Below are 225,901 nucleotides of genomic sequence, written 5' to 3' on the forward strand. Positions count from 1 at the left end.
GGGGGTAAAGAATCCACAGAAGAGGTTCTGGCTAGATTCAAATAAAAATATAGCTATGGCTCAGATCCTATGGCTCAAGGAGAGAAGCACAAAAAAACATCACAAAAACCCTCTTAAGTAGCCACGGTTGCAGAATGACCAGGTGTAACAAGCGGGGGGGGGGGGGAGGCAAGCAAAAGGATGAGCACCCTGTCCCAACATTTCACTCACCCACACTCTACACTAGAGTAAAACTCTGTGGACAAAAATTCACCCTTTCCCCAGCTGTAGCCATGGAAATGCTTTCTTTAAGGCAGGAAGTATTTAAGTTAAGGTAAAGTTACCTTTATTTAATTCTTTGTACCTGTGACGGCATAGTCATTTGTGTACAGGTTTTCTTTCTTTTTTTTTTCCTCTTCAGTAACAATCGCAGAAACATAAATAGCAAATCTTCTCAACATTTCCTAAAATTAAAGTTGCAAAAGTTCTCTGGAAGACATTCATCGAAGGCCATCGTAATACTTGTGTGTTTCTGGTTTTTTTTCTTCCTTTCTTTCCCCCTCAATACAATCAACGGATGGCTTGCCCCAACAGAGAAGTTATATACGGTCGTCCGTTACAGAGATGAACAATGGAACAATTAATGGGGTAAAACTATCTCTTCTGAGCATTACCAATCGGCTGCAACACCAAGGGAAATGTGCAGGTTCTTATTTTTATTTTTATATATATATAAAAAAATGATAGCCGTCTGCTAAAGCTTGTGCCCCTTTTGCGATAGGTTTAAGCCCTCCTTGGCACATGCCGGGGTCTTGAGCAAAACTATATAATCAGCATATAAACAGAGATTAAGTTCCTGATAGCCAGAATTCTGGTTTCAGAGTGACGAGAATATAGGACAAGACACTTGGAATTCCACACAGCCACCAGAACTCCAGACCAGTGGGGCAAAACTTGAGCTGGGGGGAGGTGGGGGCGGGGGGGAAACATCACAAAGACCTCAGATTAAAACACGGGATGTCCGCACATCAGCCAAGGTTTTAGCACAGCCAACGGCCCGATGGGGGATCCTTTTTGAAACGAAACAAGACAAGGGGAAAAAAAGTATTTAAACAAGATAAAAGAGGGTAAAACTCTTACCCTACCAATCTTGGCAACGTAATTAACAGTGATTTATTATTATTATTTTTACAAAACCATTATTTCAAATATAATAAGAAATGTTCAGTCTTGCTAACTTGTTCTCTCTTTGCTGAAGGAAATCAATAATTCCGTTGTGTTCCAACTGTGGGAGACTTTTTCATAATGAGTCCCTTCTAAAAAGGGAAGAAAAAAAAAACTAGTTGAAAAATATAGAGATTTATATATCTATATATCTATATATAATTTTCTTTTTTTAAAAAAAAGATTCGTTCGGATTGTTTTTGCACGTGGAATCCTAATGGTTGGAGTTAAGCCTCGGACCTCTGGTAATTTCTTAAAATTGCAGGAAGCCCCCTGCGGGAACTTGGTTGGGATTCAATACTCAGGTAGAAAAGGGCCAGGCTGACATTCTGCACATTTGCCCGGGGGCATGGACTTCCGGGGGCACAACCATGCAGGAGAGCCAGAGTCTACTCTCCATCCCGTTAGCTTCAAGCAATTGATTTGGGGGAGAGAAAAAAATATTTTGGATAAAAGAGTGGAAAAGATGCCACGCTGCGTATCGGTTAGCGACTGTGCCTAAGTTGCGTAATACCTTCTCCTTTTTTTTTTTTTTTGCTCATGTCCTGTCTTTATGCACCATTGATTCAAAGGAGGGAATGAGAAGGTGGGGGGAAAAAAGAGAATGGAGGAGGGAAGGAGGGAGGGAGGCAAGGGGAATCCATTTTCTTTTTGTTTCATTCTTCTTTTCCGTTATTCTGTGCAATGACTAACTTGATACCATCACTGAGAAGAGGGCGAAAAGAAAAAGCCACAAGAGGTCTCGTCTTTTGGCAGGAAGAGGGCGGTGAGGCACGGCGGCCTCGCAGAGAGTTGTCCTCATCTTCTGCTGTCGCTCAAGCCAGGGGGGGGGGTCGGGGGAAAGGACGGCGGCTGATGATGTCATAGGTTCATGCGCAAGTGCTCTGGTCGTTTGGAAATGATGGGGAAGGCTTGCTTTTTGTATGGACCGGTGTTGGGCTGCCGGATCGGAAGAGGAGCTGAGGCTTCCCCGCAGACTGTTACGTCCATCTGTTCAATCCCACCCGTCTCCATCGGATAGTCCATGGGCGGCTGAGGATTGGCCACGCCAGAGGAACCGCCTCGGCCCCAGAAGTCGCCTGGAGAGAACTTGACAGGGCTTTGGAAGAGAAGCAGCAGCCATTAAAAAGGTTTTATCAAAAAAAAGTTTTTATATCTATACCTATATCCATCCATCCATCCATCTATCTCCATCCATCCATTCATCCATCCATCTATCTCTATCCATCCATCCATCTCTATCCATCCATCATCTATCTATCCATCCATCATCTACCTATCTACTCACCTATCACCCATTTATCTATCTACCTACATCCATCAATCCATCCATCCATTATCTATCTATGTCTACCTACCTATCCACCTATCTACCTAGCATCTATCCATCTATCTATATCCATCCATCTCCCCACCATCTCCCCCTCCTCATCTTGTGCAACTCCCAGAATTCCTCAGCCAGCCATGCTGGATGGAGAATTCTGGGAGTTGAGGTCCACAAGTCCTCAAGTTGCCACGGTCGGAGACTCCTGCGCTAAGCCAAGCATTTTAGAGGCAAAAGGTCAAACCATTTTGTACATAAGATCAATAGCTGCATCTACATTGCAACTTAAAGCCAAAATATGCCGAGTATCTGTGTAACTTAATGGCGAGGCCAATGATGCAGAGGTTCTGCGTTTACATGCACCCATTTTCCAACCTGGAGATCCCCGCAGGGGCGTCAACTACCAAGAAGGCCTTTTCACCCTCTACTGACTTACTGTCATTTTATGGCACCGACAGGATTGTATGGAATCGTGTTTGCAAATCTTTGGATGAAAAATCAACATTCCCGTGCAACCAAGATTCTCAAGCTTTTATGAAGAGCAGGCACATACTATCACTCACAAAACATCCAGCAATGGGAAGAGACAAATACCTGATGGGGGTCCGAGGGCTGCCAATGAATCTGCGTGGCGACCGGATTTTTGGTTCAAAGGAAAACTTCTCTTTTACGCTTTCAAGTACGGATGGAGCCACATACGTGAAACCCTGCAAGGGGGGGCGGGGGGGGGGAGAGAAACGAGGGTGGCCGGTGACCATCCCCACCAAAAGAAGAACTCAAATGAGGGCAGCACATTGTGACAAAACCAAACAGGCCATGGGAGAAGTAACCTCCCATCAATTTTGCTACAAGAACCAACGTATAGGTAGGAGCAACCAATATTGCCTAACTCAGGCTGATGATCTCTTTGCCTTAGGACTTCCCTTATAGTCAAGAAACACCACAGAAAAATATATTTAAAAGACATATATAGTGTCCACCACTTATTCATTTGTGAACTAGAACCCAGGTCACTGTCTCTTTTCCAATACGTGCCATTTGGTCTACCCAGCTGCCAAGAGTGTGCCATCCCATTGAACTGTGACTCATTCACATCGCCTGGGAAACAAGAACTTGGATCCTTACTGGTCCTACAGTTAGTCCTTGGTTTGTGACTATTCGTTCAGTGACCACTTGAAATTACATTAGTGCTGAAAAAAAAAATGGACTTGTGATGCCTGATGTTACACCTGTTGCAGAACCTCATGGTCAGGCAATTAAAATTCAGGTGATTGACAGCTGTACTGCAACTCTCCGTTTGCAAATCCCTTGGCGCAACAATCATGACTCTCAGTTGACCGTGGCAACTGGGAGTGCCAAAGTGTAGTCACTAAGCAACGTAGTCATGTGACATTTCATTTTACAACTGGTGTGCCCAATCTGCACCCTAAGGACTGCATGCGGCCCTGAACAGCCAATAATGTGACCCTGCAAGATCTCAAAGGTGCTTTTTTCAAATATTGGGAGGATATCCCGATATTTGCAAGACCAATTAAATAACCAAGGGGCTGAATTCCCACAGGTGCTTTTTTTTCAAGAGGCAACTGGACTTTCTTTGAAGACATTTCACTTCTCATTCAAGAAGCTTCTTCAGCTCTGACTAGAGGGTGGGGAATGGAAAGATTTATGCTCCTTGCAGACAGCTGGTCATTTGCATCCTTTAAGAGAGGCCATTGAGGCCACCTGGAAGTTTGTCTGTGTCCTCGGGGTCACCTGAGTGGTGCAAACGGGTGCAGAGCCTTCTTGGAACGGCTGAAAAGACTGTATTGTGGACTGGAGATAGAGGATGTTGTATCCCACCCCCCCCTCTGTTGAGGGAGGGCTGCTCCATTTTGACCTAGATGGTCTCTTTGAGATCCCTCTTTCAAACCAGCGGTCCTCTCTGTCCAGAATGTGGACTTTGCTGTCCTCAAAAGTGTGGCCTTTGTCTTTTAAATGCAGATGGGACTGCTGAATCTAGTACTGATGGCTTTGTTCTCCTCTATCACAGATAAACCTCCAAGTGGCCTCAACAACTCTCTAAAAGGATGCAAACGACAGGCTGTCTTCAAGAAATATAAATCCCTCCAGTCCCCACCATCCCCGGTCAGAGCTGAAGAAGCTTCTCGGATGAGAAGCGAAACATCTTTCAAGGAAAAACGGAAAGTCCAATTGCCTCTTGAAAAAGCACCTTTAGGATGACGATGACCTAAATGACTGGGAATCTGCATAGACACCCTACAAGATCGTGTGTGCGTGCGTGCGTGTGCGTGTGTGTGTATAAAAAAAACAAAGGAAGTTTGTCATTTATATACATGCATTTTATTATGTATTTTATAGGTAGCCCTAAACAATTTCTCTTCACTCAGGGCAGCCAAGGCAAGCCAAAAGATTGGACCTGCCGGCTGCACAACCTCACTGCTTTGCGGTGGAAATTTCAGTCCAAATTGTGGTCGTTTAAGTCAAGGGCTACCTAAGCAAGAACTGAACTGGGGAAGTGGCTTAACAGATTCTGCAGACATTCTTCCATAAATCCAATCCCAGCAGCAAGCCACAGCAAGGAGGAGGGAAATAAAAGAGTGAGGAACTTTAGGTAGGTGAAAAGGTAGGTGGATAATCTCGCTTCCTTCACACACAGAGAACATTTGAGAATTTGAGCCAGAGAGCAAGCAGACCTGGTTGCTTTGGATGTGTCAGGATTCATCCTCAAATATTTCAAAGGTGCTTTTTCCAAAAAAGGTGCTTTTTGCAATTGGACTTTCCTGGGTTTTTTTTCCCCCTTGAAAATGTTTTGCTTCTCATTCAGTTTGAACAAGTAGCTTCTTGGATGAAAAGCAAAACGTTTTCAAGGCGGAAAAACCCCCCAGGAAGGTCCAATTGCCTTTTGGAAAAAGCACCTTTGGGACGACCAGGACGACATTCATCGCCAAACTTACTTACCAAGAAAACTTGGTTGGCACTTTCGCTGAGGGTCGAGTCATCGGGGCTATCAACAGGAGTCTGACGTGTAAATTTTGCATCAAATTGGCTCACGTCTTCTTCGGATTGCTTTGCAAAAAACAAAAGTTGAAGGAAGGGTTGTTGTTTTTTTTAAAACAGTTTAACAGATAAGCACAACAGCCTTTAGTGGAAGAGGACAAAGCTTCTGGACGGAGGAAACGTTCCGTAGATGTACCACCTTGGAAGTCTGCTGGAGTCCTGCCGCCGCCACCGGAGGGTCCCCTTTTTGGACAACTGGGCTGAGAAATGAAGGCAAGGGGAAGGGGAAAGGGAGTCAACGGATCAAAGAAAAGGAGGAGTGAGAAGAGATGCCTTCAAGGCCAAGACATCAAGGAGACCTCCCCTCCCAAGCACCACAGTTAGTTGGGACTCCAGAGCTCTAGGAAGTCTGAGTGTTACTGCAACTATTCGACAAAATACAGGTAGTCCTTGACTTACGACAATTGAGCCCAAAATTTCTGTTGCTGAGTGACAGTTGTTAAGCGTTTGGCCCATTTAATGATCTTTCTTGTCAACTGTGAAGTGAATCACTGCACCTGTTAACTTAGCGGCACGGTCGTTAAAGGAATCTGGTTTCCCCCATTGATTTTGATTGTCAGAAGGTGGCGAAAGGGGATCACATGACCTGCAACTGCAAATGAACCAGTTGCCAAGCGTCTGAATTTTGATCACGTGATCATGGGGATGCTGCAATGGCTATAAGTGTGAAAAACGGTCGTAAGTCTTTTTTTTCCCCAGGGCCGTTTAACTTTAGAACAGTCACTAAACGAATGGTTGTAAGGTGAGGACTACCTTTAATAGCCAGGTGCATCTCTGAGCTCCAATTTATGGAAATGGATCAATGAATTCTCCACTTTGCAACCCAATGGTTTATGGGAAGCCCAGACTTCGGCTAGCTGTGCCAATCTTCTGCCTTCCCCTGAAGTGAAGGAGAGACTTTAAAATTGGGGGGGTTGCATTTCAGCCCGAAATTTAAAACTGAGGAAGAATCAGAAGTGAACTCCCTTGCGGAGGAAGTGGGACGCAGCTGAGTATTGATTCAGACAACTTTGGAAAGACAGGGCCAAAAAACCCATCTGGGTTGGGAATGCCACACGCCCTGATTCCCAAAATTTGGCTTATTTGGCTGGGTTGTGCCTGAAAATCACAAGCACGTATCCAAATTACATACCAATAAGGGTTTAAAAGGTGGCTCCACCTTCCGAGCTAGCAGTTCTTCCCAACTGATGTGTCTGAAGAAGGGATGACCCTGGGGGAAAAAAAACACAGGGGTTATCAGTCAACAACCAATCAAAGATAGCCAAACATGCCAAATGAGAGGTCCTTGATTTTGATCCGAATGCAAACTGAAGCACACTGGTCTACAGCGCTTAGGAACTGGGAGAGACAGAGGGAATAGGAATAGGAACTGGGAGAGACAGAGCATCAAATAAAAACTGGGCAAAGCAACAATCGTTCCCTAAAATGAACTAAGGCTCTGTTTCAACCTCAGCAACCCCTTAGAAGCGAGGACTTCAATTCCCAGAATTCCCCAGCCAGCCATGCTTAAATCTTGAATTACTATACCCCAATGGAAACCGTTTTTTAAAGACATTGTTAAATAAAGCACTTAACAATTCCAATAGACATTTCCATAGATGGTTGCAGTTTCTCATACAAGAGAATTACACTCTCTGTGAAATTGACACAATAGCTGTTATCTACAAGGAATCCAGGTCGGGAAAATTGATTCTTTATACAAATAAATACAAGACCACCCAAATGGCATGGTGTGTGCGCTTAACTGTCCCAAATCACAATTCCTAAAGTTTTTCACAGTTCAAAAGACCAAAAGGGGCACATGAAAACTAACGTCTAACCTCTGGGTGTCCAACTCTGACAACTTTTAAGACTTGTGGACTTCAATTCCCAGAATTCCCCAGCCAGTCCTGGGAACTGAAGTCCGCACATCTGAAAGGGGTTGCCAAGGTTGAGAATGGGCCATGCCCACTTCATCTCCGTGAAGGAAAAACATTGTGATATGTCACGTGACATCAATGTTATGCGGCAAGTTTGACACCCGTGATCTAAGGTGTTGCTTCAAAATTGTTTATTTAGAATTGGTAGGACAGTGATGGTGACACCTATGTGACATGCCATGACATTTTAGTTGACATGCCGGCGCTCACCAACGTATTTGACATTTGTGACCGGATCAGCTGGCATCCTTTCTACCCATTCCCCAGCCATCCTCCTTGTGCAAGGAAAGGCAAGAGAGAAGAACAGACAGCTCAGCAATTTCCCAATTTTTTAAATTTTTGTTATTAGTTTTGAATTGCCAAGCAGGCTGGCTTGACATCTCTCTGAAACTATAACCAAGCCCTTGCTTACATCCAAGACACAACCCCGTTTGAAAATTATTTTACTGGCCGGAAGGGAAGGGAGGACAAATCACAAAATTGCGTACCTGAACTTCTCCAGCGTCTCCAGGACCAGCTCCTAGACGAGAGGCAGCGTTTCTCTTTAGCAGCTGAAGAGAGGGGATAGATGTTTAAAACCAAATGGACTTTCTTTTAGAAAAAGTTACTTGATAGCTGTCAGACCTGCCCCAACCTGGTCCTTTAAGCAAGGAAGACCCTCAATTCAATTGGTTGTGACAGTTATACTTTTCTGAAGGCCAAGTGGATTAGAGCAGTGGCCCCCAACCTTTTTTGTGCCATGGCCCGGTACCGGCATCACAAAATGATCCGCGACCTGGTACCGGCATCAGCACGCATGACAAGGCAAGGCGAGCCGAGCGACCGGCCAGCCAGCCGTCCCCCGCGTCTCCCCGCCACCTTCAACTCCTCCTTTGTCCCTTTGTCGATGGGCTTCGCTTCGGGACGGTCGCTCGGCTCGCCTGGCCTTGGGTGCTGAAAGAATCCTCGTGCCTTAGTTTCGTTCGAAGCGCCCCCCCACCCCCCGATGAAACTAAGGCGCAAGGATTCCTTCAGGACCCAAACGCTGCTTTCCAACCGGAAAAGCTCACCCGGAAACACTTTCTCGTCAAACAAGATGGCGGCGCTCAGCACACCGGCGGCCCAGTAGGAAATGTTTCACGGACCGGGACCGGTCCGCGGCCCGGTGGTTGGGGACCCCTGGATTAGAGTATAGTAAAGCCAGAACTGAGGTTTGCGCGGCAAAATTTTCCAGTTTACATGTCTCTTGAAATGCATTGGGTGATATGGGAATTACAGTTAAGAGTTCATCCTCTAGTTTCAACTTTCGAGTTTCAAATGTTTTATGAGTTTTTAAATCACCGTTGTTAAGTAAATCATACGGTCATTAAGCCTGGCTTCCCCAATTGACTTTGCTTGCCAGAAGCTGCCTGCGAATGCCGCAAAAGGTGAGCCTACGAAGCCAAGATCCGGCAACTATGGTAAATACATGCCAGTTGCCAAGCACCTGAATTTTGATCATTTGACCGCAGGGATGCTGCAAAAGTGCAATGGTCCTAAGTGTGAGGACCAGGCATAAGTCGCTTTTTTTCAGTGCCGTTATAACTTTGGTTGCTGAATGGATGGATGGAGGTTGAGGATGACCTGTACTGAAACATTGTGAGTAAATGTCCACGTGACTGATTCGCCAACTAATTTCCAGGCTTGTATTTACCAAGATCACCAACTGTATACAAACAGATGCTGGAGACATTTGGTATTTTTAAAAGGCTTAATGAATATTTAGTAGTTATTAATTGGGGAAACACAAGCTTGCAATTCAGATCAAAGAACAATTAGGATGAAATCACTTTTGGTTCACTCTAAACTCAGTCAGTTCTTGACCTGCAACCATTCATTTAGTGACCATTCAAAGTTACAATGGCACTGAAAAAAGTGGGTTATGACCGGTTTCCACACTTATGACTTTTGCAGCATGTCTGTAGTCATGTGATCATCATTTGTAACCTTCCCAGCCAGCTTCCAACAAGCAAAGTCAATGGGAGAAGCCACATTCGCTTAATGACTGCATGATTCACTTAACCACCACGACAAAAAGGCTGTAAAATCGGGCACTACTAATTTGACAGCCATATTGCTTAACAACAGAAAATTTGGGCTCGATTGTGGTCATAAGTCGAGGACTACCTGTAACTGAGCATAGAAGCTACAGGAGAGTAGCAAATTCAAAACACTGCTATTTAATTTATACTTGATCCAACCTCTGGGATTACCCTGTAAGAGCCTCACCTTTTTAAGCAGATCTCTGGCTTCTTGTGTGAGGTAGGGAGGCAAATTGAGTTTACACTTGAGAATCTTGTCAATCGTTTTCTTTCGGTTCTCCCCAGTAAAAGGGGGCTGAAAAAAGAGAGGAGGAAAGAGAAGCTGTGAGAAAAATGCACCACATTATATAATGTCCGCTACCGAAACAAAATTCTGCTTGTGCTTCCTGACTTTTAAGCAGGCCTGTAAAAGCTGACTTCCAAACCTGGCTATTACAAAGTGGGTTTGATCTGCAGCCGGGGCTGTCTTAAGAAACTAAAAGAGTATGGACGAGGATCTCAAAGGGACTTTTATTAATTTTTCGTTGAAGACATTTTGCTTTTCATGCAAGCAGCTTTATTGGTTCTGGGAGGACGGTGGTGGTGAGGAGATGGAAGGCTTAGTTATGCGCATCCTTCCATCTCCCCCACCATCCTCCCAGAACCGATGAAGTTTCTTGGACGAGAAGCAAAATGTCTTCAAGGAAAAAAAAAATCCGGTTCCCTTTTGAAAAAAATGCCTTTGGCACAACCATGACTTGGATGACTGAGAATCTCCCGAGATATGGATGCGCGCGATCACGAGAAATGGCAGTGATGCGATCATACAGTCATAACCGTTATCTTGACTTTTTTGATATGCACATGCTTCGATGCCCTGACTACAATGTCAGCAGTAAGCGCATAAGGAATCAGTACTGCAAACCCAACAGGGATTCAATTTCCAAGCTTGCTGCAGCCTCAAAAGTTTATGTGATCGGGGTGAAACATTCAGCCAGGCCAGTGGAAGGAAATTTCCCTCCCAACAAACATGCTGTGGACATCGGTAAGTATTGTGAATTAGCATAAATGGAACTGCTGTCACTCCAAGAAGCAGAATGAAATACAGGTAGTCCTTGACTTAAAGATTGGTTATTCAACAACCATTCAAAGTTATGATGGTCTTCAAAAACAGTTATTTCTGATCTGTCCTCAAAGTTACAACTGACATACACACACACACATACACACACCTTGTGACATGGTTGCATTTCAGGGTCTCGGAGAACCAGCTCGCATTTATGACTGCTTGGAGCATCCCAAGGTCTGTTTTACAGTTTCTGGCAAAAAAAAACCCTCTGACCATTTGGATGAAAGGGTTCACTAAAGGCCATATGATTTGCTTCACTGATCGCAGTGACTCACTTTATTACCATTGTAAAAATAGTCTTAAAATAGAATTCGATGACATAGCGCCTCGACTTATGACACAACGACTTACAATCGGTATTCCAAGCTCTACTGTGGTTGTAAAGACAAGGACTACCTGTTCACCCATGTTTTCTGAATAAACCAGACTGTAAATGAGATTTCTTTCAAAATCGGGAAATCGAAGCGCCCATGCTTAGCAATAGGCAGATTTAAAAAGAAAAAAACCACGTTGGTAAATTCTTTAAAGGAAGGGAATGTGTTCCAAAACAACAAACAAAACATGCAGCTTGTAAGTGTGCACCTACTGCTCCAGTCAGCATGTCATACATTAGCGCCCCCAAACTCCACCAGTCCACAGCACGGTTGTGCCCACTCCTCATCAGAATTTCAGGGGCCCTAAAAAGACATCAAATGCAAAGAGCAAGGATCAGCACAGCAGAGCATAGCGAACAGGTAGCGATTATAATTAAAGACCCTGCGGACAGCACCAGTTGTGATAGCCATAAATCAGTCACGTATTTCTGGTTACAGCCGCTCACCTGTGGTGAATAACCGTTACTTCTAAGGGGCTAGCTTTGCTAACTTGCTATACGTAACACTCATGTGTCAGCGTCAGCATCTTGTAAAACAGGTGGGGAATGATTGTTAGGAATGTAAGTCACCTAACAGCTATTTGGGTTGGAAATATATAAAGCAGGATAGACATTTTAATACTGTCTCTTTAAGAGAATCCTAAAAGTGTAATTGGGTATGGTTCATCAAACGGCCATAAGATGGAGCCAGAAACCTGGGTTGTTTAGTCTAGTCTTAGTCTCAGAAGAAGTCTCAGTAAGTCTCTGTTTCCTTCTGTTGGATTGGATGTAAGTCTGATACTGAACTGTTTTTGATACTGGACTTTATTATTGGATTATCCCTGGACTAAAAACTGTCTGATCTTACCTGTGAATGACTTTGGACTGTGTTTGAACTTTGCTTTAACGTTTCTGGAAGTAAAAACCTACATTTACTGTACAGTGTATCTGCGTGCTGTGTGTGTATTATTCAAACACTACTCTCAAATACGTCTCCCTGTATGCGCTCATTCTCCTAACGGGGAATTACCTCAACAATGATGACCCCTTTATGACTTGCGGACTTCAACTCCCAGAATTCCTGAGCCAGCTGGCTCAGGAATTCTGGGAGTTGAAGTCCACAAGTCATAAAGGGGCCATGGTTCCAACTCACCTCTGATGTAAAGTGTCATGCTGAGCTGGTGACAGTGTGAAAAGTTTAAAAACCAGATGCAAAGGTACAGGATAAGGCGGTACCTGGCTTAACAGTAGTGCCCATGTCTGTGAGGGGGGTTTAGGTGTCCTGATGGAACATCACTTGTTACGAGCCAGCAAGTGTGCTGCAGCTGTCCAAAAATCCAATGCAATCCTAGGCTGCATCGAGTAATATCAAGATCATGAGAAGAGATAGACTGCACTAGTGAGGCCACATTTGAAATACTGTGCCCAGTTCTGGTCAACACAATATAAAAAAGATGTCAAGGCCCCAGAAAGAGTACAAGTCAACTTCAAAATGGGCCACTGCAGCCATTTTTTTATTTCTCGGCTGCCACACAATATTGGAGAGGGTGAGAGGTTTGGAATGCCAGACCAGACAATAACACACAACCATCCCATGGGAACCAAGGTCATCTCCACAGGTGCCCGACATAAGAGGAATGACCAGGTAAGCTGCTAAATAAGCTAACTGGACAATATGACCTGGGACACCCAGGGGGAGGGAATCATGTACTCTTTTAATTATACTGAAACTATGGGAAACAGTTAACAGTTGGTTTTGCTTTTATTCGTGCCAATATGATGTACCCGATAAGGAAGTTCCGAGAAGGATTCCAGTCTCAAGAGTTCTGAATTGGTTGGGTTAGTTAGTTGGAACCATGACATTAAACCAACTCTAACTCTTTTAGCAACAGATGAAAAGGGGTCCGGAGGCTAAATCCTATGATGAATACCTAAGGGAACTAGGTACATCTAGTCCAGAGGTCTCCAAACTTGGCAACTTTAAGACTTGTGGACTTCAACTCCCAGAATTCTCCAGCCTGGAGAATTCTGGGAGTTGAAGTCCACAAGTCTTAAAGTTGCCAAGTTTGGAGACCTCTGGACTAGCCTATCAAAGAAAAGGATTGGGGGCGGGGGGAATGATTGGGCCAGTACTTAAGGGGTTGTCACAGAGAAGAGGAGATTGACTTATTGCCCAAAGCACCTGAGGCAAGAAGCAGTGGGTGGAAGCTTGCTAGAGGAAGATCCAACTTGGAACTAAGGAGGAATTTCCTGACAGTGAGAACAATTGATCAATGGAACAGCTCAGCTTCCGCAACTGTCAGTGCTCCATCACTGGAGGTTTTCAAGAAAAGTTTCCATCTGTCCAGGATGGAATAAGGTCTCTGCTTTGGACAAGGGACTGGACTAGAACAGGGGTGTCAAATTCAAGGCCCTGCAGGCTGGATCTGGCCCACTGGGTGCTTAGATCTGTCCCACGGGGCCACCCTGGAAACAGCGAATGACCAGCCTGCGACCCTCCAGAGCTCCTTTTTTGCTGGCAGAGGGTTGCAGGAGGCCATCACAGCCGAAAATGGAGCTCGCGAGCCCACACAGGCTACCACAGACGCCCCGACATGAGTGACGTAAAGCTGGCCATGCCCCCCCTGGCCCCCCAAGGTCAAACACAACCCTGATGTGGCCCTCAATGAAATCGGACCCCTGGACAAGAAGACCTCCAAGGCCCCTTCCAGCCCTATGATTCTGTGACCTTTATTCAACATGTTCTGCAGCAGAGGTCATCTCAGTGACATCAACTCCTCAGTAAGATTTTTCAAATGAGTAATTTAGAGTCACCAGATAGGCATATGTGGCTATCATGTGACCCGATGTACGTGTTTTCATGCGAAGGATCAGTTTCATAGCATTGCATAATCACCTACCAAATTAAACAGCATCTTGCTTCACAGATGCTGGAAGCCTTGGCCTATGACCCTAACAGTTGTGATGGTCATAAATCAGGTCAATAATTTGAGTTCACTTTATTTTACATTTTTTTACAGCAATACACAAGCAAAGTAGTCATAAAACAAGCCCAGTTTCTAATACGGCAGAGTTTTGCTGAATACTGGAAACCATTTCAGGTTTTTGGCAAAATCATCGTAAAGTGCAGCCACATGATTGTAAGACACTGCAAACCACCATAAATGCAGCTGTATTGCTGAGCATCCAAAAATGGTCCTGTGTGTGTATGGTTGTGTGTGTGTGTGTAAACCAATGGAATTTCTGATCTGAACCCCCTTTTACCAGATAAGCTGTAACTCTGAACATTCATTAAGCTGCCAGTTGTAAGTTGAGGCTCACTTGTACTAAAACGTACTATATCTCTTTCAAATGATAGTGCATGAAAAATACTGACGCTCGTTATGACATTGATGAGATCTCAGTGGTACACGGACAGGGACACTCGTTCTCCAAAATTCAGGATGCCAATCAAGAGACAAGCTTCCAAATCTTAAAAGGTCAGTCGTCCTATCAAAACTAACATCTTCTCAAAAGCATTAAGCAGTGTGACCATAGTAACTAAGAGTGCTAAATCCTATTTCAAGCCCACTCTTCGGTATGAAAAAGCATTAAGTGACTCTAACCTCTATCTCATAGGGTCAATCGCACAGGAGAAAAATGGAAGTAGTGCACAGATACCCCACCACCTATCTCCCCCACATCTTGCCAGGATAGGGAGCGAAGCCCCAGGTGCCTTGAGAGGCCCGGAATAGGTCAGCCTAGGTCTGTGATAGGCCTCCCCCTCCCAGTGCTCCACTTAAGAAAATCTGCATATTTAGTAAACAATTCACTGGGGAAAGCAGGGATGGGGTTAGGTTTGATACTTCAGTTAATGACAGGTGACCTGCAACCTAAATGGGCAGCCTTCATTACTGTCCTAAGTTGAGACAATATGCTGTCTTGACCTCCTAAATATAAATCCAAATAGCTAAATTTAAAAAAAGGCTCTTGTAGGAACTTAAAAACAAGTCTTTTGAAGAGAAAAAACTACAGATTAAATTGACAAGATTCCTCCTGTTTGCTAAAAAAAAAAATCAGTTCCATCAGCCTTGTTCCTGGATCATTCTGAGTGGAGATTACAGTAATTTAGTCCAACACACCTGAAGGACATTCAATTGAGAGATCTTTTTCTTCTTCTCAAGAAATCCTGAGAGTGAATGAGTGAATGTGTGGATGTGCGTGTGCATGCGCATGCTCTCTCTCCTAATTTAAACTGAAAACATTCATGATTTGCTTTGGCCACTAGGCAGGTTAATCTGAAGGGGAAAAATAAACACTTCTTGAACACCATTTTTCTATCGTTATCAGCTGGACTTACATGTATTCTATTGTTCCACAGAATGTATGTGTGACTGTTCCATCGTGAATGGATTCTTTACACAGTCCAAAATCTGTCAGCTTAACGTGACCTGAAAAGAAAAAAAAATAAAGAAGTGAGAGAAGCACAGAAAGCTAATGTACAGTTAAAATACACTTTTTGACACACAAGCAGTAACACATACAAAAGGCCAACGAGTGGGAAATCAGTTGGCTTTCTAAACCCTGACAGGAGTGTAGCCTAGCAGGTACTTCGAGGACAAATATCCTGCAAAATAGGGGCCCACCCCTGAAAAGATCTGCTACTAACAGGCCGAGCTCTTTCTCTTCTTTCACTTCCTGCTTCTTTTAGGCAGGTAAAATACAGTAGTCCTCGACTTACAACCATAATGAAGTCTGCATATTACGGTGGCAAGTCATGATGCTTGTTAAGCGAGGTACTTTTTACTATTTTTATTGTTTTAATTTTTTTTTAATTTACATTTTTATATAGGTTTTGAATTGTGAGCTGCCCAGAATTATTTGCGGAGATGAGCGACTATAGAAATCAAATTCGAAACAAATCAAATCAAAAACACCCTAATCCTTGTTATGGCTCATTAAATGCCCTAATCCTGGTTCTCCTTATTACAGTTGTTAAATGGTCAATAAGCAAAGCAAGGGTAGCTCAGAGATGGGGAGGACCTGGGAAACCTAGGGGGGAGGAGGGGGTGGAATCAAGCTATGTGGGAAACAGACACAAGGCCTTTCGGGACCCAATGGAGAAAGTAGGCCCAAGGCCTGGGGGACCCAGCACTACAGGAGAGTATTGGGGGGGGGCAATGCTACAGTCAGGTGTCAGGGTGGACAGTTTGCCAAATGCCCAAATTTTGTTCATGCGATGGCCATAATTTCAGGCAGGGATTCTAAGTCCATTCAGGGCCACTGTAATTTTGAATGCTCAATGGACAAAGAGCATTAAGTTCACGGTTACTATAATGGGAGATGTCAGCATCTCATCTCATGGGTGCCAACCTGAGAAAAGACCATGAAAGCTTTCAGACATCCTGTAGTAAAATCATGCTCCAAATTCACCAGACATCTCCCCAAGGATTCAAAATCGAAGTGTGCATTCAGGCAGTAACCCAGTGTCCATGCAAATGGTGGGACCATTGTCCTTACACCTGAAGTCTCCAACCTTGGCAACTTTAAAAACTTGTGGATTTCAACTCCCAGAATTCCCCATGCTGGCTGGGGAATACAGGGAGCTGAAGTCCACGAACCTTAAAGTTGCCAAGGTTGGAGACTCCTGCCTTATACCATCTGGAAATGCAGAAAACTGCAATACCAACCAACATGTTGACTCTCAGGCGGGGAAATCTCTTCCACTGAATCACGCCCAGATTCCAATAATTCTGAACAAGGGTTGAAAAAAAACTAAAACGGGGCTTGGTCACTGTCTTTCTAACCTTGGTGATTCAGCATGATGTTTTCTGGCTTTAAGTCACGGTAGATGATTCCTTTCTGATGCAAGTGTCCCAAAGCCATTGAAATTTCAGCCAAGTAGAAACTGCAATGCAAAAAATCCGATTAGGAAAGGAACCCGGGTGGCTATGTGGCGTGTATGGCTTTGATATGTCAATCAATCTCAATTAGCAACTATATAGATTAAGAAATAAATTTAAAAACAAGAAGAAGCAGTGCAAAATCTCAGATGTGGCACGAGAGAAGACTCAGCTTCCAAGTTTTATAGTTGTTTGTTTGGCTTAGTTTTACTCTCACTCCTTATTCCAGCTCTTAAAGAAGCTGGGTTTTCCCATTCCTGCTTTGAGGGCAATAGACCCAAAGCAAAAACCATAACCATAATTTCAACTGTAATCATAATTTCAGAAGCTACATGGATACATCACAGTCCATACTTCCATTTCAAGCCACAGGTAGTCCTCAACTTACAACCACAATTGGGCCCAGAATTGTGCTAAATGAGGTGAGGTGTTTTTTTTAAGCAAGTCATTCCCAATTCTATTTTTGGTTGTTACGCGAATCCTGTAGTCATTAAACAAATCCAACTTCCGCCCTTGACTCTGTTTGTGGAAAGTTCGTAAATAAATGCTGGTTGCCAAGCACCCGAATTTGAATCACGTGACCACGGGGAATGCTGTGGTGTGAGGAATGGTCATAGCTCACTTTTTTCAGTGCTGTTGTTAAGTTTGAATGGTCACTAAACAAATGGTTGTAAGTCAAGGACCGCCCTCTGTTGCTTTTAATGCTGCCCTGCTGGCCAATTACAGACGTTTGCAGCCCTTTAGTGCAGAGGTCCCCAAACCCCCAGTACTGGGTTCAAGGCTTGGTAGGAACTGGGGCGCACAAGCGGCGGGTGAGCAAACAAAGCTTCATCTGTGTATGCACAGGATCTAGGTTGTGCAGGAAACTATCCCACCCACCCACCGTCTCCGGAAGACCATTTTTCTTCTGAAATGGGTCCCTGGTGTCAGAAAGGTTGGGGACCGCTGCTTTACTGTAATGTCTGAACAGGGCCTGATTCTCTGCCGCTACTTTTCGGTCTGCCTCAAGGAATACAAACAGAATGGACAAAAAAAAATCCAAAAGCTGCGCAACCCTCCTGCTGCACCCAGGTTTCCCCCTTCCCAAACAAGGGCGATGACACCATTTTTCAACCTCCCATTTGGTGTGGGCAGAAAAAACCCTTTTTGGGGGGGCTCCGCATTTCTAAACGAGGTGGTCATCCACCTTCCCTGAAGATGGTCATTCTTGCCCAGCTTATTAAGCTGCACAGAAGCACAAGTGATGTTCTTCCACCTCTCCCTTAGGATAGGGGTAGAAAGCAGCATCGATATATAAGTAGCCATTTGACTTACGACTGTAATAAGAGACCACGATTATGATCATAAATTGTGATGGTCATTAAGCAGGTCATCATGTGTCCAAGTCCGGTCTTACAACCTTTTTTTGCAGCAGCTTAAGTGAACAGTGCAATCGCTGAGGGATCTCTTTATAGATTACGGGCATTTTCCACCAGAAACTGGAATTAAACACCAGTTTGTGGCAAAAAAAATGGCAGTAATTAGGGCCATGTGTCTCCAAGATGCTTCAGAAAAGCCTTAAATTTGGTCCGTTGCTGAACATCCAAAATATGGTCCTGTGATTACACGGGGTGGGTGGGGTAGCTGTCAGGACTCCAGATAGTAAGTACCATTTTTCTGGCCCATCATAACATTGAATTATTTTTCTGGCCACCAAGCAGCCAGTCGTAAGTCAAGGACTACTTGTCATCCAGACCTTCTTTCCTCCTTCAGTTCAGCTCTTAATGTGATAAGAGGATGGGAGTCATTTTAACTGGCCAATAAAGAGTGCCAGTCAACAGTAGATGCTGTAGATTGTAGCAATGAGGTCGGAGTCATGTGCTCTTTAACAGCCTTTCCTTCTGCTAAGGAGCCAGAGAAATTCATGTGTGGCTTCTGGCCCATGGCCTCAAAACCATATTCCTTCTTTAGAAATGTTTTAACGATTCCAACCTGTTAATTATTGTTAGCAAATGCTGGGACAGCCCAAAGGACAGGCTTCAGCCATATCCGGTTTTTTTTCTCCACAATAAAACCACAAGATCAACATACAGATGGATGTTAAGCCCCTCCTCCCCCCACCAAATTTATTTTTTAGCCCAAAACTGAATGAAGCTGCTGGAATGCAACCTCATGTTTAATTCTAGGTAATATGTGCAGCCTTTACGTATTTGTCAAAATCTGTCCGCATCTGCCTTTAGCAAACTTCTGCACAGAGGTTCGTTTCAACAGGAGCTATTTCAGGCCTACTGTGGCTTCATGATATATTTAGTGGTATTTATATAACCATTTAAATGAAACACAGAATCTTGTACTGTGACATATCATAAGATCAGCCTTCAGGCACACCCAGGCATATTCCATATCCAGTTCCCCAAATTGCCTTCTCTCTTGTAGGCATGGAAAGTGAAAACGCAGCTTAGCAGGAAGCTGTGATTTGCCTCCCCAACCGGCTACATACATTCTTCACTCAGCTCTTGCCTTAAGTCTACCCTGCTGGAGCGGAAGAAAACTTTCCGTCACTTACCAAGCGGTGTCTTCCATAAATATCCCCTCTCGTTCCAACTGCATGAAGAGTTCTCCTCCTGAAACAGAGGTGGGAGAAAAGCCCGGTAAAATTTCGGCTCCGTCACTAGGAACATACTATCCGACAGATGTCACCGGAGAGGAGGGGTGCAGATGGCTGCATCGCAGAAAGCTGGCTGCCCTATTTCCAAGTCCATGGAGCATTCTAGATAACGTGTCCTTGTGTTTAGAGAACTGACCGCACTCGGGTTAGATTCACAAATTGCCTTGTAACTTATTTATTTATTTCTAAAATTTATTGGCCCTCCATCATATCTCAGGGTAACTCTGGCTTACAATCACAAAAGATAAAAACCAGTATCTATTATAAATATTGCAGCATAATTAAATGCCAGAGCCAGGTCTCTAGGTCTTATAGAAGGTCCGGACGGTTGGAGCTGACCTCGCTCTGGAGGGCACGATGTTCCAAAGGGCAGGGACAACAGCAGGGAAGGTCCTTATCCTGCACCTCACCATCCAGAAGACTCGGGCCAACAGGACCTACGATGTGCCTCCTCGGCCAGCGTGGACAGAGAGGACAATCCCAGTGGGATGAGACAGTCCCTCGAGTAGCCTGGGCCCATGCCATGAACAGACACTGGGTCCGCTGGACAGCTACGTACAGTACAGGTAGTCCTCGACTTACGACCACAATCTACTTACGACCACAACATTCCTGTTGTTAAGGGAGACATTTGTTAAGTGAGCTTTGCCTCATGTTATAGCTTTCCTTGCCGCTGTTGTTAAGTTAGCAACCTGGTTGTTCGGCGAATCTGGCTTCCCCCATTGACTTTGCTCATCAGAAGGTCTCAAAACCGGTGACCTTAGGACACAGTGTGAAACCATTGCCAAGTATCTGAATTGTGATCACATGATCGCGGGGATGTTGCAAAGGACTTAACTGTGAAAAATGTCCATAAGTCGCTTTTTTCATTGCCGTTGTAACTTTGAACCACCTGTTGTTAAGTGGAGGACTACCTGTAAGTGTGGCTTCCCCAGAAATGCAACCTTCCTGACAGAGACCACTTCTGAAAGGGGGCGGTTGTCAGGCGTGAAAGTCCAGGTCTATACCTGAAGGTCCAATTAGACTGCTTTACTGCTAATTATGCCTGTGCACAGGAACCCTCTCAACTAAGGGTTAGCACCTTCTTGGAGTTTTTTAAGGGTCAACAGCGTTGAGGGGAGGGGGTGGTTGGACTTAAGCCTGTGCGTGGCTACGTAGGGATTCTGGGCAGATCCCTCATTTGATTACTCCCCCAGGTTCTGCACCGCTCTTCCTCCTACAGCAGTTTGAGAAAAAACTAATACAAAAGATATGCTTCTTTAGAGAAACTTCTTTGAAAAAAAAAAATAGTACATTTTAAAAATGTATTTAGTTTACTTTATTGTCATTGCACCTCGTATAATGAAATTAAATGCCACCTTCAGTGTACATTGTAACTATAAAAATAAAACACAAGGACACATCCTTCGCATTCTATACAACTGAACTGAAAACTCCTGATATTGCATTAATATTGCACTTATACAGTAGACTTCAATAGAGTTACTGTCCTGGGATAGAAGCTGTTTTTCAGCCTATTTATCCTTGTTTTTATTGTCCTATACCGCCTGCCAGATGGTAATAGTTCAAAAACAAAGGGTGCCCAGGATGAAATGGATTTTTGAGGATGTTTTGAACTTTCTTAAGGCAGCGGGAGCTATAAAGCTCTTCCAAAGAGGGAAGAGGGCAACCAATGACCCTCTGGGCAATAACGTTGACCCTCTAGAGCGCTGTCCTATCTGCCCCTGTGCAGTTGGCAAATTTTGAACCCAAGTGAACCATCGCCCCCCTTTTCCTTCTCCTGCATATGTTTTAGATTTACAAAAGAAGATACAGGCAGTCCTCGACTTATAACCGGTCACTTAGCGACCACTCAAAGTTATGACGGAGTTTCCCCAGGGTTACTTATGACCCAGATTTGAACTTCCAACAGCCAGGCTCCTCCCAATGTCCCACGACTGCATTTTGGGTGCTTGGCAACCAAACCATATTCACAGCTGTTTGCAGCATGCCGATTTATGTTTTTAAACACCCCCCCCCCCCGAAATCTATAGTTTTCATGCAAAAACATCAATGCAGGCAACTGATTTGCTTAATGACCACCACAAAAGAGGTCAGGAAATTGAGCCCGGTGACATGGTGACCTGCTTAACAACCTGCATGACTTAATAACTGTGATTCCGGGCTCAATTCTGGCTGTTAACTCAAAGACTACGAATATTTCTAAAAATACAGAGGAGTTTTATGAGGGAAATGTAAGCATGCAATGGATCTCACACTGTTGGTGAACTCAAAATCCACATGTTGATTCTCCGCTCACACTTACCGCTGAGATACTCAAGGATGAGGTAGAGTTTTCCACCAGTCTGAAAGGCATAAATCAAGTCGACGATAAATGGATGCTTGACCTCCTCCAAGATATTCCGCTCGGCTTTGGTGTGAGCGGTGTCTTTTGCGTTCCTCACAATCATCGCCTAAAGAAGACAAAACAATCAGCGTTTGTATTCTAAAAATTAGGTAGAGGGAATGGTGGAATCTGGGGGCAAGGTTAAAAGAGAGATCAGCCTAGAATCCCTACGTAGCCACAAGCAAACTAAGTGAAACTTCCTTGAATTTAACCATTAGTTGAGAAGATTCTTGTGCATAGGCTTTTAGCAATCAACCAACTTAACTGGACTTTCACATGTGAACCTGATATTTCCTGACAAAAATATAATGTATCAAAAGCTCTGCAACCAAACAACACAGACACAGAGGGGTAATTAGAGCTGCAGATAAAACAATTGCTATCAACGTGCCTTCTGTCCCTCACTGTGTGTGGGGGGGGGGGGGCACGAAGGGAGCTCAGCCAATCTCATTGTATACATGTTGTACTCTGACAATAAAGATAATAATAACAAGGAAGGGACTGGAGTGTGTGAAGTTGCTGCATATTGTACCAATTGAAGTTTCTGAACGGCCCCAAGTAAAATATGGTTCAGTAGTCTGATAGCAAGGTGATCAAGACATGAGCAGCTGAGTAGAAAAAGGATAAAGCATGCTGCCTGGGGAATTCTGGGAGATGAAGTCCACACATCTTATAGTTGCTAATCTGGACTCCTGTACTTTTAATTTGGATTCTTGATTTGGAGGACTTTAGACATTATAAACCCAAAGAGCCTCTTTGTTATTTGGCTTGGTTTTCACAGCCCACTAACCAGTTATCAAACATTACAATGGCTTCTAATGATGGTCTGGTTCACACATGACAGAAGAGTCAGTTTCTTGCAATTCAATGAACGTTAAACAATCAAACCCATTTGAACCAAGCCCAGTTTGTCCAGACTTTTCTATCTCATTCTTTTTCCTCCCTTTTTTCAAAAGAGATTATAGATCCCAGGAGGACCCATTGTTAAATGTATGTTCAGCTATAATACGTATTCAGAGTCATTTAGGTTTCAACGGACTGGATGATATTTGAGAAGCATAGGCCCAGCTCTAGCTATTCCACTATCATACAAGGAGCAATAATACAACAATAATTGCTTTTTAGCAGCAATGCCTGTTAAAAATATCTGTATAATAAGTGCACCAACTAAGCAAAAGTTCAAGAATTTTAAATACGTAATAACAGATAAAAAACTTTGAAAAGAAGCAAACATTAATTCTCCAGTTACTGCTAATATCTGAAGTAACCAGACAGAAATACAGGGTTAGTTGTAGAAAACCTCTTTATTTCAGTTAGGAAGACATAGTCCTCAATCTATGACCACAATTGAGCCCAAAATTTCTGCTGCTAAGCAAGACAATTATTAAGTGAATTTTGCCCCATTTTATTATCTTTTTTGCCTCAATTGCTAAGAGAATCAGTTTGCTATGTTAGAAACACAGTGGTTAAATGAATCTGGTTTCCCCACTGACTTTGCTTGTCAGAAGATCACAAGAAGGAATCACATGAAACCAGGACACTGAAAACATCATAAATACATGCCAGTTGCCAAATGGGGCAATTCTGATCACATGACCACAGGCACACTGCAATGGATAAGTATGAGAAACTGTTGTAAGTCAGTTTTTCAGTGCCGTTGTAACTTTGAACGGTCACCAAACAAATAGCTGTAAGTTGAGAACTACCTGTGTTTCTTGACAAATTTACATTCTCCTAGCAATGATTTTCTGGAGCCTCAGCAAGATCTTCTTAAGGGAGCTTGGATTCAAGATCTGCAGCAAGCAAAACCTTGTTCTATATTCACCCCACACAAAGTTGTCTATCCTTCTAGAATTGGGTCATCAAAGCCACCTCACCTTTTTCAGCACCTTCATGGCAAAAATTTTGCTCGTGTTTGCCCCCGTGACTTTGCGAACTTGGAAAACCTGCCAACACATTTTAAAAAGAAACAATATTACTTTCCCCACCCACAAAAAACGGTTCAATAGTGACTGCAATATCTGGCATTTTTAACGCTTCCTTTAATCAGTGAGTAACAAGTGATCGGGGTTCACTACCTGAATGAAACCAAGCAAGCCACAGATAGCACAAGCCAGTTTTCCCATAAGCCCTGGTTTGCACCATTCAGCAAGCTGCAAATACAATTGGTCAGAAATAATAAAATATTCAACAGAAACAATTTATAAGTGGCCTTTTAATAATAAGGCTCATGGCAACTAATGGCAAATACTGTTTAAAATAAAGAAACTACTAACTTTTGAAAGCCTAATGAAAACAAAAGGGAGGTTAGGATAAGCATACACAGAAGTCATCAATCAAGCACATATTATGAAATCAACAGGCCAAAAGTCACCCTCCTAACCCTGCTCTGAGTTCATCTGTGCTTTTGTTTTTATCTTCTAAGTTACCCAAGGAACCTTTGCCATAAAGCAGTGTATAAACAAGCCAGAAAAAATAGAGGAGATTGCTACAAGGTGCTGGGCCATAAGCTACAGCTGATTTTTAGAAACTGTGTTGGCGCAGCTCAGGCTGGCTGGCTAGGGAATTCTGGGTATTGAAGTCCACGGGTCTTAAAGAGTTGACAAGGTTCAGAAACACTGATCTACACAGTTAAACAGAGAACCTTTCAGGCCCTATTTTGAGATTCTCAGGGTTGAATCTTTGCTTTTCCTGCATGTACAGGCCATGTTTGACTCCTGAGTTATAGTCCCCACCCGGCAAATAAAAATTCCAGTCTTTATGCTCTGATTAAACAACTGAGACAGAAATATGGGACCATTTTGCTCACGGCACCAGGTGGGAACATTCCCTGGTTCCTACTCCCTTATTCCAGAAGATGCCCAAGTTTGACGTTTTATTTATGAAACAAATTTATACAGCCGCCCAACTTACATGTGGTGATTTATATTTGAAACATGAATTTAGTAATATATTAATAAATCAATATTCAGAAGGAAAAGACGTGCTGGGCCCACGGACATAAAGCCGTCAGGAAAAGAGGAGAGATTTTCCACCTTGCTAGAAGGCTCCTTACCTTTCCGTAGCCCCCTTTGCCAAGAACACGGAGCAGCTCAAAGCACTCTGGCCGGATCTTCTCAGGACCTCGGTTTACGCTCGTTTCCGAAATCTCGAATTTCTCACAATGCTCCATGCTCCTAAAAGAGAACCAACAATTTTCATTTTTAAAAATAAGGCTAGCAAGGCAACCCTACTCTGACTGGTAAGATCCAGAAGGGGTCTCTTTGCTGAACTGCCAGCCCTTTGGAACACCCTGTCTCTCTGGGATGAGGTTTACCCCCACTCTCTTGCCCTTCTGCAAGGACCTGAAAACCTGGCTCTGCTGGTTAACTTGGACCCAATAGGGGGGCACCACACTGCAGGTGGCCACTGGAGTAACTAGCTGTCCCCCACGCTTCCTGTTTCCCCTCTGCCTAACTTTTAAATTATATATTATTGTTCTTGTCTCTGGAGATTCTCAGTCATCCAGGTCATGCTTGTCTCATTGGTGCTTTTTCAAAAGGCAGATGGACTTTTATAGCTTTTCCTTGAAGATGTTCCACTTCTCTTCCAAGAAGAATGTAGACCACATTCTGAACACAGTTTGAAAGAGGGGGTCACAGAGGCCATCTACATTAAGACTGGACAGCCTTCTCTCAACAGAGAGGGAAGGACAGGACACCACCTACTGTATTCCCTCCAAAATAAGACCCAACCAGAAAAGAAGCCCTAGCATGATTTTTCCAGATGCTCGCCATATAAGTATCTCTTATTTACAACACAGTCCCTTCAGCAATTCCAAGAAGGTTCCACACAGGGGTGGGATACAACAGGGTTAACTACTGGTTTACGAGGGTTGGTGATTTATGATGTGCTTCCCTGCAGCGTGCAGAAAAGCAGCCTTTGAAACAGCCCTCTGTTCTTGTTGTTTTAACTGCAGCTGCGCCTCGCATGGCAGCTGAAGTTGCAAAATCAGGAAATAAAGGTCAGGTAAGAGCCCGGGTGGGCAGGTGGGCAAAAACATCAGCAGACGTAGAACCGGTTCAATGTCTGCTGCTCTTCAGAGCTACCGGTTCTACAGAGGTGGACAGAACCGGTAGAAACTCACCCCTGGTTCCACACCCATTTGCACTGTTTAGATGGCCCTGAGGACACAGACCACCTCTGTGGCCTCAATGGCTCTCAGAGAGTGTGCTAACCACCAGATGACTGCAAGGAACAGAAATCCTTCCATACTCATCATTCAGTCAGAACTGAAGAAGTTCTTTGGGTGAGAAGTGAAATGTCTTCAAGGAAAAAAATAAAGCCCAGTTGCCTTTTGAAAAAGCACCCTTGTTGTATTTGCACTGTTTATTTTTATTGTTTTATTCCTTTGCTATAATTATGTTTACACTTTTTATCATTTTTTCCCCATTTTATGATTTTAAGTCGCTAAGGTAGTTCCATGGCAAGATGGGCAGCAAATAAAGTTAGCAAATAGTAAATTTCTTTTAGACCCTTTGACATGTCCTTAGTTTAGCAAGAGAAATATTTTCATCTTCTTTATTGGAACAACTTTTAAAAAGAAATTCCTTTTCCTTGAAGATAAATTAAATGTGATCAAAACTGTTTCAGGATTGGATTTCGTCAATCCCATTGCCATATCTGTGCCCCAGAATGAAAATGCAGCATCTCCAAGAGAGAAGGCTTGTTTTGTTACCACTTCCCCTTTGCACTGAGGATATTTCTGACCACTGCCAACTGCATCCCCCCCATCCCAGACAATTTCAGGACTTACAGGTCATATGGGCCGACTCCTCCATGATCCATACTTTCGCTTAAGTGACCCTAAAATGAAATGGTGAGAGAGAAGTCATTATAACATTGTAAACAAGGATTATTTAGAAAGCGCGGTAAGGTTTGTTTATACATTAACTCGCGTTTTAAAGGCTGATAGCATCACAAGCCTGCAGACTGAATTTACATAATAAGCTTTGTCAGCAGAAAGATATGGCAACCACACTGGAGAGAAGCAGCAAAACCTGGGAACTGACTGCACAGATTCAGCAGTTTTCAAGCAACTGTCCTGTTACTCAGCTATGTGCAAATCCTACAAATAGTTGGAAAAAGTCTGAGAAAAAATACTATCAACACACTGGAGTGAATATAAATGACAGACCGCATGAAGAATATCAGCTACATAAAATATTTAAATTTAGGTTTGTGCAATTCACCGTTATAGTGAAGTTCTCATACCCATTCCTCCCCAAAATAACTTTTTCTGTATCATAGAAACTGTGATAATCGTGCGTAAATAAAAGTAGTTCTTGACTTAAAATCATTTGTTTAGTGACCAAAGTTACAGTAGCACAGAAAAAAGTGACTTATAACCAGTCCTTGTACTTATGATAGATGCAGCATCCTCATAATCAGGTGATCAAAAATTGGGTGCTTGGCAACTAACATGTACTTATGACAGATGGAATGTCCCAAAGTCATGTGATCACCATTTGTGACCTTCCCAGGCAGCTTCCCACAAGCAAGGTCAATAGGGAGAGCTGGATTTGCTTAACGACACGTGATTCTCTTAACAACTGCAGTGATTCACTTAACTGTGGCAAAATAGTAAAATCAGGGGCAACTCATTTAACGACTGCCTTGCTTAAAAATGGAAATTTTGCTCCCAACTGCAGTTATAAATCAAGGACTACCTGTATAACAAGGAAACTTGGAAAATTAAACAAGGAAGCTTGTTTAATTAATCAATTCCTCAATGCAAGTATATGGGCTAGTCTTTCGGCCATAAATAATACACTGCTTTTTGTTAAAACAGATTAGCACAGTTACTGTTCTGGAAACAGTCCAAAAAAATTGATCCTTTCTGCAATCTGTGAAAACCACATCCCATCATACAGAAAGTGTGAGTAAAATCAATAACATTTATAAACTCATTAGTTTACTCTATAGACAGACTATAGAACTGGGTTCATAATCCACCATAGTCTATATTTAGCAAATAATACAAGCACCATGAAAAGTCAAATTAGGCAACTTTTTCATTAGAGACAAAGAAACCAGGAAAGGGATGCATGCAATACTTTCCCCAACTACATTCTTAAGATTTCATTCAATATAAGAAATATTTCACTTTGGTTCATTCTGTGTGACTACTAGAACCACAACATTCCTGTACATTCCAGCAATTAAACTATTAGCAAGAATGCCAAAATCCAATAATTCCTAAAAATAAATAAGAACCACAAATCTGGGAATCTACGCGTGTTAAAAAAAGAGGCAGGATACAGATCTCTCACCTTATCCTAGAGAGAATGTGAGAGTGTTTCCTAGAGGGAAACACTGAAGTTCAGCACAAATATCTGTGCTCCTGGTTTGTATTTATATCTAGATGACTCATATTCACTCAAGGTAGATACTACAATGCCTACATCAATCCTGGATAACTAAGCAACAAATTGTTTAGATCTATAAGATCAAGAGTGAAAAAATCATTCAATCCTGACATGAGCAAGATTATGATGGCCAAGCGTGAAAAATTTTCACTCTGCTAGAAAGAAGTTCCCTGAGGATGGGCTCAAGCATGAATCTGAAAGTTCGGAAGACTAAACCAAGGGTCCCTGTGACCGAGCCTGATTGTATCCTGCAACATTATCTTGGGATACGTATATTTGCCTTCATTCGTGAACATTTTTCGAATGTGAGAAATTCTGCTACAGTGCAGAGAAAAGCCAATTTTATCATTGCTTTTGAGTGCCACTGGTAATAAGCATAAAGCAACCTTTGCAATTAAGCCTTTATCAAGAGCCAACTCTTAAAAGTGTAAGTGCTTAGAGTAGGGGTCCCCAACCCCACTGGCTGCGGCCCACTACCAGGTCATGGCCTGTTTAGAAACAGGCTGCGCAAGTGGCAGGCTGGCACGCACAGCTTGACTTGTGTAAGCGATGAGCTGGCGCACACGTATGTGCACAGCTCAACTTGCATGAGCAGTGTGCTGGTGGGTATGTCCGTGTGCGAGTGGCAAGTCGGCACTTGTGCAGACTGGTTCCCTTCTCGTCCTCCCTGCTGAGCTGCCAAGGTGTAAAGGTTGGGGACCGCTGGTTTAGAAGTCTTTAATGACATGTTGAACCTATAGTGCCGAAGTCAGCAACTTCCAACCTGCAGACAGCCCCCTCAAATTTCTACAGAGCGTATCAATGAAATTTGTAACAAACTGCAAAACGTCTGAGACAAAGTTCCCCGCTGTGTTTCCGAAGAAAAGGACACATAAGCAGTCTGGATATCATTAAAGTAAAGCACAATTCAAATAATTCTCCCTGCAAACCATAAATAACAACCCATTTACATGACATTAACATGCAATGGCTCTACAACTGCAGTCTTAGCTACCAGAAAATGTTATTTATTTAAAAAAGTGCAGCTCTCCAAAAGTTGCCTGTCATGCTGTGGTAGTACAATTAAGGAATTGCTAATCTTTGTCCCTTTACAGATAATGTTCTAGCCTCAAACCCTTAAACAAACAACCCAATCAGAAATCTAAGTATATGTAATTAAATATTTGCCTCTAGAGATATTTAGCACAAAAAATGTAAATATCTAGTTTCCTTTCCACAATCTCCTAAAACTAATGATCCTTTTTCAAGCAAAATGTTGAGATTACAGGTAGCCCTCGATTTACAACCATTCAGTGACTGAAGCTACAATGGCACTGTGACTTATGACCGTTCTTCACACTTATGACCACTGAAGCATTTCCGTGATCATGTGATCAAAATCTGGATGCTTGACAACTGGCATGTATTTATGACAGTGGAAGTGTCCTGGAGTCATGTGATCACCTTTTGTAACCTTCTGGCAAGCAAGGTCAATGAGGGAAGCCACTTAACAACCATGTTATTAACTGAACAACTGCAGTGATTCACTTAACAAGAAGTGAATCACTGGGGCAAGAAAGGTTGAAAAACGAAGCAAAACTCACAACTGTCTTGCTTACTTGGCAAAAGAAAATTTGGGCTCAATTGTGGTCATAGGTGGAGGACTACATGTATAAGGGGATACTATACCACTTGCCTGCATTATTCTAAAAAGATAAGTATACATTTTTCCTTGTCCAAAAATACCCTTCAATCTTCCTTTCCATTCCTATCCTTTTCAAATTTCCCCCCATATATTATTGTACCTATCTGTGTCAAAAAAAAAAAAGGCTCTCCAACATCTCCGTTAATAGGCCGGTTTCTGTACAAAGACATATCACAGAAAGACAGTATACAAGTTTAGACCAAAGAAAGCCAATTCGAGTTATGAAGGGCAACATCTTTTTCCATCGTAAGCCACAAAGCTGTGTTGTGTTTTCTGTCAGAAATAAGATCTGTGATGTTCAATGAAGCTGCCTCCTCCAAGGTGAATGCCTAAAGGCAAACAGTCTGTTTGCATAAGTTGCCTCCCCATATGAGTAATACACTACATAAGGAGTAGCTGACCATACCCACTGTGAAGCAACATTACTAAAGCAGCTTCAATAGTCACCAATGTTCACTTATTCCAGCAGTGTTATTACTGAGAATTTCATTCCAAGGGGAGGTCCTACATTAGGACTTGTAGAGGAAAACAACAAGACTCTCTACCTACTCAAGAGTAAACCTGACTGAAGAGGAAGAGAAGATACTCAAGCTTGGGCTGCCCAAAATTTATTGCAGTCTCAGTTTTCCATGGACAAGAGCCCATTTCATCCCAGTGCAGCAGAGAGAGGTCAACACTCCTGGCAATGATCAACTGACATGCAGGGCTCTGGCCCCACAAGACCATTGGCAATAAATCTGCCAATGTGACACTATTTTTTTAAAAAAGTCACCATGTTTGCTTGGGTTAAAACGGCTGGGCCCTTTTATATGCCACGGTTCTGGGGCATCTCTAAAGAGGGACTGGATAAATTCAAGGAGGAAAAAAGTCCATCAGAAACTATATGGAGGACTTCAGATGTGAAGGAGATAAGCAAGAGGCAGGAGATGCCTTCAGGGACCTTGCTGGGCTCTTCCCTCCAGCATCTCCTGATAAGGCCCTCCTGTAATTAATGTAATTAAGTGAATTAATTAATCTTTTCTTCGAATTAACAGGGCTCTTCTGTTCATTATAAAATCTCCTCTGAGTCACAGTTTAGGACCTTTGGTCTTTGCACTTTGAGAAAAAGTGCAAGAGCAGCAACTAAGATGGTTAAAGGTCCGGAGATGAAAACATATGAAGAACGGCTGCAGGATTTGGGTATGGCCAGTCTAGAGAAAAGAAGGACTGGGGGGACATGATTAACAGTATTCCAGTATTTGGGGGGCTGCCACAAAGAAAAGGGGGGGTGTCAATTTATTCTCCAAAGCACCAGAAGAGCAGGAAAAGAAACAAGGGGTGGAAACTATTCAAGGAGAGAAGCAATCTGGAGCTAAGGAGAAACTTCCTAACAGGGAGAACAATTAACCAGTGGAACAGGTTGCCAGAAGTTGTGGGTGCTTCATCACTGGAGGTTTTAAAGAAGAGATTGGACAACCATTTGTCTGAAGTGGTAGTTTTTTTTTCCTGCCTGAGCTGGGGGTTGGACTAGAAGACCTCCAAGGTCCCTTCCAGCTCTATTCTGATTCCTTCAGTACTCCTTGCAGTTGCAGAGGAGCAAGACTGCATTGCAATCCAAGGCGAGGGGATGGGACGTTTCTTTGGCTCCCCTAACCACCTCCCTGCGAGGTAAGCCGGCTGAAGAGGAAACCAGCCTATATATCTCTCGGGGGGTGGGGGGGGAGGAAGAGGAAGGACTTGAACCCGGGTCTCCCCGGAGCCAGACCGACGCCCGAGACCCCGACGGCCACGAATCATCATCTTCAAGTCTCCCGGGACAAGATTTCCTGGTGGTCTCCTGTCCCCGCTTGGTTCTCCGAGGACGGTCAGGGGCTGTCCATCTTCCCCGAGCCGGGCCTCCCTTAAGGTCCCCCTCAGCGGTCCTCGTCCCGTCCTCCAAAGGCAAGGAGCGCCGCGAGGAGTCTCCTCCGTCACAGCGGCGGGAAAAGGGAGACGCGGGACCCGAGGAGTCTCAGCCTCGGCGGGGTGAAGGCGGGCCCAGGCCCTCGTCTCGCTCCCTGAGGCCCGGCCTCCCCACGCCGCCCTCAGCCTGGCCACGCCGCGCTCACCCCTTCCTCCAGCTCCTCGTCCGAGGCCGCCTCTTCGGGCTGGTCGAGGTCGATATCGAAGACGCCCGCCATGGCCCCGGGGACGACGCGTGCGGGACAGCCGCCTTCGCTGCCAAGAGCCGGGAGCGTCCGGGTGAAGACTGAGGGCACCTCATGGGCCCGCGGCACCCACCCATAGCGCCGCCATGACGGCCGTCATAGCCCGGGCTTAAGGCAGGCCCTGCCTCCTCAAGCTCGCCGGCGCCAACGCGCATGTGCCGGAACGGGCGGACTGGCAGGAGCGCGCGGGCGCGCGCCGAGCTCAGCTTTGCCCGCTCAAAAGGCTGCCCGACGTCGCCGTGGCCGTCCTGGAGGACGAGCCGCCTCGGTCTGCGCAAGCGCAATGGGGGGGATAACGTCTAACTCCCCCGCGCGCGCGTGCACGCGCAACACGTGCCGCCTGGACGGCTGTTACTCGTTCCCTGGGACTTGGAAGGCGTCCTCCTTAAAACCAGCGCTGGAATGCGCCGGCGTCCATAGGGCGCATGCGTCAACGTCGCGACTGAGGCAGCCCACCTGCCCTTTCTAGGATAACTTTTTTTCGAGACTGATTTTCCCGCCTCGGCCGACGGGTTGGTTGGGCGCATGCGCGGAATGAGCCGAAAGTGCCGTGGCTGTTTAGGAATACGCAAAGAAGGGAGGCGTGAGAACCGTAGGCGCATGCGCCCTGGGAGGAAGAAGGAAACCGGTAAGCGGAGTTGTATAATTTATATTTTTATATACGATTATACATGTAGAACGTGGGCACATATGATATATATTTATATGTGTGTATGTATATATATGTAATGTATGTATGTATATGTGCCTAACTATATTAGCTGTTCATAATATAGCTAAGAATTTATGCGCTGTGGTTTTCTAATTAAATTAAATTCTGACGACTGTTTTTGAATTCATGAACATATTTTGCTAATAGCTTGTAATTTATAGACTGCTTCTCTGTAACAATCGGTTCGGTTTTTTCCATCGGTTAAGTAATACATTAAAATTTGTTCTAATTTGACTTAAAAAAATAGTAAAACAAAACATTTGGCTGTTGTCTGTTGTTTGGTAGATATAAAGTTTGGTATATGTCTGACTATAAATTGATTATAAATGTTTATTAAATGTATATGCTAAATTTATAAGCATCTTTGGGCAATTATAATAATATTGTATGTCTGAGTCAAATGCACGCACACACACACATAATACATCATACATATATGTATGTATGTATATATATTTATTACTAGCTCGATACCCGTGCTTCGCTATAAAACTATGTGGTTGGGCTTAGTTTTTGGGGAGGAAAATAAAGGGAAAAAAATCATGCCTCTGCTTACCAGCATCCATCGGTTTTCACCTGGCTAGCGTCCTGTCAGTGTGTGAGAGAAATCAGGGCTGTTTGGAAACTGAAACAGAATTTGCTGTGTGAGCAAGAAGGAGACAGCAAGGAGCCTGGGCGTGGCTTAGCTCAACTGTTCTGTACTAAAGCTGCTTGATGCTCTGAAACTGAAACTCCTCTCCTCTGCTTGTGTTTTGCATTTGGAACAGATTTCATGTGGGGAGGGGAAGTAGAACTCCTTAGCATCAGAGGGTATTAATAATATATGAAGTACTAATTCTCTGATGGTCATTTCGAAAAATCCTTTCTTAGTGAGCACCTAGAAGCCAAGAGGAACATACGTGCCAAATTTCAAGTTTGTAGGCTTTACGATTCTGGAGATTTTGTGATGATGTGTGAGTGGTATTTCACTTTTATATATATAGAAGATATAGATATAGATACATGCACGTGTGTGTATATATATGTATACTATATAATTTTAATGAATGGATTCCTATGCAGGTAATCCTTGATTAAAGCTAGATGTGTTTGCCTCATTTTACAACCTTCCTTGCCACTGTTGTTAAGTGAATCACTGCAGTTGTTAAGTGAACAACATAGTTGTTAAGTTAATCTGGCTTCCCCATTGACTTTGCTTGTCAAGAGATTGCAAAAGAGGATCAGATGACCCCTGGATAGTACGACCGCCATAAATTCATGCCAGTTGCCAAGCTTCTGAATTTTCATCCTGTGACCATGGGGATGTTGCAAGTATGAAAAACTATTGTAAGTTACTGTTTTTCAGTGCCAGCTGTAACTTCGAATGGTCACTAAACAAATAGCTGGAAGTTGGGGACTACCTGTAATATAAATGATTTGTCTGTGTTGGTGTGGAATCAAAACATAAGGACCCCAAACAAATAATCAACACTTTACTGTGGCATTTACAGATAGTCCTCAACTTACAAAAGTTTATTTCAAAGTTACAGCATCGTGATAAAAAGTGACTTACGACTTTTTTACAGTTGCGACCAGTAGTGGGATTCAAAAAAATTTTTTTACTACCGGTTCTGTGGTCTGGGTTCTGTGGGCATGGCTTGGTGGGCATGGCGTGGCTTGATGGGCGTGGCAGGGGAAGGATACTGCAAAATCCCCCTTCCCTCCCCACCCCACTAGCCTGCTTTCCAGCTCCATTCTCCTGTGCAGGGCAACAAAAGAAGACCCAACCAATCAGCTGGGACTCAATGGGAGGCGGAGAATAGATGCGGGCGGGGCCAGTCAGAGGTGGGATTGGCCGTTTCTCCAAACTACTCAAAATTTCCACTACCGGTTCTCCAGAACTGGTCAGAACCTGCTGAATACCCACCTCTGGTTACGATCTTTGCAGCATCCCCATGATCTTGTGATCCAAATCCAGGTGCTCGGCAGCTGGTTCATACTTATGACCGTTGCTGTGTTCCGAGGTCATGTGATCCCCTTTTGTGACCATCTCACATGCCAAGTCAATGTTGAAGCCATATTCGCTTAACAACCTGGTCATTAACTTATCAACTGCAGTTATTCACTTAACAACAGTGGCAAGAAAAGTCGTAAAATGGGGCAAAGCTCGCTTAACAAATGCCTCACTTCACAACAGAAATGTTGGGCTCAATTGTGGTCGTAAGTCGAGGACTACCTGTACTCCAAGGTTGCCTTAATTTAGCACGAATTCCTTCTACACTTCTAGTTTGCTAACATGCTCCTCTTAGGAATTTGTTGTCCCCCCCATTGGTCTGTGAATAAATAAGGTTGGTGCTGGCAGACTCCAGGTTTAAGACGTCGATTAAAACTTGGTTTCCTCTTCTTTAGGGAAAGGCGACTAAGAATGTCCATCATAGCCGTTCAACTGGGTCAATGCGGCAACCAGATTGGGCGCGAGGTGTTTGATACCATCTGCACAGACCTCCACAGTTCCCAGGGATTCTGCTCCAAAAAGGAGAATGACTCTTACCAGGCAGCTAGTAAAGAACGTTTCTTTGAGGAAAAAGATGGAGGTAAGAAGGCATCGATGTCACGGCCTCTTGAAAGGTTGTTGGGGCACAGCTCCCCAAGGGAGAATTGAGACTGTGACAAACCAGGCTGCAGAAAAATACAGAACAACTGAGTCCCCTCCACAAGCAGGAGACCCTAAACCCGTGATGGCAAACCGTGCCGGAAATGGCACACAGAGTCTATCTCTTGGGGCACGCAACCCGTCACCTGTTGCTCTTCCAGGTTCTGGCGTGTTGACCAGCGGGTCTTCACACGCACGGGAGTGCCGGAAACCAGAAGAGCAGCCACCCAATGTGCATGCATGTGCCGGGAAGATGATCTTCTTGTTTCCAGTGCATGCATGCACACTGGCCACCTGGTCTTTTGGTTTCCGGCACACCTGTGCATGTGAAGACCAGCTAGCTGGTGTGTAATGTGCATGCCGGAAACCAGAAGATCGGTGCACACATACATACCTGCCAGCTGGTCTTCGCGTGTGTATGCACACCAGAAACCAAAAGACCAGGTGACTGGTGAGCATGCATGCGCGCACATTCCCGTTTCAGCACTCGCTGCTGAAAAGGTTCACCAACACTGTCCTAAACCATTTCTGACAAGTGGCTGTCCAATCTCTTCTTAAAAACCTTCAGTGTTGGGACCCTTCTGGAGGGAAGTCGTTCCACTGATTAATCGTTCTCATTGTCAGGAAATCCTTGACTAGTCTCTTTTGAAAGCCTCCAGTGATGACGCTCCCACAACTTCCGAAGGCAACGTCTGTTCCATTGGTTGATTGTTCTCACTGTCAGAAAGTTTCTGCTTATTTCTAGGTTGAATCTCTCCTTGATCAGTTTCCATCCATTATTTCTTGCCTGGCCTTCAGGTGCCTTGAGGAAAATGGAATGGAATGGAATGGAATGGAATAGAATAGAATAGGGAAAGGAAAGGAAAGGAAAGGAAAGGAAAGGAAAGGAAAGGATAAAGGAAAGAATAGAGAAAGGAAAGAATAGAGAAAGGAAAGAATAGAACAGAATAGAGAAAAGAATATAATAGAATAGAGTAGAATAGAAAAGGAAAGAATAGAATAGAATAGAATAGAATAGAATAGAATAGAATAGAATAGAATAGAATAGAATAGAAAAGGAATAGACTAGAATAGAATAGAATAGAGAAAGGAATAGACTAGAATAGAATAGAGAAAGGAATAGAATAGAGAAAGGAAAGAATAGAATAAGTGCAGCAAGAAAGGTCTAAAATGAGGCAAAGCTCACTTAACAACAGAAATTGTGGGCTCAATTGTGGTCATACATTGAGGACTACCCATATTTCCTATTTATCTTGTTTTTTCACTATCGTTTTGTAAAAAAGGAGGTTGTTTTTTCCCCCATTTTTCTCTTTTTCCTGCTTAGGTATGGTTGCTCGGGCTGTTCTGGTCGACATGGAACCGAAAGTGATCAACCAGACTTTATCCTTCGCCTCAAGAACTGGGAATTGGAGATACGGCCCCCGGTCTGCGTTCTGCCAGAAACAAGGATCAGGAAACAATTGGGCACACGGGTATGTGGGATTGCTGTCCGAACTAACAACCCAATCCTGCTGTTTTGCAATTAAGCAAAGATCAATTTAACAACAACAGAATAACATATAATAAACTATCTGGATACCCGTTCGCGACTAAACTTTGTGATCGGGCTATGCAGGAGAAATCCGGCTCACAATCCGTTGGCTCAGCGGTAGTTTGTGACTGAAACACGTAAGGGAATATCGCTCTCGCCGCCTTGAGTCTCGAAGCAGTTCCATAGGTGGAAAGCATAGACATTTCGGTGAGGCACCGGCGTTTAGTACTGTAAGGAGCCCCTCCTGAGTGAAGGAGTGGAACGTCTGCCAATTTGAACTGAGGTAACGGAATGTGAGGCAACTGGCAAATTGAACAGAATTCTTTTCAGGTGGGGGAGGGGGAGTAGAACTCCTTAGCATCAGAGCGTGTTAATTACTGTATAAGAAATACTAATGATCTGATGATCATTTCGAAAAATCCTTTCTTAGCGAGCACCTAGAAGCAAAGAAGAACGTATGTGCCAAATTTCAAGTTTGTAGGCTTTATGGTTCTGGAGATTTTGTGATGAGTGAGTGGCACTTGGCATAGATAGATAGATAGATAGATAGATAGATAGATAGATAGATAGATAGATAGATAGATAGATAGATAGATGATAGATAGATAGATAGATAGATAGATAGATAGACAGATTAGAAGATTAGATAGATTAGACAGATTAGATAGATTAGATAGATTAGATAGACAGACTGACTGACTGACAAAAAATGACTTATAACTGGTCAGGTAACAGAATAATAGAGTTGGAAAGGATCTTGTAGAGCTTCTAGTCCAACCCCCCTGTTCAGGTAGGAAAGCCTATATCAGCCTATACCAGGGGTAGGGAAACTTGGCTCTCTTATCACTTATGGACTTCAACTCCCAGAATTCCTGAGTGAGCCATAAAAGGTTCCCCATCCCTACATTTGTATATTTAACAGTCCCATTCAAGTCAAAAATTGATTTCCCCAAAAACCAGTGGGCCAGGGATGGGGAATCTGTTATGGCTCACTCAGGAATTCTGGGAGTTGAAGTCCATAAGTGATAAAAGAGCCAAGTTTCCCTACCCCTGCCTTATACCATTCAACAATGTTCACTTAATGATTATGGCATTCCCTGAACAACTGCTGGAAAAAATAGCTGTAAAATTGGGTCCAGTGAAATGGGTGCCTTGACTTACGACCGTCATGACCTACAACACAAATTCCAGGCTTCCTTACGATTGTCAAGTTTGAGAGCTACCTGTAGCCGTTCAGACTGCCAGCTAAGTTGCCTCTATGAATTCCGATTCTGCTTTCTTTATGGCTTCTGAGACCTCCCCTGAGTTATATACAGGTAGTCCTCAACTTACAACCGTTCATTTAGTGACAATTCAAAGTTACAACGGCACTGAAAAAAGTGACTTACGGCCGTTATTCACACTTGCGACCTTTGTAGCGTTCCCATGGTCCCACGATCAAAATTTGTTCACTTGGCATCTGGCATGTACTTAAAATGGTTGTAGTGTCCTGGGATCAATTGATCCCCTTTTGCTACCTTCTGACAAAGAAAGTGAATGGGGAATCCAGATCCACTTAACAACCATGCTACTAACTTAACCACTGCAGCGATTCACTTAACGACCATGGCAAGAAAGGTGGTAAATGGGGCAAAAGGATCAGCATTAAGGCAAACTGAGCTCTGAGAGGGAAGAGGGAATGAAGCTGGCAGAGAGAGAGAGAGGAGAGGAGAGAGAGAGAGAGAAAGACTGGGCCGTCCATCAGCCCTCAGATGGACAGTCAACAGTCCCCAGGTCTGGAGGTGGCTGATGAGGCTGATGAATCTATGGGCCGGTCCTTGGGACGGAACAGCCACTGCTGCTAGCGAAGCCCCTACCCAAGCTCTGGGGATAAAAGGCAGGTGGCGGAGATGAATAGATGTGGCAGACAACTATTCACCTCCCTGCCGGACAGACTTGTTAGCCTGCAGTGAGAGAAACTTTTTACTGGTGCTGCTAATAAAGGAACCACTGATTTAACTATAGAGGGTTTGTCGTGTTCGGGGAGTTGGGTCAGAACATCTTCCTTTCCTGAATTCTGGCCAGGTACTGCGTCCACGGCCCGAAACATGAAGAGGCAATCATGAACCTGATTCGGAAGGAAGCGGAGAAGTGCGACCGGCTAGGTGGCTTCTTGATGATCATGAGCATGGCTGGTGGGACGGGGTCGGGCCTGGGGGCATTTGTGACGGCAGCCCTAAGAGAGGCCTATCCAAACTCCTTCCTGCTCAACCACGTTATTTGGCCGTACAGAACCGGAGAGGTGAGTTGAGTGTCCCAGGTCGACTTCGCTTGAGGGTGCCAGAATTTCTTGCTAATGGGTGCAGAGGAACCTAACACAGGAAGTGGGGCAGGGTGGGTGGGCCAGAAAAATTTGTGGGAGGAGACTTCCCTGGGATTTGGGGAAAAGTAATGTATACAGGTGATCCTCAACTTATGATTAGATTACCTACAGGGTCCCTTCCAGTCCTGTTAATCTGATATCTGTTCATCTTTGCAGCCGGCTTCCGACAAGCAAAGTCAATGGGGGAAGCCAGATTTGCTTTGCAACCGTGTGTTTCACTTAGCAAATGCAATTATTCGATTAACAACTGTCATGCCCCTGTTAGAATCTGACTCCAAGGGAGAGGAGGAACAGCCAATAGGGAGTGGGAGTGTGACTCTGGAGGTTGTGGAGGAAACGGGAAGGGGATAGGCCGGCTGGGCATTCAGAGGAAGACCCAGGCCCATCCCTTCTTCATATTAGGGCATGCAGGGAGGAGCAAATAAGGGAGAAACGTGAATGGCGTGGTCTACGGAGGAGGAAAGGGCCCTGATCCCCTTCATGGGCTGCAGCTGGGAAGACTGTTTAAAAGGACAAACTGCGCGTGGCCAAGTTGCTGGAAGCAAAGCATGAAATAATTCTAGTCTGTCAGTTCTTATCTGAGTTCTGGCGTCCTTCTCAGTGTGTGTATTTCGATATCTGTGGACATCTTCAAGCCCTTATTCTGCCTTGTCTCATTAATTGCTTCAGTGTAGTTCGTGTTGCTTTTTTCTATTTATAATTTATATGTATTTTGAATTTGAACGGAAGTTCTTCCTTTTTGCAACTGTTTGTGGGGCAGTTTTTTATCCAGTCAATGACAGTTGGACCTTTAAAGCCAAGTTGAAGGAATTAAAAAGACTTCACCTGCTTTTGTGACTTCGTTGCTTTTGTATCCCATCCTGGGTCATCACAACAACTGAAAAAAAAAATATGTCGTAATACAAGGCAAAACTCATTTTACTCGCTTAGCAGTGGAAATTTTTGGCTCAATTGTGGTCGTACATCAGGGATTACCTGTATCTAAAGCAGCTCCGTACTCTTCCTCTCTTTTCAAGGTGATTGTCCAAAATTACAACTCTGTCTTGACGCTCTCCCACTTATACCAATCCTCGGACGCCCTGCTGGTGCACGAGAATGACGCCGTCCATAAGATCTGCCTGCAGCTGATGAAGATCAAGCAGGTTTCTTTCCAGGATGTCAATCGAGCGATCGCACATCAGTTGGGAAGCGTCTTCCAGCCAGCCTACTCCTCCAACGGGGCGGCTCACTTCAGCAGATCACCTCTAGGTATTTAGTTGCTCTTTCTGAGTGTTTCTCAGCCCTTGGCAACTTGAAGAGGTGTGGACTTCAATTCCCAGAATTCCCCACAGCTGGCTGGGGAATTCTGGGGATTGAAGTCCACACCTCTTCCACACCTCTTCAAGTGATCAAAAATTGAGAAAGGCTGATTTGGCCTACTTTACCTCAAAAATCGTCTCAATGCAGCACGAAACCAAAATAAAACAGAAGACAAAAATCAGCTTCTGTCCTTTTCTTAGTGTCTTCTGTCCTTTCTTAATGTTCTTCTGTCCTTTTCTTAGTGTAAATTGTACAGGTTGTCCTTGACTTATGACCAGAATTGAGCCCAACATTTCTCTTGTTAAGTGAGACATTTATTAAGTGAGTTTTCACCCATTTTACAACTTTTCTTTCCCACGGTTGTTAAGTGGATCACTGCAGTTGATAAATTAGTCATTCGGTTGTTAAGTGAATCTAGCTTACCCATTGATTCTGCTTATCACAAAACCCCAGGACACTGCAACTGGCATAAGTATGAGTCAGTTGCCAAGCATCTAAATTTTGAGCACATGATTATGGGGGATGCTGCACTGTGAAGCGGTATATAAATCTTAAGTGCTATTGCTTTGCAAGCAAACTCTGCCCACTGCCGGAAGTTCGATCCTCACCAGCTCAAGGTTGACTCAGCCTTCCACCCTTCCAAGGTCGGCAAAATGAGGACCCAGATTTTTTGAGGCAATAAACTGTTTAGAGAGGGCTATAAAGCACTGAAGCAGTATATAAAGGACTACGGCACTGAAAAAAGCAACTTAAAATCATTTTTCATACTTACGACCATTGCCACGTTTCCCCATGGTCAGGTGATCAAAATTCAGACACGTAGCCACTGACTCATTTATGACGGTTGTAGTGTCCCTGAGACAAGCAATGGGGAAGCCAGATTCGCATAACAATCATGTTACTAACGTAACACCTGCAGTGATTAACTTAACAATTGTCTCACTTTGCAACTGAAATTCTGGTCTCGATTGTGATTGTAAGTTGAGGATTACCTGTACCTTTCTATTTATTTATTATTTATTTATTTGATTTGTCAATCAATCACAAGATAATAGATATAAGTATAAACATAAGTAAAAATACAGGAAATAGGTATGAATAAATGGGGACAATAGGACAGGGACCGGTAGGCACGACTTATGCATGCCTCTTACAGACCTCTTAGGAATGGGGTGAGATCAATAGTGGTTAGTTTGAGGTTAAAGGAATGGGGGCGTTGGAGGATGTAACATCAGAGTCAGGTAATGCATTCCAGGCATTGACCACTCTGTTGCTGAAGTCGTACTTTCTGCAATTTAAGGCCCATTGGGGCTCAATTCTCCATAGAAGTGAAGCGTTAAAACCGCACTGTTAATCTTCGTTTACTCTTTTTTTCCAGGGGATCTGATGGAAGCTTTAGTCCCCCATCCGGAGTTTAAGATGCTGGGTCTCCGGAATATCCCTCAAATGTCCGAGAATTCCCTGTCCTACACCACCTTTGCTTGGCCTGGGCTTCTGAAACACCTCCGGCAGATGCTCATCGCTAACGCTAAAATGGAAGAAGGTGAGGTCAAAGCTGCTTTGTTTTCCAGGTGTTGAAGAGGCCGTACAGACACTCTGTCAGCTTTGGAAGCCATAGTAGCACCAGACGCTTCCACACGGCCACATTCTTGAGCCTGGGAAAATGGGAGGGGGGAATTTCTTCAACAGCACTCTTCTTCTAAGTCAAGGTCATGTTATTTCTGCACCTGGGTGAAAGGACATGTCAAGTGGGGACGGATGGTGATTGGGGCCTGGGATGCCATGAGCAGTGCAGGAGGCAGATTTGTAATATTTTACTCATTGCAAGAAAACCCGGAAGTTTCAGATTCGGGATTTCCCAGATGTGCCAGTTTACCACTCTAATAAAAGGAACCTTGGAGAGGATGTCTGTCTCGGAGTTATTTGTTGGAGGTTTTCTGGAACCCTGAGACGCTGCTTGAGTGACTTGACGTGACGTCATCTACCTGGTCACGTTACCTTCACAGGTATTGACTGGCAGGTGCGGCCTCCAACCAGCAGAGCTCCTGCAGCTGAGAAACCCTCTTCAAACCGGGCAGTTAATTTTAATACGTCGATTGCCAATTTGGTCACTCTGCGAGGGAAGGACGTACAGTGTGCAGATCTGGGTAAGTGTTGTGGCCTGTCGGCTGCTGGCCCCTCCAGGAGCCGAATAGGAGGAGGAAGAGGAGGTGTGGGAGTCAGGGTCAGCATCAGGGCAACCTGGGTCACGTATTTACGACGGTTGCAGTGTCCCAGGATCACGTGATCCCCTTTTACGACCTGGCAAACAAAGTCATTGAGGAAGCCAGATCCACTTAACAACCATGTTGCTAACTTAACCACTGCAGTGATTCACTTAACGACCATGGCAAGAAAGGTGGTAAAATGGTGCAAAAGGATCAGCATTAAGGCAAACTGAGAGCTCTGAGGGGGAAGAGAGAATGAAGCTAGCAGAGTGAGGGAGAGGAGAGGAGAGAGAGAGAGAATGAGAGAGAGAGAGAGAGAGAGAGAGAGAGAGCCTGGGCCTCATCCCTCAAATGGCGTCAACAGCCCCCAGGTCTGGAGGTGGCTGATGAGGAAGAGAAGGAACAGCTGTGTCCAGCGCCTGATGTATGGATGTGCAGAAGGCAGAGAGGAGAGGAGAGCAGTGGAAATCTATGGGCCGGTCCTTGGGACAGAAGAGTCACTTTTGCTAGTGAAGCCCCCACTCTAGCTCTGGGGATAAAAGGCAGGGGGCGGAGATGAATAGATGTGGCAGGCAGCTATCCATCTTCTGGATGGACAGACTTGTTAGCCTGCGAGAGAAACTTTTCGTTGGGGCTGCCAGCATTCCTAATAAAGGAATCTTTTGAGTTCATATCAGAGGGTTTGTCATGTTTGGGGTGCTGGATCAGAATAGGAAAGGCCTGCCATTGCAAGAAGCAGCGACAACAGGTGTGGCTTTTCCTCTGTGGCTGCCAACAACCATTCCTCCTGGCTCATCTCTCCTACTTGGCTCCTTCTAGAAAAAATGAACGGGGACCAAACTGTGGGTACACAACACGTAGTCCCCAGACTTACGACCACAATTGGGAGCAGGATTTTGATGGCTAAGCAAAGCGTTGATGAAGTGAGTTGTGCCAATTTTGCAACCTTTTTTTTGCCATGGTTGTTCAGAGTTGCAGTCGTGAAGTGAATCACATGTCGTTAAGGTCCTTCCAACTGATCAACAACTTGTAAGTTACTTTTCTTCAATGTTGTTGCAACTTCAAACCGTCACTAAGCGAATGGTTGTAAGTCACTTTTTCAGTCTCGTTATCAAACAAAGTGCCATTGTCAAGTTGTATTTGCGATGTCCCGGGGTCATGTGATCACCAATGACCTCAGCTGGCATCTGAAAATCAATGGGTGAAGCCGAATTCTTTTAATGACAGCTGCAATCTCAATTATGGTCGCTAAGTGGTGCGGTGGTCTAGAGGTAGAGCTCTCGCCTCAAAATCAGGAGGCTGTGAGTTCGATCCTAGGTAGAGGCAGATATTTCTTTCTCTGGGCACACTGAGAATGTGTCTGTTGAACAAAAAACTCCGCATTGGCGACAGGAAGGGCATCCTGCCATTAAAACACTCTACTAACTCCATTCAGTTGCCCAGACTCCATCTTGCAAGGGATAAGGTAAACGTAAAGGTTCCCCTCGCACATACATGCTAGTCATTTCTGACTCTAGGAGGCGGTGTGTTCATCTCCGTGACAAACCCGAAGAACCAGCGCTGTCCGAAGACGTCTCCGTGGTCATGTGGCCGGCATGACTAAATGCCCGAAGGCGCATGGAACGCTGATCCCTTCCCACCAAAGTGGCTCCTATTTTTCTACTTGCATTTTAGACATGCTTTTGAACTGCTAGGTTGTCAGTAGATGGGACCAGTAATGGGAGCTCACTCCATAACGTGGCGCTGGGGATTCGAACCGTCGAACTGCCGACCTTTCTGATCAACAAGCTCAGCATCTTAGCCCCTGAGCCACTGCGTCTCTGCAGGGGATTATGGCAGCGGTCCCCAACCTTTTTTGTACCAGGGACCAGTTTCATGCAGAAACACTTTTTCAAGGACCGGGTAGGGGCGTGAAGGTTCCAATAACCAAAACCTTAATCAATGCTGGGTTGTTTTGTCTCCATGTGGCGGTGCAGTTTTGATGGTTTCATGGCTTCATCGTTGTCTCGTTTACCCTTTCCAAACAACCTCTCCAGTGAACTCTGTTTCTGAAGTGGTTGTCTTTCAAAATAAGACACCCGGAAGCAAAAACATATTTTTATATATATATTTTAATCACGGTTATTCATTCTTTGCGGCCCGGTACAAAATGATCCATGGACCGGTACCAGTCCAGGGCCCGGTGGTTGGGGACCCCTGGATTATGGGGTCAGAAGAAGAAGAAGAAGGGAGGAGGAGGAGGAGGAGGAGACGAAAACTGCCTGTAATCCTCCGTTCTGATGCGTCCCTTTCTTGTCCCTTGCAGGGGGTTTCCAGGATCCAGCCTTGTACACCTCCTGGCTCAATCCTCCAGAGACCCTGAGCATCTGGAACACCCCCAGAGCCTTCAATAAGTACGAGAAGTCCGCCTCTCTGGTCAGCAACAGCCAGTTTCTGCTCAGTCCGCTCAACAGCCTCGTGGGGAAGGCTTGGAAAATGTTCGCTTCCAAGTAAGTCGAGAAGAATTAAATTCCCTTTTTTTTTTTAATTGTCGGCCAATATGTCCTGACAGTTTTGGTGGGAGTGGAATCAGGGAAAGCACATTAAAATGCAGGTAGTCCTCAACTTACAACAGTTTGCTTAGTGACCGTTCGAAGTTATAACGGCACTGAAAAAAGCGCCTAAGGACCATTTCTCGCATTTACGACCATTGCAGCATCCCTAGAGTCATGTGATCACAATTCAGATGCTTGGCAATGGGCTCACATTTATGACGGTTGCAGTGTCCTGGAGTCATGCGATCATCCCCTTTTGCGACTGTCTGACAAAGAAAAGTCAACGGGGAAGCCAGATTCACTTAACAACCGACTTAGCAACTGCAGTGACTCACTTAACAACTTGGCAAGAAACATTGTACAGGTGGTCCTCGACTTACGACCATCATCGATTCCCAAATTATGTTGCTAAGTGAGAAACTTGACAAGTGAGCTTTGCACCATGTTACGACTTCTCTTGCCACAGTCATTAAGTGAATCACTGCAATTGTTTATCAGGATTCCGGCAGTTACCCCCGATTAAATCATGAGTCTCGAGCCAAACTTCCAAAACTTCAAAAGGATTTATGGGGAGTTAAACTGTCTGGCACCGCCTGGTGTAGCCAACTCTGAGAAACATAATTCATTGTCACCCTTGACCCTGATTTTACCCCACCCCTCTGGGTGTATCATAATTCATATTCTCCAATGGGACACATCCATAGCCAAGAATCATCAATCATGTTCTCCAGTTAGAATTTTGTGTAGCAGAAACTTCAGTCACCTAGTTACTATCTTTGAAAACATTTATGGAATGCACTTTCGATTTCCAAGCTGCCGCACTGCTCTTTCCAAACCCCTTTCCCCACCTCCCTTTCTGCTGGCAACTCTAAAAAGACCATAGAAATATTTTTATGAATTGACATTGTTAAGTTAATAACCTGGTTACTAAGTGAATCTGGCTTCCCCACTGACTTCACTTGTCAGAAGGTCACAAAAAGGAGTCACTACAACCCCGGGACATTGCGACAGTGATAAATATGAGTCAGTTGCCAAGCATTTAAATTTTGATCACATGACCATGAGGATGCTGCAACGGTCACTAGTGTGAAAAAGTTTCATAAGTTACTTTTTTCAGTGCTGCTGTAACTTCGAACGATCACTATGTGAACAGTTTTAAGTTGAGGATAACCTGTATTATACTTAGACTTAAATGAACTTTATTGTCACTTTAAATGCACACTAGGCACACGTTATAATAAAATTTCATTGCATACAGCTCTCAAAGGGTCACTACTTCCACATAAACGTGACAGGATAAATCAATAAAAATTATGCATATACCCACATAGCCATATATATTATATGACAACGATGGCAAACTTTTTCAGCACCGAGCGCTGAAAAGGTCGGATGAAAACGTGGCACATGCATGCTCCTTGGGGCCACACTCCAGAAAAGCCAAAGTTCTGGGTTCTAGTGCTCCTGCGCGCCCACCGATCAACCGGCCAGCGTACATGCACAGGCCAATTTTTGGCACTGACGCACACACGAAGGAGAGCTGATGGTCTTGTGCCCATGCGTGCCAGAAACCTGGAAGACAAATAGGCAAGGTCGCACGTGCCAGGCAACATGGCTTCATGTGCCACTTTGGGCATGCGTGCCATAGGTTATAGGATGTACTTTGCCCACAATTAATTGATGTCCCATTACTTCCCTTCCAAGGAGCTGTGGGTAATTTGAACTGGGACAGGCTCTCTTGGTCAAGTGGTGCAGTGGCCTAGAGGTGGAGCCCTCGCCTCACAATCAGGAGGCTGTGAGTTTGATCCTAGGTAGAGACCGATATTTCTCTCTGGGCACACCGCTGAACAAAAACTCTGCATTGGTGACAGGAAGAGCACCTAGCCAGTAAAACACTCTGCTTGCTCTATTCAGTTGCTCAGACTCCACACTCGCAAGGGATTATGGAGGTCATTAAAATATGATGATGATGACAGGTGCTTTTGCTCACCAAAACCTCTTGTTCATTCCACGCAGGGCTTACATTCACCAGTATTCAAAATTTGGGATTGAGGAAGATGACTTCCTGGGCTGTTTCACCACCTTGGAACAAGTGATTGCCAGCTACAGCAGCCTCTGATTTCCCAAAGCACATAAGGACTCGGTGCCTTTCCCAAGAGGACCAAGAAGACTCCGATGAGGTCAATCTTCCATGCACCCGTCTCAACGAAGGACACGGATTCTGCAGTGCCTTACAAATGCCAGAGCTTCCATACCTGTGGAGCCTCTCTTATAAACTGCACATTTTCAATGGAGGAAGTCTGTTTAATGACAGTGAAGTACGTTTAATGGGCTTCAGCTTTGGATCACATCAGACACCATCAATGATTAGAGAAAGGTCTTTTTTCGTTCATCAGCATCCATATTTTCTACATTCCTGGTTTTATATGTTTTGTACTAAATATAGTTATTAATTTATGAGACCTGCCTGTGTGCATACTAATTTTTCTTCCTACAGTGACAACATACGTGGGGGGCTCATCAAATCTGCAGACAACTCGCCAGAAGATAAGTTTAAGATACAGAAGCATCTTGACAGACTTGAACATGGGGACGCTATGTAACAAAATGAAATTCAAGGGTGAAAAAAGTAAGGTTGTACATTTAGGCAAGAAAAACAAAATGCACAGGTGTAGTATAGGTGGTACCTGGCTCAATAGTAGTAACTGAGAGGGATCTTGGAGTTCTAATGGAATATGAGTCAGCATTGTGTTGCAGCTGCCAAAAAAGACAACACAGTTCTAGGCTGCATAAACAGAGGGATAGAATCAAGATCACGGGAAGTGTTAATACCACTTTATAAGGCCTTGGTAAGGCCACACTTGGAACAATAGATCCAGTTTTGGTCACCATGAGGTAAAACAGATGTTGAGACTCTAGAAAGAGTGCAAAGAAGAGCAACAAAGAGGATTAGGGGACTGGAGGATAAAACATAAAGAACAGTTGCTGGAACTGGGTATGTCTAGTTTGATGAAGAGAAGGATTAGGGGTGACATGATAACAGTTGTCCAATATCTCAGGGGCTGCCCCACAGAAGAAGGAGTCAAGTTATTCTCCAGGACCTGAAGGCAGGACAAGAAGCAATGAGTGAAAACTGATCAAGGAGAGAATCAACTTAGAACAAAGGAGACATTTCCTGACAGAACAATTAATCAGTGGAACAACTTGCCACTGGAAGTTTTTAAGAAGAGATTGGATAACCATTTGTCTGAAACATGCGGCAGGGGGAGTCCTTGATTTACAATCGTTCATTTAGTGACCATTGGAAGTTACAATACTGGATAAAATAACATGATCGATTCACACACTTTTGACCATCACAACACCACCATGGTCAAAGGATCAGAAATTCAGGCATTTGCCAACTGGACTATTTGGCAACACAACCGTTAACCAAGTCTTAGTGTTGTTTCTACACAATAAACCAAAAAATCTGAAGCTATCTAATTGCGCTTTTTCAGACTTGCAAAAAAGACATAAAGCCTTATAAACTACAACTCATTGGTTTCTGGCTGCCATATTCAGGTAATTCTCAACTTACAACAACAGTTCCGTTTACTGACCGGCATTGAAAAAAGTGACTTACGGCCATTTTTCATAGTTTACAACTTTTGTTATAAAATTAAAATTCAAATGCTTGGCAACTGGTTCATATTTATGTCCGTAGCTGCATCCCAAGGTCACGTGGTCCCCTTCTACGACCTACTGACAAGCAAAGTCAATGGGGAAGCCAGATTTCACTTTAACGGCCATGTTACTAACTTATCAACTGCTGTGATTAACTTAATGGTGGACAGAAAGGTTGTTAAGAAAGGTCATAAAATGGGATGAAACTCACTTAACAAATGTCTCACTTATTAACTGAAATTTGGAGCTGAATTGTAGTCATAAATCAAGGATTCCCTGTATTAGCACAGCTCCCCTACGATGACATACCGGTTAAGGAATTCGGGAAGTTGAAGTCCACACATCTTAAAAGTTGTCAGAGTTGAAAAACTTCATATTTGCTCCCTTTTCATGACATGTTACTTTTATGCAAGCTATGGACTGACTGAAGAAGCCCCAACCCCACATAATTTATTCTGTGAAATCTTATTTTGGTCCTTGAACCCTGTATACAGATCGGACACAAGAGGGCGCCCGCCTTCCATTTGTTGGAGATCAAGTGGATTTTACTTGGATCCACTTCAGTGCAATTGACTGAAAGGTACATGAAAGGTACTTGAGATCCAGACCAACAACGCTTATTTAACCTTGCGTGGCAGAGATTTCCCAAGCAGGTGCCTTAAATTGGACACAGTCACCTCACATTTTGAATCCACTGGGAAAGCAGGAGGTGAATAAAAGAGCAATATAAAGAGCAATATAAGTATAAAGAGCAATATAAACTGCATCGGTATGTTAGAGCAGGGGTCTCCAACCTTGGCCACTTTAAGACCAGTGGACTTCAACCCCCAGAATTCCCCTTTGTTCATTGCAGGGCATGAACATTATGAGGTTAAGAAAATTTTGGATTCTAGGATTTTCAGGGGGAGTTATAATATTTAATCAATTGGAAAGGCTATCCAATTTCACAAGCGAATTGGGTTAATAGCTGAAAAGTAAATGCTGATAGATTTAGTGGGGAAATTCCATGAAAAATAATCCACACAAGCCAAAACTGAATTCTGTGGGTGGCAGAGGAGGTTAAAATGTGCATTGTATGTTTGTTTTTAACCTAATTTCAATGTGCATTTTATGTTGTTGCAGGGGTTTCTTTTCAAATGAGGGAGGGCAGCCTGTCAAGCCAAAAATTGACATGTGTAGCCATTTTAATTAGGCTTAGTATATATTCTTTTTCTTACTTTCTCTGTGGCAGTCATGGAGGAAGGTTTTGGGCTTGTGTTAGAGGGATTATTTATAATCATCTCCATTTATTGCTCAAGTCAAGAAACATGGAATGAAGAAAATACAGGCAGTCCTTGGCTTACGACCACAACTGACCCCAAATTTTATGTTAAGTGAGACATTTTTAATTTTGCCCCATTTTACGACCATTCTGACCATTTAGTTGTTAAGTGAATCATTGCAGCTGTTAAGTGAGCAACATGGTTGTTAAGTGAATCTGGCTTCCCCATCAATTTTGTTGTCAGAAGGTCGCAAAAGGGGATCATCATGATCCCAGGACATTGCAACGGTCATAAGTATGAACCAGTTGCCAAACATCCAAATTTTGATGTTGTGTCCATGGGGATGCAGCAATGGTCGTAAGTGTGAAAAACAGTTGTAAGTCACTCTTTTCAGTGCTGTTGTAATTTCAAACGGTCACTAAATGAACTGTCATAAGTTGAGGACTACCTGTATCAAGGTTGGGCAATTTCCCTTACCTGTATACCTATGAAGCTCTAAGAAAATGTTTTTTAAGCACTGATAGAACCTGGCAATGAAATGTCTACAAGACACCAACTAAGCTCCTCCCACATTTCAACCCTGAGCTACAAATATTCCCTTCCGTTAAACTCCGGGTCAATCAGGCCTTCAGGAAAGCCTTACCAGCCTCAGAAGAAATTCCTGAAGGCATGTGCAAACAAGAGGCCGGGAGTGACACACACAAATGAGGTTAGTCAGTGGATGACATCCCCTGAAAATAAGACCTGGTGCCATTTTTGGTGGCAAATATATATAATATAAAAATAAAATGGTCTTATTTCTGGGGAAACACAGTAACACGTCTATCAACTCATTAGCACACCTGGCTTGAATAGGTTACACTCAGGAGTCAGATTTTCTTTGGTTGAAGTCCTTTCCAAATAATAACCAGTTAACTAAAAAGTAATCATTAAATTGGGCGTGGTCAGAGGGGGTAACACCAAAGGTTTGGAAGACCCAGGTAGGGTTTTCAAGGCCTTAACTACAAGACCTCCAAGTTGCCTTCCAAATCTTATTTCAATCGACAACTTGTAAGTCATTTTTTTTTTCAATGTTGTTGCAACTGCAAACCATCCCTAAATGAATGGTTGTAAGTTGAGGACCATTTAGTGACCGTTCAAAGCTACAGCGGCACTGGAAGAGGTGACTTACAGCCATTTTTCACTTACGGCCGTTGCAGCACACACACCCCGCAGGATCATGTGATCAAAATTAAGGGCGCTTGGCAACTGGTTCCTATTTATGATGGTTGCAGTGTCCCAGGGTTAGGCGAACCACCTTTTGCAACCTTCTGACAAGCAATGGGTGAAGCTGGGTTCACTTAATAACCGTGTTATCAACGGCAACGATTCACTTAACAACGGTGGCAAGAAAGGTCGTAAAACGGGGCAAAACTCACGTAAGCAACTGTCTGGGTTAGCAAAGGAAATTTGGGGCTCTGTTATGGTTGTGCATTAAAGGACATTTAAAGGAGAGATTGGCTGGTCTGCTCTTTGTTCTACCTGGAGCAGATATCGCAGCTGCAAAACTGCACCCAAGAGTTGCTGTTTACTCTTCTGGTAAGGAAAGAAAGGAAGATGGGAGGGGAGAACCTGAATTCCTGCTGAGTCACAATTCTCGGTGATGAACTCGTTTTGCTGCAAGAATAAATCACTTCAGAGATGGACGCCTGTCAGAAATGCAGCAGTGCCTGTTTTTGAAACCTCAGAAACCTAAGATTAGTACACAGAATCGTCTGCTACAATGTCCTACCTGTTCAATGACTACTTCAGCTTCAATCGCAATAACACACAGGACAGTAGACTCAAGGTAAACTGCTCCAAACTCAATTGCAGAAAATACGACTTCAGCAACAGAGTGGTCAACGCCTGGAACTCACTACCTGACTCTGTTATCACATCCTCAAACCCAGAAGTGGATATTCAGCAGGTTCTGGCCAGTTCTGGAGAACCGGTAGTGGAAATTTTGAGTAGTTCAGAGAACCGGCAAACACCACCTCTGACTGGCCCTCCCTCTTTGCTGCCTCCCATTGAGTCCCAGCTGATCGGCTGGGTCTTCTTGTGTTGCCCTGCACAGGAGAACAGAGCTGGAAAGAAGGTTAGCGGGGTGGAGAGAGAATAGGGATTTTGCAGTATCCTTCCCCTGCCACGCCCACCAAGCCACATCCACCAAGCCACAGAACCGGTAGTAAAAATTTTTTTGAATCCTACCACTACTCAAACCCCCAAAACTTTAACCTTAGACTACCGTGGACCTCACTCCATTCCTAAAAGGTCTGTAAGGGGGCGTGCATAAGTGCACCAGCATGGCCACGGTCCCTGTCCTACTCTTCCCATTTATTCCTACTCATTTATTATGTACGTATATACTCATACCTGTTTATTAAAAAAAAAAAAAGATATAGCATTGGTAAAAACAGATGTGGTGTGGAGGTGTAAAGGAGATAGCAAATGAATGGATGCATGGAAAAAAAAAAAAAGAACCGTACTGGACAGGTTGATTTCATGTCCATCTTTGTTGTAGATACCCCAGCCATCTCTGCAAAACCTGGCAAAGTAGGGAATAGATTTTGTTCTCCTGTAGCCAAAGAGCGGGAAAGCATTTGGTTTGGCCCTAAGATTTCCTCACAGGGAAAGATGGATGGAAGAGACCTGACTCAGGAGAGGTATCTGTGAATTAGCCTTGTAAATTACAAGGTAATTACAAAAGGAGAAAAAAAAAAATAGGAAAAGGATGTTGAGACTCTAGACAGTGCAGAGAAGAGCAATTAAGATGATTAGGGGCCTGGAGGCTAAAACAAATTGTTGGAAGAATTATCCTTCGGGGTTCAGTTCCAAGTGGGGAAAAAGACACTGGAAAACACGGAGGCTGTTAGGAAAGATGGTTTAATGGTGGGCAGAGGACCCCATGGCTTGGAGCTCTTGGGCGAAGAAAAAGGGGAAGAGATGCTGAGAGTGCCTGGGTTTTATATCCTCTCTGGCTTTGAACTTCCTGGGGCACAGGAAGAGCCTCCTGATTGGTTGCTGTCAGAGGTCATAGCTAGCTTTGTAGGTCGTTTGTGTGCTACATTTGGCTGAAACTTGGTGGGTGGTTGCAATGAAGAGCAACTAGAAGGAGGTAGATCTTTGTTATGTAGAATAGGCTGCCCCAGGCCTGAATGGCCCATCTGCCTCGCTGAGTTTCTACTTCTCTTTTAGGGGAAATATTCTGCCTTTTTAATATACCGTAAAGTATGTCATTTTTCTAGGAGAGGGGTGGGTTTTAACTTCCAACAATATGATGAATGGTTCTGGGAACTCTAAATGTCTAACAAAGAAATGGACTAGAGGTGACATGTCAGCAGTCTTACAATATTTGGGGAGCTCCCACAAAGAAGAGGGAGTCAAGCTATTCTCCAAAGCCCCAGAAGGCAGGACAAGAAGCCACGGATGGAAACTAATCAAGGAGAGAAGCAACTTAGAACTAAGGAGGAATTTCCTGACAGTGAGAACAATTAACCGGTGGAACCACTTGCCTCCAGAAGTTGTGTGTGCTTCATCACTGGAGGTTTTTAAGAAGAGATTGGACAGCCATTTGACTGAAATGGGAAAGGTGGTCCTTGACTTACAACCATTCAATTTAACGGCCGTTCAAAGTTACAACGGCACTGGAAAAAGTGACTTATTACTATTTTTCACATGATGGTGGCAGCATCCCCATGGTTATTACATGATCAAAATTCAATTGCTTGTCAACTGTCCTGTATTTATGGCATTTGCCATGTCTTGGGGGGGTCACGTGATCCCCATTTGTGACCTTCTGACAAGGAAAGATCCATGGGGAGGCCAGATTCACTTAACAACCGTGTTATTATCTTAACAGCTGTGACAATTCACTGAATAACAGTGACAAGGAAGGTTGTAAAATGGAACCAAACTCACTTAACAACTGTCTGCCTTAGCAACCAATGTTGGCCTCAGTTGTGGTCATAAGTTGAGGACTATCCATCTCCTGCTTGGGGAAGGTTTTGGACTAGAAGACGCTGAAGGAAAGATCAAAGCTCTAGGCTGTTTTTTTCCATCCAGAAGTTTCGTCATCCATTCCAGCCACCATCTTCATGTATTTTTGACCACTTCCTGTTCTGAGTTCCATATTACTATCAACCTAACTTCCTCCTAGCTTTTGTATTTGGGACATATGTACTCTAGTAATCTTCTGATTCTCAAGTTTAATTAACCTCTCGTCTTCTCAAGGAACTGTGTATCTTCATGGCCCCAACTTAGGTGCCCTTCAATCATGCCGGGCTATAATTTCTGATCACTCTGCTCAGTATAGTAGGCAAAGTCTATAAAAATATGTCAAAAATTCAGTGTTCTTGGATTCTCAACTCTCTGTGTTGGTTGCAGATGATTGTCTCTTAAAAGTCAGATTTAGCTGAACCAAACCAAACCCATTTGAAGATGTTGAGACTCTAGAAAGAGGGCAGAGAAGACCAACAAAGAGGATTCGGGGACTGGAGGCTAAAACATATAAAGAACGGTTGCTGGAACTGGGTACGTCTAGTTTGATGAAAAGAAGGATTAGTGGGACATGATAGCAACGTTCCAATATCTCAGGGGCTGCCATAAAGAAGTGGGGGTCAAGCTATTCTCCAAAGCACCTGAAGGCAGGACCAGAAGCAATAGTTGGAAAGTAATCAAGGAGAGAAACAAGCTAGAATTCAGGAGGAATTTCCTGAGAGTTAGAACAATTAATCAGTGGAACAAGTTGCCTCCAGAAGTTGTGCAGGTTTTTAAGAAGAGATTGCAGAAACATTTCTCTGAAATGGTATCCAGTTTCCTGTTTGAGCAGTGGGTTGGACTAGAAGACCTCCAAGGCCCCTTCCAACTCTGTTATTCTATTCTAAATCTTTATACCTGCCCAGGTGAATTTGAGCATCATAGGTTTGAAAGTGGGAAGCCAAGTGCCAGCCCCAGGTATAAATTTTGATGGACAAGGAGGTGTCTGGCCTCCAAATGGGAAATGGACCCCAAAGTTTTATTTTGTGTGTATGTGTGTGTTTGTGTTTGTGGCTTCAAGTCAGGGCTGACTCTGGCCCACTGCCCAGACAAATCCTTTCCGTTTTCTTGGAAAGATTTATTTTTTTCAGAAATGGTTTGCCATTGCCTCCTTCCTAGGGCTGAGTGAGAAGGACCGGCCCAAAGTCAAGCAACTGGCTTCATGCCTCATCAGGATTAGAACTCATGGTGTCCCACAGGGGTGGGATTCAAAATTTTTTACTACTGGTTCTGTGGGCGTGGCTTGGTGGGCGTGGCTTGGTGGGCATGGCAAGGGGAGGACACTTCAAAATCGCCATTCCCTCCCCACCCCGCTACCCTGCTTTCCAGCTCCATTCTCCCGTGCAGGGCAACACAAGAAGACCCAGCCAATCAGCTGGGACTCGGGAGGCAGAGAAGAGATGGGGTTGGCAGGGCCAGTCAGAGGTGGTATTTGCCGGTTGTCTGAACTGCTCAAAATTTCCGCTACCGGTTCTCCAGAACTGGTCAGAACCTGCCGAATCCCACCTCTGGTCTCCCGGTTTCTAGCCCGATGCCTTTAACCACTGCATCAAACTAACTCTCTTTAGGGTTTTCTGAGAAAGCAAAACGTTGTGTTTTCTTGTGATGTGGGACACCCTCCCCTCAAAAAAAAAAAAAAAAACAGGAAGAAGGAAAGGTAAGAGGGATGGAGGTAAAGTCCCTTGGGAGAAAGGAAGGGGGTGTTGGAATATTTGAATGAAGTTAGACCACAGTTGATCTTCAGCCATGCTTCTAGTCCTCATTAAAGGCCTCATTTTTTCCCCCCATTGCCACCTTCAACTGCCTGCATGTTGTCCTTCCTCTTTTCGGTGACTCATAACCAGCTACAGATAATAGTCTTTTCTGCTCTGTGTTCTTAATTCTTATTTATCGCTCCACATCCTTTGCATAAAAACCGGCCTCCCTCGGTTGGTTTCTCGCCTCCTTCTACTCTCTCTTCCTGTTACTCATTCCCTCTTACAACCTCTCCCTTTCTCTTACACAACTTCCTCCCACCAGCCCTTTTTTTTTCTCTCCTTCTAGGAGAGTCGGGTGGGGAGAAATTGCCCAAGAAAGCGAAATTCCGTCTGGGGTGAAGGAGCGGGAAGGAAAGTTTTTAAAAAGGCAGGTTTTTACGCAAACAGTGAGGGCTATGCAAAGATAATCAATCCCTTAAGCAGATTAAAATAAATTTTTGGTCTGTCCTTGTAATTTTACGCAAAATTCTCAGCTAGGCAGCGACCCAGCTTCATCGTTTGTACCAAATCAGGGTTAGTGTTATTAGGGTTTGTCCAATAAACCCAGATTAGCTGGGTTCACCTTTATTAAACTGTATAAAGTTAGCACCCACCCCTCTCCTAGAAAAATTTTGAGAAACATTAGAAAGGCAGAATATTATATTTCCCTGGATGAGAAATGGAGAAGCAAGCTCTTAAGAGACAGAAAGCAGTCTCTGCCTGCCTTAATAGCCCACAGCAGATGTCAGCACTTAAGAGATAAAGAGATAGATAGCTCTATTCATAAGCAAATACCCTCACTCAAGACCAAACCAGGACAAAGCCATTAAACCATTATAGGAATTGCCCAGCACCCTTTCAAAACACAAGCCTCATTCATTGTATCATCTCAGCAGTTCAAACTTCAACCAAACGTAGCTCAGACAAATACCTAGGATTTGTACTTTGCCTACAGAGCCAGCTATGACCCCTAGATGACCCCTACATCATTAAACCGTCTTTCCAATCAGCCTCCAGCCTCCGTTTTGTCTCCAGTGCTTTTCTCCCAGCTTGGAACTGAACCAGATGGATGTTTCTTCTCACTAAACCACCAATAGACCTTACAAATTATAATAGCTGAATGGATGCCCTATATCCTGGCTTTACAAGCAGTCCTTGACTTACAACCGTTCGTTTAGTAACCATTCAAAGTTACAACAGTACTAAAAACTGACTTATGACCATTTTTCAGAGTTATGACAGTTGAAGCATGCGGATGTTTAAGATTATCAAAATTCAGATACTTGGCATTGGCATGTATTTATAATGGTTGCTGTGTCCTGGGGTCATGTGATCATATTTTGCGATTTTCTGACAAGCAAATGAACAACTGCAGTGATTCACTTAACAACTGTGGCAAGGTCATAAAATGGAGCAGAACTCATGGTAAACAACTGCTTCGTTTAGCAACATAAACTTTGGCCCAAATTGTGTTAGTAAATCGTGGAGCTACCTGTATTGTTAACTGGCCAAGTATTTGGGTTATGTTTTGCTTCTAATGATTTAAAATGTTTTTATTGTTTTAAAATGATTTTTTTTAAATTGCAGTACTTTTTTTTTAATAAGCCACCCAGAGACATTGACTGAGATGGATGGCTACAAAAAATGAATAAATATGCAAACCCCCAAATTAAAACAATCCAACAATTGCTGTTCGTGCTGAAACTAGATCGCCTGTCACAAAGACTCTCCAGTGGCGAGATCAGCAGACTCTTAACGAATGAACTAATGATATGAGTTAATGGTTAATTGGTAATGAGAAACCGTCTCATTGCTTAATGACACAGCCCCTGCTTTGCATTTCAAAGGTTCCAGGTTTTGCATATAAGGTCTACAGATGGTTTCCAGAGAGCAGAAGAAGGAGAGATAGTTGGTTTCAATGAGATTGCCACCTCTTTTGCAATGCAAATTGTTCAGGCTTGACTTTGAGGCCAGAAGACTTGACGAGGAGAGCCTCAAGGAGATCTCATGGCCTCAAGTGAAGCGACTCTTCCTTCCTGAGGTTGGGTTTCAGGAGGGCATCTTCTTGGGAAAGAGACAGTGATGGGATTCAAATAATTAAACAACTGAGTCTCTGCTCTAAGGACCGGCTGGGTGGACGTAGCCAGGGTGGGCAGCACTCGGTCTCCTGCACCCCCCTGGGAGACGGGCCGCGGGGGGGGGGCAGGTACTCTCCCCATACACCGTTTTGGGCCTAGTAGGCCTCCCTGTAGCCCTCTGGGAGCAAAAACGGGCCACGGGAGGGGCATGCTGCACCCACTCGTGCCCCGTTTTGGGCCTAGTAGGCCTCCCTGCAGCCCCCTAGGAGCAAAAACGGGCCACAGAAGGGGCTGCACCTTCTCATGCCCCGTATTGGACCTAGTAGGCCTCCTGGGAACCCCTGGGAGCAAAAACGGGCCGTAGGGGGCGCATGCTGCACCCCTTCGTGTCCCGTTTTGGGCCTAGTAGGCGTCTCTGCAGCCTTCTGGGAGCAAAAATGGGCCTTGGGGGGCATGTGCTGCACCCACTCGTGCCCTGTTTTGGGCCTAGTAGGCCTCCCTGCAGCCCCCTAGGAGCAAAAACGGGCCACAGAAGGGGCTGCACCTTCTCATGCCCCGTATTGGACCTAGTAGGCCTCCTGGGAGCCCCCTGGGAGCAAAAACGGGCTGTAGGGGGCACATGCTGCACCCCCCCATGTCCCGTTTTGGGCCTAGTAGGCCTCCCTGCAGCCCCCTGGGAGCAAAAACGGGGCACGTGGGGACTCTTGGAAGGGGCAGGGCAGGTTAGGGCCAGCCGGAGGTAGTATTTGCCGGTTCTCCGAACCAGTCAAAATTTCTGATCCTGGTATGGCAGAACCGGCTCGAACCAGCTGAATGCCACCTCTGGAGAGTCAACCTTTCTTCAGACCTGACAATCCTGCATTTTGCCCCATTCTGGAGAGAGGGGAGCACTGGTTTGAAAGAGGGTTCAAAGGGGCCATCTATATTAAAATTGAACAGCCCTCCCTCAACAGAGGGGAAGAGATGGGACACCACCTATCTCCTGTTTACAACACAGTCCTGTCGGCAGTTCCAAGAAAGCCGCCACGCACTTTTTGCGCTCTGATTCAGGATACAGATAAACTCTCAAGTGGCCTGCACGACTCTCAAAAGAGCTAACGAACAGGTGATTGCCAAGAATAAAAATCCTTCCCCTTCCCCTCCAGGCAGTTAGAACTGAAGAAGCTCCTTGGATGAGAAGTGAAACCATTTCAAACAAAAAAGAAAGGAAGTCCATTGCTTTTTTTTTGGAAAAAGCAACTTTGGGACAACCATGATCTGGATGGATGATTGAGAATCTCCATAAAAATTCGATAATCCTACAGTTCCAAAATAACCAAGGTTGTGAGAATGTCATTGATGAATTGAGGGTTCAGCAAAAGCAGATGTGGGCAACACCCCATTGGTCATCTTGAACTCAAGACTGTAGGTGTGGCTGTCCATTTACAGGTTGCAGTCCTTGACTTATGACCAGAATGGAACCCCAAATTTCCATTGCTAAGAGAGACAGTTAAGTGAGTTTGGCCCCATTTTACGCTCCCTTTCCACAGTTGTGAAGTAAATTGCTGGTTTTTCTTTGAAGACGTTTTGCTTCCTATCCAAGAAGCTTCTTCAGCTCTGACTGGATGGTGGGAAATGGAAGGATTTATATATTCCTTGAAGACAGCTCCAAGGTCATTTGCATCCTTTTAGAGAATCATTGAGGCTACTTGGAGTCACAAAGGTGCTTTTTTTCAAGAGGCAACTGGACTTTCCGGTTTTTCTTTGAAGATCTTTCGCTTCTCATCCAAGAAGCTTCTTCAGCGATTCTTCAGAGGCACTTGGAGGTTTGTCTGTGTCCTCAGGATCACCTGAGTAGTGCAAATAGATGTGGAGCCTTCTTGGCCACAGGATGTTTTCCCCAACAGCTTGCGCCCGTCTTCAACAGTGAAGGGACACAGAGCACAAATCATCCTGCACCCAAGAAGCCTCCACACCCATTAGAATCACTCAGGTGACCCTGAGGACACAGAGTAACCCCCGAGTGGCCTCAATGACTCTCTAAAAGGAGGCAAATGACCAGCTGTCTGTAGAGTATAAATCCTTCCATTCCCCACCATCCAGTCAGAGCTGGAAACGCTTCCTGGACGAGGAGCAAAACATCTTCAAAGAAAAAACAAGAAAAGTCCAGGTGCCTCCTGGAAAAGCACCTTTGGGACAACCACGACCTGGATGATTGAGAATCTCCATAGACCTGACAAGCTGACAAGCTTCTCTTTAGAGCTCCTGGTTAATTTTCAGAACCTCTGGGCTATGAGATGCAGTGATGGTGATACATACCAGGAAAGGAATGATGTGGAGAATCTGAGAAGGAAAGTTTCAGGAGAACATCCAAGCAGCGACGTGCTCAGGAAGTTGTTGACCTTTCAGAGCTCACACAACCTCAGGCATTTTGAAACCAGTAATCTAACAGGGCAAAGGTTGAGTGTAAGACAAGTTAGCACACAAAAGCCGGCCTGTGTCAACTCAAGATTTTACAAATTTGTTTAGATTTGTGCTGAGCCTTTCTCTTTTGTAAACTCCCTTTCCCCCTCTCCTTGTTCTTTTAGGGTTGAAGTACTCTGGAACCCACGGGTTGGAGTCCACAACCGGTTCAGCTGGGAAGAAAGTCCAGTAGCTCAATCAGGAATGATAACGAGTAATCCTTAGCTAGAATTGTATTTGCACAAAACTGGAAGAGAGATTCCTACCAGTGGTGGGATTCAAATTTTTTTACTACCGGTTTTGTGGACGTGGCTAAGTGGGAGTGGCTTTTTTTTTTTTTTGCAGCATCTGTGGCCTGTTTTTTGGGCCTTCTGGGCCTCAGGCAAGCCTCCTGCCCCCCCCCCTCTATTATTTGCCTTCCTGGGGCTCAGGGAAGCCTTCTAGGTCAGCGGTCGCCAACCACTGGTGGGCCATGAGAAAATTTTGGTGGGCCACAGAGAAATCTCACCCCCAGAGCACCCCCCAAAGCAATTAATCCAGGCTGCGCAGAAATACAAGGCTTGGGGGAACCCTCCCCACTCACTCACTCCTTACCCGGTAAACTTGCCTGCTAAATTGCTATTTTTTCCTTTTTCCGACCATCATCTGTTCTGCTGTGCCGGGAGATTTAGATTAGCTAGGAAGCAGGAAATGGTTGGATTTCTTGCTCTCTAGCTAAGCACAGCCGAACCTCCCTTAGGACTGAAGGTTTGCTTGCAAGCAAATTGAGTGCAGACTCAGGCAAGCAAATTTGAGAGACTGAGCTAGCCGATGGCAGGTAGATAGATCACTGTATGATTCTGTGAGCAACTCAATCTGCCTGCTTTGCCTGATTTTGGGTAAAAGTTGCTCTTTTTTATAAAAAAAAATGAATATTTATATAAATATTTATAATATTTACATACAAGCCATGCCCAACCAGTCACATGACCACCAAGTCACACCCACAAATTAGGCCACTCCCACAGAACCGGTTAGTGGCTCCTGGGATCTAAAATTATGAGTTTGGTGGTCCCTGAGGTCCAAAAGGTTGGCGACCCCTGATCTAGGTGAAGCAGTAAGACAGCGAGGGGAATCCCAGAACAGCTGATTGTAGGAACAGCTGATTGTTGGGAGGGAAAAAAAATACCTTAAGGAATGACTGGCCAGGGAAGAACGCAGTCAGTGATGTTGGGAATGCATGCAATGTTGCCCATGTGCAATAAGGACTGACTGGGTGGGGAGGGGAAGGGTGACCGGGTCAGGGGCATGGCCAGGCCAGAAGTTACTACCGGTTTGGTGACCCATGCCAAATCCTTGCTACCGTTTCATGTGAACCGGTGCAAACCGGCTGAATATCACCACTAATTCCTATAGACAATAATGTGATTAGGAAAATATTAGAATGTGCAGAAATGAATAGATTAACGCTAGCAATTAAGGAGAAAGAGCAAACTGAATATTATATGATATGGGAATTATTCTATTGATGGTTAGAGAAGAAAAATGGAAGTTAGAAATAAAAGGAGACTAGTGAATTATAGAAAGTATGTTAAGATGTAAACAATATGATTGTTATTGATATGACTATTAAGCTTACTATGTTTAATATTACTACTATATTTTTACTAGAAGATATGTTAAGAGGGAAAAATGGAAAGTTTTATTATATACATTACGGTTGTAAGATTAGAAAGTCAGTATCAAAGTAATGTAAACTGTCGTGAATTTTGATGGCTTATTGCACAGAGATATTTGTAACTAGATGACATACTGTTTAATGGAAGATGGAATGTTTATATTAATTTTTTTTTAAATGTGATAAAAAAAGCAATGATAACAAATAATCCGTGACTTACAACCGTTCGTTTAATGATTGAAATTACAGCGGCCCTGAAAAAAGTGAGTTATGACCAGTTTTCACACATACGACCGTTGCAGCATCCCCACGATCATGTGATCAAAATTCAGGGGCTTGGAAACTGGCATATACTTATGACGGTTGTACCGTCCCAGGTCATGTGATCACCATTTGCAACCATCCCAGCCAGATTCTGACAAAGTCAAGGAGGAAGCCAGATTTGCTTGGTGACCGTATGATTCATTGAACAACTGCAGTTGATTTACTTAACAATGATGGCAAAAAAAAAAAAATACTGTAAAATGAGCCAAGCTCACTTGCTTAGCAACGGAAATTGTGGGCTCGATTCAGTTATAAGTCGAAGATTATCTGTAATGAAAAATAACGCAATTTCAGTTTTTCCCCAAGTTGTTCACCATCTATTTCCATCTTGGCACTTTCTCTCCATTTGCATATTCAGGTAGAGAAGAAGGAAGAACATTAGACTTGTTTACCCACCGATGTAACTTGGCATGATAGCACATTTGGGAGAACTGCAGATTCTGCCCCAAACACGAGATCCTTGGGAGATGCAAATTATCTCATAGGTTTCTAGCCTTAATTACAGATCAGCTTAACGATGCTTTAACTATAAATAATCCTCAACATATAACCACAAGTGAACCCAGTTTCTATGGCTTGAGACACTTTTTAAAATCAGTTTTGACCCGTTATATTTCTTGTCACAGTTGTTAAACGAATCACTGCAGTTAGTAGCATGGTTGTCAGGTGCCCGAGCTGTCTGTGCCTAGGCACTGGAGGTGGAGATTTATGACATCAAGCAATGTTGAATTACTTCTATTGGAGAATGTGACTTTTGGGAGGTTGTTTCTAACTTCTAATATGTGGGGTAATCAGATCCGGAATAATGTCAGGTTTCCAAGTGATGAAAACCATCTTAAAAAGAAAAGCACAAAGTCCATCTTCCAAGACAATTTCTTTTATTTAGGAAAGCATCAAATTGTCAAAGTCCGTTGCAATTCCGGATCTGACACAACCCGGAATTACCCCACAATATTACAAGTTAGAAACAACCCCCAAAAGTCACATTCTCCAATAGAAGTAATTTAACGTTGACATCATAAATCTTCACCTCAAGGGGCCCAAGTACGGACAGCTCGTTTTCCCATGGGAAGAAGAATCACTTAGCCTAAACAACTCTTATCTCCACTTCTCCCTGCTTAGGAATGTGGCTAGCCCAAAACCCTTCCCCCCATGACTGCCACAGAGAAAGTAAGAAAAAGAATATATATTAAGCCTAACTAAAATAGCTACACATAGGTTAATACCAGGCTTGACAACGGTTACTTAGGTTGTTAAGTGAATCCCTCTTCCCCATTGACTTTGCTGGTGCAAAATGGGTTCATATGAACCTGGGACACTGCAGCCATCATAAATGTGAATCAGCTGACACGAGTCTGAATTTTGATCACATGACCACGGGGAGGCTGCAACAGTTGTTAAGTGTGAAAAACGGTCATAAGCCCCCCCCCCTTTTTTTGGTGCCGTTGTAACTTCGGCCCCTAAACAAATTGTTGCCAAGTCAAGGACTACCTGTACTCCAAACTTTCTTCAAAGTTTTCTTGGAAAGCAAAAGTGTTGTGCTTTCTTTTCAAGTGGGAAATTTCCTACACCACACACACACACACACACACAAATGCAGGAAAAAGGAGAGGTAAGTGGGAAGGTGCTTTGTTGTTGTTGCGAAGTCGCGTCCGACCCATCGCAACCCTATGGACAACGTTCCTCCAGGGCTTCCTATCTTCTACCATCTTCTGGAGTCCATTTAAGCTCAGGCCTACTGCTTCAGCGACTCCACCCAGCCCCCTCCTTCTCTGCCGTCCCCTTCTTCTTCTTTTGCCCTCCGTTGTTCCCAGCATTAGGATCTTCTCCAGGGAGTCCTTCTGTCAGCCTTCAAGATCTTCCTCCTTTCCTTTGCTTCTTTCTGGCTGCCATGAGTAACGGGGGTGGAAAGTGTTTGAAAGTGTTAATAACTGATATGGTATAAACCGGGGAGGGTTTCTCATTCCTGCTTAGCTTTCTCTTCTTTGCGCAATTGCAACCCTTTATCTGAGTAAGCCAAGGTCAACTAATCATCACCACCTGGAGACGTCCACATGATGAAGTTCACAACTTTTAATTGGAAGAACCGTTTGAACTATTAGGGGTGGGAACATTTCACTCCCTTGATATATGTGACGTATGTGCCTATTTCCCCAGATTCAGAAGTTTCTCGTTGCTACCACTAACTTCCAGTAAGAGAGATCTTTTCTCTAATTACAAGAGTCTAAGTATTTCTTTCTTGGAATTTGAACGGAGCACCAGCTGACACCTTCTTTCTCTTGAGGTGGCCAAAGTATTTGAGTTTCATCTTCAAGATCTGGCCTTGTAAAGAGCAGCCAGGGTTGATCTCCTCTAGGACTGACCGGTTGGATGGCCTTGCAGTCCAAGGGACTCGCCAAGGGAGTCTTCTCCAGCCTCAGAGTTCAAAGCACTGTAAAAAAACCCAAAAGCACCATAGTGCAAAGGAAGATGATGGGGAAGAGGAAAAAGCAGGCAGGGGATATTTTAGTGAATGTATACACTGTACTTTGTGTTGTCGTGTTGTTGTCATCTGTTTGGCGAAGGGTCAAGCCAACCAAGAAACTATTTTGTGAAGAGCACCCAGAATTCGGTCACAACGCTGTGCAATTTGACAATCTGACAAATTTTGATTGGACAATGTGTGTCCAATCATATTTGGTGAATAAAGAATATTCCTATATTCCCATTTCTACATCCCTGGGGTTCTCACTAGGACGAAAGGATGGAAGATTCCTGCATACGTGCAAGGAAGTAATAAACCTCAGCCAGATTGGACTTTACCTTCTTCGATGGATTTCCCAGCACTGCCTTTATTGTTCTTGAAGATTATTTGCAGCAATTTCCTCCATTCCTTTCTCCTGCTCTCACCAAACCGACAATCGGGTGTTATCGCAAACAAGGTACAAACTACTGTTCTGCGGAAACCATGGGGTGCAATGCCAACCAGGAAGCTCTTAATGTTTGCCGAGGAGGCATCAATATTCAGGTTCTTTTTTTAACCTTTTATTACTTTTATTAAAAACTCAAAGGTGGGGAACATGCTACCTAATACACCTATTTTGTCCACAACAACCCTGTGAGGTGGGTTGGGTTGTGAGACAATGACTGGCCCAAAGACAACCAACCAGCTTTCATGCCTAAGGCGGGACTAGAACTCAGAATCTCCTGGTGATTGATTGATCCAAGGTCACCCAGCTTTCATGGCTAAGGCGGGAGTGGAACTCAGAATCTCCTGGTGATTGGTCCAAGGTCACCCCAGCCTGCTTTCAATCCTAATGTATGACTAGAATTCAGAGCCTCCTGGTTTCTAGCATGGTGCCTCCATCACTGGACTGAGCCGGCTCTCCGTTCCCACCAGGCAGTTTCATTCTCAAGTCAGCAGAGAAGTAAACTCTGGTTTTCCCCAAGTCTCCAACCATTAAGCCCAGGGGTCAGCTACTTCTGGACTGAGTAAGAAAGTTGGTTGCTTGCGTAAGGGGAAATCTGAAATTGCAGAAGTGGCTTCTGCTGTGCTTTAGGGGGGTTTCAAAACATATTAAAAATGAAACCCCTTTCAGATCTCTTCATAAGCAACTGCCTTTCTCCAGTTTCTGATTGCTATTTCTTTTGAGATTGCAAAAGCCTTTTGTACACCAAGAACTGGCTCGCTCCTACCTCGAGTAACCGAGTTGTCAAGTTGGAAGAGGCCATGAGGTCCTCAAGACTAACCCTACTCAGTGCACAAATGCCAGGTACAGAGCCCACTTAAGCCTCTGCTTGGAGACTTCCAAAGAAGGATAACCTGGCCCTTCTCGGGGTCCCTGATTCTACTCTTCTGGTATTTGAGGGGCTGTCAGGGGGACTTACTCTCCAAAGCACCAGAAGGCAGGACAAGAACTCACGGGTGGAAGCTTATCAAAGTGAGAACCAACCCAGAACTAAGAAGAAATTTCCTGACAGTGAGAACAATTTTTCAACTGTGGGAAACAATCAATTAGTGGAACTGTTTCCCTCCAGAAGTGGTAGGTGCTCAGTCACTGGAGGTTTTCAAAAATAGACTGGGCAACCTTTAGACCAGGATGGTCTCTTGCCTTGAGTAGGGGGGTTGGACTAGAAGACCTCCAGAGTTCCAGGCCTGGGATTCTATGTTCTGTCAAATCATTCTTAGTCTCAGAACATTCCCTGCCCCCAACAAATTCTATCAGAATCTGTTTCCTTGTAGGTTAAGACCACAATTAGTCATTGTGTATTCTAGAACAAGGGAAAAAAAGGTTCTCATTGTTTTATATCACCCTTCCAAGTTTGCTGAGGGAAATAAATTGGAGGAAGGACTTCTGGTGGTCTGAAACCGTATTTTCATCGTTGGCAGCCTAAAATTCATTGCCTTTGCCGTTTTTTGCAGCTATAATACAGGGCTGGCTTAGAGAGTGGTGACAATTAACTCTTGTTTTAATGATTTTTCCCACCAGTAGCGCTAGCAGTAGGCACTCCCTGTTCTTTATCTGTGTGCAAATCACTATAATTTACAGAAGTGAGCCCTTAAAAAGGAGAGAGCTGCAAAACCTATGATACATCTATCTCTAGAGTAGCTTGATTGACCGAACAGAAGACAGAGAGAGAGAGAGAAATTCTTAAGACAGAATCAGAATACTTCAGAAATAAGTACTTTGTTACAATAAACATGCAATTTATTTTATTTTTATTTGATCCACCAGCAAAGGCATTGTTATTTGCATGATTAATAAAGTTCTACAGATTCCTCTACATTTTTGCTAAGTAACCCAGAAGCGTTCTTCTTCTTCTTCCCATGTATTCTGGCATTTAATTGGAAAGAGGCACATCAACCAGCCTAGAAAAGCAGTAAAACCCAACACTCACAGGGAAAACTTATCTCTATAAATACAGATTTAGCTACCCACAAACATCTAATTAATCGTTCTAAGGTTGGTTCAGCGAATCATTTTCTAAAGACTGCTGTACTCTAAATCACCCCTTTTTTACTTTTTAAAATATGAGGGGTGTGTTGATAAAATTCGGAAAACTAAGATGGATAGCTAATAATAAAAATTATTAGCTATTCCTCTTCGTTTCTTCCCATCAGCCACAGTTTCAGGTGGTTTTGTTCCAAGATGGTATTGGCTTGTGCTATACAATTCTTACCCAACTCCCTGCTCTCCACAGCCAGCGTGGCATTTACAGGTCCATAGGCCAGGGTGGTAAACACTTAATTTTCAGCAATTAATAGGACTCTGGCAGAAAATACAAACCATTCCAGAAGTTCTAGTGTCTAGTCCGTTAAGTATTCTGCTACTTGGCGTTTCATGAAAAATCTTTTATGGGCTACAGGTACTTTGGCATTTAACAAAAGTGAAAATATCCTACATGTCAGAAACTGACAGTTCAAGACAACCCAGGCAGAATAAAAAAAGGGTGAGCAAACTTGAGAGTGGAAGAAGTTTTAAATTTGGGGACTTGTATGTACTTATACCGTGGATTCAAGTGTTGTTTTCTATTTTTACATCCTATTTTTCACCACTGTGTATGCACAGTTCTTCAAAAGACTGTTAGGTTTTGGCCAAGAGGAGGAAACTACAGAAGATCCATGGCTACTTTTAACCCATACAGGTAGTCCTCAACTTACAACCGTTCATTTAGTGACCGCTGGACGTTAAAATGGCACTGAACAAAATGATTTATGACACTTAGAACCACCGCGGTATTCCCCATCCCTGTGATCAAAATTCAGACACTTGGCCAAACCGTCTGATATTTATGACCGTTGCGGTGTGGTGATCCCCTTTTGCGACCTTCTAAAAAGCAAAGCCAATGGGGAAGCCAGATTCACTTAACAACTGTGTTACTCACTTCACAGCAGCAGTGTTTCACTTAACAACGGTGGAGAGAAAGGTTGTAAAATGGGGCCAAACACTGTCTCACTTAGCAAGGGAAGTTTTGGGCTCCATTGTGGTTGTAAGATGAGGACTACCTTGCGCCGATATTGTGGGTTTGCAGGCTGAAGAGCTGCTTACGGTCATGTTTCTCAACCTGAAGAGGGTGGACTTCAATTCCCAGAATTCTTCCCTGCCTGGCTGGGGAATTCTGGGAGTTGAAGTCCACCCACCTTCAAGCTGCCGAGCAGGTTGAGAAACGTCGTCCAACGGGAAGGCCCGATCAAAAGCCGGAGGACTGAAATCCTGCCAGGGGAGCGGAAAACTGGCCTGCACGAAAACCCTTCCAGAAGTTTCCTTCTCAAGCCAAGATGGATGACCATGAAATGCCGCAAAACCCTCCTTCTTTTCCCTTCTACTGTTTCCTCTGGAAGATCCTGCTCAGAAGATCTTGCAAAGGGTATAGGACATGAGGAGGTCCCCAAGCACCGTTTTGCATAGCTGAGAGAAGTTTGAAGAAATCTGGATTTAATTTATTGGCACGAGTGTCTCCTCCATCCCTAAATAATGGACGTCCTTTTTATTTTCTCCCCCTGCTCTGAGGACATCTTATTCCACCCGCCGTCTCAAGGCGGAGCTTCTCGCCCCTCTGGAAACCTACCTGCCGGAAGACCTTGAGGGACTTGGGCTCCCAATGTATCTCAAGATGGCCAACACGAAGGACACGGAGATTTTTAGATATCCAAGGAGATCCGCTTCTTTTCTTTTCTTATTTTTTTTTTAAATGTGAATGTCAAGGCTGCCCCCGCAGGCCGGACAAACAGGTTGGAGATGATGGATGGATGGATGGATGGACACAGTCAAGATGAAAGATACCAAAATGTCAGACAGCCTACCGACTGTTGTTGCCATGACATCCAACAGTCAACATCAGTCTGATAAGCTATCCGACAGAAAGGTACACGCCAAGGAGGTGTCACAATGCTAGACAGGAAGGAAGGTGGGGGGGGGAGGCAGGGGAGGGGCACACAAGTGGGAGAAGGTGGGAGACATACCACTCGCTTGACCAAAACAGAGGATAATCTGCCAGAAGCCCACCTGCTCTGATGACCACGCATAAGGCGACCTTAAAAATAGATTTGGGCAAGACCAAGCATCCGCTAAAATCAACCGACTTTAGGTTAGCCAAAGCTGAGAACACCTTTAAAAAGAAAAATGGAATTTCTACCAGGGACTCCCGTCAGGTCCAATTCTGTCCCACCAAAACTTCTGAAGATGTTCTCCAGCAAACAAGATGTTCTTCAGGTGTTCTACACATTGGGACAGAGCAGGTGACCTGTCTTAAAGACAGGAGGGGGAAGTTATGACGCTGAGAAAAAGGAGGCCTCGCCCCACAGCACCGTGCCAGAAAGGAGAAACTGTCTCCGTGCATAAGGAACCCAGGTGCCCAATCAGGCCCAAACATCTATGAACCAAGCTATGTCCTCCTTCCCACCCACGCTTTGGAAATGAGGAGGCTCTCCTTATCCGGGAACACAGGAAGTGTCCTCCTCTGAATCTGCCTATTGGTGGTCCTTTAGATCAGGGGGTCTCCAACCTTGGCCACTTGAAGACTTGTGGACTTCAACTCCCAGCAAAGCTGGCTGAGGAACTCTGGGAGTTGAAGTCCACAAGTCTTCAAGTGGCCAAGGTTGGGGAGACCCCTGCTTTAGATATAGGGCGGTCCTCTCCAATTTTTCTGAGATGCAGGCACTCAAAACGAAGCGACTGTTTTATAACCACCCCACTTTTAGACAAAAAGAGGCACCGGGAAACTATCTTTGAATGTTGTTTATTCCAGTTACCTTTCCTGCATCTTACAAACCAACTTCCTCTTGCATTTCCTAAACACGGCGAGAGTTAAACCATTTTTTATAAAATCCAACACAAGGATGGCTCCAGGTATCGGGGCTACCGGGTCAGTTAAATAAATAAAAATAACTGAACAATGTCCAAAAAAAACCAAAAAACCCCACCCCGTTTAGTTCTTTGATCTGAGCAAAGAGTGGGAAAAACCCAAAAACCGAGGAGAACTTGCAAAGGAGCGGAGCAAGCATTCATTTGAAACAGGGTGGGTTTTTTTTTTTTTTGAAAGATTGTGCAAAGGAACTACAAATAAAATAAAATAAAAAAAAAATTGGGAGGGGAAGATTTAACCGGAATACGGACACACTCACAAAAAGGAGGAAGGACTCGGGACAGGTTTTAAAAGACCCAAACGGGGGAGTCTGGAATGATCTGAGAGGGTGTTGATTTAATGCCCTTCTAAACAGGCCCAAGGGAAAGAAGAACGAAGCTCCCCGCCCTTTCCGTGAACATGACATGGGGGAATTTCCAGATGTTCGTCAAAACGGCCACCGCCCCATTGCTAGTGAATCTTAAGATCGCCCAGGTTAAGATGAAGATGGTTTTTACACCCTTCGGGGAGAGGCTGAACGTTAAACATCATGGACAGTAGCCCTAAAAGTTCTGGAAAGCCAGAAACTTTTCTTTAAAAATGAGAAGAAAAAAAAAAAAGCAAGGGAAGGCAGGAAAAAAAAAACCCACCCCGCCCCAATCCTAAACCCAGCCATGTAGTCAATTCAGAAGTGGGGGGAAAGCACGTATGTAAAACCAAATTAATTAATTTACATCGAAACAAGGGGTGCATCTGCTACCTTTTAACGTGGAGACGGTGGCCTGCGGGAACCGTAACTAACGGCAGAGTTGCTGAAACCAGAGTCCAGCCTTACCCGCCCCCGCCCCCCCCCATAACCCTGCCCCTCTTTTGCAAATGAGGATGAGGATGAGGATGATGACTATTATTAAACGCAAGGCTGGTTATTCCAGTGGAAGTTGGGGTGGGTTGGATTCCCTCCCTCCCTTCCTTTCCTGATCCTGCTCATTTCGCTTTCCTCTCGGAGTTCATGCGTTGCTGGACACGCTTGTCGTAACTTTGGGCCATGGAGTTAATAATGGACAAGACAAAATAGCACACCATAATTATAACCAATTTCTCAAATGTCCAGGACAACCAGTTTTCACCCTGCAGAAAAAGAGGAGGGAGGAAGAGAGAGAGAGAGAGGGAGAGAGAAAAAAAAAGAAAGAACATTAGGGTCATGCGTGCTACAAAAATAGGAGTCGTCCTCAACTTACGATCACAATGGAGCCCCAAATTCCTGTCGCTCCGCTGGACGTTGGTGGAGCAAACTTTATCCCGTTTTTCAAACGTTATTGCCAAGGTTGTTAAGTGAATCGCTGCCAGGGTAAAATAAGTGGCACGGTCGTTAAGTGAATTTGGCCTCCCCACCAACTGTCTTGCCACCGTTGTTAAGTGAATCACCATGGTGGTAAAAATAAGTGGCACGGTTGTTTAGCAAATCCAGCTCTCCCCATTCCGACTTCGCTTGTCGGAAAGTCGCAAAAGCAGATCGTGGGACGCTGCAACCGTCATAAATAGGAGTCAGTTGCCCAGTGCCTAAATTTTGATCCCATGACTGTGGGAATGATTCAGCGGTCGTAAGTGTAAAAAGTGGTCCTAAGTCACTTTTTTCAGTGCCGTTGTTGCTTTGAACGGTCACTAAATGAGCCCCGGTGGCGCAGTGGTTAGAGTGCAGTACCGCAGGCTACTTCTGCTGACTGCCGGCTGCCTGCAATTTGGCAGTTCAAATCCTACCAGGCTCAAGGTTGACTCAGCCTTCCGTCCTCCTGAGGTGGGTAAAATGAGGACCCAGATTGTTGGGCCCAATAGAGGCTGATTCTGTAAACCGCTTAGAGAGGGCTGTAAAGCACTATAAAGTGGTATATAAATCTAAGTGCTATTGCTATTCTTAAGTTGAGGACTATCTGAGTTGTAGGTTGACGGGAGGCAGGTTTGTTGGAAGCAGGGCAGGCTTGCTCAGCTCTTTGGGGTGGCCGAGTCCGTGTTTCCTCCCAGAGCCATGCAGAAGGTCCTGGGTTCAATGGAAACTCCCATAATAAGGCTTGGTTGGGTGGTAGAACTTTGAGCAAGAGTAACAGGCAATACGGGAGGCAGCTGACCAGTGACCAATTCTATTACTGGAAAGAATTAAGTGGCCGGTCGTGGGGAGATGAGTAATACGTGGGTCAGCATCCTTCCAGGAAGTCGCTTTGGCCTCCTCGGTTTCTCAAGAATAAACGTGGGAGTTATCAAGACTGGGTAATTTATCCAGACAGTTTTCGGCTGGCTGCGGTGCCCCAGGCAGCTTTTAATTGGAGCAGCCTAAGGAGAACAGATTCTGTAAAATGGCTTCTATAATGGATCAATGAGTACAAGTCTGCATAAGAATAACAGCACGGAATAACAGAGTTGGAAGGGACCTTAGAGGTCTTCTAGTCCAACCCCCTGCTCAGGCAGGAATCCCTACGCCATTCCAGACGAAGGGCTGTTCAATCTCTTCTTAAAAACCTCCAGAGATGGAGCATTCATAACTTCTGGAGACAAGTTAACTTATTCTAACTGTCAGGAAAATTCTTCTTAGTTCTCGGTGGCTTCTCTCCTTCATTAGTTTCCGTCCCTTGCATCTTACCCTGCCTTCAAATAGGACGAGAAGGGGTGTCATGAAAGCAGCCTTCCAATATTTGAGGGGCTGCCCCAAAGAAGAGGGGGGTCAAGTTATTCTCCAAAGCACCAGAAGGCAGGAAGAGAAGCGACGGATGGAAACTAATCAAGGAGAGAAGCAATGCAGAACTAAGGAGAAATTTCCTGAAAGTGAGAACAATTAACCAGTGGAACAACTTTGCCTCCAGAAGTTGTGGGTGCTTCATCACTGGAGGTTTTTAAGAAGAAATTGAACAGCCATTTGTCCAAAATGGGACAGGGTTTCCAGGGGGGTTGGACTAGAAGACCTCCAAGCCCCCTTCCAACACTATTATTCGATTCTAGAATGACAGGAGTTGCTGGCAAAAAAACTGACATGGTTCTCATTCCTTCCTGGGTTGAAAGCCCCAGTTTAAGGACAGCCGGCCATTCTGCTCCGTCCCCTCGGGCATCCATTAAAAAACATAAAATCGGTTGCAGAAAGTTAGTGTCGGCCATCCAAAGGGGGACTAAGATTTGGGAGGAAGTCTTCTCAACTCCCAAGGTTTCCCTTCGAGACGCGGGAGGGCAGCGGTGAGCAAGTGAAGTCAAAAGTTAAGAATGAAAACCACACTTTTCTATAATTCTCTAAGACCGGTTCGCTTTTCTCCTCTCAAAGGCCCAGCTTCCGGGGATGAATTAAGGTGAGACGCGCCAGGAAGGAAGGAAGGAAGAAATACGAGAAAGACTCTTCAAGCAAACTAATAATACATGGCTAAAGAATCTTCCCGGGATTGAAATACCGGTATCTAGAGATTTCTCAATTTTTATTCACCGCCTAGCCACAAATATTCTCAACGCAATCCATTTCTTAACCTGCTTAACCTAGAGATTCAGAGATTTTTGCTATTTACCTCTAATGCCAGCAAAAAAAAAGGGGGGGGGGAAACGGAGCAAAGTGCGACCCAAGGAAAGGAAAACAAGGTGAGATTTCTTACCTGGGGGGCCTCATTGGCTTTGCTGTGCAGCTTGATCCGCTGAGCTTCCAAGTATTCTTGAAAAGGCTTTTGCAGAGATGCCCCGATGCCAGGCACGGAGCTATGGGTGAAGTCGAAGGGGGGGGCAGTTTGCTGCATGAGGCCGGGCATTTGGGGGAAGGGGGAGAGGAGGAAGAGAAGGGGGTGGGAGGGAAAAGAGAGAGAGAGAGCACAAGAAACATGATTGGAAGGGGAACAACTTACCCAATGAAAGCTTAAAAAGGGGAGAAAAATCAGCCCTCGGGGAAGGGAAAGGAAGGGGATGGCTCAGAAGACAGAAAAAAGCACGGGCCGGTGTAAAATAAAATAAAATAAAAAATTAAGGGTGGATGGGTGGGTTATTAGACCAGCCAAGAAAAGAAAAGAAAAAGTCAAAAAGTTGAGAGGAAAAAATTGTTTTGGCAAGTTGGCAAGATCAGCTTAAAAGAAAACGAAAAAAGCCACCCAGCCGGGCGCAGAGAGGAAAGGTCTGAAGCTGCAGCAGGCTGGCACTTCCTGAAGTTGGGCAACCCCCTGGGCATCAGGCCGGTGCCGGTTGGCACTGGGTGACTTTAGAAAATTCCCCACCATTTATCACCCAGGGTTCCTGTAAGAACTGGTTTGAGCCGATCAGCAAGGAAATGACTTGGCTGGTGTCAGTCGCCCTCGTTTAAAAAGGAAACTGCACGCCTCCCACTGGTGACCTGTCCAGAAGAGGCGGGCCTGCCCCAAACCAAGTCCTTATTAGGACAACTCCTGCGTCATCCCTCCCTCCCCTCCCCCTCCCACCCTCCCCCACCACCCCGAGGCCCCCAGGGCCTTATCCCGAAAAGAATGCATTCCCCAGGCTGCAAGAAAGGTACCTCCCATCAAAAGTCAGGCAATGAAAAGAAAAAAGAAAAACTCAAGAGGAAGAAGGCAAGAAAAAAAAATGAGAAAGAGAGAGAGAGAGAGAAAGAGAAAGAAGAAATAACAAAAGAAAGAGAACGAAAAAGAGTCAGAAAGTGGAAAAAAATGAAAAAGGCAGAGAGAGAAAGAGAAAGGAAAAAGAAAGAAAGAGAATAAAAGAGAGAGAAAGAGAGAGGAAGAAAGGGAAAAAAGAATAAAAGAAAGAAAGAAAGAAAGAAAGACAAAGATAGAGAAAGAAAGAAAGAAAGAAAGAAAGAAAGAAAGAAAGAAAGAAAGAAAGAAAGAAAGAAAGAAAGAAGGAAGGAAGGAAGGAAGAATAAAAGAAAGATAAAGATACAGAGACAGAAAGAGAGAGAAAGGAAGGAAGGAAGAGTAAAACAGAAAAAAGAGAAAGACAGAAAGTGAAAGACAGAAATAGAAAGAGAAAGGAAGAAAGGAATAAAAGAAAGATAGAAAGAGAAAAGAGGCAGAGACAAAAAGAGAAAGAGAGAGAGAGAGAAAGGAAGGAAGAATAAAAGAAAGAGAAAGAAAGAGAAAGGGAAAGACAGAAAGAGAAAGAGAGAAAAGGAAAGAAAGTGGGAAAAAAAAGAAAGAGAAGGTGATTGATTAACAAAGAATCTTGGCTTCTGAATCGAGCCGCAGTGTTTCCCGGCTGGCTAATGCGGCAGACGGACTGGCTCCTGATGGCCACATTTCCTTAAGATAGAAAGAAATGCTGGGTTGGCACAAATAAGAGGGATAGGCTTGGGGGAGAAGCCCAGCCAAGGGCTGCCTTCTTTCTGGAGCAAAGGAAAAGCTGGAATCCACACGGGAAGCCCCCCACCCTCCAAAGTGATCCCCAGCATCCTCTGGAAGGATTATGAGTGGGGGTGGAGGTGGAGAAGTGTTTTTCTTTACCAGTGTATTCAGCCCTTCCCTGCCATCTCGACCAAGCCAGGATCAGGCCAAAGCAGGTATCATTCTGGGTCTGTGGCCTCTTGCCGTATAGCAAAGAAGCAGAGGGGGGGGGGGGTGTCTCTCCAGCAGCAGGGACAATGTGCCCTTTAAGGTGCTGGAGAAAAATGGGAGAAGTGGGTCAGAGATGGAGGAAGCCACCGATGATGGTCTCTTGTGGACTGGCTGGGTGGGGACGAAGAAAGGTAAACAAGCAAGGAAAAAGAGAGAGAGAGAGAGAGAGAAAGAACGCAAGAGAAAGAAAGAAAGAAAAGAGAAAGAAAGAAAAAGAGAGAGGGTAAGAGATAAAAAGAGAAAGAACATAAGAGAAAGGGAGGGAGAGGGAGAAAGAGAACAAGAGATGGAGAGAGAAAGAGAACAGGAGATGGTGAGAAAAAGAGCAAGAGAAACAAAGGAAAGAAGGAAGGAAAGACAGAAAGATGGAAAGAAAGAAGGAAAGAAAGAAAGAAAGAAAGAAAGAAAGAAAGAAAGAAAGAAAGAAAGAAAGAAAGATTAACAGAGAAACTTGTCTTCTGAACCTGTCATCCAACACATTTGGAAGAGATAATAATGCCAGGGAAAACCAAAAATTGGGCTCCTTGCTTGGACACAGCAACTGCACTCAGGAAGGCCTGGCTGACTCCAACGCCATCTCCTGAATCTCATAGGGGTCCCCACTTTGGGGGTTTTCTTCTATGGCAGGATTGCCAGAACCCCAAAAGGGGGATTTGTGCGGCAGGGAAATTTTTCCTAACCACTCGCCTTCTCCCAAGTGGACGAAGTATTAAAAACAAATATTCTCAATGAAATTAGATTAGGGCTTCCTATGCGATTTGCTTTGGACTCTAAGATCAGCAGCATCTCAATGGAATAAATAAATACATTCACAACATTCTTTTGTCAAACGTACATCGAGGTCTGAACAGCGCAGGTGCGCCCTAAATCAACAGAAAACCAAACACTGAACAAGCCTGGACAATAATGCAATTATTTCTTATACAAGCAGCCCTCAATTTACAACAGTTCATTTAGTGACTGTTTGAAGTTACCATGGCACTGAAAAAAGTGACTTATGATCGTTTTTCACACGACTGTCACAACATGCCCGTGGTCACGTGATCAAAATTTGGATGTTTGGTAACTGGTTCATTGTTATGACGGTTTTGAGGTGCCCCAGGGTCATGTGATCCCCTTTTGCAACCTTCTGACAAAGTCAATGCCATATTCACTTAACAACTGTATTACTAACTTAACAACTGTGGTGATTTGCTTAACAACTGTGGCAAGGAAGGCTGCAAAATGGGAAGAATTCACTTAACAAATGTCTTGCTTAACAGCAGAAATGTTGGGCTGAATTGCGGTTGTAAGTTGAGGACTACTGTTTTTCTTTTTTTAAATAACCAAGGTTAGGCTCTCTTGGAGATTTAGATTTTTGGATGGGGAAGAAATCCGTCTTGTTCTTTTCAATATCCTCACTCTTTTAACAAGATACACAGGTTAAAAAGCACCCCTGTGGCTTCCAAAAATTCAATTATTTTACTGGACTGGAAAGTTTTAAGACCACGGACGGACATGCCCTAACATGGACTTTTACTGGTACGTATCCATCCCAAAACCTGGCCTCCCAATTTATCCCAGGAACAGCTCCTCAATCCTTGGAAAACCTTAATCCTAGAAAAATAAAATGTGATAATGTGCCATGCAGTTTCCTTTTTAAAAAAGTGATTCTCACTGAGAAAATTAGAGCCCCATCTCCAAATATTTACAGCACGGTTTTCTTCCAACACGATCTTTTCAAAAACGGCAGGATCATAAAAAGGAAGAGTGATATCATATTAAGAAAATATCTCACCTTATAGGCAACCCTTCCCTCCCTAAAAATCAAGATTCATCATCCTTCTGGTATGACTGATCCCCAATGCCTTGCCTGGCAAACCGAGTCATCTTTTACAGGCCAATCTGCGCTTCAGTAAAGATGACACGGAAGCCTCATCAGGGTAAACTCTTCAAACTTTCAAAAGAGAGTCAGCAGATCTGAGATAAGAAATGCCCAGACAATGAGTATTAAATGAGTAGCATCTCTGTTTAAGGGTTTAAACCCACTTGCTATTGAAATTTAACTACAGAATAAAGTCCAACCAACATTCAAAATCCGGGTAAGGTTTGCTTTTTATGAATCAACCATTCACTTTTTTCTCTCTCTCTCTTTTATAACTTTCTTTCCGGTAATCAAGCATGCCATAAAATAATCATCTTTCAAATCAGCCGACTGGTACAGGTTTTTAATAGGTTATGCCGTGGACCTGCAAGGATGTTTATGTGTTTATACAACCCTGCTAATTACTGAAAGTTTGCTGTTTTTAACCCCCAGAGGGGAAAAATAAAAACAGCTTTAAATAATGTTAAAATAGTTGTTGTTTTCTCTTCTCAGTTGGGTGGTTTTGATCTCCGCCTCTAGTTTTAATTGTGGATTATTAATTAAGGGGAAAAGCTTTAGATACCTATTTCTCATGTATGGAATGTTGTTTTAGAACATGCAAACATGTAAGATAGGTAAGAGAAATGGGTTTCTCTTATATAGTGAAAGGAAAATAAAAAACACATTTTTGATCTTGGGAAAAAAAGGGTTTTACAAAGGTAGAAAACGGAACAACTTCTTAATGCTTAATCCCTTGAAAGGATGGCTACCGAGGATGAAAAAAAATATTTCAACAATATTAACTATGGGAAGTTTATAATTGTTCCCACAGAAGTATGATATTTATTTGAAAAGTAATGTGCAAAATGTTAAGATTTAAATGAATATTAATATTGATGATAGAATTGAATTGAATGGATTGTTGTTTTATGTATATATTATACATTTATAATTTTTTTTCTTTTTTCAAGAATACAGTGTGTAGTTTTAGAATGTGCCAAGCAGAATCTGAATGGAAGTTATATATTTTATTAAGTGTTATAATTTTAGGGGAAAGATATAAAGGTGTCATACTCCAACCAGTGATTACAGGAGAAGTTTTGTTTAATGAGAAAAGATAATAGACAGTTGAAACAGGACAGACAAAGAATATAAGTACAATGATTTGAATTGAGATGAAATAAAATAAAACTAAGAAAGTTAAAAGAGGGGAAAAGCTATGTAGAAAATGGAAAATGGTAACAAGATATGGAATGGAATATAAAAATGAGCACGAACTGGAATTTGTGTCTGTACGAAGAGATGTAACCCGGGATCAAGCTGCTTTCAAAAAAGATATTTTACTTGTATTTCTTTTCTTTTTGTAAAAACTCAAATAAAACTTACACAAAAAAAAAATCAATAGGACTGCGTATTAATTTAATTTATATAGTGCTATAGCTGGGAAAGACTTTCATTTTTGTAGATCGCAGGAGATTGTCTAAAAGTAGCAGTCCTTCAGCCACGATTGTCCATTAATTAACCATTTTTAAACAAATGCTTAATTAATTTTAATGAACCATTTTTAATTAACCACCAAGAAATGAACATCAATGCGTGCTGCTGTGTGAGTTCTTATTTAAAAAGAAGTTCCAGTTTTCTAGGGGCTTTTCAAAATTAGATATATAAAAATATGGGGGTGAAGCAATTTTAGGAATGAAGTTTTACCCAACAGCAATATGGTTTTTGACTTTATTTCTGAAGCTAATCAGCTACCCACCTGGGGCAAATGATTCTAAACTTTTGCTAATTTTGCGTGAATTACAAATCCTTTATCTGATTTACAGATACACGGTTTAAAAAAAGCTTCCACCCTGATAATTTTTCTGCATCTTATTGAAATTATTCATTTTTACAATCTATATCTTGGCTTTTGGTCCTTGGGGCATTTTTGTTAATAACCTTAGAAGTGCTAGTTCCCTTTTCCCCCTGAACTTATACACTTCCTTTAATTATGCAGAGCCCAGTTAAAATATTAAATGCATGTCTATCGGTTAAATATAGGTGAAGAGGTTAAAATTATGTGGTGGCTTAATGAGGTCTTCCAAATTTCTTTCCAATTTCAAAAGAAGGCGATTAAGAAGTAGGAAATATAAATAAGAGAAGAAAATTGGCATAGATCAATTGCATTGGTGGCATATATTCCCACAGATATTTTCGATTAAAATATTTGTGCATAGAAAAAAAAAAAAATCATATATTAGAAATCACTTGGGTGCTGAGAATAAGCAGTTCAGGGGAAGTGCAGGAAACCATACCTGCACTCAACTGAAAAATAAGCTTTATTTAATTCAAGGACTTATTCTTAAACAAGTAGACAAAGCAAATGTATATAAAATTGCGTCCTCAAATCTATCGTTCTAAGGAAAAGCACAACTGTAATTCAACAGTTCAGGGGGAAAACTCTCTATAATATTCTTAATAGCAAGAAATGGGCTTTAATTCCATAGAATGGAGGTATAATTGTACCAAATCACAATCCTTAACATTTGTATTGAAGATAATGACGCTGGATCTTATTTTCTTTTTTTCTTGAAGTATAACTTAGGGGCTATAAATGCAACCCCAGGTTCAAATGCACAAGTTAGCCAGAATCAAAATAGCCTACTTGAAATCCTTTGGATTGTAATTTGTTGGAAACGTAATAATTTTAAAACGTTCTTTGAATATGACCCTAATTGTATGGACGGGCATTGTAAATAAATGTGAGTTTGCCCCTTTTTTTGTACTTCTTGAACATTTGTGCTTTCAGGACTGTCAAATCCTAGTTTTAAAATAGCACGAGGCAAAGGAACTTTCTTTTAAAATTGTACCTTTGAACTCTGGAGTGTCACGATTAAATCTATGCTCCAATTAAAAGCTGGTTTTCAAAAACACAAATCCCGATAAAAATGACTTCAATACTCTCCTAAATCCTTTGTTTTCCATCACAAAGCTTTGTCACTGGGATGAATGCAGGATGCCACATATCTTTTCACTCTGCCCTTCGGCATCCGTTTCTATACCTTTGCACACACAAAAAAAGGCTTCAGAATCTACATTTGAAAAATTGCTAGGGACCCTTTTCAACCTCTGAAAAGAATTGCCTGTTTTACTTTCACCAAGGACACAACCCTTTCGAAAGAAAAACTGTTTTTAAGTCCCAGTCATCCTGTTCTATACCGACAGACTGTATATGTACACAGTTCAATTCCTTTCCCGGAGAACGCGAGGAATTGATCTCTCTGTGCTTCTGAAAGCAACATGTGATTTAAAAAATCATGTTCGTATTACCTATCTCGCTGCTATTAATTCAAACTCAAGGCTCTGTATTTCCTAACCAACATTTTTCTCAAAAAAATAATAAAAATAAATCCTGCTTTAATTATTTTTATATATAACTCAAGGTGGAACACATATTCCTTGCTTGTCTTATTTTCCCCACGACAACAAACCAGCGAGGTAGGCTACGGAGAAAAAAACACAGTGTGCCCCATGATCGAATTGGTATTCATCTCCGCAAACAAGAATAAAATCTTCCTTTTTACTCTACAAACAAGCAATTTTCTTCCATGTATTCTCTGCTTGGATGGTTAGTTAAGGGATTGTTAAACATTGGGAGACCAAGTCACACTAAATGATGTTTACACCACATCCACTGCCTTTTGGTGATCCAAGCGCCAGTCATTTCAGGAGCCCTCAAATTTTCATGATGCAAAAAAAAACAAAAAACAGGTAAGAACCTCCACAGAACTCAAATTAAAAAAAAAAAATCGTAATCCCACGTGAGGTTTGGTCTCTAAGAGGTGAATGGCAAGGTTTGTGCTAATGTGTGATTTGCAGGGTTTGTGCTAAGACTCAACAGCCCTGAATGCTTCTCTATTAAGCATTTGGGTTGGTTTTTAGGATAACACCGCACGGGGTTAACCATCGCCCAATCTCCTTGTCTTGAATCAGAGGGGAACTCCAGTTTTTTCCAGTTAAGGCTATTTGCAAGCGGATCTGCCCTTATCGGCTGACGAATTATCTCCTCTTCCTACTTCCCTTGCAAAGCACAGTGTGTTTGGAGGCTTGATCAACTCGCTCAAGCCAGAGGTGTGGGGTGCAGTCATGAAGTCCAGCTTAATCTACAGTTCTGAGGTGGCAAATTTAAAAGAGGGTGTTACTAGTCCTCATGAGGATGCCAAACATAAAGACAGGATGGGGATGCCCTCTCCAGGTATTTTTTCTCTCAGGTCACATGGATTTCCTGCCTGTTTTAGCACCTCTTTTCATTTACATGCTATCTACCTGCCTACCTACCTACCTACCTACCTACCTACCATCTAGCTAATCGATCTACTAATCTATCTAATCTATCATGTACCTCTCTCTCTCTCTCCATCCTCTTTTATCTGTCTGTCATTTATCTCTCTTGCTCTCTCCATCCATCCTCTTTTGTCTGCCTGCCTGCCTGCCTATCATTCCTCAGAAGCTTCTTGGATGAGAAGCGAAATGTCTTGAAAAGTCAAAAACAAGAAAGTCCAGTTTTCTAGGAACCAGAAGAGAGACCGAACATAATTTAGTTCACTTTCCGAAGAGCCTTAAACCCATGTCTATAAGGATACCTGACAAGAGCTGAGGCATAGACGTGTCAGAAGGCCAATGTTGTGACCCAGCACGACTGATTTGAAACAGCCCCCCTCTCTTATTCCAATGTTGGTTGAGGCATGAAAGCCGGCTGGGTGACTTTGGGTCAATCACTGGGAGACGGTGAATTCTAGTCCCAGCTTAGGGCATAAAAGCCGTACGGTGACACTCTCTTTAAGCCCAACCCACCTCACAGGGTTGTTCTGTGGAAAATAGGAGGAGGGAGGAATTTTTGGTATGTTTCTTGTCTTGTGTTGTTTATGAAGTAATAAAGATGGGATAAAAATTAGGAAGGAAGGAAGGAAGGTGACAGGAAAAAGGGAAAGGAAGGGAAGGAAGGAAGGAGGGAGGGAGGGAGGGAGGGAGGGAGGGAGGGAGGGAGGGAGAAAGGAAGGAAGGAGGAAGGAAGGAAGGAGGGAGGAAGGGAGAAAGGAAGGAAGGAGGAAGGAAGGAAGGAGGGAGGGAGGAAGGAGGAATGAAGGAAGGAAGGAAGGGAAGGAAGGAAGGAGGGAGGGAGGGAGGGAGGGAGAAAGGAAGGAAGGAGGAAGGAAAGAAGGAAGGAAGGAGGGAGGGGGAGGGACGGAGGGAGGGAGGAAGGAAGGTAGGAAGGAGGGAGGGAGGGAGGAAGGGAGGAAGGAGGAAGGAAGGAAGAAGGGAAGGAGGGAGGAAGGAAGGAAGGAGGGAGGGAGAGAGGAAGGAAGGAAGGATGAAGGAAGGAAGGAGGGAGGGGGAGGGAGGGAGGAAGGAGGAAGGAAGGAAGGGAAGGAAGGAAGGAGGGAGGGAGGGAGGGAGGGAGGGAGGGAGAAAGGAAGGAAGGAGGAAGGAAGGAAGGAGGGAGGAAGGGAGAAAGGAAGGAAAGAGGAAGGAAGGAAGGAAGGAAGGAGGGAGGGAGGAAGGAGGAATGAAGGAAGGAAGGAAGGGAAGGAAGGAAGGAGGGAGGGAGGGAGGGAGGGAGAAAGGAAGGAAGGAGGAAGGAAAGAAGGAAGGAAGGAAGGAGGGAGGGGGGAGGGACGGAGGGAGGGAGGAAGGAAGGTAGGAAGGAGGGAGGGAGGGAGGAAGGGAGGAAGGAGGAAGGAAGGAAGGAAGGAAGAAGGGAAGGAGGGAGGGAGGAAGGAAGGAGGGAGGGAGAGAGGAAGGAAGGAAGGATGAAGGAAGGAAGGAGGGAGGGGAGGGAGGGAGGAAGGAGGAAGGAAGGGAAGGAAGGAAGGGAAGGAAGGAAGGAGGGAGGGAGGGAGGGAGGGAGGGAGGGAGAAAGGAAGGAAGGAGGAAGGAAGGAAGGAGGGAGGAAGGGAGAAAGGAAGGAAAGAGGAAGGAAGGAAGGAGGGAGGGAGGAAGGAGGAATGAAGGAAGGAGGAAGGAAGGAAGGAGGGAGGAAGGGAGAAAGGAAGGAAAGAGGAAGGAAGGAAGGAAGGAAGGAGGGAGGGAGGAAGGAGGAATGAAGGAAGGAAGGAAGGGAAGGAAGGAAGGAGGGAGGGAGAGAGGAAGGAAGGAAGGATGAAGGAAGGAAGGAGGGAGGGGGAGGGAGGGAGGAAGGAGGAAGGAAGGAAGGAAGGAAGGGAAGGAAGGAAGGAGGGAGGGAGGGAGGGAGGGAGAGGAGAAAGGAAGGAAGGAGGAAGGAAGGAAGGAGGGAGGAAGGGAGAAAGGAAGGAAAGAGGAAGGAAGGAAGGAAGGAAGGAGGGAGGGAGGAAGGAGGAATGAAGGAAGGAAGGAAGGGAAGGAAGGAAGGAGGGAGGGAGGGAGGGAGAAAGGAAGGAAGGAGGAAGGAAAGAAGGAAGGAAGGAAGGAGGGAGGGGGAGGGACGGAGGGAGGGAGGAAGGAAGGTAGGAAGGAGGGAGGGAGGGAGGAAGGGAGGAAGGAGGAAGGAAGGAAGGAAGAAGGGAAGGAGGGAGGGAGGAAGGAAGGAGGGAGGGAGAGAGGAAGGAAGGAAGGATGAAGGAAGGAAGGAGGGAGGGGAGGGAGGAAGGAGGAATGAAGGAAGGAAGGAAGGGAAGGAAGGAAGGAGGGAGGGAGGGAGGGAGGGAGAAAGGAAGGAAGGAGGAAGGAAGGAAGGAGGGAGGAAGGGAGAAAGGAAGGAAAGAGGAAGGAAGGAAGGAAGGAAGGAGGGAGGGAGGAAGGAGGAATGAAGGAAGGAGGAAGGAAGGAAGGAGGGAGGAAGGGAGAAAGGAAGGAAAGAGGAAGGAAGGAAGGAAGGAAGGAGGGAGGGAGGAAGGAGGAATGAAGGAAGGAAGGAAGGGAAGGAAGGAAGGAGGGAGGGAGGGAGGGAGGAAGGAAGGTAGGAAGGAGGGAGGGGGGAGGGACGGAGGGAGGGAGGAAGGAAGGTAGGAAGGAGGGAGGGAGGGAGGAAGGGAGGAAGGAGGAAGGAAGGAAGGAAGGAAGAAGGGAAGGAGGGAGGGAGGAAGGAAGGAGGGAGGGAGAGAGGAAGGAAGGATGAAGGAAGGAAGGAGGGAGGGGAGGGAGGGAGGGAGGAAGGAAGGAAGGAGACAGGAAAGAAAGGGAAGGAAGAGGAGGGAGGGAGAGAGAGAAAGGAATTAAAGGAAAGGAAGGGAGAAAAGAAAGGGAAGGAAGGAGACAGGGAAAAAAGGAAAGAGGAAGAGAGAAAGGAATTAAAGGAATGGGAGGAAGGAGGAAGAGAAAGAAATGAAATAAATGAAAGAAAGGAAAGGAAGGATTAGGTCTAATCAATTTTTTCCCCCGCAAATTCCAAAACTTCAAAAAAAATCCAAAAATGTGTGCGCGCGCGCACACACACACACATTTTCTGACTACTCTCAAGCAAGGGGCCATCATGTCTTGCATTGAGCATCCTGGAAGCAGACCAATAATTGTTGTCCAAGAAGAAAAGGCTGGTTTGGTTGTGCGTTTGGCTTTGCTAACCGACTCTGCCTTCCCCCCATCACTTTTTTCGCCTGGCAGTTTTCAACTTGACTCAGGCAAGCCATTTAGACAGTTGTACGTTGCCCACCCTTGGGCCTAGGGGATTTTCTGGGTTTTTTTTTTTCTGGGGTGGTAGTGGGAGCACATGAGAACTGACCTCACAACCCTGAAGCTGTGTTCTTTGATAACTACATGAGTCAGGTCCTCAGTCATCCACCTACCCCAAGAGACAGACAAGCAGTTCATTGAAACAGGTTGCCTCGAAGGAAGTAACGCAGTGGAGAAGAATTGCAGCTGAGCCCTTAACACAGAGGATGTTATGCAAACTATACAATCGGGCTTTCCCAAAAAGCATGTATTTATGGGTGATTTCAGACTGAGTCACAGTTTTCGCCCTCTCTCAATGCACCCTTTCAATCCTAGAACCTTGGCGTCGAGTTTCAACCAGGAGAAAACGCAAACAAGAGTAGAACAGGCAAGGGTGTCTTAAAATATATATATATATAGCTGAATATATATAGCTCAGGGATGGGGGAGCCCTATTTTAGAAGGGGATGGTGTTGGGAATGGCAAAGAGACCATTCTTGCAGAGAGGCCATCCTTGGACCTCCTATGTTGATGGTTGACAAATCAACCAATCATTCCACCAAACTAGATTGTTATAAGAAATCCATCCATCCATCCATCATCTCTTATCCATCCATATCTATCTATCCATCCATCCATCCATCCATTCATCATCTCTTATTCATCCATCCATATCTATCTATCTATCTAATCTACCTACCTACCTACCTATCATTTATCTTCCATCCACCACTCATCTATTATCTCTTTTATCCATCCACCCATCCATCTCTTATTCATCCATCCATATCTATCTATCTATCTATCTATCTATCTATCTATCTATCTATCTATCTATCTATCTATCTATCTATCTATCTATCTAATCTACCTACCTATCATTTATCTTCCATCCACCACTCATCTATTATCTCTTTTATCCATCCATCCATCCATCCATCCATCCATCCATCTATCTCTGTCTTTCTCAGTAACAAAACCAATAAACCTCCACATACCTATTGACAACAGTAAGACTTCGGGCTTCTTATCACCTTGGGGTCAGGGCCTTTGTCAGGGCCTTGACCAGAAGTCTCAAAAACGGGGACCAATCTTATCTCTGCAGGGATAACGTTCCACAGGGAGGGAGCCACCACAGAGAAGGCCCTTCTTCTTGGTCCCACTAAATGGACTCCCTTAGGAAAGGGGACCCGTAACAGTCCTTGCTTCCCTACCCTGGTGGGTTGGGCAGAAGTCACTGGGAGAAGATGGTCCTTCAAATAAACCTAGTTCCAAGCCATGCCGTTGATGGAATATGCAGGCATGCAGGAATGACAACGGACATGTACGGACTCTGAAATAATCTCAGTTCAAGCAAGACTGAACACAACTAAAAGACAAGAACATTGCTAGTTCTGAGGGATAGCAAGTTGAGTAGAGGTTCCTCCAAGACTTTGTCCAGGAAAAAAGACTTCTCAAGGAAGCAGGAAAAAGCAGAAATAGCTAACTCAGTAGTTCTCAAACATGGGGACTTTAAGATGGGTAGACTCCAATTCTCAGAATTCTGGGAGTTGAAGTCCACCCATCTTAAGGTCCCCAAGGTTGAGAAACACTGAATTAAAGCATGGCTGTTCTTCCTCAAACATCCTCCTCTCACTTTCTCCTTATCACCCACAATCTGGCGACACACCCTTCCACCTGGCTCAGCCCAACCTTGAAATTGTACCTTCCCCCACGTTTTTTACACACCCTCCAGGCTGTCACGAGAGCAACAATAACGGCCGGTGTGTTTCTTGGAATGAGCTGTCACTTCCTGTAGCGATAAAAAAAAAAAAATTCTCCCACCATTGAAGAAAAATCACCCTTTCTCGATTTGCAATCTGTTACAGGTCAAAGAACAAGAACAAAAAATATCTACAGGGTGATTCAGAACAAATCCAGAAACTGGTAGAATTGATTTTGGTGGGGCCCAAATTCTGAATAATTCGGGGGTGGGGTGGGGTGGGAAGGCAAGAGAAACTACAGGGACAAAACCTGAGAGGCTGATTTTCCAAAGTTCTCACTTTTCAAAATAGAAGGGATTAAATTTTTGTCGCTTCCTGTATTTGCCTATCTCATTCCCAGCCAGAGTTGGTCCTTGACTTGTTAGCAGTGTTTCAATTTCTAAGGGGCTGCCACAATGAAGAGTTAAGTTATTCTCCAAAGCCCTTGAAGGCAGGACAAGAGGCAACGGATGGAAACTCACCAAGGAAAGAAGCAACCTAGAAATAAGGAGAAATTTCATGACATGGAGGTTGTTAAGAAGAGATTTGGACAATCATTTGTCTAAAATGGCATAGGGTTTCTGGCTTGAGCAAGGGGGTTGGGCTAGAAGTCCTCCAAGGTCCCTTCCAACTCTGTTAGTTACTTTGCACTTGAGATAAATACCATTCCAACAACACAAAGGGTTTTGTCACAAAAATAAATCTATTAAAAAAACAACAACAAATTGGTTTGCCTGCCTTGATGATGCTACCTAGTTTGGTAATGAAACATCAGGAAGAAAAACACCAAGCTCAGAGAACACCTAGGGCCTCACCATAAATTTGCTGGTCTGTTTAACTTGGTTATAAAGAAGGTTTCTGATTTCCTGCTTCCCAGTTCACATGACTTGGTAGTTGGCAATTCAAAAGCTGGGTTAAATCCTTGTGGGTGAAATTCCCCTCTTTGACCTCATCCTCTGAAAACCCTCATTATTATGCAGTTGTGGTCTGCTTAAAAAAAAAACCCCAACAGTTCGTTTAGAGCTTCTTTCACATCTATGTTTCTTCTTCTCTCTCTCCTTTATTAAATTAAATTTTCTCTTTCCACTTGCTGTTGAATTACCTTTTCAGGCACAAGACTGAAAAACATAGAATTCCACTAGTTTCTGATTCATTCTGTGGGAAGAGATGGTTGGCTGCACTAAAGAGAGGAAAAGGCTTGGGAATCAATCACACTGTCGAATATTTTAAAGGATATTAGAATAGAATAGAACAACAGAGTTGGAAGGGACCTTGGAGGTCTTCTAGTCCAACCCCCTACTCAAGCAGGAAACCTTACACCACTTCAGAACAAATGGTTGTCCAAACTCTTCTTAAAAACTTCCAGTGTTGGAGCATTCACAACTTCTGGAGGCAAGTAGTTCCACTGATGAATTGGTTCTCACTGTCAGGAAATTTCTCCATAGTTCTAAGTTGCTTCTCTCCTCGATTGGGTTCCATCTGTTGCTTCTGCCCTCAAGTACTTTGGAGAATAGCTTGCCTTCCTCTTCTTTGTGGCAGCTCCCAAGAAATTGGAAGACTGCTATCATGTCTCCCCTAGCCCTTCTTTTCATCAAACTAGACATACCCAGTTCCAGCAACCCTTCATCATGTTTCGTCCTCCAGTCCCCCAATCCTCTTTGTTGCTCTTCTCTACAGTCTTTCTAGAGTCTCAGCATCCTTTTCACACCGTGGGGACCAAAACTGGATGCAGCATTCCAAGTGTGGCCTTCCCAAGGCCTTATAAAGCGGTATTAACACTTCACTTGATCTTGATTCTATCCCTCTGTTAATGCAGCCTAGAACTGTGTTGGCTTTTTTGGCAGCTGCAGCACACGGCTGGCTCATATTCAAGGGATTGTCCACTGGGACTCCGAGATCCCTCACACAGTTACCACTATTGAGCCAGGTACCACCTACACGGTACCTGTGCATTTGATTTTTCTTGCCTAAATGTAGAACCTGAGCTTTGTCACCACTGAATTTCATTTTGTTAGATATTGCTTGTCATACTAACTGAGTGTTAAATAAGACCAATTCAGTTAAACTCTCTCCCTGTTTAAACCTTCAGATCAGGAGGAATGTGGTAGCGCCTTCCGTAACCCACAAGTTTTACAAAAAGACGTAAGCTGTCATGAGTTCAAAGTCACAACAGCACTGAAAAAGTGACATATGACTGTTTTTCTTACTTAAGACCATTGCAGCATCTTGATGGTCCTGTGATTCGCCTCCAGATGCTTGGCAATTGATTCATATTTACGACGGTTGTAGTGTCCAGGGATCACCGATCATCTTTTGTCAAGCGAAGTCAATGGGGAAGCTATATTCACTTTACAACCGTGTCACAAACTTAACAACTGTAAGTGATTCTCTTAACAATTAGGGGAAGGAAGGAAGGTCGTAACATGGGGCAAAACTCAGTTAACCGTCTTGGTTAGCAATGGAAATTTTGAGCTCAATCGTGGTCATAAGTCAAGGACTATCTGTGCTTTAAATCTGAGCCCAACTACATAATACAGATAGTCCTTGATTTACAACAGTTCATTTAGTGACCATTCAAAGTTACAACGGCACAGAAAAAGTGACTTAGGACAATTTTTCACAGTTACAACCTTTGTAGCATCCCCATGATCATGTGATCAAAATGCAGTTGCTGGGCAACTGGTTCATACTTATGACTGTTGCTGTATCCCAAGGCCATGTGATCTCCTTTTGCAACCTTCGGACAAGCAAAGTCAGTGGGGAAGCCAGATTCACTTAACAACCAGGTTACTAACTTAACAACTGCAATGAGTCACTTAACTCTGGCAAGAAAGGTCACTTAACAAATGTTTCACTGAACAACAGACATTTTGGGCTCAATTGTGATCGTAAGTTGAGGACTACCTGTATATTTCCAAACTTCTTTTTAAAGTCAGTTTACTGTGAATCTCCTTTCTCGAATATTGTTCTTCTCCCTAAGATCACATTGTACTTTGTCAAAGTAAGATTTTCCAAGTAGAAATTTCAATAAGGTTATAGAGGGAATATTTTCCTTTTAAATAAGTATTGGAAGCACATTAATTACAGGGCAGCAGAGAGAGAAAAATTACCAGAGTGGAATGAAGGAGATTCACTTGATAGGATATAACACGGCCAATTTTACAGCACTTATCCTATATTGAAAAAACAGTGCACCTAAGCCAAAACACAGTCATTTTCAAAGCCAGAAATCTTCGCAAGTTTATGCAGAATCAGGCAGCTGACAAGGAAATAACAAACAAATGAAATAAAATGATTAAAAAATGGTTAATTTCTTAAAATTGTACTGAATGGCACATTTTTCCCCGCAGTTTTAAAAAAAGCCAAAATTATATAATTAAATGAACTTTCTACGAGTGGATTACAATAACAGTTTGTTAACAGACAGTTTTGAAATATTTTGTTTTGTTTTACTATTATTGTTCTTCCTGTTAACTACTTTGTCACTAATATTGCATATAGAAGACAGGTCAACAATTTGCAAATAGATATAGTAGCTTAAAATTTTTGGGGAGGGTCCATTTTGCAAAGGGTGGGAACTAATGTTGTAGTACTGTATTAATCAGTATTCAACTAGAGGAAATAATATGTATATAATGTGGGGTTTTATGCGTCTTTTTAATACTTTGACTGTTTTGTGTTTTTTGTATTTTTTGTGGGGGGGTGTGGAATTTTTGGGAGTTTTGTATTTTAACTTTGTCTTGAAAAAAAATCTTAAAGAAGAAGTATTTGTTGATTAAATCTTGACTTTAAAAACCAACCAACACACCATTCAGTATAATTTAAATCCAAGTTGATATAATCAGGCATTCTTGCTTAATTTAAAAAAAACCCACAACATTTGAACAAAAGTCATGCCATTCAGTAAAATTTTGTGAGAGAATACCCTATGTTTTGAGTTAATCAAGGTTTGGTTTTTTTTTTGAGGGGAGGGGCAGCTAAAGTGTATTCAAATCTGCGATGTTGTGATCTTTAATTTTGAATGGCTGGTACTGAAAAAGCTCACATTTGTATTTCAAAAGAAAATATCGTGCAGCAAAGTACGTTTCTATGTCTGGCCAAGGAAATAAAATACACGGGGGATTTGTATGTTTGCTTTTGCAAATGCAGCTTGCCTAATCCTAACATCTGGAAAGACAATGAAAGCAAAACCCCAAATCTGGAAAAACCCATTTTCCGGAAAGCCTGCAGGGTACATTGGGATCTCTTCCTTGCATCCTGGGAACCCTACATCAATTCTAAACGTAGACAAAAGAATTTCTCTAATCTCAGCCTCCTCTCAGGCATTTGGGCAGACTTCTGGAGAAGGGAGCGCAGTCAGAAGTGTCCACCCCCCCAAAAAAAATTGGGGTTCTCTTCATTAGAGAAGAAGCTCTAAGGACCAGGCTGCAGCATTTCCAGGTATGAAAATGGTTGATGGGCCATAGAATAGAATAGAATAGAATAGAATAGAATAGAATAGAATAGAATAGAATAGAATAGAATAGAAAATATGGAATGGAATAGAATAGAATTCTTTATTGGCCAAGTGTGATTGGACACACAAGGAATTTGACTGTGTATGTATGTATGTGCATAAGTACGTATGTATTTTCACATCTTAGCTTCTCCAGGTCAGTCTACTTTCCGGAACCAAACAAAGGTCTACTTTGGTGTAACAGAACTTCAAAATGCGAGACTGGGGAATTCACAACTGTGGAAGGTAAATTATTCCACTGTTGTGTGAATCTTACACTCAGGATTTTGAATTGAATAGAGCTGGAAGGGACCTTTGGAGGTCTTCTAGTCCAGCCCCCCTGCTCAAGCAGGAGAACCTATACCATTTCATTTCTTTCCTTATATTTTAAGTATGTCTTTATATTTAAGTTAAATCCATATTTGTTCATTTATTTAAGAAAATTTATGTAGCCGCCCAAAACTCACTCTCAGAGACTCCGGACAGCTTGCAAATATAGTTGCAAGTTAGTACTCATTATTTCTGATTTTCTTCTTCTTTCATGGAATGTCATGCCAAAGGAGTAATTTTTGTAAGTGTTCTAATTTAGCTGATGGATTGATTTTTTTTTTTTAAACTGAGGTTCCAAACTTGGAAGGTTAAGGAACTTGTTAAGGAAATGATTTTATTAGTCCAGCTCAAGGTCTATAATAATGGATAAATTAAATTAAATTATCTTAAATTAAAGGAGAAGGTGGTATTAATTATTTCTAATAAACTATTTTGCTCAGGTTCAGTATGGCTTTCTAAGTTTTCTATTCATACTACAATTAAAAAACAAAATCTGGAAAAATAAATGCTTTCTCCATTGCGGTAGCTATAACAGCCTTAATGCAATTGACTAGAATTGATAAATAAATTGAATGAATCAATATAATTCATAATTTTATTTGTAAAAATAAAAATAAGTTACAAATGAAGGCAAATATACATATGTCCCAGGATAATGTTGCAGGATCCAATCTGGCTCTGGTTCTGGTGACTGACCGAGACTGGATCCTGCAAAAATAAGTTATTTCTAAAAATAATAAAAGTAGGATACAAAGAAACCAACAAACTGAATGAATATATAAATTCCAGCCTTTCGGCTCTCTTAAATTAAATTTAATTTAGATCCTTTCCAGGTGTGAGATAGAGTGAAAATTTAAAATGTTTAAATTCTACATAGCATAATGCTCAGCCTACCTTTATTTAAATTAACTGAAATTAATGGCATTTCTACGGTAACATTAGAATTTCGCTGAAAAAATGTTTATGTTAAGCCATTTTGGTTCTGATGGAATCTCTGTGATTCTAGTAACGGTTACACATGATTTGTTTTGTAGGCTGCCCTAGAGAGAAACGGATGAGATAGTGTTAGAGATGGGAGGAGGTGGGAAGGAAATTCTGATTTTTTTAAAAGTCAAAAATTAGGACGATTTTCCAAGAATCTTTTCTCTCGAGAACATTTTTGAAGCCTGACATCAAGAGTTTGATAAACTTCTTAATCCGGCAAACTCCTTTTTTTTTTGTTTTCTTGTAAAGATGCTTCATGGCGTTCAAATACCGATGAGTAATTGTGAGAGAAAATGCTACTCTACTTTCCATCCCCAGATTTGCGTGCTTGAAAAAAAGAAATCTCTCACTCAGCAGAATATTTGATGTTGCAACGGGAGCGGCCCATGAGCCATTGGCACTGAGATCTAATCAATGAGTGCTGATTTAATTTGGCAGAGAGGAAGAAACAACAACCAAGTTTTATTCCGAAGTTCCGGAGATGATTTAAGGAAAAGAAAAAAGGAACAAGCAAGCCACAGATTTATTCCAGCACTGAGTCTTTCAAGAATGTTATTCAGATACTTCAGCTGTTTGGTAGAAAGCGTCTTCTCATGTCACGTTTACATACTTCAAGAGCGATGACTTCCAGACATTTCATATCCCCAAAGAATCCTTCAGACAAATTTCCCGCCTTAGAAAATACCAAGAGTATAAATCATGGATATTAATTCCATCAGGCTGTACATTGAACAAAAACAAGAAGTGGAGGGGAAAAAAAACAAACACATCACCATTGAGAAAGCTGCAGTTAGTTGTTGGGCTAAGTTCTAAAGTTGCCTTTGAAACTCCAACAGCTCAGGTAGGAAAGCAAGCAAGATGGCAACTCCATGGTTTGTTTGACGAGCATTTTTTGATATAAAGAAAAGTGTAGCTCTCTGAGCTTGGTGGTTTTCTTGTAGACGTCTGTAGAGATTCTCAGTCCTCCAGGTTATGCTTGTCCCAAAAGTGCTTTTACAGAAGGCAACTTTGGACTTTCTATTTTTCCTCTGAAGACGTTTCTCTTCTTGTCAAAGAAGCTTCTTCAGTTCTGACAGGATAGTGGGGAATGGAAGGATTTATAGTCCTTGCAGACAGCTGGTCATTTGCATCCTTTTAGAGGGTCGTTGAGGCCACTTGGAGGTTTATCTGTGTCCTCAGGGTCACCTGAGTAGGGTTCCTGGTTCTTGTAGTCTGCAATTTTTTTTCCTCTGGAAATCCATTCCTACTCCCACACCATTCAAAGGGTGTTCATCCCAAATTGTATAGTTAAAAGTCTTGCAGGCCTGTCTTGCAGACGTTTCATGACCCAACTAGGTAATGTCATCAGTGCCCGAAGGAAGGGGTTTGCTCTCTGTTTATATTAGAAGTTGCTTACCCTATCGGTCAAGGAACCACCAACAATCAAAAAGTCCAATGTGGGAATTTAGGTCTCTTGGAGCAAAGAGAAATTGAATTAAGCTCTGTGGAATTGCAGTGAGAAGACAGGCAGGCATGGAGAGAGACATAGAAATAGAAAGAGCCAGAGAGAAGATTCCATCCCGTTATATACTAGTTCCTTCCTTAGAAATTCGAATGTTAATATCAATTAATCAGAATAGAGCTGGAAGGGACCTTGGAGGTCTTCTAGCCCACCCCCCTGCTTCAGCAGGAGACCATATACCATTTCATACAAGTGGCTGTCCAGTCTCTTCTTCAAAACCTCCAGTGATGGAGTACCCACAACTTCTAGTGGCAAGCTGTTCCACTGGTTAATTATCCTCGCTGTTAGGAAGTTTCTCCTTAATTCCAGGTTCCTTCTCTCCTTGGTTAGTTTCCATCCACTGTTTCTTGTCTTGCCTTCTGATGCTTTGGAGAATAAATTGACCCTCCCTTTTCTTTGTGGCAGCCCTTCAAATACTGAAAGACTGCTATCATGTCACCCCTAGTCCTTCTTTTCTCTAGACTGGCCATACCCAAATCCTGAAATGGTTCTTCATATATTTTTGTCTCCAGGCCTTTAATCGTCTTAGTTGCATTTTTTTGCACTTTTTCCAAAGTCTCAACATCTTTTTTTGCGATGTGATGACCAAAACTGTTTGCAGTATTTATCATTTATGTATATATTATTTAAATATCTGTCTGTCTGTCTGTCTATCTATCTATCTATCTATCCATCCATCCATTATCTATCTATCTATCTATCTGTCTGTCTGTCTGTCTGTCTGTCTGTCTATCTATCTATCATCTATCTACTATCTATCCATCCATCTGTCTGTCTGTCTGTCTATCCATCCATCCATCTATCATCTATTTATCTATCTATCTATCATCTATCTATCATCTATCTATCTATCATCTATCCATTATCTATCTATCCATCCATCTATCATCTATCTATCTATCTATCTATCTATCTATCTATCTATCTATCTATCTATCTATCTATCATCTATCTATATGTTTTATGTTGTCATTTTTATCTTATAAACTGTTTCAAGTTGCAGGATGGCCACCACCATACAAATTTAATAAATACATATATTAACTTCAAGAATGACTAGAAGGATAAAGGACTTTTTTGTCTTCTGGATGGTGGAGTGGGAGACACCTGGGTCCAGAGGGAAAACAGATAGGCAAGAGGAAAGAAAAAGACATACAGGCTGAAGGTATCTGGCTCAAAATACAGGTAATCCTCGACCTACAGCCATTCTTTTAGTGACTGTTCGAAGTGACGATGGTACAGAGAAAAATGACTTATGGCCAGTTTTCATACTTGCGATCGCTGCAGCATCCCCATGGTCACGTGATCAAAATTCAGATGCTTGGCAACTGGCATGTACTTATGTTGGCTGCTTCACCCCGGGGTCATCCGATCACCACGTGTGACCTTCCCAGCTGACTTCCGACAGGCAAAGCCAACGGGTGGGGGGAGCCAGATTCAATTAACAACCACACGGTTCACTTAACAACCACAGCGATCCGCTTAACAACTGTGGCAAAAAAGGACGTAAAATGGGACACGCCTCACTTATCAACTGTCAAGTTTAGAAACAGAAACGTTGGGCTCCACTGAGGTTGTAAGTTAAGGATTTTGTGTATGCGACCTCAAGGTAGCCACAGATGGATTTGATGGCAACACAAACTAGTCTCTTCCCTACACAAACATACACAGCCCAAAACACACAGGGACACATAATCAGGGCAAACAGTTAATGGACCTGGTTTTCAACCTTCCTCTGAACTCCGAAGAACTAGGTTCAAGATAATTGTGCCAGAAAAGAACAAAGACTGTTAAGGATAATTTCCATTTTTAAAACAACAACAACAACACACACACACACACACACACACACACACACACACTTCAGACAGGGTGTCATGTTATTATTCATTCAAAAATACTTTATGGTTTAATTTAAGAGCACACCCAGCTGCTCCCAGGTCAAAAACGTTTATAGACGTATACATTTTAAAACTGCCATTGTTTCATTTAACAGCAGGACAGTGCAGAGATGTTTTAAAAACAATAATTGCATTCACGTTATCTACAGCTTTGCTCCATTTCCTGCTGAAGAGAGCAATAAATCCAAGCCTGAATCACTTCCTAGCACAGATGGATATTCTTGTTAGGGCAGCAAAAGGGAAAAATATATTTGTATAAGTGAACATTCAAACCATGAATAAGTGAGCAGGTTCTGTTAATGAAACAGCACGTTACTAATATGTTCCCCTCTTCTGCCTACACAGCCTTTTCCTGAGCACAGTTCTTTTGACATTACCCATAATATTCCATATAAAAAGCCACTTTTAACCCCTTTTTTCCCTATATTTCAGCCACACGATCCTGCCTAAGTCTAACCGGTATTCAATCTCTGATTCACTGAAGCCAACAAACCACGCGGCTGAGCCAATTCTAGCAGAGTTCAGGGGTAGCAGCCGTGACAAGCATCCTCTAGGATGAAGTGAGTTCGAGTGACTTATTGGAAAACAGGAAATCCCGCTCAAATGAGCAGTGATGGCCCTTGGATTGGCTTTGCTGCTGTGAAGTCTCCCTGATATTGTTGTTTATTTACATTGACGCCCTAATTGGGATGAAGCCACCTTCCTACAGCCAAGGGCTACACTTTACACCTCTTAAAAGAAAGAAAGAAAGAAAGAAAGAAAGAAAGAAAGAAAGAAAGAAAGAAAGAAAGAAAGAAAGAAAGAAAGAAAGAAAGAAAGAAAGAAAGAAAGAAAGAAAGAAAGAATATCATGGACTGAATTCAGGGAAAGCAAGGACCTGCACCAACAGAGGGAGGAGTTTTGGATTCCCTTGTGGGGGGAACCCCCCCCTCCCCAATTTTCAAAGTTCAGGGAAAAGGTTCAAGATTTTTTTTTATAAAAGTGTAATCTAAGTTGGAGCTCAGTTTTCTGAGAAGTCATAATTTTCAGCAATTGGGGGGAGGATCAGGGGTGCCAAAATAGAATGTGGGATACTGTGGAGCTTTAGTCCTCAAGCTTGTTTAATCTATCTGTCTATCCATCTGCCCATCCACCCATCCATCCGATATCTCTCTCTCTGTCTCCATCCATCCATCCATCTATCCATCCAGTCATCCATCTGAACTCTCTCTCTCCATCCATCCATCCATCCATCCAATCTAGCTCTTTCTCTATCCATCCTTCTTTGTCCATCCATCCATCCAGTCATCCTCTCTTTCCATCCATCCATCCATCCATCCATCCAATCTAGTTCTTTCTCCATCCATCCTACTTTGTCCATCCATCCAGTCATCCATCTGATCTCCATCCATCCATCCATTCCTCCATCCACCCACTCATCCATCCACTCATCTTATAAGGTCGTCCATTCATCTACGAAACTCTGGGCAGTGAACAAATTTTAAAAAGAGAGAGAGAGAGAAAGAACTTCATTCAAACAAAAGACCAACTAAAACTGCACTGAGGCTCAATAAAAATACAAAACCACTGGAGCTCCTGTACCAATGTTCAAATCCATATCCCATCACTTGATCATCAGAGCTGGCAGCCCGGAGTCATACTGGGTTGCCTCTATTAGTGTGCCATTTTAAAAGAGATTGTGAAATGCTTTTAAAAATTAAGGTGAAGGCATCTAGAGGGGGCGGCAGCTTTTATTCAGCATGGGTTCAGCACTGTCCCTTATTGACAAAGAGCTAAGCTGCTTAACCTAAGCAACTTTAAGACGGATAGACTTCAAGTCCCAGAATTCCCCAGCCATCCATGCTGGCTGGGGAATTCTGGGACTTCAAGTCCACCCATCTTAAAGTTGCCCAGGCTGAAGAACACAGCTATGAAGTTAGACTTGAGTGGAGCCATTTTCAACCATCAATGACCTTAGAGCTGTTGTACTCACCCAATTAAGGAGACCATCTGTTCCACTATGTGTCTGCTGAAGGTGATGATCACAAAAAGTTTCTGGAGGAACAACCACAAAGCACACACAAGAGTCAGACAAATGCTGAAAGGGAGACAAGGAAACAACGCGGGGGTGCCTGTTCAGTTCCTTGATTGCTCTTGTGCTGATGACGTTCCTTTTCCCAAGTTCGCGTAATGATACCCCAATTCTTCAAATTTCTCCCCCCTCCCCCCCATCTCTTTTGGTCACATCCTTTTTCTCAGGGATGATTAATCTAATCATGATGAGTCTATTCTTTGGGCGGAGAAAGGAAGCGAAAGAAGGCCACGGGTTCTGCTCCAACAATGCCTTAGACTTTGGATGGCCCTTCAGAGGTCACCCACCAGCGGTCCTACTGGCCAGCTGACTTTCTTTCCAACTCTTCTGGAAGTGGAATCTAAAAATATGGCTTCGCATTCTACAGAAATAGTTTACTAACTAGATGACACATACTCGATGGGGCCATTGTTTCAGAAATACTTCCCTATTTAAACAGAGAAACAAGAATGGCCGAGGGAAAGTAAGACTTCTGATTTCCTGCGGGCTTCCCCATTGCGTTTTCCTTGTGTGAATCTGGAAGGAAGTATCAGATTTCTCCTTCCCTCCCTCCCTCCTTCTTTTCTTCTCCCTCCTTCCCTAGCAGGCAGGTAAGTGGCTGCCACTGGGTGCCGAAAGAACAAGAGATTGTGAAACTGATGAGTAAACTGTCACAGAACATTGAAAATGAGTATTACGTGACCACAGCGGCAACCCAGTAGCAGCCTGCAGCGAACACACCTGCCTCCTTCTGTTTGCACCACAACAAGAAGCCTGGGAGGTGGGTTGGGCTGAGAGTGAGTAATCTTTCATGCCTGAAACACACGAAAGGGCTAGAACTCACTGTCTCCTGGTAGTTGGCCCAAAGTCACGCAGCTACTGTATTTCTCATGCCTAGGGCAGAACTAGAACTCACTGTCTCCTGGTGATTGGCCCAAAGTCACCCACCCAGCTTTCATGCCTAAGGCGGAACTAGAACTCACTGTCTCCTGGTGATCAGCCCAAAGACATCCAGCCAGTTTTCATGCCTAAGGCAAACTAGAACTCACTGTCTCCTGGTGATCAGCCCAAAGACATCCAGCCAGCTTTCATGCCTAAGGCGGGACTAGAATTCACTGTCTCCTGGTGATCGGCCCAAAGACACCCAGCCAGCTTTCATGCCTAAGGCAGAACTAGAACTCACTGTCTCCTGGTGATCGGCCCAAAGACACCCAGCCAGTTTTCATGCCTAAAGCAGAACTAGAACTCACAGTCTCCTGGTATCTGGCCCAAACTCATCCAGATGGCTTTCATGGCTAAGGCAGGGAAATGAACTCCTAGCCTCCTTACTTTAACCACTAGACCAAATTGCCTCTTAGTTAAATTAACCTCTATGTTACAAGAAAACCCCTACATGGTAAATTGAAATACAGGTAGTCCTTGACTTACCACCGCAACTGAGACCAACATTTCTGTTGCTAAGTGAGACATTAGTTAACTGAGTTTTGTCCCATTTTGTGACCTTTCTTGCCACAGTTGTGAAGCGAATCACTGCAGTTGTTAAGTTAGGGGCATGGTTGTTAGGTGAATGTGGCTTCCCCATTGGCCTTGCTTGTCAAAAGGTCACAAAAGGTGGACGCTTACTCCCCTGGGACACTGCAACCGTCATAAATATGAGTCAGTTGCCAAGCACCTGAATTTTGATCACGTCACCACGGGAACGCTGCAATGGTCGTAAGCGTGAAAAACGATCAAAAGTGACTTGGTCCAATGTCGTTGCAACCGTGAATGATTACTAAATGAACTGATGTAAGTCGAGGACTATCTGCATGGTAAAAATTGAAATAACCCTCCTCTCCAACCTGGTTTCTCTCTGGGCTTTAACTTCCCCCAACAGTTTGCTAATTTGGGGGAATTCTCGAAGTTGCAGGCTGACATATCTGGAGGGCGCCAGGTTGGAGAAAGGGTACGATATATATAGCATTCCCCGAGGATAAGCAGACAGAAATGTTCAGCTTTGCTGAGATAACTCTTGGAAGACAAACTGTTCTAAGAGTTGTTGCTGTTTTAAACTGTCATTTATTGTGATGTATACCACTTGCGGTACAGTGGGGGAAGGTTCCCAGACTAGTCAACATTGGTTAAATTGTGTATTTGTCATATAATTCCAAGGCTTTGTTTCCCATTTTTCAGCCAATCTGGAACTGCGTGTCTCTTTTTTTTCAAGAACATTGTGCTATGGCGTCCCAAACGTTCACGCTCTGCATCTTTGCAAGCGTGTGTGTGTGTTTTGAGGATTTGGGCGAATTTAGCCAGCTGTAGGAGGTTCAAAAACCAAATCCCTCGCTCCTGGGGCCAAACAGAAAGCAGCTACTATAAAATCTCCCCTTTTATGTTACAATCACTTGGCTTTTTAGCGTGCACCCCAAAATCAAGCCCAGAGTGAATGGGGAGCTAATTTCCTAAACATGCATGTCCCCCTCCAACATCATAAAAAGACAGGCCATCCTAGACGTGCAATGGTCCATTTTAGTAACCGAAGTTACAACGGCACTGAAAAAAGTGACCTAGGTTTTTCACACTTACGACCACTGCGACATCCCCATCGTGGTCACGTGATCAAACTCCAGACCCTTGCCAACTGACTCATATTTATGATGGTTGCAGTGTCCCGGGGTCAGCTTATCCCCTTTTTGCAACCTTCTATGCTGGCTCAGGAATTCTGGGAATTGAAATCCACAGGTCATAAAGGTTGGCCGGGTTGGCTCCTCCGATCTTACAAGTCATAGTAAGAGAGGGCAAGGCTAAATGCCTCTTCCGAGATTAAAGCTGCGATGAGCCATGTGTAGAGAATCTAAAAATAAACATTTTCTTTCTTTCTTTCTTTCTTTTTTTCACCTTCTTTCAACCACTTGCCGATTAAACAAATTCTTCCAGCCAGCAAAGTTTGGACAACGAATGGCTGAGATTTCTTTTTCGTCTGCTTACCCACAAAGTTAGCTCGCCTAAATTCTGAAGATATGTTCCCCAGGTAATGTATACAGAATAGGCCTGTTTCCTTGCAAAGGAGCTGGCTATGTTTAGTCTGCAGAAGGGATGATTAAGAGATAATACGCCAATATAATCGCCAGCTATGCATATCTGAGAGGCTTTTGCAGAAGGAGTCCAGCCCAAATTTGAAGAAACGAGATTTCCAAGTTTGGGGAAGAACCTGTGATAATTCGAAAAAAAAAAAAAATCTACTGGTGGAAGATATGGGAATGCCCATTGCAGACAACTGATTTGCTTAATGACCATGGGGTTTGCTTAACAACCACAGAGATTCCGAATAACAGAGTTTCAAGGGAACTTGGAGGTCTTTTAGTCCAACCTCAGGCAGGAAATCCTAAACTATTTCAGACAAATGGTTGCCCAATCCCTTCTTAAAAACCTCTAGTGAAGGAGCACCCACAATTTCTAGAGGTAATTTGTTCCACTAGTTAATTAATCGGAAATTCCTCCTTAGTTCTAGGTTGCTTCTCTCCTTGATGAGTTTCCATCCGTTGCTTCTCGCCCTGCCTACAGGTGCTTTGGAGAATAGCCTGCCCCCCTCTTCTCTGGGGCAGCCCCTCAGATATTGGAAGACTGCTATCCTGTCACCCCTAGTCCTTCTTTTTGTTAAACCAGACATTCATTTAACAACCGACACAAAAAAGGTTGTAAAATCGGGCATCTCGGGTGGTGACCTGCTTAACAACAGCACAATGTATAATCATAATTCCAGGATCAATGATGGACGTAAGTTGAGGACTACCTGCATTCAGCTATGACGCTCACTCAGGAGGGAGGAAGCCTTGCTATGATAACACGGACATATTCCAATGGATGTTTGGTGATAATATGCTCACCAAGGAACAAAGCAATGGGTGTTAGATGGGCTTATGGCGGCCCTGAAGCTTGCTAAGAAGAAGGCAATTCCTGGGAAGCAAGAAGGGTGGATGTTCCAAGGCGCTTTTTCCAAAAGGCGATTGGGCTTTCTTCGTTTTGTTTTTTTCTTCGAATATGTTTTGTTTCTCATGCAAGAAGCTTCTTCCATTCTAATGCCTGGTGACTGCCTAGATCAGGGGTGTCAAACTCAAGGACCGGGGGCCAGATCTGACTCATGGGGTGCTTAGATCTGGCCCACGGGGCGCCCTGGAAATAGCCAAGGACCGGTCCGCGGTGCCTCTTCCAGCAAAAACAAAGCACCGGAGAGTTGTGTGCGCCGACTCCCCCAACCCCACAAGCTCTGTTTTCACCGGCAGAGGGTTGCTGGACGCTGTCCTGACCAAAAAACGGGGCCCGGAGAGGCCCCATGTGCCCCCCCCGCCCGACCTCCGTTTTCCCTGTCAGCGGGTTAGCGAAACAAACTAAAAACAAAACAAGAAGATAAATGTTTTCCCTTTTGCATTTGAGCATGCAAGAAAGGACAGGAAAGGAGAAAGGAAAAGAGGAAAGGCAAAGACAAAGAAGGGAAGATGAGAAGAGAGCAAGGAAGGAAAAGTAAGGAAAAAGGGGAAGGAAGAAGAAGGAGAAGGAAGAGGGAAGGAAAAAGAAGAGGAGGGAGGAAGATTATGAGAGGGAAGGAGGGTCTGAGGGAAGTCTTGCCTTAGCACTTGGCCATCACAGGTGCCCCCGACACGAGTGATGTCGAGCTGGCCATGCCCCCACCAGCCCCCCCGAGGTCAAACACAACCCTGATGCGGCCCTCAATGAAATCGAGTTTGGCGCCCCTGGCCTAGATCATTCCCTGTTGTTTTCTTGGCAAGGTTTTTCAAAACTGGTTGGCCATTGCCTGCTTCCCAAGGCTGAGGGAAAGTGACTGGCTCTTAGAAGAAAAAAAGCAGCAGCTTTTGGGAGGAGAAGTGAAAAGAGAAAGAGAATCCTATTCTAAAAAAAAAGAAAGCCCAGTTGCCTTTTGAAAAAGCATCTTTGGGACAACCATGACCCAGATGGATGGAGTATCTCCACAGCCAAAAGCGGCAGAAGTGAACGCAATTGTTTTAGTCCACCTTGACAAGAAGGTAGAAAGCTTTGATCTTGGTAGGTAAATTACCTGGATGTGCATTTTGATGATGGCTTTTCCAATCAAGGTGGCTCCAAAAAAGGTCCAAAAGGGAACCAGGAAATGTCCACATGTTATCCCGGCCAAGTCGAAGAGAGGGTTGGGAATCTGGGAGGAGAAAGAGAAGCGGGATTAGCATACACCTCCACATACAACGTTCCAGGAACGGCTGTCGTAAATACGGGTAGCCCTCGAATCACGACTGCAAATGACCCCCCCCAAAAAAAATTCCGTTGCTAAGCAAGACAGTTGTTAAGCGAGTTTCACCCCATTTTACAACCTTACTTGCCACCATTTGTTAAATGGATCACTGCAGTTGTTAAGTGAGTCACATGGTTGTTAAGTGAATCGGTCCTTCCCCACTGACTTTGCTCGTCAGAGGTCGCAAAAGGGGATCGCAGGACTACGGGACACTGTCATAAATATGAATCAGTTGCCAAGTGTCCAACTTTTGGTCACATGACTGTGGGTATGCCGTAAGTGTGAAAAATGGTCATAAGCCACTTTTGTTGTAACTTCAAACCGTCACTAAGTGAAGGGTTGTAAGTTGAGGATTACCTTGACAGAATACAGTTGGAAGGGACTTTAGAGGTCTTCTAGTCCAATCCCCTACTCAAGCACGAAACCCTATGCCATTTCAGACAAATAAATTGTCCAATCTCTTCTTAAAATTATTCTGGGAATGAGACAGGCTCAAGAAACACGACAGGACCATCAAGGACTAGTGGTTAGGAAGCCCAGTAAATAAAACCTCCATGGTTAGTGGCAATCTTCTGCAGAATATTCTATGCTGCTTGTGACTCAGTAAATGAATGTTGCCCTAAATATGCTCATGATTTGAACCTTGCTGGCTGGGGGATTCTGGGAATTGAAGTCCACATATCTTAAATTTGCCCAAACTTGAGAAACATTGGTCTAAACCAGCCAGGGTCTTATTAAAACCACAGCTTTCTTAGCCTGGTTGAAAATCTGGACAGAATTCATCACAGTATTTCAATTGAAAAGAAATGAAGCAAGACCACATAGTGGCGAGTTTTCCATAATCACCACAGGGCCGGAGCCCTCAAACCATCCACAGCTCCCTCAGATCACAAGTTTGAGAACTTCTGAACCTCTGAGTATGTTGGTCTAGGTTTTTAACCCATTTTCTGAATACCTTTCTCATGTTTTTTGACAGTTCTGCTTAAGAAATGTTGGTGTGACAGCCCATGATTTTGGTTTTGTTTTGTTTTTTTAAAAAAGAGAGAGACCTCTCAGCTAGACGCTGTTCCAGATGAAGTAAGGTCTTGCCCACAACTCTGTTGTTTTTTTTCCCTGAAAGTCCAGATTAGAAACAGCTCGACCGACGTCTTCCATAAGAAATGCACAGAAACCACAGCCAGCCATTTTATAGCCATTTATCAAATATCCTCCACCTCTTGCCCTCCCCCATCAACAAGTGTTTTGGTCCAGTGAGTCAGTCTCCAAAAATGGATCTCTGGTGAACAGTGTGTCTGAAACCCCCTCCCCCGGAGTGGGGAGGGGGGGAGAGAATAAACCTGGCATTTATTTGCTATGAATGCTGTTGAGATGAAGAGGAACAGAAAGAAAAGAACAAAATGGCTGCTTTTCTAACAGAAAAACAAGAGTTGGAAGGGTCCTTGGAGGTCTTCTAGTCCAACCCCTTGCTCAAACAGGAAACCCTATATCATTTCAGACAAAATGGTGGTCCAATCTCTAATGTCTGAAGAGCAAAGGATCCTAGCTGAAAAATTAACAATTGCTATATTTGGGGGTTAGATTTGACATGAATAGTTTACAACATTTATTTATTTTATTGATACCCTGCCTTTATTGTTTTTATAAATAACTCAAGGAGAGTGAATATACCAAATATTCCTTCCTCCCCCTATTTTCCCCAGGACAACAACCCTGTGAGGTGGGTTGGGCTGAGAGAGAGGGACTGGCCCAAAGTCACCCAGCTGGCTTTCATGCCCAAGGCAGAACTAGAACTCACCGTCTCCTGGTGAGATTGTACCAAAGTCATTCAGCCAGCTTTTAAACCAATTATACCTTAAAAGAGATAATTTGACCCACCATTGTCAACTGGAAGCAAGCAGTGGCTGTAACCGTATGGCTTCACAACCATCTATTTTTTTTTTTGTGGGCTCCAGCTGCCATTTTCACTTTTTTATGTGGTCCTTTAATAATTGTTAATTTGCCAGTCAGGAAACTGAGAAATACCAATATGGACCTGCCAAAGTCATATTACTTTGCTTTCTACAATCCACATTTTTGGAATTTATTTTTTCCTCTTTGGTGTCTAGACCTCATTGTTATAGAAAGAGATTGAGGAATTCTGGAAGTCCACCCATAGTTAAAATTGTCAAGTTTGAAAAAAAAACTGATCTAAAGCATCCTTTTAATGAAAAATATATGCTTGGTATAAAACAGTGAGATGGCTGGATGGGGAAGGAAGCAGAAGGAAGGAAGGAAGGAAGGAAGGAAGGAAGGAAGGAAGGAAGGAAGGAAGGAAGGAAGATAGATAGATAGATAGAAAGAAAAAAGAAAGAGAAAGAAAAAGAAGGAAGGAAAGAGAGAATGAGAAAGAAAAAAAGAAAGAAAAGCAGAACATAGAAGAAGATAGAGGTAGACATGATAGCCATATATATTCCAGCATAATTCCAGAAAATTCTCCTGGAGAATTTTCAAACAGAAGTTGTGCCATTTCTCTTGGGTGATCTGAGGTTTCCCATCCTGGGCAGGGAGGTGGTCACTTTCAAGGTCACTTTTAACAGGATTTATGTTGCTGAATCCTCCATCTGCCTCTTTAGGCGAAATAAACAATGGTCAACATTTTTTTAAAAAAATGGTTTTCTATTTCTAAAGTCATTTTTCCTGGCATGGTGAAGGTTGTTATGCTATTTGATACACAAAACTCAAAAGCTGTTGGGAAAAAGATTCTCTGGCCATTGAGAAAAATTAAGTTACATAAACACTTGGGGTGAGCTTAAAATATTTACACGCGGAGCATATTTTTTCCCCCGAGGCCTACTTAGAAAATGCCCACAAATGCTACATAAATGCTGCGAACAGACAAAACGGTCAGTCCATTTTCCCCAAACAGACTGTAAATAAAGTTACTACTTGCCGCAAAGAAAGGGAGCGTGTTTTAAACAGTTTGTACGTCGTGTTTAAAATCCTAACTCTTTATCCCTCGTCTAGACAAGGTTTGCAAGAGAACATCCCGGACTTGGTCCAGATTAACACATACATATTCCATATTTCCACAGTGGTTAAAAGAGGCTTTTTTTAAAAAAAAGGTAATTCATATTTAGTCTCTGAAATAGCAATGAAATAACTCTGTGCATAGGCTGAACCTCGCTGCACTAATAATAAACATGAATTTGAAGAACAAACAAGAGCAGTCAATAATCAATTCAGTTCTCAGTGTCCAATTTTTGGTGGCTAAAAGGAAAAAAAAAATCCAGCTCAGGTTGCTTCCTATAAGCATGGAAAAGTTTGGATGAGCCAGTTGTATAAATTTGTTAATAAAGGTGGAGACAGTAAGCTGATGAGGTAGCATTTGCAAATTAAAACCTTTCCACTACTTTTTGAGGTTACACAGAGGCTGCTTTCCACGAACTTCGACTTTTTGAAAGTTTTTAAATGGCTCTGTTTCTTTTTATTTATCGGTACGACAGGACTAATGGTGGGCATGTGATTATGATTTTATCCCGGTTTATGATGATGCATTCACGGGATCTGGAAGCAAAACCCAGAGAATAGCAGACGTATGTTTATTTGCACCAGAGCACAAAATGTACCGAGAATTAAGTTTGGGGATGTTGTAATGGACTGAAAAGATTTGAGGAAGCTGGGGACAGCTCAACACTCAAATCACTTTTCAGATTCAAACACACGTAGGCTTTGGTATTGCACAACCTCACCAGGAAGAGGGAAAAAAACTCCAACCCCATTCACTATGAGTGAAATAAATTACACCTCTCTGTTTTAGGATAAATCAGAGTTCCACCCTTTTCTTCAGCGGCTCATCACTGTGGCCAGAAACACAACATTTGCTGCTTATTAGCACTTAGCAATTGCACTTAGACTTATATACGGCTTTACAGTGCTTTACAGCCCTCTCTAAGTGGTTTACAGAGTCAGCCTCTTGCCCCCAACAATCTGTGTCCTCGTTTTACCCACCTCAGAAGGATGGAAGGCTGAGTCAACCTTGAGCCTTGTGAGATTTGAACTGCCAAATTGCAGGCAGCCGGCAGGCAGCAGAGGTAGCCTGCAGTACTGCACTCTAACCACTGTAAGCACTGCGGTTTATTAGATTTATATCACACTTTTTCTTCAGAGATGAAAGGATCCTATACAGATAGCCCTCAACTTATGACCACAATTGAGCCTCAAATTTATGTTGTTAAGTGAGCCATTTCTATAGTGAGGTTTGCTCTCTGTTTATACCTAGATGCTACCTAGTTGCGTCATGCCCCTGGTGGAGACTGACTCTGAGGAAGAGGAGGAACAGCCAACAGGGAGTGGGAGTGTGGCTCCAGAGGTGGTGGAGGAGGCTGGGGAAGGGCAGAGGCCGGCTGGGCAGTCAGAGGTGGATCCAGGTCCATCCCCTATCCATCCTAGGTCACACAGGGAGGAGAGGATCAGGGAAAAGCGAGGTCTACTCAGGACGAGATTACCATGATCCTCCTCGTAGCTTGCAGGTGGGAGCTATGTATATAAGTTTGTAACTGCGCAGTCAGAATTGCTGGAGTCAATGTAGTGTTTATTTTGAAAGAGGTTTACCTTTGCTGGCGTTCTTCCCATGGACTCTCCTCAGTTATTTTCCTGGAATTTATAATTAGTTATCTTGGCTTGCTTCGGAACTCTCGTCAATGCGGTTTGTTTTGGTTTTCTCTTTGCCTCATTATTTACTTTTGTGACTTTAAACTGCCTAATAAAACAGTGAAGTTAAGTTGAAGGCCTTACTGGACTTTAATGTATGTTTTGGGTTTTGGGTTATTTTGAGAGACTACGGGTCATCACATTTTGACTCCAGCCACCCCTTCAACTTATTTTTGCTTTTTGTGGGTGACCATGGATCAGCTCAGAGCAGAGGTTGCCCGGTTAAGCCAGCAAGTGGCTCTTTTGACTGCAAAGGTGGCACAAATGCAAGCTGCCTGGCCATGCCGAAAATGCCCAGTAGCAGATAAATTTGATGGTTCGCTGGCCCAATTTCCTGCATTTTTTGGGCAGTGCCAGCTTTACATAAGCCTTCAGCCTTATGACTTTCCCACTGCCCAGGATAGGATGGGGTTTTTGATTAGTTTGTTGTCAGGCTCTGCAGCATGTTGGGTGACGCCTCTGCTGACCCAGCCCAACCAGGTGTTGGACAATTACGCCGAGTTTTGCCGATAGTTTCAGGCCATGTTTGAGGACCCTGTTTGAAGCCAAATAGCAAACAGATGTTTGAGAGAGTTGAAGCAGGGGCGTGGCTCACTCATGGATTATATTGCTAGTTTTCAGGTGGTTGCTCAGGATGTACAATGGAATGAGGCAGCACTATTAGACCAGTTCCAGGAGGATTTGTCGTTGGAGCTCCTGGATGAGTTGGCGCGCACTGAATGCCCTCGCACCCCTCAGGAGCTCATGCATTTGTATCTTCGTATTGATGCTAGACTTCAGCAGCGACGGGTGCGACGACAGACAGAGACCGTATCTGTTTCCAGCAAGACGGCACCCTTGGTGGAAGTGCCTTTGGAGGAACCCATGCTGTTGGGGGCTGGGCGCCCTTGCCTGACTCAAGTAGAAATGCAGAGACGTTGTCGTGATGGTTTATGCCTCTATTGTGGCAATCGAGCCCATTGTGCGGCCAAGTGTCCTGTTAAGACATCCACACCAGTGACGCCTGTGGTGGTGAGAAACAAGCATTGCTCGGCCTACGGGGGTCTGTAGGTCGGGGTGTAAAGTCCTTAGGCTCGCCATCTTCACCAACCTTGCCATCCTTGCCACCTTTGATATCTCCACCACAATTGTTATTGGTGAAGCATCTTGCGCTGAAAGCAAGTGTGTTCGTGCATGGTGTGGGAGCGGTGGAGATCCAAGCCTTGGTCGGCTCAGGGGCCACAGCTAATTTCATGGATGCTTATTTTGTAGAGCAGTGGTTCATTCCTCAGCAACAGGTGTCCCTGCCAGTAATGGTGGAGACGATTGATGGTCAGCCCCTTTGTTCGGGACCTGTGGTTGCTGCAACCAAACCCCTTTGCATGCGTATTGGGCAGCATGTGGAGAAAACTGTGTTCTACGTTACCGCAGTGCCTCATTTTACAGTGGTGCTGGGTTTAGAGTGGTTACAGGTCCATGATCCAAAGATTGACTGGTCATCTGGAGCTGTGCAGTTCTTTGATAGGAAGTGTGCCAATCATTGCTTGCGCTCCTGTGCAGGGAGTGTGGCTACACCCATGGACCTGGATCCACCTGCAGAGTTCGTGGACTTTGTTGATGTGTTTCGGGAGAAGGAGGCGGATCAGTTGCCTCCGCATTGGGCATATGACTGTCCAATCGACTTGCTGCCTGATGCAAAATTGCCAGTGGGTTGGATATATTCCCTGTCGGAACCGGAATTGGCCGCGTTGCGGGATTTTATTGACAAGAACCTCCAGAAAGTGTTTATCTGGCCTTTTACCTCCCCATTGGCTGTATCGGTGCTTTTTGTAAAAAAGAAATCGGGGGAGCTACGTTTGTGTTGTGATTACCTCAAGTTGAATGCAATCACAGTGAGGAATCGGTACCCGCTTCCCCTCATCCCTGAACTGATTGAGCAGCTTCCTCAAGCTAAGATCTTTACGAAGCTGGACTTGCATGGGGCCTACAATCTGGTTCGCATTCATGCAGGGGACGAGTGGAAAACAGCTTTCCAGACGAGGTACGGGCATTTTGAGTATCCCGTGATGCCTTTTGGATTAACCAATGCCCCAGCTGTGTTCATGCATTTCATGCACGATGTTTTCCGTGATTTGTTGGATCAATTCGTGGTCATTTATTTAGACAACATTTTAATTTACTCAGACTCCCTGCAGGAACATTGGCAACATGTGTGGCTGGTGTTGCAACGTTTGTGTGATAACTACCTGTTTGCTAAACGTGAGAAGTGTCAATTTGCACAAACCACGATTGATTTCTTGAGACATCGTATTTCACCTGCTGGGGTGGAAATGGACCCGGAAAAATACAATCGTTGCAGGAGTGGGAACCTCCACAGCGAGTTAAGGATGTGCAATGGCTGTTGGGGTTTGAGAACTACTACTGCACATTTATTCTCCGCTTTGCTGCCTTGACTGCTCCCCTTTCTAATCTGCTCAAGGGGGAGAAGCTCCATTGGGGTGCTGAGGAGCAGGCAGCTTTCGAGGCATTGAAAGTCGCCTTTGCTTCCGAGCCTATCCTCAAGCACCCTGATCCAGGCCAGCCATTTGTGGTGGAAACAGATACTTCCGATGTAGCTGTTGGTGCGGTGCTCCTCCAGACCTATGCTCCCGCAGGCACCTTGTTTCCATGCGCTTATTATTCCTGGAAGTTGTCGGCTCCAGAGCGCAACTATATGATTCGGGTCAAGGAGCTATTGGCAGTTAAGGTCGCTTTTGAGACATGGCAGCACCACCTGGAGGGGGCTCATCACCAAATCGAGGTTCGGACGGATCATTGCAATTTGGAACACCTACGTACAGCTCAGACATTGAACCAGTGTCAGGTGAGATGGTCCTTATTCTGCGTTCGATTTGATTTCCAGGTGACCTATGTTCCGAGTGGAGGGAATCAACGCGCCGATGCCCTATCTCGGATGCCTGAGTATACCTGAAGGGAGGATAAAATCTTGCCCCGGACGGTGATTCCGTTGGAGTGGTTTGTGGCCACCAAGGAACCTGTGGACCTCCGAGTGAAGATTCAGGAGGCACAGCAGCAGCACCCATTTGTGGCAGCTCGACATCGAGAATTGGATGAGAAAGGGGGACAAGAGACTCCTTGGGCGTATATTGGGGACCTGTTGCAGTTCCGTGATCACATTTACGTGCCTGGAGGTCCTCTTTGTGGCCTTATCCTATGTCAATGTCATGATAGTCTGGTGGCGGGACACTTTGGGGTGTTCAAAACACTGCACCTCATCTCTAGGACATTTTGGTGGCCGAGACTTAAACATGATGTGTCGGGATATTTGGCGTCCTGTGGGATCTGTCGCCAAGCCAAGTATGCTCCTGGTACGCCCCTGGTCTCTTGCAGGCCTTGCCCATGCCAGAACGACTGTGGGGGGCAGTTTCATTGGATTTCATCATTGAGTTACCACCATCGAATGGTGCCACAACTATTTTGGTGGTGATGGATATGTTGACTAAAATGGCCCACTTTATTCCGTGTGCAGGTCTTCCATCGGCCAAGATAATTGTCAATTGTTTATATCCCATTTTTTCCAGTTGCATGGGTTACCAGACCACATGGTATCAGATCAGGGGAGGGGTACAATTTACAGCATGTTTCTGGCAGACCCTACTCACAAAACTGCAGGTACAGGCGTGTCTGCTCATCTTCCCAAAACTGATGGGGGGACAGAGAGAGTGAATGCTATTTTGGAGCAGTACCTCTGCTGTTTCAGCAATACTCAACAAGACAATTGGGTGGAAGTGCTGCCGGTGGCAGAATTCGCTTATAACAATGCTCAACATGCATCCACCCATGTGTCCCCTTTCTTTGCTAACTATGGGTTTCATCCATGACTTTTCCCTTTAGCCCCGTCTGATTCCCCAGTTCCAGCAGTGGATACGTTCTTGCAGGAGTTAAAAGCTGTGCACCACATGGTCCACGATCAACTAGAGAGAGCCAAGGAGGACTATAAACGATTTGCAGACTGACATCGTCGCGATGTTCCGCCTTTTGCGGTAGGCGATCGGGTTTGGCTCTCTACTCGATACTTACCAACGATGCGACCATCGAAAAAGCTTGATCAACATTACTTGGGACCTTTTCCGGTCGAGGCAGTGATCAATCCTGTGGCTTATCGTCTCTCCCTGCCAGGGACCATGCGTATCCATCCTGTTTTTCATTATTCCCTGTTAGTCCTGCCTTGGCCGACAGTCCGCATAGACCAGCTCCATCACAGCTGGCCCCAGTAGCCCCTCTGGGAGAGGAGGAGTACGAAGTGGATAGTATCTGAGATTCACACCAGTTGCGGGGTTGATTTCAGTATTTGGTGGCATGGAAAGGTTATGGACCAGAGGACTTTACCTGGGTCGATGCCACTGATGTTCATGCTCCTCGTTTGGTCCAAGACTTTCACGCTCGGTTTCCTCAATGTCCTCGTCCGCCTGGTCCCGGGGGAGGGGGCCATGCAGGGGGGATAGTGTCATGCCCCTGGTGGAGACTGGCTCTGAGGAAGAGGAGGAACAGCCAACAGCGAATGGGACTGTGGCTCCAGAGGTGGTGGAGGAGGCTGGGGAAGGGCAGAGGCCAGCTGAGCAATCAGAGGAGGATCCAGGTCCATCCCCTATCCATCCTAGGTCACGCAGAGAGGAGAAGATCAGGGAAAAGCGAGGTCTACTCAAGAGGAGATTACCATGATCCACCTCATGGCTTGCAGCTGGGAGCTATGTATATAAGTTTGTAACTGCACAGTCAGAATTGCTGGAGTCAATTTAGTGTTTACTTTGAAAGAGGTTTATCTTTGCTGGCGTTCTTCCCATGGACTCTCCTCAGTTATTTTCCTGGAGTTTATGATTAGCTATCTTGGCTTGCTTCGGAACTCTCGTCAATGCGGTTTGTTTTGGTTTTCTCTTTGCCTCATTATTTACTTTTGTGACTTTAAACTGTGCCTAATAAAATAGTAAAGTTAAGTTGAAGGACTTAACGGACTTTAATGTATGTTTTGGGTTATTTTGAGAGACTACAGCTTATCACTAGTTGGGCCAGGAAATGCCCGCAAGAAAACAAGCCAGCTCAGAGAGCACCAAGGACCTCACAACTGATAAATTCCAATTCAAATCACCACCCTTTTTCTGTCCACGACTGAGGCTATTTTTCAGGAAAAATACAGAGAAAAACCATCACAAGGGACAAAATCACATGGAAATAGGATCAAGAGGTTAAACACATTTTTGGATGAAAACTTACGGAAGCGCATGCCAGGATGCCGAAAAATCCGACTTTCTGCACCAAATTCTGGATGGCCAGTTTTGCCCGAGAGGCAAAGTCCTATAGAGAAGGAAGACAACAGGTTAAGGACCCAAAATGGTGGTGATATTAAGCAAAACAACTTTGAATTGTGCCGGCATAAAGTAGTCAATTACAAAGGATTATGGCTTATGGCTTATGAATTATAGTTTCTCATACCTCACCTTCCCACAGGCAGTCCTCAACTTACAACCATGATTAAACCTTAATAGCGACTTAAGACTATTTTTCACACTTACAACCATTTCAGCATCCCCATGGTCAGGTGATAAACATTTGAATGCTTGGCAACTGACCCATATTTATGACGGTTGCTGTGTCCTGAGGTCATGTGATCCCCTTTTGCGACAAAGTCAGTGTGGAAGCCAGAATCACTTAATTGTATTCCTAACTTAACCACCACAATGGCTGACTTAATAACTGTGGCAAGAAAGGTTGTAAAATGGGGCAAAACGCACTGGACAACTGTCTTCCTTAGCAACTTGAAATGTTGGGCTCAACTGTGGTAGTAAGTTGAAGACTAAACCGCTCCACGAAATTAATTTATTAAACAACATATTTATAACTCACTGAAACACGGGGGGAAAAGGGCTCAAGAATTCCTGGCAGCTTTTATAATGCACATTAATACTTCAAAGAATATTATAACAGACCACTACGAGAGAAAAATGTAGTTTACATAACATGAAATAAATCTGTAACCCATATATTATTAATCGAAGCAGTATGAACAGGAATTTGTACTTAACCACAAACTGATTATTTTGAACAACATAATGGGTCCTGCGAATAGCTTAGAGAAGAACATAAAAGCAAGATGATTTGAAACACGAAGACCAACAACACAATGGCATAAGAATACAAGAACGGGCTAGTAGATCAAGCCCAAGAAACATTTTTTCAACATCTGTTGCATCCAGATGTCTCCTTGGTGGCCCCCTCAACCTTCTGGACCTGCCTCCCATTTGAGATCCAAGGGACCCCTTCCCTTTTAGCCCTCCACCAGGCTGTGAAGATCACCCACCATCACCCTCCCTAAAGAATGGGCTGGGATGGAGGATTAATTGGGAGGTTGGTTGGTCTGTCACCTGGATGGAGGGGTATGTTTTAACTATGTTATAGAATAGAATAGAATAGAATAGAATAGAATAGAATAGAATAGAATAGAATGGATTCTTTATTGGCCAAGTGTGTTTAGAGTGGAGTGTTCTTTATTGGCCAAGTGTGATTGGACACACAATAAATTTATATCCAATGCATAAGCTCTCAGTGTATACACAAACAACAAAGTAATGTAATAATAAGATACCAATAGGAGAATGTAATAGGAAAGATGAGAAGGATAATATTTTATTGTGTATTGTGAGAGCTATTATATGAGAATGGTATCTATATAAGTCAGGGGTGAACAACTATGGCTCTTTAGGACCTGTGGATTTCAACTCCCAGAATTCCTGAGACAATTCCTGAGCCACTCATCCCTGACTTCCACACTGGCTCAGGAATTCTGGGAGTTGAAGTCCGCAGGTCAGAAACAGGCCATAAGCCCTATAAGTAAGTGACTGAGTAAGTAAGCAAGCAAATAAATAAGGTGGCCAACTCAATAGATCCAGAAATCTCACAAACTGGACACAAACAGGCAAACTGTCAGCCTTCAAGAATCCTTCTTCTGCTTGCTACACCTGACACAAACCATCTTTTATTGTGGCTTCCTAGCAGCTACTACTTAAGACCTCTAAGAATTTCTACTTAGAAGTTTAAGAATAGTTTCCAAAATTAACAACCTAACCATCTGTGATTTTTTTAAAGACCTGTCCCCCCCTTTTTTTTAATATAGCAAAGAGTAGCTGCCTTAAGAAAGTTTAAGGTCCTTGGAAGGCAGTGGAGCACTTGCTTGGAGCAGAAGGCTGGTATGATACCTCATATTCTACTTGTAGGTTTCTACTAAGCCTTTGGCTAGCACAGAGAGTTAGAAGTTGGACAAAATGGACATTAGATTCCCCCAAGTAAAGTTTTTCATATGTTCTTATGATATAGTTGAGTCTCCTGACCCATCAATTCAATATTAAAAGATCAATATTGGGTAGCCATGGAGATGGCTTGGAGGCACTGCTGCAGAGATCTCCTTAGATAATTTCACAGATAACATTTTAATGGTCCTTTTGTGGCAAAACCTTTTAACAACTAACAGAACATAATATCTGTATCTCAGGATTGAACTGTGGGGTTCTTGGGGCTCTCTGAGCTTGGTGGTTTTCTTGAAGACATTTCATTACCTAACTAGGTAATGTCATTGTGGTAGCAGTGACGAGTGCTCTTCTGACAATGTTGATGACGGTGGGGTTTTTTTTCGAATAATAAAACTGTGATTCTACAAAGTGTTACAGGATTTGACCTTTAGGTTTTAGGAACTTTGGGAAATAACAAAGCTTCAAGGATGTAAATAAATTCTTGTCATTCAATCACTATGATTTTAAAAAATAATTATCAAATGTTCTACAACTAAAATTTCCAAATGAGTTTACATTAAAGTGGAAGTCTATTCTGTAAGATTTATAGGACGAAGTTATTACAAATCTTTCTCACATATTCACTGTATATATCCACTCAGTATTTAAAACTTAAAATGCAGGTATTTAAAACAATATTTGAGGAGTTGCCACAAAGAAGAGGGAGTCAACCTTAAAGGCAGGACAAGAAGCAACAGATGGAAACTAATCAAGGAGAGAAGAACCCTAGAAGGAAGGAGAAATTACCTGACAGTGAGAACAATTAATCAGTGGGACCACTTGCCTCCAGAAGTTGTGAATGCTCCAACACTGGAGGTTTTTAAGAAGAGGTTGGACAACCATTTGTCTGAAATGGGTTTCCTGCCTGAGTAGGGGGGTTGGACTAGAAGACCTCTAAGGACCCTTCCAACTCTGTTATTCTGTTAACGTGAACACTGTATATACTGTAAATCTAAGAATAGGAAACATTATATGGATTAAGAAATAAGATTCTTCAGAAATAAGAATATTCAGAAACAAGGGACGATTTGTGGCAAAAGCTTCACATTAAAGTTTAAGGTTATAGTCTTATCAATTTTTTGCAAGTAGTAATTATGTATTTCTGTAATTTTAGATCAGAGTTTTAAAAGTCAATGCTTAAAGAATCTTAAAACCATAAATGAGAAATAAGAATCAACAGAATGAGTGCAAATGTAACATATAGGGCCAATGAAAAATTTGAGGAAAGATAACTTTGTAGTAGTGAAACTCTGCAATTTAAATCTTATATATGTATAACATTAATTGATGTATACTTCATTTAAATTAAGGACATATTCTTAGGGTTCATTCCTTCATCAGTCATCTCATAAAAATGTACTGTTCTGAGAAGGATTGGTCATTGCTTCCAGGAAATTCCCTTTTATATACATTTTAACTTTGTTTCAGTCTTTTTAAGAACAAATGATTTGATTTAATTTTAAATTGTTTTAAAATAATTTTTTAAAATTATTGTATGTTGCTGTCTTACAATTTTTAAATTTTCCTGAGCAGTTGCTAAATGAAGGCAGAATTAAAAATACAATACATAAATGAGAGGATAATAAAAATTGTTTTTTATGCGGCAACTTCTCTACAATAAATATATACAAACCTGAATCTAATTAAACTGATTATACACTGATGAAATCAGAAGTTAGTTTTAAATTTTTACTGTGGTAATTTAAAGGTCATTAAACCAATTATTTTAAAACTCTGCTTATTCATTAAAATAATTTATCTTTCAGATGTTTTTAATGTAATACTTTCTCCTCTTGTTGGTTGACCAGTTTATTGCTTGGGGAGGAAAAAGAGGAAAATTCTTAATTTGGAATTAACAATTAATTCTGCAGAATCATTTCTAATAGTGGAAAATAGGCTAATTTTATATGCAAGCAAATAATTGAAGGACAACAGATTTATTTTATGAAGAAAGAAAGAAAGAAAAAAAGAAAGAAAGAAAGAAAGAAAGAAAGGATTTTTTTTATAATTGTCGCATATCTGGTTTAACATTTATTGCTAATGGGTAAATAATATCACACAATATAAAAATATTGAATATCTTAACAATTAGGAATAGGAAATTTAATATATATGCAGACTGAATTTATAAATTGTGTAATATTCATTCTCAGAGGATTGGTATTCGACTTAAAGTTTCTACAAAAACTAATGATTCTTCCAAAACAAAATTCATATATGAAATGATTTTTATTTGGGATTCATAGGTAAATATTTGATTTTACAAATATTCAGTTCTTTAAGGCTGTATCGTCAGTTCAAGGAAACTGATATATTTTGAGTGTAAACTGATGGTAAAAATAGAATTTCACATGATAACTTCAATTATTATTTTTTTTAAATTAAAAAGTTAGATCTTTATAGTTCTTAATAGGAAGAGCGTGCAATTGCTACATTTAAATATATTATTTTATAGATAAGATGCAGATGTAAATATATTTTAAAAACAGAGTTTCAAAATTCTGAACTAATAGTTATGTTCCCAAATTCAACAACTATACCCTTAACAACAAAAACAAGTCTAAAAGGATTTTCACCCCAAATTCAATTTCTTCAGTCCAAGGAAATTTTATTTATAACTTTCTCAAACAGGGAAAATTAATAATAAATGACAATACTGACAGTATAGAACAAACCTAAACTTATACACTCTGCTAGCATTCTGGCTAGTTTTAGTATAAGATGGTGATGTTTGAAAAGTAAAATTATACAAAACTTGCACATTAAATTTACACAGGGCTGTAAGCCTTGGAGTTGGGGTGGGTCATCATTTAATGGACTGACCTCTTCAAAACATTTTCCATGCATTTGAGATGTTTTAGCAGAAAGCTCTTGCATGTTGAAAAAAGTGACGAATTTTATACTGATCTGGAATGATTTAGACAAACATTTGTCACCTAAAGATACCTGGATTATGTGTTATGCCTTGGAGCCCCAGCAAACTAAATCTTTATTTTTAATGCTATCTTATTTAATCAATAAAGATTAAATTACTAATGGTTTCCAGATGGTGTAATATATTATATCAACTTGCTCTCCAAAGGATGCCAATTAAAAAGAACAAAGTCCTTAGGTGCAGTCAATAGGAGATCTAACTTCCCTCCAAATAAAATGTTTTGTGCTAAATATCAACATTCAGAAATACAAGAAGATAATTTGATGCCTGCTAAGGAAAAACATTTCGATGCAGAAATTTACCTATGCCGTAGTTAATTGCACATCTATCATTTCCCAAATTAATGATGGTTGAAACTGGATTAAAATTTGCAGGACATTTCCCCCCTCCTAAAATTTATAATCTGAGTCTGAATTTGACATCAGACGTGATGTTGCTAAAGTGGAACTTTTTCATGGAAAGAAAGAAAGAGAGAGAAAGAGAAAGAGAAAGAGAGAAAGAGAGAGAGAGAGAGAGAAAGAAAGAAAGAAAGAAAGAAAGAAAGAAAGAAAGAAAGAAAGAAAGAAAGAAAGAAAGAAAGAGAAAGGATAGAGAAGAAGAGAGAAGGAAGGAAAGAAAGATGAAGGCAGGAAGGGAGGGAGAAAGAGAGAAAGACAGAAGAGAAAGAAAGGTAAAGAGAAAAATAGGAAAAAGGCAGGAGGAAAGAAAGAGGGAAAGAAAGAAAGAAAGAAAGAAAGAAAGAAAGAAAGAAAGAAAGAAAGAAAGAAAGAAAGAAAGAAAGAAAGAAAGAAAGAAAGAAAAGCTGCAAATTGGTGACTGATGAATGGATTTGGGTTACCTGAAATTTTTAAAAAGTAGAAGAAAAGAGAAGTGAAGAAAAAAATATTTCATGCAATCAGGGTCTTTCATAAGAAGTTTCCCCATAATGTCTCTATTACAATGCTAGATTTGACCATTAATATTTTCAGTTCCTATTTTGCCAAGACTATTTCATAAGGCATGTGGGTTATTGTGATATTTATAATTTAATTTTAAATAAAAGATATTCTTGGTCCGATGGTAAAAAAAATAAAAATAAAAGTCAAGTGTACTGAATTTTAAAACACAAACAATTGGCTGTAATTTGCAAGGCAGTCTGAATTTCTTTCTTTTATCCCATTTAACCATTCTTGTGTGAAAACAAAAATGGAAAATTGTAATAAAAGATCTACTTGACTTTATAGGAAAATGAGGTGAGGAAAGAAAAAGAGAAAGCATTGCCAATTTAGGTCTGTCTCATTTTAAGGAAAAAAATACTAGGTATTTTATTCAATATTATGGATCTCAGAACAAATTGAGACTCATGGAAATTTATTTAAGACGGAGATAATGATAGCTACACTTAATAATGATACCTACACATCACAGAATTAATTCAAAAACATGGGACATAGCTTTTCATTTTGGAATGCCTGATATGCTAAAATAATTAAACAATCAAAAATTTTAAAAATACGAGTTTAAGAAATATATATTTCTTAATAAATATACTATTTGTAATTTATTATTCTGTCTTTGTTACTTTTATTAGTTTTTTAACAATATTCTTAAAAGGAGTTAACCAGAAACATTTTTTGAGCTAATTTCTAACAAAAACCTACTGCATGCTGAGAGACAATAAATATTTTTTTATATCACACCTTAATTGTCTGAAAGATAATTTTTAAAAAAAGATACAAAAAAACAGAAACAACTGCTAGTGTGATTAAAAACCAGAAGGCAAAGAAATTCTAATATCCGCAAAGTAGATAATATCTAGTAAATAAATAGCTGTTTTATGAAGAAACAATTTTAATATCTTGTTTCAAGATATTTTCAAAAGTTTCAAGTTCACTTTTCTTACTACTTTTTTGTTTAAAAAACCTAACCGCTGCCTAGTTCTGATTTGATCTTTTTTGAAATCAGCATTTAAAACAACAAACAAAGCAAGATACCTCTTCTGCGCCTATTTATTTTTTTTTAATAAAAGAGGCAAGGTTACAATTCTCAGATGCCACCGGACAATTTTAGAACTTTTTAAATTTCATTCAAAGAAGCAGACATCATAAAGATTTATATACTGGGATATGTATATATATATATATATATATATATATATATGAATATTTCAAAATTACTTACGGGCAAAAAATAACTTTCCCCCAATTAAAGATTATAGATTTTCTTCTCCTGTCTTCCCAGTTATCGTGAATCATTTTCTTTATTGTAAGAATATTGTTATTATTTTTGCTCAAGACTATTCCTATCAAAAGCATGACTCTTGTGGGACTTAGGAAAGATTTCCTGCTTCTAATGGTATACCAACCGGGAATTTTTAAATGATTTAGTTATTACTTCACTGGATTAATCATCAGATTAAAAAAAAAACAGTGCTGGGAATAGTGGTGAAAACTGAAAAGTTTGTTGAAATAATAGGCAATTCACAAAGCTCACATTTTACAATCCATAAAAGCGATATTCTCTAATCAATGTAATAGCTTAATAAAGGGACAAAATTTAAATGAAAACTGCTCCTTACTAAAATTTTAAAAAGAGGGAAGCTCATTATATTTTAAATTAGTTTTTACAAGGTAATTTCCAATGCAATTGATTTTCTATCTGAGTGGAAGGAATTCTAGAAAAGAGATTAGGATGCATTTTGCTGCTAGAAATTTCCTAAAGTAAGATTCTTTTCCAGATAGATATGAGCTTCAAATAAACAAAGGAATTTGGTGGTGTGGACTTCATTTAGTCTTGTTGTCCTTGCAATTGTCTTGTTATAGCTTTTAAGTCATAATTTATTACCATGGTTGGCTGATGTTGGTCAATGCTATATGCTTAGGAATGAACTGGAAACAGATTTTAAATTATATAAAAAGGAATATATGGATTTTCTTAATAAATTGAACACTCCAGACCCCACTCTACAGTCCGTACGTATGTACAAAAGATCAGGCAATGTATTTTGGGTAGGAATTTGGCATGCAAGACCATGAGGTAGTTTACACAAGAATCATTTTATGTAGGAACCTGGATGCTCTCTGAGCTTGGTTGTTTTCTTGTAGACTTTTCATTGCCCAACTAGGTAACATCATCAATGCTAGAAGGGAGTGGGGGTTTGCTCTCCCTTTATATACTTGCCCTGTCACCGCTGTACTAGCAATCGGCACCCAGGTAAGCAGAGATTAACATCAAGATTAATACCTACATCAACCATCATGCAATAAACAATACCCCAATCAACTCAGTCAATCGAAGAAACAATAAACAGCCTAATCAAGGAACCATCCAGACCACGCCCACCATCAGGAAACTCTCTAGAAACTGCCCATCAACTAAGGAATTAATTCGTGGAACAGCTTGCCTTCAGAAGTTGTGGGCGCTTCTCTATCACTGGAGGGTTTTAAGAAGAGATTGGCAGCCATTTGTCTAAAATGGTATAGCGTCTCCTGCCTGGACAGGGGGTTGGGCTAGAGGACCTCCAAAGACCGTCTTCCAACTTTGTTATTTTGTATTCCGTATAACTGAGTCACTATAGCAAATATCAAGACGAAAAAGGCTTGCGTTCCTCCAAGTTTATGGCTCGGTGTAACCTTCTCAGTCCTGCCCGTTAAGAGTTTCTATGGGTTTGGGCAGCCTTACAAATTTCACAAATAAATATGTAGGGGAGCCCAAATAAAATTCAAAATAAGTTTCATATGACTAGGTGAGGTTCACATGCATCTCAACTAATGTAAGAATATCAGAGACGAAGGAAGATACGAATGAAGTACATGAAAAAAAGAAGGGAATTTTGAGGATGTTGGAGATGAGTTTTTATACTTTAAACAAGGCTAAAATAGTTTGGTTTGGTTGTGAAGGTTTTCCCCAACTCGACAGAAACAGGCGTGTCCAATTCAGTGAAAGAAAACAGTGTAAAAAAATTATCCCCATATCGAAATTTTCTACTTCCACACGCTTCCATTTGGCTTCTTTTCACTGCCTCTTAGAGCTTAGGGAAAAAAAATAGAATTTTCCATTTTTTGCTGCTCTTTCTTTGTAAGAACACTCACAAAGTGAAACAACACTGCTAAATAGTGTTCGTGCTGCAGGCTTTCTGCTAATTTTTGCAACTCATTTTTCCACAACCCGTTTCCCTTCATGCTTCTCAGGACACCATTTTTTTTAATTCATTTGGCTAGAAATAAAATGTTTTCTCTTTAAGCAACATTTGAACTTGGATTTCAAAAATTTGGGAACCAACTACAAACGTTATCAATCTCCCCAAATCTGCAATATGGTGATTTTTTTAAAAATCTTGTGTTCTTAAGAATCCATGCATTTATTTCCTCAAACTCCTTTTGCTACAAAGAAGCAGCAAGCGCAAAGGGAAATCTTATATGGATCGATACAGATAGTCGTTGACTAACAACAGTACTTCATTTAGTGACTGTCTGAAGTTACAAGTGCGCTGAAAAAAGGGAATTTATGACAGTTTTTCACACTTAACGACCGTTCCAGCATCCCCATGGTCACATGATCAAAATTCAGATAATTGGCAACTGATTCATATTTATGGCCGTTGCAGTGTCCTGGGGTCAGGTGGTCAACTTTTGCAACCTTCCAACAAGCAAAGTCAATGGGGAAGCCAGATTCACTCAGCAACCATGTTACAAACTGAACAACTGCAATGGTTCTCTTAACAACGGTGGCAAGAAAGGTCCTAATATGGAGAAAAGGCGCTTAACCACTGTCTCATTTAGCAACATAAATTTTGGCCTCAGTTGTGGTCATACGTAGAAGACTATGTGTATTAAATACATATATTTAAAATGGAACAGATCTCTTCCAAGGAAATTTCAGTAATTGTGGAGAAATCAGAATGGCTGAAAATACTTGCTTTTTGGCTTAAACCCTCTTTTATTTCGGTTCTCTCCCCAGCAGTGAGGTCCCTAGACCAATCTTTCTGAAATACATCTTGATTGTTCCACCTTGAGATTTGTACCCTGGATCTTCTGTCAAGCTGGGCACAGCCCCAGTTTGTCTAAAAGACAACATTGCTCCGTTGTGACTAATATCCTCTGGTAATCTGCAGCTGCACGATTTGTGGTGTGCCAAAGGAGAGCATTTTGTGGCTCATGCAGATCCAGCAACCCAAGGGCAAAAAAATGCCTCCTATGCATTATTATTATTATTATTATTATTATTATTATTATTATTATTATTATTATTATATTTTTCTTAAATACCACCTTTATTATTTTTTATAAATAACACAAGGTGGAGAACATACCTAACGCTGGTTCCTCCTCTTATTTTCCCCACAACAACAACCATGTGAGGTGGGTTGGGCGCAGAGAGAGGGACTGGTCCAAAGACACCCAATCAGCTTTTATGGCTAAGGCGGGACTAGAACTCACTGTCTCCTGGTGATTGGCCCAAAGTCATCCAGCTGACTTTTGTGCATAAGGCAGGACTAGAGCTCACTGTCTCCTGGTGATTGGCCCAAAGTCATCCAGCTGACTTTCATGCCTAAGGCGGGACTAGAACTCTCTGTCTCCTGGTGATTGGGCCAAAGTCATCAAAGTGGCTTTCATGCCTAAGGTAGAATTAGAACTCACAGTCTCCGGGTTTCTAGCCTGGCACCCTAATCATTAGACCAAACTGGCTCTTCCATGGAACTCAACTCTACAGAGTTACCCCATTGAAAAATGAGTGGTCAATATATTTTACAAATAAAGTCCTCGACTTACAACCAGAGTTGAGCCCAAAATTTCTGTTGCTAAGGTGAGACATTTGTTAACTGAATTTTGCCCTATTTTTGATCTTTCTTGTCACAGTTGTGAAATGAATCACTGCAGCCGTTACAGTTACTAACATGGTTGTTAAGTGAATCTGGCTTCGCCTTTGATTGTCAGAGGTCGCAGAATGGTCATGTGACTTTGGGACACGGCAACCATCATAAATACATGCCAGTTGCCAAGTGTTTGAATTTGGATCACATGACCATGGGGATGCTGTAAAGGTCGTACGTGTGAAAAACGGTCCTAAGTCACTTTTCTCAGTGCCACTGTAACTTTCATCACTAAATAAACTGTTGCAAATCGAAGACTACAAATAAAATAAAATAAAAATAAAAACTTAAAGAATAGAATAGAATAATAAAATAAAATATTGCTGGATTCCCTTTTAGAAATTAAAAAAAACCCCGAAAGTAAATCATTTTGATTTCAACAGGGTTTATTCTCAGGTCAATGTGTGAACGTGAAAATTGGTGGCGATTTTACACGTTAATTATTTTGGCCCAGAAAAAAGCCCTTGGAGCACATCTGATCCACTCAGCTTCCAATCTGGATGGGAAAAAATAACCCCATAAATCTCAAACAGCACCAAGACTGAATGTCCAAAGACTTAACTGTAGAGAGGAGGAGGGGAAACCCCAAAGAAATTAACTTTATGCCTATTTTAAACAGGAGTGTGTATGTGTCACTCAGCGAGGAGTTTCACTTCCCGCTTTTCAGATCAGCCTAACAAAGGTAACACAATGCCTCTAGTTTCAGATAACTTGCCTTTTCTTTCACACAGGGCCAACAGGTGTGTGAGCGTTTTAAAGGGAACATTATGTACTCGGCTGATAGCCTGAGCAGTTGAAGGAAGGGGAGGGGAAAGAGGAAGAACTCCGGGCTTACACATGCATTACTCAGCACTTCTACCACCAACTGTCTCGCCTGTTAAGTCATCATCCCTCGCAGGTTGGCTGGGAAACTAGCCAGTGAAAGAGACAGATGCTCGGCTGACAAGCTGACTCACACGCGTGTGCATGCACGCACACTCTCAGCACACAGACTGGGGTAACTTGCCAGTAGGATTTCAAAGGAAAAGAGTGGAGAACTTGGCCGGGGAACTTAAAAGACTGCGCCAGTGGGAAAAAAAACAAAAAATGGGCGTTTTTGTAGAATCACAGAAATAAATTAACACGTCTGCAGGCTTCAGGGCTACACAATTCGGAATCGCTAAAAGAGACGGACGTGTTTCGCTTTATTTTTTCTGCCCCCTCACTTAGGCAATTTGCACTCCTTGAACTGGTGGACTGCCATAATTTGAATTTTTTCGACACTTTGGGAACAAGAAAGAAAGAAAGAAAGAAAGAAAGAAAGAAAGAAAGAAAGAAAGAAAAAAAGAAAGAAAGAAAAAAAGGGAGGAAACGGCTCTGTGAAATCCCACAAAACGAAAGTCAATTTTGAAAGAGGCTTCTTCTCTTCCAACCAGCCTCCAATGACAGCATTCTGGAAAATTTGTTTATTGCTTTTGTTTTATTTATGTAGCTGCCCATCTCAACTGGGTGGTTTACAAAAGTTTTTTTAAAAAAACCTCCCCCCCAAAAAAAAACAATACGGGAAGCCCACAGCTTACAATCATTGGTTTAGTGACCGTTGGAAGTTATACTGGCACTGAAAAAAGTGATTTATGGCCGGTTTTTAAAGACTTATGACCGCTGCAGCACCCCCGTGTCATGTGATCAAAATTTGGAGGCTCAGCAACTGGCGTGTATGTATGATGGTTGCAGCGTCCAGGAGTTGTGTGATCCCCTTTTGTGACCTCCCAACAAGCAAAGTCAATGGGGAAGCCAGATTTACTTAACAATTGTGTTACTAACTTAACAATGGCAATGATTCACTTTAACCTCACTGGCAATAAAGGTCGTACGATGGGGCAAAATTCACTTAGTGACTGATTTGATTAGCTCTGGAAATTTTGGGCTCAATTGTGATCGTAAGTCGAGGACTACCTATACAACTGCAAGTACATTAAAGACTAAAAAAACCACTAGAAACTCATTTACAAAATCTACCACTAAGATTTTCTTTTTAAAAAAGGAATCTCTGTACAAGGCCACTGGAAATTTTGCTCTGTTCCGCTCCAGCTGTAATACAGGCAGTCCTTGACTTATGACCACAAGCGAGCCCAAAACTTATGTTCCTAACTGAGAAACTTGTTAAGTGAGTTCTGCCCCATTTTACGACCTTTTCTTGCCACTGTTGCTAAGTGAATCTTTTTGGTTGTTAAGTGAGTAACACGGTTGTTAAGTGAATCTGGCTTCCCCACTGACTTTGCTTGTCAGAAGGTCGCAAGAGGGGATCATGTGACCTCGGGACTCTGCAACCGTCATAAATACGAGTCGGTTGCCAAGCCTCTGAATTTTAACTACGTGACTGCGGGGATGCTGATGTGGTCATTAAGTATGAAAAATGGTCATCAGTCACTTTTTTCATTGCCGTTGTAAACTTCAGCCACTAAACGAACTGTTGCTAAGTTGAGGACTACCTGTAGAATGGGGCAAAATTCACTTCGCGACGGCCTCGATTAGCAATGGAAATTTTGGGTGTAAGTTGAAGTCTACTTCTACAACCACAAGCACATTACATTTTTTGGAAAAATAATCTCCGTTCAACGAGATTGTCAACTCATAAAACATTCCTATGCCCGTTTTAGTAGTTGCCATAAAAAAGCGGGCAGAGGAAGGAAATCTGGAAGTGTAGTTTGGAAGCAAAAGTACATTCCAACTCTTCTCTTTAAAAGATTGTAACTAAAATACCAGAGATTTTGGCCGCAAATATATTTAATTGGAGAACGTGAATGACAATACATTCAGCCCGTGAATGTGCTCAATTGGAGAATCTGATTTATGACACACCCAGGGGGGAGAGGGGGAAACAGGGTCACAGGGGACTGTAAATGACATAGGCCAGAGTTGGCTTCATACAGGGCAGTGCGAGTATGTCGCCTCTAATGAATCCTTTGGAGTTTTTTCAAGTTTGGCTCGAGAATCATGATTTAATTAGGGCGATTGCTGGAATCCTGACAGAGATCACCTGAAATGTCCACTCTGCCGCAGCTACAACAGCCATCAGAAAAACTCCTGAGAATTTTGGATAACAGATAACAGATAACAATCAGAGTTGGAAGGGACCTTGTAGGTCATCTAGTCCACCACCCCCGCCCAAGTGGGAGACCCTACACCATCTCTGACAAATGGCAGTCTTGAAGGTCTCAAGTGATGGCACTCACACAACTTCCAAAGGCAACTTCTGTTCCATGGGTTGATTGTTCTCACTGTCAGAAAGTTTCTACTAATTTCCAGGTTGAATTTCTCTCCTTGTTCAGTTTCCATCCATTATTCCTTGTCTGGCCTTTGGGTGCCTTGGAGAATAGCTTGACCCCTTCCTCCTCTCTGTGGCAGCCCCTCAAATATTGGAAGACTGCTATCATGTCTCCCCTGGTCCTTCTCTTCCCTAGACTAGCCAAGCCCAGTTCCTGCAACCGTTCATCGTATGTTTTAGCCTCCAGTCCCCTAATCACCCTGGTTGCTCTTCTCTGTACTTTTTCTAGAGTCTCAACATCTTTTTTATAATGCGGTGACCAAAACTGCATGGAGAACAAGGGACTCCCATTTTGCATCCTTTTTCCTCTTCCCTGCTCTTCCCTTTGCAGGCTTGTACTTGTAAGTGTCCTTTTGGCTAGTTATTGATCTGATGTAAGCTCCCCGGGGAATGCTTTTTTTTTTTTGGACTGATAAGGAGAAGATAAAGTACTTCAACTAAAATACTTTCCCTGATAAAACTTGAAAGGGAGCTCTGGGATGCTTATCTATTGGGCAATGAGATCCTAGCAGCTGCCTAAGTAGGCCAGAGACATATTCTGGCTTAACTTCAGATCAGATACCTTTATTACGGACTTCGGACCGGCTTAACTTCAATTATGATCCGGTTCAGTTTCAATCTGCTATTTCGCTGAAGCTGAACCAAATTGACGTACAGGTAACCCTCAATTTACAGCCATTCATTTAGTGACCGTCCAAAGTGACAATGTGCACTGGGGGAAAAAAAAGGGGGGGGGGACTGACGGCCGTTTTTCACACTTAACGACCGTTGTAGCATTCCCCCATGGTTATGTGATCAGCGTTCACAAAAAGCCCGGCAACTGGTGTTTATGACGGTTGTGGTATCCCGGGGGTCAAAATCAACAGGGGAAGCCAGATTCACTTAACAGCCATGTTATTCATTGAACAACTGCAGTGACTCACTTAACAAGAGCGGCAAGAAAGGTTGTAAAATGGGACACAACTCCCTTAACAGCTGTCTTGCTTAGCAATGGGATATTTTGGGCTTAATAGTGGCTGTAAGCTGAGGACTACCTGTATTAAAAGTTCACACTTCCTTATTTGGGTGTTTCTATACCCTCCCCGAAGGAGCCCCACCCTCAATTGCTGGAAGCTGCTTGGATCCCCAATTCCATCCAGGGTGGAATTTCAAAGATTGGTCTTTCAGAGAATCCGGCCTGTTAATTCTTGACATGGGCCAAGGGACATCTTGGCCAAGAGACTCTCTTGAATAACAGAGCAGAATAACAGAATTGGAAGGGACCTTGGAGATCTTCTAGTCCAACCCCCTGCTCAGGCCAATCTCTTCTTAAAAACCATCAGTGATGGAGCAACCACAACTTCTTAGAGGCAAGTTGTTTCTAACTGTCAGCAAATTTCTTCTTAGAAATTTCCAGGAGAAGAAGCAACGGACGGAAACTAATCAAGGAGAGAAGCAACTCGGAGCTAAGGAGAAATTTCCTGTCAGTGAGAACAATTAATCAGTGGAACTACTCGCCTCCAGAAATTGTGAATGCTCCAACACTGGAAGTTTTTAAAAAGATGTTGGAAAACCATTTGTTTGAAGTGGTGTAGGGTTTCTTGCCTAGGCAGGGGGGATGGGCTAGAAGACCTCCAAGGTACCTTCCAACTCTATTATTCTATTCTATTCTATTCTATTCTATTCTATTCTATTCTATTCTATTCTATTCTATTCTATTCTATTCTAATTCTATTCTATTCCATTCCATTCTATTATTCGATTCCATTCTATTATTCGATTCCATTCTTCTATTCTATTCTATTCTATTCTATTCTATTCTATTCTATTCTATTCTATTCTATTCTATTCTATTCTATTCTAATTCTATTCTATTCTATTCTATTCTATTCTATTCTAATTCTATTCTATTCCATTCTATTCTATTCTAATTCTATTCTATTCCATTCCATATTCTATTCCATTCCATATTCTATTCCATATTCTGTTCTGTTCTGTTCTGTTCTGTTCTGTTCTGTTCTGTTCTGTTCTGTCCTGTTCTGTCCTGTCCTGTCCTGTCCTATCCTATCCTATCCTATCCCATCCTAATCTATTCTATTCCTATCCTATTCTAGTTTTCGGTTGCTTCTCTCCTTGATTAGTTTCCATCCGTTGCTTCTTATCCTGCCTTCAAATGCTTTGATCCTCTCTTCTTTGTGGCAGCCCCTCAAATATTGGAAGACTGCTATCATGTCTCCTCCCCCCCCCTGTCCCCCCCCCCAGTCCTTCTTTTCATTAAACTAGAAGGCAACACAAGGCAAAGTCAAGGCAAAGTCGATCTCCTCTCTCGGCCCAACAAGTGAAAGGGTTAAGAGACAAGATCCACCCAAGCCTGTTTTAGAAAAAATAAAATAAAATAAAAGGAATGCCCTCAGGAGTCTGGAATGTACGACATGCAGACGGTTCATTTGGTGGCCACCCATTGAGAGGGAACAATAAAGAAGGAAAATGAAGGAACGCAGTAAGGGAGGGATGACGGGGGTGGGTGGTGGGTGGAAGGGGTGGGAATCGAAGCCTAGAGTCCAAATCAGGACCTTGTCCTGGGAAGGGAAAGGAAGCAGCCCAAAAGAACATTTCCTGTCTCTCCAAGATGGTGCCTCCTTCCCCATCATTCTGCCAACCCTGCCTTTGTGATGACAGCTTGCAAACTATTAATTGATTAGGGGACTGGTGACTAAAACATATGAAGAACGGTTGCAGGAACTGGGCTTGGCTAGTCTAGTGAAGAGAAGGGCCGGGGGAGACAGGATAGCGGCCTTCCAATATTTGAGGGGCCGCCACAGAGAGGAGGAGGAAGGGGTCAAGCTATTCTCCAAAGCGCCTGAAGACCAGGACGAGGAACAATGGATGGAAACAGAACAAGGAGAGTATTCAACCTGGAAATAAGGAGAAACTTTCTGGCCGTGAGAACAATCCACCCATGGTACAGAAGTTCCCTTCGGAAATTGTGGGAGCTTCATCACTGGAAGCTTTCAAGAAGAGATCGGACGGCCCTTTGTCAGAGATGGTGTAGGGTCTCCTGCTCGGGCAGGGGCTTGGACTAGATGATCTACAAGGTCCCTTCCAAAACTGTCAATCTTTCAAACTATTTTAAGGGAAGCCTCTGCTGGCAAGCGAGGAATAAGCCGCAAAATCATCCTGTCTGTCGGGCAATGGGGAGAGGCTCTGAAGTTTTTGCGTGTGTGTGTGTGTGTGTGTGCGCGTTGAGAAAGATTTCAGAAGCCAACTGGAGTAGCTTTTCATACTAAGCGAGAGCCAGAAACTTGGGCTGCGGGGAAGAATTACATACTGCCCGGGAGCATCCAGCGTGTAATTCTGAACTAATCAGATTCCCAACGAAGCACATAACTCGTTCCGTGTGCCCGGCACGCTTTCCATAGGTGGATGGTGTCACGGCACCACCCACCCACGTGCCCTCACAGACACATCCTGGACGGCGAACATCTGCTTGATCATCCTCCTGGCCGGCGAGCATCTGATTCCCAAATGAATCTTGGCCTGGAGTCGATCAAACTAAAGCAAACTCTCTGAACCACGGCTTGACGGAACAGGAATCAAACCCTGATGTTTTTTTTTTCTTCATTGTAGCTTATGGAAAGATTGGCTAGGGACATCTAATGTGCGACGCTGAAAGGGAAGCGTCAACCCCACCAGAGACAGGAAATTGGGCCGAAGGGCTGTTTTTCAGCCTTACTTTTCGCCAGCATGCTCCTTCTTGTTCCATATTTCTCCCAGGGCCTCTGGTTGACAATGTTCTTTCATTATTAAATGCAGAAGATAAATTCGTGCCTTTTTAACCATTCTAAGTTTAGTTACAGGAACCTACCAGGTATCTTGGCATGTAAAAGAGGCTACAAACCTAACCAACAATTAAAGAACGATCACCCTGAAGCCTGGTTAGGAAATTTGCCAATCTTCTCCAAATTACTTGTCTTTTTTTTTTTTTCATTAGGTTGATCATTTGCTATCCAGAAAGCCTGTCTCTGGTGATGAATCTGGTTAAACAATTGTATTGCTGCTGCATTTTTTAAAAATCCTGATGCTATTTAGAATACCCCTTTATCCTTTAAATAGTATTTAAGGACTGCTTTTAACTGTTATTTTATGAGAGCTTACAGTCAGGTTTACTGCCTTAATTTCTCTAGGTGGAAAGGCAGGGGGGTGGAAAACAAAGATTCATATAAAAAAAATTGCAAATAATTTATCCAGAAACTTAGCATCGCTCCCGCCAAGTCTTTCAGCTGGGAACTCTGCCTGCTAAACCACTCCCTTTTTTTCCAACCCTTCACCTATCACACTTAAAGATTTTAAAAGTAAAACTGGATAGGGTGTGGCCGATGGACTTTGTGTTCTTTGTTGGGCCAAAAAGAAAGGGAGAAAAAAAAGGCGGGGAGGACAAAGCAAGTTTCCACAAAGTCTAAAAAACTTTTCAAGAGCCTCTCCTATGGTGTCCTCTAACCTCACAGTTCGTCATTAAATGACATTTAACCCATTGCAAATTTCTCCTTGACAGGAAGTGATTCCTAGGAACCCATGATGTAATTATTAACCCAAAGAGACAGAAGCTAAAGTTGGATGTGAAAAAGACACACACACACACACACACACACACACACACACACACACTCCGCCTCCCCCTCCCCCCCCCTCCCCAACCCCAGTCCACGTTGACAAATTCTTTTGACAAGTCCTGTGGTTACAGGGAAGCTGGTTTCATACTGAGTCATCTCTGTTCAAACAGTTTACTGGAAATGGAGGGGAGGGGGAATTTTCAAAGAAACCATGTGATGGCCAGACTAACCACAATCAGCAAAATGTTCACAGGAGAAAGGGAAAAAAGAAAGAAAGAAAGAAAGAAAGAAAGAAAGAAAGAAAGAAAGAAAGAAAGAAAGAAAGAAAGAAAGAAAGAAAGAAAGAAAGAAAGAAAAAAAGAAAGAGGGAGGGGGGGGGGAGGGAAGGAAGGAAGGAAGGAAGGAAGGAAGGAAGGAAGGAAGGAAGGAAGGAAGGAAGGAAGGAAGGAAGGAAGGAAAGGAGTTGGAAGAGAAAGAAAGCAGATGGGGGAGAGAGAGGAGAGGAAAAAGGAAAGAGAAAGAAAGAAAGCCAAAGAAGAGAATGAAAGACCACAGGGAGGAAGAAGAGAAAGACAGCAGATGGGAGAGAGAGAAAGGAAGGAAGAAAAAAAGACGAAAGAAAAAGCATGAAAGAGAGAGAGAGAAATAGGGAAGGAAGAAGTTAAGAAGAGAAAGAAAAAAAGAGAAAGAGAAAAAGGAAGAAGAGAGGAAAAAAGAAAGAATGGGGAGTGAGGCAAAAGAGAAAGTTGGGGAGACAGAGAATAAAGAAAAAGAGAGGAAAGAAGCAAGGGAGGAAGGAAGGAGGGAGGGAAAGGAAGCAAGTAAGGCCAGGCTCCTGGGGTTAAACAACCGCTCTGCAATCTTTCAGTCCCTTTGAAGTTTACGATGTGCCTTAACTCCTTTCAAAAACCGTGTTTCTTCAAGGGAGAGGACTGGGAAAGAGTCAACAAAGAGAAGGAAGGTCCTTGATTGCCCCACACAAAGCAATGGCCAGAAAGCACAGGGCCCCCCCTCCCCCTCGGGGGGCGGGGGGGGGAGCTGACCTGAGAATAATCAGGCCAGGCTTGTCTCTGGAGCTGCTTCTGGCTCCCTTTTAGCAATCCCTGCTTGGCCTTCCTCGGGGCGCCCATGCAAACTTTCTCCCCCGGGGGATTAATGCATGCGGTTAGCAGATCTGTGAGATTTAGCCGGGGCGCGGGAGGGGGGCGCTTTCTGGCTCACAGATCTCTGAGGGCTTCCAGTGAGGTGTGATTCTCTCCAGAGAGAGTAGGAAATCAAGAATACAATCCCCCCCCTCCAAACAAAAGAGCACACAAAGATTGGGACCCAATTGGACCCAATACAGCTCAGCTCAGGATCTTGTTTTCTCCAAGGTGCATTCCATTACACAGGGCCATTATTATTATTATTATTATTATTATTATTATTATTATTATTATTATTATTATTATTATTATTATTATTATTATTATTATTATTATTATTATTATTATTATTATTATTATTATTATTATTACCCTGTTTCTCCAACAATACGGCCTCCCCCAATAGGAAGTCCCAGCATGTTTTATAGGCATGAAATGAAATTAAGCCCCTCCCCTCAAATTAAGGCCTATATTAAAACATGCAAAATGGGGGGGGGGGATGGTTGGGGGGCTTGCTGTTAGGAAGTACTTTTGTTGCACACCCAGATATAGTGCTGCCTGCATTGACCCCGATACGAAGTGCCCCACCAACGCCGAGGTCAACATCCAAGCCGTCGCCACCCGCCCGAAGATGCGGGGGGGAGGGGCGGGGGAGAATTAAGTCACCCCCGAAAAGACGGCCCAGCCATTTTTTCGGGGCTCAAAAAAAAAAAAAAAAAAGACCCGGCCTTATTATATGAGAAACACGGTATATTATTATTATGATGATGATGATGATGATGATGATGATGATGATGATGATGATGCATCTATTTACATTTATTGGCCGGTCATTTTAACAGTTCCACCACAAGACAGATCCAAAGTTTTAGTCAGTTGAAGGCAATTCAACCAGAGGTGGATATTCAGCAGGTTCTGACCAGTTCTGGAGAACCGGTAGCGGACATTTTGAGTAGTTCGGAGAACCGGCCAATCCCGCCTCTGACTGGCCCCGCCCCCATCTCTTCTCTGCCTCCCACTGAGTCCCAGCTGATTGGCTGGGTCTCCTTTGGTTGCCCTGCACAGGAGAACGGAGCTGGAAAGCAGGTTAGTGGGGTGCGGAGGGAATGGGGATTGTGCAGGAACCTTCCGCCAGGAGTGGGGAGGGAGTGGAGATTTACAGGATTCTTCCCCTGCCATGCCCACCAAGCCACGCTCACAGAACAGGTAGTAAAAAAAATGTGAATCCCGCCACTGAATTCAACTGTTGAAAAGTACAAAGAACTGTTGCAGGATTTGGGTTTGGCCAGTCTAGGAAAAAAAAGGGCTAGCGGGGACATGACGGCAGTATTCTAGTATTTGAGGGGTTGCCACAAAGAGGAGGGGGTCAATTTGTTCTCCAAAGCACCAGGAAAAAAAAAAGACAAGATACAATGGATGGAAACAAATCGAGGAGAGAAGCAACCTGGAATTAAGGAGAAGCTTCCTAACAGTGAGGACAATTCACCAGTGGAACAGCTTGCCACCAGAAGTTGTAGGTGCTTCATCACTGGAGATTTTTTAAGAAAAGACTGGATAGTCACTTGTCTGAAATGGTATAGGGTCTCCTGCTTGAGCAGGGGGATGGACTAGAAGACCTCCAAGGTCCCTTCCAGCTCTATTCTGATTCAATTAAAAAAAGCGGACTTCAACTCCCAGAATCCCTCAGCCCTCAGCCACTTCAACTCCCAGAATCCCTCAGCCCTCAGCCACTTCAACTCCCACAATCCCTCAGCCAACTGCCCGAATTCTGGGAGTTGAAGTCCACATATCTTAAAATTGACGAGGAAGAGAAAATATTGGTCTAAGCCAAGAGAGTCACTGACCAAAAGTCTCCCAGGAGCTTCTATGGCTAAAGGGGGGAATAGAACCAGGATCTCCCTCTTTAGTCCAGCTCTTTCCCAGCCCCCCGCACTGCCTCTGTGGCCGAGAGGGAGGGATTGGCCCGGGGTCCCTCAGAGAGCTTCTGCGGCTAAGATAGGACGTGTGTCTGGATCTCCTCGTTCCTCGGCCATCTTTTTCACAGGAAAAAGGGGCTGAAACAGGCCAACTGGCCTAACATTCCTTGGGAAGCCTTTGGGGCTTAGGGGAGACTAGAAACTGAAATTACTCCAAGTGCATGTAGCATTTCTTCCCTACTCTCCTACGACTGGTGGATGGTCACCAGCCCCAAATCCCCAGATTGAGGTCAATGGTCCAAAGTGACCCGACTGAGGTCAACAGCCCCAAAGTTACCAGGTTGAGGTCAATGGTCCAAAGTTACCAGGTTTAAGTCAAGGTCCAAAGTTGCCCAGTGAATGGTCACCAGCCCCAAATCCCCAGACTGAGGTCAATGGTCCAAAGTGACCCGACTGAGGTCAACAGCCCCAAAGTTACCAGGTTGAAGTCAATGGTCCAAAGTTGCCCAGTGAATGGTCACCAGCCCCAAATCCCCAGACTGAGGTCAATGGTCCAAAGTGACCCGACTGAGGTCAACAGCCCCAAAGTTACCAGGTTGAAGTCAATGGTCCAAAGTTGCCCAGTGAATGGTCACCAGCCCCAAATCCCCAGACTCAGGTCAAAAGCCCAAAGTTACCAGGTTGAGGTCAGTGGTCCAAAGTGACTAAACTGAGGTCATTAGCCCCAAAGCTACCAGGTTGAGGTCAATGGTCCAAAGTTACCAGGTTTAAGTCAATGGTCCAAAGTTGCCCAGTGAATGGTCACCAGCCCCTAATCCCCAGACTGAGGTCAATGGTCCAAAGTGACCAGACTGAGGTCATTAGCCCCAAAGTTACCAGGTTGAGGTCAGTGGTCCAAAGTTACCAGGTTGAAGTCAATGGTCCAAAGTTGCCCAGTGAATGGTCACCAGCCCCAAATCCCCAGACTCAGGTCAATCGCCCGAAGTCCTCCAGGTAAAGACTCTCATATGAAACAATGTTAAAGCTGCCATAATAATGCTGGTGTGTCAGGGTATGCCGGGAACTTCTGCCATCACACTGTTTGTGCATTCCTTACCTGTGCACCTTGAGCATGTTCTAACATCTCCTCAAATTCCTGGTATTCCTCGTCGTCCGGCTCAGTTCCAGACAATCGGGCTGCCCTGGCCATGAAGTATGGAGGCAGCTCCCCAATGGCTGTTCCAGCACCCTGGAGGAAAAAGTGCAGGAGGAGACAGGTGGGTGTCAAAGAAAATCCTTATTTTTCTTTTCTTAATACAGGTAGTCCTTGATCCATGACCACAACTGAGCCCAAAATGTCTGCTGTTAAGTGAGACATAGATTAAGTGAGTTTATGACCTTTCTTACTTCAGTTGTACTAAGGCACTGAAAAGGTGACTTACAACCAACCAGTCCTCCCACTTACAACCACTAAGGGATTCCCAAGAACATGTGATCAAAATTTGGGCAGTTGGCAACAGGGTGTTTTTACAAACATGGCAGCATCCCAGGGTCTTGTGATTGAGATTTGCAGCTGGCTTCTGACATGCTAAGAACAGTTGCAAGAATTGGGTATGTCTAGTTTCATGAAAAGAAGGACTGAGGGTGACATGATAGCAGTCTTCCAATATCTGAGCGGCTGCCCAAAAGAAGAAGGGGTCAACCTATTCTCCAAAGCATCTGAAGGTAGGACAAGAAGCAATGGGTGGAAACTCATCAAGGAGAGAAGCAACCTAGAACTAAGGAGGAATTTTCTGACAGTGAGAACAATTCATCAGTGGAACAACTTGCCTCCAGAAGCTGTGAATGCTCCAACATTAGAAGTTTTAAGAAGAGACTGGATAACCACTTATCTGAAACAGTATAGAGTTTCCTGCCTAAGCAGGGGGTTGGACTAGAAGACCTCCAAGGTCCCTTCCAACTATTCTATTCTATTCTATTCTATTCTATTCTATTCTATTCTATTCTATTCTATTCTATTCTATTCTATTCCATTCCATTCCATTCCATTCCATCTATACTCTACTCTACTCTACTCTACTCTACTCTACTCTACTCTACTCATCTCTATCTCTATCTCTATCTCTATCTCTATCTCTACTCTAGACAGGACACAGCAACTGTCATGAATACGAGCCAGTTGCCAAACACCTGAATTTTGATCACATAACCATGGGGATGCTGTCAACGGTCGTTAAGTGCAAAAAATGGCTGTGAGTCACTTTTTTCAGTGCCGTTCTGATTTCTAATAGTCACTAAAATGAACAGTTGTAAATTGAGGTCTACCTGTAACGCAGTAAGCATGATGCAGTACAGTTTGGCTAATACGTTCAGAGTTACTTCGCCACCATGGGAAGGATAACTAGATTAATTACCAGGAAAGAAACAAAATCCGGTTACAGGAGAGAAGTTTCAGTACCGGCACTACTTATTTCTGCTACCGAAATCAGTAAGTGTTGGATTCTGCAAATAAAAACCAGTTTATTTTTAGCATCCTGAAGAGGGTATAATTAGGTTGAAACTGAAGTCGTTCAAACCTTTCAATAAAACCGGTCGTGTTTATCATCTTGGCATCTTGCCTTAATTTTTTTCCCCCTCCTGTGCAAAGTGCAAGTGACCAACCGTACCATGACCTCATCGGAAGTTGACTACAAGCCCGTGAAAGTCAATTAGGCGATTACATCATTTAAGCGAATTCCCATCTCAGGAGTTCAGCCGGAGATGTGGAATTCCGATATCCCTGCGGTTCAATCGGTCGCTGCCCGCCATTTCGTAGACGCAACGCAGGTCTTTGGCAAAAGCCATCACCCATATCAATTGTGTCTAACTCAGTGTCTCTCCATCTTAGCAGCTGAAAGATGTGTGGACTTCAACACCCAGAATTCCCCAGCCAGCCAAGCTGGCTGGGGAATTCTGGGAGTTGAAGTCCACACATCTTTCAGTTGCTATACCACTGCCAAACTATACAGGTAATCCTCGACATATAACCATTCATCGAGTGACCATTCAAAGTTACAACGGCACTGAAAAAAGTGACTTATGACTGTTTTTCCGAGCTGCAACCGTTGCAGCATTCTCTCATGATCATGTGATCCAAATTCAGATGCCTGGCAACTGGTTTCGTATTTATGATGGCTGCCAGGTCCCCCGGGTCATGTGATCCCCCTTTGGTGACCTTCCGACAAGCGAAATCAAGGGGGAAGCCAGTGTTGTGGTTTGCTGGGAGCCTGTGCAGATGGCAGCGGAATCAGACAATGCGGAAGAACGGGGACCAGTCTGGGAGTCTGGAGAGGACTCGAACGATGGTCCTGAGTCCAATACAGAGATGGGGCCAGGACCATCTGGGAGTGGGGTGCTGCTGCCTCCGGAGCCTTTGGAGTCTGGCAGCAGCGAGGCAGAGGACCGAGGGGAGCCTGTTCCCAGTGTGCGTGTGTACAGAGCTGCTAGAAGGTGAGAGCAGTTGAAAGAAAAGGGATGACTTGGGAGTAAGGCTGGGAGGTGATTGCCCCTCCCATAAGGTATAAAGGACAGGCCAAGATGATGAAACCTTTGCAGGAAGCAAAGTGGTTTGTTCGGTTCAGATTCATTCTTGAAGCTCTTTGTACTTTAGTTGGTTTTCTTTCTAGTTCATTTGACACTTCTGTTATTGGCAGCACTTCACAGCAAAGAAAGGTGGGTGCTTTTCTTGAGGGACTATTTAAGAGTCATTTCCGGCTGGGAATGAAAATAATTCCCAGCTTTGCAATAAAACAAGACTTGTTTTAAAAATAAGCGTGTAATTAGTCTCGGAAGCCTTGGTCAGAACAGTCAGATTCACTTAACAACCGGGTTGATCACTTATCCACTGGGGCAATTCACTTAACAAACGGGGCAAGGAAGATTGTAAAAATGCGGCAAAGCTCACTTAAAAAAAACCTTACTTAACAACAGAAAATTTGGGCTCAACTGTGGTCGTAAGACGAGGAGTACCTTTTGTGGAGGCAGTTTTCTGAAATGCACTAAAGGTTTGTGCTTTTTTTGGTCTGTTCTGACAAGACAGATAATAATTGATAATAATAAAACAACAATAAAAATAATTGGAATAATTTTGTTACTACGGATACTACCATTGTAGTGTTCTTAGAGGAACAATTTAGAGTTGGCCTAGAAGCCAGAAGACCACAGAAACCAGGACACAGGGAGTTCTAGTCCTGCCTTAGGTATGAAAGCTGGCTGGGGTGACCAGGAGACGGTGATTTCTAGTCACACTTTAGACATAAAAGCCAGTTAGGTGATTTTAGGTCAATTACCAGGGGACGGTGAGTTCTAATCTTGTCTTAGGCATGAAAGTCGGCTGGGTGACCTGGGCCAGTCACTTCCTCTCAACCCAACCCAGCTCACAAAGTTTCCCTTCTGGAAAAAATTAGGAGGAAGATTGTATATGTTTGTTACCTTGAGTTACTTATAAAGTAATAAAGGTGGAATAAAAAAAATATGAAATCAATAAATTCTGCTTCTAATGTAGCTCGAAGGTTGAGTAAGTTTTAAGATCAGGAATCAGATCTCGGCAACAAGACGAGACCTCGGTCTGCAGTTCTGACTTCTAATTTAAAGGCATAATACCGCAATAATGTCAGGACGTGTCGAAAGGGCTATCACGCAGCACCCTTAACTGGCGTTCCTTTGGAGCACATCTGGAATACTGCAACCAGCATTGGTTACCTTACAAAAAAAGGATGTTGAGACTTTGGGGAAAGTGCAAGAAGAGCAATTAAGATGATTAAAAGGCCTGGAGGCTAAAACATAGGAAGAATGGCTGCAGGAATTGGGTTTGGCCAGTCTAGAGAAAGGAAGGACTAGCGGGGACATGATAGTATTCCAACATTTGAGAGGCTGTCACAAAGAAATTGGGGTCAATTTAGTTTCCAAAGCACCAGAAGGAGACCGGAGAGCAGAAGAAATTGCCCTTCCTGCTCCAAACATTTGGATTCCAGACAAGGCCAGCACCAAAGCCTCTCTGAATCAGATGGCTGAGATGAGGAACAACAGGAAATTATCCCCAGCCAGGCTGCAACTTCGCTTCGGCCAGGTGGGAGAAACGAATTCTTTTTAAAATTATTATTTTTTTGCCTCGGGACCCAAACCAGCCTGGGTCACCCTTGGCAGTCAACCCACAACTCGGAGCGGGAAGGACTGTGACACAGAGGCAGAAATCAGCACTGGCCACCTGGCTAATCAAAGGTTAACGGAACAGGAAGCTTGGCCTGGATTCAAGCAGTGCATTTAAATCGCAGGAAAGGTGTAACAAACAACCGGGCAGCTGTCCGGAGGAGGGACGCACCTCGGCCACCACCGGCAGGTGTCTTCCTTCCAGCTGACCCATTCTTTAAAGGTGCCCCTTTTTTCAAGCTGCTCTTTAGCGGTTGAGTTTTCCTTTGTTTTCTTGGCAGCTGCCCGGGGTGGGGAGCATTGTGGCTCCTTTGTGTTTGCTTGCAAAGGGCTATTTTGATATATATGCACTCGCCTCTCTCTGCGCTGTTCGAAAATACTTGCCACCGCAAACATCCTGGTGGTTTTTTCTTCTCGTTATCTGCATTGGGTGGTGGTGGGTGGTGGTGGTGGTGATGATACGGAGAGTCCCCGGGTCTAAAAGATGGAAATTCCTATCTGAATGAGAAAGCCGACTCAACAAGGAGGAGCGGAGCTGAGACCTCTGGCTCAAGAGTTTGAAAGGGGATGTAGGAAGTTATCACCCACCCCTCTCCTAGAGAAATGAAATATCCTAGGAAATTTTAAAAAGGCAGAATATTTCCCCCCAAAAGGGAAGAAACTCAGAAGCAGAAACTCACCTCAGAAGCAGAAACTTAGCCCCCCCACCTTTGCTAATGGGCCATTACTCTGGCCTAGGCCAGCCTATTTTACATAACAAAGTTCTACTGCAGGTAGAGTTATAGGAATTGCACAAAGCCCTTTCATTACGTCATCATCATCCAGCAAAGCTCAACCAAACCTGGGACTCAGGACAGCCTGCAGAGTTGCGTGGCCCCATGGGAGTCTGACAACCAATCAGAATACAAGCTCAAATTCAAATCCCAACGTAGGGTATAAAACCCACTCAGCATATTGGCCCTTTCTTCTTTTCCTTCATCTTGAAGCATGTGATCATTCTTTTCACGTTGGAGCTCCAAGCCCTGGGGTCCTGTCCACCATTAAACCATGTTTCCAGTGTCTTTTTCCCCACTTGGAACTGAACCCAGAAAGATAATTTCTTCCAACAGGGAGGTGGGGAGAGATACAGATTTCTGGAGCATGAGAACCATCTCTCTTGTCCCAAAGGTGCTTTTCAAAAGACAATTGGACTTTCTTGGTTTTATTTCCTCCCCTTGCAAACCTTTCACTTCTCATCCAAGACCAGAGGGGACATGATAGCAGTGTTCCAATATTTTAGGAGTTGTGTGCTTTCGAATTACTAGGTTGGCAGGAGCTGAGGTGAGGATGGGAGCTCACCCCATCGAGTGCTGGTTGGGTCTCAAACCTGGGCTGCCGGCCCAGATCTTAACCTTCTTAACTGCTCCTACTTGAGCAGGGGTTGAACTAGAAGAAAACTAAAAAACGGATGTTGAGAGTCTAGAAAGAGTGCAGAGAAGAGCAACCAGGATGATTTGGGGACTGGAGACTAAAACATATGAAGAACGGTTACAGGAACTGGGCTTGGCTAGTCTAGGGAAGAGAAGGACCAGGGGAGACAGGATAGCAGTCTTCCAATATTTGAGGGGCTGCCACAGAGAGGAGGACGGGGTCAAGCTATTTTCCAAAGCACCTGAAGGCCAGAGAAGGAATAATGGATGGAAACTGATCAAAGAAACAGATTTAACCTGGAAATAGGAGGAATTTTCTGACAGTGAGAACAATCAACCCATGGAACAGAAGTTGCCTTTGGAAGTTATGGGAGCTTCATCACTGAAAGTTTTCAAGGAGACTGGACTGCCATCTGTCAGAAATGGTGTAGGCAGGGTCTCCTGTTTGGACAGGGGGTTGGACTAGATGTCCTACAAGGTCCCTTCCAACTCTGTTAAAACTTCTTGGATGAAAAGTGAAATGTTTTTACAGAAAAATGAAACACCCAAGAAAGTCCAGTTGCCTTTTGAAAAGCACCTTTGGGACAACCACAACCTGGATGATTGAGTGTCTCCATAGATATCTCCTTAGGCTGTTCCTACCAGGCAGAAAGAATGGCCAACGTGTTCTGATGCCATCACACAGCAGGGGGGGTACTTACTTTGCCCAGTGAAGCCTCTCCTTTCTCCAAAAAGAGAAACCAACTGGTTTCGATAGGAGGCGGTATATATAAAGGATGACTGGGGTACCCTTATGCTTCTGTGGGGTCCTTGGTGTTCCCTGAGTATGGTGGTTTTCTTGCAGATAGTTCATTGCCCCACTAGGTAACATAACCGGTTCTGTGTCTGCTGCTGTTTGGCCCACCTGCCCCCGCCCGGGCTCTTACCTGACCTTTATTTCCTGGTTTTTCAACCTCAGCTGCTTTGCGCGGCACAGCTGAGGTCGAAAAAGCAGTAAAAGAGGCGTTTTTCAAACGCTGAGCACCTGAGCGCAGCACTTATCAGCTGTCCAGGCGGCACAGCTTTTGTTGTATTACGTGAACCCCACAAAACCTTATCACCGAACCGGTAATAACACCGGTTGAATCCCACCCCTGCGCAATATCCTTATCAAGGAATTACCAAGGAAAAAAACACTTTCCAAGCAACACTAATGGGGTTAAGATTAAGGCTCATTCTAGTCAGAGAACATCAGCTGAGCTGTGGGCTGGATTGTCCTGCCTATGAGGCAGAAGAGTTCTTCTAATTTTCAAAGCAGCCAAATGCTCCCCGGATAGGATGGACTCCAACTTCCATTATCCCTGGCAAAGCCATTTGCAAAATCCCAGGTTCTATTAAGGAAGGTGGCTGGGGCCTTGAGAAGGAAGAGGGAGAGAGAAAATGGTTGCACAGTCCCGAGAAAGGGGAAAAAAGACGAGGAAGAAACTCAGACTAGTCCTGACTTGACCCTGTGGTCCTTCCAAAGGGGCACTGAATCTTTGAGAAGACTTTTAAGATTCAGAATAACAGAGTTGGAAGGGACCTTGGAGGTCTTCTAGTCCAACCCTCCGCTCAGGCAGGAAACCTTCTACCATTTCAGACGAATGGCCGGCCAATCACTTCTTAGAAACGTCCATGAGAAAGATTCCATTAACAGCTCAATAGTGGTAACTGTGAGAGGGATCTTGGAGTCCTAGCAGACAATCCCTTGAATAGGAGCCAGGCGCGTGCTGCAGCTGCCAAAAAAAGCCAACGCGGTTCTAGGCTGCATTAACAGAGGGATAGAATCAGGATCACGGGAAGTGTTAATACCGCTTTATAAGGCCTCGGTAAGGCCATACTTGGAATAATGGATCCAGTTTTGGTCACCACGATGTAAAAAAGATGTTGAGACTCTAGAAAGGGTGCAGAGAAGAGCAACAAAGAGGATTTGGGAACTGGAGGCTGAAACATATGAAGAGTGATTCTGGAACTGGATAATGTGTAGTTGGATGAAGAGAAGGATTAGGGGTGACATGATAGAAGTCTTCCAATATCTGAGGGGCTGCCCCAAAGAAGAGGGAGTCAAGCTATTCTCCAAAGCACCTGAAGGCAGGACAAGAAGCAACGGATGGAAACTAATGAAGGAGAGAAGCAACTTAGAACTAAGGAGGAATTTCCTGACAGTGAGAACAATTCATCAGTGGAACCACTTGCCTTCAGAAGTTAGTGAATTCTTCAACCCTAAAAGTTTTTCAGAAGAGTTTGGACAGCCATTTGTCTGAAATGGTATAGGGTTTCCTGCCTAAGCAGGGGGTTGGACTAGAAGACCTCTAAGGACCCTTCCAACTATATTTTTTTTTAAAAAAAAACCCAGACCTGCCCACAAGAAAGTCATATTTTTGGAATCCCTGTGGGGTCTTGCTCCTTGGCCTGGTCTACCTCGATGGGTGGAGAAGATGGGGAAGGTAATTCTACGCAGGTGCCCATGTAAGAGAAGTGGAGGGAAATGAAATAATCCTGAACTGTCGAGAAGCAAAGCACCACCTGCTCCGAAAGCAGCAGCATCACCCATCCAAGCGTATCTTCATAAATTGGCCACACGGCCCACAAGGCAAGTGCAGATGCACCGCAGAATAGTCCCCTTAGGAGGAAGTGGCATTGAGTGACTCAAAGCAAGCCAGCCAGGCTGCACGGTGTAGGGGAGGGGGGGCAAGTGGAGGGGAAAGGGAGGTATTGGCGTAAAATCAGACCATTTGCTACTCTTAATATGGGTTTGAAAGAAAAAAAAAAGATTCAGATGGTAAACAGGTTGAATGAAAATTGAAACCGAGGCGATCCTGCCCACATCAGAAGCAGGTGCAAGCTTCGGTTACATACTTGGGTGCTGTGACAATTCGGTTCCCCTACACACACACACACATACACACACACTCACACACAAACACTAACTTGTGGTCCAGTCCTAAGAGAGTGTTTTTACAACCAGCGCAATCAGAAATAAATGTATTTTTTAAAAAAATACTTTAAAAAGCACAGGAAAAAGAGTCAGTAACTTTGAGGCCTCAGGGCCTTTGCAGAAAGAATCACATTTGGGAGGGGGGCTTAATAAAAGCAAAACAACGATGCATCTCAATGGGATAAGTCACATCTCAATGGAATACTTTTCATTTGTTTGTCCGTATCCTTTATTATTTCTGCAAACAACTCAATGCGGTGAACATAGGCAAAACAACTATTTCTTCCCTATTTTCCCCACAACAACCACCCTGTGAGGTGGGTTGGGCTGAGAGAGAAGGAGTGGTCCAAAGACAACCAATTGGCTTTCATAGCTAAGGCGGGACTAGAGCTCACCGTTTCCCAGTGATTGGCTTAAAGTCACCCAGCTGGATTTCATGCCCAAGACAGAACTAGAATTCCCTGTCTCCTGGTGATTGGCCCAAAGTCACCTAAGCCAGATTTCATGCCTAAAGGTGGGACTAGAACTCATTGTCTCCTGGTGATTGGCCAGGAGACAACGGCTGGATTTCATGCCTAAGACAGAACTAGAATTCCCTGTCTCCTGGTGATTGGCCCAATGTCACCTAAGCCAGATTTCATGCCTAAGACAGAACTAGAATTCCCTGTCTCCTAGTGATTGGCTTAAAGTCACCCAGATTTCATGCCTAAAGTGGGACTAGAACTCACTGTCTCCCGGTGATTGGCCTAAAATCACGCAGCCGCCTTTCATGGCTCAGGTAAGACTAGAACTCATGGTCTCCTGCTTTCTAGCCTGGTGCTCTTATCACTAGGACTAAGCTGAGAGTCATTATGTCCCCACAAATTGATCTAAATCCTACCCCTCTTGAATTCCATTGCAGTTATGATGACTGACCTCCAAATAATGTGACTGAACTTCAGCTGCTTACCAAACGGGCTGCGTTTACGGCCATTTGCAAATCCCGGCCCTCTCAAGTCACATAACTGTGTTTTACGAGGGTTTTTGCTGAAAATTGGCGTATCGTTCCATTTTTCAACCAAACTGCCCCTATGGCAAACCCCTGGCTAGCATAATACCTGGTACAAAAAAAGGTCCCAAAAGAATCCATTTTATGGCTGTCATGACTTATGATGATGATGGGCAGGCTCCATTATGGGTTGTAAGTCGAGGACTAGCCAGGTAAAAATCTGATGGATTCTCTACAGCAGGGGTCTCCAACCTTGGCCCCTTTAAAGGCTTGTGGACTTCAACTCCCAGAATTCCTCAGCCAGCAAAGCAAATTCTGGGAGTTGAAGTCCACAAGCCTTAAAGGGGCCAAGGTTGGAGACCCCGGCTGTACAGAGTGTACAAAAGGAACACATCCACGCAGTGAGATGAAGGCAGACAAACTTAATAGGCAGTCCCCGACTTACAACAGTCCGTTTAGTGATGTTCAATGTTATAATGGCACTGAAAAGGTGACTTATAACAGTTTTTCACACTTAAGACCATTGCAGTATCCCCATAGTCACATGATGGAAATTCAGATGCTTCGCAGCTGACTCATATTTATGACGGATGCAATGACCTAGGGTTATATGACGTCAATGGGGAAGCCAGATTCACTTAACAAGCGCGTTGCTAATGTAGCAGCTCCAGTGATTCACTTAACAACCGTGGCACGGAAGGTCGTAAAACAGGGCAAAACTCATTTAGCAAGCATTTCATTTAGCAACAGAAATGTTGAGCTCATTTGGGGATGTAAGTTGAGGATTTCACGAAATTCCACTTTAAAGTTCACGTAATGAAAGTCTCGCTTAGCAATATAAATTTTGGGCTCCACTGAGGTCTTTTTTTTAATTTTTTAAATATTTAATTAAACAAAACAATTAAAAACGTTGAACATGTTTTGACATAACTTTTGGTCAATATCGCATATGTATGTATGTATGTATGTATGTATGTATGACATTCAGCTCTGTCCGGGTATTTTCTCGCGGGTACTTACATGTATGGTATTCAGCTTTGTTCAGGTATTTTCCCACGTGATTATAGTTGTGCTTTTAAAGTTATAGCAACGTTTCGGCAGAATCTCATCTGCCATCATCAGGCTTCTGTATTGTGTTCGTCTGTGAGTCAGACTTTTTGTTTTTGTCAAACTCCAAGACCAAAAAAACCCACAGACCAAGTCTCCCAACTAATCAGGATGAAGAAAAAACCATTCTGGCACAGCGTAGGCTAGCACCAAATTTAAAACAGAAACGGCTGTGAAAGTCTGACTCACAGATGAACACAACACAGAAGCCTGATGATGGCAGATGAGATTCTTCTGAAATGTTGCTACAACTTTAAAAGCACAACTATAATGACATGGGGAAATACCCGAACAAAGCTGAATACCATATATGTAAGTGCCCGCGAAAACTTAAGAAAACACACACATACACACATATAATCTTCCTATAAACAATTATTCAAATATATACATATTTGTTCGTTCATTTATTACATTGCCAACATCATTTGTCTTCTTTTTATCTCATCCAATCATTTACCCTTTCAGCAACTCCTTTCCCAACTTAAGACTTTCCTCTCTGCTCCCACCAGTGATAGAATTTATCCCAAATTGCGTAATATGCCGATTCATTTTTGTTTTTCATTTCTAGAGTTAGCTTGTCCATTGCAGCGCATATCAAGATTTTATTTATTACCTCTTCTTCACTTGGTATGTCTGTCTCTTTCCAGTTCTGGGCAAATGCTATCCTTGCTGCAGTAATAATGTGTATAAACCAAATAAAGCTCACCCTTCTTATATTTTTTTGACATAATTCCTAAAAGAAAATATTCTGGTAGGTGATCTACTTTAAAACTTGGGTTTTTCTTCAGATCGTATAAATCTTTCATCTTTTCCATTGAGGTCTTAAGTCGAGGAGTATTTGCAAATAAAAATAAGAAAAGGAAACCCCTGCAATCTTCCTTGATTTAATCCAGCTTCCTTCAGGCTGATTGGGGATTCTGGAAAAAAAAATGCTTTCCAGCACATTTGGGAATGCTAACTTGTGAAGAAAAAAAAGATTATTTTTTTGATTAAGCGAATGCCTTGTCACGCCGTGGCTGGCTCTGCAGAATTGATGGAGGAATTCTGCGGGAGAAGAGGAAGCTGCCCCTTCTTAGCAACGATTATTTTCAGGGAAGACAAAAGAAATGAATATAAATGGGTGGAAATCTGACAGCTTGCTGGAAGAAAGAAGCTGGAAAAGCGAGCCAGAAAAACAACTTGCTTCTTCCTGGCTAAGCAATTAATTTGCAGCAGCTTCTTGGGTTTTGATGATGTCATTTGCAAAAAAATAAAATAAAATAAGGGAAAACAAATGTGTTTTCCACTGTAAAAAAAACATAATAATGGAAGTCTTTGTTTTGGCTCCGCGTTGCTAACAGAAGGGAAAAAATAAAAAAAAAAGGTTTTGCACTAGAAATGAACTTTCCCTGAATTCGTCCAGTCACATGCCGTGAGGTTGCAAAACAGAACGCGTGCAGAACACATGATGCCATGTGAAACAGATGCCCTGCTAGAGCATTTATCAAAAGAGTTGATAGCTGGAGCTAATTTTGGAGGCCCTTTGCACTCTTATAACCTGACCGTTCGTCATCACCTGTACTCAGGTGCTCCAAAGTGAACAAAGGGATTTGAGACTGCAAGGACTGGTTGTATTTCTGCGCTGACTGTAATAAACGGAATAAACCAGCCGTCCCCTGTCCCCCCACTACAAACAAGTGAAAAGTTGGTTGTGGAGGTGCAAAGGAAGGAAGCCTGTTCAGAACATGCCATGAGCGTATGTACCCAGTCCCACCCGTTGGCATTTAGGAGTGATACAAACTTCCTATCTGAGTGGAAGAAAGCACAAGAGATTGTTCCTCACTTAGCGACTGTTCAAAGTTACAGTGGATCTCCCCAGTCCTACTTAAGACTCGGTTCTGGTGTTTGGATGGCCACCTACCTACCTTGGGAAGGTCACATGAGAGCATTGTGGGCACAGCAACTGACTCGCATCTATCTATCTATCTATCTATCTATCTATCTATCTATCTATCTATCTATCTATCTATCTACCCATCCATCCATCCATCCATCCATCCATCTCTATTTCTATCTCTATCCCTCCCTCCCTATCTACCTACCTACCCATCCATCCAACTCTATTTCTATCTCATCTCTATCACTTCGCCCATATTTACCTACTTACCTACCCAACCATTCATCCAACTCTATTTCTATCTCATTTCTATCACTCCGCCCATATCCATCTACTTACCCATCCATCCATCCATCCATCCATCCATCCAACTCTATTTCACCTCATCTCTATCTCTATTTCCCTCCCTCCCTATCTACCCATCCAAATTCTATTTCTATCTCATCTCTATCACTCCGCCCATATCTACCTACTTACCTACCCAACCATCCATCCAACTCTATTTCTACCTCATCTCTACATCTATCTCCCTCCCTCCCTCCCTCACCAACCAACCAACCAACGATCCATCCATTCAACTCTATTTCCATCTCATTTCTATCACTCCCTCCATATCTATCTACTTACGCATCCATCCAACTCTATTTCACTCATCTCTATCTCTATTTCCCTCCCTCCCTATCTACCTACCCATCTATCCATCCATCCAATTCTATTTCTATCTCATCTCTATCACTCCACCCATATCTACCTACTTACCCATCCATCCATCCAACTCTATTTCACCTCATCTCACTCCCTCATCTATGTATCTACTCATCCATCCATCCATCCACCCATCCATCCATCATCCATCCATCCTCCCTCCCTCCCTATCTCTATATCTATCCATCCATCCAATTATCCATCCATCATCTCCATCCATCTATCCAACTCTATTTCTATCTATATCCATCCATATCTATCTATCTATCTATCTATCTATCTATCTATCTATCTATCTATCTATCCATCCATCCATATCGCCATCTCTCTTTATCTTTACAGGTAGTCCTCGACTTACAGCCATAATCGAATCCAAAATTTATCTTGCTAAGTGAGACATTTAAGTGATTTTTGCCCCATTTTAGACCTCTCTTGCAGCAGTTGTTAAGTGAATCACTGCAATTGTTCAATCAGTAACACGGTTGTTAAGCGAATCTTGCTTCCCCATTGACTTTGCTGGTCAGAAGTTGCAAACGGTATTGCAAAATGACGCCGGGGCACTGCAACCGCCAGAAATACGAGCCCGTTGCCAAGCATCTGAATTTTGATCCCGTGGCCGTGGGGATGCTGCAATGGTCGTAAGTGTGAAGAATCGTCCTATGTAACTTTTCCCAGTATCTTCGTAACTTTGGTCACTAAACGAACTGTTGTAAATCGAGGAGTGCCTGTACTGGCAGTTGATTTATTTATGAAATTTTTAAAGCCTCCCAAACACAGTCAGTTTCCTTAAAAAGATCTCAAGAAAAAAAAAGGATGAGGTCAACTGTCTTTCTGAAGAAAAAGGAGCTTCAGAATCAATCTGTGACTCATTTAGTTATCTGTTGTCAATTTAATAAAAAAAAATTCTGAGGAAGTTGTTTTCTAAAAGTGCTTGCCCTCATCTTTTTTCCAGACATTAAACAGAGTCCCAGCTGCAGCTTCTGAGTCACAATGACAACTTCCAACTCACTTTTTCAGCAGAAATATAAATATATTCAGAAATACACACAGACACACACACACACACACACACACACAGTGTGTGTGTTATATGTGTACATGTGTGTATGTATCCTGTTTCCCCCCCAAATACGACCTACCCTGAAAGTAAGTCCTAGCTTGGTTTTTACATGTGCGCCCAAAATAAGCCCTACCCCCAAAATAAGCCCTAATTAAGATCCTGGCCACTGCATAGTGCACGGGTAAAAAGTAAGCTAGGATGGGGATGTGGGGGGTGGAGCTGTCCTACTACTTACCTTTGGACAGTTTTAGCCAGGACTCGCACACCCTGACACCTGCCTTGCCGGCCCATTTCTTCTGCAGCTGGCAAGGCTTTCCTGAAGGCCTCTGTAGCTGATGACAAAGCTCCGGATCGATCCAGAGCTCTGTTATCGGCTGCAGGAAAGCCTTGCCGGCTGCAGAAGAAGTCCCTGAAGGCCTCTGACAGTGAAAAGGAGGCTGGGGACAACACATGCAAGTGAGGTTGGTCAGTGGATGACGTCCCCCCAAAATAAGACCTAGTGCCTTTTTTTGGTGGCAAAAGAAAAATATAAGACAGGGTCTTATTTTGAGGGAAGCACGGTATGTATATGGACATGTATATATGGAGGGGGTTGGAGAGAATGTTGTCAAAGTAATATTTGACAGTTCAGCACCATTTCCTGAGGATGAGCAGCCTAAGCTGGGCGCAATAGGGGAGGAAGCAATAGGAGTTAAGCCCGCATCGATTGACATGTCTGAGGTAAAAACGATAAGAGCTAATCACAGGTTGGAGGCGGGTGGGCGGGCCTGTTACGCGCACAATGGCTAAATTGATCAATGATGCATAAAGGCGAATATCTCTCCAATGGTAGTTTTTTACACTCTGACGTTGTTAGCAGAGGCTAACGAAAGCTAAATGGATAATATAGTTTACGTTTCGGAGATTGTGATGTATGTCTCTTCTTTTATAGCTACACCTGGAACTCGTATTTTTAGGATAGTTTGCAATATGTATATGTGTACACACAGATACACACACACACACACACACACATATTTATATATATAATTTATTTATTTTCTCTCAACCTTCCCTTACAACAGAAGCCCCCAAACCATTTTCTTGGGGAGATTTGTTATCCTCATCACATCTATTTGAAAAAAGGACAAGCTAAAACAATGCAGGTAGTCCTCGACTTACAAAAGTTCATTTAGCGACCGTTCAAAGTTACACCAGCAGTGAAAAAAGTGACTCTTGACCGTTTTTCAGAGTTACGATTTTGGCATTGTCCCCATGGTCACACAATCAAAACTGAGACCTATGACAATTGATTCATATATATGACCGTTGCAGTGTCCTGCGGTCTTGTGATCCGTTTTTGCGACCTTCTGACGAGCAAAGTCAATGGGGAAGCCAGATTCACTTAACAAATGAGTGACTAACTTAACAACCATGGCAAGGAAGCTTGTAAAATGGGACAAACACACTTAACAAGCATTTCACTTAGCAACCTAAATTTGGGGCTCAATTGCCGTCGTAAGTTGAGGATGACCTGTAAACAGTTGGGGGATATTTCAGCTAAAGTATAAAGACATTTTCTGTTCTGGTTAACCTGTGACATCATGGGACTCCAGTGATAAAAGGAGAAATATCCCATTTTGTCCTTTGGGATTTGATGGTCAAAAGATGATGCTGAAAGCAGTTTCGACACATACAGGTAAATAAATGTGTAGGAACCAATGGGATGCCTACTTATCAAGGCACCAGATTCTTAATGAATTTAGCAACCCGTAGAATCTCTTGGTAGCGAGATGGGCAGCTGATAAATTTAATTAATCCATAAATAAACCTGTACCTGGCCATGTGTTCCCACTGGGAACAAGCCTGCTGAACAGAAGTGAGAACCACACAGCAGTGTGCGTGTGCATTGTGGATGGGTGTGAGTACTCACACACACGTGTTGCGTTGCCGGCTTCTCCAGTTCAAACCCTAATTAGGGCAAAGGGGGAGAAAACATCCAAAGAGTCACTTGCCAGACTCTTTAGCGAACAGGAAAGAAGCAAGCGGGGGTTTTAAGGCTCGGTAAACAAAGTCAAGCAGAAAACATGTTGTGACATCAGATAACGAGAGATCCTCCCCAACCCCCCCACCCCCAAGTCATACGACACTTCTCCGGTAGCAGCCGAAAACATTTGGTAGCTCTTTTTATTATTATTTTTCTTGGAAGATGTCTCTCTCTGCTCGGCTGGCCCCGTGGAAGAGGCTCACGAGAAATGGGAGAAAAGTATTTCCCAATTGCTGGGTCTGTTTTGGCTGCTGCCTTTTTTCCTTCTCTCGACAGAGATAACGATGGCCGCATCTGTGGCGGCTGTGTTAAGAGCGCACAAATAAACACGTTTTCAAACTGTGCGCGACGGGAGCACGACATCGGCATGGCCTCAGTGCAAGGAATACAGGTAGTCCTCAACTTACGACACCAGCGGAGTTCAAAACTGCTGTGGCTAACGTTTGATTCAATGTGCAACTTCCTTTTGAAGTGGTACAGGTAGGCACAATGAGAATTTATCTGCTGCAAAATTCCGCATGGGCAACAGGAAGGGCATCCGGCCAGTAAACACTCAGCTCATTCAGTTGCCTCACGAGGGATTATGGGGTCATCAACCGACAACTAGTCCTATGACTTAAGACCACAATTGAGCCCGACATTTCTGTTGCTAAGCTGTTTAATGAATTTTGCTCCATTTAACGACTTTTCTCGCCACGGTTGGTGAGTGAATCACTGAAGTTGTTAAGTTAGGAACACAGCTGTTAAGTGAATCTGGCTTTCCCATAGTCAGCATGACCCTGGGACACTGCAATCGTCATAAATATGAGTCAGTTACCAAATGTCTGAATTTTGATCACGTGACTATGGGGATGCTGCAGGGGTCATAAGTGTGAAAAACGGTCATCCCTTTTTTCAGTGGCGTTGTAACTTTGAAGGGTCACTAAATGAACTGTTGTAAGTTGGGGATTATCTGTACATGCAAATGAATGATCAATCCACACACAGTTTCAGAGTCCGCATAACGTCCCATTTAGAATTAAACATTTGGGCATGATCTCTCTGATCCCCCACTTCCAAGTCTGAGATCTTACTCAGTCTCTACAGATCCAGAGACTTATGTGGCAGCGGCTGAAACTTAGCGACCATTTAATGTAAAGTCTTCTCAATCCAATCTATCTGTGGGCCAGGCAAATTGGTTGAATCTCAGTATGATGGAATGCTGTCCGGAATGCCAAAGGGGTACTGCTTTCCAAAGGAGCCAAAGACAGGTATCCCAAAGGTGCTTTTTCAAGAGGCAACTGGACTTTCTTGGATTTTCCTTGAAGATGTTTTGCTTCTCATCCCAGAAGCTTCTTCAGTTCTTCGGCTTCGTGGACGATTGCTTCTCATCCAAGGAGCTTCTTCAGTTCTTTGGCTTCTTGGGTCATTGTTTCTTATTTGCTTCTTCAGTTCTTCGGCTTCTTCAATGATCATTTCTCATCCCAGAAGCTTCTTCAGTTCTTTGGCTTCTTGGACGATTGCTTCTCATCCAAGGAGTTTCTTCAGTTTTCGGCTTCTTGGATGATCATTTCTCATCCCAGAAGCTTCTTCAGTTCTTCGGCTTCTTGGATCATCGTTTCTTATTTGCTTCTTCAGTTCTTTGGCTTCTTCGATGATCATTTCTCATCCAAGGAGTTTCTTCAGTTTTCCGCTTCTTCGATGATCATTTCTCATCCCAGAAGCTTCTTCAGTTCTTTCGCTTCTTCGATGATCATTTCTCATCCCAGGAGCTTCTTCAGTTCTTTCGCTTCTTCGATGATCATTTCTCATCCCAGGAGCTTCTTCAGTTCTTTCGCTTCTTCGATGATCATTTCTCATCCCAGAAGCTTCTTCAGTTCTTTGGCTTCTTGGACGATTGCTTCTCATCCAAGGAGTTTCTTCAGTTTTCGGCTTCTTGGATGATCATTTCTTATCCCAGAAGCTTCTTCAGTTCTTCGGCTTCTTGGATCATCGTTTCTTATTTGCTTCTTCAGTTCTTTCGCTTCTTCGATGATCATTTCTCATCCCAGAAGCTTCTTCAGTTCTTTGGCTTCTTGGACAATTGCTTCTCATCCAAGGAGTTTCTTCAGTTTTCGGCTTCTTGGATGATCATTTCTTATCCCAGGAGCTTCTTCAGTTCTTTGGCTTGTATGAGAAGTGAAACATCTTCAGGGAAAAACTAAGAAAGCCCAGTTGCCTCTTGAAGAAAGCACCTTTGGAATAACCATGACCTGGATGACTAAGAATCTCCATAGACACACAGTTCAGATAGTATCTGTGAGAGAAAGAGGGTGAAGATAGCTCCTCCCTAATAGTTCCCAGAGTACAGGTAGTCCTTCACTTACACCCATTTAAGTGGCCATTTGAAGTAACAACAACACCAAAAAAGTGCCTTATGGCCAGTTTTCAGACTTATAACCACTGCAACATCCCCGTGGTCATGTGATCGAATTTTAAATGTTTGACATTTGGCATGTATTTATGATAGTGTACACATGATTACATTTTGCGACTTTCCGACAAGCAAAATCAACGGGGGAGCCCCAATCACTTAACAACCGTGTTACTAACATCATAACTGCAGTGATTCACATGACAAATGTGGTTGGGGTGAAACTCACTTCTCAACTGTCTTGCTTCCAACAAGTTAAGTGTTGGATGTTTCTTCTGCACGTTTTGCATTTTATTTTTGCTGACAAAAAGAAAATAAACACATTGAAGAAATCCGAGTGGCTTGGTTAGCAACAGAAATTTTAAGCTCAATGGTGGTCACACTTTGAGGAAAACCTATACAGTAGAACCTGTGGTCACAACTGTCATTCCTTCCGTAACTTCAGTCGCAACCCAATTTGGTCGTAACCGGAAGCGAGACTGACTGAGCATGCGCTTACCAAAAAAAAAATGGTGCGGAAGGGGAAATCGGATGCAGTCGTGTTTGATCGCCACCCGAGTACGTGTTTGTGACCAGATTCAAAAAGTTATCAATGTTTTGGTCAGAACCCGATTTAGTCATGATCGGAAGCATTTGTGACCAGAGATTCTATTGTATATGTTTTGTGGTGTAGCGAGTCTGCTTTAATTCACTAAGATTTCTGTCCACAGGTAAGAAACAATAAAGGAATCTGTTCGGAAGAATCTCAGGGTCAACTCAAAAATATTTCTCTGATCTTTTACAGTTGCCAGCAGAAAGGGAGTGGGGGAAGGAGTACATTCCTTAAATGCTTTCATAGGTAATTTCTAGGCAACCGAAGCTTCTGCCGCACAAGATTATTACTGGAGAGCATGATGGATGACTCTTGGCTATGGATGTGTCCCATTGGAGAATATACATCAAGGGAGTGGAAGACCAGGGTCAAGGGTGAAATGAATGATGTGTCTCAGAGTTGGCTACAGCCAGGTAGCACCCGAATGCTCACTCCTAATAAATCTTCTTTAACTTTTGAGATGCGGCTAGAGATCACGATTTAAATGGAAGTGGATGCCAGAACCCTGACACTTAGTGTGTGTTTTGTTTTGTTTTTGAAGCCTGACATTCAGGAACCATTTTTATGACCACGCTGACCACAACCATCAACTCAATTTAAGCAAATTCTATAGCACAGGGACAGTGGTGGAATTAAAAATATTCTACTACTGGTTCTGTGGCTGCGCGCTTCTCGCACGCATAAACAAACAATAAAGGAGAAGGAGTTCAGAGCATTCTAAAATGGGCAATTTTAAGCATGAAAACTTACCTTATCATCAAGCGCTAGTGAGTAAAACAGCTGAGGCGTGACAATCTTCTTTGCCACGCCTATCAGCTGAGCTACAAAGAAAGGAAATATAGGACAGGAAAGGGCGGAGCCAACTGCTGACTGGCGCTACCGGATCGCTAGAACCGGTGCGAACCGGCAGCCTGCCACCACTACATAGGGATCTCGATACTTGGCAACGTTAAGACTGGTGGACTTCAACTATGCTGGCTGAGGAATTCTGGGAGTTGAAGTCCACCAGTCTTAGCGTTGCCAAGTATCGAGATCCCTGCTATAGAACAAGTAATTTATGCCAGGATTTATGCCAGTCTTACCCACATGCAGGCTTCCAGCCTGACTTTGGACATGATGGTCCATAACGAAATGGATCCTACCACTCCCTCTTTCTCGGGGCAGATAATCTGGTCCGGGTAGGGCGGCTCGGGAAAATTCACTGAGTTACATTCATAAGCCGCGAGCGTCACCGATGCTATATGTGGACCCTGCAGAGGGGAAGAAGAGGGGAAGGAAGACGATTGGTGGCAATTCATTTCATTTGACACAAACAAACAATAAAGGAGAATATTTGTAGATCGGGGGTCCTTGGTGATCTCGGAGCTTGCCTGTTTTCTTGCAGACGTTTCATTACCCAACTAGGTTAACATCATCAATAGTTATTAACAGCATCCATAGACTAGCCATATATGGCTGTGTGGTGGCACAGTGTGTGATGAGCTAGGGTGGGGATACAAAACAAAGTCACAAAAACCCGGTTGAGGCCCTTTTATTCCTTCACTTTGCTTCCAAGCTCCAAATATCCTTGACTGGAGACAAAATACTCCCACACAAGCAGTTACAAGAAGGAGGGAAAAAACAACACAAGCCAGGCAAGATAAGGGCTGGAGGACATCCACAGATAACAGAACACACACTGGGAAGGACGCCAAACTCAGAGAGGAACAATAAACTAGAGATATTTCCACGCTTTGTTTCCAGCACTCGCCCATACGCATGTCTGTCCACTTATCCAGTTGTCACAGCTGCAGCCCATGAAGAGGATCAAGGCCCTCTCCTCCTGAGTAGACCATGTCTCTCCCTTATCCTCTCCTCCCTGTGTGCTCTAGGATGGAGAGGGGATGGGCCTGGGTCCTCCTCTAACTGCCCAGCCGGCCTCTGCCCTTCCCCAGCCTCCTCCACAAACCCTGGAGCCACACTTCCATTCCTTGTCGGCTGTTCCTCCTCTGACTCAGAGCCAGTCTCCACCAGGGGCATGACGCAGTGTTAAGCAATAGCAATTAGACTTATATACTGCTTTACAGTGCTTTACAGCCCTCTCTAAGAGGTTTACAGAGTCAGCCTATTGCCCCCAACAATTTAGGTCCTCGTTTTACCAACCTCGGAAGGATGCAAGGCTGAGTCAACCTTGAATCCGGTGAGATTGGAACCGGCAAATTGCAGTCAGTCAGCAATCAGCAGAAGTAGCCTGCAGTACTGCACTCGAACCACTGTGCCACCATGGCTCATTAGAAAACAGTACGGCAGGCTAATTCTGTCGACTGACAGCAGTTCGATCCTCACCGGGCTCAAGGTTGACTCAGCCTTCCATCCTTCCAAGGCCAGTAAAACGAGGACCCAGATTGTTGGGGGCAAGATGGCTGACTCTGTAAAATGGCTTAGAGAGAGCTGTAAAGCACTGTGAAGCGGTATATAAGTCTTAAGCGCTATTGTTCTGCAAAAGAGACAATCCAGTAGCCAAAAAGGGAATTAAAAGACCCCGACTACCTCTCCACCAGCAGTCAGCACCCAGATCAGCATAGATTTACTCCAAGGTTAACATCAGGCCAACCATCAAGTAAACAATACCCCAAACATAAAACTGCCAAAGAAGCCAACAGCAAACAGCCCAGCCAAAGAATCTCTTAAGACCACCGTCACCAAAACTGACAGGGCAAGACGCTAGAATATAAACTTGAGAGCAAACCACGCTCCCCTTCTAGCACTGATGATGTTACCTAGTTGGGTCATGATGTGTCTGCAAGAAAACAATCGTGCTCAGAAAGCACCGGGGACTCTTAATAAACAAACAGTAAGTTCTTGTTATAACCCCATGCTCTAACCTAGAGTGCCCTCAGCATTGGGACTCCAGTTCCCATAATACTCCAAAACAATTCCCTGTAGTCCGACCACAATACAAAAGGCGTTTCGGTTCCTTTTCATTAATTACAAGGTAGAATTGTGCTAAGACCTCTGGAGAGCTGCCTTTTTCTAGAGGTTTCCCCTTCCCCCTTCCCACCTCTGTCCCTCATGACTCAGAGTTTGTCCTGGCAGCACTGCGGGGGCGGTGGGGAGGCCCTGGCCAGTGGCCAAAGCTACCTTCCCTTCCTAAAGTACAGTTCGGGGAGGTAAAAGAGGAGGAAGAAGAATAAAATGCAATAAAAGCACAGCCAACAAGAAAGCGTGACTGCGTGACTCACTCTTCTATCCCTACCTTACATGAGAATTTTTTTTATTTTTTTGCTCAGCCAGTTTAACCCTGGGGATGATGACTCCCAAATGTCTGTCCAAGAGTCACTCATGAGGTCACCACAACGTGTTTTGGGGCAAGCCTGGGACAAATTATTTGTTCCCTCTTGCTGAATATTCCAGATGTTTGACTTGCAGAAAGGGTCAAGGGTGACGGGGGGGTGCGGGGGAAGAGTCCTTCCAATGACCTGCTTCCTGATTTTCCGGCAAGAAAAATTGTAAAACAGGGCAAGACTCACTTAACAACTAGGTTGCTTAGCAATGTTGGACTCAATTGGGGTCGTAAGTCGAGGACTACCTGCATTTTCTCCAATAACACGAATAATCAGCGGAACGACTTGCCTCCAGAAATTGCGGAGGCGCCAACACTGTTTTTTTTTTTTTTTTAAAGAAGAGATTGGATACCCAGTTAAAACAACAGAGTTGGAAAGGACCTTGGAGATCTTCTAGTCCAACCCCCCTGCTCAGGCAGGAAACCCTACACCAGGGGTGTCAAAGGCCGCATCAGGATTGTATTTTACCTCAGAGGGCCAGAGTGGGCATGGCCAGAGTGGGTGTGGTCAGCTCGACATCACTCGTGTCAGGGATGCCTGTGGTGGCCCGAGCCCTCGGCCAGAGAAAACAGGCTCCTGAGCTCCATTTTCGGCTGCAACGGCCTCCTGTAAGTAACCCTCTTCCAATTCTTTCTACAAACCAGTGATTGATAGAAGTTTGGCCCAATTTGGGGAAAACCCAATAGGAATCTTGAAACAAAGTCTATTACTGTGAGGTCCTTGGTGCACTTCTACCTTGAGCTATAAATGTTCTCGTTGTGGTAATTAGTAATGAGTTCCATTATTAATAGAGTATTTGTAGCTCAGGGATGAACTGTGTGGGGTCCTTGGTGCTGTCTCAGCTTGGTTGTTTCCTTAGAGACATTTTATGACCCAATTAGGGAACACCATCAGTGCTCTGGCAAACCTCACTCCCTTCTAGCATTGATGATGCTACCTAGTTGGGACATGAAATGTTGGCAAGAAAACCATGAAGCTCAGAGAATACCAAGGACCTCCTCCTCCCTTGCAAACCCCACTGTCTTCAAGGATCCCACAATCCTCCTCCTTCTCCTGTACTCTGTAAACCCTACTCCCTTCCTAGATTGATGATGTTACCTAGTTGGGTTGTGAAATGTCAAAAAGAAAACCGAACTCAGACAGCATTCACAGTCCTCCTCCTCCCCCTTCCCCTTCCTCCTCCTCCTCCTCCTCCTCCTCCTCCTCCTCCTCCTCCTCCTCCTCCTCCTCCTCCTCTTCTTCTTCTTCTTCTTCTTCTTCTTCTTCTTCTTCTTCTTCTTCTTCTTCTTCTTCTTCTTCTTCTTCTTCTTCCTCCTCCTCCTCCTCCTCCTCTTCTCCTCCTCCTCCTCCTCTTCCTTTCTTCTCCTTCTTCCTCTTCTCCTTTCTTCTTCTCCTCTTCCTCTTCCTTCCTCTCTTCTTCTCCCCCTTCTCCTCCCCCTTCTTCTCTGCAAACTCCATTCCTTTTCAGTACCGATGATGTTACCTAGCTGGGCCATGAAATGTCTATAAGATGCACTGATGATGGACCCCAACACTTCTTGAGTCGTGATGGAGCAGTGGTTAGAGTCCAGTACCACAGGCTATTCCTGTTGACTGCCGGCTGGCTGCAATTTGGCAGTTCAAATCTCACCAGGCTCCAGGTCGACTCAGCCTTCCATCTTTCCAAGGTGGGTAAAATGAGGACCCAGATTGTTGGGGGTAATAGAGGCTGACTCTGTAAACCGCTTAGAGAGGGCCGTAAAGGCACTGTGAACCGGTATATAAGTCTAAGTGCTACTGTTATTCTATTACTGTACTTAATGTAATCCCTGGATGGAAAACAGGAAGTTGACCTGCACTGCTCCCAACTTAAAAATGTGAAATTTGGAAAACCCAATTGCAAATCATTTTGACCCCTCAAGAGCAGACCCAGCCTAGGCCAGGTTGTCCTGGATCCCCAGGACACCAACATTACAAAAATAGGTTCCCATATGGCTTGGTGGGGAGTGGGGGAGAGAAAGGGCAGCTGCTAATCCAACAGCCGAAACCACAAGAAGGCTGGATAGGTGTGGAGTTCTGGTTTTATTTCATTCTATATTTGCTTGGCTTTTCTTGTGAGCAGTTCATGCATATCTAGCCATATATAGAAGAGATGATTCCACCAGACTGTCAATTATTTGGAAGCCTGCACTCACAAGCAAAAAAAAAAAATCTCCACACCACAAGCCAGGCAAACACCTGGGCACAAACAGATCCCCCCTGATACCTCCAGCTCAAACACACCCCAATTAGGCACCCAGATGAAACCTAGCTTCTTAACAAATGATAGCCGTCCATTTACTCGGAGCCAAGCTGCACTAAAGGCCTCCAATACAGGAACACAATGTTGCCAGCCAATCAAGACACAAAAAGAGCCATAAAACAGACAGAAGATATTAGAAACACCAATCAAGCAGAACACAGCAAACTCCAAGACCAATAAACACAGACCAAGACTCCCAACCAATCAGGATGAAGAAAAAACCCATTCTGGCACAGCAATAGGCTGCCCCAAATTTAAAACAGAAACGGCTGTGAAAGTCTGACTAACAGATGAACACAATACAGAAGCCTGATGATGGCAGATGAGATTCTGCCGAAATGTTGCTACAACTTTAAAAGCACAACTATAATGACATAGGAAAACAGACTGCCATCTGTCAGAAATGGCATAGGATCCCCTGCTTGGGCTAGATGATCTATAACCGTGGTGGAATCTATAACCAGAAGTGGCACGCAGAGCCATTACTGCCGGCATGCCAACACTCGCCCAGAAAAGGTCTACTGTGCATGCATGCGCGCCGCCCGCCGGACAGCTGATTGTCGTGTATCTGGCGCACAGGTGCAGGGATGTGGTGGTGTGCAGGAGACACTCCTGCATGCACAGAAGCACATGGCGCACCTGGGGTAGCACGAGCATGTGCAGAAGTGCGCAGTGCGATTTGCGCATGCATGTGCAGAAGCGTGGGTCACACAGTTTGCATGCGCATGAGGCATGAGGGGCTTGTGCGCATTGCCTTCTGGGTGGCAAGCGCGTGTGGAATTATCGGCATGGGAGCCCCAAAAGGTTAGCCACCATTGCTCTATAACAGGGGTCTCCAACCTTGGCTACTTTAAGACTTGTGGACTTCAACTCCCAGAATTCTTCAGACAGCTTTGCTGGCTGAGGAATTATGGGAGTTGAAGTCCACAAGTCTTAAAGTAGCCAAGGTTGGAGACCCCTGATCTATAAGGTCCCTTCCAACTCTGTTAATCTGTTAGTTATAGGATAGCTGAAGAAGCTACCGAAAATAAGTCTGAAAAATAAGCCTTGTTATTTATCACAGGGGTCGCCAACCTTTTGGACCTCAGGGACCACCAAACTCATAATTTTAAATCCTGCAGACCACTAATATGAATTGTGACTGACGGTGGCTTGCTGATGTTGGTGGGAAAGTCGGTCCCATATTCCAGAGCTGCAGCAGTAGTCACAGGACTGGCCCTTTGGTCATCCCGGAGCAGCTCCTCCAGTCCATGGCAGGCCGGTGCACCCAGGTGGAGGAGCAGCTACTCCAGGATGACCAAAGGGCCAGTCCTGTAACTACTGTAATTCTGAAATATGGGACCAACTTCCCCACCAATGTCAGCAAGCCACCTTGGGCCTATTTCCCTCTCCCACCGTTGGTCTTACCTTCCAGTTCCAGCTCACGTAGCTCTACTCAAGGTAAGATTTGCACTTGGCCGAAGGGTGGGGCGTGTGGGCGGGCCATGTGGGCGGTGCAGGCCCACTGGTTGGCGACTACTGATTTATCAGACTAACAGAGTTGAATTTTGGAGAGTTCTTCTACTCCAACCCCCTGCACAAGCAGGAGACCCTATAGCACCATTCTAGACAAGCGGCTGTCCAACTCTTTTTAAATACCTCCAGTGATGGAGCACACACAGCTTCTGGAGGCAAGTTGCTCTACTGAGCCATTGTTCTGACTGCCAGGAAATTTCTCCTTAGTTCTAGTTTGGCTCCCTTTTTAACAAGCTTCCACCCATCGCTTCTTGTCCTGCCCTCAGGTGCTTTGGAGAATACGCTAATCCCCCCCTTCTCTGTGGCAGCCCCTCAAATATGGGAACACTGCTATCATGTCACCCCTAGTCCTTCTTTTCACTAGACTAGACATACCCAATGAAATGAGGAAGTGATAAGCCACCTGGGAAAGCCAAGGGAAATAATTAAAACCATTAAAAAAAGCAAAAGTTAGAATGTTTTGAACATGTGATATGACACCCGGAAAAATTACACCATACTTCACTTAATTCTCCAGGGAAAAATGGAAGGCAAATGAGGTCCAGGCAGAAGAAGAACATCATGGCTTCAAAATCTAAGGGATGTCAAGCCTGGTATTGACCTATGTGCAGCCATTTTAGTTAGGCTTAATATACATTCTTTTTCTTACTTTCTCTTTGGCAGTCATGGGGGAAGGATTTTGGGCTTGCCACATTCCTAAGAGGGGGAGGAGTGGAGATAGAGTGAGTTGTTTAGGCTAGGTGATTCTTCTTCCTGTGGGAAAACGAGCTGTCTGTGCTTGGACCCGTTGAGATGAAGATTTATGACGTCAATGTTGAATTACTTCTACTGGAGAATGTGACTTTGGGGGGTTGTTTCTAACTTCTAATATTGTGAGGTAATTCCGGGTTGTATCAGATCCGGAATTACCGTGGACTTTGTCAATTTGATGCTTTCGTAAATAAAAGAAATTGTCTTGGAAAATGGACTTTGTGCTTTTCTTTTAAAAGTGGATTTCATCACTTGGAAACCTGACAACAGACCAGTTTGGGCAAAACTCAGCAGTCATGCGGTTGTTGATCAAAATAGGATCGCCAACTGGATCGCCAACGTCCGATAGTGGATACGACACAAGAAGAAGAAGAAATACCCAATTCCTAGCACTGTTCTTTGTATGTTTTAGGTTTCGGCCTCCTGTCCATCTTTGTTGTTTTTCTCTGCAACTCTTTTCAGAGTCTCGACCTCTTTTTAAAATGAATTTGCCTAACGGAAGAATTACTCATGCTACGGCTGACATATCAAATTGGATTCCTGAGTTGAGTTAGGGCACCTTAGCCTTCCCACCCTGGCAGATCTGCAGGTTTCATATCGTGGAATTATCAACCAGAGCCAGACTGCCTGGAGAATTCTGGAAACTGAAGTCCACCCATGTAAAAACACACAGTTTAGGAGAGACTGGTGCCCGTTCAAAAGCCCTTGGCATTAAATCATCTCTGAATGAAGTTCTATCCACCCACACCAATAGCTCATTACAGATTAACCTACCCTGAAGAAATTACAATCTGAACTCAAATGACGAAGGAACTGCAGTGATGGATCTAGCAAGGGCAGCTGTCTCAAATTTTAAAGTCGATTTCCTGGAGAAATTAGTAGCAAAAAAAAATAAAATTAAAAAAAAAGTGAAAGGGGAGAGATTCGATCTGGATTTTGAAAGAGAAAAAGGTTGCAAAGGGTTCAAGGAGATTCTGATCTCACGCACGGCAAGGGTGAAAGCTTTTAAGATGAATCCACGACTCAGTATAATTTAAATATTTAGAGCCCACCTCTTCTAATGACTCACAACTAAATAACACAACACTTCGAAGGACAAATATGGGCAGGGGAGCAGAGAGGCCCTTTCTCACAGCTACTCCCTGGGATGATGGTTCTGAAAATAGCAAGCAAGCATCAAGCTTATGGGACAATCTTTGTGGGTTTAAGATCACCTCAGATGGTGCCCATCACCAGTTCTCAAACCAGCCAACTACATTGGGTCAAGATGTATTTTTTTTTTTTTGTCAATTTCCAAAATTTTGTTAATACCACTTCACAAAGCCTGGGTAAGGCCACACTTGGAATGCTGCATCCAGTCTTGGTCCCCACGCGTGCAGAGAAGAGCAACAAAGAGGATTAGGAGACTTGGAGGCTAACACATATGAAGAACGGTTGCTGGAACTGGATATACCCAGTTTGTTGAAGAGAAGGACGAGGGCTGACATGATATAGCAGAGTTCCGATATCTCAGAGGCTGCCACAAAGAAGAGCGCCAGGAGGACAAGAAGCAACGGATGGAAACTAATCAAGGAGAGAAGCAACTTAGAACTAAGGAGAAAATTCCCTGACAGTTCAAGCAATTCATCAGTGGAACAGCTCACCTGGATGTGAATGCTCCAACACTGGGAGTTTTTAAGATGATGTTGGATAACCATTTGCCTGAAGTGGTGTAGGGTTTCCTGCCTAGGCAGGGGGTTGGACTAGAAGACCTCCAAGTTCCCTTCCAACTCTGTTATTCTATTCTATTCTATTGTATTCTATTCTATTCTATTCTATTCTGTTCTGTTCTGTTCTGTTCTGTTCTGTTCTGTTCTATTCTATTCTATTCTATTCTATTCTAAATTCTAATTCTAATTCTGAATCTCCTCCCATTGAACCTGAATGGATGACCAGTAGTTCTAAAATTTTAGGACAGAGAGGAAAGGAAAAAAAAGCAATCCACATTTTTCCCTAACTTCACTAATTTTAAATACGGGCAGGCCTCTACTTATGGACCACAATTGAAACCAAAATGTCTGTGGGTAAGCTAGGTCATTGTTAAGACATTCGTTTAGTGACTGTCCAAACAGACAACATTGAAACACCGCATGTATGAGGGTGACGACCGTCATCGGCAATCGTTTTGACAGATTTCTGTTCTAACTGGCCTGCGGAACAGCATCATGGGAAAATTTATTTATTTCCTGGTTTGGTTTATGTAGCTACCCATCTCATCTGCATGACTGTGGATCATGTTTCCAATGATTTAAAATTAAAAAAACCTTTAAAAAATGCTTGAATGACAACCATTTTGTGACGGTCTGAAGTTACAATGGCACTGAAAAAAAGTGACTTAAGACCGATTTCTCACATGGATGACTGTAGCATTCCCCACAGTCACATGATCAAAATTCAGACACTTGGCAACTGATACACTTAACAACCATGTTCCTAGCTTAACAACTGCAGTGATTCCCTTAATCACTGGAGGAAGGAAGGTCATAAAATGGGGCAAAACTCACTTAACGACTATCTCATTTAGCAACAGGAATTTTGAGCTCGGTTGTGGTCATGAGTCAGGGACTATCTATATCTGTTGCATTGTTTTTGCAAGAATATCAACGTGATTTGCTGGGGCTTTCTTCTGAGATTTTATAACTTTCTAGTCTGCCATATAATAATCATACTTCAGACACATGATGTGAGGTCTTTGCTCTTCAGGCAAGTTCATCTTGTTAGGAAACATGGAAGGGAGAAGAGGATGACCAACTACAAGGTGGATGGACTTACCGTAATGTCAACCCTGAAGCTGACCTGACGGAGGCCATTTTGAGGCTTTAGGGCTGCCACAACTGGAGCTAAGGGATGGGGGGCGGGAGAGATACCTGGTGTATATAGTCCAAACAAAATACTTTCTCTTGGGAACCAAGAACATCTCAGCAGGTGCTTGGGGAGGGGACTGAGGTCACCTAGCAACTGGACTGTATCCTGATTGGACCATGTGACTGAAGGTTTTGAGAAAGTGACAAACGTTTACTTTTAATTAGGTGAAAACCGCGGGAACGTTTAGAGTCGGTTTTCACCAGTTCTGTGCCAATATGGCATATCCAATAAAGCTATTCTTTGAGGACTCTATCTGCCTCAGAGTTTTGCTTGCTGTGGATACGTTACTTGGAACCTTGACACCTAGTTTCAGTGATGTTAGATGAACTGTTGGAAAACCTGAAGGGTCTGGTTGGGGGCAGATGGTCAAAATCTTTGTGTTTGTTAAGAATCAATGCCTATAATAAATCCGGTCTATCTTCCTTTGGAATCACCTGGTGGTCTCCCTTTCAAGCCCTAACCAACCAAGTTCAACCTTACTAAACTTTTCAAGTTGTGGTAAGGTTGGTGTGGTGCTGCCACCTAGTGGAGGGTTTGAAATCTGATTTGGCCTTCCGGAGAACAGCCAGCTCTTCCTAAATCTTCATCCCTATTCTCATTCCCCTAAAATACAGCAGCGTCCCCCAACCTTTTGGGTACCAGGGACCGGTTCTGTCTGGGGGTTGATGCACTCAAGCATTTTACACACACACACACATACATACACACACACACACACACTGAGAGAGTGGTGGGCTGCTGCCAGTTTGGACAATCACCTTGCCCCGCCCGCCCACCCTTCCGCCCTATCCTGTCTTACATTTCCTTCTTTTCCAGCTCAGCTGATTCGCGCTACAAAGTGTATTAGCGCACCTCAGCTGTTCTACTCACTGGGGAAGGCTACAGAAGGTGAGCTGGAGAGGTTCAAATTGGTGTTTATTGAATGCTGCGCGCGCATACAATACATGAAGCGTGCGCTCACAGAACCGGTTTAACAACCGGTTGCAGCCCACCACTGTACACACACACACACACACACCCCACCCTATGATACAGAGCCTCTGATTAAGCACTGAAAGCGGCTGGAGATAAGCAGTCAGCTTAATGTAGCTGCAAATTGTGTATATCTGTTCTGACCAAGGCTTCCCGAGACCGTAATTAAGCACATGCTTACTTAAAACAACTCTTGTTTTATTTCAAAGCTGGGAATTATGTTCATTCCCAGCCAGTAATGAGTCCCAAACAGTCCCTCGAGATAAGCACCCACCTTTCTCTCCTTTGAATTGCTGCCAACAACTAGAGTGCAAAATGAACTATAAAAAAACCAACCAAAGTACAAAGTCCCCACAGAGCTTCAAGGATTAATCCGAATAGAACAAACGACTTTGCTTCCTGCAAAGGTTTCTTCACCTTTGCCTGTCCTTTATACCTTATGGGAGGGGAAATCACCTCTAAGCCTTACTCCTGAGTTGCCTCTTTTCTCTCAGCTGCTCTTGCCTTCTAGCAGCTCTGCACATCAGCATAACTGGGAACAGGCTCCCTTTGTTCCTCAGCCTCACTGCTGCCAGACTCCGGAGGCTCTGGCGGCAGCACCCCACTCCCAGATGATCTTGGCCCCATCCCTGCATCGGATGCAGGACCTTCATCCAAGTCCTCTCCAGACTCCCAGATTGGTCCCCTTTCTTCCCCACTGTCCGATTCCGCTGCCGTCTGCACAGGCTGCCGGCGAACCACAACAATACCTTGATTTACCGCCGTTTGTTTGGTGACTGTTCAAAGTTGCAACAAAAAGTGACTTATGTTTTTATTCACACTCACGGCAAATGCAGCATCCCCACAGTATGTGTGATCAAAATTCAGACGCTTGGCAATTTGACTCATATTTATGATGGCTGCAATGTCCCGGGGGTGTGTGTCACATGATTCCCTTCTGACAAACAAAGTCAATGAGGAAGCCAGATTCACTTAATAACTGTGTTACTGGCTTAACAACTACAGTGATTCACTTAACGAACCGTGGCAAGAAAGGTCGTAAAATGGGGGCAAAACACACCTGACTCACTTAGCAACAGAAATTTTAGGTTCACTTGTGGTTGTACGTTGAGGACCAGCCGTAGTTGGTAACTGCAGAGACAAAAGCTGCCAGGGAAGGAAAGGATGGGATGCTTTGTGGATGATGAGAAATCTCTTAGAAATCTTGCTAGCAACACCTTTGATAACTTGATAAGCCAAAAATTTGGGAGCCGCCAATTTGAATGAACACCCTCAGGAAATCTAGATTAGGATGGAATGTGATCTGTTGGCAACCTGGGTGGGTGGAGAGTTCATTAAGACATCAAAAAGGAATCATTCATAATTAAAATTTTCTCCTCCCCCCACTTCTCATTTCTGCAGATGAATTTTCATCTTGGCAATGTGGAAACATACCTGTTGTTTGAGCAGAGGAACTATGTGTGGAGTATGGGCTCCTTGGTGCTTTCTGAATTTGGTTGTTTTCATGCAGACGTTTCGCTACCCAACTAGGTAACACTATCAGTGCCAGAAGGGAGTGAGGATGTGGTTTGTTTTTATACACAGGTGGTTTGTCCTGTACAGTAGGAACTACCATCTCAGACAAACAACCAAACAGTAAACAACAACCTAATCAAATAACCGCCAAGAACACTCCCACCAACACCGACAGGCAAGCCACTTGTATATAAACAGTGAGCGAACACCACTCCCTTCCAGTACTGATAATGTTACCTAGTTGGGTAACGAAACGTCTGCAAGAAAATAAGCACCAAGGATGCACAGTTCAACTCTGAGCTACCAATATTCTCTTCTATTGCATGGAGTCTTCACGTTCTTTTTAAAAACCGAAATAGGTTAAAGGTTTTAGGAGGTTAATATTAACCCTCCCATAAGATCCTTTGTTCTGGCAGTGTTGTGAGAGGAACGTTAAATCTTCAGCTAAATATTTGATGGCGTGCCATCAAGTTGATGCTAATTCTTAATGTCAATCTATTGATCAGAATAGAGCTGGAAGGGTGACATAATTATTATTATTTTTAGAATGATTCTGCCCCCAACCCTTTCTTATCTTCCAGAGCTGGCTGGGGAACTCTCGGAGTTGAACTCCACCCATGTTAAAGCTGGATGGGTTGAGAAACACTACAGAAGAGTAACATTGCTATTATATTTCGAGTTCACCTTGCGAAATATGGTGGTATATAATGCTATGCTAAATAAACCAAGCCTATACAGCAGGGGTCTTCAAACTTGGCAAGTTTAAGACTTGTGGACTTCAACTCCCAGAATTCCTGAGCTAACATGACTGGAGGAAGAATTCTGGGAGTCGAAGTCCACAAGTCTTAAAGCTGTCAAGTTTGAAGGCCTCTGCTATACAGTATTCTTCAAAAACCATGGACTAAGTTAGAGGGTTAAGTTAAGTTAAGGGTTGAGTTAGAGGGTTAAGTTAGACTAAGTTAGACTAGGCATACTAAAAAGTAGAGACATCACCCTGCCAGCAAAAGTGCGTATAGTTAACTGCATCCCCAGTTGCAATGTATGACCATAAGGAAGGCTGAACGTCAAAGAATTGAGGCCTTTGAACTCTGGTGCTGGAGAAGACTCCCTTGGCGAGTCCCTTGGACTGCAAGGCCATCCAACCGGTCAGTCCTAGAGGAGATCAACCCTGACTGCTCTTCAGAAGGCCAGATCCTGAAGATGAAACTCAAATACTTTGACCGCCTCATGAGAAGGAAGGACTCCCTGGAGAAGAGCTTAATGCTGGGAACAATGGAGGACAATAGAAGAAGAAGGGGACGGCAGAGAAGGAGGTGGCTGGATGGAGTCGCTGAAGCAGTTGGTGTGAGCTTAAATGGACTCTGGATGATGGTAGAGGACGGGAAGGCCTGGAGGAACAGTGTCCATGGGGTTGTGATGGATCAGACACGACTTCGCAACTAACAACAAAGTTAGAGGGATTATCAAAACACTAAATAGCCAAGAAGAGCAACATTAGCAGGTTCTCTAGGGCGAGACAAAATAATGGTTTCTAGCAGGACATTTGTGATGTCATAAATGGTAGCAAGTTGAATGTGATTTATTATTGCTCTATATTAGCAGTGACGGATGCTGGCAAGATTTTCTGCCCTGGGTGCCAGAATAGCTCAGCCAGACAGGGTGCAGGCTGAATTGGGGAGGCTGGGCTTCCTGCCCAAGGCAGAACCGTGTCTTAAACTAGCCCGGTATATTAATTACTCATAAATACATAACCAATGAAAACCAGCAGACCTTTGACCAGGTGTGGTGTGCCAATTAAAGTGCATACCTATCTGTTGTCCAGGCTAATTTTCATCCTGATGACAATTACTAATAACGAACTTCGACTGTAATTGAAGAATAAGTTATGACTGTGTTAAATACATAACCAATGACAACCAGCAGACCTTTGACCAGGTGTGGTGTGCCAATTAAAGTGCACACCTATCTGTTCTCAAGGCCAATTTTCATTCTGATGAAAATTACTAATAACAAAATTCGACTGTAATTGAAGAACAAGTTATGACTGCATTATGACTGTTTGCAGGTATTACACAGGTTGAGTCTTGGGTGCTTTTTCCAGGTACAAGATGGCATTCAACTACAGGCAGTCCTCGACTTACAATGTTTCGTTTAGTGACCGCCGCAACAGCACTGGGAAAAAAAAAGACTTATAGCCGTTTTTCATATTTACAACAATCGCAGTATTCTCCCTCCCTCCCACGATCACCTGATCAAAACTGAGATGTTTTGCAATTGACTCATATTTATGATGTGTCCTGGGGTCGTGTGATCCCTTTTTGTGAACCACGGACAAGCAAATTCAATGGAGAAGCCAGACTCACTTAAGAAAAAAATTGAAGCCTGTGACATTTCAATTCTCTTGACACTTGTGGATAAAAATCCAAGATTCTCTGTTAATCCCTTTCCGTTCAAACTGAGGTTAATTAAACAAATTTGATCTGTCAATCAAGCCTGCAATCACTAGTAATTTCTTTCCTTTTATTGTACAGGTTGTCCTCGACTTACAAAAGCTCCTTTAGTGACCATTCGAAGTTACAACGGCACCGATGAAAATGACTTACGACCATTTTCACGCTTACGATCATTGCAACATCCCCATGGTCATGTGATCAAAATTGGGACGCTTGGCAACTGGCTCATAATTGTGATGGTTGCAGTGTCCTGGGGTCATGTGATCCCCTTTTGTGACCTTCTGAAAAGCAAAGTCAACGGGGAAGACAGGTTCACTTAGCAATGGCGTTACTAACTTAACAACTGCAGCGATTCACTGAACGAGAAAAAGTCATGAAATGGCAAGAAAGATCGTAAATGGGACAAAACTCACTTAACAACTGTCTTTCTTTGCAAAAGTAATTTTGGGCTCAATAGTATGTCAAGAAATGCATACATACATACATCAACAGTATATTTCTCTCTCTCTTGCTCTCTCTCTCTCTCTCTCTCTCCTCCCTATCTCTCTCTAAAAAAATAATTCTGAGCACCTTACATTATCTATCTATCTATCTATCTATCTATCTATCTATCTATCTATCTATCTATCTAAATATCTAAATGTCTATCTAAATATCTATCTAAATATCTGCCTCTGTCTCTATCTCTATATATCTATTTTTTTAATTAAAAAAATAACGCTGGGCATCTTACAATATAGATATTGTAAGATGCCCAGAGTTACCGTGTGGCCAGATGGGAGACTAATAACTTTCACCAACAAATAAATATAAAAACATAGACATGATAATGAAAGTCAACCCTATCAGCTATTGAAAAAGCTGGAGACCCACCCCTTTAAATATAAACTCTCTCTCAGATTTCCTCTTCTGGAAATGTGAAGTTTTCTTTCGGTAATGCAGGATGTTTAATAAGTATTTGGTTTAAGTCTCAGAGATAGGGAAATGTGTCATTCCATGTCTGGGGAGGTGATCCGAGAGCCATTTTCTCATGGGAAACGGCCTCGCTCACCTCACCACAAGAGACGACTCATCCTCCACTCTATTCAGCCCTGCTCAAAAACTCCCCGAGACTTGGTGACACCACCTTTTATATTTAGGCCAAGGCAGAAGTCAACCCAAAGACACCTGCAGTGGAGGCACATCTGCAACAAGACCAGGCAGGATTCAACCCTGGGACTCCCTAAGTCAGAGGTCTCCAAACGTGGCCACTTTAAGACTTCACCTCCCAGAATTCTCCAGCCAGCAGAATGCAACTGGCTCATATTTATGACGGTCCCATTGTCCCGGGGGTCACGTGATCTGCTTTTGTGACCTTCTGATAAGCAAAAATCAATTGGGGGGGGGAAGCCAGACTCACTTAACAACCGTGTTCCTAACTTAACAACTGCGGTGATTCACTTAACAACTGTGGCCAAAAAAGGTTGTAAAATGGGGCAAAACCTACTTAACCTTTATCTTGCTTAACGACATAAATGTTGGGCTTAACTGCAGTTGTAATTCATAAGACTCTCTTGATGAACACTTTCTACATGTTAGAAAGAAAAATGCATGTTGAATCAAACCTTTGGAGTATGCTCAAAGCAACTTTGATTCAGAGGGGATGACAAATTTGCATCTCTCTCTCTCTCTCTCTCCCCTCCCTCCTTCTCTCTCTCTCTCTCTCTTTCTCTTTTTCTGGAAGCCGGTGTGAAAGGGGCAAAATAGCCAGATTAGTAGCAACTCCGAGAACAGGGACCCCACAGACAATAAGTCACTGCCACAGACTGGACGGAAGTGAATTTTCAAGTTGCCCCTGGTCAGCCAAGCATTCCAGGAAGGGCTGAGTTCATTATGAATAGAATGAAGACCAAAGAGAGGAAGTCGCTGGAAAAAAATCACGAAGGAAGTCCATGAGACAGATGGAAGTCGCAAAACAATTCTCCCATTCTCTCTTACACACACACACACGCACACACACACAGAGTTAGAGAAAGAGTGAAAAAGAAAGACAGAGTTAGAGAGAAAAAGACTGAGAGGTTTAGAGAGTTAAAGAGACAGTGAGTGAGAGACAGAGTTAAAGACAGAGAGAAAGAGATAGAAAGAGAGAAAGTGTGTGAGAATGAGAGTGTGTGTGAGTTAAAGAGAATGAGTGAAAGAAAGACAGAGAGTAAAAGAGAGAGAGAGAGTTAGAGAGAGAGAGAGTTAGAGAAAGAGTGTGTGTGAGAATGAGAGTGAGAGAGTGAGAGTCAAAGAGACAGAAAGAGTGAGAGAAAGAGTTAGAGAGAAAGAATAAGAGAAAGAGAGTTTTAGAGAGTGAGAGGGTTAGAGAGAATTAGAAAGAAAGAGAGAGTTGGAGAGTTAAGAGAAAGAGAGAGTGAGAGAGAGACAGAGTTAACGATAGAGAGAAACAGTTAGAGTGAGAGATGAAGCGAGAGAAACAGGAAACCAGTCCGTGCAAATGGGATGCAGGCAGCCAGCACACAAAACCATGACCCCTCTGGTCCCCGGAAAAACCTTTCTCCACGGAACCAATCCCAATAGATAGATAGTTTGAGGGCCACTCTTCCCCTGCTCACGCAGGAGACCCTATATACCTTTTCAGACAGGTGAGTGTCCAGATTCTTCTTAAAAACCTCCAGTGTTGGAGGCACCCACCATTTCTGGAGGCAAGTCACTCCACTGGTTAATTATACAGCGCTCACTGTTAGGAAGTTTCACTGTTAGGAAGGTCTACGGGCATATTGGTAAAAATAAATAAAAAATAAAAAGGCGGGGGGGGGGGGGCAACGACAAACCAGGCACTGTTTGAAGACTTTTAAATATCATGTTCTGGATCTTCTCGTTTATTTTCTCTCTCCGTTTTTCCAAATTTGACCTTGATTAGACTCCAGGAGCAAAAAAAAACCCCAAAACCCTTCAGTTTTAACCCCAGCCATTTTTTTTTGCATGAGGAGGAGGAGGAGGAGGAGGTAGTTAAGGAAGAAGAAGAAGAAGAAGAAGAAGAAGAAGAAGAAGAAGAAGAAGAAGAGAGAGGAGGAGGAGGAGGAGGAGGAGGAGGAGGGAGGAGGAGGAGGAGGGAGGAGGAGGAGGAGGAGGAGGAAGTTAAGGAAGAAGAAGAAGAAGAAGAAGAAGAAGAAGAAGAAGAAGAAGAAGAAGAGGAGGAGGAGGAGGAGGAGGAGGAGGAGGAGGAGGAGGAGGAGGAGGAGGAGGAGGAGGAGGAGGTTGTTAAGGAAGAAGAAGAAGAAGAAGAAGAAGAAGAAGAAGAAGAAGAGGAGGAGGAGGAGGAGGAGGAGGAGGAGGAGGAGGAGGAGGAGGTGGTAGTTGAAGAAAGAAGAAGAAGAAGGAGGAGGAGGAGGAGGTGGTGGTGGTGGTGGTGGTTAAGGAAGAAGAAGAAGAAGAAGAAGAAGAGGAGGAGGAGGAGGGGAGGAGGAGGAGGAGGAGGAAGTTAAGGAAGAAGAAGAAGAAGAAGAAGAAGAAGAAGAAGAAGAAGAAGAAGAAGAAGAAGAAGAGGAGGAGGAGGAGGAGGAGGAGGAGGAGGAGGAGGAGGAGGAGGAGGAGGTAGTTGAAGAAGAAGAAGAAGAAGAAGAGAGGAGGAGGAGGAGGAGGAGGAGGTGGTGGTGGTGGTGGTGGTGGTTAAGGAAGAAGAAGAAGAAGAAGAAGAAGAGGAGGAGGAGGAGGAGGAGGAGGAGGAGGAGGAGGAGGAGGAGGAGGGAGGTAGTTAAGGAAGAAGAAGAAGAAGAAGAAGAAGAAGAAGAAGAAGAAGAAGAAGAGGAGGAGGAGGAGGAGGAGGAGGAGGAGGAGGAGGAGGAGGAGGAGGAGGAGGAGGAGGAAGAAGAAGAAGAAGAGGAGACGAAGGAGAAGGAGAAGAAACGCAAACAGAGCTCAGGGCAAGAAAAAATCCTCACCAGCAAGCAGGAAACGCAGTATCAAGTTCTGTTCCAAGCAGAATCAAACTTGCTATTTTTAGCTAATTTTGACAAGCAGGGCTGGAAAATGTCTTGGCAAGCCCATGGTGAACTGGATGAGCCCAGTTTGGTTCCAGTTCAGCATCAAATGGGTGAGAGGTGATTGCATGAGTCATCACCCTTGCTGAAGAACCGAACCGTATGACACAGTGGGAACGCAGGTAGTCCTTGACTTACAACAGTTACAACAGTTTGCTTAGTGACTGTTCGAAATTACAACAGCACTTTAAAAAGTGTTCCCCGACCCAAACCTTGTTCCAAGGAAACAAACACCAAACAGAGACAAAAGCAAAACCTTTTAGTGCTTCTCTGCAAATTCCGTTATGAGCCTTGCCAAGGTTGTGCAAGGCTGCCAAGAACACTAGATTAAGTTGCCAAGAAATATTCCAAACAAAAAGTCTTCAAACACAAACCATGATAGTCTGAACTTCCACAAGGCTTGAAGTGCAAGAATTTCTTTGCTTCCTGTAAAGAAGACCACCTCTGAGGGCTGACTTTTATCCCTTAAGGGAAGGGCCACCACCTTGCAGCCTTACTCCTTTGCTGCTGCGGCTGCTCTCTCCTTCGAGCAGCCCTGTGCTCATGCGCACTTGGCACGGGCTCCTCGGGGTCCTCTTCCTCACTGCTGCCAGCCTCCACAATCTCCGAAGCCAGCATTCCCCTCCCTGATGGTCCTGGCCCCATCCCTACATCACACGCAGGCCCCTCATCCGAGTCCTCGCTCTCCGAGACCTCAGCCATCCACACCTGTTGCTGGCGAACCACAACAAAAAGTGACCCATGACTGGTTTTCACACTTACGAGCATTTTAGCATCCCCGCGATCAAAACTCTTGGCAACCAACTTGCGTTTATGACGGTTGCAGTGTCCCGGGGGGAGTTAGGCGGTCCCCTTTGCGACCTTCTGACAAGCAAAGTCAACAGGGGAGCCTGATTCACTTAACCGTGTTGCTAACTTAACCCCCGCAGTGATTCACTTAACAACTGTGTCAAGAAAGGTCGTAAAATTACAGGGAGTCCAAGACTTACGACCAGTCACTTTGTGACTGTTCAGAGTACAGCAGACCTCCCCAAGGCTACTAATGATATAGATTTGTATTTCCAGCACACTCCTCACTCCGTTGCAGTCATGTGACCGCATTTTGGGCCCTCGGTGACCAGATTGTATTTACAGCTTTTGGCAGCTTTCCATGGTCATGACTACAATTTTATTTATTTATTAAATTTATATAGGCCGCCCATCTTACTATCAAGTTACTTTGGGCAACTTAAAGATAAAGGTAAAAGTTTCCCTTGCTCATCCATGCTAGTCGCTTCCGTCTCTAGAGGGTGGTGCTCATCACATTACAAAGCCGAAGAGCCAGCGCTGTCCGAAGACGTCTCCTTGTTCATGTGGTCGGCATGACTAAATGCCAAAGCTGCCCGGAACGCTCTTCCCTTCCCACCAAGGTGGTCCCTATTTTTCTATTTGCATTTATTTAACGTGCTTTCGAACTGCTCGGTTGGCAGAAGCTGGGACAAGTAATGGGAGCTCACTCCATTACCCAGTGCTAGGGATTCGAACCACCAAACTGCCAACCTTTCTGATTGACAAGCTCAGCGTCTTAGCCTCTTGGGCGACTTACATCATGATAAACTGGACAATATAAAATCTTTAGAACAATACATTCACAATGTTTTGGGGTTTTTTGCCCTCAAACCGGCATTTACTTCAGGTTTCTGGCAAAAGCTGCTACTGCAAACAATGGATTCACTTAATAGCTGTTGAGGTAATTCCCCGTTAGGAGAATGAGCGCATACAGGGAGATGTATTTGAGACAAGTATTTGAATAATACACACATAGCATACAGATACACTGTACAGTAAATGTAGGTTTTTACTTTCAGAAACGTTAAGCAAAGTTCAAACAATCAGTCCAAAGTCATTCACAGGCTAAATCAGTCAGTTTTCAGTCCAGGGATATTCCAATAACAAAGTCCAGTGTCAAAAACAGTTCAGTATCAGACTTACATTAAATCCAGGAATAGCAGTCAATTAGGAGTAATGGCAAAACTCTCCAACAGAAGGAGACAGAGACTCACTCACTTCTGAGACTAAGACTAAGACAACCCAGGTTTCTGGCTCCATCTTATGGCTGTTTGAGAAACCACACCCAATTACCATTTTTTCATTTTCTTAAAGATACAGTATTAAAATGTTTATCCTGGTTTATATATTTCCAACCCAAATAGCTGTTAGGTGATTTATATTCCTAACAATAGCATTTGCAGAATGACCACAGTGATTCGCTCAATGACTGCCACGATAAGGGTCATGTGATTGCATGCTTTATAACCGGCACAGAGTACTACAGGTAGTCCTGGAATGGCAACCAAAATAGATCCTAAAATGTTCACTGCTAAGCGAGATAGTGGTTCAGTGAATCGTCTCCCATTTTATGACTTTGTTGCCATGGCTGTTAAACGAATCACTACAATTATTAAACGAATCATCAGGTCATTAAAGCAAGGATGGATCAGTGAATGATCTTTAAGTTATTTCAACAAATTACCATTGGTAATTTCATCAATTGTGGCCTGAATCAGAATATTCTGGGAGAAATCTTTAAGTTGCTTTATTTTTTATTTTTATTTTATTAATTTGTCAATTGCTTACAAGATAATAGGTGTAAGTATAAACATAGTTATGACTTCATGGATACATATAAGAAAAATAAAAGAAACAATAGGACAGGGACGGTAGGCACGTTGGTGCACTTATGCACGCCCCCTACAGACCTCTTAGGAAAGGGGTGAGGTCAATAGTAGACAGTCTAAGGTTAAAGTTTTTGGGGTTTGGGGAAGAAACCACAGAGTCAGGTAGAGTATTCCAGACATTGACCACTCTGTTGCTGAAGTCGTATTTCCTGCAATCAAGTTTGGTGTGATTAACCTTGAGTTTGTATCTACTGTGTGCTCTTGTATTGTTATGGTTGAAACTGAAGTATTTATTGACAGGTAGGACATTACAATGTATGATTTTATATACTAAGATCGGACAGAAGGTGGCCTAGTTCTAGGTTTTCTAGGTCTAGAATTTCAAGTCTGGTAGCATAAGGTATTCTGCAATGAGTAGAGGAGTGGAGAACTCTTCTTGTGAAATATTTCTCGACTTTCTCTACTGTGTTAATATCAGATACATAATGTGGGTTCCAGACTGATGAGCTGTATTCAAGTCTTGGTCTAGCAAATGTTTTGTATGCTCTAGTTAGTAGTGTGATATTACCAGAGAAAAAGCTACGTAGGATTAGGTTAACAACTTTTAACGCCTTTTTGGCGTTGTAGTTACAGTGGGCTCCAGCACTTAGGTCATTAGAGATGAGTTCTCCAAGGTCCTTGACAGAGTTTGGATCATCAACAAGGTCTTGACTATTCAGCTTGTATTTTATTTTCTGATTATTTTCTTTTGCCAATATGTAAGACAGAGCATTTATTTGTTGAGATTTGAAGTTGCCATTTGTTTGACCAACGTTTCAATGTTTCAGTTTTTCAAAGAAATGAAATGAAAATGTTTCAATGTCCCTGAGGAAATGGTTTGCGTGTGGTTATCTCAAACAAAACAAAAAAACAAAAAACACCTCACACCTTTTATCGAATTTGGGGTAATTTGCACACATTTGGGAAACGCTGCTCTATGGCCTCCAGTTTCTCTTCTGAAGAATCAGAAGAGGAAATCTAATTTCTGAGAAAGAAAGAGGGGGAAGCCCACAAACAGTTAAGCAGTCAGCTGGAAACAGGCAAACTTGCACATACCAGCTAACATTTAAAAGTGTTGAGATTCTTTAAATGATTTTGGTTAAAAGCCATACTTTCTTTGGGGGCCTCACCTGGACAGTCAAATGCCTAAAGGTAAAGCCAAAGATTCCCTTCGCATATACATGCTAGTCGTTTCTGGCTCTAGGGGGGCGGTGCTCATCTCCATTACAAACCCAAGGACCCAACACTGTCCAAAGACGTCTCCGTGGTCACGTGGCCAGCATGACTAAAACGCTGAAGGTGCACAGAACGCGGTTCCCTTCCAACCAAAGGGGTCCCTGTTTTTTCTACTTGCATTTTTTTATGTGCTTTCGAACTGCTAGGTTGGCAGAAGCTGGGACAAGTAACGGGAGCTGACTCCGTTACGCGGCGCTAGGGAATCGAACCGCCGAACGGCCGACCTTTCTGGTCAACAAACTCAGCGACTGAGCCATAGCGTCCTTGTCAAATGCCTGGAGTGGTGTTTATCAACCTTGGCAACTTGAATGCCTCATGTCGGCTGAGGCATTCTGGAAGTCCACGTGTTTTCAAGTTGCCATGGTGTAGAAACAATGGTCTAGAGGAGGGGTCTCCACCCTTGGCAATTTTAAGCTTAGAGGACTTCAACTTCCAGAATTCTCCAGACAGCTTTTAAGCGAGTTTTTACGATCTCTCTTGCCACAGTTGTTAAGTGAATCATGGCAGTTGTTAAGTCAATCTCCATTAACTTTGCTTGTCGGAAGGACACTAAATGGGACGAGAGGATGCTGGGACCGTCAGAAATATAAATCCATTGCCAAGTTTGGTCATGTGACCATGGACATAATGCAATGGCCGTAAGTGTGAAAAATGGTCATTTTTTTGGAGTGCTGTTGTAATTTCGAATGGTCACTAACAAACTGTTGTAAGTTGAGGACTATCTATATTCTTGCTCAAAATCTGAACTGACTGCCTATGGTAAATCTGTGAAATGAAACACTGCAAACCCTTCCCCAGCATCAAAAATACACAGACGTGAGCTAACCCACTTCCTGACTTGCAGGAGGCAAAGAAGATAGAATAACAGAGTTGGAAGGGACCTTGGAGGTCTTCTAGTCCAACCCCCTGCTTGAGTAGGAAACAAGAAATAGCTTGACCCCTTCCTCCCCGTGGCAGCCCCTCAAATATTGGAAGACCGCTATCATGCCTCCCCTGGTCCTTCTCTTTACTAGACTAGCCAAGCCCAGTTCCTTGTATGTTTTAGTCTCCAGTCCCCTCATCATCCTGGTTGCTCTTCTCTGTACTTCTTCTAGAGTCTCAACATCTTTTTTATAATGTGGTGAACAAAACTGGATGCAGTTTAGTCTAGGTGTGGTCTTACTAAGTTGTTAAGTTGTTCCACTGAATAATTGGAGGTGTAGGCCCACACACAGAAACTAGAAGACGGTGAGTTCTAGTCCTGCCTTAGGCATGAAAGCCAGCTGGGTGAGTTTGGGCCAATCCCCAGGAGACGGTGAGTTCTAATCCCGCCTTAGGCATGAAAGCCAGCTGGATGACTTTGGGCCAATCACTAGCAGACTGTGAGTTCTAGTCCTGCCTTAGGCATGAAAGCAGCTGGGTGAGTTTGGGCCAATCAGTCTCTCTGAGCCAAACCCACCTCACAGGGTTGTTGCTGTAGGGAAAATAGAAGGGGACAGTACTGTATGTTTGATACCTGACGTTAATAATAAACTACAGATAGTCCTTGACTTACATTCCTTTAGTAACCATTTCAAGTTACAACAGCACTGAAAAAAGTCACTTATGACTGTTTTTCACACTTACGACCGTTGCAGTATCCCCATGGTCACGTGATCAAAATTTCGGACACTTGGCAACTGACTCGTATTTATGACGGTTGTAGTGTCCCGGGGTCATGGGATCCCTTTTGGCGATCTCCTGACAAGTCAACAGGGAAGCTGGATTGACTTTAACAACCGTGTTCCTAACATAACAACTGTGGTGACATAGGCCTACAGGAGAAGGTCCAAGCTTTCCAATGCTAAACAAACACTGGCACAATTAAATTCAGAGGCAGTTAGTTCTGTATGCTGAGTCAAAAGAGAAACTGCTCATTCCTGAACGAGACAACCGCACCCTCTAGTGTCTGTTAAAAACAAAACGAAGGAAAAAGTTTTGCTAAGAAAGGTGCACGTTTGAAACTCACGTTGAAGAAACGGTAAAATTTCCAACTCCTGTTGCATCCACTGTGGTCATAAGCCAAGAATTAGTATGTATCTACAATAGAAAGTCATGGATCAAGTGTTTTTAATCAAGGCGTATTTGGTCTAAAATTTCTGTTGCTAAGCAAGACAGTTGTTAAGTGAATCAGTGCAGTTTAAGTTAGCAAACACAGCTGTTGTGAATCTGGTTTCCAGTCGTAAGTGTGAAAAACTGTTAAAAGTTGCTTTTTTCAGCACCGTTTAACTTTGAACAGTCAATAAATGAACTGTTGTAACTTGAGGTCTACCTGTATAGCCAATATCTTTCCATGAAGAATTAAAGATATGAAAGCAGTTCTAATGAAACCCAACTTTCATGATGGCCACAAGGCCAGCAAGTAAGAAGAAAAATGAGATAAAAAAAATCTATCTATATATAAAAGTGAAATACCACTCACACATCATCACAAAATCTCCAGAATCGTAAAGCCTACAAACTTGAAATTTGGCAGGTATATTCCTCTTGGCTTCTAGGTGCTCAGAAAGGATTTTTCGAAATGAACATCAGAGCGTTAGTATTTTCTATATAACTATTATTAACACGCTCTGATGCTAAGGAGTTCTACTCCCCCTCCCCACCTGAAAAGAAATCTCTTCCAAATGCAAAACACCGGCAGAGGAGAGGAGTTTCGGTTTTAGTTTCACAGCACCAAGCAGCTTTTAGTACAGAACAGTTGAGCCAAGCCATGGCCAGCCTCCTTGCTGTCTCGTTCTTGCTCACACAGCAAATACTGTTTCACTTTCCAAACAGCCCTCAACTCTCTCTCACACTGACAGGACGCTAGCCAGATGAATACCGATGGATGCTGGTAGGCAGAGGCAGAATTTTTCCCCCTTATTTTCCACCCCAAAAACTAAGCCCCACCACATAGTCTTGTAGCAAAGCACGGGTAACAAGCTAGTAAAAATATAAAGCAAAAAAAAGGAGGAAATTAAACCTTTCAGAGGTATCAACAGCAAGGAACACATTTCACTGAAAGAGCCATCTGATTTTGTTTGAGGAAAAAAAAAATACTTATTTTTCTCTTTCAGCCCATTTTGCACAAGTGATGCATGAGGCGCTACTGATGAGGTTTCCTCTATTTTGAACTGTTACCCTCCTGACAGCAAATGGCCACGATCCAAAACCAACCACGGCATTCGATTCCAAAGAAGCAAAAAATAGTTTTCCAGATAACGAAAGTGAAAAAAGGAAGATGCCGACTCCTGTGGTTTGGCTCCTGCCCTGCACCAAACCGTAAAATCGTTTGCATGCTTTTGGCAAGGCGCACTGGCGAGAACACAGCCACTGTAATGAATTTTAACCTAGAACTCCCAAGCATGTGTTAACCAGGCGCAAAGCAACAGACCAGGAAGATGGAAACAGAAAGATTGGAAGACGGGGGTTTTCAGGCACAGATTCAACCTGGGAATTTGGATTGTTTGGAACCACAACCGGGGAAGTTCTAACCAACTTTGTCGTGTTTGGCTTCTCGGTTAGTTGGTTGGTTGGCTGGCGGGCTGAGGTGTTGATGTGTTGGTTTGTTTATAAAATGTATAGGCCATCCCATCTTACCTCAAGATAACTCTCAGCAGCTTAGTCATAAAAACGGTATAAACTGTATAAACTAAAAACATTCTTTGGTCTTCCAGCCCATGATTGGATGAAGAAACTGTGGTAAGGCATTTTATATATACTTTTCAATAGAAGAGAGTTGTCCCAAAGGCGCTTTTTTTTTCAAGAGGCAACTGGACTTTCTGGTTTTTCTTTGAAGAGGTTTCGCTTCTCATCCAAGAAGCTTCTTCAGCACTGACTGGACGGTGGGGAATGGAAGGATTTATACTCCTTTTTATTTATTCATTCATTCATTCATTCCCTTCCATTCCCCACCATCCAGTCAGAACTGAAGAAGCTTCTTGGATGAGAAGTGAAACGTCTTCAAAGAAAAACCAAGAAAGTCCAGTTGCCTCTTGAAAAAGACCTTTGGGACAACCATGACCTGGAGGACTGAGAATCTCCATAGACAATAGAAGAGATATTTGTAGCTCAGGGTTGAACTGTGGGATCTTTGATGCACTCTGAGCTTGGTGGTTTTCTTGCAGGACGTTTCATTACCCAACTAGGTAACATCATCAGTGCTACTGCTGATGTTTCATTACCAAACTAGGTAATATCACCAAGTGCCACTGTGTGAAGGGTCTTCATGACCCCCTGAAAGTTCATGTTCCAGAATGAGCAGCATCCTAAACTAGTGTTTTTCAACCTTAGCTATTTTAAGACATGTGGATTTCAACTCCCAGAATTCCCTAGTCAGCATAGCATGGCTGGGGAATTCTGGGAGTTGAAGTCCACACATCTTAAAGTGGCTCAGTTGAGAAACGTTGTCCTAAGGATATTTGTGGGTAGATACGAGTCCAGTTCTCCAGGTATCCTGAAAGGAAAAAAGCTGCCAGGAATCCAAGCATCTAATTTGGCTCATAATATTGTGGGAAGCCAACCACTGTGTTTTGTAAGCCACTATTCATAGTTTAGCTTAACGTATGAACTCATCTGACTACAGTGGATCCAACAAGCCGAGATTAAGGAAAATCCAGTCATAGGATACCTGGCCATATCTCCTTCTTAAGTAACACATTGTACAGGTAGTCCTTGACTTACATTTGAGCCCAAAATTTCTGTTGCTAAGTAAAACATTTGTTAAATGAGCTTTGCTCCATTTTATGACCTTTCTTGCCACAGTGAAGTGAACGTTGCAGTTAAGTTAGTAACACGGTTATGAAGTAAATCTGGCTTCCTCGATGACTTTGCTTGTCAGAAGGTTGCAAAAGGTGATTATGTGACCCTGGGAGATTGCAACCGTCCTAAGTACATGGCAGTTGCCAAGCATTTCAATTTTGATCACAGGAGCATGGGGATACTGCAATGGCTGTGTGAAAAAAACAGTCGTAAGTCACTTTTTCAGCGCTGTTGTGATTTTGAACAGTCACTATATAAGCTGTTGTAAATCGAGGACTACCTCTATATTCTGCCCTCTAACTTTATTCTTAAACCAGGACAATTAGATGCTTAATTTCTGTAATTGCTTCAGTACTATTTTGATTAAGTTTAAACTCAATTATCTGTTGAATTTAAACTCCTCTCATCCAAATCTATTTTCCTCTTGCCTGCCACAGTGAGATAGATCATGCAAATGTGCTTATTTTCCTCAATTTCCCCCCCAAAAAATTTAGTGAAAAATCTCAACCTTTGAAAATGTTAAACTTACCAAGTAGAGCAGAAAGGTGTGAAGACCAGTTCCAAGCCCCACTGAGGACAGGATGCCTAACCCGGCCCAATAGGCGCACCACAAAAGCCTTTTTTCCATATACTGCACATACTGAGGAAGAAGCAAAATAAAAATAAAAATAAATTCATCAACGGTCTAAAGCAAGGGTCTCCAACCTTAGCAACTTTACGACTTGTTGGACTTCAACTCCCAGAACTCCTCGGCTATGATTCGGCTGAGGAATTCTGGGAGTTGAAGTCCACAAGTCGAAAGTTGTTAAGGTTGGAAAGCCCCCGGTCTAAAGAAAACACGTCCTAGTGATTAGAATGCAGTATTGCAGGCCGACTCTGCCCCCTGCCGGAAGTTCGATCCTGACCAGCTCAAGGTTGACTCAAGCCTTCCATCCTTTCGAGGTTGGTAAGATGAGAACTCAGATTGTTGGGGCCAAGATCCTTACTCTGTAAACCGCTTAGAGAGGGCGGTAAAGTACTTTGAAGTGGTATATAAATCTAAGCGCTATTGCTGCTGCTATTGGCAGAGATCCATGAAGCTTGGTTAGCCTCAGCTTACGTCAGCCTCTGTAGCTTCCAAAGGTAGGGCGGGGAGGCGGATTGTTTTAATTCAAGTTCGGATTAGATGTCTCTTTCTCGTACCTACCCTCCTTTCAAAACAACCTACTTCTTCGCCGGCTTAGAGGCAGATAAGAGAAACCTTATCCCTCTCATCCCGAATTAGAAGCTTAAGAAAACGAACAGCGGCCTCATTCTAATTCAAGAATCTCCAGAGTAAGTGGGACAGACGCTAGGTTGTTTTCTGGACTTCGGGAAAAGCTGATAAATAGTTATAGCTTTTGCTTCTTTAAAAAAGAAAAAGTGTACGGTAGCAATACAAAAGAATGTTCGTAGTCACGGCTAAACTATAGGGTCCTTGGTGCTGTCTGAGCTTCGTTGGATTTTTTTTGTAGACCTTTCATTACCTAGCTAGGTAACATCATCAGTGCCAGAAGGGTGTGGGATGGCAGAGAGGAGGAGGATGAGCAGGAAGGACTATGTGGTCCATGGTGCTCTCTGAGCTTGGTTGTTTTCTTGCAGATGTTTCATCACCCAACTATGTAACATCATCAGTGCTTAGAAGGGAGTTTCCTCTCTTTTTATATATTAGTGGCTTGCCCTGCCCTTTCAGTGTTTGTGGGAGTGTTTTGGTGGTTCCTTGATTAAGCTGTTGTTTACTCGCTGATTATTTGTCTGAGTTCATAGTTCCTTGATTTGGTGTTGTTTACAGCCTGGTTGTTGATCTAGTGTTAATCGCAGTGTTACCACCGAGAACACTCTCACCAAATGAGAGCAATCCTCACTCCCTTCTAGTACTGAAGATGTTACCTAGTTGGGTAATGAAACACCCAGAAGAAAACAACCGAGTTCAGAGAGCAACCAAAGGACCCCAAAGTGTACACTACTTGTTAGCAGCAACCTACTAAGCATATGAAGTCTAGTAGTCGATTAAGATATGAGAGGTAATATGGGACAATGGTTAAAATGCTGGACTAATATCTGATAAATCCAGGGATATAAGAATCTCCTTGTACAGCGATTCCATCTATAGTAGGATTCCCCAACCTTTTTGGCTTTACGGACTGATGGGGGGGTGGGGTGGAGAGGGGATTGTTTTGCACAAGCAGTGTGCACACGGGCCTGCTGCTCATACAAATGGAGCATGCATGTATGTATGTGCCTCTTGCTGCTTACACGTGCGCTCACCCGCCACTTCGGCAGCCCAGTTCTGAATGGCTCAAGATCCGGTAGTGGGCCGCAGCCCGGGGGTTGGGGACCCCTGACCGATAGGGTTATTGCGAGGATAAAAGTGTCAGGGTCTCAAGTAACACAACCCCAAATGACACAACTCCGAGGCACAAGATCTCCTCTATTAGGGTATGTCAAATGGGCACAATTCCTTCTGGTTTTCCCCCCCAATTAGCAATAGCAATAGCAATTCACTTATTTTTAGTTTAGCTTAGTTTAGTTTACTCTATTGTCATTGCACTTCGTATGACAAAATTAAATGCCATTTTCTGTGTACATTATAACTATAAAGATAAAACACAAAGACACATCCTTCACACTCCACACACTGAATTGAAAATCCCTGATATTGCATTAATATTGCACTATACAGCAGAGTTCAACAGAGCTACTGCCCTGGGATAGAAGCTGTTTTTCAGCCTATTTGTCCTTGTTTTTATTATCCTGTACCGTCTGACAGATGGTAATAGTTCAAAAACAAGGGTTCCCAGGATGAGATGGATCTTTGAGAATGTTTTGAACTTTCTTAAGGCAGCGGGAGCTATAAAGCTCTTCCAAAGAGGGGAAGAGGGCAACCAATGATCTTCTAGGCAATGACGTTAACCCTCTGGAGTGCTGTCCTTGGCAAACCATACGCAGGTGCAATAAGTTAAAATGCTCTCTATGGTGCAGCGGTAGAAGGTCACCAGCAGTTTTTCATTCAGTTTTATGTAGTGCTTCATAATGCTTTACAGCCCTCTCTAAGCAGTTTACAGAGTCAGCATATGGCCCCCAACAATTTGGGTCTTCATTTTACTTTGTGACCTTGGAAGGATGGAAGGCTGAGTCAACCTTGAGCCTGGTGAGATTCAAAGTGCCAAATTGCAGGCAGCTGGCAGGCAGCAGAAGTAGCCTGCAATACTTCATTTTAACCACTGCGCCACCACAGCTCATTAAAAGCAAAAGTTTGTCACTTCCCCAGAGGCGTCAATCACATGGCCCAATCAGTACACAGTCCAGACATGAGATGGTACCAGTCTCCACCTCCCAAACCATCTACACACTTGACCTTGGTTCCCAAGGGAAAGAATATTACTTTGGCTGTAGCGCCCCAGCTATTTCTACACACACACCCCACTCCTTATCCCTCATCTCCAGTCTGTGTCAGCACTGAAGCTCTGAAGAAAGGAAAAAAAAAACCAGTAGAACAGAAAGATGGCCACCATCTAGCCAGCTTCAAGGTTGACAAAAAGAGGTTCGAAAGAATCTTTAAAGCTCTCATCTGGCTTGGTACCAATGTGCTATACTTACAGCTTGGATAAAAATAAAAAAAAACTAGGGAGAGAATATACGTAAACCCTTTGGGAATTCAGGAAAACACCGGATTAACGTTGCGCACGTACTTACCCGTTGATGGGCTCCTTCGATATAATACGTAGATGTAAGAATGGCAAGCAGCAGCAATAGGGACACCACTATCCTTCGGCGATGCCACAGTCTGAGGGAAAGGAAGAAAAACTGCTGTTACAATTGCAAGATCTGGAAAAAGGAGCGCAGATAGTCCTTGATTTGCAACTGTTCATTCAGCGACCATTCCAAGTTATAACAGCACCGGAAAAAGTGACTTCTGACTGGCCTTGCACTTACGACGACTGCAGCAATATTTTAATAATGCGATCAAAATTGAGGCACTGTACATAGCCATAGCAATAGCACTTACTTAATACCACTTTACAGCCCTCTGTAAGCGGTTTACAGAGTCAGTCTATTGCCCCCAACAATCTGGGTCCTCATTTTACCCATCTCAGGATAGAATGATAGCGTGGGCAAAAAACTTCGGCTACACAACAGAAGTAGATGAATCGCAGAAGTTGTGGGATAGGACCTATAAACTGACAATGTCAACCGCACACAAAGGAAACTTATCTAAAATGTTTTATAGATGGCACCTCACACCGGAGAGGCTGGCAAAGACGTTTAAAGACAAACCAGCTAAGTGTTGGAAATGCCACCAGATACCTGGGTCATATTATCATACGTGGTAGACATGCGTAGAGGCAAAAAAATACTGGACAAAAATACAAATGTAGTTGGAAAAGATGACAATGCAGCTTATTGACTTAAAACCAGAAATATTTTTGTTGGGGATGTTACCCAAATGCTCTTCAAGGGCAGCCCCATGTAGAGCACACTGCGATAATCTAACTGAGAGATGACCAGGGCATGAGGAACTGTGCGCGCTGGGGTCTCCCCATCCAGGTTTAAGGGCGCAACTGGTGCACAACACAAAATTGAGCAAAAGCCTTCCTAGCCACCACTGCTACTATGACACCTGCAGGAGTCATGAATATAGGAGAACCGACAGATTTTGCACCCAGGCTCTGTCTGGGGCCGTGCATCCACATCCAGAAACAAAGATGCTAAACAATGGAATCCTGAGGTCAAGATGGATTTTATTTAAATCAAGTCTATTTAAATCACGATTTAAATCACTAGCAAAAAGGCTTAATTTAAATCAACTCGGTTTAAATCATCATTTTTAAAGAGCCACTGTCATCTCTGTCCCACAGCAGCTCTTTATCTGACCAACTGTTGACTCCCTGACAGACCCTTTCACTTTAATGGGACAGCTGATGATGCGGCAGTGATCCAACAAGGTGAGGGATATGAAGGGCAGCAGGTGTGTGGATACCCACTAACAGGTGCTGCCATGATGGATCTAAAATAACAGGTGCTCTTTAAATGGTGCTCTTTAAGGATTCATTCTTGCTGGTAAGTTAGAATCTTTAATATTATTATCTGCAAACAAAATAAAGGTTTCCTATTTAGCTTGCAGATCTTGGATTCATTGAATGAGAATATATACAGCCTCCTGGTATGTAACTAAGCTCAATTTCATGCTGAATAAACTAAATTATTAGTGTATCTTAAATAGAAAACTCTCTTTAGATAGATTTTTACTCCAAAAGCATTTTATTAAAATAAATTTGATACAAATAAAAAGAAGATCCAATTTAAAATTTAAAAATCCGATTAAAAAAAAAACAAAACCCCATAGATTTTTACCCACCCTGCCTGAGGTTGTCCTAGTCTTTATGGGACATATACCAGGCACAGCTCCAGGGTCATCGTTGATAAAAGCATACGCTGCAAAGGACTTTCACCAGTGGAACTCAATGTTCTAGGGTAGGGCAAAAGACTGATAGTGTAAATGATTACCCTAATTATAAATAGATCGTTGATGGAGAAATGTCCTATATCTGGAAGAATCAAAGTGGCAACGAGCAGAAGACAAGACTATGGAACGTGATCTAGCGTGCCAGTTTCAGGAGCCTTTTTGCTAATTCTGTGGATGTCCCGAGTATTTAAACCTCATTCATTCAAAGGCTGGAAAGAGGAAGAGTCAGACGGGATTTAGCCTAACGGAAAATAGCTGATTTGGGGCCAAAGTCCTCTTTTAGCGGTTGGAATACAAGTTCCACATAATCCTGATCTTTGCCCAATGAAGAATTTTTTTTTAAAAAAACCACATTGTAATGTTAAAGTGAGAAGCATCTGATTCCCCCAAGCCAGCTAAGAAAAGGATGGATGGGGAAGACAGGAAAAAGGAAGAATTAAAAATAATAAATTTCTCTCTATATAAAAGCGAAAGACCACTCACACACCATCACAAAATCTCCAGAACCGTAAAGCCTACAAACTTGAAATTGGGCACGTATGTTCCTCTTGGCTTCTAGGTGATCCCAGGATATTTCAAAATGACCATCAGAGCATTAGTATTTCATATATATTTAACAGGCTCTGATGCTAAGGAGTTCTACTTCCCCTCCCCACCTGAAAAGAAATCTCTTTCAAATGTAAAACGCAAGCAGAGGAGTTTCAGTTTCAGATCAGCAATCAGCTTTAGTACAGAACAGTTGAGCTAAGCCACACCCAGGCTCCTTGCTGTCTCCTCCTTGCTCACACAGCAAAAACTGTTTCAATTTCCAAACAGCCCTCAACTCTCTCACACACTGACAGGACGCTAGCCAGATAAATACTGATTGGCTGATGGATGCTGGTACACAGAGGCAGAAATTTTTCCCCTTATTTTCCTCTCCAAAAACTAAGCCAGATGACATAGTTTTGTAGCGAAGCACGGGTATTGAGCTAGTAAATAAATAAAATAGCAAGCTTACAGGTTGTCCTTGATTTACAACAGTTCATTCAGTGTCTATTCAACATTGCAACAGTACTAACGAAGTGACTTACGGCCATTTTTCAAACTTACGACAGTTGCAGTATCCTCATGGTCATATATGTATTTTTGCTGGCTGCACCGTCTCAGGTTATGTGGTCACCATTTGTGACCTTCCCAGTTGGCTTTTGGCAAGCAAAATTAATGGGGGGGAGCCAGATTCGCTTAACGATGGCAGTGATTCATTTAACAACTGTAGTAAAAAAACAGTCATAACATTCTGAACAACTGTCTTGCTTAGCAACTGAAAATTTTGGCCCCCATCGTGGTTGCATGTTGAGAACTACCTATATAGGAAATATGGTTTTGAATTTATGAGATTAAAGTGCTTGGGGTCAAACTCCAGAACAGGTTTATCGTGAAAGAACTGGCTAGTCCATGATGAACAGTTAACTGTCATCTATACAGGTAGCCCTCGTTTTACGACTGTAACTGAGCCCCAAATTTCTGTTGCTAAGTGAGACACTTGTGAAGTGAGTTTTGGCCCATTTTACCACCTCTCTTGCCACAGTTGTTAAATGAATCACTGCGGTTCGTTAAGTTAGTAACCTGGTTGTTAAGTGAACCTGGCTTCCCCACTGACTTTGCGCTTCAGAAGGTTGTAGAATAGAATAGAATAGAATAGAATAGAATAGAATAGAACAGGAATAGAATAGAAATAGAATAGAATAGTAGAATGGAATAGAATAATAAAATAAAATAGAATAGAAGAATAGAATAGAATAGAATAGAATAGAATAGAATAGAATAGAATGGAATGGAATGGAATGGAATGGAATGGAATGGAACGTAACAGGAATAGAACAGAAATAGAATAGAATAGAATAGAATAGAATGGAATGGAATGGAATGGAATGGAACGTAACAGGAATAGAACAGAAATAGAATAGAATAGTAGAATGGAATAGAATAATAAAATAGAATAGAAGAATAGAATAGAATGGAATGGAATGGAATGGAACGGAACAGGAATAGAATAGAAATAGAAGTAATAGAATAGAATAGTAGAATGGAATAGAATAATAAAATAGAATAGAAGAATGGAATAGAATAGAATGGAATGGGAATAGAATAGGAATAGAATGTAGAATAGAATAGTAGAATGGAATAGAATAATAAAATAGAAGAGAAGAGAATAGAATGGAATGGGAATAGAATAGGAATAGAATGTAGAATAGAATAGTAGAATGGAATAGAATAATAGAATGGAATGGAATGGAATGGAATAGAATAGAATAGAATAGAATAGAATAGAATAGAATAGAATAGAATAGAATAGAATAACAGAGTTGGAAGGGACCCTGGAGTACTTCTAGTCCCAACTCCCTGCTTAAGCAGGAAACCCTCCACCCTTTCAGACAAACGGTATAGTTCCAAAGCATGCAAATTCAAGGAGATAAATAGGTACCTCTATGGTGGGAAGGTAACGGGTTATAAATACGAACAGTTGCCAGCCATTCTGTATTTTGTTCAAGATGATCATGGGCAGACGGCGAAGGTCCAAATTATGAAAAATGGTCGTAAGTCAAACTTTTCAGTGCTGTTGTAACTTTGAACTGTCACTAAAGGAACTGTTGTTGTAAGTTGAGGGCTGCCTGTACAGCTTCCAGTATAAGAAAGGACATTGAGTTCGAAAAGCTTAGAAACGATTCCGTGACATAGTTTACCAACCTAGTTTCCATTCTGTAGATCCCCAAATTATGATGAATTAAAAAGATGGAAAAAACAAACCCATGACCTATAAAATAATCTAGGGCATTCCTCCCAATATGATGTCCTCCAGGTTTCTCAGGACATCAGAGGACTATAATCCAACCCAATTTAAAGTCTGCAAAAAAAAAAAAAAACAGCTCCGTTTTCGCTGGCAGAGGTAACCGTAGGCCGGTTGTTTCCTTCGCTGTTTCCAGGGTGGTCTCGCGGGCCAGAGATCTAAGCCCCCCATGGGCCAGCCCCTGGGTCTTGAGTTTGACCCCCTTGCTCAGCAGCTTGCAATGCCAGTCCTGTTCACCAGAAGTGCTTCCTGTATTATGTAAAAGGAAGAACATTTATCCAAATTCTTGAACTAACCGAGGCCTAGGAAATTTGGAATTGGGCAAGTGGAGAGAGCTGGAGGACCAGGGGAAGGAAGGGTATCTAGGTAGACAGAGGGAACAGTTTATGCCTTTCACCCAAGCGATGTTTTGTGCAGGGGTGGGCTTCAAAAATTTTAGCAAGAGGTTCTCTGGCTGGTTGCTGGGTGGGCATGGCCATGGTGGGCGTAGCCTAGTCGGCCTCCTGCACCACGGTGGGGAGAGGGGGACGTTTTTGCCCTCCCTGGGCTCTGGAGGCTTTTCTTGAGCCTCCAGGAAGGCAAAAATGGCGTCCCCAGACTCCGGAGGCTGGAAACAGGCCCGTTTTCACGGCTTCCTAAACTTCCATGAGGCCCATTTTTCCATGAGCCTCCAGGCAGGCCGTGTCCTTACCTGCACCTAAAATGGACCACCTGGACAGGGGTGGGATTCAAATTTTTTAACAACCAGTTCTGTGGGTGTGGCTTAGTTTGATGGGCGTGGCTTGGTGGTCATGTGACTGGGTGGGCGTGGCTTGTGACTAGGTCATGTGGCTATATATTCATTAATCACCTATCCATTAAATGTGACTGGCTGGGCGTGGCCAACTCAACATCACTCACATCGAGGCATGCATCTCCTCGCCTGGCCTCTCGTGACTGTGGGGATGCTGCAACAGTCGTAAGTGTGAAAAAGGGTCATAAGTCACTTTTTTCAGTGCCATTGGAACTTTGAATGGTCACTCCACACAACCAAAGTACCAGCAAAGGAGGGGAAAAAAACTCCAGAGACATTCCTGAGACAGGAAGTCTAGTCCTGGCAAGAATGTAATAAGGGTTAACAGAGAGGCGGTTTCTGTAAGCAACACCAGAATGTTTCCTTCCTGCCTTCCTTACAGGATTAGCCCAGTAATTTCTTCTAACAACTGGTTCTCCGAACTGCTTAGAATGTTAACAACCGGTTCTAGCGAATAGGTGCGAACCTGTAGAATCCCACCCCTGTGCATGGGGATTCCGGGGAGGGGAGGGGCAGGGTAGGCGGGGCCAGCCAGGAGTGGGATTTGGGAGTTCTCCAAACTGTGCAGAAGCTTAACTAGGGGCTCTCCTGAACCCCTGCGAGCCCCCAGCAGCCCTACCCTTGGTTTTGTGCCCACACTTCCTTTGGGGATGGGTTTCCTTCTCTCCCGGACTTACTTGATGGTCCACTCTTTCGTGTTTATTAAAGTTTCCAGGAAGAAATACTGCAAGGTAAGAATCGGTTTTCCCCAGAGGACGATACTCTGACGTGCTTCTCGTTCTTTCTGCCTTGGGTCACTCGACAAAGAAGGCTCTGGAAAAGGAGAAATGGGAGAGAATGTTATCCTCGGCTTACAACTGTTTGTTTAGTGACCGTTCCAAGTTACAATGGCCCTGAAAAATGCGACTTATGACCATCTTTCGCAGTTACGGCCATTGAACCATCTCCGTGCTCATGTGATTTACATTTGCATGCTTGGCAAAGTGACTCATATTTATGACGGTTGCAGTGTCCCGGGGTCATGCGATCCCCTTTTGCGACAAAGTCAAGGGGGAAGCCAAAATCACTTAACAATCGTGTTACTAATTTAAGAACTGCAGCGATTCACTTACCAAAAGTGGTGAGAAAAGCCATTAAATGGGGCAAAGGTTTTATCCCAAGACTGTGGGAATGTTGCATAAATGGCTGTAAGTCACCTTTTTCAGTGCAGCTGTAAGTTTGGCCACTAAACAAATTGTTGTAAGTTGAGGACTACCTGTGAACACATTGTAGAAATAATTCTCAACTTACAATTCATTTAGTGACCATTGAAAAAAGCAACTTATGACCATTTTTCACATTTACAACCATTGCTGCATTCCCATGGTCATGCAATCAAAATAGAATAGAATAGAATTCTTTATTGGCCAAGTGTGATTGGACACACAAGGAATTTGTCTTGTACTCTCAGGATACATAAAAGAAAAGATAAATTCATCAAGAGTCAAGAATCATCAGGTACAACACTTAATGATAGTCATAGGGTACAATCAACAATCAAATCATACTAGGAAACAATCGATATAAATCGTAAGGATACAAGCGACAAAGTTACAGTCATACAGTCATAAGTGGGAGGGGATGGGTGATCAGGAGTGATGAGAAGATTAATAGTAATAGTAGTGCAGACTTTGTAAATAGTTGGACAGTGTTGAGGGAATTATTTTTTAGCAGAGTGATGGCGTTCGGGGAAAAACTGTCCTTGTGTCTAGTTGTTCTGGTGTGCAGGGCTCTATAGCATCGTTTTGAGGGAAGGAGTTGAAACAGTTTATGTCCGGGATGTGAGGAGTCTGTAAATATTTTCACAGCCCTCTTTTTGACTCGTGTAGTATACAGGTCCTCCATGGAAGGCAGGTTGGTAGCCATTGTTTTTTCTGCCGTCCTAATTATCCTCTGAAGTCTGTGTCTGTCCTGTTGGGTTGCAGAACCAAACCAGTTATCGAGGTGCAGATGATAGACATCACACTTGACGAAATTCATCACACTTAACAAAGTGACTCATATTTATGACAGTCCCAGGGTCATGTGATCCCCTTTTGCGATGGTCTGACAAGCAAAGTCAATGGTGGAACCAGATTTACTTAACAACCGGGTTGCTAACTGAACAACTGCGGGGATTCGCTTCACAACTGGGGCAAGGAAGTTTGTAATATGGGGCCAAACTCCCTTCAGAAATATCTCGCTTAGCAATGGAAATGTTGGGCTTGATTGTGGTCCTAAGTCGAGGACTACTGTCCTTGTTTCGTTCTGCAGGAATGATTGTTACTGACCCACCGTACCTAGAAACCTTCCGTTGTGGTGTTCTTTGCTCATCGCAGTGCGTCTCAAGTCAAAACTTCTTCCATTCTCTGCCATCTCATAGGCCAGTCACTTCGTGGTGCCTAATATCAAAATTAAAACACAATCACCAACCAGAATTATGGATGTAGAAATCAGCTTGAAGACAAAAAGGCCCATTTCGGTAACCCAGGAACAGTTACAGAAATTGGGAATATCTAGTGCAATTGAAAACAAGGACGAGGAGGGACAGGATAGCAACCTTAAAATATTTGAGACTCTTTTAGAAAGAGTACAGAGAAGAGCAACAAAGAGGATTAGGGGACTTGGAGGCTAAAACATAGGAAGAACAGTTGCAGTAGTATAAATGAAAAGGAGGAATGATAATTATCTTAAAATACTTGAGACTCTAGAACAGGGTTCTCCAAAGTTGGCAACTTTTAAGACTTGTGGACTTCAACCCCCAGCATTTATACCAGGGATCTCCAAACTTGGCAGTTTCTGGCTGAGGAATTCTGGGAGTTGAAGTCCACAAGTCTTAAAACTGCCAACTTTGGAGGCCTCTGCTCTAGGAAAGAGTGGAGAGAAGAGAAACGAAGATGATTAGGGGACTGGAGGCTAAAACATACGAAGAACGGGTGCTGGAATTGGGCATGTCTAGTAGAAATGAAAAGAAGGACGAGGTCGGACATGACAGCAGTGTTAAAATATGTGAGGGGGTCTTACAAAGAAGAAAGGTGGGTCAAACTATTTTCCAAAGCACCAAACGGCAGGGCAAGAAAAAATGGAAACCAACCAAGGAGAGAAGTCACCTAGAACTGTGGAATAATTTCCTAATGGTTGTCCCAAAGGTGCTATTTTTTTTTTTCAGGAGGCAACTGGACTTTTCTGGGTTTTTTTTCTTTGAAGGCGTTTCGCTTCTCATCCAGGAAGCTTCTTCAGTTCTGACTGAAGGGTCGAGAACGGAAGGACTTATACTCCTTGCAGACAGCTGGTCGTTATTGAAAGGGACATAAATCTGCAAGGAATATAAATCTTTCCATTCCCCAACCTCCAGTCAGACCAGCTGTCTGCAAGGAGTATAAAGGAGTATAAGAAGCTTCTTGGATGAGTAGCGAAATGTCTTCAAAGAAAAACCAGAAAGTCCAGTTGCCTTTTGAAAAAAGCACCTTTGGGACAACCGTGGCCTGGAGGACTGAGCAGCTCCATAGACATTTACTAATGGTGAGAGCAATTAACTATTCACCCTGTGCAACCCTCTGACAAGTGAAATGGGAAAGCCAGATGCCCTTAACAACTGTGTGTTATTAACTTAACCACTGCACGGATTTGCTTAACAAACGTGGCAAAGAATAGCCATAACATGTAACCGCCCTGCTACTTAGCAATGGAAATCTGGGGCTGAATTGGGTCATAAGTCGAGGACTACCAGTACAGGGCTCTGTTTCATTCATCCATACAAAGAAGAACCGCCTAATATAAAGCCAAAAAAAAAAAAAAATGACTGGGGGAAGAGAGCTGGGAAGAGCTCTAGTGGCGCAGAGGTTAGAGTGCAGTACTGCAGGCTACTTCTGCTACCTGCCGGCTGCCTGCAATTTGGCCGTTCGAATCTCACCAGGCTCAAGGTTGACTCAGCCTTCCGTCCTTCCGAGGTGGGTAAAATGAGGACCCAGATTGTTGGGGGCAATAGAGGCTGACTCTGTAAACTGCTTAGAAAGGGCTGAAAAGCACGGTGAAGCAGTATATAAGTGTAAGTGCTTACATGCCGCTTATATTGGTATTGCAGGCAAAGTCTGCCCACTGCCAGGAGTTCGATCCTGACCCGCTCAAAGTTGACTCAGCCTTCCATCCTTCCGAAGTGGGTAAAATGAGGACCCAGATTGTTGGGGGCAATATCTCAGCCACCCCCCTCCTTGTCTCTTGGCCTGGGGCTGTTTACATTCATGGGTCGGACGCCTCTGTCTACAAGGCGTTCTTTGTCACCCATATCAAAATATCAACAATGCTCCATTGAGCATTGGCGCATCGCATCGTTTTTCTGTTGGACGGTGCGCTTTCCAAATGAGGAGAGCGTGCTTTGCAATTGCGGTCTTGTGGCACGGCACACCAGCCGGCTTTGGTATCCAGAACCTTTAACCCGTGATGTCCTCCTTATGACGTTTCAAACAGATGGCAGTTGGCGGAAAGGAAGGTTGAAATAGGACACAATAGGCTGTCTTCAAATGTCTGAATGGGACTTTAGGGCTGTCCCACTGTGGAGACCATGAGGGTGAAAAACAGTCCCAAGTCACTTTTTTCAGTGCCATTGTAGCTTCAAACGGTCACTAAACGGATGAAGGTAAATTGAGGACTACCAGTCTATATATTTAGAATCTATAGACTTCTAAAATTCTCCTCTTGGTCTAGGTCACGGGTGCCAAACTCCAGGCCCTGTGGGGTGCTTAGATCTGGCCTGGAAATAACAAAGGACCAGCCCGCAGTGCCTCTGCTAGTGAAAATGGAGCTTGTGGGGGTGGGTGGGTTCTGTGGATTCCCCCCTGCACCCCAATTTCAGCCTGGACAGCCTCCTGCAGCCATCTGCTAGCAAAAACAGAGCTTGGGAGGAGCTGCGTGCTGTTTCGGTTGTCAGAGGGCTATCCAAACAAACTAAAAACAAAGAAGGAGAAATATTCCCCCTTTTGCATTTGAGCATGCAAGAAGGGACAGGAAAGGAGAAAGGGAAAGAGGAAAGACAAAGAAAAAGATGGGAAGATAGCAAGGAAGGAAAAATAAGGAAAGAGGGGAAGGAAGAAGAAGACGAAAGGAAAAAGAAGAGAAGGAAGGAAGGAAGGAAGGAAGGAAGGAAGGAAGGAAGGAAGGAAGGAAGGAAGGAAGGAAGGAAGGAAGGAGTCAACTCATAAAATATTTCTATGGTCTTTTTAGAGTTGCCAACAGAAAGGGAGGGGGAAGTAGTGGGCAACTTGCATTCCATAAATGTTTTCAAAGATAGTTTCTAGGTGACTGAAGTTTCTGCCGTGCAAAATTCTAACTGGAGAGCATGATTGATGACTCTGGGCTATGGATGTGTCCCATTGGAGAATAGGAATTCTGATACATCCAGGGGGTGGGGGGAAACCAGGGTCAAGGGTGACAATGAATGATGGGTCTCAGAGTCGGCTACACCCAGGCGCATGTTTACTCCGAATAAATCTTCTTAAAGTTTTGAAAATTCGGCTACAGCCTCATGATTTAAAGTGGGATAACTACTGGCGTCCTGACCGAAGGACGGAAGGAAGGAAGTTTTATAATGAGGGAGGGTCTGAGGGAAGTCCTGCCTTAGCACTTGGCCACCACAGGTGCCCCCCGACATGAATGACATCTAGCTGGCCACATCCACCCCGGCCCCCTTTCCCGTCCAAGAAGGGACAGGAAAAAAGAAAGGGAAAGAGGAAAGAAAAAAGAAAAAGAAGGGAGGATGGGAAGAGAGCAAGGAAGGAAAAATAAGGAAAGAGGGGAAAGAAGAAGAAAGAGGAGAGGAAGAGCTTTGGTGGTGCAGTGGTTAGAGTGCTGCACTGCAGACCACTTCTGCTAACTATCAGCTGCTTGCAATTTGGCAGTTCAAATCCCACCAGGCTCAAGGTTGACTCAGCCTCCCATCCTTCCGAGGTGGGTAAAATGAGGACTCAGATTGTTGGGGGCAAGAGGCTGACTCTGTAAAAACCACTTAAAGAGGGCTGCGAAGCACTATAAAGCAGTATATAAGTCTAAGTACTATTTGCTATTGCTAAGGAAGGAAGCTTCCAAATTTTGATCACGTGACTGTGGGGATGCTGCAATGGTGGTACATGTGAAAGATGGTCATGAGTCATTTTTTTTCCTGTGCCTTTGTGACTTTGAACGGTCACTAAATGAACTGCCGTAAGTCGAGGACTCCCTGTACATCTCTGAACAGCGCCCTGAATTTTTAAGAACTTTTCCAATGGTCTTCCATTTACTTTCTGACAAGCGAAGTCAATGGGGAAACCAGATTCACTCGCCCATCGTGTTACTCACTTCACAAGGGCAGAGATTCGCTTAGCAAGAGAGGTCGTAAAATGGGAGAGAACGCACGCTTAACAACTGTCTTTCTTAGCATCTGATATTTCGGCCTCCGTTGGGGTCACTGAGGACCATCTGTACATTAGAAGCTCTGCCCCTGTTGAAGGCACTGAGGAATCTGGTAAGGAAATAATCTCTGACAACCAAACTCAATGCATTACGTCTAGCATAATGTAATTAGTTGCGGCTCACACAACACACTATGCTTAAATTATAGCTTAGGAGCCACGTTGCTTAAGTACACACAGCGCATTAGCCAAACAAGACAGGCTGTGATTTAGTGCAATATAAATCTAGTTAGTGTGTGCTCTAGGGTACTGCTTTTCAGTTAAGGGCCGAGTTTATAAATGGACTATACTTTTCTTGAGGGAGAAATGAGGGAGGTGTTTAAAGTTAAGGTTTCACGGAGAAATGAGTCAGAGGCTATATTTATATATATATATATTGCTTTCTTCAGATCCTTGGGAAACTGAAATAGAGTTGTTTTGTACGACACCTACCCCAAAGGCTTCAGATTACGATTACGGGAAAGGGAATTTCAAATAAATGTTGTGTAACACATCCTGACGCTCTGTTTACACATGGCTGGGGTCCAGGACGGGGCTTCCAAAATTTTAGCAAGGAGTTCTCTGCTCAGTTGCTGGGTGGGCGTGGCCATGGTGGGTGTGGCCTAGTTGGCCTTCTGCACCATAGCGGGGGAGGGCGTTTTTGTCCTCCCTGGACTCCCGAGGCTTTCCTTGAGCCTCCGGGAGACAGAAAATGGCCTCCCCAGGCTCCGGAGGCTCTCTGGAAGCCAGAAACGGGTCCATTTCCAGCCTTCTCAAGCTTCCAGGTACCTGTTTGTCGCCCTCCCCGAGCCTCCGTGTGCGCTCTGCACATACCTCGCATCCAAAACAGGCCGTGTGTGGACTCCTGGGAGGGGAGGGGCTGGGTGGGTGGGGCCAGCCAGGAGTGGGATTTGGGAGTTCTCCAAACTGCACAGAATCCTAGCTAGGGGATCTCCCGAACCCCTGAGAACCCCCCACCAGCCTGGTTGGGTCTATGACAGGGGTGGCAAACCGTTTGGGGCTCCCATGCTGAAAATTGTGCACGAGCTCGCATGCACTAGTGCCAGCACTCAGAAGGCAATGCGCGCCCCTCCCATGCCCCCTGCACATGCGCCCCCCTGCACCACTGCACATGCCCGCGCAACCCCCCGTGCGCCATGCATCTCTGTGCATGTGCGCACAATCGCCCCCGCATCTCCTGCGCCCCCCTCCGATCCCCATGCATGCACGCCAGATACCAATCAGCTGTTAGGCAGGCAGCGTGCGTGCATGCGCAGTGAGGCTCTTCCGGGAAACCTCTCATGTGCTGGCAGAAGTGGCTCTGCGTGCCACTTCTGGCACATGTGCCATAGGTTCACCATCACAGGACTAGCACGTATGTGTGAGAGGAACCTTTACCTTTATAGATAAATAAATAAAGCACTTCTTTCAAATCATTGTCAAACTATGAGCCTCTTAAAAGCTACATTTCTGAATGATTCATCGAACACCCATTATGTTTGTTGATGAGGTTTTTTAAAGGAGATTTTGTCTGAAATGATATATAGGGCCTCCCGCTTGAGCACGGGGGTGGAGTACAACAGGGGTCACTAACCTTTTGGACCTCAGGGACCACCACTCATAATTTTAGATCCCAGGGGCCACTAACTGGTTCTGTGGGTGTGGCCTAATTTGGGGGTGTGGCTTGGTGGTCATGTGACTGACTGAGCATGGCTTGTATGTAAATATTATAAATATTTATATAAATATTTAATTTTTTTGTATAAAAAAAGCAACTTTACCCAAAATCAGGCAAAGCAGACAGGCAGATTGAGTTGCTCACAGAATCACAGATTCATTCAGAAATCTATCAGTCTGCCATTGGCTAGCTCAGTCTGTCACATAAAATTTGCTTGCAAGCAAACTCCCAAAATTAACTCACAACACACCATGCATGTAAATATTGAATTTTTTTATTTTAAAAAAGAGCAACTTTTACCCAAAATCAGGCAAAGCAGGCAGGCAGATTGAATTGCTCACAGAATCATTCAGTGATCTATCTATCTGACATCGGCTAGCTCAGACTCTCAAATTCGCTTGCCATGAGTCTGCACTGAATTTGCTTGCAAGCAAACCTTCAGTCCTAAGGGAGGTTCGGCTGTACTTAACAAGCAGAGCCGAAGATCTAAAGACTAGCTAGAAAGCAAGAAATCCAACCATTTCCTGCTTCCTAGCTAATCTAAATCTCCCGGCACAGCAGAACAGATGATGGTCGGAAAAAGGAAAAAATTGCAACTTAGCAGAGAAGTTTGCCGGGTAAGGAGTGAGCGTGTGGGGAGGGTTCCCGCGGGCCATGTGGGCAGCGCAGCCTTGTGTTCCTGAGAAGCCTGGATTAATTGCTTTGGCGGGATGCTCTGGGGGTGAGATTTCTCTGCGGCCCACCAACATTTTCTCATGGCCCACCAGTTGGCGACCGCTGGACTAGATGACCTCCACGGTTCCTCCCAATTCTGCTTTATTCTGTTATTCTTTTTCCCCTTTTGAGATGGGGGGGCGAAGACCCATCAAAAACTCCTAGCAACCAAATTACATTTCCATTTCAACAAAAAACAAACAAACCCTGAAGGTTTCTTTTATCATTATGTCTTGAAGCAACAGCAGCTTTTCTAGGGGTGGAAAAAAGAGAAATGGGAATTTATTCAGCCTGCTCCCCACAAGAGTTGCGATGAAGTTTTAAAAGGGGAAGACAAAGACTGAGATGGTGTGGAAAGATTAAAAATACTTTTTGTTAAAAAAAAACAAAAAAGACGGTATATTTTTAATGCCGTGAACACCCAGAAAAAGATTTTCAATTACATCCAAAATTAGAAGAGTAATTAGGACAACTTGGATGGACGTTTCCAAAGAGGGATAGAGTTGCGTAAGAGAAAAATTTACTTTGCCAACAAGGGAATACGGTATAAATACTTCACCCTGGTCCTACTTTTATCTAAAGTTCCTGTTTGGCTATGAGGATCAAGCCTTAGCATATCTAGAAATCTTATGACCGTTTTTCACACTTACAAGTGTAGGAAGTTAGCACCCCCACCCCTCTCCTAGGAAAATGAAATATATTTAGGATATGCTAAAAAGGCAGAATATTTCCCCTAAAAAGAGAAAAGTAAGAAACTCAGAAGCAGAAACTCACCTCAGAAGCAGACCCCCACACCTTTGTTGATGGGCGGGTCCTTAAGGCTTGGGCCGGAGTATTCTACATAACAAATCCCTCAACCCAGCTCACCACCTGGCCTGGGAAGATTGCATCAGCCAGCACTCAGGTGAAGCCGTGTGGTCCAGACAAAGCCTGCAAAGTTAGCTAAGACCCCGCCCCTGGGAGTCTGACAGCCAATGGGATACATTTCTTACACAGGAACAGGAAGCGCTAAGGTGGGGCCCAATAGAGGTTATGAAACTAAGGGTCTTGCAGAATCTTGACCCTTCTTTTCTTTCACCCAACATCTTGAAGCATGTGATCATCCTTTTCACTTTGGAGCTCCAAGCCATGGGGTCCCGTCCACCATTAAACCATCTTTCCAAACAGCCTCCATGTTTCCAGTGTCTTTTTCCCCCACTTGGAACTGAACCCAGAAGGATAATTTCTTCCAACACAACCATTACAGAATCCCCCTGGTCATGTGATCAAAATCCAGATGCTTGGCAACTGACTCATATTTATTACGGTCGCAGGGTCCTAAGGTCATATGATCCCCTTTTACGACCTTCTGACAAGCAAACGTGGAAGCCAGATTCACTTAACAACTGAACTACTAACAAATATAGCCAGAAATGACTGGCGGGGGGGAAAACTCACTTAACTTTCTTGCTTAGCGATGGAAATTTTGGGTTCGGTTGTCCTGGCAAGGCGAGGAGGACCTGTATCTTGCGGTAAGCCACTCCAAGCGGCCTTCGAGGGGTGAATTTTTTCCCCCACCAAAAAAGGCACCAGGTCTTATTTTGGGGGGGGAATATGAATTTGATAGTCATAATTATTCTTTGAAAAACAACTTTTCTCAGTGCATCGGTCAAAAACATCAGACCGAATGTTCGAGAATGAGTAACGACCGGCGGCAATTAAAAAGGCAAATTCAGTAACATCAAAAGGCTGAGGACACGATCTCTTGAGGCAGGAGGGCGATTTGGGAAACTCCCTCCTCCGGGTTACCACCCGCCTCACCTGAGAGGGCAGGGCCATTTGGGTCCTTGCCAAAGCACACGGTGCCTTACACCCAAATAGTCTCCCGCAAGGCGGCTGAAGTGCCTATGCAGGCAGCCTTCGACGTGCAACCAGTAGTGACAGTTCCAAGTTAACAAGGGCACTGGAAAAAAAGCGACTTATGACAGGTCCTCATGCTTATGACCGTCGCTGCATTTCCCCCATCCCCTCTATGGTCAAGTGAGCACGTATTTTAGGACGGTTGCAGTCACCTCCAGATCACGCGATCACCATTTGCAATTTCACGGCCAGCTTCCAACGAGCGAAGTCAACGGGGGAGGGAAGTTGGATTCGCTTAACGACCACGTGATTCGCTGAATAGCTGCAGCAGTTCAGTTAATAACCGTGGCATAAAAGATCGCAATGGCACTTAAGACTTATTTACCGCTTCACGATGCTTTTACAGCCCTCTCTAAGCGGTTTAAGAGTCAGCCTCTATGGCCCCCAACAATCTGGGTCCTCATTTTACCCACCTCGGAAGGACGGAAGGACGAGTCAACCTTGAGCCTGATGAGATTCAAACTGCCAAATTGCAGCAACTGGAAGTCAGCAGAAGTAGACTGCAGTACTGCTCTCTAACCACTGCGCCACCGCAGCTCAAAAGATCAGAAAATCTCACTTAAGAACCACCTTGCTTAGCAATGGGAACCCCAGTCTCCAATACGATCGTAAGTTAAGGACCACCTGCAAATCCGGTGAAATTCCTTCTGGAAATCCCTCAAAATATGGGATTTTTAACAGTAAATCCCCCGGCCCCAGTCATGCAGGTACATTCATTCCCTTTCACAATCCATGTTTCATTATTTTTAGTCAGTTCCTGCAGATCATTCTACAGGTAGTCCTCAGCTTATGACTGGCCACTTAGAGACTGCTCAAAGTTACAACAGATCTACTTGGGGGTTACTTTTGACCCGGATTTAAAGTTGTGATGGTTGAGGGACCCACAAAGGCACTTGACCAAATCTGGGGTGCTTGGCAACCCAGGTGGCATTTACAGTCACATGATTCTGTTTTATGACGGTATTGCCCCCCCAAACCCCCAGCATCTAGTTCCGGGTTTGGGCGAAACTGCCCCCATAAACTGCCCCATCAGTTTGCTTAACTACTGCGGCCACCTCTTTACGTCTGCTGCGAAAAAAGGTCATTAAATCGACTTAAGATGGTGACGGGGAAGGCTCCACGACAGTTGTAAGTCAAGGACCACCTGTAATTCCTGACTTTGCTGTACGCCACCCCAGAACTGCCTCGTGTGAGATGGGCAGCCAGGTAAACGCGATAAAGAAAGAAATGCAGAGAGCCAAAAATATGCAGGTCATCATAAAGTCATATATTCAAGCCCAACTGCCCGTTCTCAGCCGAGGCAAAAATGACAGAGCTATCTGGCCTTGTACAGTGCTAACCCTGATCACGGCCCAAGACACTGAGAGAGAGAGAAAGTTGTGTGTCCTTAGGTGACTCTTGGAGCAACAGGTGTTCCTGGCTTCCCAAGAGCAACTGCCCCAGAAGTTTTGCCAATCATATACAGCAAAGGACTCAAGATCGATCTATCCCGTTTCCCCTAAAATACAACCTACCCTGAAAGTAAGTCCTAGCTTGATTTTTACACGTGAGCTCAATATAAGCCCTACCTCCAAAATAAGCCCTAATTAAGATCCCACCCACTCCAGAGTGGGTGGGAAAAAATTAAGCTAGAGTGGGGGGATTCGGAGGGGTGGAACTGCCCTATTTACCTCTGGATGTAGCCAGGCCTCGCACACCCAGACACCTGCCTTGCCGGCCCATTTCTTTTGCATCCGGCAAGGCTGGCAAGGCTTTCCTGGGGGCCTCTGTAGCTGATAACAAAGCTCCGGATGCAGGTCAATCCAGAGTTATAGGCTGGAGAGGCCTTCAGAAAAGCCTTGCCGGCTGCAGAAGAAATTCCTGAAGGCCTCTGAAAGAGAAAAGGAGGCTGGGAGCAACATACACAAATGAAGTTAGTCAGTGGATGACTTCCCCACAAAATAAGACCTGGTGCCTTTTTTGGTGGGGAAAAAAAATATAAGACAGGGTCTTATTTTGGGGGAAACACAGTATCTCTCTATCTCCGTCCCTATGGGCTGTGTCTGATTCTAGGGGATGGTGTTGATCTTAGCCAAGGGAGCCAGCATTGTCCGAAGCTGCTTCCGTGATATATAGTCATATATCACAGGCACATGGAATGCTGTTATCTTCCCACTGAAGTGGTACCTATTTATCTACTCGCATTCGCATGCTTTCGAACTGCTAGCCGGGGCAAGGAACGGCAGCTCACCCTATCACATGGTGGTCAAGTCTCCAACCAAGCTGTCAGCTTCCTTGTTCATAAGCTCAGCATCTATAACCGGTGTGCACCACCTCCCAGCTGCGCAGGCGTCTGAATTTTGATCGTGTAAACCACCCTTGTGTGGAAAAACAGCCACAAGTTCACTTTCATCAGTGCCCTTGCAACCCTGGATGGTCATTCAAACGAACGATTGTAAGTCGAGGCCTATTTGGATTTATGTCCATCCTTTTACCAGCCGCTTCTCCGTAAGAAATGAGAGAGAACTTCCAATTTGCAGCTTGCAGAAATGCCGTTTTAATAAGCCTGAGAGGCTATTTTTCTCTCTCTGTTCCCAAGAGAAGCTATACTTAGCTTGCTGGATCCAGTTCCTCACAAGTCGAAGAGATCACGGTTTGATCTGCTACATTCTCCATGCACCAACCCATAAAACAGCGGAAGAATTAATGGGATACACCTCAGATCAGGAAAGGTAAAAACAAAACATACCTTTGGGCTGACTGATTTAATAGATACAACAAACGACCGCATAATTTCTTACTTTCTGGATACAGGGAGTCCTCAACTTACGACCACCAATTGGGCCCAACATTTCTGTTCCTATTAAGTGGATATTGCTCCATTTTAAGACCTTCTTTTGCCACAGTTGTTACAGGAATTGCTGCAGTTGTTATTCATAACATCGTTAAGTGAATCTGGCTTCCCCATTAACTTTGTTTGTCAGAAGGTCGCAAAAGGGAATCACATGACCCCGGGACACTGCAACCGTCATAAATACAAGTCAGCTGCCAAGCATCTGAATTTTGATCTTACGATCATGTTGATTCTGCAACGGTTGTAAGTGTGAAAAACGGTCATAAGTCACTTTTTTTCCAGGGCCCTTGTAACTTTGAACGGTTACTAAATGAACTGTTGTAAATTGAGGGCTACTCGTACTTTTTAGCAGTTAATATAGAACATGTGATAAAGGGGACAGGCTCCTTCCACAGCATTCAGCAGTAAATGAATTCTACCTTTGTAATCGTAAGTCTCTTCAAATGATTTTAATACAGGTAGTGCTTGACTTATGAATGATTCACAGCCATTCAAAGTTACAACCTACCTGAAAAAGCAGATTTATGACCAAGATTTGAAGTTTTCACGTTCTCCACTCCAGGCACTCAGAAAAATAGCATTTATACCTGTTCCCACAGGGGTGTAACTGCAGTTCACAAAATCAGAATTTATCTCTAAGTTTCAGCGAAACTTCACCATTGTTGGGGTTCCAGCAATTGCCCTAATTAAATCGTGATTCTCGAGCCAAACTTCAAAAAACTCCAAAGGATTCATTAGAGACGAAATAAAGCCAACTTTGGCCTACATCATTTACAGCCCCCTGTGACCTTGTTTCTCCCTCTCCTCCCTGGGTGTCTCATAAATCAGATTCTCCAATTGAGCACATTCACGGGCTGGGTGTCATCATTCATGTTCTCCAATTAAATACATTCATGGGCAAAATCTCTGGTATTTTACTTACAATCTTTTAAAGATAAAGAGTTGGGATATACTTTTGCTTTCAAACAGCTGCATTGCTCTTCCAGATTCCCCCCCTTTTATGGCAACTACTAAAACAGGCATAGGAATGTTTTAGGAGTTGACAGCCATAGCAAACAATGGGTTCACTTTGAAAAACTGCCAAATTCTCACTTACAACCACCACATTAAAAAATAAATAAATCATAAAATCTGGTCAGGCATGTGACTGACCTATTTTACTCCTTTGAAGGACAGCTTCCCTTATGGTCATAACTCAAGGACTATCTGCACCTACTTTGGGTTTAGGGTTATATTACTGAAGAAAAACAACATGTAAATAAACCTCGGAAAGCAGGCTAATGTAATGCTCAGAAATTGATTAGTCCGGGAACAGTTCATATCCCTTGTGGAGGAATGAGAGCCTTATGAATTCACTTGGAAGTATGTTTAAGTTATTTCCTATCACAATGCCCTTGAGAGCTGAGTTACAAGCCATAACATTCTCAGCTACAATAGCTGTTGGCTATTTCAGCATTTCCATTTTTGTTTATTTTGCTAGGAATAATGGGAGCTCCGACCTCCCCTATCTAGATGCATGTGGCAGAAGAGTTTTAGGTGAACAGTGCAATCTGTTGCATGCTTTCCCCAAAATAAACCCTGCAGGGTTTTTTTCTTGGATTTCTTTCCTTCCGGATAACAATTTTCATGCTTGTCAAAAAAAAAAAAAATCATACCCAAAATCACTTAATGACTGGTATAAATAATCTTTGACTTATACAACAGTTTGTTTCGTGACTGTTCAAAGTTATAAAGGCACTGACAAATGTGACTTGTGACTGTTTTTCACAGTTACAACCATTGTTCACACTTATGACCGTTGCAGCATCCCCGTGGTCACATGATTTACATTCGTATGCTTGGCAATTGACTCATATTTATGACCACTGCTGTGTCCCTTTTTTGCAAACTTCTGACAAGCAAAGTCAATGGGGAAGCCAGGTTCACTTAACAACCGTATTACTAACTTAAAAACTTCAGTGATTCACTTTAACAGCTGTGTCAAGAAAGGAAGCAAAATGGGGCAGAACTCACCAAACAACCGTCTCACTTAGCAACAGAAATTGTGGTCCTAAGTCCAGGACTCCCTGAAGTTATTTTTGAAATACTTCTTCATATTAAGCAATATGGTTAACAGAAGTCAAATGAGGACACAAATATAGCTTACACCCACTCGTGTGACTGTTTACACCTTGGGGACAGAGTGTGTAGAATCAACAAAGATTTGGCCCACACTACAGTATTTTCGTAAGAGCATGATGAGTTCTCTCTCTTTAAATGACAAGCCTTGCTATATAAGAGCATTTAGCACTTATGAGCAATTCTTTAAGAGCTGAAAGCTATATTCCTCTAATTTGGGGGAGGGGGAGGGAATGATCCACAACTGTCCTTCAGAACAGGCCATAATTCCTGGGGAACGACGACAAATACTGAATTTTGGGAAAGGTTCAGCCCCAGTGGTGCAGTGGTTAGACTGCAGTACTGCAAGCTACTTCTGCTGGCTGGCTGCAATTTGGCAGTTCAAATCCCACCAGGCTCAAGGTTGACTCAGCCTTCCGTCCTTCCGAGGTGGGTAAAACGAGGAGCTAGATTGCTGGGGGAAAGAGGCTGATTCTGTAAACTGCTTAGAGATGGCTGTAAAGCACTGCGAAGCGGTATGTAAGTCTAAGTGCTATTATTATTGCAGGCTAACTCTGCCCACTGCCAGCAGTTCGATCCTGACTGATTCAAGGTTGACTCAGCCTTCCATCCTTCCGAGGTGGGTAAAATGAGGACCCAGATTGCTGGGGGAAAGAGGCTGATTCTGTAAACTGCTTAGAGATGGCTGCAAAGCACTGCGAAGCGGTATATAAGTCTAAGTGCTATTGATATTGCTAATTACTGTTCTGATTTTCAGATGCTATTTCTCAAACTAGCAATCATCACATTAGCATACATGTCTCTTATGCATCTACGCTGATTTTGGCTATTTTAATATCTTGGGTGCAAGAGAAGGAGTGGCAAGAACAATCAGTCTAGAATCACCACGTAGCTGCAAATGAAATAAGCCCAACCGTCTCTTGACTGCCATTGACTGCTATCTAACTCTAACCAAGTGCTAACCATTAGCTGAAAAGATTCCAGCGCATAGCCTTTTAGTAATAAGTCAATTAATTTGAACGCTTCACCTGTGAGCCTGGTCATTCACTCCTGACATTAGCTAAGTTCCAAGCACATCACCATTATCAGAATCATTGCTGTTACTTTTAAGAGTATGATTAACATCACCTTGTACGATTAAGTACTTTAAATGCTAAATGGTCCCATAACAGTTTAAAAAAAAGTGCATTGTGTGGATGCACTGGCCAGAAGCAGCGATATCTGCCTGAAACTGTTCAGTGACCTGGTTTTCTAGGACAAGTTTTAACAAATAACTACCAGTGGATTAATATGTAACACAAAGCTATAAATGAAGGCAGACAAAACTGCAACTGAGTTCGCATTATATCTGGTTCTAGGACACCGAGCATAGCTTCTCTGTAATTAGGGCAGATCTTTTACAGGTCGTCCTCAACTTAAAACAGTTAGTTTAGCGACCATTCGAAGCACTGAAAAAAAAGACTTATGACTGTTTTTCACACAACCATTGAAGCAGCCCCCTTGGTCACATGTGATCAAAATTTGGATGCTTGGCAACTGGCATGTATTCATGGTTGCAATGTCCTGTGGTCATGTGCAACCTTCTGACAAAGTCAGTGGGGAAGCCAGATTCATTTAACGACGGTGTTACCAACAACTGCAGTGATTCCTTTAACAACTGTGGCAAGAAAGGTCTTAAAATGGGGCAAAATCCACTTAACAGGAACAGAAATGTCGGACTCAATTGTGGTCGTAAGTCAGGGACTACCTGTAGTCTTAGTGATTCAGTGATGTTGCTGGAGTAGGCAGATTCATTTGTTTTAGTTCAGGAGGAGGAGGAGGAAGAGGAGGATAATACGGTTATCTCCAGTTTGAGAGGGAAAAACGCACCACTGAATTCTGGTGGTACAATTCAGAGAACAGTGAAATGGTTACCAAAGGCTGATATGTAGAGGGGTAGTACTGCTTTATAAAGCCTTGGTAAGGCCACACCTGGAATACCGTATCCAGTTTTGGTCAACCACATTGCAAAAAAGATGCTGAGACTTTGGAAAAACTACAGAGAAGAGTAACCAGGATGATTAGGGGACTGGAGACTAAAATCATATGAAGAACGGTTGCAGGATTTCGGTTTGGCCGGTCTAGAGAAAAGAAGGACTAGAGAGGACATAACAGCAGTATTCCAGTATCTGAAGGGCTGCCCCAAAGAAGAGGGAGTCAAGCTATTCTCCAAAGCACCAGAAAGCAAAACAAGAAACAATGGATGGAAACTAACCAAGGAGAGAAGCAACCTGGAACTAAGGAGGAACTTTTTAACAGTGAGGATAATGAACCAGTGGAACAGCATGCCTCCAGAAATCGTGGGTGTTTCATCTGGAGGTTTTTAAGAAGAGACTGAACAGCCACTTGTCTGAAATGGTACAGGATTTCCTTCTTGAGCAGGAGATTGGACGAGAAGACCTATTCCCGTCCAGCTCTATTCTGATTCTTTCTGCTAAGCTACCTTAGATCTTAACTATCTTGTTCCTTAGCCTAATGTATGAATCAGCAAGCAGGTTTATCTATGTCCAGTACAAGGGATGAGCTAAATCTTAATTTACCTACCGCACAACTAAGCAGCAATCAAAATTCAGATTCTCTACGTAGAATTTTTTTAAAAAAAGGAAAGATCTCAATAAATAACAAATGAGCTCAGAAAGAAGTAACGGGTGAACTGTGTTTTGCATGAAAATACATACGCACACAGAACTTTTGACAACCTGGAACGAGACTTTGAACACCCAGAGAGTAATTACATTTTAAAAATTCCATAAACGTCCAGCAGTTGCGATATACTTCAAACTACAAATCAGAAGCAGTAAGGATTTAATGTGCTTTACTATGGTCCAAATATAAGAACACAATCTCATGATCTCAAGCCACGTTTCTTAGTCCTTTCTAACTATTTCCCAAAGTTCCATGAGCGAGTTTTACAATTATGAACCTTCAGAATTTTAAAACGGTTTAATACACACAGAGAAGAGTAAAAAATCCACCACTGCATTGCAAGTGCATTGTCAAATCCTACTTATCACAAATGATTTAGGCAACTTCTGAAATTCCAATTTTAGCCGTCAATGTACTTTGGGTACAAACCAAGCCTGAACTTGCAATCTCACCCATTTTTAGGAAAAGATCTTTCTTGGAAAGCAAGTAGCAAAATATCCATTTGGCTCAATCACTGCTAAACATCTTGACACTAGGGGGAGTACAATAAAGGGAAGAAAATTATCTGGTGTGAAGATCCTGAAGCAAAAAAAAACAAAAAACACTCCATCTGAACTAAGCCTTCAGTTGTTAGGGAAACATAGAACACAGCTGCTTATCTTCCTCTGAAACCTGTTTAAATTCATTTCCTAGGGACTGGCGACACTAAACTAGGGAAATGAAATTAAAATGTGATTTATTTTTTATTGGGGAAAGCCAGAAACTTTAATTCAGCATAGGGGTGGAGAATTAGATAGTAGGTCACAAAGGTCTACTCCTTGGTACTGCAAGAACTCGATCGCAGAACCATCAGTTTTGAGCTAGCAGGACCCGCAAGAGAGATCGACGCATGCTAAGATTTCCAAAAAAGGCAATCCCACCATTTAAAAATCCAAACCCACTGCTTCCCCCCACCACCACCACCTTATATGTCTATGGAGATTCTCAGTCATCCAGGTCAGGGTTGTCAACAAAATATGATAGACTTGCTGGGCCATGCATTGTGCAACCAAGTCACATAGTGTAATAAGATTGGGACTGAGTTAGGGGCCCTTCTGTTCTCACTGTGAGTTGGGGGGGGGGGAGGAATGCACGAAGGGAGGCTCATCCCATCTCATTGTACACATGTTCCATTCTGACAATAAAGGTAATAGTAATAGTCCCAAAGGTGCTTTTTTTCCAAGAGGCAACTGGACTTTCTTGGTTTTTCCTTGAAGACATTTCGCTTCTCATCCAAGAAGCTTCAATTCTAATTGAATGGTGGAGGATGGAAGGATTTATTTCCTATAATTATCTCTACCAATGTGGGGGTGGCTCTTTGGCCCTGACTACAGGGAAACTTCACAGACCTTCCTTCCAACTGGATCGGCTTCTTTTGACACCAAGGAGCCCCATTCCTAATTCTGCCTTAATCTAGCTTCATTTCTCATCACTGGATACAGAAACACTGCCCCTCCCCGCCCAAAAAGAACCCCTCCTCTATTTCTGCCCCACTCGCCCTGTCATATGTTTGGGCTCCATAACAAACTCAAAGGGCTTTTTTTTTCTTTCTTTCGCAGGGACACGTTGCCTTTTGCCTCTCAAGATACAAAACCCACCAGGTTTGCAACCGAACAAGGAACGCTTTGCCTCCCGAAGTTGCGTGTATCTCCATTCCTGGACTGCCAAGTGTCCGAAATGGGACGGGGTCTCCCGCTTGAGCCGAGGGGTGGACTAGATGACCTCCAAGAGTCCCTTCCAGCTGGATTCCGAATCGGAATCCTGCAGTCGGAGAGCACCCATCGGGGGAGCGAGGCAAGGGGGGGTCTGGGCAGAGAGACAGCCGTAGGATCGGGGAAGGGGTGGGGGACAGTTTGGCTGGATCCTCGGAGAGCCACCTGGAGGGGCTTCGGCTCCTCGGAGGAAGGCAGGGCGGGGAGAGGACCCTCGGACCAAAGCCCACTGCCCCAGGGATGTGGAGCCTGCGGGGGAAAGAGAACGAGGGCCCCCCGGAGGAAAAGCGGGGATCGTTTCACCGCTAGCTCGTTCTGCTCTTCGGCGGGGGATTCATTCGTGCCTTTTGACCCACCTGGGGACCCGTAGGCGGGCCCCATCTCCCTGCAGGCCTTGGCCGCTACTTACGTCAGCTCAGGGACGGACATACGCGCGGGGTTCCCTCAGCTGCTTCCGACCTCTTCGCCGCCGCTCCTGAGGCTGGTGGTGCTGCTGCTGTTGCTCCGGCTGCTACCGCGGCCGCCGCAAGCGGCTCCTCCTCCGGGCTCGGCCTCCTGGACCAGGGCCAACCCGGAAGTGAGGGAAAGGTTAGCCTACTTAAGCCCCGCCCCCATACAGCAAGAGGCGGCGCTGATGTCACTTCCGGTCTCGTTCGCCGGAAGACGGCCGCGCTTCCGGTTTTCTGCCAGCTGGCGATAGCTGAGGCGGATTTTCAACCGAGCCGGAGGGGGAAGAAAAAAAAAAAGTAAGAGTGCTTAAAACCCCAAGACTCCCCACCCCTGATTTCTCCCCTTCATCCTAATCAGGGTCGCCTCAGCTCGGCCGGCCCACTGAGGAAGGGGGAGAAATGGTGTTCGGGGTGGGTAGGGAGTGAAGGGGGATGTCTGGCTGGCCACTAGCGACGCGTGGCTCTGAAGGGAAGGAGAAAGGCGATTGGTCGAGCTGCCGCTCACGCGCCCGGCCTCTGGCGGGGTCGGCGTTCCGATTCGGCACGCGCCGCGCCGCGATTGGCTGGGTTGTTTGTGACGTCACGGAGCGTGACGCCGGCGGGGGCGTGGGAGAGGCGACGAGGAGCCGGACGAAGAAGCAGGGCGGGGGGAGCAGGTAGAGAGCTGTGGAACGACCTGCCGCCTTTCGAAAGGGGCCTTTAATAATAATAATAATAGAGTTGGATGGGACCTTGGAGGTCTTCTAGTCCAACCCCCTGCTCGAGCAGGAGAGCCTATTCCAAGTGTTTCTCAAAGCTGGCTGGAGAATTCTGGGAGTTGGAGTCCACCCACCTTCAAATGGCCTTGCTTGAGAAATAATGCCCTATCTATCATTTCAATCCAATGGAGTGGTGAGGTAGCCAAGAGGTTTGGACTTCTCATCTCACAATCAGGAGGCTGTGAGTTCAATCCTGGGTAGAGGCAGATATTTCTCTCTCTGGGCACAATGAGAATATGGCTGCTGGGGTGGAGGGGGAAAACCCTGCATTGGTGACAGGAAGGGCATCCGGCCATCTAACCACACTCTGCTAGCTCCATTCAGTTACTCGGATTATGGGCAACTGAATCAAATCAAAGGCCTCTACAATCTCTTCTTTAAAGCCTCCAGGGAAAACTAGGATCCAATGGGGAACAGCAAAAGGGTGGTGGTGGCAAGGACTAGGCCCCACTTCCCTTTGCAGCCACTAAGGCTCAGGTGGTGACTTGGAGCAGCCAGTCCCCACTAGGAAATCTTGTCTGTGCTTCGGTATAAGAACAGAGCAAACAAAAATACAGGTGGTCCTCAAATTACAACCACAATTTAGCCAAAAGTTTATGTTGCTAAGTGAGACCTTTGTTAAGTGGGTTTTACCCCTTTTTGCAACTTTTCTCCCCATGTTTATTAAGCAAATCACTGCAGTTCTTAAACCAGGAACACAGTTTTTAAGTGAATCTGGTTTTTGACTTTGCTTGTTAGAAGATTGCAAAAGATGAATAATCACATGACCCTGGGGCACTGCGACCATCATAAATGGGAGCCAGTGGTCAAGCGTCCGATTGTAAATCACGTGACCATGGGGATGCTGCAACAGTCGTAAGTGTCAAAAACGGTCGTGTCGCTTTTTTCAGTGCTCTTGTAACTTTGAACGGTCATTTATCAAACTTTTGTAAGACTTCCTGTATGCCTGTCACATCCCTCTTAAGTGGTGGTGCTCTTCATCAGGAGAGAAAATACCTCAGCAACTTTAATTCCCACACTGAATTATAATCCTTTGGCTGTCAAGGATGGATTGATTTTTAAGATGTCACAATAGTCTTCTGAAATTAAAAAAAATGGTAAAAGAAAGAAGTAACTATATCCACATAGGATGATGGTGAGTATACTTAGTATCAGACGAAATTACAATCTAAAAACAAGCACAAAACAAACTTTAAAAAAGGAGAGAGTAATAGATTATAGTGATAGATTTACAGCTCTTTCTAAGTGCTTTATACTAGAGTCAGGATCTTGCCCCCAACAATCTGGATCCTCATTTTACTCACCTCGGAAAAATGGAAGGCTGAGTCAACTTGAGCTGGTCAGGATCAAACTGCTGGCAGTCGGCAGTGTTAGCCTGCAATACTGCATTCTAAATACTGCGCCACCAGGCCTTTTGTATTTATACAGTAGATTTATATGGGTTTAAGGATTTATACAACAAATTGTTTCATTCATTATATTAATATGTAATTCTAATAGTGTCCATATCGGTAGTCCTTGATTTACGACCAGAATTGGGATCAGAATTTCTGTTCTAAACAAGGGGTTTTTAAACTGAATTGTGCCCAGTTTTCTGTCTTTTTTTCCCCATGGTTGTTAAGGAAATCAGTGCTGTTAAGTGAATCATGCAGTCATTAAGCACATCTGGCTCCATTGATTTTGCTTGTCAGCATCTGGCTGGGAAAGTCAGAAATGGCCATCACATGACCCTGGGACACTGCAATCATTATAAATACATGCTAGTTGCTAAATGTTCAAATTTTGATCGCGTGACCATGGGGATGCTGCAGTGGTCTTTAAGTGCGAGGATCAGTTGTGAGCAGGGGTGGCATTCAAATTTCTTAACCATTTCTGTGGGGGTGGCCTAATTTGTGGGGGTGGCTTGGTGGTCATGTGAGTGGATGGGCGTGGCTTATGTATAAATATTGTAAATATGTAAATATTTAATTTTTTATTTTAAAAAAGAACAACTTTTACCCAAAATCAGGCAAAGTAGGCAGGCAGATTGAGTTGCTCACAGAATCACAGATTCACTTAGAGATCTATCTATCTGCAATCTGCTACCTGAGTCTGCACTGAAAAATAGAAGCTTCAGTCCTAAGGAAGGTTCAGCTCTTCTTTTAGATTAGCTAGAAAGCAAGAAATGCAACCATTTCCTGCTTTCTAGCTAATCTAAATCTCCTGGCACAGCAGAACAGCTGATGGTCGGGGGAAAAAAAAGGAAAAATAGCAACTTAGCAGGCAAGTCTGATGGTGCGCATGCCAGGTAAGGAGTGAGTGGGCAGGGCGGGGCCAGCCAGTGGCACAATTTGCCAGTTCTATAGAACCAGTCCGACCTGGCAGAATCCCACTCCTGGTTGTGAGTCCCTTTTTCAGTGCTGTTGTAATTTCAAGTGGTCACTAAATGAACAGTTGTAAATGGAGGACTATATGTATAATTGTAAGGAGAATAGGTGAATATTTTTAGTTCAGGTTTGAAATGAAAACACCAAAGACCCCTCAGAATTAAGTACTTACTCAAATCTTTGCTAGCATTAATAAGATACAATGTTGTAACCAAAGGCATTCAAGGCATTTAGAATATTTGTAAATATTTTGTGACTGTCTTCTGTAGACATCAATGCTGAACTCCAATATGTTGTCATCTCTATTTTCAAGAGAGTTCAGCCAAATATATCAACATTGCATGTTCTGTTGGTATTCTTAAAGTTAAATTAATGAACAGGTAGTCCTCAACTGACAACCACAATTGAGCCCAAAATTTCTGTTGCTAAGCGAGGCAGGTAAGTGAAATTTGCCCCATTTTAGCAATTTTCTTGCCACGGTTGTTAAGTGAATCACTGCAGTTGCTAAAGTCAGAAATGGTGTCAGTAGGGTCTCCTGCTTGGGCAGCGGGGGTTTGGACTGGATGACCTACGAGGTCCCTTCCAACTCTGTTAATCTGTTAAAACTTAGTAACATGGTTATTAAGCAAATCAGGCTTTCCTGTTGACTTTGCTTGTTGGAAGATTGAAAAAGGTGATCTCGTGACCTCAAGACACTGCAACCGTCATAAATATGAACGATTTGCCAAGCGTATGAACTTTTAAATAAGATTTTTATTTTATTTTTAACTTGAACATATCATCTTCCATTAAACAGTGTGTCGTCTGCGTAGAAAAGTCTCTGCTATTACAATCAAAATGTACAATATTCGTGACATTGATAATAATTCTCTAATCTTACAATAATAATAGACATGATAACTATTCATTTCTCCCTCCTAACATATCTTCTAACGAAAATATATTAGCTATGGTAATCTTAACAATCATATATAATCATCATATTGTTTACCTCTCTTCACATATATTCTTTATTTCACTAATCTCCATTTATTTCTCATTTTTATTCTCCAACCATCCATAAAATAGCTCCCATGTCATATAATATTCAGTTTGTTCTTTCTCCAAATGTCTGAATTTTGATCACTAGACCCTGGGATGTTGCAACAGTCATAAATGTGAAAAATGCCCCAAAGTCACTTTTTTTCCAGTGCTGCTGTTAATTTCAAATGTTCACTAAGCGAACAGTTGTTAACTCAAAGACTAGTGGAATCTCCAAGCACAAAATAGGTTTAGACTAACAGATAACAGATAATCAGAGTTGGAGGGGACCTTGTAGGTCATCTAGTCCAACCCCCTGCCCAAGCGGGAGACCCTACACCATTTCTGAGAGATGGCAGTCCAGTCTCTTCTTGAAAGTCTCAAGTGATGAAGCTCCCACAACTTCCGAGGGCAACTTGTGTTCCATTGGTTGATTGTTCTCACTGTCAGAAAGTTTCTCCTTATTTCCAGGTTGAATCTCTCCTTGTTCAGTTTCCATCCATTATTCCTTGTCTGGCCTTTGGGGGCCTCGGAAAATAGCTTGACCCTTTCGTCTCTGTGGCAGCCCCTCAAATATTGGAAGACTGCTATCCTGTCTTCCCTGGTCCTTCTCTTCCCTAGACTAGCCAGGCCCAGTTCCTGTAACTGTTCTTCATATGTTTTAGTCTCTAGTCCCCTCATCATCTTGGTTGCTCTTCTCTGCACTTTTTCTAGAGCCTCAACATCCTTGTTAGGTGGTGACCAAAACTGGATGCAGTACTCTAGGTGTGGTCTTACTAAGGCTTTATAGAGTGGTATTAGTACCTCCCTTGATCTTGACTGAATCCCTGTGTTAACGCAACTTAGGGTTGCATTAGCTTTTTTGGCTGCTGCTTCACACTGCTGACTCACGAGGGCCAGAACTTAAAACTTTCCTAACGTTCCGACTTTGTTTTTCCTCTTCCTTCTCCAGATGAGCGATGGATTACCTGGCTAGGCCTGGGGTTTTTGGCTTAATTGCTGGCGTCACCTGTGGGGTATGCTTGGGCTGGAGCATACGAGCTCGGCTCTTCCGTCCAGCCAAATCCAGACTGACCATGATAGCCAACGAGCTGGGCGACGAAGCCAGCATCATGGGCGAGTACGGAGAATTCAAGATGGTGATCATCGTCCGGAATGACTTGAAGATGGGCAAGGGCAAAGTAGCGGCCCAATGCGCCCACGCTGCTGTTTCGGCCTATAAGCAAGTCCACCGCCGAAATCCGGAACTTCTGAAGCAGTGGGAATATTGTGGACAGCCCAAGGTCGTCCTCAAGGCGCCTGACGAGGAAGCTCTGGTTCAGCTCTTAAACGAGGCCAAAGGGCTTGGCTTGATTGTGAGCTTAATCCAGGATGCCGGCCGCACACAAATAGCGCCAGGCTCCCGGACTGTTTTGGGCATTGGGCCTGGACCGGCTGAGGTTATAGATAAAGTATCTGGTCACCTGAAACTCTACTGAATGTGAAGTTCACAGCGTAAAGAGGGTGAAATCGAGGGAATTTATATAAAATGCATAAAAAAAACAAAAAGAGAACAAGCCATCTCCCTCCCGAGTCCCTTCCTCAAACAGGAATTATCAAGTGCAATCCCGGATTATTTTGTTTCGTTAACGCATGCACACACAAGCACACTGGCGTCCCACATATCTTTGCCTAGGCTGTGTTTCCCTGTCACCGGTTAAACAGGTTTGTGTTTGCGCAAATACAAAAGCAGTGTACACTTTTCTCTGACTTTGGATTTCTCTGAAACACTTGAATCAAACCTTTTGGAAATCCAGTGGAGGAAATGCTCAGTTAAGATATGGCAGGCATCCCTACAAAACTTTCCAAATAAATGAAATTACACGGACAGGAAGGATATCTTTGCATCCTTTTGACATTAACCTTTTAAGTGTCTTCTAGGCAAACTTTTAAAGATGGCTTGAAAAGCTGCAGCTCCCAGCAAAGCCATTGATTTAAATGCAATTGATCGTTAGGCATCTGGGGATTCTACAGCGGGTAACAGATTAACAGTTGGAAGAGACCTTGTAGGTCATCTAGTCCAACCCCCCCCCGCCCAAGCAGGAGACCCTACATCATTTCTGACAAATGGCAGTCCAATCTCTTCTTGAAAGTCTCCGGTGATGGCGCTCCCACAACTTCTGGAACCAAGCTGTTCCATTGGTTGATTGTTCTCACTGTCAGAAAATTCCTCCTTATTTCCAGGTTAATCTCCTTGTGCAGTTTCCATCCATTATTCCTTATCTGGCCTACAGGTGCTTTAGAAAATAGCTTGACCCCTTCCTCCTCCCTGTGGCAGCCCCTCAAATATTGGAAGATGCTCTCCTGTCTCCCCTGGTCCTTCTCTTCCCTGGACTAGTCATGCCGAGTTCCTGCAACCATTCATCGTGTGTTTTAGCCTCCAGTCCCCTCATCATCCTGGTTGCTCTTCTCTGCACTTTTTTTCTGGAGTCTCAACGTCTTTTTTATAATGTGACCAAAACTGGATGCAGTACTCTAGGTGTGGTCTTACTAAGGCTTTATAGAGTGGTATTACTACCTCACTTGATCTTGTGTCCCTCTGTTAATACAATTTAGGATTGCATTGGCTTTATGGTCCTCGACTTAACCACAGTCGAGCCTAAATTTTTTGTGGCTAAGCAAGTTAAGTGAATTTTGCCCCGTTTTACAACTTTCCTTGCCACAGTTGTTAAGTGAATCACTGCAGTTGAAGTTAATAACCCGGTTGTTAGGGGAATCTGACTTCCCCATTGTTTGCCAGAAGGTGGCAAAAGGGGATCACATGACCTTGGGATGCTGCAACCATTATAAATATGAGTCGGTTGCCAAGCATTTAAATTTTGATCACATGACCATGAGGATGCGGCAAAGATTGCAAGTTTGGAAAATGGTTGTAAGTCACTTTTTTCAGTGCCATTATAACTTCAAACAGTCATGAAGTGAACTGTTGTAAGTTGAGGACTACCTGTATTGGTTTAACAAACAATTTGGTTACTAGATTAATTTTATTTTCTGGGTTCGGACAATATATTAAATCATGAACTAACCATGCGAGCTGTTTGCAGAACACACTTAAGCTGTCAATTTAAAAGTAATGAACTTTTCACACCTCGAAAAAAAGAAGAACAAGTTTGTGACTGAGCTGGTTTAAGTGTGCTGTGCAAATGCAGCTTGTGTCTCACAAGTGCTCACAGCCATGTCGGTTAGCCACCAGCCTGCATATACCACCGTTTGCAGCAACCTGCAGCTACATGACCACATTTTACTGTGGTTTTGCCCGAAACCAGCATTTACTCGTCTTTTTGGCACAGATCTCACTTAATGACCACTGCAAAAAGTCACCCAATTTAAGACCAACACAAATCACAACTGGTGGGCAGGTCCCATTATTTTTATAAGCCGAGAAGTACCTTTTATCTGTTTTTCTGTCTAAAAAAAGGGAAAACTACTACGCAAATGGTTAATTCCTCACAACAGGCATCCCACTTGGAAGCAGCTGCATCACCTGAACACATGATTGCAGTCACATCATCTCAAGAATGCCAAATGTTTCCCCAAGCCACAAAAGCTTTGGAGATCCTGAGATTTGGCCTCCGAAGTCCGTGTAATGTTTGTTGTAGGAATACACCCTGCAATCTGGGCACTCTTCAAAGACTTTAGTTATCGTGTTGGTACCTTGGTGCTCACCTGCTTTGACTCTCATTGAATTTAGCACTCAAACCACCTTGACAGGAAAATTTTGTCCTGGTACCCATCTGTTCTGACCTAGGCTTCCCCAAAATGCATTAAGCAAACCCTTTGTCCCAGAAAAAAAACCCTTTTATTATTAAACGAAGGTGAATTTCTTGCATTCACATTCAGCCAAAGGCCTGGCAAACAGTCTTTCAAGGGTGTAATGAGGAGCACAGACCTTATCTAGCTTGTAGAGCTGCCAAGTAAATATTTTCAAACGCAGGGCTGACAAGGAAGGACTCGGCACAGAGTCTCTGAGATGCACAGACAGATCTTCACACAGTTGCAACTAACAAATTGTTTCTTGCAAAAGCCCCCTCCCCTTTTGTTCCTCTTGTAATCCCTATGGAAGGGGTCCTTCACCATCTACCTGTGGCTTTACTCCCACGTCAACCCTTAGTTTGTAATTGTTCTTTTGGCAGCTCTGTGCATGTGCAGGCTGGGAACAGGCTCCAGCTGCTCCTTCGCCTCACTGCTGTCTGACTCTGAAGGCAGCTGACAACTGCCAGACTGCCCTGGCCCCATCTCTGCCTCTGATGCAGAGCCCTTGTCCAAGCCTTCCTCAGCCTCCGGGACTGGCCCGTTTTCCTCCCCAACCTCCTCACTGTCCAACTCTGCTGCCAGCTCCACTAGCCACTGGCAGGCCACAACACTGTTTGTTTGGTACCCAACACACAAGCTAGAATTGGTTCCTGTCAGTCTACATGTGACTCACTACATTATTCCTTAAGTTAAAAAAAATTGTTTGGTACTCATTGTTTTTGATACTCCTCGTTCCTCCTGAACCAATGAACAATGACATACCACTGTACAGGTAGTCCTCAACTTATGGCCCAAATTGAGCCCATTTCTGTGGCTAAGTGAAACATTTGTTAAGTGAGTCTTGTCCCATTTTACGACTCCTTTTGCCACTGTTAAGTGGATCACTGCAGTTGGTAAATCATTAACACGATGCTTAGATGAAACTGGTTTACCCATCGACTTGGCTTGTCAGAAGGTTGCAAAAGGGGATGTCATGACCTCTGGACGCTGCAATCGTCATAAATATGAGTCAGTTGCCAAGCATTTGAATTTTGATCACGTGGCCATGGGGATGCTGCAATGGTGTTAAGTGTGAAAAAACGGTCTTAACTCACCTTTTTTCATTCAGATTGTAACTTTGGTCACTAAACGAACTACCTGTGTTAGATTTTTATCCTGCATTTAACACACACACAATACTTCCTATTTTCCTCACAACAACCCTGTGAGGTAGATAGGGCTGAGTGTGTGTGTGTGTATGTGGCCCAAAGTCACCCAGCTGGCTTTTTACATCTAATACAAACTAGAACTCACAATCTTCTGGTCATTGGCCCAGTCACCCAGCTGGCTTTCATAGGGTATGGCAGGCTTTGAACTAACTGTCTTCCATTTTTTAGCCTGGTGCCTTAACCACTACACCAAACTGGCTGTCACCCAACTCGTCGGCCAAGTCTAAATTCTGCAAAAGGATTTGGGTTGCTCCAAGAAAGAGCAATTAGAGCCGCCACCCTCAACTTTCCAAGTATCTTGAGAAGGTAGCCTGGTTTTTGCTCACGGGGGAATAAGGCTAGACCAGATTCAAAATACACCGGCGGTTGCCGCACTGGCAACTGCCTCGGCTCGAAATATTTACACCAGAAAGCAACTGATGCAATCGCCTGCAACCCAAGTGGTGTGATGCGATTGTACGTTGAGAAGTTCCGTGGCCACCTCCAGCTTTTCTGACAAGGTGTAGAGAAACTGCACACACACACACACACACACACACAGCCCTCCGCTGCTTTCTTCCCACACACTAACTTATCACACAATTGTTCAGAAATGGAGTCTCCAGGAATGAGGCATCCTTATCTTGAAGGTGCCCCTTTCCAGATGTTGTCGAGATGACAACTCCCGTGCTCCACCAGGCCCTGTAAACGCTGGGGAGCTGTGGCTCTGTGCCATCTGGAGAGTAACTGCTTCCTTGTTTATTTGTCTTGAAAGCACGGAAGCATCTCCTGCACAGCTGAAGTGGGGAGGGGGGATTGGACAGTGCATCTGCCACACTTTCAATATATCTATAGACATCTGTGCATATACATGTTTGTGAAATGGGGAGGCGGAGTAACCTTGAGGAACAGGAGGAAAAGTCTCATAGGTACGTATGATGGATACGTGTAACCAACAGATAGCAACGTTTAGGAAGGAGGATGAGAAGCTGGAGAAAGACTGCGGCCTGAAGGACACAACTCAAGAGCGTGTGAAAAGTCAAGGCCAATGCTGGGAGAGGGGCTCCCGCAGATCCCGCTGGGAATGACATCGGTGCTCTCTGTCCAGAGAAGTGCACGGTGCAAGGAACAGTTAAGATCCCGCACAAACTCCCAGACTTCTGGTAGATTTCTTCCCCAAGTGAGGAAGAGTAGTCATAGGGATAAGAAGTGTGTGTGTAGCTCCCCTTTTTACAATCCTGTACTCTCTTAATTCAGGGTAGTCGGGGCAACAGGATGGAGCGAGCATTTACTGGTCAGATGCCCTTCTTGACGCCTACACAGAGTTCGCAGTTCTTGCATCGTAGGAGAGAAATTATCTGCAGCTATTTAGGATTGACTTCTCAACCTTCTGAGTGGGAGGTGGGCGTCTTCACCACTAAGCCAACACGCCAGTGTGCGTGTGCACACGCGCAATACTAAAAATAATCCTGAGTCGGGGACAGAATTTGAGAAAGCGTCTCAGACAAAACCCTAATTTTCGCAATGGTAAAGGGGGCAAGGGGAGAGGGGGGGGAGGAAGTCGGTGGTGGGATTCAAAAAGTTTTACTGCCAGTTTTGTGGGCGTGGCTTGGTGGGCGTGGCAGGGGAAAGGTTACTGCAAAATCCCCATTCCCTTCCCACCCCACTAACCTGCTTTCCAGCTCCATTCTCCTGTTCAGGGCAACAAAAGATGATCCAACCGATCAGCTGGGACTAGAAGGGATGGCCAGTCAGAGGTAGTTTTTCCCAGTTCTCTGAATTGCTCAAAATTTCCACCACTGGTTCTCCATAACTGGTCAGAACCTGCTGAATACCACCTCTGGAGGAAGCACATTTGGACTTTAAAGATTTGTGCCCGTAGCCTCCTAGGTAAAGGACTATTGACCTGTGTGACATTGATTTCCTAATCCGGCCTACCCCGGAGGATAGTTTCTGATGAGGTGGCAACAGATGCTTTCGAAGGCAGCGGTATAGGTTTGCTGAAGGATACGGCCATTTTCACCTTTCATTGAGAGGCAGTTTTGAATCCTCCCTCCTTCAAATGCTTTTCTCAGAGCTGATCTCTACTGCCTTCAAATTGTTTAGCCATGCAGGTCTCTCCTGCACGAAACTCAATCCTTTCTAATTTGTGATATTCCCCGCCCTGTAGCCGACTTTAGTGCTAGGAAGGACCTGGGATGAATTTCAACTAAATCCTAACTGCTTACTAACTCAAGTCCTCGACTCTCGACCAGAAATGGAACCAGAATTTCCGTTGCGTAAACAAGGTGGTGATGAAGTTCACACCTTACTATTACTTTTGTCATAGTTAAGCAAATCATTTCACGCGTTAGCTGCTAAGTGAATCTGGCTTCCGCCATTAGTTTTGCTTATCGGAAGCTGGCTGGGAACATCGTTCAGATGACCCTGGGATGCTGCAATCATCACAAGTACATGTCCAGTTGCCAAGACCTCAGATTTGGATCACATGACTCTAGGGAAAGACGTAACGGTTCCAGGTGTGAGGACCATTCTTACGTCACATTTTTCAGTGCTGTTGTAACTTCGGTCATTCAGCGAATGTAAATCGAGGACTACCCGTCCATGCAACGGATACCCCCCTTTTATTAAATCTCATACCTGTTGGATCCACATGAAATCTGGAGCTCTCATTCCACCCACAGGAGGCCATTTGCATTGAGTAAACAGGACACTAATTCAAAACAGCGTTGAACATTTAAAGTCAAATTTTATTTCGAAGCTAAATATATTAAGGCAACTTAACATACCTATAACATGATCTTTTGTCAGATTTAAAACTGGAAACACTCAAAA

At 43.5% G+C, this 225,901-nt stretch overlaps 4 protein-coding genes across 14 annotated transcripts; 2 read left to right on the forward strand and 2 right to left on the reverse strand.

Moving 5' to 3' along the window:
* Positions 1–302: 302 nt before the first annotated feature.
* Positions 303–32,391, reverse strand: RPS6KB1 (ribosomal protein S6 kinase B1). Its single transcript, XM_026710251.2, has 15 exons — positions 32,117–32,391; positions 26,734–26,783; positions 24,994–25,114; positions 23,816–23,884; positions 21,858–22,005; positions 19,451–19,508; positions 16,810–16,910; positions 15,363–15,453; positions 11,258–11,348; positions 9,751–9,858; positions 7,992–8,054; positions 6,717–6,794; positions 5,486–5,593; positions 3,122–3,234; positions 303–2,302 (listed from the first exon to the last, which is right to left on the reverse strand). Exons 1-15 carry the CDS (start codon positions 32,186–32,188, stop codon positions 2,065–2,067), a joined length of 1,509 nt encoding a protein of 502 aa, XP_026566036.1. The 5' UTR covers positions 32,189–32,391; the 3' UTR covers positions 303–2,064.
* On the forward strand, positions 32,385–47,952 carry TUBD1 (tubulin delta 1). Of its 4 annotated transcripts, none has more exons than XM_026710253.2 (9): positions 32,385–32,843; positions 35,316–35,500; positions 36,884–37,031; positions 39,155–39,371; positions 40,469–40,700; positions 42,130–42,294; positions 42,758–42,898; positions 45,264–45,447; positions 47,509–47,952. In XM_026710253.2, exons 2-9 carry the CDS (start codon positions 35,332–35,334, stop codon positions 47,609–47,611), a joined length of 1,359 nt encoding a protein of 452 aa, XP_026566038.2. In that variant the 5' UTR covers positions 32,385–32,843; positions 35,316–35,331; the 3' UTR covers positions 47,612–47,952. The 4 variants fall into 4 exon arrangements, with proteins under 4 accessions (XP_026566038.2, XP_087781244.1, XP_087781246.1 ...); XM_087925118.1 differs by lacking the exon at positions 32,385–32,843 and adding an exon at positions 33,749–33,880; XM_087925120.1 differs by lacking the exon at positions 32,385–32,843 and adding an exon at positions 34,137–34,253.
* A 22,464-nt stretch (positions 47,953–70,416) lies between these two features.
* On the reverse strand, positions 70,417–213,977 carry VMP1 (vacuole membrane protein 1). 5 transcript variants are annotated; one of them, XM_026710161.2, is made up of 12 exons: positions 213,904–213,977; positions 195,695–195,796; positions 194,054–194,189; positions 187,983–188,073; positions 184,798–184,908; positions 156,923–157,090; positions 136,657–136,788; positions 113,749–113,829; positions 103,600–103,716; positions 98,469–98,530; positions 74,158–74,257; positions 70,417–71,665 (listed from the first exon to the last, which is right to left on the reverse strand). In XM_026710161.2, exons 2-12 carry the CDS (start codon positions 195,768–195,770, stop codon positions 71,522–71,524), a joined length of 1,218 nt encoding a protein of 405 aa, XP_026565946.1. In that variant the 5' UTR covers positions 195,771–195,796; positions 213,904–213,977; the 3' UTR covers positions 70,417–71,521. The 5 variants fall into 5 exon arrangements, with proteins under 5 accessions (XP_026565946.1, XP_087781262.1, XP_087781273.1 ...); XM_087925136.1 differs by lacking the exon at positions 213,904–213,977 and adding an exon at positions 207,449–207,542; XM_087925147.1 differs by lacking the exon at positions 156,923–157,090.
* A 127-nt stretch (positions 213,978–214,104) lies between these two features.
* On the forward strand, positions 214,105–219,954 carry PTRH2 (peptidyl-tRNA hydrolase 2). Of its 4 annotated transcripts, XM_087925171.1 has the most exons (3): positions 214,105–214,240; positions 215,592–215,836; positions 219,040–219,954. In XM_087925171.1, exon 3 carries the CDS (start codon positions 219,047–219,049, stop codon positions 219,563–219,565), a length of 519 nt encoding a protein of 172 aa, XP_087781297.1. In that variant the 5' UTR covers positions 214,105–214,240; positions 215,592–215,836; positions 219,040–219,046; the 3' UTR covers positions 219,566–219,954. The 4 variants fall into 4 exon arrangements, with proteins under 4 accessions (XP_087781297.1, XP_087781293.1, XP_087781289.1 ...); XM_087925167.1 differs by lacking the exon at positions 215,592–215,836 and having other exon boundaries at positions 214,105–214,246; positions 219,045–219,954; XM_087925163.1 differs by lacking the exon at positions 215,592–215,836.
* The last annotated feature ends 5,947 nt before the right edge of the window (positions 219,955–225,901 follow it).

Source organism: Pseudonaja textilis, chromosome 1, assembly GCF_049901715.1.
Source record: "Pseudonaja textilis isolate UNSWEBS1 chromosome 1, rPseTex1.2, whole genome shotgun sequence".
Classification (NCBI taxonomy): domain Eukaryota; kingdom Metazoa; phylum Chordata; class Lepidosauria; order Squamata; family Elapidae; genus Pseudonaja; species Pseudonaja textilis.

Coding starts and splice junctions, on each gene's coding strand:
- PTRH2 (XM_087925167.1), top strand. CDS start 219,047: ATGGATTACCTGGCTAGGCCTGGGGTTTTTGGCTTAATTGCTGGCGTC.
- TUBD1 (XM_026710253.2), top strand. CDS start 35,332: ATGTCCATCATAGCCGTTCAACTGGGTCAATGCGGCAACCAGATTGGG. Junction 39,372..40,468: donor GGCCGTACAGAACCGGAGAG/GTGAGTTGAGTG, acceptor TCTCTTTTCAAG/GTGATTGTCCAAAATTACAA. Junction 40,701..42,129: donor CTTCAGCAGATCACCTCTAG/GTATTTAGTTGC, acceptor CTTTTTTTCCAG/GGGATCTGATGGAAGCTTTA.
- VMP1 (XM_026710161.2), bottom strand. CDS start 195,770: ATGGCAGAGAATGGAAGAAGTTTTGACTTGAGACGCACTGCGATGAGC. Junction 98,531..103,599: donor TCATCAAAATGCACATCCAG/GTAATTTACCTA, acceptor TTGTTCCTCCAG/AAACTTTTTGTGATCATCAC. Junction 71,666..74,157: donor AAGCCAATGAGGCCCCCCAG/GTAAGAAATCTC, acceptor CTTTTTCTGCAG/GGTGAAAACTGGTTGTCCTG.
- RPS6KB1 (XM_026710251.2), bottom strand. CDS start 32,188: ATGGCGGGCGTCTTCGATATCGACCTCGACCAGCCCGAAGAGGCGGCC. Junction 15,454..16,809: donor CATCATGCTGAATCACCAAG/GTTAGAAAGACA, acceptor TTTTCTTTTCAG/GTCACGTTAAGCTGACAGAT. Junction 5,594..6,716: donor CACCTTTTAAACCCTTATTG/GTATGTAATTTG, acceptor TTTTTTGCAAAG/CAATCCGAAGAAGACGTGAG.